The sequence below is a fragment of the Phodopus roborovskii genome, unplaced genomic scaffold (assembly GCF_943737965.1).
Source record: "Phodopus roborovskii unplaced genomic scaffold, PHOROB, whole genome shotgun sequence".
Classification (NCBI taxonomy): domain Eukaryota; kingdom Metazoa; phylum Chordata; class Mammalia; order Rodentia; family Cricetidae; genus Phodopus; species Phodopus roborovskii.
In genome coordinates, this window is record NW_026126469.1 from 1,900,494 (window position 1) to 2,168,136 (window position 267,643).

General features: G+C 39.4%; 2 protein-coding genes, 1 non-coding gene and 2 pseudogenes across 6 annotated transcripts; 2 read left to right on the plus strand and 3 right to left on the minus strand.

The window, feature by feature from the left end:
• Window positions 1-2,191: 2,191 nt before the first annotated feature.
• Fgd4 (FYVE, RhoGEF and PH domain containing 4) lies at window positions 2,192-206,236 on the minus strand. Of its 4 annotated transcripts, none has more exons than XM_051190982.1 (17): window positions 205,982-206,236; window positions 99,284-99,403; window positions 90,367-90,550; window positions 84,831-85,332; window positions 62,063-62,152; window positions 59,138-59,283; window positions 58,561-58,717; window positions 30,384-30,522; window positions 27,901-27,959; window positions 27,466-27,612; window positions 24,448-24,620; window positions 19,222-19,252; window positions 18,731-18,823; window positions 18,365-18,490; window positions 12,934-13,074; window positions 8,906-9,046; window positions 2,192-7,889 (listed from the first exon to the last, which is right to left on the minus strand). In XM_051190982.1, exons 1-17 carry the CDS (start codon window positions 206,130-206,132, stop codon window positions 7,632-7,634), a joined length of 2,658 nt encoding a protein of 885 aa, XP_051046939.1. In that variant the 5' UTR covers window positions 206,133-206,236; the 3' UTR covers window positions 2,192-7,631. The 4 variants fall into 4 exon arrangements, with proteins under 4 accessions (XP_051046939.1, XP_051046940.1, XP_051046941.1 ...); XM_051190983.1 differs by lacking the exon at window positions 205,982-206,236 and adding an exon at window positions 168,507-168,602; XM_051190984.1 differs by lacking the exon at window positions 205,982-206,236 and adding an exon at window positions 161,450-161,541.
• On the minus strand, window positions 45,998-51,092 carry LOC127226878 (60S ribosomal protein L18a-like; annotated as a pseudogene).
• LOC127226877 (histone H1.0-like) lies at window positions 74,182-74,985 on the minus strand (annotated as a pseudogene).
• On the plus strand, window positions 190,484-190,556 carry Trnak-cuu (transfer RNA lysine (anticodon CUU)). Its single transcript has one exon. It is a non-coding gene; the product is annotated as a tRNA-Lys (tRNA).
• Window positions 206,237-225,668: 19,432 nt separating the features above from the next.
• Window positions 225,669-226,399, plus strand: LOC127226825 (protein FAM104A-like). Its single transcript, XM_051190948.1, has one exon. It carries the CDS (start codon window positions 225,686-225,688, stop codon window positions 226,028-226,030), a length of 345 nt encoding a protein of 114 aa, XP_051046905.1. The 5' UTR covers window positions 225,669-225,685; the 3' UTR covers window positions 226,031-226,399.
• Window positions 226,400-267,643: the final 41,244 nt, after the last annotated feature.

Consider the following 267,643-nt stretch of genomic DNA (forward strand, 5'->3'; position numbering starts at 1 on the left):
AAAAGCCAGGTGCTTTTTTTTTTTTTTTTTTTTTTTTTTTTGAGCAAGTTATCTCTCCATAGAGAATGGGCTCCACAAAGTCGGTTTATGCATTATAGTTAGATCATGGTCCCACTACCAGTGGTTTCATATACTGCCCAAGTCACATGTATTCAGGGGTCCTACCTAGTTCAGTCCTATGCAGGTTCCCAGTTGACAGTGTGGATCAGTCAAGACCACGATGGGGAAATCACAGAATCAGCTGATTAGAGCTAGGTGTTCTTGTAATGGGCCTACTTTTACATGTGATTTGGTCTTTTCCCCTTGCAGATCTTACCATTCTTTGTTCAATACATTTAGTGTTTAGATTATTATGTCATGGAGAATTTTTTTGGTCCTGTTTATTTTGTGTTCTTTATGTCTCTTGAACCTATTAGGCATCTTTTAGAGACTATTCTATAATTTTGTTAAAAATACTTTCTGCGCCTTTGACTTGAGTTTCTTCTTCGTCTACACCTATTACTCATAGGGGTTTTATAATATAATGTCTGAGAATTCCTGGATGTTTTTGCCTGGGTTGTTTTTAGATTTATCATTTCTTTGACCAAGCTGTCCATTTCTTCTACCTTATCTTCAATACCTTTAAGTTTCTCCTCTATGTCTCTTAACCTGTTGGTGAGACTTACTTACAAGGCTATGGTTTGACTGCTTGGTTTCCCATTTCAAGCTTTATTTCACTTTGACTTTTCTACAGTGATTTTATTTCTTTGTTAAATTCTGTTTATTTCATTCAACTGTGTTTCCACTGAGGCTTTTTATCCTCTTTTAAGGATATAAAATACATATATCCTTTGAACACATTCATAATTGCTATTTTTGGAGTTCCTGTTTTGTACTTAAGCCAAATTGATTTTTTAGGACATCTTAAAATAAAAATTTGTTTGTTTGTTCATTTTTTGAGACAGAGTTTCTCTGTGTAGCTTTGAAGCCTACCCTGGAACTCACTCTGTAGACCAGGCTGGCCTTAAACTCACAGAGATCCACCTGTTTCTGCCTCCCAAGTGCTGGGATTAAAGGAGTCTGACACCACTGCCCAGCTAAATAGAAGTTTGTTTTGCAGAAGGTGGTGATTACTGTAGAATGAGAATTCATCACTGTGCAGAGAATGAGGAACTGTGGAGAAAGGGACAGTAGACTGTGAGAGAGAAGTAGTGGATAATTCCCTATATTTTCTGAACATTATTCTCTTGTAAGGTGAATATTTAGCAAAGACTTTATTTATTCCTTCTTAGGTTGCCTAATCATTTCATTGTTCTCTTCTCCGTAGAAGGTTGAAAATAGCATACAATTCCACTTGTCACTTCTTGTTATTATTTTCTGGGCTACTAATTATGCCTAACCCAAGAGCTTAGGAATTTGAGGGTGGATCTATGATGTCAGTGTTTAAATGGTTTCCAGGTGATCATATCATACTATCACAATATGCACACTTTTGCATTAACTAAATGATTTCTAATATTAGCAATGAGGAGCCAATGCCTCATATGGAGCAGGTAATACATTTTGTGTCATTTATCGCACACTGTTAGTCAAGAAAGAGATTATGTCTGATGTCACAACAGTAAATGACAGAACTGGGCTTTCCAGTCAGCCTTCTCTGACAAAGCCCTTTCTACTACAAGCTCCCTACTGTTCATATTCTTTTGAGGAATAGTAGCCCGATTGGGGGACAGTTAAAATTCTGCCATGGGCCTGCTAAGTCACAGATTCCATTTTAACACTATGTTCTGTACAAATTCTGTGACACTCTTAATTATCACATATTGGAGCTCTTTACACATTTCCACCCAGAAAACAAAACAAAACAAAGCACGAATCCAAACAAGCAATGTTGATGAGCCAAGAGCTATGTTTATTGTAAGCAATCCTTCGGCTGAGGTCAATTGTTTTTATATAGTGTTTGATAAATCATGAATTAGTTCTTTATGGTCTAAAAAAGCTGATAAATTTACATAAAATGTGATCTCTGGAAAAGTTTTACTTGTGACACCACTTTGGAAGTTTCTTAGGATTTTCTTTAGGTTTCTTGATAACTAGAAACTAGAAGTATCAGTATCTTGTCGGAATAACCATTTTCTTTCTGATCAGAAAACCAAAATCATGCATACTAAATACACACAACCCTAGTGGAAATAACAGCCAAGGCCCCAAAACCAATTTAAGGATGTCTTTATTTACATGATACAAATGTTTCATATTTAACAAGAATTGAAGGACTTAATTTTACAATGTTTTCAATTATCTGTCTTTATGATCAAATATACAGATGTTACACTATATATACACTATGTCCAAGTATTTTACATTCATACACTAGAAAATTGGGTGCTTATTTTTTCACATTAGAGTCAACTATATTATTCTGATACGCCCTTTCAAACTCAGCCAACAAGTCAAAAGAAAAATCAAGATAATATTTATTTTTTTAATAATAGTTAATTATCTCTTAAAAGATGAAATACCAGTTTGGTTCTACAGTGAATGATTATATGCTAATGGTACTTATGATATATTTGAGTTCCCATATACCATAATACACAACACAATTCTGTTATCACAATGGGCTCTATGGCCTGCTTGTTCCCAAAATTGTCTTTACTTTGCATTTAGTATTCACTTTTTAAAATATACTAAAATATGACTTAATATTTTATTAAGTTGACCACAATGAATTTTAGGACAAAGGATAACCTTCATGTGACTTTCAGTGATCTCTCCCAACAAATTAACCATCATGTAGAAGCCATGTGTTATTTTATCTTGAAATACAGAAAAGACACAGCATTTGGCCATGCCCTTAGCTTAGAAAGTTGAATTTTGAGCCAAAACTAGCAGAAGATCACTTACAGAATGAAAATTTTTTTTAAAGCTTAAAGGAAAAAATAAAGTAATAATATGATAGAGGCATCTATAATTTAGAGGCTAAGGTCAAAACCTGGGTACAAGGATTTTATCAACAAACAAGTACCTGGCTATCTTCTACTTGATTTCCTTTGCAGTTCAGTGTTTTCATATGTTGCTCTTCCCTGGACACCAGTAGTCCATTTAGTCATCTCCATTTATTCTGTGTTTTTTTCATTGCCAACCTCATTCCTCCCTATACACTTGTAACAAAAGCAACATTGTCTCTTTCTGTAACCTAGCAAGATTGAGGGGCATGGGTAAAGATGAATTATAACATTAAATACATGCTCATAGTTTTTGTTAAAATACTTAAATTAAAATTTACATAACATTTTGCTCCTTTGGTGAGAACTGAAGATTAAATTTCTACATTCATACATATGCATATAAAGTCACAGACAGGGCTTTTAGATAGATCTAGTGGTGTAATACTCTAAAAAAAAAATCTAGGGAACCTATAGTTTAAGTGTTATATGAAAAAAAGTAATTTGATTCTAATGAAACTAAGAATGAAGAAGTTACACTAAAAAATGAAAACACTAATATATTCCTCTTTTTCTAATTTTAGATTATAAATACCATTATCTTAGATCTAGTAAGATGAACATCATGTGACATAGGAAAGTAAAGTTCCCTTCTACTCTATATAAAGCAGAGATAATTGCCAAGTAAGACCTGTGCTTCCTAGGCATTTTTCTTTCTTTCTTTTTTTTTTTTAAACTTATTTATTATGTATACAATGCTCTGCCTCCATGTACGCCTTTATGCCAGAAGAGGGCACCAGATCTCATTATAAATGGTTGTGAGCCACCATGTGGTTGCTGGGAATTGAACTCAAGACCTCTAGAAGAGCAGCCAGTACTCTTAGCCACGGAGCCACCTCTCCAGCCCCAGCTTCCTAGACATTCATCTGCTCTTATTCATGATCATTTGCTATGACAACACACTGCAGAGAGCTCACGATTAACAATGCATTGCAGCCAAAATGTTCTGAACAACTTAAACTTGGGAGATAAACAAATGTCATCCGAAAATAACTGAAGGAGAGAAAGCACTTCTATCCCAACAAAGAGGAGAAAGAAAACAGAATCATGAATTCAAGAAGTAATTTTGGGAAAAGGTTTTAGAAGATAATAATGACTTTTTAATGACCCTGGAGTACAATGGAATTTACAGTTGTTTTTAAAACAGTTGTGACTGCAACAAATACTTAGTTTAGAAAATTCTGTAAGAAACATTTATAAGGTCAATTCTTATAATTTAAAAAAAAAATTGGTGTAAGTCACCCAGTGAAGATACCAGGGCAGTCTTTATGTTGAACTGAAGCCACAGAAAACCCAACAGAGCTGATAAAACAGCCCAGAAGAAACGAACTGTTTCACTACACATATCCTTTATAAAACTTAAACCCAGTTGATAGCATCTGCAGCCATGGAACAATGTGTCCCATTCCGTTCCTTGTGCTCAGCAATTTCAATCACCATATTGCTTCTAGGAAGTTGGTTCTCTATATGATGTGTCTGAGGGCCTTGAACTCACTCACACCTGGAGAGTTTTATTGCCTGGCATTATTATAAAAGAGGCTAGTGGCATTTTTCTTTATTGAGCTCCATGTAAAACTCAAGATAAAAATGTGTACCCCATCTCACATTTACAAAATGGTAGTCTTTCAACAAATGCAACATGTAAGTTGAAAATCTGAGTGCTTTGAATGAGTAACAGTTTTACCAAATAAATAGTTTCAAAGAAGGGCACTTTTCTTGAAGATGACTTTTGAAAGCACTGAATCAGAAAAAGCAACACATTAAGAAACATAGAGAACATTTATTTGAATAGGAAAACATCTGCTATTTTCAGGCTCAGTTTATCACAAAACCTAACTTATCTCCAAAAGAATAACTTCTTGGATTAGAGTTTATTTGAGTTAATTTTTTGAATATGTGCATATGTACAGAAATTTGAGTTTCATGCCAGGTGGCTTCCCTGGCACCTGTCTATCTCACTCACTGAGACAAGCTTCCTTGTTGTACCTATACTTGCTGTTTTGGCTGTCTGCTAGTAAATTTGCACCAATGTTTCCTGCCCCTGCCTCTGCTGTGCTGGATCATGCTTACCTTGCCTTTGTGTGGGTCTGGAGATCTGACTGAACTGATTCTCACCCTTGCATAGAAGTCTCCTTAGTCTCCTTAGCCACAGAGTTGAGTTTTTAATAAGTAATTAATATTATTCTATTGCTTTTCTTCTACTGAAAGTATTAGTGATTCTTTTGAGAGAGAGAGAGAGAGAGAGAGAGAGAGAGAGAGAGAGAGAGAGAGAGAGAGAGAGATGGGGACAGCCACTCACTAGGCTTGGCTGAGATTATGGGGAGGGCAGTGAAGATGGCTGGAATGGCCACAGATCCTCTCTGGCACTGACATCCCTTATTTAACGAACCATAAGAGCATGCTCACACCCTTTTATGAGTATTCCTTCAATAATCTAAGTTAAACAGCATTGAGTATCTATCCACATTACTTATAATCAAGAATTTACTGGTAGGCAAATATGTAGTCTTCATACTGATCAAATATTTTTTTAAATAATCTCACATAAATCTTTTAAGTGGGATATCCCATTCATTTATTCTATTCATATTTACAAAAGTAATCTTTATTCTGATAGTCACTCTAAAGTTTTACTGCTTCTCTTTTCTTGAGATATGAAAAGTAAAGTAACATGTCTAGCTATTGTTTAATTTTGTCAACAGGTACACTGTACACCTATCTCTTTTTTCTACCACCTAAATGCAGCATCAATATTGACAACTAGAAAAAAGAAACAATGTGCAATTTCTTTTTATTTGGCCCTCATTTAGTAGGGAATAAGAAGTTGCCTTTTTGTTTCTCCCATTAGGGGCTCTGAATAGATGGTTTAATGTTAATGATCATGTCTGGTATTTCATAGACAAAGTGAACCTAACCTAATTGGTTCCCTTGCTCTTTTGGAGTAGAAAAAAAAACAAGAGACTTTTATTTTTATTTTTTTTTTTAATGCAGCATGAGCTGTATAAATGTGTGGTGGTTTCAACTTCTGACTCTTAAAGATTGTGTGTAGTGGAGACATTCTGATGGATTCCTAATAAATAGTACAGTTAAAGTGGTAATGTTTAGAGTACAGGAAAGTGAGAAAAAACCCTCTGAGAAAGTATTGAAAGTTAAATTGTCAATTCAATCTGAGATTTTAGTCACAAACTAATGAAGAGCAGGTTTTATAATAGAGAGCCACAGTTCATCTGAGATTCCATGGGGGCAAAAAAAAGGGGAATTATTCTCTGCTTTCTTCAGCGCTTCACATGTCCTGTGAAGCTGCCGTGGTTGAGTGTGCAGTACTGACTTCAGTCTTTCCTAGCAAATGATTCCACGGAAATTCCCTCTGCTACCTATTCAGTGACTCCTCCTCCCAAGTAAGTTGGCACCAACAAAAGGAAAGCTCATACAGTTATCTTAAGTGTTCATTATATGTAGTTCTTAGTTAACCATTCATAATAATCTTATGGAAAGAAAAACATTAAACATTAAAAAATGTTTCCCACACATACCAGGTCTGTATACAGTTAGATGTCTTACACAGTTCAAGTTTTAGTAAAAATTTTTGTACATGCTGACATTAAATTACTATTGTAAAGTGTAAAATAATCCATACAATGTTTTTTTTAAATCTCAGTGACCAAAGTGCACTTAAATTGAGAATAATTAGAGTAGGTAAAATAATAATGTTTAGTTAACATTAACTAAACCCTCATCTTTTTTCTAAGTATTTATAGCACCTTCTAAGAGAGGCACTGTTTTAAACAGGTACAGAACAACAACAACAAAACCAATACTGCTGGAGTTCAAACAAATCCCACACCACACATATTACTGCTTTTTTTTTTTTAACTATAAAAATATCAATGCATTTGAATTCCAATCAGTTCAACATAAATTACCAAAAATTTTTCTTAAGTTTAGAACAGTGCTGAGTTCAGAGATAAAATAGGTTTTATATTGAAAAAAGGAACCAGAGTGAAAATGAAACTAAAGCTGAAAAGAAAAGCTCACATGTTCATACTTATTTTGAATACTACATACAATTTAGCTATTTCATTATTAGGAGTAAGCCTACAAAAACAAGTATTAAGTTAAAAAGTATAAACATCAGCAACCTATACTTTTTTGTGTTGTATAAGAACAGAAACCATGTAGCATGAGACTTACAATCTAGACAAGTTCATACAATACTCTAAACTGTCCCTGTACTTTTTTACCATAGATCTGTTTTGGTTACATGGAGGTATATCTTTCTCACTGTTACAAGTCCTACACATGAATAAGACATTGCAGGATTTCTTAACTGAAAGCCCATTATGACCAGGTAGTTGTGATACACTCAATTGACAATGGTTCCCCTGCTCCCACCCCAAGGTCAACGTACACAGTTAAGGAATAGCTTATCAAAAGTGTTCCAATTTCCACATTATTTCAGAACTTCAATAGAAGAATGGCTCTGCACATTAACTTTACTAAGAGTATACAAACATATTTAAAAAGTCCCCCAAAGATGAATTTATAAAATCATATTTCTCAATGTAAAGTGCTAAGAGATAAGGAAGGAGAGTTGGGATGTCTTGAGCTATTTGTCTTGAGATCCCCACTGGCAGCTGTTAGAGTTTAGCATTCTGACTTTTTCTTTGGTCCAGGGAGATTATTCAAGGTGTCTAGATGCTCACTTGGGCCATCTGGTGTCTCACCTGTGACAGCTAGAAGGATGATTTTCAGCCATTTCTGTTTCAGTTCCTCATTGTCTGCAGCAAAGCTGTGCACAGACTTGGACTGGGTCAGTTTGAAACTGTGTGGTAGATCTGCACTCTTTGGCATGTCGTCCACAATGTAGCCCAGGAGCGGTATGGTAGCCTGGGCTCTGACGTCCTAAATAATGGACATTGTACATATAAGACATATTACTGCAAAACTCTCTTCTGACTACTGTTCCCCAGATCCTCATTCTATGAACTCTCTTTGAACAAAGAGTTTGTGTCTATGGGGTCAATGATCAATTGCGACAGAATAAAAGAAATAAAGTAGAGCTGATGCCAGTGATGGAGGAAGCACTGCTGTACAGCCTGCTCCTGGGGGAGCTCACTCGGAGCCTTCTCCCCTTAGAGAAGAGAGGGGATGGAGATGACCAACAGCCTCTTAATGGTTAAATCAGCAGGCATTACTAAGAATTAACAATGATACTATCTTTAATGATCTATTCAAGTTACTCACGAATAGGAAAAACAGAAAAGTAGAATAAAATGTATACCCTAGCATTTTTAGGGGTTTTCTAAAAACAAAACAAACAAGCAAAAATATTAGTTCTTGATGTAGGATGAAGCTAAAATCTGGAAAATTTAATTCTTTATGTTTTTAAAGTGAATGAATGTATACTTAGTTTACATGTTATTCACTTTCAAAGCAAAGCAATCTATATACCAGGTTCTGGCTTGTGCTGGAAGATAAACTGGCATTAGAGTTTACTCCAACTTGATATTGAGTAATATTAACCCAAGATTTATGTAAACTCCCTCTTCCATCCACACTACTTTGTCTCCATCACAGTCAACAAATAAAACCACCACAAACGTCTCCGGGCTTCCTAATTATCTCTGCAAATGACTCGTCGCCTTTCTTTATTTCCCTGTTCATTTCCTGCTTACTCAAGCCTGTGTTCCTTGCTCAATTTACCTTTTCTTATGCTTACTAAATAAGAACAAGGATGAAAAGGGACTAATGACTTATCAAGTGAATAATAGACAACTATAAAAAGAACTACCAGTTTAAATCAGCAAAATTGATTCTATTTTTCATTATTCTAAAATTGATGGAACACAGTGATACTGCCTGAGCTCTTTTGTGTCCACATGCCTCCCTGTGTCCTCAAACATGTGTGGCTTACTTACCTGAGGAGCACCATACATGTACAGCACAAGGGGGTCTTGCTTTGGGATCACACACCATATTTTTTGCCATGGTTTTGACTTCTCCATGTACTGGAGAAAACTGCACACCTCACTATTTCCTGATACTTCTGCTGATTCAATCTAGAAAATACAGTGGAGAGAAAGAATAAATGTAATAAACCAGGGAAATATTTATAAAGTACAGTGTATTTACATAACATGTCTCGAGTTATCCTCTAAAAGGATATTATTTGCATTGATTAGTTTTTCTCTATCATAAGATGAAAACCTACTGAAGTCATCTTTAACTCTTTATATTACTAGATTCTGTGCTTAAATAGTCAATGTTTATTGACCATTTGCTATTCACTTTTTTTTTGTTTTGCTTGAGCTATGTATTATTCACACTAACACTGAGAAGTTGTGTTTTCATTGCTTTTTTGAAGTTCTGGAATTTTTTTATTTTAAAAATTTTATTCATTTTACATATCAACCACAGTTCCCCCTCCCTCCCTTCCTCCATCCTCTCATGGGGAGTCAATGAAGCCTGGCATATTGAGTTGAGGCAGAACCAAGTCCCTCCCCCTGCATCAAGGATGAGCAATGGACTCTAGAAAGCCAGTTCATGTACCAGGGATAAATCCTGCTCCCACTGCCAGGGATCCCACAAACAGATCAAGCCACTCAATTGTCACCCACGTCTACAGGATTCAGTCCTATGCAGTCTCCCTAAGCTCAGTGTTTTTAATCAGATTCCCCAAGAATACGAATTTAGAACTTGGCGTGCTAGAATTTGAGCTCAGTCATCCTGAATCAGTGCTCCAATAAGGCAAGAATATAAAGTAAAAAAGGCAAGCTGTGACCAACACCCTTTGTAGTCACAGGATTTTAATTAGAAACACCTCACTGGAGCAACTTTTGAAAAGCCACTTGCCTTGCTTACTAATATGTCAAACACTAGGTAAACGGGAGACAGAAATACTTAACTAAAATGCTTTACTAGAACTAAACTGTTTTGCTTCTATTCCTATGTAAAAACTTAGGGTAATGTTACTCAGTTTTGTCCACAGGACACAAAGATGTAAGAGAGAAGGGTGTGTGTATGCACAGGTAAATGTACTGTGGGGGTCTAACTTGTGCCAGCTAATATGTGCCCTGAATAGCAGTCAGCAAACTCCACTATAAAAGGTCAGAGTCCAAAACAAGGCCATAGCATAGGCACTTACACAAAGAAAGCTATACTCATAAAATTAAAAATACTTTTTCAGGTGTAGCCTCTTATATAGTATGGGGTTAGCAATAAAAATGTAAGTGTTGGGGAAATGTAACATTTTCTTTCCAGGCTCCTCAAACAACACACAACCAGGCATGGTGCTGTGTGCCTATATCTAGCACTTCGCAGGTAGAGGTTGAAAGGAGTAGAGGTTCAAGGTCACTCTTGGCTAAAGGCAAGGCCAGCTTTGGCTTTGTGAGACACTGTCTCAAAATAACAGCAACAAAAAACAACAAAGAAAAAATTTAAAGCCATTTGACTTTTTGATGGTATTTGTGGTGGTTTATCTTGACTGCCAACCTAAACAGACTAGAGCACAGGTCTCTGGGCAGGAATTTCCAGGAATGACTAAACTGAGAAGACACTTCTCCCATGGGAAGCAGCTCAGATAAGACAAGGCCAGAGGGAAGGAGCTGCTTGGCTGCCTTCCCTTCTTGATGGTGCTGCAGATGTCACTTTCTGCTGACTCTAGAATCTAGCTTCTTTGCTTCTAACATGAGCTGAGATCAGCAACTTTCCAGAACCATCCAGGCTTTTATGCTAGCCTGGGACTGTTGAGGTAGTGAACTGAATGCTATCAGGTTCTCTCAGTGTCTTCCATATACGGATGGCCCTTTTTGGACTACCCAACCTGTACTGTGTCATACATATTCATTTCACCCACTCTGTTCCTCTAGAGCAGTGGTTCTCAACCTGTAGACTGTGAACTCCTTGGTGATGAATAACTCTTTTACAGGGGTTGCCCAAGACTACCAGAAGACACAGATATTTGCAATATGATTCATAACAGTAGCAACATCACAGTTATGGAGTAGCAACAAAAATAACTTTATTGTTGGGGGGGGGTCACCACAACATGAGGAACTGTATTAAAGGGTTGCAGCATTAGGAAGGCCAAGAACCCTGCATTAGGGAACCCTGACCGAGAGTTCATAATCATTGATTTTCATGGATAATTGATGATTGGAAATAATCAAGGTGTGCCCGAGGTAGTTTAAGAAATACCAACCAAATGACAATCTGTAAGTCAGCTCCAGTCCACCACTGGTTTTTGTATATCTCATAAGCTAGTAATTTAACAGCTGGATGTTTATAACCAAAGTGATGATAGGAAACACTGAGTAAGATACCATCAACCCTCAAAAAGGTTAGTTCTTAGTAACAGATCCAGATCACAAAAATTCATATTTTGTAATTTTTTCTTCCTAAAACAAACAAACAAAACTGAACAATGGTGCAGCAATTTGAAAGGACAGAAAGAAGCTTACAGGGTTGGGGAGGTAGCTTAGCAGGTGAGGCTTGCCCTGAAAATGTGAGGACAGGAGTTCTAGACCCAGACATGGTGACCTGCTGATAATTCAAGTCATATCATACTGTGAGCTCTGGGTTTGTTTGAGCCTGCGTAAGTAAGGTGAGAGAGCAACTGAGCATAATTTCTGATGTCACCAGGGGCATACATATATGCACAAATCCACACCTCAAAAATGGGTGTCCACACACATGCAAGAACATGCAGACACACAAACACTATAGAAACATACAAAAGTAGAAAAAGAATTTACAAGTACACCGAGTTAAATACCTTAAATTTTGTCTATAAAATTTGTTTTCTCCCTTAAAATACCTCTGTAAATCCTGTTTTGTTCACAGAAAGCCTGACTACTGTTTGAGAATATACAGTTTAGTAGTTGGCATAGGGTAAGGGCTCATACATGTTGCATGCTCATCTTTTACTTCCAGACACTACACATTTTGTTTGATTACATGAACCAAACTAGCTGATCATTTCTCCCCGAGACAAGGTTTCCTAAAAAGCTAAGTATTTTTTTTAACTTTAATAGAAGCAACCTAAACTTTTTATTTAAAAAGAAAAAACAGTATCAGACTCACTGTACTTTGTCACACTAGTCAGTTATTTCTATTAAAGCCCTGAGGTTGTGGTCCTGGGATTCAATGAATAATGTCTTCCCATTCTTCTTGCCTATGAAAACTTCATCTTTATGTAATACAAGTAGTACCTATGTCCTAAGAGAATTTAGAATTATAATTTTAGCTTGTGGGCTTATAATTTAACCTCAAATGGACATTGAAGTGTAAGATCCTTTCACAGCTAACAAACGACTTGAATATTTTCTTGTAAATGCTCAGTACACAATTACTGATTTTTCAACATTATTAATAAACTTAAGTATATTTATGAATTTGGATGCAAGAATGTTAATCCTACTGCTAAGTGATTTTGGCCTTACTACCACAAGGGCCTCATTATACAAATTACCCTTATTTTGCCAACACATCTTTCAATGTAAATCCATTTCAGCACAACTACTTTAGTCTGAATTAATTCTGAAATATGAGTCAAACTTCCTGGAGATGGGCTTTGACAGTGATGCAGTCATGCAACTGCTGCCCCCGACTATTACATCACCACAAAGAACTGGTTATTTAACACAGCAAGCTGAAGCTGAAATAGTATTTTAGGTAATAAAACAGTATTTACCCAAATTTGAAAATCTTCATGCAGTTTTTTCAACATTAACATATTAAAAACTGAAAGCTTTCCACAAAGATAAAATGTACTCATCTGTGCATCTCATTTTCTATAATCAGGCAGGAGTCCAAGGCCAACAAAGCCAAGTAAAAGCATGCTCACTGTTAACTTGGGTGCTAACCAAAGAGGATAAGGAACACATTGTCTGTGCCCCTTATGGCCAGGACAGTGCCATCCAAAACAATGAAGAAGTGACTAAATTACCTCCAAAATCCCCTTTCTTTTCTTCTCTTCACTGTCTGTGAATCCACTTATTATTTGGTAACAGTCTTTACAGACTTTGTTCAACCTTCCGCCATCATACTCAAGTTGTGCTTTGTAGTCAGAACACTTCCAACAGACAACCTTTAATTTTAGAAAGGATGTTCAAAATGAATAATTACACTTAAGACAATTAGATTTAGGAAATATTTATATATTCATGGAAAAGTCAAACATAAAAGTTATATTTTCATTAGCCTAAGAAAATTCCAAAAGATGTTAAATATATTAAAGTATTTTAATAATTTTGTGATGGGATCTGAACATCACTTTGACTTCTAAAGGTCCCTTGCACTGGATAACTATCCATCCAACACTTCTCACATGAAACAGCACAGCCATCTAATAGCATTCAGGACATTTCCAATGACTATTCACCTACCTTCACAGATGCACTATATTGTGTCCTTCAATCTGCTTTTTAAGTGCAAGTTATTAGCATTCACATTTGGACTCTCATAGCCTGGCTGGCCCTCACCACATTTTCAGGCTCCATCCTAACATTTTACAAGAGTTTACTTTCCAAATAGTATCTAGAAGGCTCTCTTTCCATATATGAGGTTGATATGTTCCTCTTATATTTAAAAATTCTTCAGTTTAAAACCATGAATGATGATGCATGCTTTAAGTGCCAGCACACTAGAGGTAGAGGCAGGAGGATCTCTGTGAATTCAAAGCCAACCTGGTGTACATAGAGTAGCATTCTAAGTCAGTGAGGGCTAGACAGTAGATCTTGTCTAAAAAAAATTTTTAAAAAAACTTCAGTTTTTCCTTTGTTTCTGGTCAAAGAAAAATTATTAGTTATAGTCTATGGCATTCTGTGTGGTTGGCCTCTCTTCAATGACACTGGCTTCTTACATCCTCAGAGCACTATGCTCCCTTCCTCTTCCATCTCCTGCAGTCTTTTAAGTCTCAATTTCCCTTCTTCCTTCTGGAAGAAGATTCCTTCAGTGCAGAGCCCTACTCTTGTCACTGCCACTAGAGTGCCCTTTTGTTCACAGCACTGACTAGTTTTTAACTTAAGACTCGTATGAATATGTGTTCATTTCTTATACAACTGTACAGGAAGTTGTCATGGGAGACTGCTCACCACACACAATAGTAAAAGAATGTCAATGAGAAGATGACAATAATGCAAATGCACGTGAGTGAACACTGCACTGCAAATGATTTTCATTGTTATTCTTGCTTAGGAAGTTACATTTCCCTCACACTTATAGATAAAGTCTATTTTAAAAATTGCATGAACTTAACAAGTAAAAAATCTATGTAGATTCATGGCAGTTGAAATACACCCCTGAAATGGTCAAGGACTAATGGCGTGGCTCAGTGGTAGAATGCAGACTTTGTGTTCAAATCCTACCCAAACTTGATACCACAGTTTTCTAATAATTATAACAAATTTGCTTTGGAGGTTTAGGGTTAGACATACATGTATCTGTAAACTCAACTCAACTACTTTATATTCTTATCAGCGTATTTGATAATCTATATGCAAGCTTTTTAAATTTGTTAACCAAAGTTCAAGTATGCCAATATCAGAAATCATTTTAAACTCAGAGATCAATTGAAATAGTTTATTCTGAGATATATATTTGTTACTAATTTAACTTTGGTTACACTGCCTCAATATGTTTAATCTAAGTGTCAGGAAAAGAGATGTAAGAAATTTTAAGTATAAAGGAGAATAAGCTAAGAGTTATCTATCTAAATTACTATGTTTAACATACAAATAACAGGACATAACATGTTTTACTTAACATGTTATGCAATGCTCAACTTGGTTCATAAGGTCCCCTTCAAAGTTACTTATCTCCCCCACCTTGGTAATATCATTTTACACTTTTTCTTTCCCTTTTCCAAATGAAACTCAGTGCAGTGGTTGGCCAATCATGCTCTAATGTAACTTTATATAATTACATACATATACATATTTGTTTTTATATGTTAGCAATATATTAAGTTACAATCAGAAATACCTTTTGGATAAAATGTTTTACTTAGAAAAAAGTTAAGTTTATACTGCTACTACTGATAGATGACATAAAAACCATAGATGGAATGAATGTCCTTCCTAAGCATGCTCTTGCCTCTGTAAGACAGCTAGTTCTCTGGGAAGCTTTTTGCCATATTAGAACTAAATTATGGACACAAAGCAAATATAATTTTAATGGCTCAGTTTTTAAAATTAAAAATGGCTCTCTAAGGTACAAAGAATGAAACAGAACTATTCAATAAATAAACATATCAAAGGGAAAATAGTGAGTTGAAACTCTAATGTTATGTGAATGGTGAAACCCCACATTTAACAGGTAGAGAAAGTCCTTGAAGCCTGACTGACATAAGAGAGGGGAAACTAAGACTTAATCATCATACAGAATGTGTGAAAGAAGTTCCAACCAAACGCTGGCCTGCCATCATAGGAGAGCTACACCAAAGCAAAACAAACAAACAAAAAACCCCGTCAAAAATCCACTAGAAAGCACAATTAAAAAGCACAAGGTTTCATCCATTAAAAGTCCCTTCAGGTGCTGGCATTACTGAATGCATATTCTAAAACAAGAAATGTTTGAACAAAGTGAACTGTTAAGTAACAAAAGCTATCAAAGGGTATTTGGCAGATTTAGAAGAAAAAAAACAATTTAGAAATAAAAACTATTCAAAGAATAAATGAAAGCAAACAAGCTATGACTAAGGAGAATGAACAAAGGAGCAAAGCAGTGAGACACACCTTTTGTTTTTAGTATCTCGCCAGATCTTCATGTTGAGAGCTCTCCTTGAATACTCCTTATCTTTCTCATTATTTAAACCATTTCCCCTATACTTCACACAGGACACTTATTTTCGCTCTTGATGATCTGGTCTCCAGTTATCATTCTAGCCCCAGCTCTTGCCAGCCCCGCTTCTAGTGTTTACTCCAATGACATGTAATTCATGTCCAGTAATCATTTTGCCACACTTAGTATGCTGTCTGGCAGGTGGCCATACCACCAAGGGAAGTAGCTGGTACCACAGCACTAGGTTTGCTTACCCATTCTCATGTCAGAGACAAACAGAACTTATTCCATTCTGCCCAAGAGTCTCTGTTGATTATCTTAGCTTCACCCCTGTGAATACTGCTCTGTTCGACATATCCTAATAGGTCTCCTGCTTTCTCTCTGCTTCTTAAAGTTCTTCTTCTAGGCCCCCTGGAACTGTCATTCTAGGATCAAACTCTTCTTTACTTTCATGTAGAGGGTGATTCACTGCTAGCTCATCAATCACTTCTGAGGACTCCAGTGCTGAGAGCTGGATTTTTCAATCTTTGTCTCTTTTCTTGTTTTCAAAAGCCCATAACACTTTTGAGGCTTGCCAGTGGCTCTACCCACATCTCATACTCATGATTTATCTAACTCAGTCCTTCCTGAATTTAGAGCTAATGTGTTCTAACTTATAGGAAAGGGCTGGTTTGTAGAAAAGAAACTGAGATGAAATTATCCTTCCAAAGAGCTTAATTAGAACAGTTATAACAGCATGGCCATAGGCAGCCATGACAGACTCTGAAGTGGGAGAGCAGTGGGGGAGTTATAACACCATGTATAGCACAATGGGGGACAGCCTCCAATCCCAAATAACGAAAGAGTGTGTCTTGCTCTTACAGGTTTTCATCTTGGGTGATAGGATTAAGAATGGGTGAACAAGGGGAGAGGGTGTGTAAGTTCCATGCCATGTGATTTCATCCACATGCCAGAAGTTACAATACACTGATGAAAGTAAATTTAGAATTCAACACTGCCTTGCAGCTCCTAGGGAAAGGACTCAACTCCTGAGAATTGCAAGGTCATAGTTGCTCTCAGTAGTGTGGGGAGACAGAGTGTATGTGTATGTGTGTGTGTGGGGGTCTGTGATCTAACATGATAGAACATATTATTTCACTCCAGTGCCTGGTGTTTTTACATTCATGTGATACCTTATTGACTCAGGCTTTTTAGGTGTTTGCTGCTAGTGCCATTCTCAGGCAGTCTAATCCAGTCTTTAGTTCTTAGCTCTTCCTCTCACTCAACAATATGAATCACGAGACTTGAGTGCCAACTTCAAGCCCTTGTCTTCACTCGCCAACATGTCTCATATTTCTAACTTGCTCATAGCTGTCCATTTTCAGGCAGCTTTGAAGAACAGAGATCTTACTTTCTATGCTCTAGCTCTCCTGTTTTCAACATTTAGTCCCAACTTCCCTTATTTACCTAGGGCAGACACCTACAATTCTCCCTTGCTTTTTTCATTACACTTACTCTTCATGTTCTCTGTCTTCTCTTACCTGCATTACTAGATTCTGATATCTATCTATCTATCTATCTATCTATCTATCTATCTATCTATCTATCTATCTATCTATCTATCCAGCCAAACAAACAAACAAAAACCCAGATGTTTGGATTTCTAAATAGAAACTTTCAAAGGGTAATGGGTCCACAGGTCACTAGAAGGTTCACTTTCTCTGTTAAACTATTTGATACTTCATCTTCTTTCTTGACTCTCACACAGAAAACCTTGTCTCCTTTACTTTTAGCTAATCATTCTGTTCAATTCAATAAAAATATAACACGGACCTCAAACAGCCCCATTTCCCACTATTATCATATTCAAATAGTAAAACCCCACTCAGTTTGCATGTCTATACTTAGCAACCTGTCTTTCTGGCTTCTGTTAAAAGAGAGGGCTTTGCCCTACCCAGTAAAAGCTATAACTTTGACTTGTACTGTGGTTTTTATCTCTTGCCTTTTCAACCACATCCATTTCTTTGTTTATTATTGCCCTAAGTACATCTGTATCACATTGTTTTGTAAATTGTACAGGCTTTCCTAGCAACTTCAGGGTTGTGTTACTGCAGGGATGTAGATACAGTTCCTTGTGTGCAAAACATCTCTTGCTTCCCACTCTTGAATGAAGACATTCTCCCCATTTAGTCATCTAAGCAAATATCAGTCTCTCAGGGGCCTTCTTTTGTCTAATTAGATATGGTCAGAATTTGCTTTTTTATTCCACTCATACTAATTTGAGTTCTTATCTATTTCCTTCTTCATAATGTAATCTCCATGAAGCCAGGAATTTTTGTTTACCTTTTTTTTTTTTTTTTCCTGAGATGGGGTTTCTCTGTGGTTTTGGAGTCTGTCCTGCAACTAGCTCTGTAGACCAGGCTGGTCTCAAACTCACAGAGATCCACCTGCCTCTGCCTCCCGAGGCATGTTCCATCAGACAGTACAGTACTTTGCACATACCTGGTTCCAACACAGGCTTACTAAATGAGTGTTAATGGTTTATTTGTTTCCAGGCTGATGATTTTATTTCACCTGTATAGTTACCAGCAACTGTAACAACCAGGAACCATACTCACATGTCCACATGCCCGGCAGTGATGCCGCCTTCTTGTGAGCGCATTGAAGGGCTCTTTGCACTTCATGCACATCGTCACTTCGTTATCACGTATCCATCTTGGGGCTCTTTTTCCTAGCTCAGCAGTCTAAATGGGAAAGACAGGTTGCCTTTTAAATAGCCTGTTAACAATGTTGTTCAAGATCTGATAAAGGAAGTGGAACTTTCAAAGCACTGCAAGTCACTTACCACTGTATCCACCTAAGAGAGAATGGCATTATTTCTAAATCACCGATTCTGGTATTGCAAGGTAGAAGGTTTGTTAATAGAATGATTAGATAGTGCTTCAGAGAACACAGAGATAGAGGACTTTAAGTTAAGAACTTACAGACACGTCTAGGTGGATATCATTATCCTTTGCAATTGCAGTTCTGAAGGTTTCATGCCTTTGATGAAAAGCATCAATACTCTCTTGAAGGGCCTAAAATATAAATTAAATTAAAAACATATGACAATATCACATACACACATATATAACTGTAAAGAGAATCATCTCTTAATTTAAATGAACTTGCTCTTAAATATATATTTAAAAAACCTAAATATGTGTATATTTCTTTTTAAAAATTTGTTCTATGAGTGTTTTTCCTGATGTATTTTGTACCACAAGTATGCCTAGTATTCACAGAGGTGAGAAGAGGGCATTGAATCTTTGGAACTGGAGTTAGGGATGGTTGTGAGCCACCATGTAAGTCCTGGGAACTAAATCCGGTTTCTGCAAGAGTAACAAGTGCTCTTAACCACTGAGCCATCTCTCCAGGTTCAAGTGTATACATTTCTTATGCACAGAGGTCCAAAAAATAAAAATGAAAGAGTTACCTTGATCCATTCTTCTTTGTCATGTTCAGAACTAAAAGAAAAGCAAAGCAAAAATGAGTGAAGAGAACAGTAAGAATTACATCTTGTGAATGAAGGTAAGATTTACTGTTACTCTGGATTCCTAGAAAACACAGGAGTGTTTGGAAATAAAGAGACTCTAGTGCCTCTTAATACAGGATCAGACTGCTGTCTACTTTCGTACCCATTCATTTTGATAGAAAACCATAACATTAACAACCACTGTCTAGTTGTACCCACATGATTCTGTATGCTTGACATACTGGATATTCAAAGATAATTACCTCTACCTCAGCTCAGACCAAACGGGTGATCCTCTAACTGTTCCTGACTTCGACTCCAATGCTCCTCAGATTCCCTCAGACTGCTATGCTCTCCTCATTATGGCTAGAGACTAATCCTTAGACTGACTACTGAAGGCTCTGCTCCTGTCTTTTATAACTCTCTAATACTGGGATTAAAGGCATGAGCTCTGTTACTTCTTTAGATTGATTCAATCTAGTGTAGCCCTGGGTTGCCTTGAACTCAGAGAGATCCATCAGCCTTTGTCTCCCAAGTCCTGGGATTTAAGGTGTGTGCCACCATTGCTTGATCTCTGTAGCTTAAGCATTCAAAAGTAGAGGATACAGATCAAATAAGCAAAACATATGAAACATTTTAGAAAGCATAGGAAAAGAATATGCATGAAACAGGATACACTATCAAAAGACCAAGTCTTTGAATTATAGGCACAGACGAGGAAAGGTAATCCAAAATCAAGGGCATAGACCAGATCTTTAAAAAGAACATAGATGAAAATGTTCCTTAAATACGAAAAGTATACTTATACAAGTACAAGAAACACACGGAACCATAACTAGACAATACAAGAAAAGAAACTCCCCACAATGTACCATATTTAAAACACCAAATAAACAGAATGGAAAAAAAAAAAAAAAAAAAAAAAAAAAAGAAAGCTTCAAGAGAAAAACACACAACTCACATATAAAGGAAACACCATCAGAATAACAGCTGATTTCCCAGTGGAAACCCCCGAAGACCAGAAAAGCCTGAAAGCAACATTACAGTAGGCACCAAAATAATTCAGATAAGGAAACGGTTTATAAACATGAATTCCATTACGTTAGGAAATATGAAGGAAATGAATGCGTTTCTTGATTCATCAAATACCAAAGTTAAGCCAAGGAGAAATAAAAAACTAAACAAACCCATAACAAAATAAGAAATTGAAACATTAATATAATAATGCTAATAATATAATGTTGATGATGGTAATTGTAATAACCGCCTTCCAACTAAAACCAAAGCCCAGGCCCAGATAGATTTACAGCAGTATTCTATGAGATTTTCAGAGAACTACAAGTAATGTATGTATGTATGTATATATATGAACTTGAAGGATCACTTTGAAACTTCCAGAATTACTCTAAAAACAAAAACAAAAGAAAGTAAAAAACCAAATAAAGGCAAATCAAAAAACCAAAACTACAGATCAATAATACTAATAAACATAGATGCAAATAAACTCAATATAGGCATATGACAAGATGAACATCCACCATAATCAGGTTCAATATACACAAGTCAAAATGTAATGAATAGGTGAAAATCACATGATCATCTCAGAGGCAGAAAAAGCATTTGAGAAAACCCAGGGGAAAAAAAATCCCAGTAAAAGTAGACTGAGTAGGACTGAATTGAGGGAACCCCCCTCAATATAATAAAGACTACATATGACAAATCCACAGCCAATATTATCCTAACTGGAGAAAAACTTGAAGAAATCCCATTAAATTCTGGAATGAGATAGGACTGTCCACTACCACAGGTCTTTTCAATGTGTTACTGGAAGGACTAGCTGGAACAAAAGACAAGAGATGAAAATCTAAGAGATACAAATAGAAAAAGAAGTCAATTTCCCCCTATTTTCAGATGTACAGCATTATGCATAAGAGATCCCAAAAATTCCACCAGAAGTCTATCAATGACCTCAAAAAAGTGGCAGGACACAAAATTAAGTTATAAGAATCACTAGCCTTGCTACATACCAACCACAAACTATAACAAACATATTGAGAAAGATATCACACTCCCCCCCATTCATAATAGCATTGAATTAACAACAAATGCAAAAAAAATCAACCAAACAAAAAATAAGCAACCCACCAAACTATGAATAAGGAGCGAGAAAAATCTTTACAATGAAAACTTTAAAGCTCTCAGAAAAGTGACTGAGGAACACACTGGAAGATGTAAAGTCTTATGTTCATGGATTGTAGAAGCAATATTGTGAAATGACCATCTCACCAAAAGCAATTTACAGATTCAATGCAACCCCAATAAAAATACCTACAATATTCTTCACAGAAATAGAAACTAAATCCTTACATTAATATGAAAGCACAAAAGACTTGTTTCCAAGTCAATCATGAGTAAAATGAACAATGCTGGAGGAGTCACTATTCCAGAGTTCTAGATAAATTACAGAACTATAGCAATAAAACCACCATGGTACTGGTATAAAAACAGACATACAGATCAATATAACACAAGAGACATTCCAAATGAATGTAAATAATTACAGCTATCTCATGCTTGTTAAAGATGCCAAAAAATACATATTTAAGAAGAGAAGCATCTACAACAAATAGTACTGGGAAAATTGGATGTCCACATGCAGAAGAATGAAATCAGAACTGTATCAATCACCTTTAAATGGATCAGAAACCTAAATGTTAACTCTGAAACACTAAAACTTCAAGAAGAAAACATAGGCAGTGCCCTATAATATGTAAGAATATGCAGTGGTTCTAACCTATAGGTTACAACCCGTTTAGGGGTTGCATACTAGATATCCTGCATATCAGATATTTACATTACAATTCATAACAGTAGCAAAATTACAGCTATGAAGCAGCAACAAAATAATTTTATGGCCGGGGGTTACATAACATGAGGAATTGTATTCAAGGGTTGCAAAACTAGGAAGCTGAGAACTTTTGAGGTACAGGAAAGGACTGTTGGTATAGGTCTCCATCTGCTCAGGATTTAAGGCCAACAGTTGATAAATAAGATCTCATTAAACTAAAATGCTTCTTCACTGCTAAGAAAACAACTGTATGAAGAGAAAGTCAAGAGAGTAGGAGAGAATTTCTGCTAAGTGTACATCTAAGTTAATATTTAAAATATTCCAAGAATTTAAAAAAAGAATAAGAAAACAAATAACCCAATTAAAAAATGGGTATGGATCTGAATATAATTCTTGAAAGAAAAGACAAAATAGGCTAATAAATGTCTTAAAAAGTGTTGAATATCTTTAGCAATTAGGGGAATGCAAATTAAAACAAATGCAATTTCATCTTACCCTAGTTGCAATGGAAAAAAATAAAAAAAAAAAACAACTGACAACAAATACTTTCGAGGATGCAGGGAAAGGAGAATTCTCATCCACTGCTGATGTGAATGCAAACTGGTTCATCCACTCTGGAAATTAGTTTGAAGACTTCTCAGAAGGCTAAACGTAGATATACCATAAGGCCTGGCCATGCCACTCCTTGGCATTGTTCAAAAGACTCTATTCTATACCACAGATAGTTACTGAGTCATGTTCACTGCTGTTGTTTTCACAATAGCTAGAAAATGGAAACCCTAAATGTTCTCCACTGATGAATGGATAACAAAAATGTGGTACATATACAAATGAAAAACCTGCAGGTAAATAGATGGAGTTAGAAACTAGGAACTCAGACCCAGAAAGACCAACATCACATATCCTCTTGTTTATGGAACCTCGTTCTGGATCATCAGATGTGAGTATATAATCTGATGTATCTACAGAAACCAGGAAAATTAAAAGGGATGATGGGGTGGGAGTAATGGGACACAGATATATAAAGGGGAAGTGGAAAAAATAGGAAGGAGCTTTAACTGGTGAGTGGGGAAGAGAAGGTAATACAGAGAAAGATGGAAAGAAGAGGAATAAATAACATCAAGTATGTTTGAAAGGACCCGAGGTAACATTATTTTATAATTTTACAAAAACATTTATGTGTATGTATATATGTATATGTATGTATATTCATATACACATAGATCTGAATTATACAAGGGGGTTAATCTTACCAAGAGCTACACACTATCTAATGAAAACCCAATGCAAGGCATTGAAATTTTTCTGTTAACTTGTTGCTTGGAGGAATACAAGGGTCTCCAAAACAACATGAGCCACTCTTATTGGCTTTGGTCGTCTTCTAGAACTGGAAAGTACTAATGCTGAAGATACCATATTTTGAACACAGGACTTTGTAGGAACTGAGATAGATGGGACCTGGAAACTTCTCTATGAAGACTAGCTCTCATAGTATCTGAAGGTGCTATGCCAAGCTGCCAAAAGTGGGGAATTTCAGCATGGAGTAAAATAATGGACTGAAGCTATGGGAGGTAGCATAGGGAGCAGTCTCTGTGGTGATTATTGTTTATGATCTAATAAAGCACTGGGGATCAATGCAATGCTAGCCATAGCCACAGAGTCAGACAGTGGTGATACATACCTTTACATCACCAGCTACACCAGTTAGCCACAGAAGCTGGGCCGTGGTGACACACACCTTTAATCCCAGGACTCAGGAGACAGAATGAGTTCAAGGCCACCCTGGGCTACATGAGAGTGAATCAGTCTAAAAAACAAACAGCTCATACAAAGGAGATCTTAGAACTTGGGGTCCCATGCCTTTAATCCCAGCTCTAGAAAGGCATATAAGATTGGAGTGAGGTATTCAGTATTCAGTGTCAGAGATTTATTCTCTAGCCACGCTGAGGACAGGGCAGCCCTTTCAGCCTGAGGTAGAGGTTAAGAGCTAGTGGCCATCTGCTTTGCTTTTCTGATCTTCATCTTGAACCCCAATATGTGTCTCTTGGTTTTCATTATTCATATTACATCTTTTCCTACAGGTCTCAAGACTGAACTGCAGCAGCCTAAAGTGCTCTGCTGCTCTGCAGTCACCTGACTGATGTCTACTATATACATACCTCTGTCCTAAGCAATACAGGGATCAGTGAAAAACAGGTTGTGTGTCTCAATGAACCCCAATATCTACTTAGAGCTAGCTAGTCACATTTCCAGAGGTTTGGGACAAACAACAAGGACAAACCCTTTGGGTCACTTATGGCTCCTGATATTTTTAGCTGTGGTGTGAGTGGCTCTCTTACCTGGCCTGCAGCTCCAGAGTTCGTTCTTTCCCAGACACCTGGAAAGTGTGTGGATATTCTTCATTGTGAGTCTCCACAATTTTCATACCATCAATGCCAACTCTGGTTCGAACAGTGAATTTTGAGCCCACCAAGCTGAATCTGGGCACACAATATAGCAACATGTTGTTGAACTACAAAGAGACAGAATACAAATTAATAAACAGGAAGATAAAGAAAGTAAAAGTCTGACTAATGTAACTCTGGACAGAAATACCACTGAATTTATTATTAGACTATATGACTTTTCTCTCTTTCTCTCCATTGTCTTGCTATGTAACCAGGATAGGTCTTGAATTTCCAATCTTGTCTTAGACTCCAAGTGCTGGGGATATAGGCATATATTACCACACTTAGATGTTTTCTTAGAATTCAATTAAATATTCATTGAACAAATACATAATAAATGACTAAAGAGTGAATTATGAGACAACTTCAAATATTTGCAGGTCACACACACACACACACACACACACACACACACACACACACACACACACACACAGAGCAACCTGTTAGAAAAGATGTGCCTACTATGCAATATGGGCATGACTGATATGGGAGTAACCAAATGCTTTCTGATTAGATTTGAATTCTATAAGGAAAATGTGTCAAACGACAACAACAACAACAAAAACAACCCATGTGGTACTAACTACTGTTGTGTTATTAAATGGACATATTGTCAAGCTGCTTTGTAGTTATTTATGTTTATATACATAAACAAGGCTACTTCCAGCCCTAATCAGAGAAGCTTATCTTTGCAGTGACTGCAGAGATTCATGCCTATTCAAGGTGCTGAAAATAGTTGACTGTTGAGAGGTCAACTCTAAATAGACACTTGCATCCATCTCCTACTTCAAGGCTCAGGGAATATCACAACAGAGGAAGAAAAGAATTAGAAAAAGCCAAAAAGACAGAAAAGTACCATGAAACTCTGTCTTCTTGACACAGTCTGCTACACTCATGAACACATAAAAGCTGTGGATATCTGTATAAGATGTGAACAAAGAAAATACCTGCTAAAAGTTTCATCATCCCTGGGGAAAGAAGTCATTTCCTTTAGCTATATAATATTCTACACTCAATGTATAACTGCTTACTCATACTCTAAGCAATACTAATTAAAATCATCAGGCCACAAAAAAGAAAATGAGAGGGAGGGAGGGAGGAAAAGAGGGAAGGAGGGAGGCAGGGAGGAAGGGAGGGAGGGAGAGAAAGAGAGATATTAGGAAGGAGAGGTCAGTTTAATAGGAGCAGTTAAGAGAGAGTTATAGGCATTGAATATGATCAAAATATAGTATGTGCATGAAATAGTATTAAAAGATTCTTTAAAAAAACAAAACAAACAAACAAAAAAAACAAACAATCCCAGAAACCACCTTCTTTGTCCCTCAGCTGCCTTTCTGCATTCTATATTAGTGACTTGGGAGGCAAGAGGGAAAGACAGCACAAGCAGTTTTTTCAGTCTTTTCTAGTCCATATATTTGATGCTTTTACATTTTCACACCTTACTGACACTAAAGGGATCACTCAGTCCACAGCACTAAATGTGAACACACTTCCCATTTAGTCAACCATTTAGTCAATTATGGCACAGGCAATTTTCAAGTACTGTTTATTTACCTGAGCTACCAGCCCTATCCTTATCAAAACCTGAAGGCTAGGTATTAAACAGTGACCCTGATGCTTCAGATCCCATTGAAATTGCTCAAAGCCTTCCCCTTGGTCCTTCTTGTTTCCTTTGTGAACCACAAGGCTCTTGCTCACTTTTGGTGCTTGTTCTCTCTGCCTCTTCACCAATTCTAGGAGCTTCTCCATTGCTCCTCTCCATGGCACTTGGCTCCTCCTCTTGGGATCAGTGTTTTCAATGGCAATCATGTTTCACCTGAACAATAATGAAACCTACATTTTGTAATGGACTTCTGAATAGAACTTGGAATGCTGGTATGATTATTGTATGCTTTGGTTTCCTATTTTGCTATGTATAAAACTATAACTTAGGAAAAACATAGAATTTCTACTTAGTAAAAATGAGTTTTTACAGTAAATTTGGATAAAATCTAAAATTATTGAGTAACTGACCCAGAAAAATATCTCCCATACTGCAATAGATACTTTTATCTTGGAGGTAGCTAGTAACTATCTAACTGGACTCAAGACCCCTCAACAGGAGAAAATTCATACCTGGGATTGTGAACCTAACCAACTACCTGTAGATGGAGACACTAGAAGACTACCATTTTCTTAAACAATCTAATTTCTAAATGCATACAAAACAATTAGCTTTATACCCACAGATAAATGTAGCTCTTGCTCCTCATCAAAGAAATTAATATTTTTCCCCAACAGATAGAGTCTATTACAGAGGTCCACAACTGTTCCAGATACAGAGAATAAGGCCTGTGGGGTGCTCAACTCCAAAGGATACATTTGTAACATCATTCCTACACCCAAGGCTCAGAGGACATCATGGAACAGATGCAGGAAAGTGTAAGAGGCAAAGGACCAGGACACCTACTACTAGATATTGTCTCTCTAGGGAAGCTACACCTATGAAATGTCAACAATATGATTACTCAAACAAGACTTGCATAATAACATCAGTTGACATGCCAATGTGGATGGAAGAACTAGTGACAATCAATAGACAATAGAGAATCAGTTTTCTTCAGGGACAAGCTCCCTTATGGGGTTATCCAATCCCAAGAAGTGGAATTGTGCCCACATGTGCACCATGGGTACAGTCACATACTAAAGCCTTGTCTTTAGTATGCATTATTACAGTTGATTAGCTTATGTGTAAGGGAAATGCCCGTTACAGTTCTTAATATACTGCCACAGACAATCTCACCAGTGTTGATTACACAGGAAGGATGTAATTATTCTGGAAGCAAGTGAGCTTGTCACTTCTCCAAGACATGTACATGCATTTTAGTGAACTGCTGATATGCAAACAGCTGACGCTATTGGACTTACTAAGAAGAGATAGCGCTCTTGTGCTGATGTGTTCCGAGCTGCTAGTTTGAGGATTTGTCCTTCTTTTATTAGTTCATTTGAGGGATTTACAATATCTTCTTCTTCTCCCAACATCTCATAAATCTCCAAGAGTTTCTTCAGGTTCTCCTGGGAAATTAAAATAAAATACAGCAAGATCAACTATAAGAACGTAATTTAAATTTAACTAAAATCTACAAAATTGAATAAACATTGACAGTAAGCCTACATTTTCTTTCAAAATGCATCAATAAAATGAATCCTAAGGAAAGGGGGATGAATTACTGACTGGTTGGTAAACACTCTTTTCCACTCACCTCTATCAGTTCACTTTGGCCTAACTCTACACTAGTCAGAGGTTGTATTACCAACTACAGTCTATCCAGAAGGTCCCCACATCTTCTAAAAGCCACTTACCATTTTCCTTATTGCACTATTAGAATGGCTTGCTGCTGTAGATATAATTTCAAGTGACTCTAAATGGGAAAGAGAAAAGTAAATAAATGTTCTGTCTGTCCTGTTTTCCTAGAGTAATAAAGAAACAGAGACCAAGGACAACGAAAGTCTCTGCCAGGCAGTTTCCACCGTTACTGTTAGCAGTTTTTCTACACTTTCACTTGCAAAATGATGTATGTGATGATTAGGATCACAGGTAATTTAATATAGAATAGAATTAAGAAATGATCTTGCAATTACAGTGTACATTTTTATCAGGTTTGAGGCACTTTGCCATGGGTAATTTCATATAAACAGCAGTCCCACACCACCTGCCAATTTGTTGTAGCTCAAACCTACCAAATAGAAGTTGCCAGGAAAAAATTCATATGTTTAAATTTTCTTATAGTACACAGTTAAATTGTTCTATTTTATTACATAGTGTTAATGTCTAATTAACAAATTAAACTATATATGTAAAGTCTGATACTAGTAACAATTAAAGGAGTACATGGAATATTTTGGAAAGCAGCTCCCTCCCTCCCAGTTGCTGAGTTCTTTCATTTCCTTTTGCCACATGATAGAATGAGGAAGTGATGTGACTGGGCCATAGGTCATTAAGACTCAGATTTCTGATGCTACAGTTTGCCTACTAAACATAAACAGCTTTTTTTTTTTTTTTTTTGGGAAAGTATGGCAGCCTGATGCTGATGGAGAGAGTCTGAGGGCTTTACATCCTGACAGTGCTGGGAGGGAAATGGAAGGGAGGAATGTGGAATGGCATGTCATTACCAGGCTATGCTCCCCACTTTCTCCAGGATTTCTGTGGGACCTCTAGCAATATCTTAGGGACTGATAACACCAGTATTTCAAAACTAGATAGTCAACATAATTTTTTGTTTTCATTTGAAAGTGTCCCCAGTCTGTGTGGTCAGTGGTGTAAAAACAGCTTCCAATCCTTTTGGGGCTTTTCTGTATCAAGTGCTGTACTTAGTGGTCAAGAGGAATGGGGGAGGCAATGTCTTTAGGGCAGGATCTGACTGAGGAGTTTGTCTTTGCATCCCTGATGTTCTGAGCAGTTGTGTTCCATGCTCTGTGGCCTGCTTGACTCATAGGCTGAGCTCTGAAAGTTCACTTGCTAAACATGACTCCTCCTAAGGCAGGGAAAGAAGGTGTGGTCACTTAAAAAGAAAATGACAGAGCATCTTTACATATTCCAGGACCATGTGAGTACACACAGTTCTGTGGGTGACATACAAAATCCAGGATGAAGTAAAAAAACAGCAGAGGCCAGGGCAACTGCCAAGAGAAGTGTAGGAAGAACTGTAAGACCTACTTCCAGTTCACCCAAAACTTGGCCATTAGTACTTGGAACTTATGGGAGAAAACAAAGCTCTAGCAGAATGGCTCGGAAGTATCAGGGCAGGGGATGATCACAAGTCAAACTATACAAACTGGAGAAGGGGCAAAGAGTGTGAGATGTTTCTGTGGTCACTGTGTCATAGGTATGGCGGGAAAACAACAGAGTTGGCCTGTGTTCTAGGTGAGACATGGATCCTCATTTCAGAATAACACTGGCTAAGGAAGGAACCAAGGACATGTAGAAACAAATTAAACTAGCACTATTAGCACTTGGCAAATATTGAACCATGATTATTTCTTAATTTTTTACTCATCTATTTACTTTTTGAGAGGTTTAAGAAACTATACTAGAGGGGAGGTAAAACATGAGTTTTGTTGGTTTGGTTGGTTTATTTAGACAGTCTCACTATGTAGCCCTGGCTGACCCAGAACTCACAGAGATCTACTTGCCTCTGCCTCTAGTGATGAGATTTAAAGCCATTACATATTATGTATCATGCAGATATTAGAATGTAATATGCAAATCTCTGGACTCAATCTCTGACATCACAAAAAATTTATAACTGCAGGAAAAGCTAAAAAATTAGTGAAACTCATTAACTAGTCTTAAAAAATTTTTAATCTACCTAATGAAGTAATTAAAGATGACCAACACTATTGGAATAAAGTGTTGTTTTTTCCTCGAGGAAACTGTTACTATACTATTCTATACTATACTATACTATACTATACTATACTATACTATACTATACTATACTATACTATATAAAGCCCTACACATCCTGTGTATCTTAGGGAGTAAGGCTAACAGTTATATTATCACAGTAAATGTCTTTCTAACTTTCTGACAAACATCAGCCGCATTTATGAGAAGGAAACTATATTACTACCTCAAGCTTATCTCTAAGCTTATGGGTTTAGACCTCAGCAATTAACATGAATCCAGAATGGGAAGCTGGTTTGCACTTCTCTAAGCCAGCGTGATCCCGACTTAAAATGGCCTGCTTAATTAGGGTGCTGACAACGATTTCCACATCTTTGGAATTAAAGGGCCATTTGGCTATATCATTCTGTCACTGTTGAGGAAGGCTAAAAGCATTTACTTTTTGCATCATTCCAGTCTGGGGAGTCAGGGGACAGCTTCTTCAGGTAGTCCTTGAGGAGCATCTCATAGCGCGGGATCCGCTGAATAGGCTCCAGCATGTGATGCTGCAAGGTTAGGTTTCCACAGATCTTCTGTTTCTGTAATCAGCAAGGTTTTTATTTTTAAATGTTGTTATTACATTTATTTATTTATTGTATGTGCAAGTGAGTATGAGGTCAGAGGGCAACCTGCATCACTCAGTCAGGTCATCAGTCCTTTACCATTGAGCCATCTCACTAACCACTGTAATCAAGGATTTTAAAGGAATGTTCAAAAATTAGGTTAACCAATATAAAACCTCAATGTAATAAAGAACTTTCACCAAGGACAGTATTTCCTATGGTTATAGCTGCATAGCACATCTGGGGTGCTTGGCAAAGTGCTGGTTTCTGAGTCCACTTCCACCCATACCCTGAGTCTATGAAATCACAATGCTGGGAGAAGCCAGAGAATATGCTTTTAAAATACCACATATCGCTGCCCATATGAAACGAAGATACCGAGTTTCCCTTCAGCAAAGTCACCTTCCATTCTGGCTATTCCAAGGTTATTTGCCAAGGACAATGAAAGGCATTTCCAGCCACTCTGTCTCTCTTTGGAACTCACCAGAACCCAGAATGCTCCCCACCAGGGACCCTTCAGCCTTCCCACTTGGCACAGAGACACAGGTAGGCTACCTGTACTTAAGTTCACAGGCCCCTTCATTGACTGCTTGCCAGAGACTTTCACCTTCTCTGGCCCACCTCTTTCTCTTTGGGACTTATAAATTCTCAGTCTGTTTTCCACATGGGACTCTAGCCAGCCTATGTGGCTGGAAGATTCAAGCTCTTCTTTCAAGACTTCCCAGAACTCTGCCAGCTGACCGACTGCAGCCCTCTGGTCACCATAACCAGGCTTGAGACCTAGGACCACTCTATAATGCCAGAGGAAATTATTATAGGATCCTTGTTCCCAAACCACTGATGAGAACAGTAGTTGATGAACAGAGACCTAGCATAGAGGATATAACCCAAACTACCAGACAAATAGAGGAAATTGACATGCCAACTCTGCCATAAATTTGACTCCACCTAAACATTATAAATACCCCCAATGAAAGAAAGGTGATTTGAACAAAAAGAAAAACTCAACCAACAAACTAACTCCAGCTGCACAAATCTCAACACATAAATAAAAACACCACTATACACACACACACACACAAACATAAACACACACACACACATCCAAACAAACAAAAAGCAAAAAAAAAAAAAAAAAATACATTTCCTTCCCCAAATATAAATCCCATGTTAAAAGTCCCTCACAGAAGGGAGAAGAGACAAGTACCCCAGAGCACATGGGAAGTGGGGGGGGCAGTAAATGGAGAGAGAAATAAGAGAGAGAGAAGGGGAGGAGAAGAATGCACATGTGACTAGGAAGATTGAGTCAGGGTAAGAATAGAAGACAGGAGACAGAGAGAGAGAGAGAGAGAGAGAGAGAGAGAGAGAGAGAGGGAGAGGGAGAGGGAGAGGGAGAGGGAGAGGGAGAGGGAGAGGGAGAGGGAGAGGGAGAGGGAGAGGGAGAGGGAGAGGGAGAGGGAGAGAGAGAGAAGATAAAAGAGGGAGCCAATATTGGTTTGAAGAGAAAACTGAACCTAAACAATGGTCTAGAGACCTACTATACCCAGCAAAACTCTCAATCACTATAGATGGAGAAAACAAGATATTTAATGACAAAACCAGATTTTCCCAATTCGTATCTACAAATCCAGCCTTACATAAAGTATTGGAAGGAAAACTCCAACCCAAGGAAGGTAACTACGCCCACAAAAATGTAGGCAATAGATAATCTAACTACACCAGAAACCAAGGGTTAAGCAGAACAAATGTATTCACAATACCACTGCCAACAACAAACATAAATCAAGCAAGCATCAACAATCAATGGTTCTTACTCACCCTCAACATTAATGGTCTTAACTCACCTATAAAAAGATACAGGCTAACAGGATGGATACGAAGACAGAATCCATCCTTCTGCTGCATACAGGAAACACATCTAAGCTTCAAAGATAGATATTATCTCAGGGTAAAGGGTTGGGGAAAGATCTTCCAATCAAATGGAACCAAGAAGCAAGCAGGCATAGCTATCCTAATATCTAACAAGTTAGACTTCAAACCAAAATCAATCAAAAGAGATGAAGATGGTCATTTCTTATTCATCGCAGGAAAAATCCATCAACACAAAGTCTCAGTTCTGAACATCAATGTCCCAAATACAAAGGCACCCACATTCGTAAAAGAAAGGCTACTAAAACTCAAAGCTCATATAAAACCTCACACACATATAGTGGGAGACTTCAATATACCACTCTCAACATTAGACAGGACGACCAATCAAAAACTCAACAAAGAAGCAAAATAACTTGCAGAAGTTATGTCTCAACTGGGTTTAACAGACATCTATAGAACATTCCATCCAAACACAAAAGAATATACCTTCTTCTCTGTTCCACATGGAAACTTCTCTAAAATTGAACACATACTAGGTGGCATAACAAACCTCAACAGATACAAGAGAATAGGAATAGTCCCCTGTATCTTATCAGACCACTATGCTTTAAAATTGGAATTCAACAACAACACAAATACCAGAAAACCTGCAAATTCAAGGAAACTGAACAATGTGCAATTGCACCACACCTGGGTCAAAGAAGAAATAAAGAAAGAAATTAAGGACTTTCTAAAATTCAACGAGAATGAGGACACAACATACCCAAACTTATGGGACACTTTGAAAGCAGTGCTATGAGGGAAGTTCATTGCACTAAGTGCCCATATGAAGAAAATAGTCACATTAGAGAATTAACAGCACAATTGAAAGCCTTAGAACAAAAAGAAGCAAACTCACCTCAGAGGAGTGGATGCCAGGAAATAATCAATTTGAGGACTGAAATCAATAAAATAGAAACCAGGAAAACAATACAAAAAAAAAAAAAAAAAAAAAAAAAAAAAAAACCAACAACAACAACAAAAAAAAAAAACAATGCAAGAAAGAGTTGGTTTTTCAAGAAAATCAACAAGATAGACAAACCTTTATCCAAATTAATGAAAAAGCAGAGAACATGCAAATTAACAAAATCAGAAACGAAAAGGGGGGTATAACAACACAGAGGAAATCCAGACAATTTTCAGGTCATACTTTGAAAAACTGTATTCCACAAAAATTGAAAATTCAAAGGAAATGGACTAATTTCTGGATAACTATCACTTACCAAAATTAAATCAAGAACAGATAAGCAACTTAAATACACCTAATGAACATTGATGCAAAAATAATCAATAAAATACTGGCAAACGGAATTCAAGAATACATCAGAGAAATCACCCACCATGACCAAGTAGGCTTCATCCCTGGGTTGCAGGGATGGTTTAACTTACAAAAATCTATCAATTAGATCCACCATATAAACAAATTGAAAAAGAAAAACCATATGATCATCTCCCTCGATGCTGAAAAAGCCTTCGACAAAATTCAATACCCTTTCATGATAAACGTCTTGGAGAGATCAGGGATAAGAGGAACATAGCTAAACATAATAAGAGCAATATACAGTAAACCAACTGCCAACATCAAACTGAATGGAGAGAAGCTTAAGGCGATTCCTCTAAAATCAGGAACAAGACAAGGCTGTCCTCTCTCTCTCTCCATCTCTTCAATATTGTACTTGAAGTTCTAGCTAAAGCTATAGGACAACAAAAGGAGATCAAGGGGATCCAAATTAGAAAGGAAGAAGTCAAACTGTCTCTATTTGCAGATGATATGATAGTTTACATAAGTGATCCAATAAACTCTATTAGGGAACTCCTACAGCTGATAAACCTTCAGCAATCTAGCAGGATACAAGATAATCTCAAACACATCAGTAGCCTTACTTTTTTCAGACGACAAAGAGACAGAGAAAGAAATCAGAGAAACATCATCCTTTACAATAGCCACAAACAACATAAAGTATCTTGGGGTAACGCTTACCAAACAAGTGAAAGACCTATATGGCAAGAACTTTATGTCTTTAAAGAAAGAAATTAAAGAAGATACCAGAAAATGGAAAGATCTCCCATGCTCTTGGATAGGTAGGATAAAAATAGTAAAAATGGCAATCTTGCCAAAAGCAATCCCCATTAAAATCCCAGCACAATTCTTTACTGACCTTGAAAGGATAATAATCAACTTTATATGGAAAAACAAAAGACCCAAGATAGCCAAAACAATCCTGTACAATAAAAGAACTCCAGGAGGCATCACCATTCCTGACTTTAAACTCTACTACAGAGCTATAGTTCTGAAAACAGCCTGGTATTGGCACAAAAATAGACATGTAGACCAGTGGAATCAAATAGAAAATCCTGAGGTTAACCCACACACCCATGAACACCTGATTTTTGACAAAACAGCTAAAAGAATACAATGCTGGGAGGAAAGCATCGTCAACAAATGGTGCTGGCACAATTAGATGAGGGTGTGTAGAAGACTGCAGATAGACCCATGTCTATCACCATGCACAAAACTCAAGTCCAAATGGATCAAAAATCTCAACATAAATCCAGCCACACTGAACCTCTTAGAAGGGAAAGTAGGAGGTACCCTTGAACAAAGTGGAATATGAGACTGCTTCCTGAACATAACCTCAGTAGCACAGACACTAAGGTCGACAATTAATAAATGGTTTCTCCTCAAACTTAGAAGCCCCTGTAAGGCAAAGGACATAGTGGACAAGACCAAATGGCAGCCCACAGACTGGGAAAAGATTTTTATCAATCCTATATCTGACAAAGGGCTGATCTACAAAATATACAAAGAACTCAAGAAACTAGTCAACAAAACACCAAATAACCCTATTTAAAAATGGGGTACAGAACTGAAGAAAGAATTCTCAATAGAGGAAATCAAAAAGGCTGAAAGACATTTAAGATAGTCTTAATGCAGGGAAATGCAAATCAAAACAGCTCTCAACAAAACACCAAATAACCCTATTTAAAAATGGGGTACAGAACTGAAGAAAGAATTCTCAATAGAGGAAATCAAAAAGGCTGAAAGACATTTAAGATAGTCTTAATGCAGGGAAATGCAAATCAAAACAGCTCTGAGATACCATCTTATTCCTGCCAGAATGGCTAAAATTAGAAACAACAATGACAACTCATGCTGGAGGGTGTGGAGAAAGGGAAACACTCCTCCACTGCTGGTGGGAGTGCAAACTCGTACAGCCATTCTGTAGTTCAGTATGGCAGTTCCTCAGGAAAATGAGAATTAGTTTACCACAGTATCCAGCAATCCCCCTCTTGGGCATATACCCAAATGATCCACATCCATGCAATAAAGACATGTGCTCAACTATGTTCATAACAGCATTATTTTAATAGCAAGAACCTCGAAGCAACCTAGATGCCCCTCAACTGAGAATGGATAAAGAAGATGTGGCACATCTACACAATGGAAAACTACTCTGCAGAAAAAAAACAACAAAAAACAAACAAACAAACAAACAAAAAACCAATAGAGTCTTGAAATTTGTAGGCAAGGGGATGGAACTTGAAGAACCATCCTGAATGAGGTAACCCAGTTACAAAAACAGGAACAGGGTATGTACTCACTCATATACGGATTTTAGACCTAGAGCAAATGATCACCAGCCTATAATTCACACCACCTGAGGAACTAGGATACAAGGTGTATTCTAAGAGATTCATATAAGGTTCCTCACAAAAGGGGGAAGGGACAAGTTCCCCAGAGCACATGGGACTGGGGAGGGGGCAATGAATGGGGAGAGAAGTAGGAGAAAGTGAGGTGGAGGAGAAGAAAACAGGTGCGACTAGGAAGATTGAATCTGGGTAGGAATAGAAGATGAGAGAAAGAGAGAGAGAGAGAGAGAGAGAGAGAGAGAGAGAGAGAGAGAGAACATAAAAGAGAGAGCCAATATTGGTTTGAAGATAAAATTGAACACAAAGAAAGGTCTAGAGAACTATAAGACTGCCACCAACTAACAATTTGAGCAACCATGGAAAGGCTACCATAAATGCCCTTCCCTGATAGTGAGACCAACAACTAACTTATCCACCATCATGGAGCCCTCATCTAGTACCTTTTGGAAACAGAAGCAAACACCCATAACTAAACACTGAATCGTACTAGAATCCAGATGCAGAGAGAGAGGACAAGACCACACTGCAGAAACACATAGAGACAGCTGACCTGAACAAGGAGGAGCTAATGGGCTCCCCCCCCCCCAGACTGATAGCTGGGAATCCAGCAAGGGACTGACCCAGACCCCCTGAATATGGGTCTCAGCTAGAAGGTTTGAACAGTCTAAGGGTCAGCAAACAGTGGAACCAGGATGTATTCCTGGTGCCCAAAAGGACCTTGCGGACACTTCCCCCATGAAGGGACACTCCTTAACCTAGAGACAGGAGAGAAGTCCTAGTCCCTCTTCAAATGACTTCAAATTACATGAACCCACCTGGATGGCATAGCCCTAAATGTGGAATATGGGTGGGGGGATGGGAGGGTAGTCAGGTTGCATGTGAGGGGGGAGAAAGGGTAAGAGGGAGAGAGGGAGAGAGGGAGAGGGAACTGGGATCAACATGTAAAATAAAAAAATAATAAAGTAAAATAAATTAAAATAAATCTAAGACATAAAAGTAGATTGAATTTTTAAAGAAAACCAAACAGAAATGATATTGAAAAATGAAAAACTCTAACATTATTCTAACCTATAATTCCAGAGGGTTAAGATCCCATCACACAGGGCATGGTATTCAGAAATGAAAGCAACCCTATTCATGAAGCAGAGGAAACTAACTGGAGGTAGGTTGAAGCTACACCCCTGTGACATACTTCTTCCAGTAAGGCTGAACCACCTAGACATCTCCAAACAGTTCCAACTGGGAACCAAGTGTTGAAATAAAGGAAATCTGGGGGACACTCTTCATTCAAACTACTAGAAACACTGAAAACAATGAATAAAGAAAGGGCTTTGAAAGGCAAAAGAGAGAAAGAGCAAGTCACTTACAAGGGCAGGCCTATTAGAACAAACCTGATTATCTGACAGAAATCTTTAAATACAGAATACATCTGGAAAGATGTACTCCAAGTCCTGAAAGACCACAACTGCCAATCTAAGTTATTAAAATTAAAACTTTAAGTGAAAACTTTGCATGATAAAAACAGGTCAAAAGAACTTAGGAATAGAAAGACTGTAAAACAAGGGTTCCTAGAAGGAATATATTAATCTGAAGAGAAATATGAACATTTCCAAGGGAATGTGCCAGGTCTAACAATCAAAACAGACCCATGAAAACACTACTAAGTCAACAAAACAATAGGAACTAACAAACATCATTGAATAATAACTCTGAATATTAACGGTTCAAATTCCTCAATAAAAAGACCCAGACTAACAGGCTGGATGAGAAAATGGTCCATCCTTTCATTACTTCTCAGAAACATACTTCATGATAAGTCACTACCTTAGGGAAAAGCAGACATAGCTATTCTAATATCAACAAAATATACCTAAAAGCAAAACCAGTCAGAAGAGACAGGGAGAAAATTTCATACTCTTAAAAAAAAAAATACATCAGGGTCAGAGAGATGGCTCAATGGTTAAGAGCACTGACTGCTCTACCAGAGGACCAGGGTTCAATTCCCAGTACCCACATAGAAGCTCATAACTGTGGTAACTCCCGTTCCAGTGATCTGGCACCCTTACACAGACAAATATGCAGGCAAAACACCAAAGCACATATAAACAAACAAACAAACAAACAAATAAATACAATATTTAAAGAAATGCATCAACAAGATATTATAATCATAAACATACATTCACCAAACACAGGGGCACCTGATTTAAAAAAGAAACAGTTAAAATTAAAACCACAGACTGACACAGCACAGATGTTGATTTTGATACTGCACTCTCACCAATACAACCAACATCTTGCTAAATGGACGAAAATTCAAAGCATATCCACTAAAATTAGGAACAAGATAAAGATGTCCCCTCTCCCCATCCTGTTCAATATAGTGTTTGAAGTCTTAGCCAGATAAACAAGAAAAGTGGAGGAGATACATTTTACAATGAGATAGGTTAAAATATCACTATTTGCAGATGAGATGTTTCTATATACAAAGACCCTAAAGATTCCATCAGAAAACGTCAAACATCTGGTAAACACATTCAGCAAAGTAGCAGGATACAAAATCAATACACAGAAATCAGCTGACTTCCTAAACACAAATAATATCTTAAGGCACTGAAAAAGAAACCGAAGATAGCAGAGGACATAAAGACCTTCCATGCTCATGAATTGATAGGATTAATACTGTGAAAATGGACATTCTTACCAAAAGCAACCTAAAGATTCAGTACATTCAAAATTCCACACAATTATAGAAAATGAGATAAAAAAAAACCTTACATGGATATACAAATGATAAAGTGCAGGCAAAACAATCCTGAAGAATAAAATAAAAAGTGGAACATTCTTTACACTGCGAGAATATATGTCACTGTGATTAGCTTAATAAATAAGCTGACTGGCCAATAGTTGGACAGGATAAGGTTATGGAGAGAGTCAAACAGAGAATAATGGGAAGAAGGAGGGAGAAGTCAGAGGAGTAGCAAGCAGATGCAGATAAAAACATGATGGGCATGCTGTACTGAGAAAAGGTACCAAGTCACATGGCAAAACATAGATAAAAATGTGAGTTAATTGGGTCAGCAGTTGACTGGGCAGTCCAGAAGCTGGGTGAGAAAGAGCTCATCAATGGCCAAGCAGGCAGCCTGGAAGCCAGGTGAGGGGAGGGGGGAAGAGAGAGAGAGACAGAGAGATAGACAGAGACAGAGAGACAGAGACAGAGAGAGAGAGAGAGCATACCAGCAGCTTCCAGAAAACAAACCTTAACAAGAGCCTGGGTGAGGAGGGGTAAAAGGTGGTGGTGTCAGGAAAACAGTCTCAGTACCTTAGTGGGCTGTGGCAACAGCTGTGGTTTCTAGAAACTATCTAAACACTGGAGCTAGAGCTTCAGCCTCAAATCCACCTGCACCTTGAAGAACAATCACCGAAGCTATAACTCCACCCACACCTGGAGGAGTGACCACTGGAGTCATGGCTCTATTTGCACCCAGAGGAGCAACCATCTGACACTTGGACCCATCTAACTTGGAGAGAGATTACCAGAGTGTCAGCCCTGTTTGCACCTGAAGGAACATTCAACAGCTGCACAGCCCCAACTGCACCAATTGGAGGAAAAAGAACCCAATGAAGCACAGGCTCTACCTGTATTGCTTGGAAGAAGAGATGGGTAGACAACAAGGTAAGACTATACTCAACAACACAAAGAGCAATACAGCACCACCATAAACTAGTAGTTCTACAGCAACAAGACCTGAAAATCCTAACACAGACGAAGTAGAAAAAATGACATTAAAAATAACTTTATGAAGATGATTAAGGCCCTTAAAGAGAAAAATTCCCTTAAAGAAATGGAGGAAAGGGCAAACAAAAACATTGGAAGAAAAAGAAAGCAATCAAACAGGTGAAGGAAATGGTTCAAGACTTGAAAACTGAAATAGAGGCAATAAATAAAACACAAAACAAGGGAACTCCAGAAATGGAAAATGTGGGTAAATGATCAGGAACTATAGATGCAAACATAAACAATAGAATACAAGAGATGGAAGAGAGGAAGAGAGAATATCAGGGATTGAAGATATGATAGAAGAAATAGAATAATTGGTCAAAGAAAATGTTAATCCAACAATTTTTTTTAATTTAATTTATTATTTTACATGTCGATCCCAGTTCCCTCTCCCTCCCTCCCTTTTACCCTCTTTGCCCCCTCACATGCACCCTGACCACCCTCCCCTCCCATCCCCCTACACCAATTCCACATGTAGGGCAATGCTATCCAGGTGGGGTCATGTAGATCTGTCAGGTCATTTGAAGTAGGGACTAGGGCTTCTCTCCTGTCTCTAGGTTAAGGCAGTATGCCTCCATGGGGATGTGTTCACAAGGTCCTTTTGTGCATCAGGGATACATTCTGGTTCCACTGTTTAAGGTCCCTTAGACTGCTCAGTCCTTCTGGCTGAGACCCATATTCAGGGGGGCCTGAATCAGTCCCATGCTGGATTCCCAGCTATCAGTCTGGGGGCCCGTTAGCTCCTCCTTGTTCAGGTCAGCTTAGATCCAACAAATTCTTAACACAAAATGTCCCTGAAATCTGGGACACCATGAAAAGACTGAACCTAAGAATAATAGGGATAGAAGAAGTCCAGTTCAAAGGCACAGAAAATATATTCAACAAAATCATAAAAGAAAACTTTTCAACCTAAAGAAAGACATACCTATGAAAGTAAAAGAAGTTTACAAAACACCAAATAGACTGAACAAAAAAGAAACAAAACAACAACAACAAAAAACAAAAAACCAAAGTCCCCTTGCCACATAATAATCAGAACAGTAAAATAAAACAGAATAAAGAAAGAATATTAAGAGCTGCAAAGGAAAAAAAAAATAAAGCCAAGAAACATATAAAGGCAGACCTATCAGATTTACACCCAATTCCTCAATGAAAACAATGAAAGCCAGAATGTCCTGTTCAGGCATTATGCAGACATTAAGAGTCATGGATGCCAGCCCATGCTACTATACCCAGCAAAACTTTCAATCACCATGGACAGAGAAAACAAGATAGTCAATAACATTACCACCAAAAAAATAAAAAAAAAAAATAACAGGAACTAGCAATGATTGGTCATTATTATACCTTAATATCAATGGATTCAATTCACCTATAAAAAAGACACAGGCTAACAGATCAGATATGAAAACAGAATCCATCCTTTTGTGGCATACAAGAAACATACCTCAACTACAAAGACAGACATTACTTCAGAGTAAAGGGTTGGGAAAAGATTTCCCAATCAAGTGGACCTAAGAAACAAGCTGGTGCAACTATCCTAATATCTGACAAAATAGACTACAAACTAAAATTAGTCAAAAGTGATGGGAGATGTCATTCTGTATATGTTTCTCATACTGGTTAATGAATAAAGCACTGTTGGCCAATAGGAAAGGAAGATAGGAGGGACTAGGAGACAAGGAGGAAAGAGGAAAGAGTAAGGAGGGGTCAAGATAGAGAGTCTGGAGAAGGCAGAACTGCCAGCTGCCTCTCACTGGTAAGATCATGTGGAAATATATAGAAATGGGTTAATAATTAAGATAGAGCTAGCCAATAAGAAACTAGTAACGGGCCAACAGAATTATATCAAATACAGAATCTCTGTGCGTTATTTGGGGCTGGTGTGGCGGCGGGACAGACCAGCGGCGGGAGGAAAAACCATACTCCTTACACAAAAGAGATGAAGAGGTAATTTCAAATTCATCAGGAAAAATCCATTAAGATGAAGTCTTAATTCTGAACATCTATGCTCCCAATACAGGGGTACCCTCATTTGTAAAAGAAACATTACTAAAACTTAAATATCAAGCCCTACACACTAACAGTGGGAGACTTCAACACTCCACTCTCATTACTGGACAGGTCTGCCAGACAGTAACGTAGAGAGGAATAAAGGATCTAACAGATGTAATGACTCAAATGGGCCTAACAGACATCTATAGAACATTCCATCCAAACAAAAGAATATACTTTCTTCTCAGCACCCCTTGGAACCTTCTCTAAAACTGATCATCACATACTCAGTAACAAAGCAAACCTCAATAGATTACAAAAAAAAAAAAACAAAAAAAAACAAAAAAAAACTCCCCCTGTATCTTATGGGATCATATGGCTTATAGCTAGAATTCAACAATATCAATTACATAAAATTCATAAATTTATGGAAATTGAACAATGTTCCATTGAATCACTACCGGGTCAAGGAAGAAATAAAGAAAGAAATTAAAGACTTCTTAAAATTCAATGAAAATGACAGCACATTATACCCAAACTTATGGGGCACAATGAAAGCAGTAATAAGAGGCAAGTTCATAACACTACATGCCTACATGAAGAAGCTAGAGAAATCTCATGTGAGAGAATTAACAGAACAATTGAAAGCTCTAGAACAAAAAGAAGCAAACTCGTGGAGGAGTTTGACTGGAAATAATCAAAGCAAGGGCCGAAATCAATAAAATAGAAACAAAGAAAACTATATATTCAATGAGACAAAGAGTTGGTTCTTCATGAAAATCAACAAGATGGGCAAACCTTTATCCAAACTAACTAAAAGACACAGAGAGAATATCCAAATTAATAAAATCAGAAATTAAAAGGGAAGCATAACAACAAACACAGAGGAAATCCATTATCAGGTATACTTTAAAAACATGTAGTCTACAAAATTGGAAAATTTAAAGGGAATAGACAATTTTCTGGATAGGTACTACATACCAAAATTAAATAGTCATCAAAATTCTTCCAACCAAAAAAAAAAAAAAAAAAAAAAAAAGCCTAGGGTCAGATGGTTTCAGCACAGAATTCTACCAGAACTTCAAAGAAGAGCTAATACCAATAGCTAATACCAACACACCTCAAATGTCCCACACAACAGAAACAGAAGGAAAATTGTTAGACTCCAGTGATAAGCAAACCACACAAAGATACAACTAAGATAGAGAATCATAAGACCAATTTCCCTCATGAACACTGATGCAAAAATACTCAATAAAATACTGGCAAAATGAATCCAAGAAAAATCATCCACCATGACCAAGTAGGATTCATCCCAGAGACACAGGAATGGTTCAACATATGATAGTCCATCAACATAATCCACCACATAAACAAACAAACAAACAAAAAATATGATCATCTCACTAGATGCTGAAAAAGCCTTTGACAAAATCCAACACCCCTTCATGATAAAGGTCTTGGAGAAAGCAGGGATACAAGGAACATATCTAAATGCGATAAAGGTAATATACAGCAAGCCAACATCAAACTAAATAAGAAAACCTCAAAGTGATCCCACTGAAATCAGGAATGAGACAAGGCTGTCTGTCTTCTCTCTCCATATCTATTCAATATAATACTTTAAGTTCTAGCTAAAGCATTAAGACAACAAAAGCAGATCAATGGGATACAAACTGGAAAAGAAGAAGTCAAACTTTCGCTATTTGCTGATGATATGATAGCACACATAAGTGACCCCAAAAATTCTACCAAGGGACTTCTACAACTGATAAACACCTTCAGCAATATGGCAGGATACAAGAGTAACTAAAAAAAAATCAGTGGCCTGTAAGGAGTATGGTTTTTCCGCCTGCCGCCGCTGGTCTTGTCCTGCTGCCGCGCCAGCCCCAAATAATACACAGAGACTCTGTATTTGATACAATGCTGTTGGCCTGGTTACTTGTTTCTTATCGGCTAGCTCTGCCTTTAATTATTAACCCATTTCTGTTGACCTATGTATTTCTCTTACCGGGGAGCCGGCGGCATACTGCTTTCTCCAGACTCTCCATCTTGACTCCTCCTTCCGACTTCCTATTTCCTCCTTGTCTCCTAGTCCCTCCTATCTTCCTTTCCTATTGGCCAACAGTGCTTTATTATTAACCAGTATGAGAAACATATATACATAATGGCATCTCCCATCAGTGGCCCTCCTGTATATAAATGATAAACGGGTTGAGAAAGAAATCAGGGAAACATTACCCTTTACAATAGCCCCAAATAACATAAAATATCTTGGAGTGACTCTAACCAAACAAGGGAAAGATAGACATGTATGACAAGAACTTTAAGTCCTTAAAGAAAGAAATTGAAGAAGATATCAGAAAATGGAAAGATCTCCCAAGCTCTTGGGTAGGTAGGATAAACATAGTAAAATTGGCAATCTTACCAAAAGCGATCTACAGATTCAATGCAATCCTCACCAAAATACCAGCCCAATGTTTCACAGACCTTGAAAGGGCAGTACTCAACTTCAGATGGAAAAACAAAACAAACAGGATAGCCAAAACAATCCTGAACAAAACAATCCTGTACAATAAAGGAACTTCTGGAGGTATCACCATCCCTGACTTCAAACCATATTATAGAGCTGCAGTATGAAAACAGCTTGGTATTGGCACAAAAACAGACACCTGGATGAATGGAACCATATTGAAAACACTGATATCAAACCCACACATCTATGAACAGCTGGTTTTTTGACAAAGAAGATAAAATTATACAATGGAAAAAAGAAAGCCTCAACAAATAGTGCTGACAGAGCTGGATGTTGACATGTAGAAGAATGCAAATAGATCCATGTCTATCCCCATGGACAAAACTCACATCCAAATGGATCAAAGACTTCAACATAAAACCAACCACACAGAACCTCATAGAAGAAAAAGTGAGAAGTAGCCTTGAATGCATTGACACAGGAGACAACTTCCTAAATAGGACACCAGTAGCACAGACACACAGAATAAATGAATAAATGGGACCTCCTGAAACTGAGAAGCTTCTGTAAGGCAAAGGATATAGTCAACAAGACAAAAGGAAAGCCTACAGAATGGGAAAAGATCTTCATCTTACTGAGTGAGGGCTGATCTCCAAAATATGCAAAGAATTCAAGAAAGTACACATCAAAAGACCAAATAATCCAATTTAAAAAAAAATGGGGTATAGAGCTAAACAGAATTCTCAACAGAGGACTCTCAAATGGCCAAAAGACACTTAAGAAGATGTTCAATATCCTTAGTCATCAGAGAAATGCAAATCAAAATCTTAACCTGTCAGAAAGGCTAAGATCAAAATCTTTGATGACAGCTTATGCTAGAGAGGATGTGGAGTAAGGAGAACACTCCTCCATTGCTGGTGGGAATGCAAACTGTACAGCTACTTTGGAGATCAGTATGGTGGTTACTCAGAAAACTGGGAAACAACCTGCCTCAAGATACAGCAATACTACTTTTATGCACATCCTCAAAGAATGCACACTCACACCACAAGGACAGTTGCTCAACTATGTTCATAGCAGCATTATTTGTAATATCCAGAACCTGGCAACACCCTAGATGCCCCTCAACTGAAGAATGGATAAAAAAATGTAGTAATTCACACAATGGAATACTACTCAATTGGGGGGGGGGGGGAACCAGTGACATCTTGAAACTTGCAGGCAAATAGACAGAACTAGAAAAAGCCATCCTGAGTGAGGTAACCCAGACCCAGAAAGATAAACATGGTATGTGCTCATTCTTAAGTGGGTATTAGCCATAAAGCAAAGGGTAACCAGGCCACAGTCCATGACCCCAGAGAAGCTAGGTAACAAAGAGAACCCTAAAAGAGACATTCATAGATCCACCTAGTAAAGGGAAAAAGACAAGATCTCCTGAGTAAATTGGGAGCATGGGGGACAGAGTGAGCGTAGAAGCTCAATAAAAAATTATAAAACATTTAGAAAATATGAGTTAATTGAAAATGTAGGAGCTAGCTAGTAACAAGCCTGAGATATTGGCCAAGCATTGTTTTTTGTTTTTTGTTTTTTTTTTCAGGATTCTCGACTCTCGAGTTTTATTCAGTGGGTTTCTGGGTCTAGAAGAAGTTGTTAGGCTTCTTGGTGGTGACGCATGGCTTGTGCTGGCGCCGCAGTACACGGTGAGTCATGGAACTGTTTCACGGAGGGCCGACAGCACTTTTCCGCTGTGATCTCCTCCACCTTCATGATCTGGATGGAGTGTGCACGGGCATGGTGTCTGGTACCCATGTCTCAGTAGCACTGTGTGACAGCGCCAGCAGTGGTCAGGTCTTGATACTCTCAGTACATGTTATGTGTGCCACTGCAGGAGTCATAGCACAGCCAGATGCCAAAGTTCTTCACACACAGTGGTGATTTCTCAAACACCTATCCACAATACACTGTCTCCCCAAATGATTTCTTCATCTTCTTCAGCTGTGACACGAAATACCAGAAGCGGGACTTGGCCACTGATGGGAGATGCCATTATGTATATATGTTTCTCATACTGGTTAATGAATAAAGCACTGTTGGCCAATAGGAAAGGAGATAGGAGGGACTAGGAGACAAGGAGGAAAGAAGAAGGAGTAAGGAGGAGTCAGGATGGAGAGTCTGGAGACAACAGAACCGCCATTCCTCCGCTCTTGGTAAGACCACATGGAAATACATAGAAATGGGTTAATACTTAAGAAAGAGCTAGCCGATAAGAAACAAGTAACTGGCCAACAGCATAATATCAAATACAGAGTCTCAGTGCATTATTTGGGGCTGGCGCGGAGGCGGGACAAGACCAGGCGGCGGGCAGAAAAACCTTACTCCTTACCTATGGTGCCCACGTGGCTAATAAGAACTTTCACTTAATACTACTCTGCAGGAAAAAATAATGGTATCTTGAAATTCGCAGGCAAGTGGATGACACTTGAAGAAATCATCCTGAATGAGGTAACACAGTCACAAAAAGAGGAACACAGTATGTACTCACTCATATATGGATTTTAGACATAGAGCAAAGGATCACCAGCCTATAATTCACACCACCAGAGGAACAAGGATACAAGGTGTATTCTAAGAGATTCATATAAAGTCCCTCACAGAACCGGGAAAGGACATGTCCCCGGGAGCACAGGGGAAGTGGGGGGGGGCAGCGAATGGAGAGAGAAGTAGGAGAAAATGAGAGGGGGGAAGGAAAGGAAAACATGTGCGACCAGGAAGATTGAGCCGGGTTAGGAATAGTAGACAGGATAGAGAGAGCAAGAAAGAGAGAAGGAGAGAGAGAAGGAGAGACAGACACACACACACACACACAGAGAACATAAAAGAGGGAGCCAATATTGGTTTGAAGATAAACTTGAACACAAAGAAAGGTCTAGAGAACTGCAAAACTGCAGCCAACTAACAATTTGAGCTTCCATGGAAAGGCTATCATAAATGCCCTTCCCGGATAGTGAGATCAACAACTAACTTATCCATGGAGCCCTCATCTAATGTCTGCTGGAAACAGGAGCAAACAGCCATACGTAAACACTGAGTTGAAGTAGAGCCCAGATGCAGATGAAGAGGACAAGACCAGATTGCAAAAACACATAGAGACAGCTTACCTGAACAAGGAGGAGCTAATGGGCCCCCAGACTGATAACTGGGAAGCCAGCATGGGACTGACTCACGCCCCCCTGAATATGGGTCTCAGCCAGAAGGACTGAGCAGTCTAAGGGACCTTAGACAATGGAGCCAGGATGTATCCCTGGTGCACAAAAGGACCTTGTGGACACATCCTCCATGGAGGGATAACTGCCTTAATCTAGAGACAGGAGAGAAGCCCTAGTCCCTACTTCACATGACCTGTCAGATCTACATGACCCCAACTGGATGGCATTGCCCTACATATGGAATTGGGGTGGGGGGATGGAAGGGGAGGGTGGTTAGAGTGCATGTGAGAGGGCAGAGAGGGTAAAAGTGAGGGAGGGAGGGAAGGAGAGGGAACTGGGATCAACATGTAAAATAATAAATTAAATAAAAAAAAAATGCTTTGACTCCAAAATTTAAGTTCAAGGACAAGTTACTGGGCAAAAGGATTTCTATTTTTGTTTCCACAGAAAATGAAAAGATGTGGATTCCTTCCAGACTAATGTGGTTTGATCAAGCCAGACCACCTGAAACAGTGTACCAGGTGATCCTACATTCAAAACAGCTGAACAAAGCAGCTTTACAAACTACAGCCAGGATTTCTGCATCTTCTTAGAATCCCCCATGACAGCGCCCATTACCAGCAGGAAGTAGTTTGGAAAGAATGATGCCCAAATTCCCAAATATTGTCTATAAATGTTTGTTTTCATTTAAATGGACTTGGTTTTATATACACACACACACACACACACACACACACACACACACACACACACACACTAAGATTCTACTAAATGTGGTTATATAAAGTATTAGACCTGACTGTCTCTATAATAAACAACTTGGAGAAAATTAAAAATAAAATAACAAAAACTTAAAAAAGGGGTTTTAGAAACAACAGAACAGAAACAAGCAAGGCTTCTTACTAACAGCATTTTTCTCGATTGGACTCTGACTTGCGAGAGACAAGCAGATTGCGCTGCTCCTTTAAGGAAAATTTCCTGACTCAGCATAAGCGGCAAAAAACCACACGGCTTTTAAATAACTCTGCTAACAATTTATTGGTGTGTATGAGAGATGGCAATGGCAGCGACCACATCTCCAAGCCGGCAACATCCTTGCTGGATGGCAGCAAGCAGACCAAGGTGGTGACCACAGCTCTCAGTGCTGGCGGTAATATAGCCACCGCCATGTTTGATAAACAGCCGCAGAAACAAGTATGAATTTCATTTTAGCAATGTTGTTGTTTACCAGTTTACCAGATAAAAGACTCGTGGCCAGAAAAAGATAAAGATTTACAGTAAAGACAGATTCATATTAAGAAAAACCTCTAAAGGTTTACAGTGTGTTTTAAAAAACATGTAGGCTTGGGAGAAAATAAAAAAAAAAATGGTTTTAAAAAGACAGAGAACAGCTGGGTGTGGCGGCACACGCCTTTAATCCCAGCACTAGAGAGACAGAGGCAAGCAGATCTTGTGATTTCAAAGTAAACCTGGTATGCAGAGTAAATTCCAGGACAGATAAGAGATACACAGAGAAACCCTGTCTCAAAAAATAGAAAAGAAAGAGAATAATAAAAAAAGCAACAGATGGAGAGAATTTGTATACTGTACGGTATTATATTGTCTTTGTATTGTTTGACTGCTGAGGAAACAACTGTTAAAGGAAATGCTGCTGGATCAATCCAAATGATATATTTTAAAAATGCTTTGACTCCAAAATTTAAGTCTAAGGACAAGTTACTGGGGAGAAGAATTTCTATTTATGTTTCCACAGAAAATAAAACGCTGTGGATTCCTTCCAGACTAATGTGGTTTGAGCAAGCCAAACCCCCTGAAACTCAGAGTCGCAGATGATCCTACATTCAAAACAGCCGAACAAGGCAGCCTTGCAGACTACAGCCAGGATTTCTGCATCTTCTTAGGATTCCCCCATGACAGCGCCCCCTACCAGCAGGAAGTAGTTTGGAAAGAACGATGTCCAAATTCCCAAATATTGTCTATAAATGTTTGTTTTCATTTAAATGGACTTGGTTATAAATGGTTAATGATCACAGCCAATTCTTTTTAAAGGTAAAAAGGGGATTATGGTATAGATATGAATACTTTGTTTTGGAATGGATTTTCATTTATTGATACAATTTAAGGTCAATTTTGTGATATGTATATTTCTCCTCTTGTTTAGGTATTGTGTTTATATAGCTCATTTAGAAATGTAATGTATAATTTAGTACAGATTATAGATAGTTACCTATTATAGTCAAAACTTATAGTTAATTTAGTTAGGATTTCTAGATATACAGACATGTATTTAAGATGAATAGGCATTCTTCAAACCTTTCAAAGACCTACAGAATATGGCATTTAAAATGGTTTAGGGTTTTTCTTGACAGTGAGACATAAATGCTCCTGGCAACACCACCTGAGTCAGAAAGGAAGATGAAGATGGACATTGAAGAAACTCGTTATGGAGTTTACTTCCAATATGGCAAGACTAGCCATTTGGACAAGATACTGCTCTTGTCTGGACTGTTTGACTTTATGCTGTATAAACTGGACATGAAGGACCCACAGAAAAGTGACTGCTGATTCAAGATGGACATTGCTACAGAGTTCCTGCTTCATGGAAGTCTTCCAGACAGTCTTCAGGACACAGAGAGAAATGACTGACAAACTGCCAATACAAGAAGACAGTTTAAAGTTTCCTACTTTGCTGAAGAGTCTGCCAGACACACTATGGCCTATGAGCTAAAGATGAAGATTACAGAAGAACTTCAGATGACTGACAAGGCAAGATGTCTCTGTCATTTCTGGAGTTTATATACTATCCTTCTGTGGTCTTTGAAGGAGTTGAAGACCAATAGTTATGATTATATATTTTTAGGATTAAAGATAAGTTACATATAGGACTTTAGACTCACAAATATAGGATAGATGATAAAATAGTTTCTTAAATCTTGCTAAATGTTAATGGACTAAATAATGTTAACTGTGATTCTTATTTGATAACTGTTATGTGATATATTTTGCTATGTTAAGGTTAAAACCCTTCTTTTTATTTAGACAGAAAACAGGGGATGATGGGAGATGCTATTATGTATATATATTTCTCATACTGGTTAATGAATAAAGCACTGTTGGCCAATAGGAAAGGAGATAGGAGGGACTAGGAGACAAGGAGGAAAGAAGAAGTAGTAAGGAGGAGTCAAGATGGAGAGTCTGGAGAGAACAGAAATTCCGTTCCTCCGCTCCCGGTAAGACCACGTGGAAATACATAGAAATGGGTTAATACTTAAGACAGAGCTAGCTGGTAAGAAACAAGTAACGGGCCAATAGCATAATATCAAATACAGAGTCTCTGTGCGTTACTTGGGGGCTGGCGTGGTATCGGGACAAGACTGGCGGTGGGGTGGGGGGCTTACTTGTTACAGGCCACCACATGGTTTGGTGCAAAGATGCCCATTCCGTATAGTGGTGGCATGTGGCACTTAGGGGTGGGCAAGCAGTGTCCCACCACCTTGTATGCCCGAAGCATGCCTGAGGCCTTCATGGCGGTGTGTGCTCCTTCACCGACAGTCACAAAAGCTTGGCCAAGCATTTTATTAATATTAAGCCTCTTTATGGTTACTTGAGAGCAGTTTGAGGTACAGAAACTTCTGCATACAATGAAATCTGCTGGAGGTATAACCATCTGGATTTTAAGTTCTACTTCTGAACTATATATAATAATAAAAAGAGCATGGTGTTGGCATAAAACCAGAATCCTTGATCAGTGTAACAGATTGTGGATTCAATTACAAGTCCACACTCCTTCAGCCACCTGAATTTTAACAGAGGTCAACAATACACATTAAAGAAAAATCACCATCTTCAAAAACTCATGTTTTTCAAACATGCGACCCTCAACCTGCACAAAACTCAGCTCCACATGGATCAAGGACATCAATGTAAGACCTGTAACCTGGATCTGCAGAGGAAGAAATGGGGATTTTGCTTAAACTCATTGGCACAGGAAAGGACCTGGACCAACAATTAATAAGTGGAATCTCAGAAACTAAAAGGTTTCTGTGCAGCAAAAACCACCATCATTCAATTGAAGAGGCAGCCTACAAAATAGGAGAAAACATTTACATCTGATAATCTAAACATCTAAAACAAACAACCCAATTAAAAATTGGACATAAAACTGAACAAATTTCTCAAAAGATGAAATTCAAATAGCTGAGAAAGACTAACAAACAAAAAGTTCAACATTCTTAGTCACTAGAGAAATGAAAATCAAAGCTACCTTGAGTCAAAATGACAGATTCAAAAATAAATGGTGACAAATGGTTTGCATGATGAGGGAAAAGTGGAAGACTCTCATTACTGAGGAGCACAAATGATGCAGCCCCACAGAAACCAGTATGGAGGCAGTCAAAACCAGGACAGACCTACAACGTGATCCAGATGTACCATTCTTGGGCATGAACCCAAAGGACTCATATCTTACAGTAGAGATACCTGATCATTTCAGTCTGTGTGCCCATCAACTGATGAACAAATATTAAAAGAGTAGTACATTTATGCAATGTTTATACAATTATTCATCTGTTAAAAAACAAATTTACAAAATTTGCACGTAAATGAATGGATTTGCAAACAATCATTCTGATCCCAAAAAAACAAATGAAATATGTTTCCTCTCATTTCTGGATGTCAGCTTTAAGTATTTAGGTCTCTCCCGCCTTCTCTCTCCCTCTTTCCCTCTCTCTTTCTCTCTCTGTATGTGTGTGCGTGTGTGTGTGTGTTCCACACACATACATGCGCAAACTCATGCAAACACACATGCGCGCACACACACAGAGGTTTGAAAGTATGTAGATTTGTGAATGTTACCACAGTCTCTGTGAACTCATATGTCAGTGCAGTTGTGTCTCAGAGACACTGTTTCCTTTATGTCATCCATTGCCTCTGGATCTTTTTATCTTTCTTTCTCCTCTTCCACAAAGGTCCCTGAACTCTGAGGGAAGAGGTATGGTGAAGATTTCCCAGTTAGGATTATGTCTGTAAGGTCTTTTGGGTTTCTGTGTTAGTTCCCATTTACAGCAAGATAAGTTTCTATGGTGTTGACTGAACAAGGCAATTATCTATGTCGTTAGGAGTCATTTTATTGCTATGTTCCCTTAGCATAAGAATAGTATTTGGTTTTCTCCTAGGTCCATGGCTTATCTAGTCCCATGTTGTGGTCACCCAAGACGTTTAAGGCAGGGTTTCCATCTCATGGAGTGGACCTTAAATCCAATCAGAGAGTGTATCATGTAGGCAGGTTATGGTTATGAATTGTAGGGGTTTGTAGCTGGGTTGGTGTTTACTAGTTTGTAGGGTGAAGGCTCTAGTTACACACCAGCTCAACTTCTTGAGCTGGAATTCAATGAGATATGTAAGTACAACAGCCTGATTGCTTAAGGGTTTCCCTGGGAACCCTTGGGTCAAGAAATAAACTATATGTAACTCATTTCTGACACTAGAGGTTTCACTTGATGGCAAAAGAACTGGACAGAGGGAAGTAACTTTATGCTCCTTCCCATCCTCCATTACCATCTCTCCAGGATCATCCCTAGCCCTGTAACAACATGTTTGCAGTTGCTCCTCTTCCTACCTCAACTATATTCACTGGAGACCCCAAGTCTTGGCTCAGAACTAGAGTTCTAATAACCCCTTAACCCCCATATTTCCAGATGATCTTTTGTCTTACTGTAATGTACTTTTGTGTACTTCTTCTCTCATCACACTTCTGCTTCCTGGGGACCTGCCTCTTGGTGTGATTCCCCTCAACCCCTCAGTCTTTTCTCCCAGGCCAGCCCTATTCCCCTCTGTCACATACTGACCTGTACAAGGGCTCACTACCAGGGAACCCACAGCTACCATACTTTTCTAAGATCCAGAAAAGGGAACAGAAACCAAGGAATCCGCCCAACAAAGACAAGAGTCACTGCAATCATCTTAATCTCTGATGTCTACACACCATCATACAAACACAATCAGCTGTTAGCTAGGACACTATGCCTTCACCAGCACAAATTAATGACTTAATGATACAACTCAAAAAGCTGGTAAAACAAGAACAAACTAAATCCAAACCAAGTCCATAGTAAAAAAAATAATAAAAATCAGAACATTAATCAATGAAATAAAACAATGAAAAGAACACAAAGAATCAACAAACTTAAGAGCTTGTTTTTGAGAAAGGTACAAAAATTGACAGACCCTTGACCCAAATAATCAAAAATGAAAAAAGAAAATGAAAACAAAACCTAAAACCAAAAACAAACCTTCAAGCTCCACAGCTTCATAATGGGTATTCTAAATGTATTGAAGTTCACTGAGATTTATAGACTCTGGGTTTGGTTAATTCTGATGTGTGGAATTTATTTTACTTACAAGTACTTTTCATAATAAGCTTATACAATTAAATAAATAATAAATACATGTAGTTATCATTATCTATTAACTTAAAAATAAGGGACAATGTACAAAATAATTATAGTGCTATAGTACTGTTATAATAAAAAACATAAAATTGTAGTTTTAGATATAGTCCTGGTTGTTTTTGGCCAACTTGACACAAGTTATAGATATCTAAGAAGAGGGAACCACAACCAAGAAAAGCCCCCAGCAGATCTGCCTGTGGACAAGTCTGTAAGGCATTTTCTTGATTAATGACTCAGGTGGGGGGGGGCTTAAGAGGGTTCATCCTACTGTGGGTGGTGACACCACTGGGCAGTTGGTCCTGGGATGTAGAAGAAGGCAGGCAGAGTCTCTTCCTAGCAACAGAACAGTGACTAAGACAGACTCTAAAAGGCCAACCTTTGCTAGTTTCTAAAGCAAACGGAGTCCTATTCAGAATGTCCCTTTTTACATCTATACCTTGTAAGCTACTACTCATGTTTCTTTTAGAGTTTCAGAATCATGTTTCACATTGCAGTCTCTGATTCATTTCAAATTAATGATTTTTATGTAGACTGATAGATTGATTGATTGATAGGCTGATAGAGTCTTAATTTCATTCTTATATATGTAGATATCCATTTTCCTGATACCTTTAATAGAAGATGCTGTATTTCCTCCAATGTCTTTTTTGGGGGTGGGTCATCTTTGTCAAATATTAGATTGGCATGTATATGTACGCATTTTTGGGTCTTCTATTTTATTTAGAATGCCTGTTTTTGCCAGTGCCATATTGTTTTTATTACTTTAGTCTGTAGTATATGTTTTTTTTTTATTTGTTTGTTTTTGTTTGTCGAGGTAGGGTTTCTCTGTATTGCTTTGGAGCCTGTCCTGGAACTAGCTCTGTAGACCGGGCTAGCCTAGAACTCAGAGAGATCTACCTGCCTCTGCCTCCCAAGTGCTGGGATTAAAGGCATGTGCCACAATGCCCAGCTTGAGTATATCTTGTAATCTGCGATGGTAATTCCTTCTCATTTGTTCTTTTTGTTCAGGATTGCTTCAGCTATATGGGATCTTTTGTGGTTCCACATGAATTTTAGAATTTAGTTTGTGTTTTTGTGAAAAATGTTGCAGGGATTGTACTGAATCTGTTAATTGCTTTTGGCTAGATGGTCATTTTCAAAATATTAATTCTACCTCCCATACACATGGAAGGGTTTTCTTTTATCTGGTGTGCTTCTCAATCTCTTTCTTCAGAGGTTTGAAGTTTTAATTGTGGTGGGCTTTCACCTTTTTGGTGAAGTTTGTTTCTAGGAACTTAATTTTATTTGAGGGTATTGTGAATGGGAGCTTGCTCACAATCTTCTTCTCAGCATATTGTTGTTGTTATATAGAAAGGCTATTAATATTTATAAGTTGATTTTGAATCCTACCACTTTGTTGAGGTTGTTGGTTGATTCTCTATGTTTTCTGGTGGAATTTTTCAGATATCTCACATATAACAATAGCAAATCACCTATAAATAAGGATAATATAATTCTTTTAAAATTCGAAATCCCTTAGTTTCTATTTCTTGTGTTATTTCTCCAGCTAATGCTTTGAGAAGTACACTGAAAGGAGCAGGGAGAATGGAGATCTGAGTCTTGTCACCAATTTTTATGAGATTGCTTTAAGGTCTTTTTTTTTTTTCTTTTTCTTTTTTTAATTTAGGAGAATGTTGGCTGTGAGCTTGAGCTTGTCATATGTAGCCTTTATTATGGTGTGATGTATTTCCTCTAGTCCTACTCTATCTAGGATTTTTATCAAGAAAGTCTGTTGAATTTCACGAAGGCTTTTTCTACATCTATTAGATGATCATGTGATTTTTGTCTTTAAGTCCATTTATATAGCTTATTAAATTTATTGATGCAACTATGTTGACACATTCTTGTATCTCTGAAACAAAACCAACTTGATTACAGTGAATAATTTTTTTTGATGAATGCCTAAATTCATTTGTAAGTATTTTATTGAGGATTTTTTCTATTTATGTTTATTAAGGCCAAGACCTGACAAATTGGACCTTCATTAAAAACAAACAAACAAACAAAAAAACAAACCCCCCCTCAAAAAAAAAAACAAAACCAAAACTTTTGTGTAGCTAAGGAAACATACAATGACAAGGAAGCCCATAGAGTGGTAAATAATCTTTGCTAAGTATACATCTGATAAATGGCAAGTATTCTGATTATATAGAGAACTCTGAAAACAAGGAAACAATTGACTCATTCAATAACAGGCCTGGGATTTGAACAGCATTTTCAAAAGAAGAAATAAAAACAGCAAAGAAACATCTCCAAAAATGTTCATCATCCCTAGCAATTATGGAAACGAGCAGGCAGAATGTCTCAGCTCAGCAAAATAATGAACCACAAAGGCTAGAGAAGATGTAGGGAAATGGGCACCCTCATTCACTATTGGTGGACTGTACATTGCTGCAGCCACTCTAGAAATCAGTGTGGAGAATTGTAAAAAAAAAATTAAAAGTAAATATATCATATGATCCACTAATATCACTCCTGGACATGTGTCCAAGGGACTCAATATCCTACTTTAGAGATACTTGCCCAGCTGTATTCACTGGCATTCTAGTCACCATAGCTAGGAAATAGAAACAATTTAAATGTTCTTCAACTGATGAATGGATAATGAGAATGTTGGCACATCTACACAATGGAATACCATTCAGTTATAAATAAAAAAAAAATTTGTAGGTTAATGGTTGGAAATAGAAAATAGTATATAGAGTGATGTAACCCAGATCCAGAAGAATAGACACACCACATGTTCTCTGTCACTTGTAGCTCCTAGCTCCACATATTCAGATGTGAGCTCATCCTGGAATAACTGGAGAAATCAGGAAGGTAAAAGGGACCATGGAGTTCAGAGAGCAGCATTGGAGAGGGGACAACAGAATGGAGATGGTGTGAGGGAGGAAATGGAAGCATGGCAGGGAGGACTTCATTGGAGAGAGTGGACGGACACTAATACAAAAGGAGAGGAGAGATAAATAACACTGAGGGTGTTTAAAAGAATCACAAGAAATTATATTATTATATTTTCCTAAAACTACATGTAATACATACACACACACATACACACCTCACATATGTGTATGGTTTTAAAGAAGTTATGATGTGGAGTGATACTGCTCCCTGCATGAACCATACTCCACTTAACCAAGCCTCCAGTGAGAAGCTTCCTTTTGGGTGGCTGGTTTGCTGAGTTCAAGAAACTCCCAAACCTTACAGACTATTGCTGCTGCTGTTGCATGCCTTCTAGAATTCAAAAGTAGGTCTTTATTGCTGAAGAAACCTCATACACAGGACTCAGGGGAGTCATGATGGATCTGACCTAAGGACTTTCCCACTGTGGACTAGCCTTCATGGTACCAGAGATGCTAGGTAATCTGGTGGGGATGGGGTGGCATCCAATCATCCTATCCACAAAAATGACCAGCCTGTTAGGATATCTGTAGAGGTCCAATAGAGGTGGTCACATCTTGACAGTAACCGATAGCTGTCTAATTGGACCTGAGGTCTAATTACCAGTAGGAAATGTAGCCAAATACTCATGGCTAGTGCTGTCATGGATTTTGGAGGAGAACCTACTGTTGTCACTTTATTAAAGCAGCCCTAATCCTAACTACATACTGAATATCTAGCCTTATAACCATACACAAGTGTAGTTCTCATTCATGATCAAGGAAGTTTCTCTTTATAGCAGTTGGATACCATTACAGGCCGGTGGGTATATCTACAGTACAGTCTCTTAGCTAAGGTTAAGGGAGCATCACAGAAGAGGGAATGGAGTAAGTCTAAGAGCCAGAGGATCACAAAGTCTTCTGGAAGACTGAGTTTCCAAGAAATGGCAGGGACACTCATGAAACCATGGAAGCTCAAAAGTATGCCTGTCTAAACAAGACTTGAACAATAGCTGCTCTAAAGTAGACAGAGGTAATTTCATGGAGCCCACTTCTAGGTAATTACTATAGGTAATTAATGACTGCTAAGAGATCGAGAATTGGCCTTTCCTAGGGATGAGTCCCATAATTGGGTTTTCAGTACCATGTGGCCAGCCCTGAAAACATACACAAGTAACACTTGATGGACTGAACACGGTGTGTGTGTGTGTGTGTGTGTGTGTGTGTGTGTGTGTGTGTGTGGTGTGTATGGTGTGTGTGCTTGTGTGTGTGCATGTGTGTGTGTGCACATTTATATATGGAACAATGACAGTTAAAGAAACAGCAATGAATTTGAGAGGGAATAAAGAGGGACATAAAAGGAGACAGAGGGACATAGAAGGAGGGGGAAATGCTGTAAGTATATTTTAACTGAAACATTTAAAAGCAATGCACACTGAGTGTTTTCTACCACTTAGTAGGTGGCATCTGCTCAATAACTAACTGCTCTAATTGGACAGATACTGTCTTTGCAAAATTTAGAGGAAAATTTAAGTTGGCTAAGTTTTTAAGGAAAATACTTTCATCTCAATTTAGACCCTGAAGACCATATAACCTCTCAGAGAAAAATTAACTTGTGACCTATTACCTGAATCTCTTCAGTCACTGATTTGAACTGGGGAACACGCTCTGTCATGGTTTTAACAAGTTCCACTGCATTATCAAATCCTTTTACATATTCTCCATACATCTTCAGGAATGGCGCCAACTTTTGTAGGATATCTCCAATTCTGGGGGTAGTTTCCCTGTATTAAATATAGAAATACCATTAAAGGTTCTTATAGAATGAGGAAATCAGTAGGACTCCAGAGCAGAGAGAGTAGTCACTACATATGATCTGTTCTATTAGATCCACTTTGTTTTAATACTGGCAAGAAACATCTTTAAAAGGTGAGCATAGGAACTGCAGAAAGAGGGCTACAGAACTCTCAGAGTTGTGGATTGCTCCTGATTGCTTCTCTAGTCAGAACACCATTCAGAGAAAAGACTAGAAAGCCTATTCTGAGAAACCCAAGAACACAGTCCAGTATCTATCAGTCCTTTTTATGTAAGTTTGGCACTATAGTAATTGTAGCAGTGTGAGGTATGTCTGCTCTGTTTTAAAAGCTGAAAAGCAGCATCCTACATGCATGCTTAGGCCTAGCAGCCCTGCTTCTCCATCTTACCATTCATGCATTCGCTTTTCCAGCTCTGGTAATAGGAATTTACTGTGGAAGGCATTTATTGATGAAATGTTAGAAAAGATTTTATTCACCATCTCTGCAGGAAATGAGCCTCGGTTTGCTTCTTCTAATAGTTTGCAATAAAATACCTGAATAAAAAAATAAAGCTAATGTTACTTTAGAATTATTGGTTAGCTTACTTTCACTGTGGTAGGCCTACACTGGGCTTAAAGCAACACTTTGTTGAATAAATGGGGAAGGTTGTGCCTTAAGGAATCAACCACTCTTTACAATGTATGAGGAAATGTATGTTTTTGATTTTGAAGAATTTAAAATATGAATTAGGTAGAACTGCTTGTAACTAAAACTATGCCTCTACCTATATGGTATTATTTAATGTTTTCCTATGAGATATTAAGGTACACGGTAAATAGAGCTTTTTTTGTGCCAGAGAACTTCCAACTGACAGGGATTTACACTTCTCTTCTATGGCTATATTTAAGGGACATGAAAAGATTTTTATTATGTGTACAGTGTGATAGTTTTCATGTACTATGCTTGGATGACATCTATAGTATTATACATTACCCTTACTGTATGCAATGGTTAGTGTCAACTCAACCAGCTCTGGGCCTGTCTGTGCACAATCATCTTGATTGTATTAACTGAGGTGGGAAATCTGTCCACAGGGATAGTAGCATTCCCTGGCTAGGATCTTGGAATCAGTGGCCAATCAGCACAGCACACTGCTTATTCTCTTTTTCTTGACTATGATACAGTGTGACCAGTTTTATCAAGCTCTGGTCCTCTTGACCTTCCCTATATGATGAACTGTGCCCTTGCCTTGAACTGTGACTCAAAATGAACCCTTCCCTCCTTAGTTTGCTTTAGTCAGGGTTTGTATCACAGCAACAAAAAAGTAGCTAAGGTGTGGTAGCTGGCTGATACCTCACACTTCTTGTTAATACTCTATATATCTTAAAAGGGGAGTCTAGCTAACTTAGTTCCCATAAGTAGAAGAGGTGCTTAACCTGTGGACAATGAGAGAATAAAAACAACAACAAAAACCTTTTAGTTCCCAGATTTTAAGTTTTTTCTTTTTAACTTTTTACTTTATTTTATGTTTTTCTTTTTTAAATTTAAATTAGAAACAGTCTTATTTTATATACCAATCCCAATTCCCTCTCCCTCCCATTCTCCCTGACTCCCATCCTATCTTTCTTCTGCTCCACAGAAAGGGTGAGGCCTTCCATGGTGAATCTTCAAAGTCTGCCATATCATTTTGGGCAGGGCCTAGGCCGTCCCCAGTGTGTCTAGGCTGAGAGGGTATCCCTCTATGGGGAATGGGTTCCCAAAGTCCATTCGTATACTAGGTATAAATGCTGTTCCGTTACCAGGGGCCCCATAGACTGCTCAGGCCTCCCTCCTAACTGACACCCACATGCAGGGAACCTGGTTCTATCCTATGATGGTTTCCAAACTGTCAGTCTGGGGTCCATGAGCTCCCCTTGTTCATGTCAGCTGTTTCTGTGAGTTTACCCAGTATGGTCTTGACCCCTTTGCTCATCACTCCTTCCTCTCTGCAACTGGACCCAGGAATTTGACTCAGTACTTAGCTGTGAGTCTCTGCTTCTGTTTCCATCAGCTACTAGATAAAGGCTCTATTTAATTTGCTTTTCAATAAATAATAACACATGATAACTTGAACACTTATCTGTGTATTTAGGGATCTTCTGTACATTGTAACATGTACCTCAAAGATAAGTAGCAAAAGAAAACATCTTGAACTTTTAGCTATACTCTGTTGGGGCTATAGTATTTAACTGCCATTTTATTAAAATCAGGCAGAAGTCAAGTCTGTTCCTTCACCATGTCCAAATGATTATTCATTTTCTAAATTTACCTAGCTGCATTTTATTATTGGGAGCCAAAAATACCTTATCCCTTTAAAGACTAAAGGGGGATGGGGGACTATGTGGTTAACACACTAAGACATCAACAGCAAAACTAGTCAAATGAATTTGGCATAAAAAAGATAACAAGTTGCCTAGAAGAAAAGACCTCTTTTCACTATGGGACACTCACACACTCCAAGACTCTTTTCCCATGTGGAAGAAAAGCTCTTTGCTCATGTTGCACAGGGGTCGACTCTGTCTCACAGTCAAGTTCCTTGACACTGATAATCTGAACTACAACTTCAGTTTCAAAGAATACAAATTTTAAAGTGGCTTCACAAAATTCATACAAACAGTATATGGATGATCCTGGGAAACAATGATCAAGTGTCCGTAGGGCCACATGTTTCCAAGCAATCCAAATTTACCAGTGGCAAAAGTAGAATGGTCACTTCCTCTTTTAGCAAGAGACACCTGCCGTAGTGGGTGACCTACCACCATAGGACCACAATACATTTTTCAGCGACCTTGATGCACCTAGAAACTTTCAAAGTGTATGGACAAAATCATGTTCAAGGATATACCATAATTAAAGTACAAAGTGAGGTACAGTGGATCCATGTATGCAACAAATACTGACTGGATGACTAAGCCAGGTTCCACCAAGGCTAAACAAGTGGGCTTCCAAAGCCTGCAACATGACATAGTGCAACATATTAAACAAGACAGACAAGTCACTGAAGTAACTACCAATAGTCTATTTAAATACAGCATCCCAAGAACACAATAAATGGTCAAGAAATAAGAGCAATGTTTGACATTATGGAACAGAACACAATCGGAGTGTGACATATATAGAAACCTACACTCTTATGAATTGCAAACTTCCTGTATTCAGCAAATTTATCAATGAGGTTGTGAACATTTCTTTAAAGCAATTAAACTTTCACTATCCAAGCTAGTCAGGCCTGCACTGCAGTACTGTAATGCTTCAATTCCTAGGGTAGGAAGATGGATAACTGCAAACTGTTACCTGGTCTAAGAGGTTGAGCCGGCTGACATAAGCTCTTTCTGTAAGCAAAAGTTCATTGGCTATTTTGTGAAGTTTCTGCTCATTAGTCTCCTAAAAAAACCAAACAGATATTTGCATATAAGAAAAGGAAGCCAGACATTTTCCTTAAGTAACAACCCCTCCCAATCAGACCACTCAATCAAAGCAGTTTTCCCAAATGTTTCAGGGATATCCAAGCAAAAGTAGACAGGTTGATCAGATCTAAATGGGCCTGCTGTCTATGGCTGGCAACACTGTTGTTACCCTTTTTCTTGAATGTTCTGTTGTTCTCGGTGCCCAGTACTTTTTTCACTCTTACCTGCTTCTGACATACAGTAACACATGTGTTATTACTAACTATGCAGGTAACATTTTGCATTTTAAAATATATTGTATGAAATATGTAATCATAAATATTATTAGAGTAAGCAGTAAGAGTCGTCACCACGTGTCCAGTGCTAAGGAAAGACTGTCAGTTTGTCTCAGCCTTGTTTCAGTTTTGCTTCCTCTCACCTCTCTCATATGTTTCTTTACTTTAATTTTCAAACAGAGTCTGGTCATGCAGTACTGGCTGGCCTGGAACTCACTTTGTAGATCATGCTGGTCTTGAACTTACAGAGTTCTGCCTGTCTCTACTTCCCAAGTGCTGGGACTAAAGGTATACACCACTACATCCAGCTCTCATATTATCTTCAATTCAACCTAATGTTTCCTCCTAAATATATTTATTCAGCCTTTAAATTTATTTGTATAACCTTGCTAGTTTCATGATAGGAACATTTTTTTTTTTCTTGTTAGGTCTCTAACTCCTTTAATCAACTCAAGTGCTTCACTGGAGATCCCAGCACTCAGTAAAACATTGCTGATGAAATGAGAGGCTCTCTTACAGAGAACCACTATTTTATATTTATTGTGACTTTGACAAGATGTCAGAGTTACACTTTTCAAGAACCTCTGTCTGATGTTCAAATTATAAGCTCTCTCATCCTGGTACCACCCTTTTAAGTTATCTGACTATGTTCCATGAAATTTACACAACCAAGTCCTATGGAATGGTCATACCTGAAAACATACATACAGCAAAAGGCATAAACAAGTCATATTTAAGAATGTATATTTACATGCCTGTATATCTATCCAAACAATATCAATTAGTGAAAAAAGAGGCCATGAAGTTGAAGGAAAGTGACAAGGGTTTAGAGGGAGGAAAAAGGGAAGGAATAATGTAATTTTATTAGAATCTCAAATACAACATAAAAATATTAAGTTTTAAACGTTAAGCATTAAATTTTCCTCACTGCCACATTGTTCTGCAACTCTCATGTCAAGCCAGGCCAGTCAAGAGTGTTTATGTCCTGTGAGTTCAACATCTCTTGTATGTAACTTAACTTATGTACTGCTGTGTGAAGGATCTCTTTACAACTTTGTTTTTAGACATATAAATACACTTCAGGGGAAGAAATGGAAGCACATTATCCTTTATATTCACAGGAAATTCTGGTCAGCATTAACATGATGTGTCAAGTCAGACCTACTGAGGCCCACTCTTCTGACAGTAAAATGCATCCTTTGTGGAGCATGAAGCAATTTATATAAGCGTGCAAACACCACCAAAATAAAGGCACAGGGCATTTCCATCATGCTTAATTCTACTTTCATGACTGCTGTTATAACTCCTCTCCACTTCTGGACTCCTGAGACCAGGAATCTGCACTCTCTCAGAGCATCAGACGAAGTGGAGTCACCCCAACTGCTTGTCACCACATGCCTTTATAACAAACCCACATTATTTCTAGTGTCAGAAGTTCTTCATTTTATCTACTAGTGATAATGTACCTTTTTAGCTTATATTCTTTTACATGGTTTACATAGATTTGACAATATTGTTTTGACCTCTTTTCATGTGCATATAGTATGTTTCCACAAGTGTTTAAACTTGTGTGTGAAGGGCTGGGGTTATGTTAGGAATCTTTCTTAGTCCCTCTCCCAGTCGAACCTACAGCACATCAATAGGGATAGCCTCCTCTTCCAGCTTGCTGCTGTTATCCAGCATCTGTCTTCTTGAGTCTGGGATTGTTGGTGGTCCCCCCAAATATTCATGGGTTCTGGGAAATTTGAATTCTAGCCCCTTGCTTGTTCAGCAAGTGCTTTAACCACTGAGCCACTTCTCCAGGCCCCTGACATTATTTAAAAGTAATTCAGCAGATTATTTTGCTATAAAATGTGTATCTCATGGGCCATAAAATATGCTGATGGGTTACCTTGTTTATTACTGACATACAGTGAGGTCACCACTGTTGGATCTTGAATAGGATGCTTAGAACAAGCAAGGTCTTGCTGACTGTGAAGTTCCTGAGCAGAATTTGGCCAAATGTGAACACATGTCATACTCTGCAGCACCCAAGGGTGGCAGCAGTACTCAGCAAAGGCTTTGCTTCAAAGCCTTTGTTCATCTGGTCTAGACCAGCTTCGTCATTAGGCTCACTGGCAGCAAGCTTAATCACTTAAGACAAATGGTCTCAGAGCAGTCATTAGGTGTTGTGGTACAGAGGAGTTTTGGACTACTGGAGCTTTGGTTTAGGTTCCTCCACATGATAACAACATCTAAAGAGCTTCTAACACTTAATCACTGATTTTGTGAATCCATCTTTGTTTTTGAGACAGTCTCTCTTTGTAGCTCTAACTGCCCTGAACTTGCCATGTATCCCAAGTTGGCAGTGAATGCACACAAATCTCCTTGCCTCTGACTTCAGAGTACTGGACTAAAGGCATGTGTCAGCATGCCTAGTCTTTGAATCATCTTTTTAGCTATAAAACAGGCACAATTTTTATAGCAGGCCACGTACACACAACAAAAATACTGAGCCGAAGATGTCTGGGCTGCACGATTACAAAGTCTCTATATCAATTCCAGTCATAAAGAATTTCAAGTAACTGTTTATTATATAGTTTAAATAATTTCCTCTTATCTTTCTATGCAACAAAAAAATAAGACTTTGATATAAGCAAAGAACACAGATACAAACTGTCAGCTAACAAAACCTGATTTAACACAGAATGTTGTATCTATGGTACATTTTAATTTATAGTTTATTTTTTCCCCAAAGAAATTCCAGCTGACACAGCCTTTTAAAGAACATTTAATAATCATCAGGTACATAAGGTCTATACATTTTAATGGAAAAATACTTTACAATTTAAAAATTTAAAAGATTATTATTATTATTATTATTATTATTATTATTATTATTATTATTATTTGGACAGGGTTTCTCTGTATTATTTGGAACTAGCTCTGTAGACCAGGATGGCCTCAAACTCACAGAGATCTGCCTACCTTTGCCTCCCGAGTGTTGGGGTTAAAGGCGTGCACCACCAACACCCAGCTAAAAGATTATTTTTTAAAACACACCTATTAGTAGATTTATGAAGAAATGCGATATCTACCGGATGAGGCTCTGTGATATTTATCATATATTATTATATATTAATTTTTTTCTGTGTTTCCAAGACAGATCAGAGAAACAAACAAAATATTCCAAGGCAGATTACAAATGAGCCTCCTTCACACCTCTGATCTGGAGCTGGCCATACAGAAATTCTTACTTATCCTTGCCCGACAGCAGATCACATCCTCTACATTTAGAAGGTGTCCTGTGCTGTCTATACCAGCAAAGAAAGAATGCCAAAAAACTTGATGGGATAGGCAGAAGTGAGCTTCTCAACCAGTGTATTAGCAACCATGCTTACTTAATACTTCCCAACAAACCAGAAGAAATGAGCTTGGAGAATTTCTGGGTAGCTGAACATATAGAGATTCCTGAAAGCAAGCTTGAATGCATATGTCTTTATTTTTTGTAACATTGCATAAGCATTTCCTTCCTGGAGTCTGTGAATCACTCAAGTGAGTCAGTCACCTTGAGGAGGGTGTCATAAATTCACTTATAGCAGTTGATCAGAAGCACATTTGAGTTTATGGTTTGCAAATGAAGCAACCAGGTCTTGGAGACTGAGCCCTCAACCCAAAGACCAGAGCTAGTAGCCTAGTGTGGAGGCTCTTGACTGCCATCCCAGCATTTGGCAGGCTGAGACTGGAAGAACACTGAGTATTCAGTCTCTGCTTGGGAAAACCAGCACAGCAACCACAATAAACCAGAACAAAACCCACCACCTAATAAGTGAGATTACACACTCTCATATGTGAAAGCTGACTCTCAGGAGATTGTCTCCAAACAAAAACATATTTCAATGAAACCATCAGAATAAAAACCATATACCCTTTACAGTAATAAAATACATATGAAATTTTTTTCTGCCTACAATACTACCATCTAGGCAATTTCCACATCCCTTCATGTACTTCTCTTTCCTAGGATAATTCCCCTGGTTGTTAGCTGTTATAACAGCTTTGCTTTTGCCAAATGGATGAACTTTTGAAACTATGCTTCTTAACTCTTTTATATATGAGCTCTCATGTGATTTCATTTTAAGTGGAAAAAATAATTTAAATAGTTATTCATATATATATATATATATATATATATATATATATATATATATATGCTGCAATTTTTCCCATCTCCTATATGTAGCTGGAAGCTTTTTCTATCTCGCCTGGTTCCACTAGACCAGTTTCTCTCCTGCCTCTTGGGTCCCCACAGCCTCTTATGAAATGACACTATGAGGCTAGTATTAAATTATAATTGTTTGGCCAATGGCTCAGACCCATTACTGGCTAGGTCTCTCATAACTTAACCCATTTTTATTAATCTATGTATTGCCACAAGGCTGTGCCTTACTGGTAATGCTCCAGTACATTACTCCTTCTGTGGCTACATGGTGTCTCCTTGGCCTTTGGCTGAGACAGTTTTATTAATCAACCAATAAAAGCAATGCGTATTTGCAGCATACAGAAGGACATCCCACATCATTCTAATACTTATTTGTGCTTACTTAACATGCATATGTAAAAGATTTATGTTAACAGAATGAGAGCCAGTGACCATGCTGGCCTCAAAGGTCACAGCAGATGACCTTGAACTTCTCATCCTCCTAGTTCCCTGCCTCCTAAATTCTGGGATTACAGGTATAGCCATCATACCCAGCTTATACAGTATAGGAGTCAAACCACGGGCCTACTATATGCTAGTATTAGCACTGGGCTATTTCTCCAGCACATTCCTACTACTGATTTGGAATTTAGATACACAATAAAAGAAAATAAAAGAGCTCGTCCTATAAGGTGGACAGTGGTGGGGGTAGGATACAGCTGCTGTAAAAGGGGAATGGGAAGATGGGGGGTCTTTAACTAGAGGGCAATACAAAGGAAGAGGGATGGTCATATAGATAACAATAGGATACTTGAAAAGGTAACAGGGCAACAAATGATTTTATAAACTTAAAAATATATGTGCTGTAGAAGTTGGAGAGATGGCTCAGTGCTTAAGAGCACTTGCTGTTCTTATAGAGGACAAAGGTTTGGTTCCCAACATCTGCCTGTGTCAGCTACCAACCTTTATATCTAAGTTCAAGAGTATCCAATACCCTCTTCTGGGTTCAATGGGCATGACCACATATGGTGGACAGACACACATGCAGGAAAAACACCCACACATATAAAATAAACCTTAAAAATATAATGTTAATATATTTATATGTATGTGTATATGCATATGTACATTGTAGTAAGATAGTCATTTCTGTGGCACTGACCACGCCCATTGAGGGGTGGAGCCATGGGTGGATGCGACCTGTGGAAGGAGGTCTGAGGAAGAGCCGGGAAAAGCTCTCTTGCTGGTGGGACTCGGACAGGAGAGCATCCGGTGGAATTTCCTGGTGTTCATCTGTCTATGTAGTAAGTTATTTCTCCCTAAATAAACATCTATTCGGACTATTTGTTTATCCTGATCCTTATTTAACCTTGACATCTGGTGTCAGAAGCTGGATTAAGATTTTCACGGGACTTGGGTTTCACCCAGGCGGCAGACGCCGCTCCCCTCCCCCACCTTCCCCAACGGGCAGGGTCCCTTGCTTAACCAGGTGGACTCACCACAGCTTTGGGACATTTGCCTCTTCCTTACATCTCCTTTGCCGCCACAACGGAACTGAGAAGGCACTCACTGCTTCTCATTTTTTGCCCATTTCCGCACCGCACTTTGTATTCGTGCAGAGCCGCTCGGCACCCGCCCTGCTTGTGCTTTTTCCTGCGGTTAGTCCTGCAGTCCCAGCAATTCCACAAGACTCCTTTTAACAAAATTTCGCTTGCCATAGTTTGTTAAGAGCTATTCTACAGGGATCAGAAGGATCGTCTGCTGCCGGACAATATTTGGAGGTACACTTCCAGCCAGAACCGGGATCAGACAGGTCCTTTGCGGCTGGGTGCTATTTGGTGGTACACCTCCAGGTGTTACTACCACAAGCTGAGATCTACAACTAAAAACATCAAATTCTAGGACAGCAGAATTACACCTAAGGTAACTGTAACATCCTTTGCAATTGAAGCTGATATAATATCTGAGGTCAATTGTTCCATAAATATGGCAGATAATTTTACAATGCAGGACTTTAGGAATTCTTTTACTTCATATATAGAAGGAGTTTTAGTAGAAGAAACTTATGACTGGACCAACATGTACTTTTATTTTGTAATAGCAATGGGTTCCATCATTAACATGATATTCTTAAAGAAATGGTTTGAGATTACAGCAAACAATAAGGAACTTGTACAAACCATAGGAAACTTAGTAACAAGGATTCCAAATATTGAAAATGATAGAATTCAAAGCACAGAAAGAACGGTTCAGAATATTGAAAACACAATTTGTTTCATGTCTGATACCTCAATAACCAGAACAGAAACAATGCAATGCATTAATATGCTAGCAGAAACAGCTCGTTCCTGGTCAGAAGAAGCTACTAATAAGTTTAAAAAACTGGAACATCAGATAGAAAGACTAGATGATAGAATCTCTTCCATGTCTGAGGATAATGGCAAGCTAGCAGATAGAACATTGTTTCTGGAAGGCAGTTTACATGCCATTCAGATAATATCTAAGGATGAGAAGATTAAAAACATGGAATCATTTGTAGTTGGAGAAAGTAAGAAACTGACTGATACAATGAAGTCTCTAGAAAGTTATTTGATTCAAGAAGTTCAGACACTCAAAGAAACAATGGTGAATAGACTTCAGGCTCTAGAAGACCTTCAGTCTCATACATCAGAAGAAGAACTACAAGTAACAGGGCATGAAAAAGATTTAAACTTTTCCACACCATTTAGGGTCAGGGGAGCTTTCCCTGTATCTATTAATGAAAAACCAGCAACGAAAAAACACCCAAAAGGTGTCATTGCATATCAGTGGGAACCAATACAGATGAAAGATTTAAAAGGTATAAAGGAAGCAGTAGTCTCTTATGGCATGCACTCACCATATGTGAAGCAATTAGTAGAATCATGGGCAAGGAACAACAAGGTAACCCCTAAGGATTGGAATCAATATCAGCTGTCCTTGAAAACTCCTCTCAATTAGAATGGAGGGCTTTATGGAGAGAGGAAGCAAAAGCTCTTGAACTTCAGGGCTTAAAGAAAGGTTATAAAGCTCCCCAAGATAAAATTCTTGGTGAGGGTATTTATGCTGACCCAGAAACTCAAGCTGCCTATGATGAACATATCTTGTCTCTATGCAGTACAGCAGCTTTGAATGCTTGGGATAAGGTTCATGAATTAGGAGAGAGGATAGAACCCTATACCAAGATAAGGCAAGGACCTAGAGAACGCTTTAGTGTCTTTCTAGAAAGATTATCTAGGGCAGTACAATTAGAGGTAGCAGACATAGATTCTAGGCGAATACTCATAGAATCTTTAGTTTATGAGAATGTGAATCTTCAATGCAAACAGGTGCTTTGGCCTTTAAAAATGTGATCAGCACGCTTGGATGAATGGGTCCTATATACAGGCAACATTGAGTATAATGACAATAAGACTGAAGCATGGGTAGGAGAAGCCATATCTAAAGGTCAGAGAAGACATCAAGATAACAGAGTTCCTTACTGTGGTGACTTAGAAGCTTGAGTAGGAGAAGCCATCTCCAAAGGTTTGAAGAGATATCAACATGTCAGATGTTATAACTGTGGTAAGATAGGACATCTAAAAAGAAATTGTAGGCAAAGCTTCCCTAGAAATAACACTCCCAGGAATGAATCAAACAGAAGGCCTCAGCCTCTTGGGTTATGTAGAAGGTGTGGCAAAGGCAGACACTGGACAAATGAGTGTAGATCGACCAGAGACAAGCAAGGAAACCTTTTACCATCGGGAAACTCCTTGGGGGGGGGCCTCTCGAAGGCCCCCACATCACAGGTGGTTCGAACATTTCCAGTCACAGTGGAAGACAATCTCCCACAGGACAATTGGAAAATTCTGTGCCTATTATAAAAACTCATACCACTCTGGATGACAAACTAGTGACAGAAGTTGAATCAAACATGACAGAAGGAAATAAAAAACATATATTTTGGCAAACTGCTATAGTCATAGGCCTAGATTGATAGTTAAGATGAATAATAGACTGTTTGATGGTCTCCTGGACACAGGGGCGGATATAACTATCATATCTAATAAATCTTGGCCTTGAAGATGGCCCCTGCATGAGGTAAATGTTCAATTCTTAGGGACTGGAACCCTGTCTCAGGTAAAACTAAGCACGAGACGGATTGAATGTATAGGACCAGAAGGACAGAGAGAAAGGTTGAGACTATATGTGGCTGATGTAGTGATAAATTTATGGGTCGTGATCTATTACAGCAATGGAATACACAGATTAACATTCCTCCAGTATTAGATAGGAACCATAAACAACCTCATGATTGTGGAAAAAATATTATAAAGTACTATACAAGAGAGATACCAAATATCCAGGCTGTACAAAAACAGAATACAAGTGCTGAACAAACAGAGGAACCAAAAGCCTTACCTTTAAAATGGCTAACAGAGGAACCTGTCTGGGTAGGATAATGGTCTATGACCTCTGAGAAGTTAGAAGCTTTAGAAAGCCTGGTTCAGGAACAGCTAAATGCTGGGCATATCGAGGAATCAACCAGCCCTTGGAATTCTCCTGTATTTGTGATCAAAAAGAAATCTGGTAAATGGAGAATGCTTACAGACCTGAGAGCCATCAATAAAGTTATCCAGCCAATGGGCTCTCTACAGCCTGGAATGCCCTTGCCTTCTTTGATGCCAAAAGAATGGTTTATTATAGTTATTGAGTTAAAGGATTGCTTCTTCACTATACCTTTACAAGAACAAGATAAAAAGAAATTTGCCTTCACGGTACCTAATTACAATAATTCTCAACCGATGAAGAGATATCAATGGAAGGTTTTGCCACAGGGAATGCTAAATAGCCCCACCCTGTGCCAATATTTTGTACAAAAACCATTAGAAATAATTTGTAAACAGTTTCCACAATCCATAATCTATCATTACATGGATGATATATTGTTAGCTGACTCTAAAGGAGAAATATTAGAAAAAATGTTTGAGAAAGTAAAGGAAATTTTACCTCACTGGGGATTACAAATTGCACCTGAAGAAATACAAAAAGGAGAGTCTATCAACTACTTAGGATATAAAATAGGTCTACAGAAAACCAGAATACAAAAAGTACAGATCAGAAGTGATCGCTACCAGACTCTTAATGATCTTCAAAAATTACTAGGAGAGATTTCTCAACTGCAAACCATTATTGGAGTAGAAGGGCATGATTTGAAAAACCTGAAAATGGCCCTAAAAGGAGATAAGGACTTGAATAGTCCGCGAATACTATCAGCTGAAGCTGAGAAGGAACTATTTCTATACAGAAATCTATTTCTCTCTACTATCTAGTATTCCTGAAGTCCCAATTTATGTAAACCAATGCTGGCTTTGGAGTTGGATTTGGCTTTCCTTCTCTAAATTCAAGCATGTTGTTAAGATTAAAAGGCAGAAGAAAACAAAATCTGGGGACTCATTTCTTACATGCAATTTTCTCTCTGAAATCCTAATTTTCTCATATACTTTTTAATGCTTATAGTTGTGTTTCCCTAATGCATACCTTAAAACTTGAAAATTTTACTTTAATATTGATGTGTAACTTTTCCACAAGGAATAATAACGATTCCTAACAGCAGTCTTTGAACTCTCTGGAAAGAAGATGGGGCCCCACATAATCGTTTCCACTTGACTCAACCTGATGCATCTGAACTACAAACATCACCCTAAAACCAGTTTGAGACTGTTTTGCTCGCGACAACTCATGACTAGCTAGCTGTAATGGTGCACCTTTTTATTACACCCTGGCCAGAGTTTCAAATAGAACTACAGTCAAGCATTTTCTGCCACACAGTGACTAGCTACATATGTCACAGCCAGTTCTGTTGAGAAATTTTGTTGCTAAAATTTTTCTTCCTACAGGATCCATTGGAGCAATCATCGTCCCATTTCAGCAGGAAGTAACCTTAAGATAACGATGCCCCCTTTCCCTACCCTTGGAATTTTGGGATAATAGTCATCTTCTTTAGGTTGGTTTTAGTTATTTAGTGTTGGGTATGGAAGGTGATGCTTACACTCGGGTTTATCTTTTAGACAGGAATAGGGAATGGTTGGAAAAGGTATGGTTTAGATGTGATATAGGTAGATTAGCCTATCTTCTTGTGATTTTGAGTAAGAATGAGATAGTATTTTACAGCTTACATTGTTATATATTCTTATATGTGGTAAGCTATGTAAAACTAAGTTTATATTTTGTTATATTGTATGAAATCTTTCCACTTATGATATTTTATGCACATTATTTTACCATATTCTATGTATGTATACTTTTCTTGTATTCAAGAAATTTGTATATTGATACAATTTGGGATATTTATCATGCTGCCCTTTATAGTTCTACCTCTTGTCTTGACATTTCTACTCTACCTCTATTTTAGGGATTTATAGGGATGTATATGCATATAGTTACATTGTTTAAGTATTTGTTCCTGCTTTACTCAGGGAAGTTTTAATCAGTTTTTTAGCTAAGTTCCTGGGTATTACAGATTATCTTCACTCATGTTTCCTGTACCTATGAGATTAGTCAGATATAGATGCTTAATCTTCAATCACTTCATAGACATGCAGAACATGGTATTTAAATGTTTGTTTTTTTTTAAGGGGGAAGGGGCGTGAGTTTCCTATTATTTTATTAAAATAATAGAAAGACAACTGTACAGGTTTTTTCTCCCAGCTCCCGAAGTTAGACTAAGTACTTAGATTTGGATATATACATATACACACGTGCACACAATCCTGGTTCTCTAAAGCTACCTAGCAAATTCAAATCAACTGTATTGTCTTACAGTCCACTCCCTGCCTCTCCCCCTCCTCAGCTACTCAGAAAAAGTTCAAAAGGTAAAAGCGGTTGGAGGGGTTTTACATGGCAGCTGGTAGAAGTGAAGCTGCATCAAGCAAAGCCACATCTTATACAGAAAGGAAAAAGGAAAGAACAAGACCTCCTAGGACACAACTTATTAATCCTGTGGAAAAACCCAAGTTTCCACAGGCACACTGAGGCACTGGCTGACTCCCCCACCCTCCCACTAAATCCACTCCCATTTAACAAGAGACTGCTGAAAAGACCCCCCCCCTTCCCCAATGGCTAGATCCTAATTGTGAGAAGCAATGGCTTCGCTAAGCTAACCAGCTGTCACTTGGACCCCTTTCCCTTTCTAGACAATGGGGAGGCACTCCCAGGTCCCCCAACTGGTCACCACTGCTGAGGGCAGCCCAGGGATTTTCTTCCCTCCCTGGCAGCTAGGTGGGGTATCACCCTCTGCTCTGCACCTACGATTCTGAAGCTCTCACAAGGGATGGATGAGCAACTTAAAGCCTTAAAAAGGCAAACTTCAGTTCCTAGGTCTCCTCATCTAGCCAGAACTTTACCAGTTCCATTTGCCTTCACAGTAAACAAACCACCCCAACCCCATAATGTTAAACATCAAATCAAGAGAAAAAGTACATCTTCATCATTACAAAGATAATGGGCTGTCTGTGGCTGTCCTTGCACGATAGATTAAGGAAATGAGAATCGTTCCACAAGTCTGTCTGAGGAATCGAAACTCTAGCCTTTTTGTAAAGTCAGAATAGAATGGGCAAAGGGTTGCAGATGAGATCAAGAGAGAAATGTATTTACAGAAAACAGGAGGAAGAGTGTCACAAGCAGAGCCTTCCTTGTCACTTCTTCTTGCTGGCCCTCTTGGTACTGGACTTGGCTTTGGGCTTCACAGGTTTGGCCTTCTTGGGTTTGGTTGCCTTGACCAGCTTGGCTTTGACAATCTTGGTTTTTTTTTGGGATTTCTTGGGCGTGGCAGCTGGCTTCTTGGCCTTCTTGACAGGGGTGGCGGCTTTGGGTTTCTTGCTTGGAGCTTTGGCGACAGCCTTCTTGGGTTTGGCTGCCTTTTTTGGAGTGGCCACTTTCTTGACTTCCTTCTTGGTCTTCTTGAAAGCCACCGACCTCTTGGGCTCATCACCCTTGGCCAGCCTGAAAGAGCCCGAGGTGCCCACCCCTTTGGTTTGCTTGAGAACACCAGTGGTCACCAGGCGCTTGATGGACAACTTGATCTGGGAGTTGGCGTTCTCACCCACCTTGTAAGTGGCTCTTGATATACTTTTGGATGGACTGGTTTGAGGAGCCAGCGCGGTTTTTCTCAGCCTGGATGGCAGCCACGATCATATCTGAATACTTGGGATGGTCTGTGGACTTCTTGGAGGCCTTGGCCCGTTTGGGCTTCGCCGCAGGGGTGGATGTGGAGTTCTCTGTCATGGTGGCCGGCCTGCTCCTGCTGTTGAAGGAGCCTTCCGAAGGGCCAGCCCTCGCGGGAGGCTGGACACAACCGGAGCCGGGATCTGCTCTCCTACTCGACTAGCAGACCAGATGAAAGTGTGGCTGCCAGGGATGCGGGCGACGCATGGCTCCTGTCCTCCCTGGCACGAGTGGCCAGCAGGCTCACGGGTTGCTGTGCGCAGCCCAGTCCCCACGTCGGTGCCTGGTGTTGTCCTCCACCTCCTCAGCCTCCCTTTTCCCAGCTCTGCATCTCGGCATTTAAATGTTTTAATATTAGTACTCTGTTGACATGAGACACTGTTGCTCCTGACAGCACCGTGCACTTTCCCGAAAATATGTTGGACACTGTTGTTGTTCCTGCTGGAGTTCAATCTCGCCTCAGCTCAGGGCCTATTGGGCATAGAATTGCCCCCACCTTGACCACTGATTTGGACATGCAGTCCTATGTGCTTGCAGGAGACAAATATAGAAGACTGCAGGACCTTGCCAAGTCAGGGTAAGATAGCCATTCTATCTCCCTGCTGTTGTTGTGGTCTGTCAAGTTCTCTTGGCCTTAGCCAAAACTGGGTGTACCAACGTTGCTGTGAGAACTAGGGTGACTGTTCAGGTAACTTGCTGTTTCTGTCCTTGCTGTACCTTTTGGAAGTTGCCCATCCGCACTTCCTGTCTACCTTAGTATCATTATTTTCCTTCTCATGTCTTGATGAGGTTGATTAAACTATCACAACTATTATTCTCTCTTCCTAGTTAGATATATTAGGTACTAGACTTACGTTTTCCAGCTTAGGACAACTCTATTGTAAACTCCGTTATGCCTTCACCCTAGGACTAGATATGTAGGTCATTTTGTTCTCGATTTTCCTTTTCTTAGAGCACACTCGTTATTCACTGTTTTGTATATAGTTTTGTATTAAGCCTAAATCTTTTCTTTAGACTAAAAGGGGAATTGTAGTGAGATAGTCATTCTGTGGCACTGACCACGCCCATTGGGGGGGATGGAGCCATGGGTGGATGCGACCTGTGGAAGGAGGTCTGAGGAAGAGCCGGGAAAAGCTCTCTTGCTGGTGGGACTCGGACAGGAGAGAATCCAGTGGAATCTCCTGGTGTTTATCTGTCTATGTAGTAAGTTATTTCTCCTTGAATAAACATCTATTCGGCCTATTTGTTTATCCTGATCCTTATTCAACCACGATGGTACATAGTATGTATATATGTACGCAAACATACACACATACTTTTTAATGGGGTTACAGGAAATGAAGGGACAATACTCCCATAAAAGCCGTGTACTTGTGGTTAACTAACAATTACCTCAGCACCAGACTTCTCATACCTTGACTGGAGTTGTTGCTCGGAAGAGAACAAGTCTTCCAAAGCAATAAGGGCTACTGCTGTTTCCCTTGGTTGCCTTCTAGTCTGAAAGTAAGACCCAACTACTGAGGACACTGCAATTTGGACACAGGACTTGGAGATGAGCTGGAACTGACCTGGAGCTTCTTGAGGAGTAGTTCTCACAGTATCTGAAGGTACTATGTGAACTGCCACAGGAGAAAAGCAAAGAATAATCTTACACAGCTATAAAGCCTATGAGACACAACAACTGGACCAGTGAGATATCCACAATGGTATAATAATGGCATTCTTATGTTGGGAGTAACCCTTCACCAGTCACCCCTAGCTGGTGAAGTTATGGACCTGAGCGAACCTACTACTACCATTTTCCTAAGCAAACACTGGTTCTAACTGAATTCTGAATCCATATCTTTATACTCACCCATCATCAAAGCAACTTCTTTTGGCAACAAAGATCCACATCTAGTCAAAATGCAAAGCATAAGGGATTGTAGGGTGTCCAATCACAACTGATACATCTGCAATGAAACTCCTACACCTAATGTTCAGGGAAAACTGTCAAAGAGTGGAAAGATTACAAAAACCAGAGGCCCAGGACAACTGTTGTTACATAGCACCCACTAGCCATAACAGAAAATACTCCTATGAAATCTCAACAATATGGTTACCCGAAAAAGACTGGCCTAATGACAATAGCAGTTGATATGTCAACATGGACAGGGGAAATTTCACATGGTCTTACCCCTAGTTGAAGACCTATAGGTTTTCAATGTCTGCTAAGAGAGGGATAATTAGTTTCATCTAATGATGAACTCCCATATAGGTTGTACAATTCCTAGTGGTAAGCCTCTCGACACATACACATAAGAGAAAAGCCGAATAGCTCAGTAGGTTGCACATGTATGTATGCATATAAATACATAGATACTAGAGACAATAATAATCAAACAAAAGACCATGAATTTCAGGGGAAGTGACATGGGAGGGGACTGGGAGGAGAGATGGTAGGAATCACACACACAATTCTTATGACCCACCTCCTCCCCAAGATGAGGAATTCACTTTTCATAGAGGTATTCATGCCTAGAAAACACCTCCTGAATCTGCTCCTGAATACCTAATCATGGTACAGGCCTTCTCTCTGTTCTCTAAGACACATAAACCAATGTTTTCAAGACCCCATCTTCCTCTTTCCTGCAGATTGGATCTTCTAGCAACTGTGACCTCAGCAGGTCCTTCTGAGTTTCTGTCTTATTTCAATGCTCAGCTGAGCCCACCTCTGCTTCTGCGATCCCTGGCTCATGCACTTCTGAGCTGGAGATCCTGATCAGCTCTCAATACCAGTCTGCCTTTGCTTTCCAAGTCTCTGGCCACTCAGCAAGGTTGGGAGACTGCTGATGGGCTCTGCTATCTGTGCTCAAATCCTTTAGAAGCATAAGTCACAAGTTACTATAACAGCTGAAAGTTTTATTCATTACTCTCTAGCTCCTCTCTAACATGTCCTATTAACCCCTACACAACACCTCAATGAAACAAGGCCTAACCTTAGAGCCAGCCACCTTTGTGCTATGGTCCATCAGTACTCAGTTATATAGTTTGTTAGAGACTGCTGCTAATAGCATTGAATTTACCCTCACTCATTGTCTTAGTCCCTATCTGTTGCTGTGAAGAGATACCACAACCAAAGCAACTCATAAAAGAAAGCATTTAATTGGGGGCTTGCTGACAGTTTTTGAGGGTTAGTCAATGATTATCATGATAGGAGATAGACAGGTATGGTGGTAGATTAGTAGCTGAGAGCTTTATATCCTGACTAGCAAGCAGCAGGCAGATATGGCATCAGCTTTTGCAAGTTCAAAACCCACCTCCAACAAGGCCTTACCTCCTAATCCTTCCCAAATAATTCTACTCCCTGGCAACTAAGCATTAAAATACATACTTTCAAATAAATTCAAGCTTACTGGGCCACTCTCATTCAAACAACCACAACTGGCACTCTAAATCTCAGCCACATCTTTGCTTTTCCCTATGCTGTTCAGCTCATGGTAAGACAAGCAGGCGGGATGCATGTCCTTGGGTACTAGGCAAATAGGACAGCATTGCTAAACACTGTCTAAGTCTGTTATGATCAGACTAGGAAGATAGCTCAATGGATAAAATGCTTGCAATACCAAGTTGAGAACCAGTGTTCAGATCCTTACCCCAGAAACCGTGGAAAGCTATGGAAGTTAGTGTGTACATGCAATTCCAGGGGGCTCTGTGAGTTGGCAGGCAGAGGCAGAGGAAGACCCAGAAGCTTTTGGGTCTGCTAGTATAGCATATACAACACCAGCAGGCCACTATTCCTTAAAAAGAAGGGTGAATGGTGTAGCCCAACCTCTATATGCACACAACACTCACACATATGCACACACACACACACACACACACACACACACACACACACACACACTGCAAACTAGCCCAGGGCAAGTAGCCCAGGACAATCTCTCCTCAGCTTTCTTAGTAAGTTAAGGGCATGGGTCCACAAGCCTGCACTACCAGCAGTAGGATGATGAGGTTTAGTTAAAGGCCAGAAGTACAATTAGCCTAGGCAGTACAGTGTGATTCTAACTCAGAAACAAGTCTAGTCCACTGCTCTGATACTAATTTCGCTATCCTTTCTGGCCTCATTATGAGGCCAATTACATTGGAATTAAAAACTTTAGTTGAAGCCCATGCTCATCAACATGAGCTATTTCCTCAAATATGAACCCTACCCCTTGTCTCTGCTCATTGCTTATCTCTCCTATCCATTCCATTTCATTTTGACCGTCCAGCCAACTCCAACTCTACTTCATCTTCACCTGTCCATCACCTTGTATTCTTTGAGCACAAATGTCTCATCCATGTTTTCAAATTCATCAATAATTTTAAAGAATTGCAACAGAGCAGTTGGGGGAGAGGAAAAATGTGATCAGAATGTACTGTATGTAAAAATCAATTAAAAAGGAACCACAATCACTGTTCAGTGATTGAAAATGTTAGATTACAACACTTGTTTGTAATTGAGCAAAAGGCTTCACAAATGACAGGAATTTTTCCATCACTGAGCTATACCCCTTTTTTTCATTGATTCTATTAGGATGTGTAACAGCTGTATATTCTAAAGGCTTTTATAATTATAAGTAAAATGGTAATTTAAAATCAGAATAATCAAGACATAAACACAAGTTTTCAAAAATAATGTTTCTTTAAATCTGTACTTGGTGAATTATTTTATAATTTTCATTACTTTTAGCCAAATGAAGGGATAACCATTCTTTGCTTCTGCTATATTCTTGGCAGCTATTATTAAGTTGAGTGTATTTTAAAATTAATATTGACATTTACATAAAATTTTAGTATTAAAAGAAAAAACTACCTTCCATTGCTCACACTCATATTTGTTTACAATATAGTACCAAATATAAATCTAGCATATAAAATACATATAATAGTGAAGGCTTATGATGACTGCTAGACTCTAGCTAATGCATACTATATTATAAAAAAAGTAAGACATTAGGGTTAAGGGTGATTTAAAGTAATACGTTTGGTTGTCAAATTGACTAATGCTAGGATGATATTTAAACTTGATTGTCAGCTTATCTGAATTTAGGATCCCAAGGAAATACATCTCTGACTGTGTCTATGAATATGTTTTTAGAAGTTTTGACTGAAGTGAGAACTACCACCCTGAATATTAATGGCACTGTCCCAATGGCTGAGCTCCCAGATTAAATGAAAAAGGAGAAAGCAGTGAGATGACATTGTTCATCTACTTCCTGGTTACAGGTACACTGAGGCCAGTTCCTGTGTCCATGCTTCCTGCTTACAGGTGCACTGTGGTCAGCTTCCTGTGTCCATGCTTCCTGCTTACAGGTACACTGTGGTCAGCTTCCTGTGTCCATGCTTCCTGCTTACAGGTGCACTGTGGTCAGCTTCCTGTGTCCATGCTTCCTGCTTACAGGTGCACTGTGGTCAGCTTCCTGTGTCCATACTTCCTGGTTACAGGTGCACTGAGGCCAGCTTCCTGCTTCCATGCTTCCCAGACTAGATTGGGCCTTCATACTGTGGTCCAAACAAACCTTCCTTTCCTTAGGTTGTTTTGGTCAGATACCTTGTCACAGTTATGAGAAAAGTAACTAACAGAGTCCCTTCCAGATAGTGAGCTGCTACCTCCCCATCCTTATAGCATTAAATAAGTGGGATCATAACGACAGTGGAGTAGAAGGCTGGCATCTGCTAGAGGGCTACTGTGGTAAGGAACATGCTGTTATTCTCAGTTATGGGGAAGAGGAGGCAGCTTATTCAGCCCAATGTGTGCAAGATTATCACAAAGGCCTGTGTTGTCGTTCCTGTCTGGAGTGAAGTTTAGTTTCCATAGTTCTTAAACTAAATTAACACACTCAGCAATGAGACAAAAGCTATGTGTTTAGTATATTTTAGGAGTTTAATAAAAAAATGGTTACCATTTCTTAAGTACATACACTACAATGGGTATCAGCCATCTACAAAGTCACATAAACAAAAATCTTTCTATAATTCCACATGTGCAAGGTAAACTTTACAGGGTGGATTTTCTAAGATAAATATATTATGTTTGTCTTTTCTCTAAGTTATTCAGAGTGTTTCCTCAAAGTATCACCTAGTGACTAAATGTATAACAAAATGCTTATGATTTAAACTTTATTTTTATTTATTAGTTTTGATGTTTCAAAGATATTTACTTAGAGGTGTATGGCTATATTGCAGATTGCTAGCATTCATTTATGTTGAATATGTTGTGGCATGCTTGTGAGTCTAGCACGGCAGATGCTGAGGTCTGAGGGCTGTCAAGAGCAAGTTGAGCTACAGAAAAGACCCCGTCAGAAAACAGAAGTCTCATCATTGGAAGACTGTAATGCTGTCAGAGTACAATAGTTAGGCACCCTTTAGCTTTTCCATGGCAAAAATTAAAATATTTAAAGTTGTCACTTTTTGTTCAAAATATATGCCCAAATCAATAAAACAGCTTGTAATCAGAGGGACTCTTTTAAGTCAGTTCTCAATTACCAATAATGATGACTAATGGTGCATTTTAATAAAATTAAACTTCCAAACTATTTAACTTTTCCATTTACACTTTGCATTTGCCTGTACCAGGCCTTTTCTTTTAGCACCCAGCCCGCTCCCAAATCATGACACAGAGATTTATTATTAGTTATGAATGCTTGGCCTGGCTAGCTCTTTCAAATTAATCAATTAACCTGTGTCTTTTTATCTATCCTTTGCTTCTTTCTTCCTTTTTTTCCTTCTGTATATCTTACTTTCACCTCTTCTTGTGTCGGCTGGCTGGGGCTACCTGGCTTCTTACCCTGGGTGTATCCCTCAGTCTCTCCTTTTTTCCCCTTGCTCTTCCTCCTTTTTGAACCTAGATTTCTCCTGGTTATCCCCTCTGCCCACCAGCCCTGCCTATCCTTTCTCTGCCTTGCTATTGGCTCTTCAGCTCTTTACTAGCTCAATCAGGTGTCTTAGGCAGGCAAGGTGAAACAAATGCAACACATCTTTACATAGTTAAACAAATGCAGCATACACAAAAGTAACACACCTTTACACAAAGTAATATTCTATAGCATAAACAAATATAACACATTTTTGCCCAGCTAAAATAATATTCCACAAAAAATTATGCCATTGTTTTTCATATTCCCACTGCTGGTGGGCATTTGGGAAACATCTGTTGAGAACAGGAGGTTGGTGTGACTATGATCCTCAGGGTTAATATGGTTAACCTGGCTGCCTAGCCAGGCATTCCTTTTCCCATCTGCTCCTTAGGTGTCCTGGAGCCTTATACTCAGTTAAAAGGACTACCTTTCCAGACAGAGAAGGGCTGCTCCTTTAAGGATATACAGGTAGTTGTGCTACCCACTAGAACTTCCAAATCAACACTCAAAAAAAGGGCCATTAGGTTGAATATTTGTATAAATGAAATTTATTTGAAACTCTTCTTAAATAAGTCTCTTTATCCACTTATATAGACAGAGTAATTATTTTTTAGTTGTGTGCATGAATTCCAAAATATCCCATTATATCTGAAAAGTTCATCACATTAGAAAGTTTAAGAAGCGTCAAATGATCTGAAGGTCACATAACTACATAGAATTCCTATAGTATCATGGAACAGGATGTTGTGGTCATGCAGTTATATTACTTAACTACACAGGAATTTTCCTGACTTGTCCAATCACAAGCCAGAAGGAGCACTATCAATTCCTTGTCCTAATTGCTTACTTCACAATAGTCTACTAAAAAATTGAAAAGAGAACTTTTTTTATTCCTAATTGTGGTAAAATATAGTTGATAAGACATACCATCCCTCATCCCTATACTATTAACACATGCATTTTGAGATAAGGTGTCGCATCTACCCTGGCCAGCAAGGAAACACGACCATGACTCTTCTTCAAGCAGTTTACTCAGGAACCTTGTATATCAGTTACTGCTCCTCCCAGCCCCAGCAAGCCCTTAAATATGCACTCATTGCACAATCAGCTCATGCCACCTGGCAATCCCGGATAGGCCACAGAAGGAGGAAGCACACCAGATCCATCAAGCACTTACAAATAAGACTTGTTTACAGCTAAGCTCGGACTACCTGGCATCCAGCCAGGCTTCACCTTGGGGCTGTGGCTTCCCACAATAAGGAACAATGTGGAAGTCTCAGAGAAGGAGAGAGTAACACTACCACCATGCTTATATTGGGTGGTGCCTGGATCAACAGCTCACCCCACCCAGCATGTGCCATCCACTGATTATCAGGGAAAGGCCTTGCATTACTCTATGCTTCATTAGCTTAATAAGAAAAGGTTTGTTTTGTCCTCTTCTGCTGTATGTTCTTATCTTATTTTTAGATACTTGTTTGTATTCTAGTGAGAAAAAGAAATAAAGGGTGTGGATTTGGTGGGGTTGGAAAATAGGTATGATTTGGGAGAAATGGGAGGGGAAATAATCAGAATATAGTATATGAAAAATATCTATTTTCAAGAAAGAAAAAAGAAAACTGTACTATCTCTGTCAAGTTCATCTAAGCATATGCAGCTACAATAAATTACACAAAGTTGAAAGAGGACTAACCAGTAATCAACCACAGGAGCCACCAGCAGCGCTTGCTGCATCACAGGGAATCCTTGAGGGCATCATCTCAATACACTTTGGCTGCCTCTTCCTGCCAACTGTGAAAGAACACATTTCTGGCTGTCTCTTCCTGTCAACTGTGAAAGACAACACACTTCTGGCTGTCTCTTCCTGTCACCATTGTTCAAGTGCAAAAGCACCAAGTTTTATTCTGCTGGGGCACAAGGAGAATCCATTTGCTATGCTGTGTTTCTTTGTCTTCTGAGACAATGTTGTGAAACTTGAGTCACCTTCTCTCATCCATTTGCTTACAATTATAATCTTCGTTGATTACACTTCAGTTAAAGTTATGAATATAACCACCAGTCAGCCCTTCAATTATGAGTGTCTGCTTATCTTAGGGCATAAAACCATACATTATCATACATAGACTTAAATTTTGGCTTTTCCATTTGCTGGTTTTCCTACAATTGTCAACGTTTTAATTTTGTTTAGTATAATCAATGACAAAGATCAAGCAAGAAAAATTTCTAGCTTGTTTTCAGAAAAGTTCACAGCATATTAAAACCTACAGAAATTCAAAATGAAACTTACATGACACCTTTGCTACAAGAAATCAAAAGTATAGCATGAAAGTCATGCTATTAAATCCCCAGAGTAAGATACTGACATAAACAATAACAAAACAATCTGTGGTTAGAGTCACACACAAAAATATCTCTGAATTAATTGATGAGTTAGAAGTAGTCTCAAGATTTTCTGGTTCTGTTTGATCAATAACATATTTTTTCATTTTACAAAAGATTTTCTTCAAAGTATAAAATAAATCTAGCAAAATTTCCTATTTTATGTGAACTCAGCTTTATTGTGTCACCCCAACAACCTGAGCTATTTATTACACACATGCTATGAAACAGACTGAAAGAGCAACACATGAGGGAGGTAGTGATGGGTCAAGTCTCAGATCACTCTCATCTCATGGTGCTGGTCCAGTTTCCTACAGTTTCACCCTTGTCTAGTGTTAACACCCTGGCTGTGGCAGCTAGTATTTCCTGAATATTCCTATTTAGGCTTGCAGTTAGTCTACAACACTAACATCTAGTGCCACAAAGAATATCATCCTCCCAAGTGGAAACAATGTGGTTGTTGTGGTTTGCCTACAATACAACCATGCTTTTAGAGATCACAACAGAATGATCAAAAGAAGCTACAAGAGAAAAAGAAAAAAAAAAAAAAAAAAAAAAAAAAAAAAGCAAACACCTCTGAGAAGGGGTAGGACCCAGGAGCTCCCAGAGCTTGCAAATGGTTTATCTGCTGGTATGGGTAACCTGAGCCAAGTATTTCACAGGTGCTATGAAACAGTATGAGGCAGTGCTTAGCCTATAATGAGACAGTTTAGACTTTACCTTTATTTCATGGTGCTGGTCTGTCCTATCCAGGTCCATGGTGCTCACTCCATTTTCCTTCACTAGTAGCTCAGCTTCCTTTCCTGGCCCTCCTCCTTTTGGGGGCAGCCCTAAGTCAGCACCTGGAGTCCTGCTGTCAGAGGCATCTTCATCATGGCTATTGGTTATGGATGATACAGAATCTGCAGTAGTTTCATTTCTTTCTCCATTCACTAAGTGTGTATCGAAAGAGGCCACAGCAGTTTGAATAGAAGTCTCTGGGCTACATGCAGTTTCTTTCTCATCTTCACACTCCATCTGGTTTTGTGCTGCCACCACACTGTTGGCTGAACAACCCTGTTGGCCTTGAGTCTCATCTGTATCATTTTCCTGCTTCTGTGGAGAGTGCTGGGTTAGGAATTTCCGTGGAAGTGTGGAGGTTAATCCATGCTGTCCTGCACTTTGAGGAATAGTTAGGGTCACTGTAGAATCTTTTTTCAAATCAATGTAACTTGACAAAACACTGTAAGATAAAATATAAAAAGAAATATTGGTATGAAAAGTTTTAGAATGAAGACAGGTCAATTCTAGGTGAAAAGAGATCACTTCTATTCATGGTGGTTTTGGAAACACAAATTCTTGGGACATAAGCCACATTTAAACAAGCAGCTACACAGAAAGGGGAAGGCTGGAGGAGGGTCAGCAGTCAAGGCTAGGCTCACAACCAAAAGCAAACTGGATGAACCTGAGCATTGATTTATTGGTTGGAGTGTTCCCATTAGCTATTTACTAATATAACTTATTCAGTAAAGACAGAGATGAAAGAATAGTTGTTTAATGAGATTACCTTTCTTACTAATTACTTACTTACTAATAATTTCTTCAAACAAGCATAGACATTCCTGGTTTATAAACTGAGTATAAAACCAAGTTAGTTTGGAAAGTAGAAACCTTTTTAAAACATAATAAGTAAAACATAATAAACAGTGGCTTCCAACTGATCTTCAATGGTTTTAATTTTGCTCTTGATCTCACCAATCTAATCCTCACAAATCAGATCCTTATACATGCAAGAGTTCACTATTGTCACCATGACATCTGCAAGACTCTGTCTTCTCCAGCTCCCAGATCTCCCATCTCCCATTTCCTTACTGTGGTCTTGCCACATGTCTGTAGTTCTCTGTTTGTGCAGTTAGGGTGAGTAGCCTTGCTGGTCTCTGCCCAGCCAATCTTCCCCAAGACACTGGTAGAGTACACTCCTCCCTCTGCCACTTAGGTCTCTGAGAACCTTTTTTTTTTTTTTTTGGTTGGTCTAAGCAGCACACTCCACCACTTTCTCTAATCTTCTTTTAGTTGTCTTTAAAGCCCTTATTACTGTTGATATTGTACGTAATCTTGATAGTTTTAACTGGACAATAGAATCTTGCTCCCAATAGATAGTTAGGTTCCCATGGAAATATTTGTATAGATTTTTAATTCATAATTTAAGTTGGGGGAAGGAACATAAAGCTGTAGGCAGAATTTCTATGATATAAATAAAAAGAAATTAAAACAGACTAACATTCTATGAGCCTGAAAATAGTGTTGTCTTGTTCCCAGCTTTATTCGTACAATTTAGCTTGATGTGTGGAGGGTTTAGCAAATGTCTAACAGATTATGGATTGCTGTGATGATCCTGTGACAATTGCACAACAGCAGATAACATTTATGAAGCACTCACTAAATGCCTCAAACTAAGCCAAGACTTTTACAATGGTTTTCGGCTTTCATCCTTACAATAATTTCTAAAGCAGGGGCCCATAAACTAATAAATCTCTACATGGGCAGATTCTGTTCTACAGACAGTGTCACCTGGCTAGCAAGTGGCAAAACCAGAATACAAGCTATGAAGTCCAGCTTTAAATTCCATCACCTTTGCCCCATATAATGAGGAAATAAGCTGCCAAAAAAAAAAAAAAAAAAAAAAAAAAAGCAGGGACATTTTAGACTTATTGATTGCCATCTTCAGTACAGGTACAACTCTGGGTGATGGGGTAGAAAGTACTGAGATGCACTGTCACCCTCTTCCTTCATCCTAACCCATCCTACCCTGTCACTGCTGCTGTGGACTGGAGAAGGGAAAACAGAACAGAGATAGTAACAAGGAAAGGAGGAAAAGATGTATGGTCCAAGTTCAACACAAGGGCCACAGTAAGAAGAGAAGGGAAAAAAATCTCAGAAGGAGAAATGTTAACAGATAAAAGTAGGAAGTGGCCAGTATAAATAAAAGTGTAACACATTCTGTTGTTGTTTGCCTTCTATACATAGTTTATATTGAGCCTGGATAATTTATCAAAAAATCCTCAGAAATGAGCCAGCTAGTATTTACTATAGCATGTGTCATCAAAGGTACATTTGCACCAGGCACAATAAGCAGGAGAGGCAGAAAAGTGGTAGTCAAAGCAGTTCTCAGGAGAGTCTGTAGCCTGTGGAAGCCAAGCAACTGTGTGTGTGTGTGTATACTTGGGAAAGGCCAGTGCTCTTGTCTGTGGAAACATGTTATTTTTTAAATGTGTATTTTTCTAAGCCAAAAAAGAGTATTTTTTCTTATTCTAGGAGAAAGAAAAATGAGAGAAAAAGGAAGCCACAGTAAAAAATAAGATAAAATAAAATCTGCTAACTCCTAATCATTCATCTACTTTCATCCAAGTGAAACTAAGACACTCAGCTGGTCCTTTGAAAAGCATTTATCATTGGTGTGTGTGTGTGTGTGTGTGTGTGTGTGTGTGTGTGCGTGCGTGCGTGCGTGTGTGTGTGTGTGTGTGAGGGAGAGAGAGAGAGAGAGGGAGAGAGAGAGAGAGCGAGCACATGGGCTAAATGGAGCACTGTGGAGGTCAGGGGACAACTTTTGGGAATCGGTTCTCTCTTTGTAGCCTGAGTTTAGGAATTTAACTCAGGTAGTCAGGTGTGTGGGGCAAGCACTTCTCTTGCTCACTGGTCTTCATCTACTGTCCCCTATAGCAGTGATATGTGAGCTTCCAAGGCCCTCCTGGTTATTTAGAACCCAGTGGCTTCCTTTTATGCTACAAAATAGTAGGCTGTGACAACAGGGTCAAAATGGTAAACCAGCTTGAGGACAACAGTAAAGTAAATGCAGTATCAACACACTTTGCAGGCCCTTTCAGGGTTGGCTGTCCTGATGTGGGGACATGGCAGCTGCCCTAATGGCACTGTGTTTTTGCCAGCCTGGAAATGAACTGCTCCACCTTAGTCATTACAGTGCTCCAGACCTTAATGATAATTTACACAGGTCCCCTGTGATGACTAAAGAGACTTAATATGGAGCAGGGCATATGGGCTATTGACCTTTGGTTCTGGGCTATTGACCTTTGGTTCTGGAATGCCAGGAGAGCCTAGTGGCCTCCAGCTGAGTAAAAAATAGGAAAATTCCAGCATTTAGGAAAATTCCAGCATTTGGGAGGCAACGGCAGATGGATCTCTGTAAGTTCCAGGCCAGCCTGGTCTACAGAGCTAGTTCCAGGAAAGTCAAGGCTACACCAAGAAGCCCTGTCTCAAAAAAAGAAATAATAGGATAAAGGGCTATGAGATTTAATAGCTGCCTTTGCTTTTGTAAACAAACAAACAAACAAAAAACTTGCTATCGCTATGGGAAAGTGAGGAAATGGTCTTTTTATTATTATACGTTGGGAGAGAAAGAAGCAACCGAGGGAAGTAAAACAATGTTCCTGACTGGCTGTGGATTCCATGGGTAGTTGTAATGCACACTTTTCTGATGTCCTCCTTGAAACTTCACCTTCACCTCCCTTCTAAATGGTTTGCTGCATTGGCTCTAAGGCTGCTATCCTTCTGCTAGCAGTAAGAATAAGTTAGCTTAATTTAAATCTGAACTGAGTCTGAGTCTTTGGGCTTTTCCAGTGAATTTGAGTGCCACAACACTGGCACTGCTTGTATGACAGCAGACCCATGTTGCTACTGGTAATGGATTCCACCACAAGCAGAAGAACCCTGCAAAGCCTTGCCCACATATCAACATTGTCTCTTATGTATGCTTAGAACCATGAATTATAGCACATCCTTCCTTGCATATACGACAGAAACTGTACACAGTTTATCTGAAGAGATACATTCAAACAATGCAAGGAATAGGTCACAAAACTGATCCAAGTTAGAGACCTCTCAGCCTTAGGAATGTTGACTGCTTTGAAGTCTCCCCCAACCCTGGGATGTTCATTACAGCTCGGGCTTCAGCCCATCTTATATTCTGCAGTCACTGTGGTGGCTGCAGAATCTGAAAACTGGAAGGACCTCTTTTCTGTTTCTGAATCAATCCTCACTGAGAAGAAAAAACACTGAATGGAATTTAATCATTCCTTTAATATTGCTACAATTTCAGCTATCCAAAAGGCATTACAAATTCCCTTTGGAGGCATTGGAGGATTTAAAGAAGGTACCACAACTGCTTAGAAATAAAACCTGAAGACAGGCTGTTAACCACTTTTCTCCAGAAGTTCTAACTATTATAATAAGCATAGTATTTTGTCACTATACTACATTTTAGTTTCTTGTTTTGTTTTTGAGTCTTGCAACGGGGCCTAGGCTCTCTTTAAACTCTCCATTCTACTGCTTCTGCTTCCTGAGTGCTGTAATTATAGGCTTGTGCCCCCAGCTGGCTTATACTTACATTTTTAATTTTAAATGAAAGACATTGTAGTTTTTTGCTTTCTCATGCTTCGCAGGATATCGCCCAAATATTCCTGAGCTATAATATCACTATATTTACATACATAAACACACACACATATGTATACATATATAAAAGTTCATGTAATAATATACAGGAAACATCCATGCATATAAAATAGTAAAATAAAAAAATTAAAAATGATTCATGTAATGGGAAATTATCTCTCCATGTTATACCTGAATGAGAAAAAATATTTGGCTTTATATAAGTGAAATTATATATATTTTATTTAGATTTTTAGTGACATAAATAATTCTAAGATAAAACAATTTAGGTAGTACAAGTAGAAAAGGATATGGATTTGGTTTTTATTTTTTCATGACAAAAACACATTTTGCCCACATTTGAACTAAAGATTCAAATATAAAATATTGATTATATATATATATATATGTATATATATATATATATATATATATTCTAAGAATAAAATGGGTATTTAGCACGAGTTTTGTGTTTAGTAATGATGTCTCTCTGTAATACTCTGACAATAGGAACAGGGAGCAGACTGAATTGGTATGGCAGCCTCTCGTTAAACAAAAATGGGTCAGAAAGACTACAGAGGAGTCAGGTCCTCAGAGAGAGTGAGGATAATGGAATCAGAGATGACATGGTGGCCTTACCACCAAGCATGGACAGCATGGCCACAGCAGTTACCAGAACAGCACAGGAAATGAGAAACAGCGTTAATGCCTACTAGGGTAAGATCACATAATTGATTTTTGAAATGTACTTGTTAAAGGCGGGTAACTTAGTAAGCTATTAAGGCCATCTTTTCTTCCCCACCCTCTCCCATTACACAGTAGCTCTTACCTGCCTCCTTCAAAGTGGCTGATGAGATCTGACACCTTACCAGGCTTTCCTTTTGAGGCACATGAAGTAGGGGTCAGATTAGCTTCCTCCATCCTTGGTTTTGCACTCGGAAAAGTTTTATGCCTGGGGACTTGGGGTGTGTGGGATGAAGGTAAATTCTGTAGGTATAATGGCTTTGGAGGCACTGTAGAAAAAGAAGAGCATTCATAGTAACAGCAAGGATTCTGGCATCCTGGGTGGATGCAAACATCTTTAGCATTAGTAAGCTAATATAAAGGGGGCTGTCAAACTGGGACTTACCTAAAACAAAGAGAACTTTATTTAGACTGTGGTATTTCTCCAGATCTCACTGAAATTATGTAATTATATATGTATCTATCTATATCTATATATCTATATAGATATATACTTGTGATATACATGCACGCACGCATGCACGCTTTTATAAGACTACAGCATCCTAAACATTGTGACAGACATAAGATCAGTTATTTGCCCAAACAGAGAAAAGGGGATATATTAAAAACTAAGTGCTATAAATACAGTGTATTTTACAATGCAGATTTTCTAATAACAGAGTGATTGTAGTTATCCTACACACAGAGCTTCAAAGCTAAACAATACAAAAGCCTAAGGAACAGCAAAACAACAACAATATAACATAATAACATTAAAAAGTTTTTTTTTTTTATTTTCAGACAGGGTTTCTCTGTGTAACAACTTGGCTGTCCTGGAACTCACTCTGTAGAACAGGCTGACCTTGAACTCAGAGATCTGCCAGCCTCTGCCTCCCAGTGCTGGGATTAAAGATGTGTACCACCATGCTTTCTTTTGTTTTGTTTATGAGAAAGAACAGGAAGTGGGCAGGGAGATGGCAAAGATATAGGAGGAGTTTAGGGAAGAAAATATGGTAAAACATATTGTAAAAAACTTTTCAATAAAAATGGGGAAATATTTACTATGATTATTTCAAAAATATTATAATAGCAGCAATTTTATATGAAGTATCCATGGTAGTATACAAAGTGGAATATTCTTGCCAAATAATGCCCACTTTGTCATAAGGATTATTTTATGCAAAGGCATTAGAGAAATATCTTGACCTTGTCCTTTTTACCTGTGGTGTTTGTACATCATACATGAGAAGGGAAGTAACATTCTTATCATCATTCATGGAAGGCTAAGGATGAGAAAATCTATGTTAACAAACTTTGTTAAACTTTCATTTTTCTAGTTTCCTCCAACATCCTATGGAAAAGACCTCTGGTGTTCTTATGTTTACATAATTTATTTCTCTTTATCTAATTTAGTATAAAAAATCCCGATCAAACTGCTTTCTGAGGTACTCTTTTCTTGTGGTGATTCTAATATACATATTGTTGGAAGCCAGACTGATCCAGGCTGTCTCAGGGGCCCTGATGAAAGGATAAGGGGAACACTATTTCTGTATCCTTTCCCAGGGACAGACTTGGTAAGGGCTGGGCTGGGGCTGAGGCCAGGGCCTCAAAGAAGTCAAAGTTTTGATTCCTGGGAAACCAGCTTTCCCTTCCAAGGGCTGCAACTATCAGTCCTAAAGGAGCTTGTCTGGGGTATATTTTATAAAACCAGATAAAGGCTGTCATGTAGGCAAGAGCCTAGAGCCATAGTTTCTGACACACCCTTTATTGGTGTCTTAGGGTGTCTATTACTTGATAAACACCATGACATAAAACAACCTGTGAAAGAGAGGATTTATTTCATTTTACAGATTTTACATCTGTCACTGAGCGGGGCTAAGGCAGGAAAACAGCAGGAACCTGGAGGCAGGAGCTGGAGGAGAGGTTATGGAGAATTACACCTTACTAACTTGTTTTTCATGGCTTGCTCAACCTGCTCCTAGGACCACCAGGCAGGCAAGGCATTATCCAAATGGGCTGGGCCCTCCCTGTCACCAATGAAGAAAATGTCCCGCAGACTGGACTACAGGCTTGTGCTGTGGAGGTATTTCCTCAGCTAATATTCTTTCTTCCCAGATGAACCCACCTTATTCTACGCTGATATAAAAACTCACAAGCATGATTGGTATTAGAGACCATGAGAATGGAGAACCCTAACACTACAAGTTCTTCTTTCTCCACTTTATTTGTATCTGTGTACTTTGGATGGTATATTAGTTCCAGAAATAAAGACATAAATTCATTTGTGGGTTTGGTTTGGCATTGAATGAGTTTAGAATGTAATTACAGTCTTTCCCTACTTCATTGTTAAATTCTGACAGTAACAAGATGCACAGGTAAAAGCCATTCTAAATCCAAAGTATCTACAACAGTTTTTAAAAATGAAGAATACTAAGCAATCAAGACAGACAATGTAATTATATATTATACCAAAGTCTACAGACTAAAAAACTAAGAAGCCAGGAAATCAAGGAGAGTTAACAGAAATGAGAGCCAGTGACCAGTTTCCCTTTGTTTTATTCCTCCCAGTTCTTCCCTACATCCTCTTTCCATCCAGATATACTCCCTCTCAGTTTCTTACTACAAAAGAACAGGCTTCTAAGAGATAACAACCAAACATGACAAATAAAATATAAGATAAAACAAAACAATCCCATTATAGTTGGGCAAGGCAACCCATTCTGTGTGCTTCTTGAACCTAGTTGGGCATCTTCTTTCCTAGGCTTGGAAATTTTCCTTTAAAAATATTTCTGCGAGCCAAGATGTTCAAGGAGTCTCAAAGCTACCACATGTTCCACTCATATTTTTTGTCATTGATCTTTACTAAATGATCTAATTCTTTTACCTTTTGTCTAAGATCTAATACTGTTTTCCACATGCTATATTCTATCCATGAGGCTTTTTATTTGCTTTATTGAGTTTTCCACTTCCAGAATCACTTTAATTTGGTTTTCATTTACCAATTCTATCTAATTTTTACTACAAGGTAATATTACAAGTTTATAACTTTTAGGGGAGGGACACTGGGCTACTGTTTATGAATAGGATGAAGCCATCTTAAAAATACATCCTAGGGGATACTAGAAAAGACAGGTGGATCTCTGAGATCCCTGCTGGAGAGTCTTGCTCACTAGCCCCTAGCACCTGCCCCTTCTCAACCCATGGCACCCCCCAGTAACTAGCCCACCAACCATCCTAGTCCCCTCCCTGCTGTCATCTCACCTGGGACTATTGGACCTCCACCTGTCCGTTACCCCCAGCACTCCCACTGACCAGGCAGCAGCCACATATCCACCAAACATCCCCCATCTACCCCCTAGCCAGTAACCACCAGATCTCTACCCACACCTTAAGAGACAGGTGAGTATCTGAGCACCCTGCTGGAAAGCCCTGTTCTCCAGGCCCTAGCCCCAACCCTTTTCCCCAACTCAACCTGCACCTCCAGCTACCAGGCAGCAGTGCCTGTTCCACAAACCATCCTCCACCACATTAGTGAACACCACAGCCAAAGGCCCCAAACACCACCAGACATATAGGCCTGTACTGATTGGAGGAAGACATGTGTAGAAGGCAATGTATGAATACATTCAACAACACAAAGAGGAATATGACACCACTAGAAATCAGTAGTCCTATGTCAGCAAGACCTGAATAGCCCAAAACAGATGAAGCAGAAGGAAATGATCTTTAAAATAACTTTATGAGAGGGAGTTAGGAGAAGGAGAAGGGGAAATGAGGAAGAGGAAAGGGAGACATGAGGGATCAGGAAGATTGAGTCAGGGGAAGAATAGAGAAAAGCAAGAAAAGAGATACCTTAATACAGGGAGTCATTATAGGTCTAAAGAGAAATCTGGCACTAGGGAAATGTCCAGAGATCTACAAGGAGAATGCCAACTAAGATTCTAAGCAGTAGTGAAGAAGCTATCCTAAATGCCTTTCACCTATAATGAAATTGATTACTACCTTATAATATGCCATCCTAGAGCCTTTATCCAGTAGCTCATGGAAGCAGAAGCAGAGATCCACAGTTAAGCACTGAGCCAAATTCCTGAAATCCAGTTGTAGAGAGGGACGAGTAATGAGAAAAGGGGCCAAGACCAGGCTGGAGAAATCCACAGAACCAGCTGACCCAAACAAGAAGGAGCTTATGGACCCCAGACTAACAGCTAAGAAACCAGCATAGAACAGAACCAGGCCCCCATGAATGTGGGTGTCAGTTAGGAGACCTGGGAAGTCTATGGGACCTCTGGTAGTAGATCAGTATTTATCCCTATCCCCATAGAGGAATACTCTCTCAGCCTAGGCACATGGGGGAGGGCCTAGGCCCAGTCCCAAATGATGTGACAGATTTTGATGGTCCTCCATAGAATGCCTCACCCTTTTTATGGGATGGTGGTCAGTGGGGAGCATGGGAGGGAGAGGGAACTGGGATTGATATATAAAATAAGATCATTTCTAATTTAAATAAAAACTATATAAATAAAATAACTTTACAAAGATGATAGAGGCCTTTAAAGATGAAATGGAAAATTCCCTTAAAGAAATAGAGGACAAGACAAACAAAAATTTAGAAGAAATCAAAAAATCTTTCAAAAAAGTTAAGAAAACCAAGAAAAACAATCAAACAAGTCCAAGACTTGAAAACTGAAATAGAGGCAAAAAAAAAAAAAAGAAATCATAAATTGAAGGATTTCTGGAAGTGAAAATGTAGGTGAATGAACAGGAACTATAGATGCAAACATAACCAATAGAATATAAGAGACAGAAGAAAGAATCTCAGATGTTGAAGATACAATAGAGGAAACAGATTCATTGCTCAATGAAAATGTTAAATCTAAGAAATTCTTAACACAAAATATCCAGGAAATCAGAGACACTATGAAAAGACAAAACCTAACAATAATAGGGACAGAAGAAAGTGAAGAAGTCTAGCTCAAAGAACAGAAATCATATTCAACAACATCATAGAAGAAAACTTTCCCAACCTAAAGAAGGGCATGTGTATAAAGATACAAGAAGCTTACAGAAGATCAAATAGACTGAACCAAAAAGAAAAGTCCCCTTGCCATATAATAATCAAAATACTAAATATAAAAAATAAAAAAATAATACTTAGGGCTGCAAAAGAAAAAGGACAAGTAACTTATAAATGCAGACCTATCAGGATTGCACCCAACTTCTCAATGGAAACTCTGAAAGCCAGAAGGTCCTGAACAGATATTCTGCAGACACTAAGACACCATGGATGTCAGCCCAGACTACTATACTCAGAAGAGCTTTCAATCACCATAGACAGAGAAAACAAGATACTGTATGATAAAACTAGATTTAATCAATACCTGTCCACAAATCCAGCCCCACAGAAATTACTAGAAGGAAAACTCTAATCTAAGGAAGTTAGCTGCACTCACAAAAACACAGGCAACAGATAACCTCACATCAGCAAAACACAAAGAAGGTAAACATACAAACACCACCACCAATAACAACAAAATCAAATGTAACAGGAATTAACAATCACTAGTCATTAATATCTCTTAATATCAGTGGTCTCAATTCACTTATAAAAAGACACAGGCAATCAGAATGGATTAAAAAAACAAAAACAAAACAAAACAAAAACAAAAAAACAGATCCATCCTTGTGCTGTATACAAGAAACACACCTCAACCTCAAAGACAGATATTTCCTCAAAGCAAAGGGTTGGGAAAAGATTTTCCAGTCAAATGGATCTATGAAACAAGCAGGTATAGCTATTGTAATATCAACAAAATAGGCTTCAAACTAAAATTAATCAAAAGAGATGAAGAAGGTCCTTTCATATTCACCACAGAGAAAATCCATCAAGATGAAATCTCAATTCTAAACATCTGTGTCCCAAATATAAGGGCACCCACATTTGTAAAAGAAACATTACTAAAGCTTAAATTATGCATCAAAACCCACACTTCAACACCCTACTCTCAACACTGGACAGGTTTAGCAGACAGAAACTTAACAGAGAAATAAGAGAATAGATGTTATGACTCAAAGGGACTTAACAGACAGCTATAGAACATTTCATCTAAACACAAAAGAATATACCTTCTTCTCAGCACCTCATAGATCCTCTATAAAATTGACCACATACTTGGTAACAAAGAAAACCTCAATAGATACAAAAAAAAAAAAAAAATTGGAATAACATCCTATATCTTATCAGATCACCATGGCTTAAAGTTCAGATTCAACAACAAAACTAACTGCAGAGAGCTGACAAACCCTTGGAAATTGAACAATGCTCAATTGCTTCACCACTGCGCCAAGGAAGAAATAAAGAAAGCAATTAAAGACTTCATAGAATTCAATGAAAATGAATGTATAACATACCCAAACTTATGGGATGCTATGAAAACAGTGCTAAACTGAAAGTTCATAGTACTAAGTGCCTACATAAAGAATGTGGAGAAATCTCACACTAGCCCCTCATCAACACACCTGAAAGCTTTAGAACAAAAAGAAGCAAACTCACCCACGAGGAGTAGACAACAAGAAACAATCAAACTCAGGACTGAATTAAACAAAATAGAAACAAAGAGGGAAGTACAAAAAAAAAAAAATCAATGAAACAAAGAGTTGGTTGTTTGAGAAAAATCAAACCCTTGGTCAAACTAACCAAAAAGCAGAGAGAGAATATCCAAATTAGCAAAATGAGAAATGTAAAGGGGAACATGACAACAGACATTAGAGAAATCCTGAGAATCATTAGGTCATATTTTGAAAGCTTGTACTCCAAAAAATTGGAAAATTTAAAAGAAATAAACAATTTTCTGGATAGGAACCACAAATCAAAATTAAAACAAGACCAGATAAGCTATTTAAATAGAACTATAACCCCTAAGGAAATAGAAGCAGTCATTAAAAGTCTCGCAAACAAAAAAAGCCCAGGGCCAGATGGTTTTAGTGCAAAATTCTACCAGAATTCCAAGGAAGAGCTGATACCAATATTCCTCAAGTAGTTCCACATAATAGAAACAGAAGGAACACTGTCAAAGTCTTTTTATGAGGTAACAGTTACCCTGATACCAAACCACAGAAAGACACAACTAAGAAAGAGAATTACAGACCAATCTTCCTCATGAATATTGATTCTCTGATTTCTTTTTCAGCCAATTTATCATTTGTATATAGGACAGCTGGACAGCTACTGATTTTTTTTTTTTTTTAGTAAATCTGGTATCCTGCCACATTACTGAATTTGTTTATCAGTTGTAAGAATTCCCTGGTAGAAATTTTGGGAAATTATGTATACTGTCTATCATTGCAAATAGTGAAAGTTTGAAGACTTCCCTTCCAATTTATATTCCCTTTATCTCCTTTTATTGTCTTACTGAAAACATATGGAGAGAGTGGACAGCCTTATCTTGTTCCTAATTTTAATGGGATCGCTTTGAGTTTCTCTCTATTTAGTTTGATGTTGGCTGTTGGCTTCCTGTATATTGTCTTAATTATGTTTAGGTATGTTCCTTGTATCTCTGATCTCTCCAAGACCTTTCTCATGAAGGGGTATTGGATTTTGTTGAAGGCTTTTTCAGCATCTAATGGGATCATGTGATTTTTTTTTCTTTCAGTTTATTTATATGGTGGATTGCATTGACAGATTCTTATATGTTGAGCCATCCCTGAATCTCTGGGATGAAACCTACTTGATCATGGTAAATGATTTATTTATTTATTGATTAATTGATGTGTTCTTGGATCTGATTTGACAGTATTTTATTGAGTATTTATTTTTGAATCAATGTTCATGAGGAAGATTGGTCTGCAATCCTAGTTAAGGCCTTAAGCCCTCTAAGGAGTAGATATGGGGGTGGGGGAAGAATGGGAGAAGGAAAATAGGGGTAACTGGAGTTGGTATGTAAAATAAAAATTTTTTAAATAAAAAAAGAAACCCCAGAGAGACCTCAAGCTATGGATACTATTTCATATGAATCATATATATATATATATATATATATATATATATATATATATATATGAAGCCCAGATAGGCAAAGACACGGGGGGGGGGGGAGGATAAAGAGTCATTCAGTGTAAAAGATGGGCTAGAATTTTAGCCATGAGTACCAGGTAAGGGCCAATGAACAAGAAAGAGTGTTCTGAGAAATCATCTACTTTGTCATTTAGTTAGTACCTATAGTTAAAAAAAATTGTACATAACTAGCCTGCATTTAAGATGTGGAGTAAATAACAATTAAGGAAGAAATACATTGATTTAAACATTAAACTACAAAACAACAAAAATCAGGCCATAATTGTCTCCTTAGGTTACAGGATTGTTTTGGCGAGTGGTAGATAGATGGCTGCCGTGGTTTCCTCAGTGTACTGACTGGAAAACGTTGTAGTCAAGCAATGCATCTTCCAAAAGCAAGCAAAGCTGCAAGACCTTTTAAATATCAAACTTTTTAAAAATCTAGGCAATTACAAAAATCAGAACTACATTAATTCCAGTTTACTCTCATTTTTTATCTTTCAAATTAGGTCCACAGAGCAAAGTGTTGTCTTGTATTTTCCATATAAAATAGCTTATGTTATGGTTAAAAACTTTCTATGTCTATAGTCACTTTACTATTTTAGAGGGAGATAAGGCCAGAATTAAAGGCGACAAGCTCACAAATATGTTTGTTTTGTAAGTCATCAGTTATTTGACTTTGCTTGACAATTATATTTCATCCCACTATGAACACAGCAGTGGCCAGAATTCCAGAGTCTAGTGGGTTATATGTTAAGCTAATTTTAATGATTTCTTTCAGAAAGCCTTAGCAATGAAATTTTAAAGCAATACAACAATGTGCAAAGCATTATAATAAAGAACCTTGTCTAAGGAGCAGAGCAAACACTGGTTTCCATCTGAGCAGGTATACACACACTTCAAATTATCTGTATTCATTCTTCTGTGCAGCTCTTAAACCTGACCAGTCACAGAGCCCCAGAATACAAACCTTTTGGCTTTGGACTTGCAGCTGAGCGTTTTGCTGGTGTCCTCCCATTTATTCCCTGAGCCTCTGTGGTTGTGTTGCTTATTGTATGAGGTGGACTGGCCTTTGGACAGGTATTGATACCTAGAGTTCAAAGGCAAAGGGAAGTAAGTTAATGTTTTTTTCTGATTACATAAAAACAGTATTGTAATTATGTACTGTCCTTGACAGATTTTCCTGGAGAATACCTCATTCTGTATGCTTCAGAACAGAAGGGAGACTTCTATACAAAGACCCCTCTCTGTCTCCAGAAATGGCACAATGTAGCTGCTAGGTGATATTTTAATGACCAGTCAGTGACCACATTACTCAAAAGAACCATAGGCAAAGATTATTGTGACAGCTCACATGGAGATTACAGAAGAATGTCCTGAGATAAAAAGAACCAATGTGCTTCCTTCCCCCAATAAATTAGTTTTCACACAACATCCCTAACATTTGCTAGGAGTGGCCCATGTTTGCAGCAATGGTGACATTATATGTACACTGTCACATGTATTTAAAATTTAAATAACCCTGACACATAGACATGACACATAGAAAGGGAGAAACAGGCCTCTATTCAAGTCTTTGATGCAAGTTATATGTGGAATTTCAGACTTTTAGAAAGGAATATGTCAATATTTTCTCTCTATAGATAGATTCAATTTGGATTGTGTGTGGCATGGCAATATTAATAATAAAGGAAACTCCAATTAGGAGAACATAAAATTTCTACCAGACATTCATTTTAGCTAAAAGAAAAATTGGGTTTTTAAGGAGCTAGTGTTACGAAAGTTTCACTTTTGTGTGATTCAAATATCTAACATGTAAACTATTTACTCAAGGTCTTTATAGCCTAAGAATCATTCAGAACAAATGCTAATCTGAAAAGGCCAACCAACATCTACTGAGTCCTCAAATTCCCATTCAACCTAAGTGATGAACAATATAGATTAAACACTTTGTTTTCTGAACTCCTTTTGAAATTTTGTCATTAAGCTATGTTTTAGAAAGCAGGAAGTTTCAGGTATTATCTGAGTAGTATTATTATCATGGGCTGTTAGAAAGCCCATGAAACAGCAATGAACATGATTTGCAACAGACACCTTTCTGATAAAATGGTGGAACTCTGATATGGATTAAGCATCGTTTAGCAAAACAAGTATCATTGAGGAGCACTGGGACAGAGGGTGGAGCCAACAGTCAACCCTACTTTAGAGACTTCTTGGAGCAAATCTAATCAAAGGAGACCTGCCTATCCATGCAGGACCACCCATAATTTACACATGCTTGGTCTCTGACTCTACCTCCAGTCCTCTGCTGGAGGCCCGGGCCCCTCCCAGAGATCTGCCTATCTCTGCAGGTCCACTCCGAGTTCCCGCCCACAATATCCCTGACCCCCAAAGTAGGGCCTCTGCTAAAGAAAGAGGCCTCAGCTGGAGAGTACCAGTTTCCAGTGAGATCCAACTATCCTGCAAAAACTTCCCAAGTTTCAGCTCAGCCTTTGTCCTCTTCCACCAGCCATTGGCTAGAGGTGAGTCTGGGCTCAATGGGGGCGGCCTCTCCCGTACAACCTCTTCCCCTTCCCCCCAACTCCCTGGATTGGCCCCTGATCCCACTGCTCCTGTGTCCTGTCCCCATTGAGAGCACCCTTGGAGTTCTGATACACCTCCACCCATCCCCACTGAGAGCCTGGCCCTCCCACCCTGTGCCTTACCCTGCCCACTGTTCTGCAGCTCTGGATGAGCATTGGGACAGAGGGTGGAACCAACAGAAAACACTATTTCAGAGACTTCTCAGAGCAAATCTGAACAAAGGAGACCTGCCTATCCACGCGGGACCACCCATAATTTCCACCTGCTTGGTCTCTGACCCCACCTCCAGTCCTCTGCTGAAGGTCCGGGCACCTCCCAGAGATCCACCTATCTCTGCAGGTCCACTCTGAGTTCCCGCCAGCAAGATCCTTGACCCCCAATGCAGGGCCTCTGCTAAAGAAAGAGGCCTCAGCTGGAGAGTGCCAGTTTCCAGTGAGATCCCACTATCCTGCATAAACTTCCCAAGTTTCAGCTCAGCTTATGTCCTCTTCTGCCAGCCACTGGCTAGAGCCTTTGGCTAGAGGCATCTTCTACTGGATCCTCAGCCCTGACCCCATCCCTGGGTCCCTGTCTGCAGAGAGACCTCCTATAGAGCTAGGACCACCCAGAGCTACAGATACTGAATATCTGACTCACATAAGCCCACTGGGGAAGTACCATAGAGAGAGGGAGAGACCCCACCAACACCTAGGGAATCTACACCAATTAGAACAGAACACAACAACAAAGCAGAGGAAGCAGAAGGGAATGACTTAAAAATTACCGTCATAAAAATGATAGAGGCCCTCAAAGAAGATGGGAGAAAATCCCTTAAAGAAATGGAGGAAAAAACAAACAAAAAAGTGGAAGAAATGAACAAATTCCTTAAGGAAAGTAAAGAAAGTACAGAAAGCCTAGGAAAAACAAGCAGATTAAGGACTTGAAAACTGAAATAGAGAAAATAAAGGCAACACAAACCGATGGAATGCTGGAAATAGGAAAACTGGGGGAAAAAAATCGGGAACTACAGACCCAAGCATAACCAACAGAATTCAAGAGATGGAAGAGAGAATCTCAGGTGTGAAAGATAAACTAGAAGAAATAGATTCATCGACCAAAGAAAATCATAAATCCAACAAATCCTTAACAGAAAACATCCAGAAAATGTGGGACACCTTAAAAAGGCCAAACCTAAGAATAAAAGGCATAGAGGAAGGCGAGGAAGCCCAGCTCAAAGGTGCGGAAAACATATTCAACAAAATCATCGAGGAAAACTTTCCCAATCTGAAGAAGGACATGCCCATGAAAGTACAAGAAGCATACCAAACACCAAATAGGCTAGACCAAAGAAAAAAGACCCCTCGATATATAATAATCAAAACACCTAGCATACAGAATAAAGAAAGAATATTAAGAGCAGCGAAGGAAAAAGGAAAGGTAACATATAAAGGCAGACCTATCAAAATTACACCTGACTTCGCCATGGAAACCCTCAAGGCCAGAAGGTCCTGGATAGATGTTCTACAAGTATTAAGAGAACACGGATGCCAGCCTAGGCTACTATATCCAGCAAAACGCTCAATCACTATAGATGGAGAAAACAAGATATTTAATGACAAAAAACAGATTTTCCCAATACATGTCTACAAATCCAGCCCTACAGAAAGTATTGGAAGGAAAACTCCAACCCAAGGAAGGTAACTATGCCCATAAAAATGTAGGCAATAGATAATCCAACTATACCAGAAACCAAGGGTAAAGCAGAACAAATATATTCACAATACCACTGCCAACAACAAACATAAAACAAACAAGCATCAACAATTAATGGTCCTTACACACCCTCAACATTAATGGTCTTAAATCACCTATAAAAAGACAGTCTAACAGAATGGATATGAAGACAGAATCCATCCTTCTGCTGCATACAAGAAACACATCTAAGCTTCAAAGGTAGACATTTCCTCAGGGTAAAGGGTTGGGAAAAGATTCTGCAATCAAATGGAACCAAGAAGAAAGCAGGTGTGGCTATCGTAATATCTAACAAGTTAGACTTCAAATCAAAATTAATCAAAAGAGATGAAGACGGTCATTTCGTATTCATTGCAGGAGAAATCCATCAACACAAAGTCTCAGTTCTAAACATCTATGCCCCTAATACAAAGGCACCCACATTCGTAAAAGAGACGCTACTAAAACTCAAAACTCATATAAAACCTCACATACTTATAGTGTGAGATTTCAATACACCACTCTCAACACTAGACAGGACCACGAATCAGAAACTCAACAAAGAAACAAAAGAATTAACAGAAGTTATGTCTCAACTGGGGTTAACAGACATCTATAGAACATTCCATCCAAAGACAAAAGAATATACCTTCTTCTCTGCTCCATATGGAACCTTCTCTAAAATCGACCACATACTAGGTGACATAACAAACCTCGACAGATACAAGAGAACAGGAATATTCCCCTGTATCTTATCAGACCACCATGCTTTAAAATTGGAATTCAACAACACAAATACCAGAAAACCTGCAAATTCATGGAAACTGAACAATGTGCAATTGCACCACACCTGGGTCAAAGAAGAAATAAAGAAAGAAATTAAGGACTTTCTAATATTCAATGAGAATGAAGACACAACATACCCGAACTTATGGGACACCTTGAAAGCAGTGGGACAAGGGAAGCTCATTGTACTAAGTGCCCATATGAAGAAAACAGAGGATAGTCACATAAGAGAATTAACAGTGACACTGACAGCCTTAGAACAGAGAGAAGCGAACTCACCCTGTAGGAGTAGACGCCAGGAAAAAATCAACTTGAGGGCTGAAATCAACAAACTACAAACCAGGAAAACAATACAAAAAATAAATGCAATGAAGAGTTTGTTTTTTGAGAAAATCAACAAGATACACAAACCTTTATCCAAATTAACGAAAAAGCAGAGAGAGAACATGCAAATTAACAAAATCAGAAATGAAAAGGGGAACATAACAATGAGCACAGAGGAAATCAAGACAATTTTCAGATCATACTTTGAAAACCTGTATTCCACAAAAATTGAAAATTCAAAGGAAATGGACAAGTTTCTGGATAACTATCACTTACCAAAATTAAACCAAGAACAGACAAACAACTCAAATAGACCTATAACCCGTAATGAAATAAAAGCATTCATCGAAAGCCTTCCAACCAAAATAAAAAAAAAAAAGTTCAGGGCCAGATGGCTTCAGTGCAGAATTCTACCAGACATTCAAGGAAGAACTAATACCACTACTCCTCAAAATGTTTCACAAAATAGAAACAGAAGGTTCATTGCCAAACTCTTTTTATGAGGCCACAATAACCTTGGTACCCAAGCTCCACAAAGACACAACTAAGAAAGAAAACTACAGATCAATATCCCTGATGAATATCGATGTAAAAATACTCAAAAAAATACTGGCAAACCGAATTCAAGAATACATCAGAGAAATCATCCACCATGACCAAGTAGGCTTCATCCCTGGAAAGCAGGGATGGTTTAACATACAGAAATCTATCAATGTGATCCACCATATAAACAAACTGAAAAAGAAAAACCATATGATTTTCTCCCTAGATGCTGAAAAAGCCTTCGACAAAATTCAACACCCTTTCATGATAAAGGTCTTGGAGAGATCAGGGATAACAGGAACATACCTAAACATAATAAGAGCAATATACATACAGCAAACCAAAGCCAACATCACACTGAATGGAGAGAAACTTAAGCCAATTCCTCTAAAATCAGGAACAAGACAAGGCTGCCCTCCATATCTCTTCAATATTTTACTGGAAGTTCTAGCTAAAGCTATAAGACAACAAAAGGAGATCAAGGGGATTCATATTGGAAAGGAAGAAGTCAAATTGTCTCTATTTGCAGATGGTATGATGGTTTACATAAGCGCCCCAATAAATCCTACCAGGGAACTCCTAGAGCTGATAAACACCTTCAGCAAACTAGCAGGATACAAGATAAACTCAAAAAAATCAGTAGCTCTACTTTTTTCAGATGACAAAGAGACAGAGAAAGAAATGAGAGAAATATCACCCTTCACAATAGCCACAAGCAACATAAAGTATCTTGGTGTAACGCTTACGAAACAAGTAAAAGACCTATATAATAATAATTTGTGGCTTTAAAGAAAGAAATTAAAGAAGATACCAGAAAATGGAAAGATCTCCCATGCTCTTGGATAGGTAGGATAAACATAGTACAAGTGGCAATCTTGCCAAAAGCAATCTACAGATTCAATGCAATCCTCATAAAAATCCCAGCACAATTCTTCACTGACCTTGAAAGGATAATAATCAACTTTATATGGAAAACAAAAGACCCAGGATAGACAAAACAACCCTATACAATAAAAGAACTTCAGGAGGCATCACCATTCCTGACTTTAAACTCTACTACAGAGCTATAGTTCTGAAAATAGCCTGGTATTGGCACAAAGATAGACAGGTAGACCAATGGAATCAAATAGAAAATCCTGATATTAACCTACACACCTATGAACACCTGATTTTTGACAAAACAGCTAAAGTTATACAATGGGGCGAGGACAGCATCTTCAACAAATGGTGCTGGTACAATTGGATGGGGGTGTGTAGAAGACTGCAGATAGACCCATGTCTGTCACCATGCACAAAACTCAAGTCCAAATGGATCAAAGACCTCAACATCAATCCAGCCACATTGAACCTCTTAGAAGAGAAAGTAGGAGGCACCCTTGAACAAATCGGTATAGGAGACTGCTTCCTGAACATAACTCCCGGGGCACAGACACTGAGAGAAAAAATTAATAAATGGGACCTCTTCAAACTTAGAAGCTTCTGTAAGGCAAAGGACACAGTTGACAAGACCAAATGGCAACCCACCGACTGGGAAAAGATTTTCACCAATCCTATATCCGACAAAGGGCTGATCTACAAAATATACAAAGAACTCAAGAAACTAGTCAACACAACACCAAATAACCCTATTAACTGAAGAAATATTTCTCAATAGAGGAAATCAAAAAGGCTGAAAGACACTTAAAAAAGTGCTCCACATCCTTAGCTATCAGGGAAATGCAAATCAAAACAACTTTGAGATACTATCTTACTCCTGCCTGCCAGAATGGCTAAAATTGGAAACACCAATGACAACTCATGTTGGAGAGGATGTGGAGAAAGGGGAACACTCCTCCACTGCTGGTGGGAGTGCAAACTCGTACAGCAGCCATTCTGGAAATCAGTACGTCGGTTCCTCAGGAAAATTGGAATTAGTTTACCACAGGACCCGGCAATCCCCCTCTTAGGCATATACCCAAGTGATCCACATCCATGCAACAAAGACATCTGTTCACCTATGTTCATAGCAGCACTATTTGTAATAGCAAGAACTTGGAAGCAACCTAGATGCCCCTCATTTGCAGAATGGATAATTAAGATGTGGCACACCTACATAATGGAATACTACTCTGCAGAAAAATATAATGGTATCTTGAAATTCGCAGGCAAGTGGATGCCACTGGAAGAAACCATCCTGAATGAGGTAACCCAGTCACAAAAAGAGGAACACAGTATGTACTCACTCATATATGGATTTAAGACCTAGAGCAAAGTATCACCAGCCTATAATTCACACCATCAGAGGAACTAGGATACAAGGTGTATTCTAAGATATTCATATAAAATCTCTCACAGAACCCGGGACAAGTCCCCCAGAGTACAGGGGAAGGGGAGGGCAGCGAATGGAGAGAGAAGTAGGGGAAAACGAGGGGGACGAGAGGAAAACACATGCGATCAGGAAGATTGAGCCCGGTTAGGAATAGAAGACAGGAGAGAGAGAGAGAGAGAGAGAGAGAGAGAGAGAGAGAGAGAGAGAGAGAGAGAGAGAGAGAGAGAGAATATAAAAGAAGGAGCCAATATTGGTTTGAAGATAAAATTGACCACAAAGAAAGGTCTAGAGAACTACATGACTGCTGCTAACTAACAATTTGTGCTTCCATGGAAAGGCTTTCATAAATGCCCTTCCGGGATAGTGAGATCAACAACTAACTCATCCATGGAGCCCTCATCTAATGCCTGTTGGAAATAGGAGCAAACACCCATACATAAACACTGAGTCAAACTAGAACCCAGATGCAGATGGAGAGGACAAGACCATGAAGCAGAAACACATACAGACAGCTTACCTAAACAAGGAGGAGCTAACGGGTCCCAAGACTGATAGCTGGGAAGCCAGCATGGGACTGACTCACGCCCCCCTGAATATGGGTCTCAGTCAGAAGGACTGAGCAGTCTAAGGGACCTCAGACAATGGAGCCAGGATGTATCCCTGGTGCACAAAATGATCTTGCTAACACATCCCTCATGGAGGTATAACTGCCTTAACCTAGAGACGGGAGAGAAGCCCTAGTCCCTACTTCACATGGCCTGTCAGATCTACATGACCCCAACTGGATGGCATTGCCCTACATATGGAATTGGGGTGGGGGGATGGGCGGGGAGGGTGGTTAGGGTGCATGTGAGAGGGCAGAGAGGGTAAAAGGGAAGGAGGGAGTGAAGGAGGGAGGGAGGTAGGTGAGTAGGGAGGGAGAGGTAACTGGGATAGACATGTAAAATAATAAATTAAATTAAAAAAAATGCTTTGACTCCAAAATTTAAGTTCAAGGACAAGTTACTGGCGAAAAGGATTTCTATTTCTGTTTCCACAGAAAATGAAAAGCAGTGGATTCCTTCCAGACTAATGTGGTTTGAGCAAGTCAGACCACCTGAAACATAGTACCTACATTCAAAACAGCAGGACAAAGCAGCCTTACAAAATACAGCCAGGATTTCTGCATCTTCTTAGAATTCCCCCATGACAGAGCCCCTTACCAGCAGGAAGTAGTTTGGAAAGAACGACGCCCAAATTCCCAAATATTGTCTATAAATGTTTGTTTTCATTTAAATGGACTTGGTTATATAAAATAAAAAAATAAATAAAAAAACAAGTATCATTGAAATTTTTGACAGAATGCTATTAAAATCCTTGTTTATTTGTGTTTTTTGTTGTTTGTTTGTTTGCTTGTTTTGAGACAAGTGTCACTATTCAGTCCTGGCTGGACTGCTTTCTATTTTGACAAGTCTGGTCTTGAACTCACAGATACCCCACATATACTTCTGTTTCTTAAATGCTGGAATGCATGCATGAGCCACTATGGTAGCTGTAAGTACAAATATTGGATGGACAAGTGAACACATACTTTCAGAAAAATGGAGGAAGCAGCCAAGTCTGTCCCTCCAATACACAGAAGCCAAGCCCTCCCTTCTGCTTCTAGGTTAAGGGAATATCCCTCCATGGGGAATGTACTCCTGAAAGCCTTTTATTCACCAGGGATACATCCTGGTTCCACTGTCAGAGGTCCCACAGACTGCCCAGGCCTTCTGACTGAGACCCATGTTCAAGGGGTCTGGGTTGGTCCTATGCTGTTTTCCCAGCTATCAGTGGGGGTCCATGAGCTCCCCCTTGTTCAAGTCAGCTATGTCTGTGGGTTTCTGCAGCTTGGTCTTGCCCCCTTTGCTCATTATCAGGGAAGGGCATTTAATTTATCCTTTCCACTGTTGCTCAGATTGTTAGTTAGGGTCATCCTTGTAGGTCTCTGGACATTTCTCTAGAGTCAGTCTTCAAACCTATAATGGCTTTCTCTCATCTATTCCTTCTCTGACTCAATCTTCCTTGTCCCACGTGCTTTCCACTCCTACCCTTCTCTTTCTCCTTACTCTTTCCACTGACTGCCCAGTCCACTCCCAATATGCTCAGATCTTGTTCCTTTCCCCTTCTGTGAGGGACCTTGTATGAATCGTATAGGTTTCTCCTTGTATCCTATTTTCTCTGCAGTGTGAATTATAGGCTGGTGATCCTTTGCTCTATATACAAAATCCATCTATGAGTGAGGACATACCATCATACCATGTTCCTTTTTGTTTTTTTTTTTGTTTGTTTGTTTGGTTTTTTTTTGTTTGTTTTTTTGTTTTTGTTTTTTTGTTTTTTTTGTTTTTTTTTTTTGTGTGTGTGTGACTGGGTTACCTCATTCAGGATGGTTTCTTCAAATTCCATCCATTTGCCTACAAATTTCAACATTCCATTTTTCCCCCGCAGAGTAGTATTTGTGTAAATGTGCCACATCTTCTTTATCCATTTGTCAGTTGAGGGGCATCTAGGTTGCTTCCAGGTTCTTGTTATTACAAATAATGCTGCTATGAACATAGTTGAACACATGTCTTTGTTGCATGGATGTGCATCTTTTGAGTATATGCCTAAGAGGGGGATTGTTGGATCCTGTGGTAGACTGATTTCCATTTTCCTGAGGAACTGCCATACTGATCTCCAAAATGGCACAAGTTTGCATTCCCACCAGCAGTTGGGGAGTGTTCCCTTCTCTCCACTTCCTCTCCAGCATAAACTGTCACTAGTGATTTTAGCTATCCAGACAGGAGTAAGATGGTATCTCAGAGTTGCCTTGATTTTCATTTCCCTGATAGCTAAGGATGTTGAGCACTTTCTTAAGTGTCTTTCAGCCATTTTGGATTTCTCTTTTGAGAATTCTTTATTTGGTTCTGTACCCCATTTTTAAATAGGGTTATTTGGTGTTTTGGTGACTAGTTTCTTGAGTTCTTTGCATATTTTGGAGATCAGCCCTCTGTCAGATGTGGGGTTAGTGAAGATCTTTTCCCAGTCTGTTTGCTGATGTTTGTCTTGTTGACTATGTACTTTGCATTACAGAAGCTTCTCAGTTTGAGGAGGCCCCATTATTGTCGATCTCAGTGTCTGTGCTACTGGTTTTATGTTCAGGAAGCCACTTTCTCTTCTGAAAGTTTCAGTGTGGCTGGATTTATGTTGATTAACAATATTTTTATGTTTTAGATATTAGCCCTCTATCTGATGTGTAGTTGACAAAAATCTTTTTCCATTCTGTAAGGCTGCTGCTTTGTCTGAATAACTGTGTCCTTTGCCACACAGAAGATTTTTAGCTTCATGAGGCCCAATTTATTGCCAGTCTTAGTGCCTGTGCTACTGGTGCTCTGTTCAGAAAATCCTATCCTATGCCAATGAGTTCAAAACTATTCCACATTTTCTCTTCTATCAGATTCAGTGTATCAGGCCTTATGTTGATGTCTTTGATACATCTGAAATTGAGTTTTGTGCAAGGTGATAAAATAACATACTTGCATTCTTTTACATGCAGCCATCTGTTTGACCAACATCTTGTTTTGAAGATGCTGTCTTTTTTCCAATGTGTATTTCTGGCTTATCAAAAACCATGTGCCCAGAGATGTGTGTCTTCAATACAATTCACTTGATCATTGTGTCTGTTTTAATACCAAAACCATGCTGTTTTTATTCTTATAGCTCTGTAGTACAAGGTGGGATGGGGGATGGTGAGACCTCCAGGAGTTCTTTTATTATTTAGGATTGTATTTGCTATCTTGGGTTTTTTTGTGCTTCCATATGGAACTAAATTGCTCTTTCAAAATCTGTGAAGAGTCATGTTGGAATTTTGATGGGAACTGAATTCAATCTGTAGATTGTTTTTTGGTAGGCATTTTTTACTATATTAATTCTACCCAACCATGAGCATGGGAGGTCTTCCCATCTTCTAGTATATTGTTAAATTTCTTTCCTCAATGTCTTAAAGCTTTCATTATACAAGTCTTTCACTTGCTTGGTTAGAGTTACCCCCAAGGTATTTCATATTATTTGAGGGTATTATGAAAGATATTGTTTCCCCGATTTCTTTCTTAGTCTGTTTATCATTTGTATATAAAAAAGACTATTGATTTTTTTTTGTGGTGATTCTGTGTCCAGCTACATTGATGAAAGTGTTTATCAGCTGTAGGAGTAGTGGAATAGTATTCCAGTGGAACTTTGGGGAGTTACGTATACTATCATGTGCAATTAAAGATATTTTGAATTTTTCCTTCCCAATTCTTATCCCCTTATGTTGGGGAATATTATTTTAAAGTGTCTTACTTTTGTTTACATTACATCTGTTTAACTCTATGAAGCTGTGTTACTGTGCTTGTCTAAAACACCTGATAGTTTAATAAAGAACTGAACGGCCCACAGCTAGGCAGGGGAGAGGAATAGGCAGAGTTGTCAGGCAGTGAGGATAAATTTGAGGAGGAATCTGTGAGAAGGGATTAGGAAACAAGAGTGGAAGGAGGAAGACTTCAGGGGACAGCCAAGCAATCACCCAGCCACACAACCAGAAACAGAGTAAGAAGGGGGGAAAAAGGTATACAGGAATAGAGAAAAATAGAAGTCCTGAAGCCAAAGATAGATGGGATCATTTAAGTTAAGAAAAGCTGGCAAGAAACAAGCCAAGCTAAGGCCAAGCATTCTTAGCTAAGGATAAGCCTTCATGTGTGATTTATTTGGGAGCTGGGTGATGACTCCACTTGCCCCCAACAAGACAAAAGAGTGAAACATCACACAACACCCTTGATCTCCTTCAGTTGTCTTAATTGCTGTAGCAAAGACTTCAAGTACTATATTAAATAAGTATGGAGAGAGTGGGCAACCTTGTCTTGTGCCTGATTTTAGTAGAACTGCTTTGAGTTTCTCTCTCTTTAAGTTGATGTTGCTATGGGCTTGCTGTAAACTGCCTTTATTATGTTGCATTCTTAATCTCTTGAGGACTTTTGCCACACCAAATCCAGTAGATCTGTGTGACAAGTTCCACAGACTGAGGTGATAATTTAAAAAGAAGGAGGTCTCCTGGAAATGGTTGTGAAACTCTCAGTCAGAGAAAAGTATTCAGCAGTAGTTCTCATGGCAATCTTTGCTTTTCTATTCTTTTCTCATATTATCAAAATGTTCCTGAAGTCTATGCTGACCTTTTAAACAAAAGATACAAATGAGATGTCCCCTGAGATGTGGTCACTGACCATGACTTCGTCTCCAGGAAAACCAGCCCTTTTCAAATCATTTACATCATTCACATAAGTACAAATAGTATTGATCAAAACTTTCCCAACAATAAAATTTCATATTGCTCTACATGTGTAATTGAGAGCAGGTTTAAATGTTTGTTGAAGAAAGCCTTGTGATAAGAAAAAGTCAAAATAGCTCGATATTTCAAAGATTTTCAAGAGCTAGGCAACAAATATTAAATAATAACTGACCATAAAAATTTATAAACCTGATCTTAGGAAATAGGCGATTAGCTATGGTTAGCCTTGAATGATTTTCTGATTTATTGTTAGCCTTGAATAAGTTGTATGTTACTATGCCTAATAACGATGCCATTTGTTCTATCTGGATTTGCTTCAGTGAACACAATCTCTGAGAAGCTATTCTTTATCCTGAATAGAAAGCCTTGCTTGAAAGCTGCAAAATATACTCAGATTCAAACTGCCTCTGTGTTTGTTCCCGTTTGTCACTGCTGAATCCTTACGCACCTAGTCTTCGAGAACCCTCATCCCAGGGACCCTCATGACCCGCTGGAGTGGACCGTGGCAGACTTTTATCATGAAGGAATGTTTGATTTTTGTCAATGTTTTTTCAGCATCTAATGAGATGATCATGTGGTTTTGCCTTTTCAGTGTATTTATATGTTGGAATACATTGACTGATTGACATGCATTGAATCATCCCAGATAAAGCCTACTTGATCATGGTGGATGTGTTCTTGGATTCAATTTGCAAGTATTTTATTGAGTATTTTTGCTTCTATGTTCTTAAGGGAAGTTGGCCTGTAATTTTCTTTCTTTGTTGGATCTTTATGTGGTTGAACTAACAGAGTAACTTGTTTCATTAAAAAATAAATAAATAAATAAATAAATAAATAAATAAATAAATAAAAATGGACAATTCTCCTTTCCACGTTTTTGTGAAAGTCCAGCAAAATTCTGCTCTAAAACTACCTCACCTTTTTTTTTTTTGGAAGACTTTTAACTAGTGCTTTTGTTTCAGTAATAGTTTCTAAGTCTATTTTAATAGCTTAAAGGATCTTGATTTAACTTTATGGGTCATATACATATGATATATAAGAAAGGTACCCATTTCTTTTAGATTTTTCCAATCTGGTGCAATACAGGTTTTTAAAGCATGTCTTTATGATTCTCTGGATTGCCTCCATGTTTGTTGTTACAGGCCCCATTTTGTCTCTAATTTTCTTAATTAGGATTTTCTTTCTCTTCTTTTTAGTTAATTTTGATATAAGCTTTTAATTTTACTGGTTTTCTTGAAGAACCAACTCTCTGTTTTACTGATTCTTTGTTTTTTTTTTTTTTTTTTTTTTTTTTTTTTTTTTTTTTTTTTTTTGGTTTCTATTTTAATGATTTCAGCCCTGAGTTTGGTTATTTATTGCTATCTACACTTTTTGTAAGTTATTACTTTTTCTTCTAGAGATTTTAAGTATGTTAAGTTAGTAATATGAGATCTTTCCTTTATTAATATGAGCGCTGGGTGATATGAACTTACCTCTTAGAACTACCTTCACTGTGTTCCGTAAGGCTGGGTGTGTTGTATACTCATTTTCACTGAATTTTAGAAAGTCTTTCATTTCTTTCTTAATTTGTCTGTACCCATTTTTAATTTAGTAAAGAGTTGTTCAGTCTCCATGAGTTTGTAAGCTTGCTGTTGTTTCAGTTGTTGTTGAAATGCAGCTTTAATCCATGCTGGGTAGATCAGATGCAGGGAGCTATTTCAATTTTCTTGAAACTGTTGAGACTTGCTTTATGACCCAGTATGTGATCAATTTTGGAGCTGCTGAGAAGGTACATTTTTTTTGTGTGTTTAGTTGAAATGTTCTGTAAATATCTGTTGGGTCCTTTTGGTTTATAATTTTACTTAGCTCAAGAATTTCTCTATTTAGTTTTTGTCTAGATGATCTGTCTATTGGCAAGAATGGAGTACTGAAGTCACCTACTATCAGTGTGTGAATGTGAATATGTGATTTAAGCTGTAGTAGTGTTTCTTTTATGAACTTTGATGCCCTTGTGTTTGGTGCATAGCTGTTAAGAATTTCAGTGTCCACTTAGTGGATTCTCCCTTTGCTGAGTATGTAGCATCCTTTCCTATTTTTTTCTGATTAGTTTTTGAGTGAAGTCTATTTTGTCAGATAGTAAAATGGCTACACTAGCTTGCTTCTTAGGTCTATTTGCTTGCAATATGTGTTTTCATCCTTTTACCCTGAGATGATGCCTATGCTTGATGGTGAGATGTGTTTCATAGATGTAGCAGAAAAAAGGATTATGCTTTCTAATCCAGTCTGTTAGCCTATCTCTTTTAATTGGGATTGAGACCAGTGGTATTGAATTTCAATGAGCAGTGTTTTTTGATCCCACTATTTTGTTGTGGTGGTATGGGATTTTTACACTCACATTTGATTTGCTCATCTGAGGTTATTTATCCCATGTGTTTCTTGAGTATGGTTAGCCTCTTCAGGTTGACATAGGGCTGATTTTAGATAGACACTGTTTAAATATGGTTTTCTCATGGAATGCTTTTTCTTCATCTATTGCAATTGAAAGTTTTTCTAGGTATAATAGTCAGGGCTTGTATTTATGGTTTCTTAGAGTTTGTTTGTTTCTAGGCCCTTCTGGGTTTTAGAGTCTCACTGAAAAGTCACAAGTTATTTTGACAGGTCTGCTTTTATATGTTACTTCATCTCATTTCCTAGCAGCTTTTAATACTCTTTGGGGTTTCTTTTTTTGTACATTTAGTGTTTTGATTATTATGTGTTGTGGGAAACTTCATATGCATTTAAGAGAACAAGAGAAGTTTCTTATAGCAATTTTAGTAGAAGCCCAGTAGTACTGAGATAGTAAAAACACAAAACCTCATTTAAAAAAAAAAAAAACTGTTAGATTAAAAAAGGAGTTGTGCATGTGCATAGATTCTGATCTAAAATGACTTATCAATATAATACCTAATATTTTATATAATGCGGTATATTAGTTCTTACTTAGAATTCACTAGTTTTCTTTTTCTTTCTTTCTTTTTTTTTTTTTTTTTTTTTTTTGATTTTCAAGACAGGGTTTCTCTGTGTAGCTTGGAGCCTGACCTGGAACTAACTCTGTATACTAGGCTGGCCTCACACTCAGAGATCTGCCTGCCACCCAAGTGCAAAGATTAAGGGTGTGCACCAGCACCACCCAGCTAGAACTCACTAATTTTCTTTTTTCTCTTTTCTTATTTTACATATCGATCCCAGTTCCCTCTCCATCCCTCCCTCCCTCTATTATACCCTCCCATGCTCCCCCAATCACCCTCCCCCCCACTCCACATGTAGGGTGATACCTTTCTGGAGCTGTCAAGTCATCTGGAGTAGGGACTAGGCCCTCCCTCCTGCCTTTAGGTTAAGGAAGTATTCCCTCCATGGGGAATGTGCTCCCAAAGTCCTTTTGTGCATCCTTTTGTGCATCCTTTTGTGCATCCTGGTTCCACTGCCAGAGGTCCCTTAGACTGCCCAGGCATTCTAACTGAGATCCATGTTCAGGGGGTCTGGAACTCACTCATTTTCTATATGCATCTTTTTTTCTCTTACATGCTTCAGTTCAGATGTCACACTTCTGTAGTGATCACTGTCTCATTGATCCACACACCAGTCTGCGCGATAGATACTCAGACAGTACTGGTTTTGCGTGACTTTAGCCGTTTTGAAGAAGCCCTTTCTTTGTTGAGCATTTTGTAGGAACACCCTTAGGAGAGTTCTTCATGGTAGGTTCTCATGTCCATCATCACATCACTGTTGTTTTAGTATGATTAACATGTGGTATGTGACATTTACCTTGGTCACTTGGGAAGGGGGTGTTTGCCAACTTTTTCAGCACTTATGCAGTTACTGCTGTCTCTGTGGGAGTGAATGAGCTCACATGCAGAGAACTTAAGCAGCTATGTTGTCAGATTTGTGCAACAGTCTCCTCTACCTACTGAGTTACCTTGCCAGTTCATTTACCTTACTCTTTGAGACAGCAGCTCTCACTGCATCTGGAAATCACTGCATCTAGATTGGCTACAATGAGGCTTCCAGGATTTGCCTGTCCCCTCCCACCAATGATGAGAAAGAGGTCCACCCATCTTATTCTTTGAAAAAGGGTCTCATTGAATCTGGAAGTTACTATTTCAGGTAGACTGGATAGCTAGGGATCCTTGAGGACTTGCCTGTCTCCTCCCACTAGTGCTGGTGTATATACCATGCCTGGAGTTTTATGGAGGTGCTGGTTGTAGAACATTATTTTAAGGTGTGCTACTTTTGTTTATGCTCTGGGACATTTGTTTAATGATGATGCAAATATGTTTGATTAAATAAAATTCATAGAGGCTGGGTCAGCAACTAGCTGTCAGGAAGTTGTAGGGAGGAGCCAGGTGGGGAAGGGTGTTTATAATAAGGGGTGAGAAAAAAAATACAAAAGCAAAAACATGAGGACTTCTTGGAAGATGAGAAGAAGTAAGCTAGGTGAGCTGCTTGATATTCAAGACCTCTGGGAAGCAGGATTCTACCTCAATCTTAGAAAGTTGAGTTCTTTAGTGAAACAGAGATATAAATAAATTTCCTTAATAGTTTTAAAAGAGTCGGTGCAGGCTTCACCTCTTAAGGCCTAGATGATGCTGTGGTATCCTTGGGAGTGGCAGTTGCTAAACAGGAAGCTTAGCTTAAAAGGCAGCGGCAATTAAAAAGAGAAAAACAACAGTAGGGATGTGAACTTGAATTCACAAGCTATCCCACTGAACTATACACCCAGCCATTAACAGTCCTTTCCTATCACCCTTTAAATTTTTTTCATTTCTCCAACAGATTGTAGAAAAAATACTTAGCCAAAAAACCTTGCCTAAGATATTAGGAGCATTCAAAATGATAATAATAATGTCATCAAGGTTATAAAACTCAGATTACAAGTTTCTTGCTATAGTGAAGAAATCTGGTATTAGAAATTATATCAGCAGATGTCAAACTATGTTCCAAAGGTTTATAACTGCACATGTGATAGTCTACTATGCTGTAAAAGTCACATCAAAAGTAAGATGCAACAGATGCATGTCATGTGTTGAATATATTCTAAATGTTTGAAATGTTTCAGTTGTGGAAAATTTGCACAGTATTGCAAATTGGCTGAGTATCTGTATCTTGAACATCTGAAATGCTCCACAACCTAAGAAGCATTTTTAAAACATCTATCTTTTGTTTAATTGACTCCTTCCAAGACATCTAAGACATCTGGATTTTCTCAGATTTGAATATATAGATTTAGAATGCTCAACCTATAACTCAATGAAAAGAGAATGGAAATAACAAGACAAATATAACTAGGAACCTGAAAAAAGGTGAGGTAAAACAATGAATAAGAACTGTTATGTTTGCCACCTATATAGTATTCAAATATTTTATAAAGAAAATGTGTTTATAAATAACTTATATAGAGAAGAAGTTATAAATAACTTATATGGCAATCAAAAAGCATACGCACTACAGTTTTATTTTAAACATATACACTCATATTCATACATCCAGTTTCAAAACTGGAAACCACCCAAATGTCCATTAAAGAATGAATTAATACATAAAAATGTTGTATGTACAATGGAATATTATTCTGTCTTTAAAAGGAAAGAGGTTTTATATAGGCTACTATGTTCATGATTCTTAAGGATATTATGCTAAGTAAAAGAACTCAACCTCAAAAAGACAACTATCATATAACTTTATTTATATTAAGGACTTAAAATAGTCAAATCCATAAAGATCAAAAGTAGAACAGAGTTGTCAAGAGCCAAGGAGGAGATGAGGTAATGGCAGGAGGAGCTGTGGAGCTCAGGAGGTCAAGAGCCCAGGGCCTCAGGAGGACCTGAACTGAGGAGACAAGGCAGACTCTTCTCAAGCACACTAAGCTTCAAGAGAGAACTCTGAGTAAAGCTGAGCTTGTGCCTCCCCCGAGAAGCAGAGCGACCCCCTCAGCTGCCTGGAAAGGGTATTCTTTAAACTGTGGGGCCACCTGAGCTGTCACTGTTCAGGAGTGGGCTTTGGTGATGCAGCTATCTTTGAATCAGTTCTGCTCTCTAAGGAACGGATTGCCCACACTCCTGTAAGTGAATCCAAAAAAAAAAAAAAAAAAAAAAAAAACCCACTGGTTCACTAAGCCAAACTTCTTGTCATTCCTCCACCCACGGAAAACAGACTTCATTCTTCTGTTCCCAGGAACAGTGGTATACAACATTATTCAACAAAGAAAAGGCCACATCCTAAGTTTCTGTCACCTCTAATTGTATGTTATTATCTCTTGAGTATGTGCTTTCTCCCAGGCTGTGTTCTGACTTCCTTAATGAGCACAGGCTCTTGAGTACTGAGACTGCTACTCTCCCAAGCTCCACTCCAGACCTCTACTCAGACTCCGAAGAAACACTCCATCTGTCTCCTTGCATTGCTACTAGTATAAGACTTGTCTCATAATCACACTTCCCTGTCCGAACATCTCATCTCAAGCTGCATTCCCCAGGACTGCCTTTACAACTTTTTCTACCTCAAATAATGCAACTGCACCCACCCTAAGTCAAAACCCATGGAAGCAACTGGAATCATTTTTTATGTCATTGAGTATATCTTGTCCATCAGAAAATTCTGTTGGCTCTGTGTATTGGTTACTTTTCTGTTGCTATGATAAAACACCACACCCAACGTGTGTGTGTGTGTGTGTGTGTGTGTGTGTGTGTGTGTGTGTGTGTGTGTATGTATGTACATATATGTGTATGTATGTACATGAGAGTTAATGGATCTTATGTTCCCAGACAGAGGGATAAGAGTTTGTCATGGCAGGGAAGCATGGTGGCAGACAGGTAAGGCAGCATAATCAGGAAGCTGCAATCTTACAACTTCAAATGCAAGCACAAAGCATGAGGCTTTTACCCTAAAAGCTGCTCCCAACAACATACTTCCTTCAGCAAAGCTCCATCGCCTAAATGTCCTCAAACCCTGCTACCCACTGAGGACCAAGTATTCAAATGCCCAAGACTACAGGGACATTCCCAGTCAAACTACCAAACAGTATTTCCAGAGTTTTCATGTCCCTTTATTGTCACTCTACCACCTCTGAAAACCACCATCTTAAAACGGATGAAAGGAAGCTCCTCCAGAGTCTCCATGCTCCTTCTCCTACTTCCAATACAGGCAGAGATCCTGTGCCCAACTTTCCCATGGTCCCACATTTTACCAGGAGAAAAGCCCCAAGTTCTTTACAGTGATTTGTAGTCACTGTAACTGGCCGTGGCTCCATTACTGTTGCTCATCATTCACTATTGCTCTGTTCCCACCACTCCCTCCTGTGTGCAACAGGGTTCCTTTGTTGCACACACAGGCCAAACACCGTTTCTGACCTTTAGTCTAGCTGGTCTGTGCTGGGATGCTTCTCCAGATAATAGCTGGCTACCTATTATCTTTTCCTAATCTTGGCTTAAACTGCATCTTCTCAGTATAGATGACCCCAGCACATGTCTTCCTCCACTCTTTTCATATCATTTTCCCTGAAGCTCTTATACCATGTAATAAATGGTGCATGGTCTGCTTTCTCTGCTCAGAATTCAAGCTGTAGAACTCAGTCATCTTGTTTGGAGAGATTTCCGGGCCACCCTGTCACATAGCAGATGCATGACAAACATGTTGAACAAATATATTCTAGAGACCTTAGAGGCAAGTATTTCTTTTCTTGCCCATATTCATAGTTTATATTTCATGTGAAACACTTAAAAAATCCTAACAATAACAAAATATGTAACTGCATTATAACTCATAGTATATTTCCATACATTTCCATTTCTATCTAAAATCTGAAACATTGAACATTACTTACATTCAAGTTCCAAATTTTCAAAACTGGGCATAAAGGGAAAAAAGTTTAGACTCGAGAATGTTCTTCACATTCCTGGAAACAAATTTGGAAATATCTGTAGTTGTGAAACTACCCAGATGTTCATCTTAATAACAATTGCAGATGTCTGCCTTTACTGGTACAGCATGCACTAAAAAGGCACTGTGCATATTATATGCAGGCATACTCAGGCAGTGTTCTTTGAGCCCTAGAGCATGGCATCCGGCTGTCTGTATGCCTAGCGTAATGGGGATTATATAACTAGGTGCTTGGTGCATTTTGTTTATTTGACTAAGTAGAAGGTATAGACTAAGGTATAGTCTGCCAATATTTGATTAATCATCTAATACAACCCAAAATTAAAGAGTGCTATGCTTGACCACAAAACATCACAACAAATAAATTAGTAAAACAAGTCATCTGATGTCTTCAAAGAGTTCAAAAACACTGTGAAGTGAGAAGATACAAACATCTCAAAGTTTTATCAGGCCTGCAGGCGGTAGAAGAAACATGATAAAATCAACTTTTATCATTACGTTTACCATAATAAAAATGTGTGCATACAACTGAAGCTATACTAATGCACAGCATCTGAAAGTGTTTAAAAACAGCAGGCAAGCCAGCACAGTGGGCTGTGTCATATTGACCCTGAAAGACCAAAAAGTGAAGTTAAATGAAGGACTGTCTGACCTGGAAAGCTAACCAATATCTGTTCCTTGGAATTTGCTAACTTCCTCTCACCAGGCCCTGAGATGACAAGAATTCACACTGCCCCTCCTTTCTGCCCCTCCTTTCCTGTTAGTCAACAGGTGGTAAATAGGGTCCTTAGGAAACAAAGAGATGGCTGTAACTCTGGTTTGCCCAGACAAGATTAATTAGCACACCCTGAGGCCCCAAAGTCTGCTGACCCTAATAGCAGACCATCTGGCCTCCAAGGGTCACATACTCAATGGACAGAGGGTCCCACCCCCTCCCTAAGCTTGTGGGTTTGCCTTTAAAAACACCTGGGCCCAGGGGAGGGGGCTTCTCTCTAGCCTGCATGCTGGAGGAGCCCATTTGCGGCAAACGTTTCCTGTTCATTAAAGCCTCTTGCATTTTGCAGCAACTGGACTGGACATTGAGTTCTTGGGGTATCGACTGAACCTGGAAGACTCCTCATTCTGAGGGTCTTACAACCCCAAAAGATAACCTATCCTCCCAGAGAAATTCAAAGTCCTTTTCAGATTAGAAATATTTTTTTCTTCCCAAAACATTCTCTATAATTACTGCTTTCCTTTTTGTAACCCCAAAGGGATGAAAAGAACAACAGTTAACATCTTTCATTACTGGTTGTGATCTCTTAAAATTAGCATTTTTTAAGTCAGTTTGAAATAGTCAAAATCTCCATTGCATTACTTTCTGGGGGATCAAGCCAGAAGTATGTCTTGCAGAACATTTAGAGAAGTACACAGTCCATAATACCTCCTACCCTGGGACTGGGACTGTACGTTGGGGGGTAGACATTTCTTAGGTGTAAGTAGACCTATGACTATAGGAAAACAGAAAGAAGCTTTCCCATCCCCAAGCAGGCAGGAATAGAACTTACATTTTTGTCTATTTATCTAAGAAGTTTTGTTAAGGTTACAGATCACATGTTCAAAGCATGACAGTTTGCAGATAAGTCTAGAGTAAAGAAAAACTACAATGAATCACATACGTTCCTTTTGCTTCCTTGCAAAGGACAGTCCTAGTTGACACCATCTTGGGCCAGAGTTGCCCTACTTTGGGTGACACCTATTTCTTGGTCTTTGCTTTGACTGCTAAGCACAGCTGTCATTGATTCACAAAGGTACAGTCTTACTGTTTCACTGATGATAAGAAATGGGCCCCACACAACTGCTGGCAACACCATCTGCATCAGAATGGAAGATAGACCTTGAAGAAATGTGTTTATGGGGTTTGCCTCCAATATGGCAAGAGTAGCCATTTGGGCAAGATACTGCTCTTGTCTGGACAGTTTGACTTTATGCTATATAAACTGTACATGCAGGACCCACAGGAAAGTGACTGCTGATACAAGATGAACAGTGCTATGGGGTTTCTGCTTCATGGAAGAGTCTGCCAGACAGTCTTCAGGACACAGAGAAAAGTTACTGACAAACTGTCAATATAAGAAGACAGTTTAAAGTTTCCTGCTTTGCTGAAGAGTCTGCCAGACACACTATGGCCTATTATTAGCTGAAGATGGAACATTACAGAACTTCGGGTGACTGACCAGGCAGTGAGTTGTCTCTGTCATTTCTAGAATTTATATATTATCCTTTTGTGGTCTTTGAAGGACTTGAAGACAGATAGTTATGGTTATAGTTTTCCTTAGTTAGGATTAAAGATAAGTTACATATAGAACTTTAGACTGACAAAGATAGGATAGATGATGGAAGATTTTCTTAAATCTTACTAAATGTTAGTGGACTAAAAAAAAAAAAAAAAAAAAAATGGGCCCCAAAACTGCTCATTCATACAAGATTAACAATGTGTTTTGACTCAGTCATGCTTTTGTCCAGGGTCTAAAATTCCTAACAAGTGTGAGCATTGAAGGCACTATCAGGGAGAATAAAACATATTCTTATACAGATGAGCCTGGTGACTAACACCAGCTTTCACATATATACTGTGCATTAAAAAGGCAATAAGGCTATTATGTGCATGGCATACCTGGGCAGCTTTCTTTGAGCCCCAGAGCATGGCCTGGGCAGTCATGTGCCAAGTGTAACAGGGACTGTATGTACTCCTGAAACAATCTAAGCAATCTTCAGACTGTTGCTTCCTACATTCACATTCTGGCTTTGGCATTTACTACTTGGCTCAATCTGATGGGTGACTGACTTAATTTCTCTATAGTTCAGTGTCTTTATATGTAAAGGGAATTGATAGCATTCGTTATAACACTGTCAACAGAGGACTGAGGACAACAATATCTGGCTCTTGGTACATGCTTGCTTCTATTATCATTTGTGTAGGTGCTCAAGGATGCCCATTCCCCTATTGCCTCCCATTCCTGTCATGTCTGTTATGGATAACCTCTCGGCTACTTGGATGCTCTTTCTCACCAGCATCTGCTCATGCTCTCTCACTCCTTAGCATATGACAATCTGCTTCAGCACCCAAGCCTCTGGTGTCCTCTAAGATTACTAAGACATCATTTTGGATAATTCCTGGTAAAATCATAACTCTTGCAAATTCATACAAAAGTTAATTATTTTTAAATGGACAGGACTAGAAAACACATATCTCCTTTTTAATTAATTAATTTAAAATTTTCATTTTACAGTTCAACCAATGTTTTCCCACCCTTCCGCCCGTCCTCTCTCACACTGCCCCCAACCTCTCCCCCTCCACTCCTCCCAACAGGTAAGGGATCCCATGGGGAGTCGACACAGTTTGGCACATTAAGTTGGGGCAGGACCAAGTCTCCTCCCCTCTTCATCAAGTATGAACATGGCATCCCCTCATAGGGAATGGGCTCTACCAAGTTAGCTCACGTACCTGGACCTATAAGCACATATCTCTTATTCAATAAAGATGACATCATAATGTGTAATGGTGAAATTAAGTCTAACAATTGACAAGTGAAATATTTTTACAATGTGAATCCCAATGAAGGCTTCATTGCTAATCAGTGTTTTCATATTGCATTACTGTAAATGCATAGCCTAGATTTTATAATCTTTTAAAATGTCCCCCTCATTTAAATTCCTTCATTTGTTATCATCATGATTGCTAGTTTTTGTTAAAATGATTCACTAAAAATGCACAATTAAGTGGCTATGGCCAAAAAAAAAAAAAAAAAACAAAAACAAAAAACAAAACAAAAAAAAAAAACACTCAGTATTTCAATATTTAATGGATTTTATCTTTGAGAATATTCAATGACCATCTGTAGTACAAAATCTATCAAATTTCAATTTATTCTGTTCTCCCTCTACCCCATTTCTCTTAAGCTACCAAATGAAAACGCCCTAACTAAAAGTGTCTTGTTTTCACCTAACTCCAGGGAACAAAAAAATATACTCAAGTAATTTATGGACAAGTAGCAAGGAGAGATAAATAATTCCATAAGGATGTAAGCTTTCCTCCAACCCCTTGCTGACTGGTTATGAAGCAATATTACTTAGCTAGGCTAAGACATTAAGAATTTGAAACTAGTGCAGTGGCTGGGGAGAGTAAAAAAGAACTGGCTGTGAAGTGACTAAATTAGTGACTCATGAGATGAGGTGGAGGCAAAGAGGAGGAAAGCAACATATTTCCTTTGACCCCAAGTTGCCATGACAAGGAAACAGTGCCTTCCATTTTAGGGCCACAAGAAAAATTTTAGATATTTCTGATTCATCTCTGTATTTGTATGACTATGAAGCCTGAAACACAATTTTAAGAGCTCTTTATTTTCAGGCTGCCATTTCCAGGTAAGTTGGCTGCCTCCCTTTGTTAGACCTCCCTCATCAGATTACATCCAGACCCATAACTCTCAAACTCCCTTTGTCTAAGGGCTGTCTTTATGGGACAAGTAATTTCTTCCCTTTCCCATTGCACTCACCCTACCCTACTAGTTTGTGGCCATCTCCATGACCACAGGACTACCTCAATACTCATAAACCAGGCTTGCGCACAAGTCGCCTTTGCTTAGGAATTTTATAGTCCTAAGTGACTACATAAGTAAAAAAGAACACAAATAAATGACTTAGTGATATAACTAAAGAATTTGGAAAAAACAAGAATAAATCAAACCCATGCCAGCAGATTCTAAGTGTGGTGGTTGGACTAAGATGTTCCCAATAAGTCTTAGGCATTTGAATACTTGGTCCCTGGATGGTGGCTGCTTGGGGAGGAATAGGGAGTGTGGCCTTGCTAGAGGAAGTATGTCACTGGGGGAGGGGTATACTTTGACACTTCAAAAAGACTCACACTCTTTTGAATTTGTATGCTCTGACTCCCACTTCCATATTGAGATATGAGGTCTCTACTGCTGCTCCAGTGGCCTATCTCCTTACCTTCACTCTACCCTCTACCATTATAGACTCTAACCCTCTGGAATCATAAGTCAAATTGAATTCTTTCATATGTTGCCTTAATCATGATGTTTTATCACAGCAAAAGAAAAGAAGATAAATAAGATCGATAGACCATCAGTCCAAGCAACCAGAAGAAAAAGATGATGCAAATTAACAGAATCAAAAACAAACAGGAAAACTTACAACAGACATTACTGAAATGTGCAGCATAATGGAATATTTTCAAAACCTTTACATTAAGTTGCAAAATCTAACAGAAATGGATGTATTTCTTGATTTAACAAAACCACCAGAGTTAAACCAGCAGAGATCAAGACCTAGACAAGCCCACAACAAAGAAGATTCTAATAGTAATTTAAAAAATAAAACAAAACAAAAACAAAAACTCTTCTGATTAAAAAAAAAAATCCAAAACCAAAGGAACTCACAGCAAAACTATATCCAATTTCAAGGAATTACAACCTATACATTTTAAATTACTTAAAAAACAGGAAAATTCCCAAACTTGCTCTGAAAAAAAACAAAACAAAACAAAAAAACAAAACAAAACAAAAAAAAAAACCAGTATTACTAATACCCAAAACAGTTCAAACATAACAAAAAAAAAAAAAAAACTACAGACCAATATCCCTGATGAATATAGATGTAAAAATTCTAGACAATTAGGCAAAGGAAGAAAATTAAAGGGACAGAAATAGAAAAAGTGATCTAAGTATTTCTACTTGCAAATAATGACATATTATACATAGGAGATCCAAAAATTTCTATCAGAAATCTTTTAGAAACAAGCAACAGTTTCAGCAAAGTTGCAGGATTTAAAAAATAATCAGCTTACAAAAACCAGCAGCCTTTCTACACACCAACAACAACACCAAGAAAGAGATCATGGACACACTGTCATGTACAACACTATCAAAGACAACCAAATATCTTGGCAGTCTCTAGAGACTGCAAGGAGGAGACATTAGAAACCGGAGATCCCACCCATGCTAATGGACTGGTAAACAAATGTTGTGAAAACGAACAGCCTATCAAAAGCATCTTTACATATTCAGTGTAATCCCAGTCAAAACACCCACAGCGTTCTTCACAGAAATAGACTTCAAAGAATCTAAAATTCATATAGAACCCCAAAAGATCCTGAACAGCCAAATAATCTTCAGCAAAAAAAGTCATACTGGAGGGATTCCCATTCCAGATTTGAAGATATACAGAGCTATAGTAACATAAACTAATTATGGTACCGGCACAAAAAGTAATACTTAGATCAATGAAACAAAAGAGGAGACCCAAACATAAGTGCTCAAACTACAGATACTTGACGAAGAGGCTAAACATATGCACCAGTGGGGAGAGGGGACGGGTGGGACCAGCATTTTCAACTAATGGTTCTGGATAAACTGAATGTCCATATGCAGAAGAATGCAACTGGACACACACACACATACATACACACACACACACACACACACACACACACACACACACACACACAAATTTGAAATGCTAAACCTGCTAGAAGAAAATGCAGAAAGTACCATGCATGGTATAGGTGAAGGGAAGGACTTTCTGAAGAAGTTCTCCTTTGACCAGGAATAAAACCAACAACTTCATAAAGATAAAGTTGGTGTACAGGTAAGAAACAATCCATGGAGTGACAAAGAAACCCAGAAACTGGGAAAGAATTTGTGTCAGCTATCCACAGAGCATCAGTATCCAAAATATACAAAGAACTCGAAAGAAATAAATGACCTAATTAAAAAGTGGGTTAGGGATCTAGGCAGAGTTCTTAACAGCAGAAACAAAAGTGGATGAGAAATACTTCAAAAAGTGTTCATCATCCTTAGCAATGCAAACTTAAACACCTTTGAGAGTTCATCTTACCCTAGTTAGAATGGCTAAGATCATCAAAACAATTGAAAACAAATGTGGGTGAAGTTGTGGGGGAGGGAAACCCTTCACTCATTGTTAATGGGATTGCAAACTGGTATAATCACTCTGGAAATCAGTATGGAGAACCCTCAAAAATTAAAAAAAAGAAAAATAATTTACCATATGACCCAGCTACATCACCCCTTGGCATTCACCCAGAGGAACTGACATCCTACGCCACACATGCTCAACAGAGTTCATTGCCAACCTATTCACAATGGCTAGGAAATGGAAACAATCTTAATGTCCTTTGACAGGTAAGTGGATAATAAAAACGATAATAATATAAACTTATGTCAAGTGAGAACAATCCTAGTGTTCTCTCTCATCTATCTGTGGCTCCTAGCTCCAAGTCTTACAATGTGAGGACCATAGAAGCAGCATAAGGTTGTGGGATGGAATAGTAGCAAGACAGGTGATAAGGAATAGGAAACAGAAAAACTGGGAAGGAGCAAATAACACCAAGGGTGTTTTAGAAAGCCTCAAGGAAACATTATTTTACATTTACCTAAAATTATATATGATACATTTAATATCTATCTATCTATCTATCTATCTATCTATCTATCTATCTAGTCTACCATCTATCATCGATCTGTCATCCAGCTATCTATAATCTAAATGTGGTTATGCCACTTTGGCTGTCAATGTTCCCAACAAGAACCGTACACTAGTCCAACACCAGGCACAAAAAACATTCTTTCTAGTTATTGTTCAGGGTGAACAACATGCCCCCCCAAAACAATATAGACTATTGCTGTTACCCTTGGTTGTTTCTCATAGGTTGAAGGTAAGTCCCTATTGCTGAAGACAATACACACATAGGACATAGGACACAGGACTCAGACTATTTGAGCTACATCTACCCAGAAAGCCTCCTTCCTGTTGTCTATTGTACTAGACAGTACCGTGCAATCTGCTAACAGAGGAAGGAATTACTAGTAATGTCCAACCATGACACCTATGAATCAACACAATGACCAGGATGGCAAGACATCAGTAAAGGAGTAATAAGTGGCACTTACATGTTGGTAGTAACCAACAGCTGTATAATTGGACTCAAGGCCCACTCAACAGGAAGGAAATGATGCCTTGTACTAAAAGGTCAGGAATCTTATAAGAACATCTACTACTGCCACTTTGCTAGGTCAGCATAATTCCTAAGTGCACGCATCTTATCCATATCCCCACAAATAAAGGTAGCTGTTGCCCATCAACAAAGAAGCTTGTCTTTACAGGAAATGAAAACCATCACAGAAAAACACTGGACACAGTGCACAGCCAATTTTATGCTATATTTCATTCCCTCCCCTCTAGAATCCTATGGGGTGTTCAAATAAGAAGACACTTAAGTCCATTATAAAAAATCTAACAGAGGTGTTAAGTAGATAGGCTGATATCAGGTACCATATCCATGTTTAATTTATGGGCACACCTGGAAACCAGCTTTAAACCCTTAGGTTTTACTCAGAAATTCAAGGGATGACATTCATCATATCTCTCTGCTTACTATGACCTCAATTTCAGCCCAGATGGTGCAGTTAAAAGCTTCAAAAGGCCACACAGTGCAATTTAATAGTCCAATGTGTATGCTAAGAACAGATCAATCTTGATTTGGTATAACTCAACAGATGTTGCCAGCTCTAAGCCACTTTTTTCTCCTATTTTCAGGTTCTCAGACCTTTAGCACCCTTTGTGTTCTTCCTACCCATGACCTTCATGTGATTCTCAATTCTGAAGCTGACCAAATGACTCTACTATAGAGTCTCACAAATTCTCTCTAGAATTCATGGACACACTAAGGCAGGTTCCCATGATAGTCAGGTCTACACTACATGGCTGCTGTCTCTGAGAAGCTGACTTCTCTCCTGGGTTATTGTTCTTAATACATTATGAATAGCCTTGTTTCCAGGTCAAGATGATGGGTATTAGGAATGGGCCCATCATTAGGAGCTACAGTTCCAATATTGGTGGTGGTGGGGGGACTGTGAGAACTCCTGATACAGTTACATTTTGCCAAAGATTCCACTCATCACCTGTAAGAAGCACAGCAATTTTAATATAAGTGTATTGGAAAATATTGTTTTAGACAAAAGCATCAATCACAGAAATTATTAGAAACTCTGTTGTACTATAAAACCAAGTTTAAGAAATAATTTCAGATTTTAAATAGCATTTTAGATTTGTCTTTAAAACTTTTAAAGCTGAATGTCCACAAGGTAAATTTAAATTTCAAATTCATTTTAAGACTTCTACCCAAATCTAGTGCCACCGAGTTCAAGGTGTGCTTTTTTTCTCCTACCAAAGGGTGACAAGCATTAGAAAACAGGTTAGGAGTTAGGTGTCTGCATTAGGTTAGTACTAGAAACAGTTCAGCAGGGACAGGCACCAGGGAAGATCTGCAAGGTAATTATTACCTGCCAAGGTAATAATTTTCCAATAGGTAGAATCAGACCAATTCTTGCTAGACACCCATTTTGTCAATTACTGAGGACAGTTGTATTCATGCATGCATGTAACACTCTTAGTACTCACAATCTGACCTTTTACATAAAGTTTACATACAGTTTCTGACCTAAATAGTAAAAACAACAAACTATTAACTCATGTTGCAGTTCTGTAACCCTGGATCTCTCTAACTCATCCTCTGACTTTGGGCAAGTAAAAGACTCCAGGTTTAATGGACTCATTAGCAGCATCATAACTCATTTGACCATTTGATCAGTTTACAACCAACTCTAGTATATATTCAGTAGACTAGCAGTGAAACATTTATTCTCATATTGTCTTAAACCACGTGTGCCTTGCATGGTCTAGTGTCAATTGCCTTCTGGCTATATTTAGCAAACAGTATCTTCCTGAGATATGTACTGCTTGGGAAAACTAAATGTTTGTGGTTCTCAGCAATGACTACAATTAGAATTACTTGTAGAACCTGAAAAAAGGAAGCTGCCACCCTTTGCCTGTCCCTCAAGTTGTTTCATCAGACTCTCCAGTGGGGTGGCCCCCAGTGTCAGATGTCCTACACTTTCTAGTAGATGAGAACACAGTCAAGTTGAGAACCTCTGCTGTTGGCTTAGATAAAATTAGTAGTTACTATGGAAACTCTGTGAAATTAATCCTATGATTTTGACTGATTACACTAAGGTTTCACTCAAATGACAACAGGGGTACCATGAAGAGTTGCTAACATTTTATGAGAAATTATTTAGGCTCACAGCAGCACGTTTAAGTCAGGGCCAGTATTTATCTGCCAAGATGGGTCCCTCTTTGCACATAGGTGGGGAAAGAAAGGTTAGTTGATTTTAGGATCTATTTGTGCCACAGAAATATATAGTATTTAACCTTTGTTTCTGGATCCTGGCAAGAGCATCTCCTTAAAGCAACTGGTAATTTCTAAATGACAGCAGCATGATGCTCCTAACAGTGGCATTTCCTGGGTGATTGGTGTCTCCTATGTTCTAATAATGGGAGATCCTGAGTAGCAGGAAGATCAAGACTAATTAACTGACAACTTTCAAAGCCAGATCTTCAGTTTCTGGAAAGAAAGAAAAGCTGGCTATTGAATTAATAATCAGTCATGTCCATATGACACTTTCCCAGAGCTTTGAGGCAGGACTGCATGCCTCCATGTCAGGAGGTGGAGCAGCCAGACACCTGAGTCATCTGTAGCCTTGACTGTAACTTGGACAGTATGGAGATCCCCTGTATTCTGTGAGCCCTTCTAACGAGCCACTGACCTCAAAGGGGAATAGAACCTCTCACACAGCCAACTGGCAAGGCGCTTGGGAGAGTAACAGAGCTAACTAGTCAGAAGTGGAAGATAACTCTAGGGGCTCTTAGTACCAAAATTAAACTATGGGACACCTGATTAGTAAGTACCAAAGGAAGAGTTGGAGAATTAAAATTGGTGTTAGGAAAAAACTCACACAGTTGGTATCAGAAGTATCCTATGAATCCAAAGACATTTTAGTACTTCTGAAGAAGAAAAACAAACCCTAAGATGTTACCTGCTTTACAAAAGCCATTTATTAGAAATAGAAACTCCGACAATTCCAAAGGAGAAGATTAAGATGGACATATCATGGAAGGCTCTTCAAGTCAAGGAAACAATGAATGGAAAATTTCTATTCACTTCATATGTGTAGACAAAACAAAATCTCAGGGAGGAAGGCCACTTGAAGGGCAAAGTTAGTTTTTGTTTTTTAAGAGTGAAAGCCAACTGATTTACACAAGAGGTCTGGTTTATAATTTAAAGTAAATCTTGGATTTTGCTTTACCTTCTGGTCACTTTGAAACAATTTTCCACTTAGTCACAAATATCCAGAAACAAATATCTAGGAAGAAAAACAAGATCAAACCAGCCAATGTTTCATATACTTTGATTAGCATGCCATTAAAACAAATTACTATTGTTTTTATTACGTCAATCAAGTAGACGTGATATTACTGCTTCCTTGCAAAAAGGAAAAAAATGTATCCTTTTTATGAGCAAATCTTTCCATACTTTGTAGATTTTTATTTACTTTGTATTTGATCCTCTGTTAATTTTTCTTAGTCAGGTTTTTCCAGATATGATTAACAGAGCCTAAAATCCTAGCCTACCAGTGTCTGTAAACAAGTTTCAATAATGTCTTGCCAGCCTCCACTTCTCAGCCTAAATTCATCTTGCATTTTTTTTGTCTTTCCTCAAGCACTTCTCAAAACCCAAATGAGTCTCAGTAGGTGACACAGACATCCATGCATGTGTGCACATGTGTGCACACATAAACATAAATACATATAATAAAATAATTTCAACAAAAATAAATAAAACATATTGTGCTACCTACAAGGAGTAATTTAAATTTAACCTTAAACCTATATAACAATTTAAGCTACATATAGGTTTAGGTGTATTAAATAAAAACCAGGGCCAGCAGATGGCTCAGGAGGTAAAGTACTTGAGGCATGTTCCAGTTTACTTCTTTGTTGCTGCAGCAAACACCGATCAGAATCAACTTGAAAGAAGAAAGGATTTATGTTATAAATTTAGGTTATAATCGGAGACGGGAACTAAAGCAGGAGATTACAGAGGAAGGTTGCTTACATGCCTTGCTCCCTCTCACACTTTCACATTTTCAGCTACTTTTTTTTTTTTTTTTTTGGACACAGGGCTTCTCTGTAGTTAACCTGTTATGGAACTAGCTCTGTCGACCAGGCTGGCCTTGAACTCACATAGATCTGCCTGTCTCTGCCTCCGAGTGCTGGGATTAAAGCCGTGCACCACCATTGCCCGGCCCAGCTACTTTCTATACACAACTCAGGTTCGGTTTGCCTGGGATGGTGCTGCCCACAGTGGGCTCGGCGCTCTTCTATCAGTCATCAAGCCTATCCCCACAGGCCAACCTGGTAGAGGCAATTCCCTGGCCGAAGTTCTCTCTTCCCAGCTGCATCTAGCTGGTAACAATGGTTAGCTATCACACAGCACAAGCCTCCATTCCAGATCCACGGTGGAAGGGGAAAACCACCTCCTAAAAATTGTTCACTGACTGCACATGCTTGTTGTGGCACTGCTGCCTGAAGCCACTCACACACACCACACATATAGGCACACATAATACTACAGAAAATAAATGAATAGAATTAACCCCTAAAAAACTAAAGGAAATGAGACCAAATTTCTGCTTCTTAAAGGGACTGCACGATACGACTTCCACTGACTCATTCGGCTTATTCTGTCCCGTTTTACTTTTTATGTGGAAACAACATCCTTACGGGTATAAGCTCTTAAAAAGGAAACCTTTTGAAAGTCATTTAAAAAGATAAAAGTGGCTGAAGAGATGGCTCAGGGGTTAAGAGTACTGGCTATTCTTCCAGGGTTCGATTCCCAGCATGTACATTGTGTTCACAGCAATATTAAACCTAGATTCAGGGAATCTAACACCATGTTCTGGCTTCCTCAGGCACCAGGTAAGCAAGTGGCATACAGACATACACACAGGCAAAACACCATACACGTCAAATAAATTACAAAGATAAGACAAAGCCTAGCATTGCTGGCACACTCCTGTAACCTCACCTGAGGCAGGATTCCTCTGAGTTTGAGGCCAATCCTGGTCTACATGTTCAATTACAAGCTAGCCAGAGCCACTTTTGAGACCTTGTCTCAATGTACCAAACAATAACAAAAAACAAACCAGACAAACCAAGAAAAAAATTCCAAATATTATAAAAGGTACAAGTGAACTGTGTATACTAAATACACATTTAATTCATATGACTTAGTAGAAATGAAATTACCCACTAAGTGTGAAGAGATGCTACTGTCTTTTCAGTTGCTTCTCTCATCTGAAAGGCACTCATGATTGCCGCACTGCTGCAGGATGCTGTCCCAGAGTGCTGATGTTCATGCTGGACCCTGTCTTGGCTCTAACACTGGTCTCCTTTGCCTTGCAATAACCTTCCCAGGGCAATGCAGATTAGTTCTAGCCATACCAATTTTTTTCTTATTTTATTTATGATAATATTTTTATTGAAATTTGACACAAGGTTGTTTTATATGTCAATCCCTGTTCCCTCACCCTCCTGCCCCACCCCAACCCCATTCCAAACCCTTTCTGTTCCACAGGAAGGATGAGGCCTTCCATGGAGGATCTTCAAAGTCTGTCATATCATTTGGAGCAGGGCTAGGCCCTCCCCCATGTGTCTAGGCTGAGAGGGTATTCCTCTATGTGGAATGGGCTCCCAAAGTCCATTCATATACTAGGGATAAATACTGATGCACTACCAGAGGCCCCATAGACTGCCCAGTCCTAACTGACACCCACGTTGAGGGGGTCTGGTTTGGTCTTATGCTGGTTTCCTGGCAATCAGACTGGGGTGCATGAGCTTCCCCTTTGTTCAGGTCAGCAGTTTCTGTGGGTTTCTCCAGCCTGGTCTTGACCCCTTTGCTCATCATTCCTCCCTCCCTGCAAATGGCCAGGCTCAGTGCTTAGCTGTGGGTGTCTGCTTCTGCTTCCATCAGCTACTAGATGAAGGCTCTAGGATGGCAAATAAGGTAGTCATCAATCTCATTATCAGGGAAGGGCATTTAAGGTAGCCTCTCCACTATTGCTTAGATTGTTAGTTGGGGTCATCCTTGTAGATTTCTGGACATTTCTCTAGTGCTAGATTTCTCTTTGAACCTATAATGACTCCATCTATTATGCCATACCAAACTTCTTTGAGGCAAAAGCTATTTCAAGAAAGACAGACCTGAACTGATGGAGTGAGAGAATGATTACTTCCCTGTTGCTGTATTTCTTCTTTTAAAATGTCTCAAGCAGAGTGTCCATGGCAACCTGTAAGACCTTACAGGAACCCTGAATGCCACACAAGAAAACTAGAATCTGGTTTCTGCCTGGGAGGGAGAGGAGCAGGGCTTGACAAGTGTCCTTCAGAGCTAGCAAGAGATCTGCTGAAGGAATCAGCCCCACTTTGAACATCTATATAGTGTGTCCCTTGACTGGGAAGGAACTGGAGAGAATTGCCACAAGGAAGGGAATCTGGGCAACCTGGAGGATTGCCAGTTATGTTTCACTTCATCTGGCATTTTTCAAGCATGTGTATGGTTTTAGCCACACTGTAACAGTAAGAAAATAGCTGAAGAAATGAGGCCATATCAGCCAGTTTTTAAAGCTATCTTTTTTTTTCTTTTACTCTTAATGGGTGTGTGTGTGTGTGTGTGTGTGTGTGTGTGTGTGTGTGTGTGTGTGTGCTATGTTGTGTGTGTGCATGTGTCTGCAGGTGCCTGTAGGAGTCAGATACTGAAGTTAACAGCAGTTGCTAACTGCCTGACATGGGTGCTGGAGTTGAACCCAGGTCCTCTGGAGGAGCAGCAAATATCAAGTCATCTCTCCAATTCCTCTTTGCAGATTTTTTGAAACATGGTATCATGTAACACAGGCTGGCATTGAACTTCGGACCCTCAACTCCCTGCCTCCAAAGTGCTGGAGTTGAAGCTTTGACCAGAATCAGAAGTTTTGGTGGTTTGTGTGTGTGTGTGTGGGGGGGGGGGGAGTTGGGGATGATGCAGGGATAGGCTCACATTATGAAGCTTGCTGGGAACCTGTGATAACCCTCACATTCAGCCATCAGACCAAGGTTAAAAAAAAATATATTTTTAGGAGCTACCTCCTGTCATGTTAAAATTTTACCACACAGTGAAATTTCATTTCTGTTTTAAAGACTTAATTTCTCATGAATTCAATCTCTGAAATATTCAAGGAAGCAACAATGGTTTAATACCACCACTGACCATTTGTTATTATCTTACACTGCTAAACAAGGGCTTCGCAATCTCCCCCAAATCCCTTACCTCAAGTTATCCGAGACTGCGGGAATCTGTGTTGCTCAGAGGGCAACACTGACATTCTGGTATTAGAAACAAACATTTCTTAGCGTTGTTCACACTAGAAACAGAAGAAAAGGGAGAAACTAGCTCCCCCCCCTTCTCTTGGCAGTTGAACAACAAAACTTTAGTTGGCTCCTGTTTTTATTAACCAAACAAATTTGTATTTTGTTAAGAGAGTTTCCTTAAAAAGACAAAAGCTGTGAAGAATAGTTATTTTAATCCTGAAGGTGAAAAAAAAAATGCAAGGTTTATTTTTAACTTCAAATAAAACCAAACTCTTAAAAATAACAGGAAAGGGTCCACTAGAAAATGAAGCGACATACCTTGATCGGTGCTCAGGACTTCACATAAACAGTCTATTCTGGTTTAAAAAGAAAATATTTGGCTTTCCTCTGGTCATGTGTTGAACTTTATTGGCTTTAGTGCTCAGGGACTAGCTGGAATTCTAGCCAGGGCAGTATGGACTTTGGTGCATTCTTAGACCTCACTGTGTCAGGACAACCCAATGCAATGCTTGCTGCACCTCCCAGGAGGCTAGGCTGCTGCTGTGCTGCTCCAGGGACATGGGAGAGGAGAATGGGGAGACATCCACTTCTTACAGTAAAATAAACAATGGAGCGGCACAGAAACTTCAAATACAATTGAGAACCAGAGAGTTTATAAACAGACCAGTACCTGACCCAGCAACAACCCTTTGGAGACTTGCATGTACATGGCTGTCACTGTTCCGAGTCCTGCCCAGGACAAAGATGCCACAGATTGGAGATCTGGAAACTAACATTAACATTTCAAGTTGAGTGACCTCAAGTCTATTTCACTACTGTAACTTTCCTTTTCAGTAGAGCTCACTGATTTTGGAGGATAAAGTGTGCAGAATAAATAAATAGCACATAACAGTTTCCTGAAGAAATTGTTATTTCAGAACAGAATTGGTAATTAAGAAATAAACAAGTAAATAAAAAAAGTTAAAACTGTCTAAAATATTTCTGAGATTACAGACCCTTTCCCTACATATATAATGGTACACACACACACACACACACACACACACACACACACACACACACACACAGAGGTGTGCAGTGGAACCATAAAGACTTTTATTTTCCCCTGGACAGGGTCTTATTCTGAAGTTCAGCTGGCCTCATCAGCAGCCTTCCTGGAGCTGGGATTACAGGAGTGTACCACCACACCCAGCTCTTGATTTACATTTCTAACTCACTCCTAGGTAACCCTGACAGTGCTGGTCAAAGCCTATACTTCACTGCAAACTGCCTCTTCATCAGAAGCTCTCACTGACTTGGCCTGCTTGACAGGAATCACAGGGCTGGAGATGTGGCTTAATTATACAGCATATGCTTAGCATGTTATAGCCCTGGGTTCAACTGTCAGCAACACAAACACACATAAAACAGGATGTTTGTATTCAAGGTATTTAAGTTTTGTTTTCTGCAGATAGCAACTTTTTAATATATATTTAAATTACCTTTCTTTTTAGTTACAATATAATCATATCATTTCCTTCTCTCTCCTCTCCAACTCACCCCCACATGCCTCAGATTCATGACCCCCTTTTTAAATATTGTATATATATATTATACAATGTCTAGGCATATATGCAACCTGCTGCATCCTTTTAGTTGCTTGTATGTAAATGCTTTCATAATGGAGAAAAGAACTCCTTATTTCTGGTGCATACTCTACCCATGTGTATTGAAATCTCGCTGCACAGGAAACCATTTAGATCTGATTCTAAGACCATCTGAGTCTAAGACCTGTCAAGTTTCCTCTCTGGAAAAGCAAAATGTTCTGTCTCTCAAATGTCCCAATGTCTACACCTCCTAAGCCTCCACAGCAATATTTAAGTTATAGCTTTAGGCTTGCTTTTCAAACACATTTTTTTCCTTTTCTGTGAATAATATTTACTTTGTACCAGATGCTGTTTTAGGCACTCTACACGGGATATTTCATCGAACCCTTAGTATAAGGTGAGCATTTACCACCTTTTCACTGAAGAAAAAATGAGGTGTAGGAGTCTAAAAAGTTTGGCTATTAACACAAATAAAAGTCAAGCTTTCAGAGGTTAATTTAAGCGCTAAGGCGGTTTCATCGGCAGAGTGAAGGCTTAGAAAGCCTGAGACCCTGGCTTTAACTCCCATATCAAACTAACTAAATATACAAATGGAAATTTAGTTGTTCACAAGTAGACAACATGCATATATAAATAAACATAAAGGTAAAGTCCAGGCTTTTCAATGCTAGCCATGGAAGTCGCTTGTCCAGTTAACCATGCAAGCACATTCACTCTATAACCTGGCAACACCAACTTCAAAGTAGTCACTAAAGTGAACTGTGTACTGACCTACACAGAATGGATGTTAACTGGAACTTTATTCATAAATCCCCAAACCCAGGGACACTCAGCAAGTTTTGAAGTATTAAATGGGCAGGCACTGCTCTGTGCTGTAGTTGTGCAATGGTGCAACTCAGTAAGAACAAGGAGCAAACTAGAGACGTTCACATGCACGTTATAAAGAAGCAAGAAGCAATGAAAAGACAAAGTATGTATTGCTCCACATGACATCTTGAAAATGCAAAGCTTATTGGGAGAGGAAAATACATGTTTGAAGGACTGATCACATAGTCATGGTGGCATTCTGTAAGACAATGAAGCTTACCTAGTGATGTGTATGGTCAACATTCACAATTATACCCTAGTTATCTTAATGTTTGAATCCTTACTTCTTAAAAATTACAAAATAAAAGCAATTTATCCTTGAAAACATTCAATGACAACAATGACATAGGAGGATCATGTGTTTCAAGCTATCCCAGCTACATAGTAAGACCCCATTTCCACTGACAACAAATAAGTAAACAAAAACACAAAATAAAAACAAGACAAAATTTGCAAAGATAACTAAAGAGGTGCAAACAAAACAATAGCAGGCTGACTATTTTCAACAGTAGAAACTCAAGCAGTATCTGGTACATTAATGGCCCTTCAACAACAGATATGAACACTGGTCATGCATGTTTTCTGAGATTTAAGAAGATTGGAGCAACTTGTAAAATGTGAACAAATTATCTATATAAACCTCTTTTGCACATTGGAATGATGGCAGCACAGGGATGAATCCTTCTAAATAAATATGTTCCAATATTTTCATTAATTTATAATGAAATTTAGAGCATACCTATAATCCATACTAACCAAATACAGTTGTTCACAGAATTTCCCTCTGCAGCTTTGCAAGCCGACACCTTGCCCTTCATCTTCCCTCACTGTAGAGATATTATTTTTGTATTCTTGCTACTGAATAGTAACTTAAAAAGCTAAGTTGACTGCCTTAGCATTTTCCTTTAAAGATGATATAAAACTAGCACATCACACAATTGAAAACTTCCATGTAATAATGACAAAACTAGCTTCAATACATTATCTATTAATAAATACATCTTGGCAATAAAGGAAAATTATACATGTGAATGTTAGTATTTAATCTTGTTCAGATAAAAGTGGCAATAGAAAACAATGAAAGACTTGATTTTCACTTGAGAACTAAATTGCTTATTTTCAAATTTGTTTAACATTTGAAATCCCCATTTTCATAGAATGACTATAATCCTACTCAGTCTATTTTGTACTTATTGGTATTTGTATAACGATAGAACAACACCAAATAGCTTGGTGTTAAAAACATTCTCTCAGTGGCTAAAAATAATATAGTTAAAAAGTACAAGATTCAATTGGTATATAATCTTTATTTTTCAAGAATGTGAACCTTAATAAATCGAGACCTGGAAATATTTACACACAAGTCAGGTAAATCCTTTATTTCCTTATTTCTATACTAAATTGTTTTTGTATACATCTTCAAAAAGAACTTCACCTTGAATCTCTATTCTTTTATTTAAAGTGGGTAATAAAAACATGGTTTGTTGCCTCGTTAGTGTATATTCAAACTGCGGCCATGCTCCAGCCAGGGAAGCAGGTGAGCTATCTCCTATCTCATCCCTCTCCTCCAGATCCAATCCCCAAGCTCACCCAAGCTCTGCAGCAGACCACCTGCTGAGGACTCACTCCCCCACCCCATAGCCAATGACCACACTTCTCCTCCTTCCCCAACTCATTGCTTTATTGCAGCCCCCAATTCCAGCAGGCATTTCCTGGGAACCCACTATAAATAAATTTGAGCACTATCTACCCACAAAAGCCTGCTCTAGGGAAGGCACTAGAAGGAAAACTTCAACCTGAAGAGGCTAGCTATACCCAAGAAAAAATAAGGAAAAAATAACCCCAGACCATAATATCAAGAAGGTGTAAAATAAAACATCACCACAACAAAACAACAGAAATCAATAAACACTGCTCATTGATAGCTCTCAACATCAATGATCCCAATTCCCCAATAAAAAGACAGACCCACAGGTTGGATTAGGAAACAGGATCCCTCATCCTGCTGCATCCAAGAAACACACCTTAACATCACCTCAAGGGAAAAGGACAGAAAAATATTCCAAGTGAATGGATGAAAGAAGCAAGCAGGTGTATTATGTTAATACCTATAAAATAGAGTTCAAACCAAAACTAATCATAACACATAGGGAAATATATATTGTACCAAATATTATGATATCCAAGTTTATAAAAGAAATATAGCTACAGCTAAAATCACACATTGATAGTGGATGAACCAACTCTCCCCAATAGACAGGTCATCCACACAAAAACTGAACAGATAAATGCTAGTTAAGTAACATCATAAAACAAATGGACCTGGTAGATATTTACAGAACATTTCATCCAAACAAAACAGGAAATACACCTTCTTATCAGCAGCTCATGCAACATTTTCCAAAATTGACCATATATTTGGACACAAAGGGAGTCCAAACACTAAAATAACCCCTGCATCCTATCTGACCACCACAGGTTAAAGAAGAATATTAGTTACAACAGAAAAGACAGAGTATACAAACTCATGGAACCTGAGTAACTCACTACGGAATTAAAAATGGATCAAGGTAGACTAAAGTCAACATATTCAACCCTCTGGACACAGTGAAGGTGATTCTAAGTGCAAGCTCATAGCACTAAGTGCTTACATTAAAATACAGAAAAGACCTCATATTAGCAACTCAATAGTACAGCTGAAAGATCCAGAGAAAAGAAAACCAGGAAAAATAATACCCAAAAGTAGAAGCATAGAAATAATCTAACTCAGGAATGAAATCATTAAAATAGAAAAACAATAACAAACCACCAACCCTTAGCCACATTAACTGAAAAACAAAGAAAATCCAAATTAATAAAATTAGAGATGACAAAAAGAAAAAAAAAAAAAGAAATCAAAACAGACACTGAGGAAATTCAGAGAATTGTAAGGACACAAGGACTTTAAAATCTGTACTTTACCAAACTGGAAAACCTAAAAGAAATGTATAAATTTCTTGTTATATATAATCTACCAGAGGTAAAACAAGGCCAAATAAACAATAAATAAATTCCTCCCCTTCTTCATCTTCTTCCCCTTCTCCCCCAAAAAGAAGTCCAGGGACAGATGGATTTAGAATTCTACCAGACTTTCAAACTTTCAAAGAATTAACACCAATTCTCTAATTATTCAGCAAAACAGAAACAGAAGGAACATTGGCCAATTCTTTTAAGAAGGCCACAATTACCCTGATACCTAAACCATACAAAAATCCAACAAAGAAAATTACAGACCAATTTCCCTTGATAAGATAGATGCTAAAAATCCACTCCCAAAAACCCAAACTTGCAAACCAAATACAAGAACATATTAAAAAGATCACCCACCATGATTAAGTAGGCTTTTCCCAAGAGATGCAGGGATTATTCAGCATATGTAAATTGATAAATGCCATTTACAACATGAACAGGCCAAAGACAAAAACCACATGATCATCTTATTAGATAGAGTAAAGACATTTGACAAAGTTCAACATCCCTTTTTGATAAAAGTCTTGGAGAGACTAGGCATATGAGAGAGAGACACACCTCAACATAAGACAGGCAATTCACAGCTAGCCCACAGCCAAAATCAGTCTAAATGAAGAAAAAACATTTCCACTAAAATTAGGAACAAGATAGGATGTCTACTTTTACCAAACTTATTTAATATAGTACTAAAGTTTTAGCTAGAGCAATAAGACAACTGAAGGAGATTAAGAGGATACAAACAGGAAGGGAAGAGTCAAAGTATCCTCATTTGTTGATAGAATTTTTACACAAATGACTCTAAAATTACACCAGAAATGTCTACAACTTTTAAACACCTGTACCAGAGTAGCAGAACACAAAATTAACACACAAAAATCAGTAGCTTCCCTATATACAAATGACAACAGATGGAGGAAAAAAAATCAGGGAAGCCATGCCTCTCACAACACACACACACACACACACACACACACACACACACACACACACACACACACACAATCTAAGGATAATTTTAATCAAGCAAGTGAAAGACTTGTACAATTAAATACTTAAGATACTGGAAAAGGAAATTTAAGAAAGTATCAGAAGATGGAAAGATCTCCCAGGCATATGGATTGATAGCATTACTATAATAAAAATGACCATCCTACCAGAAGCAATTTATAGACTCAATGCAATCCTCAACAAATTTCCAGCACAATTCTTCTAGATCTTAAAAGAACAATTTCTCTGTATGTAAACACACACACACACACACACACACACACACACACATACACATACACACACACACACACACACACACACACATAAAATCCCAGGACCGCTGAAACACTCTGAATGATAAAAGAACTGCTGGGGTGTCAGAACCCCAAATTGTACTATAGAGCAACGGAAATAAAAACATCATAGAATTAGAATAAAAATAAACACATTGACCATTGGATTCTAGTTGAAGACCCAGACATAAGTCCACATACCTACAGACATGTGATTTTTCACAAAGAAGCTAGAAATTCACACTAGGGGGAAAAGACAGCATCTTCAACAAATGGTGCTGGTCAAACTGAATGACTACATGTAGAAGGATCCAATAGATCCTTATTTATCACCCTACACAAAACAATTCCAAATGGATTAAGAAACTCAACATAAGGCCAGAATCACTGAGAATGTGGGGAACAGTCTTGAACTCATTGTCACAGGAAAAGGCTTTCTGAAGGCCACCAAAAGCACAGGCACTAAGAACAACAATTAATAAGCAGGACTTCATGAAACTGAAAAGCTTCTATGTGGCAAAAAGATACCATTATTTGGACAAAGTAACAGACTACAGAATGGAAAAAGGTCTTTACATCTAAAATATATAAAGAATCAACAAAAAACTGGACATCAAGAAAGCAACACAGTTTAAAAGTGGACTAAATGGGGTGTTCTCAAATGATGAAATGTAACTGGCTAAGAAATAAAAAGGTTCCACATTCCTAGTCATCAGGAAAACACCAATCAAAAGTACTTTGAGGTTTCATCTTAAATCAGTAAGAATGGCCAAGATGAATAAAACAAATGACAATTCATGCTCCTGAGGATTTGGGGTAAAGGGAACATTCATTCACTGCAAGCCACTATGGAAGTCAATGTGGTAGTTCAGGAAGCTGGGACTAGATCTCATTCAAAAACCAGCTATACCACTCTGGGGCATAAACCCAGAGAACCCTTCATCCTACTCCAGAGACATGTGCTTATCCACATTCATTTGTACTCTTTTTATAATAGCCAGAAATTGGAAAACAGCCTAGAGTCCACCAAGAGAATGAACGGATAAAGAAAGAAGATGAAGTACATTTACACAATGGAGTATTGCTCAGCTCTTAAATAACCGTGAAACTCCCAAATAAATAGATGGACCCGAAAAAGTCATCCTGAGTGAGGTAACCCAGATCCAAAAAGACAAATATGGTATATATTCTTATATGTGGATGTTAGTTGTTAAGTCTTTGATAAGCACACTACTATACATAGTGTATGGTACTAAGGTAGGATAAATAGAATATATAGATAAGCAAAGATGAGGGGGCTGGAATGGAGGGACTAAATGAAGGTGAGGTGAGAGAAGAGTAAGAGAGGAATGTGGGAAAAGAAAGTTAACAAACACTAAGGGGCCATTTGAGGAGTTACCTGGCAACCTACCTACTACTGTAGAAGCTTTATATACATATAAAAAAGAAATCTAAATGGAAAAAAAAAATACCAGAGGGAATAAAGCCCCAACTAGGTATCTCTTGACACTAAATGAAACCTACAGTGGCAGGAATGGGTCCTATCCAATTGAGTTGTTGGTCAAATGGCTCCCATAGAAAACCCCCAAACAATTCAGACTATCACCAAGACTAATGGCAGCTCTCTATAAACTGATGATATAGCCCTATTGCTAAAGACAACACCTACATAATTCACTGAATGTAGATAAGTGAAGCTGGCACCTACCTAAAGCCTTTACCCTTACTGACTAGTGTTCATGGTACTTGAAAGTACAGCACACACTATCTGAGGAGAAATGTAAACAGCAACACAGCTATAAACTTTGAAATCTACAATAGTGACCTGCCTGTGTCCCTCACTGGTGGCATGTAGGAATTAAGACCTTGGCTAAGAATTCACTTCCCCCTTCTGGTTAGGCAGCTGTAACCTAAGGAAAAGAAAAGCAGGTTTACTGAGGCAAGGTGTGCCTTTGTCCTCAGCAACCTTGGGTCGGGCCCCCTGCAAGTACCCTAACCAGTCCTTGGAACCTGAGATGACTAACCACCCCCTCCACTTCTCCCTCCTCCATCTGGTGCCAGGGTATATAAGCTAGCCCCCCCCCCCCCGGAGTAAGAAAGGATTAATAAACAGCCTTCTTAATATCAGGCAAGAGTCCTGTGTGATCAACCTCGACACCCTCCACAGTTTCTTGGGCTTCCACAGCAGTGCAGGCACCGCAGTGCCATGGCAGTAACTAACCACTATCTGATTGGATTTAAGGCCCACTCCATGACATTGAATCCATGGCTATGATTGCTTGGGTTGCCAAGAAGTTGAGGTTAGCTAGGTCATGGGCCTAGGGGAAAACTAACTAAAGGAAACAAACATACAAAACATTCTGCTACACCCATAGGTAAGTACCTCACTCAGCCATCATCAGCGAAGTCTCCCCTTGCAGTGGACGGGAGCTAATCCAGAGACCCACAACTGGATAGTGTGCAGAGAGTGACAGCCCTTGGAATACTCAGTCCTACATGGGATGTCTCCATCAAAATCCCTCCTTGCCCAGATGGGGGAAAATGTGGAAGAGGAGGCTGAAAGATTATGAGAGCTAGAGAAACTGTAAGATATCAAGGAAACTGTCTTTCAGACACAACAGGACTGACATACATGTGAACTCGGAAACTGTGGCAGCATTCACAGACCCAACCCAGATGGAGCTCAGGGCTAAAGAGGAAGTGGACATGAACTGCCATCCCTAACCCAGAACCTATACCTATTGGCAACTGCGCACAAAGAAAAAGTAGTCTTCTCCAAGGAGTCTCATTAGGTATATACACTTAAAGGAGGGCCCATATCCAGCAGCTGACAACCAACACACACACACACACATACACACAAATGAACTCAATAGTATTTTTGGAGATGTTTGTTTCAGAATGCTTTTGTTTATTTATTATGGTTTCTGATTTTGTGCTCTCTCTCTCTCCCTCTCTCTCTCTCTATGTGTATATGTTTCTCATGCTTTTTGTTTTCTCTGTTTGCTTTGTTTTATTCTGGTTTGTTTGTTCTTTTACTGACTTGTCTGGTTACTAAAGAGAAAGGAAAGAAGGCATGGAGTTGGATGGGTGGAGGTGTGGGGAGGACCTGGGAGCAGATGAGAGAGGGAAAACCATCAAAATATAAACAATGAAAAAATATTTTCAACAAAAGAGGTTTAAAGTGGAATTATCACACCAAAAATTAAGTTATAGTATTACCATAACAAAATTATTAAAATGTAAAAGGTTTAAAATGGGATCGTCACAATAAAAAATTATTACAAGGATGTAGTCTACATCTATTTACACTTCCCAACTTCAGCTGGCCAGCCCCTCCTTTCTTCACAAGTCACATGTGCTTAGTCAGCTGATCAAATGCCCCACTGTTCATGCTTTCTCTGAAAAGTTGTTGCTTTCTTTTGCTCCCTCTTTGGACAGCTGCCAGGCGTGCGGGGGCTGTAGGCAGTCACTCCACAATGAAGTACATTCCAAGTCTCCATTCCACCTTCTTGCTTTTGTTCCCAAATGTCTGGCTAATGGACCACTGAAGTTTGAGGAGTGTCTCAAAGGATATACAGGGTCTCATCAGGCAGCAAAAGATGAGAGTTTAGTCCTTATGTGAGGGACTCTGTCAGATTTGCAGTCCCTGTGTTTCGAGTCACCACTCTGCCACAGCAGTTAACAGCCACTGGCTAGTCAGGACACTTGGAATAAAGCCAACACTCTACAGGAGGCTTGTAGGCTCTGTACTGTTTACCTTTCCTATCTTGTGCTCTACACTACAAATATATTCCTAAGAGTCACTTGGGTTTTGAGAAGGAAAAGAAAAAATGTTTATTTGCAGAAATTTCCACAGGAACCTATTTTTGAATCCATCTCTGAAATAAGGACACAGGTCCCAGAAATGCCTACCCCGGGGCTCTTGGAAAATAAAATGTTGGTTCTGTCCTTGACAGGTAAACCAAAGGGTAACCTACAGTCAATTACACTAATGTGGGACATGAACCAGGAGGCTTTCATTTCTCCAGGTTTTACTGGCTGCCTAATCCTAATCTCTTCTAAATATTCTCTCCCTTCCCCAAGAGCCTAATGCATAACTAGCTGTGTTAACAGCAGCCACTAAAGTCTTACCTGACAGGTGGCTACAGGATAAATTATAAAAATAAGTGAAATTTTCTTATTATTATCCTGTCAATTTCTATATGCATTGCCGCCCATAACAGCAATGCTGAAACAGGTTTGTTTTCTGTAGTTGGTAGAATGCTTAGGATTATACAACTCACATAGTACTGACATGCAACATTTTTGATTGCACATTAATTGTTGCTTAACATCAAAATGGTCCCATAAGTACTGAAATATAACTCACTGCTTTCCTCAATATGTGATAATAAACAGATGGCTAAGATTCAGGTTTAAAGTGCTTTTTTTTTTTCCCCAATGTGTGTGTTTGCCTGCACCATATATGTATATGCACCATATGTATGCCTGGTGTCCATGGAGCTAGAGGTCCACTGGAACAAGAGTTACAGACAGTTGTGAGCAGCCGTGTGGGTGCTGGGAAACATTTCTGAAGCAAATTCTCTGAACCACTGAGCCCTTTCTCTAGCCCCAAGGCCCAGGTTTAGAACACTAGAAATTTAGAGTTACCAGCAGCAAAATGAAAAGTTTATAAGTTAAATTTGAAAATTAAACTTGTAGGAATTAAGACCTCAGCTAAGAATTCACTCCCCCTCCTGGCTCCCACAGCCCTGAAAGCACCCTAGCCAGTCCTTGGAACCTGAGATGAATAATGGCCCCCTTTTGCTTCCCCCTCCTCCAACTGGTGCCGGGGTATATAAGCTAGCTCCCGGAGTAAAGTAGATATAATAAAAAGCCTTCTTAATATCAAGCAAGAGTCCAGTGTTATTAACCTTGACACCCTCTGCAGTTTCTCAGGCTTCTACAGCAGCGCAGGCTCTGCAAAACTCACAATCCTTCTAATGTGACTATTGGGAACTCAGTATATTATATGTGGCCCCTGTCCCTTGGCCCCTGGGGATATTTATAAAGACTCCTTCTCATTTCTTTCCTAGGTTCACAGTTCCTTCAGCCATACCAACTATATCAGTCTTGAGAGTCATAAGGGATCAAACATGACTAGGTGCCCTGGCCCTTGTGGATTTCTTTCAACAAATTTTAAAAATATATAACTAAATGTCCTTGTGATGTTCTTTATTACTTTCCCACTATGCCCAAAGCCTCACAGGACATGTTGAATGCACATTCATTGTGAGGGTCAATATGAACCTTTTGGACACACTGCATATAGTCTTGTCAAACTGCCTCTTCTCAAACAGCAAAAAGGAGAGCTACTCAGGAAATGGTGATTGACAGGCTTGGTTAGGTCTTTCTGTTGCAGGTACATCATGGATCTAGGAAGGTTGTATAAAACAGTGTCCTCTAAACTTCTTAATGAAATATCCCTTTGAGTATAAATTTACCATAAATATCTAATGTATCAATGGACTAAAATGCACATTATACAATAAAAATAAGGTGCAAAAAAAAAAAAAAATAAGGTGGGGTTAGAGAGATGGCCCCACTGGCTGCTCTTCCAGAGAATCTGGGTTCAAGTCCCAGCATCTACATGGTGGCTCACAGCCCTATGTAACTCCAGTTTGAGGATATTTGACACCCTCTTCTAACCTCTGCAAGAACCAGGAAATCACACAGTATACATAAATTCATGCAGGGTAAAACACTCATACACATAAATTTAAAAAAGAAAACAACTTAGGATGAAATAAAGGCTAAAACATTTAGAAATATGCCCATTAAAAAAATCTTGCTTACATAGTTTGTATACGCCCAAGAGTGGTATTGCTGGGTCTTGAGGTAGATTGGTTTTCAATTTCTGAGAAACTGCTACACTGATTTCCAAGGCTGCACTCCCACCAGCAATGGAGGAGTATTCCCCTCTCTCTCCATCCTCTCCAGCATAAAATGTCATCAGTGTTTTTGATATTAGCCATTCTGACAGGTGTAAGATGATATCTCAGAGTTGTTTTGATTTGCATTTCCCTGATGGCTAAAAATGTTGAACAATTCCTTAAATGTCTTTTGACCATTTGAGAGTCCTCTATTGAGAATTCTCTGTCTAGATCTGTACCCTACCTTTTAACTGGATTATTTGGTGTCTTGATGTCTAGTTTCTTGAGTTCTTTGTATATTTTGGAGATCAGCCCTCTGTCAGATGTGGGGTTGGTAAAGATCTTTTCCCATTCTGTGAGCTGCCGTTTTGTCTTGTTGATCATGTCCTTTGCCTCACAGAAGCTTCTTAGTTTCAGGAGGTCCCATTTATTAATTGTTGCTCTCAGTGTCTGTGCTACTACTGTTATATTTAGAGATCAGTCTCCTGTGCCAATGTGTTCAAGGCTATTTCCTACTTTCTCTTCTATGAGGTTCAGTATGGCTGAATTTATGTTACGGTCTTTGATCCATTTGGACTTGAGTTTTATACATGGGAATAAATATGGATTTATTTGCATTTTTCTACATGTCCACATCCAGCTATGCCAGCACCATTTGTTGAAGATGCTATCTTTTTTTCCATTGTAAAAGTTTAGCTTCTTTGTCAAAAACTAAATGTCCACAGGTCTTTGATTATATCCCATTGGTATACCTGTCTGTTTTTATGCCAATACCAAGTGGTTTTCATTACTATAGCTCTATAGTAGAGCTTGAAGTCAAGGATGATGATACCTTCCTGACGTTTCTTCATTGTACAGGATTGTTTTAGCTATCCTGGTTTTGTCTGTCTGTCTGTCTGTCTGTTTGTTTTTCCATATGAAGCTGAGTACTGGTCATCTGTGAAGAATTGTTCTGGGATTTTGATGGGGATTGCATTGAATCTGGAGATTGCTTTTGGTAGGATAGCCATTTTTACTATGTTGAAACAGCTGACTCAAGCTAGTGGGAACTTACTGATTCTAGACTGACAGCTTGGAGAACCTACATAAGACTGAGCTAGGCCCTCTGTATGACAGTTGTATGGCTTGGGCAGTTTGTGGGGCCACTTGCAGTGGTATTCCTAGTACATTACTAGCGTTTGTCCATTCCCTATGGAGAGATACCTTGCTCAGACTACATACAGGGATAGGGCCTAGGTCCTGCCTCAATGTGATGTGATAGACTTTGTTGACTCCTCATGGGAGGCCTCACCCTCTCTCACAAGTAGATGGTGGGGGGGGAGGGGATTAAGGGGGAAAGAAGCAGGAGGAGGGGAGGAAGAGGGAACTGGGATTGATATGTAAAATAAAAGATTGTTATGTAAAAAAAAGAAAAATAGCAAGTTATTTCTCATTCAAATGTCACTTTGCCTCAAAGGGAAAGACTGTACAATCCACTAGGAAAAACTAAGCACTACTCATGAAAGTCATCAAAATGAGAGCATGCAGATCTTTTGTTCAGCACTTATTTAAATCCCATGCCCATTGTGTAGCTTGTGGTGTTTATGGTCAAGTAGTACCAAGTACTACCAGAATTCCACTATCTGAGATAATGTATTATCAATCAACATAACTGGCAGATTGTAAAATGGCAGGCATGAAGGGCACGGGGAGCTTGCATGGTCACTAGCTACACTTCTGCCAGATTTCCTGAGAGTATCACATATACTAGATGTATTTGAGATGTAGAATGAAGAAGCCAGAGAACCTCTATGAATCAGGGAATGCTGCTAAGTGTGACGGCTCAGGCTTGTATGCCAGCACTCAGTAGGCAGAGACAGGAGGATCTCTTTGAGCTAGAATAGTGAGTTCAAGATGCAGTGGGTTTGGGCATCAGGGGAGAGTGCTCAGTCTTTTTTTTTTTTTTTTTTTTAAAAAAAAAAAACTCCTTATGAAAAAGCATTTCATTTTGCCACCTGCGTCCTGTCCCCAGTACTCTGTCTGCATAAAACACTCAATAGACTATAGGTCTGAAGAAGATGACATCAAGAAGGCTTACCTGTAATATTTGGGTTCCTAAATAGTTCTCAAGGATCTTACACATTTCATCTTTAACATTCAAATTATTCCTAAGACTTAAATAAATCATAAATGTAACATAGTGATTAGTTTTTACTGTCAACTTGACACAAACTCCAGGGAAGAGAGAGGAAACAGAGGAATTACCTCCATTAGATTTCCTGTGGGCATGCCTTGGGGAATTGTTTTGAATAATAATTGATATAGGAGGGCCCAATCCACTGTGGAGAGCATCATCCCTAGGCTCTAGAAAAACTAGATGAGCAAGCCAGAGGGTTCAAGCCAGCAAGTAGCATTCTTCCATGGTCTATCTTCAGTTCCTGCCTTGAGCTTGTGCCCTGGCTTCCCTCTGTGTTGACATTTTCTGGAAGTGTAATTTGAAATAAACCCTTTCCTCTCCAACTTACTTTGGGTCATGGTAGTTACCACAGCAACAGAGAGTAAACAGAGACAGGACTTAAACACATTGTGGCATCAATGCTAAAATTGTGATCTGTATCAGCCACATTTTGCCTACAAAAGTACTGAGAAATCTAATGATTTTCAAGCTACATGCTCCCAAAATTTTAGTCACATTCTCTAGATCTGTCTAGATTGCAGAAGAAGATCTAGCACTATAATTCGATTTTGGGATATAATCACCACACTGAAAAAAATTAAAGGCATTTCATTGGTTTATAAATTCTTACATAAAAGTAACAGAATAGGGCTGGGGATGTAGGACAATGGTAGACTAGCTATGCAACCATGCACAAACTCCAGGTTTGACCCCCCCCCCAGCCAAAAACAATAACTAAATAAAGACAAAATAAGATAATCTGGTAAAGAAATGTCTAAATAAAAATGATCTCAGACTAAAGACATAAGTTTAAATAAGATTTTTTTTCCAAGCCTGCAATTCAAATAAATGGCAATAAATTATAGAACCCAATGCTAAAACAACTGTTGATCAAAGTTCTTCCTAGAAAAGTAAATTGAAGAAAAAATACCAGAAAACTGTGTCACCTTCCACTGATGCCTTAAAAGCTAGCTAAATAAAAGCTAAATAAAAGTTAGAATGAACCCATCAGACTAATAACAACATCAACATTTTTTTAAAAATGTAGTAAGCTTTTTTCTGTTTACTTTTGTGTTCATTGGTATTTTGCCTGCATGTATGTCTATGTGAGGGTGGAACTGGAGTTACAGTTGTGAGCTGCCTTGTGGGGCTGGGATTTGAACCCAGGTCCTCTGGAAGAATAGTCAGTGTTCTTAAGGACTGAGACATCTCTCCAGCCCAACATCAACATAATTTATGTTGTTCAGGCTGACCTTGAACTCCTGGGTTCATCAATGCTTCTGCCTTAGCCTCTGAATTAAGTGAGACTGTTACCATACACAGTCAAATGTAGGTTTCATAACTATATTCTTTCTTCAAGAAAATAACAGTTTAGAAGAACAGTTTGAAAATGTGTTAACAAGTAAGTTTTTCTAAGAATCTGGGAACTTTTTGAGTACTTAGTAAGAACATGCTTACCCTGAAATTGCTCAATGGAATTATGGTCATTTTCAAAATTTTACTGTGTTATTCAGCAGTATTCCCTATGCTATGTCATCAGATAAAGTTACAACTTTAAACCAAGTACCCTAATGTACATTCCTCACTTGAGCAATGAGTTAGACTCACATAACTTTCATAAACCAGAAGCATTTTATTTAATAATAATGTGAACACTTAATACAACTACCTAATGTGCTTGGGTTTAATTTAATTCTGTTTTAAATATAAGTCTGTCCAATCTCAGCATTCAGGAGACAAAGACAAGCAGATCTGTGAGTACAAGGCCAGCCTGGTCTACATAGCAAGTTTCCAAACAGCCAGGGCTACACAGAGAAACCCAAACCCCTCAGACACACAAAAGAAACAAAATTTGTCTAAAATGCCACATTATAATTTGTACCCTTTGCAGTTTATTAAGCATCACTGTAAGAACTTATGTTCAGTATTAATGACCCTTCTCAATGTCAACATTAATAATGAACCAGGATCATGGTACTAAGGGCAAAGTCATCATGGTAGTCATATTAACCACAGCTTCAAGAGGGAAATTAGTTCCAGTTTACAGCTTAAACCTATGTTTTCAGAGTACTATTTTAGGGTTTCTTTCTGCTCATTAATGTTATTATTTTTAAGTTGTCTTCTGGAATAGTTTCAGTTCTGTTCAGGGCAAATTTAGTTATTATACTAATGCAATGCATTGGGATTAACAGTAAGTAATTACATAGTAAGGTGAAGTTTCTCAGAAGGGTGGGGGATGTGGCTCAGTAGTAGAGCACATTCATATCATGCTCAAGGCTATGAGTTCAACCCCCACTTACAAAAGTAATTAAAAGTGAAAAATAAGGGGTTAGAGAGATCACTGGAGATTAAGCTAGCTTGCTGTTTTTGCAGATGACCTGATATGAGTTCTACATCAAGTACCTCAAAACTGCCTGTAAGTCCATCTCTACAGAATCCACACCTTTTGCTGGCCTCTATGGACACTCAAATGTGCATAATCACACACAGACATACACTAATGCCCATAACTAAAAATAAAAAAAGTCTTTGTTTTCAAGTGAAAAATAAAACCAAGTTACGTGTTGAAGTAACTATTAGCCCTTGTGGCTGAAGACAACTATCTTGATTAAGAGCTTTTGTTTGGCCAGCAGAAATGGCTAAGCAAGTAAAGGGGCTTGCTCCCTAGCCTGAAGACCTGAGTTCAAGCCCATGTGGTAGTTGATGAGAACTGACTCCTGAAAGCTGTCCTTAGATCTCCATATACATGACCCCCCACCGATGGGGAAGAAACTCATTTGCCTCCAGCTTTAAAGGGAATAAATGCTCCTTTTAAATTCAAGTCCACCTTCTTCTGTAGAATTCTTCCTCTGTGGATTCTTGCTTTCATTTCTATATTGAAAAGACATGAATACTCATAGTTTCTGTCTGCCTGCATTGCTTTCACTATTGTTAGAAGGAGGCGGTGTTCAGTAGTAATTCAGGAGGAAACTCGTGATGTTCAATGGCACCACCTGCAGAACTATGAATGCCAGCAGAGATACTCTTAAAAGAACAGTAGGGATTGTGTTCTTTGTTTGTTTGTTTTTGTCAAATTGACACAAACTTGAGTCATTTAGGAACAGGGAACCTCAACTGAGAAAATGATGCCATGAAGTGGGCCTGTGGACAAGCCTGGGCATTTTCTTGATTAGTGACTGACACAGGATGGCCCCGCCCTCTGCAGGTGCTCCTGGGTAGTTTAAGAGGACAAAAGGAGCAAGCCACAGTACAACCTATAAACAGCAGTTCCAGTGTCCCTGTGGCAGTGTGTGCTTCCAGGTCTCCGCTCTGCTTGTGTTCCTTCCTCTCTTGGCTTCTCTCAGTGATGAGTCATGATCGCGATGTGTAAGTCACTTAAATCCTTCCCCTCCAAAGTTGGTTTTTGTCAGTGTTTTTTTCACAGCAACAGAAGGCAATCAGAAGAGGACAAGTGAAAAAAGAAAAACAAATACCTAAGGACTTTGACTCATTCAGGAAGAGGAACTTGACATTCACTATAATTTCCCAGATCATCAATGAACCCTTGGGTTTGTTAGTTATTCTCAAGCACTTTAAGGAGGTCAGAGTAGGACTTACTCTTTCCATTAAGTGCTTTATCTAGCAATTTCTATCCACGAGGCTTTCGGCAAGCACTCATAAACACACAAATCATCAAGGCACATTCTACCACTTCTTATTCTATTCCCTGACCTTATCATGGAGAACTGAGCAAGAATGTACTGAGACCTTGCAGACATTTGAAAGAACTAATTTTCTCTGGTAAGCTAAAAGCAGGGACCCTGGGGCATCATGGGAGTCACTGACTTAGTGTCATAGTATGTGAGACTAGATCTGTATATAATTTACATTAGTAAGCTAAAGACTGTTTTCTCCATATAGTTTATGTATTTGTGAGGTACAAAGTGTTTTCATTTCTTTTGATATTTCTAGATTATGTGGGTTGTCTTCATACATCTTTGAACAGTCAGAAATCTAAACACAAAATAAAATAATGACCACAAATGGACCTGTCCAGGCCAGCTGAGCATAGTAATGATAAATAAAACTTTAGAGAAATAAAGCAAAACTTAAGAAAAGATGGTGACTAAACAGTATATTTAAGGGGTTTAGTTAATGGCAATATTCCCTCCTATGGTTTTACAACAACATAATCCAAAATCTTAGCCATTTTTGTCTTGGGCATTTATAGTGCTTCAGGAACTTACAACTAAATTATGTATGACAAAGCAGCTAACTCATTGGGGTCAGACTTTTCATGGATGTATGTCAGCTTTACACAGTGAATTCAGAAGGCTGTATTCTGCCTTCACCTGCAGCAAGAATTTTAAATGGTAATTAGTGTGAGAAGTCAAGTTTGCTGTAGGAAGAAAATTAAAACTTTAGCTTTATGTCTCTCGCTTTCCTTTCCTGTCACCTTTGCTGTTCTTCCATATGCTGGGGAAGGCCAGCATATGGAGAAGGCAGGGCTAATGGGACTTAAGGGTGGGTGGGATGGAAGGAGAAGAATCACCGAAGCACACTTTGTTAAGACATGTCACAATGGTATCTATCATTCTATGTGCTAATTTAAAAGCAATATGAATGTAGGGAAGGGATTTACTGGAAGGGGAGTGATAGGGTCTAGGGTATGAGGGAGGTAAGGGTATGATGGTAACAATATTCAGAGTGTACTATATGAGACTATTAGAGGAAATTCAATTAAATGTTTTCTAAAAAGTAAAGGGCACAAAGTTCATATACCAATCAGGACCGGTTAGACATGTGGTGAGTAATTAATGAAATTTCTGAGTCAACTATGGGGTTTAATTCTACTTCCTCTTTGTGTCACCAGCATTATCTAATGACATCTCATACACTCCCATCCGAGTTGTTCTCAACACTCTCAATCTTTCAACAGCATTCACACAGCCAGTTAATTGCTGTCCGAATGAGTCTACTCACTGAAAGTGCTGTACCTTCTATATCCTCGTGCCCCACACCTTCTTCTGATGACCTGCTGTCCCACTGCTCCTTGGGGACATGCCAATGCCCCGCACTCCACAGGGCTGCCAAGGTTATAGCTCCAGAATATGCATACAACCTCAAAGCTTAAAACTTTAAAATGTCAGTGAGCTTGGCAAGACATAGCATAAGGCAACAAGGGTTGGTGCTCTAACTCACAGTTCCTCATCACTCTCAAGTCCAACTCCACACTCCTCTACTGCAAACCTGTCTACTCTTCATAGCTCTTGACCTTTTATGTATGCTCCTCTTATATTCCAAGTCTTTAACTACCTGGCAAAGTCAGTGTATAGCTGTCCCAAAAGTGACCTTGTCCTGCTTCTGGACAGGGTATGAAGCCACAGCACTTTCCCATACCATTGAATTGTTATTAAAGAGCCTGGGGTTAATATATTTCATTCACTAAAGTGAGATTACTGAAGGTAAGACTGCCTTTACTTCTCTATCACACCAACAGCCATGGGTATTAATCCATCTAACTCTGACGTGGAACGATTCCATCTGATCTGTTCAATACTAGAAATTTTTATGCAAATACCATGCCCTTCAATTATATAAAAGAGAAAAAGTCAATCTTACAGAAAACAGATGCTGAGGTCAGCTTACTCTTCCTAGAGTTTGGACATTTCCAAGAGGAGAGAAAGAAGGTCTAGGGCAACTTCACATTAGCACTGAGTATGCTCAGGCACACACCTTTCTCCCAGATTACAGATCTTTGTTTGTATAGGGCACTGTAATATCTGAAGGTTAAACAAAGAGGCCAATTTTACAGTCAACTTGTCAATGCATTACTGCCATAGTCTAACATAACCATGACTATGGTTTAAATGTGAAATGCCTACTATAGGGCTCATGTGTTTGAACATATGGACCCTAGCTGGTGGTCCTGTTTGTTGGAGAAAGTATGATCCTGGGGGAAAGCTTTGGAGTTTTCACAGCTTGGCCCTACTTCCTATTTTCCCAATGCTACCTGATTGGTAGGCTGGCTTCATGCTCTGCTGCCATGCTTTCCCCTCCATGAAGGACTCCATCTCTCTGAGCCAAAACAAGCCCTTCCTCCTAACTGCTTTGGCCACAGCAACAATGAGAAAATAAGACAAGCACAGAAGACAAAGACAAAAACCACAACTTAATATCCTACCATTTTCTCCCAGAATACATTATCTTCCTCCAAGATATGACTCAGTCTCACTGCCTGCTACTTAAATCCCACACTCTGAAGACTTTTGCATTACTGTACTTCCTCCCATAAAAGTTCCATAGTTGTATCACAGGATCTCCCTGGTCCATGTAACATCTTAACTTCTGGAGAGTACATGCTATTTCTCTAACACAGCACTGGGATAGTGAAGGGCTTTACAGCCACTCAGATGCCCATCCACCCGATGTTTAGGTCCTCTCTGTAATGCCTTTTACCAATATTTATGCAATTTTTTTACCTGAGTACAAATGGTAATAATAAAGTTCTTGTCAAGCCAGCACAATTATTAGGAAGTTTATCCTTAAAGTTTTTACTGCTGTATACTTTTTAATGTAAACACAAAATAGCCTGTTGTAACCATTACCCAAGAAGAAATTGTAAAAAAAAAAAAAAAAAAAAAAAAAAAAAAAAGCAAAGTCCATCTCCTAGGCAATGATGATAAACCCCCTCTTACTCAGATTAGCTACTCAAATGGAACTATGTATATGCTTTGTAGAGACAGAAGGCACCTGCAGGTGAAAGAGCATGCTCAGAAGTGCACTTTTACATTGTGCCCTGTGGTATGGTAGGGTATGTAAGTGATGCCTTGAATTCTGGTCACTGGGACTCTACTCAGCATACATATCACAGCTCCTTAGCTCAAACAAAATAACATTTTACCTTGCCCAGGAAGGATCCACACTCACCAAGTTGGACTTTGACAAAGTTAATTTCCACAGCTATGCTTTCCTAAGAGATTTCTCAAGGACACTTGTGACTACACAAGTTTCACTTTGTGTGTCGACTTTAAATAGATACACCAAGAATAAGATAAGACCTTCATCTCACAGCAATTCTCCTGTCTTAGCATTCTGAGTGTTAGTATTACAAATGTTAGTGATGATGTCTGGTTTTGTGCTGCACTTTTCTAAATGCTGACTCTTCATCCCCACTGTTTTGAAATGTTTGAAAAGAACACACATACAGAATTAAGTTGTGAAGAAAATGTATCCTCAGTGCCTGTTCCTAGCACAAGAGACCAAAGACTTTTTTGTTTTTCAATTTGTGTTTGGGAAGAAGAGCACAAATGTAGATATAAAAAGACAACCTGAGGAAGTTGGTTACCTTCTACCATGTGAATATCCCAGGGATTGAATTTAGGACCTCAGACTTGGCAGCAAGCAACTTTATCCACTGAACCATCGTTTCACCAGCCACCCCCCCCCCTTTTTTTTTCTTTGAGATAGGGTTTCTCTGTATTGCCTTGGAGCCTGTCCTGGAACTAGCTCTATAGCTGGCTCAAACTCACAGAGATCTGTCTGCCTCTGCCTCCCAAGTGCTGGGATTAAAGGCGTGAGCCACCAACGCCTGGCTCACTAGTCCTTTAACAAGATTTTTATATAATCCTATTGCTTGCACCCTCCATATTCTCCCCCATAAAGTGAACACAATACCCTCGTGGAACTGGATCATGTGATTGTCTTATGATTTAAAGTATCCTATTTAAATGAGACTTTCTTATATAAACAATTTCTGATTACCTAATCTAAAGCCTGCTGCCCCCAACCCTTCAACACGTATCTGTCTTCAGAAAACTGTGCAACCTTGTTCTCCTTTATTGCATCTTATCCCTCTTCCATGAAAATCTCACCAGTGACCTTGCACCAAGTCCTCCGTATAGGCAACAGGAACAGTGCAAAGTCAATGTTCAAGAACTATTTCATGAAGAAATGAAAAGTTGACAGCAATGACAGTAACATCTTCAAAGAAAGAATGTCTTCATAGTGTGGAGGGGTCCTAGGAAAGGTAGACACTTGGCTAGCAAAGGAACAGAGGGATGGAAATCAGGTAAGCCACCTAGGCTGAGCATTGGATGTGCAAAGATGAGCCCCACGGAGCCAAGCCACGGCAGACAGGGATCTGGCTGACAGATGTGGAGGCTGAGAAGAATTACCCTGTCTTTTGGACTGTACCTCCTTAGTGTTTGTCCCACTCTACTCCACCTACCTCAGTCAACAAACAAGATTCTGGTTGTCACTTAATTTTCATGTGCAGACAGCCACAGGAAGACAATGTACAAACTAAGCATCCAGCTATCTACTTGGTTTGATAAGTGTGTTTTTTTGTTTGTTTGTTTGTTTTGTTTTGTTGGTTTCTTTAATATCAAGCATTTATAATGAGAAACCTATGTTTCTTGTGACTTTGATAACTGAGGCAGAAAAGAGAATGCTGCTGCCCATAAAGCTGTCCCTTCTGACTTCTTGCAACATTAAGGAAACCTTGCCTTTGTAGAGCAGCGCAGCTCAGGAGTCATTGGGAGACATAAGAGGACAACTCAGAACAGCCAGAACTAGAATCTAGGGCAAATTGAAATGCCCCTTCCCAAATGCAGCTTTCACGTGATTACATTTTTCACATGCTTTGCATGTCGCACCACAACACAGAATTTTGCTGATGCATACAATTATCTCATTCTAGGTAGTACTCAAAATATGACAACACAAGATTGTGGGGAAGGAGAAGAGAACAATTTTCAGTACATCTACTTAAGGAAACAAACCAGCAGCTCCAAGTACCTGTGAGCAGAACAGCATTTGCTAGGAATGCTAGGAGACACTGATTTTCTAATCTAAGTTCCTATTCTACTCCACCTTTGAAACTCAAGGACAAAGCAGGTCACAGGGGCCTCAAAGAGTGAGCTTGAAGACAATGGGTCTACGCTCTAAAGATACAGAAAGATTTAATTCAGAAATTAGAGTAAAATTTTTTTAAAGGAATAAAGTTATTAAAAACTAACCAGTAGTTTTAGTACTATGACCTATTTCTGGGTTATGTCAGATCAGGCAGCTCTTCAGCAGGATGTGTCAAAATAAAACAGCAAAACCATGACCCCAGTGAACTCACAGCAGCTTGATTTGCTGTCTGCTTTGACAGTGAAGGGGCTGAATCACTCGGAACTTTACTTAGCTTTCTATTTGTTTTCTATTTAATATTTTTATAAGAAACAACTCAGAATAGTACATTTTTACATATTTGCCAACATCAAACACACATGGTTTCCTAAATTGCACTGAAGAACTAAAAAGAGAGTTAGCATTAAGAGAGTTAGCAGAAGGCTCAAAAAACACCTAACCCTAGCAGTCCCCACACATTTTAAGACAGGTCCCAGTAGACCTGAGAATCTGTGCATCCTCAGTCCTCATGAAAGAAGCCAGCACCAGGGCTGGGGACCAATCTGTCAAAGCCATGAATACAAGCAGATACCTTACCAGATCTAAACCCACAGGAAGTGAGGAGCAGAGACCTGGCTCTGCACAGGGAATGTTGACTATCTTGGTAGGGATCCCCAGTGCTCTGTATGGACTGGTTGAGGCACTCTCTACAGTGTTACGTTTGTCAGTGGTTAATATAACAAAGACTTTGAACTGTTTTATTCTTTCAAAGTTATATGTCTTAAATGCATCCAGATATACTTTTTAATTACAGAAAAGGAAAATCATTGTGTTGTTACTCACACAAGACAAAGTAAAAACCCCATTATCAAGTCAGAGGTGAGTGAATGCCCATTTAACATTTTAGAGAGGGGTCACCCTTTTTCCTCTAGTCCATATCTGCCTTGGACTTTCTCCTGAGAGTTTTGTGCTCTGGGAGGTAAGACAGCTGCACACTTGATCACATTTTCTGGATTTATTATTTGTTATGCCAGAAACCTGAACAAACAGGATCTTAAGAAATATGCTTACAAGTATACCCACCAAAGTCTACATCACCATTGCAGACATCCACTTAAAAATACCACCTTGCTAATTGAAGCTGGTAACTGGAAAATAGTAGCACATTCACAAATAGTCAATTGGTGAAGTGCAGATTTATACTGCCCATTTAGTGGCCTAAGTAACTATCACTACAGCCCACGATAAGCACATTTCACCCCAATACTGTTTCAGGTTCCTAAGATACAGGGTAATTAAAGCAATAATAATACCATGAATACACATGATTTGACTTTATAAAACTTAAATTTGCTTATTGATTTTGATTAGTTAATTTTTTTCTGAGTAACACAAGGTTAGCTGGAAAGATTGTATAGTTATTAAGGAAGTTCTCAGGTACACATGTCAAGTATTGTTGAAATATGTTTCTTAAAGATAGTATGTACCTATATTAATTTGCATATTTTAAACATTTTAATATAAATGCAGAATACTAAAGTCAACTACAGTTAATACCAGAAATCAACAAAAACAATTAGGCTTGAAAAATATTAATGAAATACAAGCATTAGTCCTTGACTAATACCAGGTTAACTAATTTCATACTGTCAAAAAAAAAAGCATAGTGCTGTGACCAGTGACTGGTTCTAGTTCTCTAGGTAGCCACTGGCTCACTATATGAACACTCAAGAGGACAACATGGTTCAAGTTTGACTGAATTGTACATGCAAGACTCCAATTGCAGCCCTCCATGCAGAAAATAAAATGGCAGACTAGCTAAACTCAGGGTGGCTAGTGCTTGGTTTCAACAGCTGAAACATGGCATGAAAGAAGTCTCCAGAGCATAAAGCTGTTTTTATTTTATACTTTTATATTTTAGGGCACAGTTTGTGGGAAGGAGATACAATGCTGCTTTACAAAGGATATAGTAGTCCCTTGTTTGAGCTACCAACCTCTAAGCCACAAGGAAAAATGTCAGTCATCCTTTTGTTAAAACTAAAATTTCTTTCTGTGGCTTATAATATGCAACACACATTTTTAAGTAGCTGTGGACAAAAAGAAATAACAGTAACAAAGGAAGCTATTAAAAACCAAGCTCTTAAAAACCACCCCTCCCTTATCGCGGAGCCTCCATCTGTCATTATAGCGCCGTCATATTGTTTCCACATGCTCTGGCCCTTGAAACCTGGACAGAAACACTACATCAGCATTACATTTAAAACATGTGGTCCAGCACAAACCTTGATTTGAGCATGAGCTACAAATGCCACTGACAGAAGTCATTTCTCAAATAAGGACAAACATTGAACCGGCTGTGGCCATGCTGTATTTCAGTAAGAACACTGGTGTAATTCACTGAGAAGCCATTACAAGACGACTGTCTATTTGCCACATTCAAAGATCACAGTACACTTTCACAAGCAGGAAATATTTTTAAAAATTACAGGATAATTCCAAAACATAATTGTACAGGCTGTCTAAAGATCAATAAAACACAAGTGTGTAAGCTTTTCCAGGGGTGTCTTACCAAAGAGCTTAGCACTTCCTTTCTTTGACCACAGAGAGATGATATTCACACCAAATGCTGTACAAACTGGATATGCAGTGCCACATTACTTACCCTAGAAAAGCTGATTTATTCCTTGTGGTTACAAGTCACAAATGGCTGGAGCACAACGCCCAGCATTTGTTCTTCTAGTGAGCCGTACCCCGTCTCCGGAAAGACCAGTGCACTGAAGATAATCTCACACTACACAGGCTTCCCTACTAACCCCATGTTCCCAGCCCAGCAAGGATAATCACATTCTGGCAGAGGGGAGTGAACAGATGGTGGATTCCATGGTAACCAGCCCTCCTAAGGCGATTGGTAGAAGTATGTGACTCAGGCTTACTGGGTAACAATGGCGGTCTTTGTGTTTCAGCCCTGCAAAGCCTAAGTGAAGAAGTATGCACAGGGCTTGCTCAGCAGGTGTTTAGCTATTTAAACCAGGCAGTACAGACCAACTAAAAGCTTTCTGTAAATTGACCCTTGACAGAACAAAGTCCTAATATTTCAGATAGGCTGTTCTACTCATTCAGGAAGAAAGGTCATAGAAAGTTAACTGCACAAACAAAAAACTTGAAAGTTTACTTGCAAAACCAAGATAACACATTGTAGAAAAGAAAGCTATATCAGCAAGTCATTTTCTGAACTATAATCCCCCTCAGACCTGAAAACTGGCTTTATATTTTTAAGGATTTTTAAGGCAAATATATTTAAATATATAAAATATCTTATTTTGGAAATAAAGTCAAGTTTTCAAAATCAATTCTTTTGAAAGAAATTATGATTTATTTCTTGTTCTTTATTGAATGGGAGAAAACACAGCGCAGATTTTAAATCTAAATCTTCCTAGAGCCTTACTCACTCATGATAAGCTCGAAACATCTTAGTTTTGCTTGGGATGACTTTAGTTTGTTTCTGCACGCACTGAGATTACATGCTGACTCAGCAGGAAAACTGCCCTGTGTTGTTCACTGACAAGTGAACATAATCCTAGGAAAATTCTAATGGCTATAAAACCAAACATACCACACAAAAAACACACACCGGGATAATTCATGACCACAAACACTCAAAATATTATAAGAAGTAAAACTTTTAAAAGGACAAGACAACAACAACAACAATAAATTGAGGATAAACCTAAAAAGAAAATGAAGCATGTATACTCCAACAACACTGTGGGTTTACTGTACCAGAAATTACAGAGTTCCTTTCTTGACACAAAAAAAGAAATATAACACAAATATTACAGGAAGAAATAAGCACTACTTGTAGATGCAATAAATCCATCCCTGTAAAAATAGTCAATCAAGTCGGGTGCTGTTTAAAGTGTCAGAAGTTTAGTTTCAAAAAGAAAAAAAAAAAAAAAACACAAGAATTAATGAATGCCTTGAAAAGCAAAATCCATCAGAACTTCAGTAAGACTTAGCTTACAAACAATGACTACAAAAAGAGTAGAAATGTAGCAATAATATTGTTAAGAAATGTGGATAAACTATTTGGGAAAACCAGCAAAAATCTTACCACAAGAAACTGTTTAAAGTAATATGGGTGTCAAAACATACAAAGATCCACACAAGATTCCAAGAAAAGAAGTGGCCATTTAGTAAAGCTTCAGTACAGCCATAAAAAGTTTGTTTTAAAAGTACTTATCCTGTCAACTTCATGTTTAATACAATGCATTTGATCATACTGCCTCCATTATCTGCTCTTATATCCCCATCCTTGTTTGAGTTTTTTAAAGAAGATGGAAATATCAGAGAATTTCATGCAAGAGAAGTAATAGTATAACAGTTAGAATCCAAGCATTTAAAATTCATACCTAAACCTATCATTCTGAGATAAACCTGAGAACTGCAGACTCTTACATCTCCTCGCCTATCGACTTTCTTGTATATGTGTAAGAAGCAGCTCACACACATTTCAAAACCCCACTTCCGATTTTCTACTCATACCCAGTATACTCCTTCAGCCTAGGGTGTTTATGCAAAAGTCAAACAGTATATAACTCATTTGTCCGATTTCTATGGCTCCAAGGGGATTGCACAGCACACATCATCTCAGACTCTGGCTGGCTCCACTATGGCTGTAGCCATCCTTGCTGTTCATCCATGTTGTAGGCATCCCCAAAACTCTGGGGTTCTGCAATTGGGTTACATCTTCACCCTCAGCTTCTCCTAGACCCCTGCCACATTGTGCCAAGCCTCATCTCTTCTCCACGGCACCCTTCAATCCTGGGCTTCTACTGCAACTGAGGCTGCACCTTCAATGATGGCCTCTCCTGTCCTCTCTTCAGGAACTCCAGCCCTACCACACAGTGCCAAACCTCAACTGCTCCGCTTGACTCCTTCATGACTTCAAAACCAGCACCACCTGTGTTACTCTACAGGTTACCTGCCAGCATGAGATACAGTCACTAGACCACAGCTTCGGTATCCTGACCCTGAGGAAATATTCCAATTTATGATCTTCAATGATGCTAGTTTTTTCTTAGTCAGCAAAAGTTCTCAGCTCCATATGACCAGGGTAAAATGTTCCAATAAAGCAAAGGTTTCACTTTAGTTGTTCTTAATTCAAAATATCACACAAAAGACACTGACAGAATGTGTGCTTCCCTCTAAAACATCACACGCAGTGCCTTCATTGTCTACCTCTCTTTCACCCTTGTTATCTTCTAAGCACCCACAGAACAGACCACTGAGCTCAAAGTCCAAATGCCACAGCAACCCTCCCAAAACTCAAGGTCAGGAATGTCAGAGTAAATCCTTTGATGTGCTACCAATTTCTTACTGGGCTTTGCTATTGCTCTGATAAAACATCCTGGTTAAAAGCAGCTTGGGGAGGAATGGTTTTGTTTCATTATAGCTTGTAGTTCACCATCCAGGTAAGTCAGGGCAAGAACTCGGGACGGGAACCTGGGGTAGGAACTGACCAAGACCATGGGTGAGTGGTGCTTGCTGACTCGCTCTTCACTGCTTGCACAAACTGCTCTCTTACACAATCCAGGACCACAGGAGGATGACCTAAACTTCTGACCCTCTGCTGCCATGTTTGCTGGTTACGAGCATGTGCCAACATTCTGTGTTTGTGAGGTTCTAGGGCTTGATCCCAGAGTCTAAGGTATGGAAGGTATGTGGGAACTGCATCCCACACCTCTAATTTGGTGTTTGAACAGAGGGCAGTGTTTGAGGGAAAGAACCCCCTCTTGCACACATACACATAAAAACATATACAGATACTCCATTCTGCTCTAGGACCAAAAACCAAATTGCTTTGCTAAAAATAGCATCAGCTTGGCTGAATTCCCACAATAGGTCCAGAAACAGTGTAAATATGCTCACACCCAGCCTCATTTATGTGTTAACCCAGGAATCTAGACACGTACTTACTCACATGCCATTTCACAAATGATGGGAGATGTCATTCTGTAAATATGTTTCTCATACTGGTTAATGAATAAAGCACTGTTGGCCAATAGGAAAGGAAGATAGGAGGGACTAGGAGACAAGGAGAAAAGAGGAAGTAGTAAGGAGGATCAACATGGAGAGGCTGGGGAGACGAGACGCAGGCCCCATTCCCTGGTAAGATGAAAGCACGTGGAAATATTAGATTAACAGAAATGGTTTAATAATTAAGACAGAGCTAGCAGATAAGAAACTAGTACCTGGCTAACAACATTATATCAAATACACAGTCTCAGTGTGTTATTTGGGGCTGGCGCGTTGGCAGGACTAGACCAGCGGAGGGAAGAAAAACCATACTCCTTATACACAAACACAAAACTGAAGCTTGCTCACATTAACCAGAACTCAAGGTCAAGTGTTCTGAATTAAAGAAAGAATTAGTTAATTATTAGTTGTTTTTCCCAGGGAGAATACTCCTAGTTTGTACTGTGTCACTTAATTGTGGAGGACAAGCATTGACCAAGAGTGCTGTGCTAACTTGCACACAGATCACAGCCTGACAGGCTGTCAGCATCATGGCAGAGCATGATACATCTTTAAAATAAAAATTCAATTTGTTTAACAGACTGAGAACAACTTGAATGGTCTGCTTCCTTAATAATGCATGTCCTACAGGTCCATGACAGAGAGTAAATAAATTCAGGGCCTCTTCATGCTAGAAGCAATCTGCTCAACCCTACCCTATGGCCCTCAGAGAAACTTATCTGTTTCATATATGTTGCAGGGCTCACTGACATAAAGTCACTTACAACTGAGTAGAATCTAAGCAACAGTATTGTTTTCTCTCATTGCTAATTCCTGAATAGGGATTTATCAATTTTATTAAGCTTATCCGAGAGATTACATTTTGTTTCTCTTATTTGCTCTATTGTACAGTTTTAATTTTGATGTTTCTACATAGTTATTTGCTTTCTCTAAGTTTATAATATAGATTCTTATACCAATAATATATTTTCTTTTCTTTTGTGTGTATGTTTAGTTGTTTATAATAGTTTTAATGATAATATTTTTATTTAAATTTGAAACAAGTTTGTTTTACATATCAATCCCAGTTCCCTCACCCTTTCCTCCTCCCCTATGTCCCTCCCAGCCCCCATCCCACCCCCTTTCTGCTCCCCAGGGAGGGTGAGGCCTTCCATGGGGAATCTTCAAAGTCTGTCATATCATTTGAAGCAGGGCCTAGGCCCTCCCCCATGTGTCTAGGCTGAGAGAGCATCTCTCTATATGGAACGGGCTCCCAAAGTCCATTCATACACTAGGGATAAATACTGATCCACTACCAGAGGTCCCATAGACTGCCCAGTCATCCTAACTAACACCCACATTGAGGGAGTCTGGTTTTCCAGATATCAGACTGGGGTCCACGAGCTCCCCCTTGTTCAAGTCAGCAGTTTTTGTGGGTTTCTCCAGACTCCAATATATTTTCTAATATAGGTGCATTAGTTTATGGGCTTGTAAACAACTGTAGAATAGGCTCCTGAAATAATTTTCATTCTGAAATATAAAAATTTTACTGTGATTGTATTTGTACACATGTGCGTATACACTTGTGTGTGTATGTGTGTGTATACACAATGTGTGTACACATACACATCATGGCATAGGTGTGGAAAGCAGAGGACAATTTGTAGGAATCTATTTTCTCCTTTCACTTGAGTCCCAGGGATGAAACATCGGTACTGAAGCTTAATGACAAGTGCCTTTATCTGTCTAGCCCTTTAGCTGGGCCACGTTTTTGTTTGGATTTTATTTTTTTAATGGCAAGAAAGTTTTCCAACATTTATTATTTCACCATGGTGAGAACCATCCTTACATGGATAGCTACATTAATACTTTCATCAAAGTTGGGGGAATCATAACCTAAAACCCAATAATCTTTTCCTGAAGATATTTACAGGAACATTCTCATTTAGAAAGAACATAGTTTGCTTCCATTCAGCAATATGGAGCCATTGTTTTCTTCATTATCCCACAAATGTCCACTTAGTAAAAATGGCCACTCGGAATGACTGACAAGTTCTCACATCTGTGCTGCCCTGAGAGCAGTATCCTAGGTGGAATAATATGAAATAGAAAACACAGAATATGCCTGAAGTAATTTAAGTAAAAAATCACACACACACACACAAAGAATCTGAATCTAAATTGATTCTGGTAATATCAAATGACAGAACTTTCAGTCAAAATAGCAGAGGTACCACCACTGAAATCTAGGAGTCAAAGGTGAGCATTGTTAATAAATGGTGACAATCTAGAGGACAAGAGTCTTTCTTCTATTGCAACTGAATTATTGAGAGGTGCCCAAGTCATCACTAACCTAGTAAAACAAAAAGAAAAAACTTTGGTCAAAGCCTTTTGGATTTATGTACTTCAGGTTTTCAAAACCTGTGCTAAGCTTGCCTTATAGAATGGAGCTAATATTCCATTCACAAAGACAGAAAGGCCTCATTCAGTTTTCCTCAAAGGTCCTGTCTGCAAATGCTCCCTCTGTATTCACTCCACCTTTCACTATGGACAGGGCCTAGGCTGGTGGACACAACAGGAGGTAACAGTTTAAGAAAAAGTAAGACTCACAATTTCAAATATTTAAAATCTGAATGCAGTATTTACTCTTGTAGATCCTAGGTCAGCTACCATTATCATCCTAAAATCAAGAATTTAAGTGTGATGGGACTCTGCCCTAAGGTACCAGGCACAGCAGCCTAACACACCACTGTTCTCCTCAAAGTTACTCCTAAACCAAAATTGCAACAAACAAAATGTTATAAATCAAGGTACTGCCCTGTGACATAACATCATAAAGCAACTGAAACTGCAATTTACAGGAAAATTTCATTAGCTTGAAAAATAATATACTATCATGTGATGAAAGTAAAAAATGTCACACAAGACTCCCCACCCCCAAACACACTAACACTGCAATCCTGACTTTGCAGGACAGTGCCATTGGCGACACAGAAGAGCCCCAGAGCTTGGTGAGCAGGTGACGCCACACACACTGCAGGCATACTCTTTTCTCTCTTTCTTGCCCAGCAATATTTACCTTTAAAAATGTTTTTTTTTTTTTTTCCCTGAACAAATACATTCACCTAAGTTCATTTTGTTCTGGTGTTGGTTAGTCAGTTAAATATAAGAGAATATATTTAAAATACTGAGAAAATCCTGTCAAGTCAACTAGACTTCAGATTCTGATAAATCATATGCGATTTTTCAAAAGCCTTGAATAAGGAGAATATAATAATAATAATAGTAATAGTAATGATAATAATAATAATAATAATGGTAATGATACTAGAGTCTGGTCTTTTGAACCGTTTTCTGTTGCTATTGGGGAACAGTTATACTATGAACCACAGAGAAAACTTCTGCTCCTTCAATTAGATCTTGGGTCATGAAAACAAGAAAGAGCACATATAAAAAAGGAAAAAGGAGAAGGAAACATGCAGCACAGAACTTTCTGATGAAGATTTGCAATAACTTTCAGCCATCGTGGAAATAGTAGAAATGCTCATGATCAATAACACTGAGTTAGGTGTTAACTGTTGTGTTAAGGTATGGTTGATACTACACATTAGCATACCAGCAACTCAAGTCTACAGACTCACAGAATTCTGTTGCTGCAGCTTGAGATCATTCAGAAACTGTGGTCAGAAAATAGTAGTACTCACCACACCCCATAAAAGATTCCTTTCAAACAACAGCCAGCAGCACTTGTTTCTCTTCTAATCAATTTCTTTCTTGCCTCTTGAGGAAAGGGCATTGGAGGCAAATTTTTTATCAGTCTTTAGTTAGATAGCAGGCATGTATCTTCTGTTAGACATGACAAAAAATAAATAACAGGAACTACAGAGTTGTTTCATAACGGTCATAGTTGTGAGAGTTGTGAGGACACCCCAAAGAAGGACACAATATATTTCAAAACCCCCAGAAAGTATTTCAACATGTGGTCAGAGGGGGAGAACACTGTGGGTGGGATAGGAAGGGTGACTCTGGCTAGCAGCATGTGATTTAACTATAGCAAGTCATTAGGTTTATAACAAGCTACCCTTTAAAAAGAAGTCTTGGGCTGGGGTTGCAGCTCTGTGGCACCAATCTTACTTAGAAAGTACAAGATTCTAGGTTTGATCTAGCAATACACGTGCACATGAACACACACACACACAGAGAGAGAGAGAGAGAGAGAGAGAGAGCGCTCTCAAAGAACATTAGAATCTTCACAGCCACTGGAAAGAACTGAGAAATAGAATAATTAATTCAGAGCAATATAACTATGTTCCCCAAAGAAAATGGATCTTTCAGGACTTTCTCAGAAACAAGTATACAGATCACACTGCAACATAAGTAATTGTTTGCTAAGACCCATAAAGATTTTAACTAAAGATGCTACTCCTGTTCTGTGTAAAGATTACTATTACTGGTTAAAATCAATCATTATAATACAGGCTTCTTAAAATACCCAAAGAGTAACCAATCACATGTCTATTGTAATTTTACACAGCAATGTAACCCTAATTTTCTTTCTTTGTAATGTTTTGATTCAGATCAGTTTTATATTCCTTTTAACAAATTATTGCATTTCTGGAAGAGAATTGAGATAAAAATGATGCACTACCTTCAAATACTTGAGGGATTTTGATAAGTTCAGCAAAATAAACCCTTAAAATATCTTATGAACCAGCATGTGGTAACATAGAAAGGACCAACTGGAGAAATACCCCTGAAAATCAGTTGGGGGCTTTTAGAAATTCCTCTGTTGTGTTAAGATGTGGGAGTTAAAATCAGGGAGTTCACTGCAACTGTCAATGACACATATGAATAGAGAGTTTAAACGGTGTATTTACTGTTACTGTGTATATGTATTAATGTGTGTGGGGTATAGTGGGCATGTGTAGTGGTCAGGAGAAAATTTCGTGGAGCTGGTCCTATGCTTCTGTCTTTACCTGGGCTACAGGAATAGAGTCAGGTTGGTAGGCTCATGCTACTCCACTTAGTCACTTTTCTTTAGCATCCCCGAGTCTAGTGTAATATTTCTAAGAGGTAGTGATTTTGAAAGCTAGTAATGTACCTGTGATGATCATGTGAACATTGTCAAAATTATGAGCTTTACAAGTTGATCTCTGTAAAGTGAAAAGTTCATATAGTATGTCCACCTCAGAGTCTGATGCTTTCCAAACTTTACCCTCTCAAGCCCTCAAGCTCATCCATATTAAAGTGATTGCTGGGGTATAGGAAGTACTGACAATGTGCTCAGGCATGTGTCTATGAGGAGTCAGCACTTTTGGATCCCTCTTGGTAGCTCTGAAGAAACTTTTGGTAGCAGGAAAATTTAAAATGACCACATGCCAGTGTACAGTGGCTGAACTGAAAGGTCTTGCTTTGCTGTTATATCTCACAGTGGAGGATCTTAATGATTATGTTGGCCCTTGGTTGGTTGGTTGACTGGTTGGTTTGGGTTGGTTGATTGGTTGACTGGTTGGTTTGGGTTGGTTGGTTGGTTGGTTGACTGGTTGGTTGATTAGTTGGTTTAGGTTGGTTGGTTGGTTTGGCTTGGTTGTTTGGTTAGTTTGTGGCTGGTTGATGATTGGTTGGTTGGTTCGTTGGTTGAAGATAGGGTCTCACTTTGAAACCCTGGCTACCCTGAACTTGGCTGCTTGCCTCAGCTTCTAGAGTGCTGGGATTAAAGGCATGTGTTGCCATGGCCCTTGTTTTTTGGGTTTTGTTTTGTTCCCTCCTTTTCAATGTTTCAGCAGTATGGAAAACAAAAAGAAAGAATGAGTAAATATTTTAAATATCTCATAATGGTTTAAAGTGTGCAACTTTATAGTAAACAAAATCCTACATTGTAGCCAGGTAGTGGTGGCATACACCTTTAATCCCCACACTCAGGAGGCAGAAGCAGGTGGATCTAGGTAGAGCTCTGTGAACTCAAGGTTTGCCTGGTCTACAGAGTGAGTTCCAGGACAGCCAGAGCTACAAAAAGAAACCCCATCTCAAAAAACAAAAACAAAAACAAAAAAAAAAAACTTACATTGTAGATGTTTTACAAATCTTTACTACTGACTGTACCTTTTCCTTGTCCAGGTACTATGTGGATACAGCGGAGGGAAAATGTTGCCCTGGATAAAATCCCTCATGAATTTGTGCTAGTTTCTACATTCAAGGTTTACAGCTTGCCATATCAGACATCATAAAACCAGATATAACTCTAAACAAAGTAATTTGGACCAATTTAATCACATATTTTTAAATTTCACAATGGTTTTAGGACCCAAAATTTCAAATTTGTTCAATGCTACAATTAGTAACCCCCAAAGTTAGGAGAGTAAATACAAAACTTCATGGAAGGAGAAAAGCAGAAGTGAAGTGCCCCATAACCAATGTCCTCACACGGTGAACACTGACATCAGTTACAGCTGCAGAAGTTGACTCTTGGGTAACCCTGTAAGAAGTCTCACCACAAGGCTTCATTGTGAGGGGTACGGCCCACCCACAGACAGACAGCCCCTGACCACCACAGTGAGGGGCACAGCCCACCCACCCACCCACAGACAGCTCCTGATAGGATACTCCTGGTTCTGTTTTTCTTGCTATTCTTGCTGTTTGTGACTCACAAACTACCTTCTACATCATATGGTCCTCTTCATACCTTAATTCCTCAGAACTGTCTATTTAATCTCCTTGTAAATTTTAAGTTATACACCCATCCCAGGAAACAGGAGCATCTTAAACCATCTTGAAACCCAGGATCTACCCAGTGAGTTGTCTTGATCTTAACTAGCTGGTTTGCTATGAGAAAAAGGAGAAGAGAACTGTCACTTCCTCAAGGTCATTTTTACTCAGAAATGGCTTGCACTTCTTCTGTGGTGGTAAGCTACCCCTGGTAGGTCAGTTACTAGCAGAAAGCAACATAAAGCCTAGGGTATTTAAAGCACTCCAAATTGATTTCTTTACCCCTAACATCTGTCTCCTCCTTTTACCTATCTCCTATATATGTTATATTGTGATTTGGAGAAAAACTGTAACTGCTTTGGTAAATAAATAAAAACTTCCTTTTTTTCTAGACATGAAGCAAGTATTTCTGTTCCTTATTAAAATATAGGGTAGCCTTAAATTCCAATAGTTAAAAATATCTTAATTTCATTTTTGATAATTTCATATAAGCATGCAGTATCTTGTGAACATATCCCTCCCATTTCTCTTCCACCTTGCCCCTTTCTACTTACATGTCTTAGTTTTGTGTGTGTGCACATCCTGTGTTCATGGTTATATTAGCCAATCTTATCAAGACAGTGTTTCATAGGATGCTTCCCCCATCGTCAAGCTCCTAAACTCCCTGAATCTTAGAGGGGATGATATTGATGCTCTGTTAGCGTTAAACATTAAACTCTCATTCATTCTCAACACTTTGACCAGTTTTGAGTCTCTGTATTAACTCTTGCCCACTATAAAAGGCAATACTTTTAAAAATACATGCTAAGTACATTTATTTCCTTTAATTTTACTGGAAAAGGCCATTGCTTCTTGGCTTATAAATTCTAGGCAGTTCATTTAAAACTGTGTGAGTACCAACACACGAGTTACCTGTCATTGCAAAGAGGGTTTGTAACAGTAAATAGGTGTAGTTTTTATGGTGACTGGACTGCTCTGCCTCTGGGATATATAATAAGGAACATTTGAAATACAGCTTATGTGACTAAAGAACTGAAGTAAACATTACTTTATTTAATTGAGATTTAACATTTTGAATCACCTGGTCAGTGGTGGCACACGCCTTTAATCCCACCACATGGTAGGCAGGAGGCTGAGGCAGGGGATCTCAGTGAGTTTGAGGGCAGCCTGGTCTACAGAGTGAGTTCCAGAATAGCCAGAGCTATTACACAGAGAAACCTTAACAAAAACAAAATTTGAATCAGCACCTGACTAGTGAACAAGAATGACTTCTCCAATGACAAAATCTGTCTTTTTTCTTTAACCTTTTAATTTGAAATACTTAACAGACTGGAAGGATACTAGAGAAACAGTTTGGAGAGATTCATTCTGTTTTCTCTTACGATCATATCTTGTACAACTAAAGTACAACATCAATATCAAAACTAGCTGCTGGCATAGGTACAAATGTACTTAGTTCTAGGCCAGTCTATTACTGGTGTAGATTTTTAGCCAACATGATGAGCATGCAGAGTGATACCACTTCCACAAAGAGCCCCTCTTGACTCCACTTGGGCCAGCACCCTTCTTCCTTCTTACCTTCTCTGACTCCTAGCAATCAATCACTAATCTGTTGTCCATCCCTGTCATTTCTTCATTTACAGTGCTACATAATTGGAATCATATATGGACTTTGAGAATGCCTTTCTTTCCACATTTAGCATCCTACCTTTGATAATTATTGGTGGTGGGAGTGGAACAGCACAAGACTGCCATGTGTGACTGTGCTACCAGTGACTTAACCATCCACATTCTATTGAAGATGACTGCCCACAGTCTTTGCCCATTCACACATGTGTGATTTCATATTTGTATTTGTCCAGTTTGATTTTACTTGCCACCCCTTTGACTGAAATAATGTCTTTATGCTGTCTGACCATTTCCCTTTCATTTAATACTTTTATTTGAGTGCTGGGGAATAACACAAATGCTGAATATGCTGAGAATGAACTCTTTCATTAAGCCATACAGTCACATGCAAATTCAGATGATTCAACTTATATGCTTTTGATATTTCAGTTTAAGGACTTTTTTTCTAAACCACAGGTTAAAAAATACTTTTCTATATTTTTTAAGGATTATAGATTAAGCCAGATATGGTGGTATATGCACAGTACATAAAAGGATGGGAGCCTGAATTTGAACCCAGCCTTGGTTATATATCAAATTTCTTTCACTAAAAATGATAACAGTTTTAAGTGTATGATTACATGAAAGATCTCTTTGACCTAACTTTTGTATAAGGTTCATGGAGGAATGTCTGCCCCGTGGCCCAGACATATGCTGTTAAGATTAGCTATGAACACAGCTACAAAGAAACACCACTGCAAAGTTAACTTGTATTAATACAAGAGGAGGCTTGGTGACTTAATTATGTGGTTATTTACTTATTTTGCATCCTGATTGAAGTTTCCCCTGTCCTCCCAATCCCCCCACCTCAGACTCCCTTCTCTCTGCTCTTCTTTGCCCCCCTCCTCCTCCATTTCTATTCAGAAAAGGTCAGGCTTCCCATGGACATCAACAAAACATGGCATATCAAGTTGTAGTAATACTAAATACCTCACCTTGTATTAAGGCTGGGTAAGGCAACCCAGTAGGAGAAATAGGATTCCAAAACCCAGCAAGAGTCAAAGACATCCCCTGCTCCCACTGTTAGGAGTCCCCCAAGAATACCAAGCAATACAATGTAACAAATATGTAGAGGACATAGGTCAGTTCCATGCAGGCTGTCTGATTGGGGGTTCAGTCTCTATGATCCCAGGTTAGTTGGTTCTGGGTGTTTTCTAAATCCACACATTGATGGGCACCTGATTTTTGACAAAGAAGCCAAAATTATACAATGGAAAAAAAGAAAGCATCTTCAACAAATAGTGCTCATATTAACTGGGTGTCAGCATGTAGAAGAATGCAAATAAGTGCTCATATTAACTGGGTGTCAGCATGTAGAAGAATGCAAATAAATCCATATGTATTACCCGGCAGAAAACTCAAGTCCAAGTGAGATTAATATAAATATTAAACCTGGAAGAAGAGAAAGTGGGAATAGCTTGGAATGCACTGGCACAGGAGACAACTTCCTGAACAGAGCACCAATAGTATAGGCACTATGACAAACTATTAATAAAGGGGAGTATAAGAGGAGTCAAGATGTAGGTTCTTGAGAGAAGAAGGTCCAGACTCTCTCTCTAGTAAGATAAGTCCATGTGGAAACACTTAGATTAGTAGAAATGGGTTAATATTTAAGACAAAGCTAGCCAATAAGAAACACTAGTAACTGGCTAACAGCTTTATATCTATACAGTGTCTCTGTGTGTTATTTAGGTCTGATGCAGCAGTGGGACCAGGCTGGCGGGGGAAAACTAATAACAAAATGGCACCTGCAACGTGGGTATTAAGAACTTCTACTTAAAACTTAACAAAAGCTTAAGAAAGGATTTTAAAAAACAAAATAACAGAGACAAACAAGTCTTCTTGGTAGCAGCATTTTTCTCAGGTGGGCTCTGTTTTGCTAGAGACAAGCAGACTTGCGCGGTTCCTTTAAGGGAGATTTCCTGATTCGGCATAAGTGGCAAACCCTGCTAACAACTTAATGGTGTGTATGAGAGATGGCAGTGGCAGTGACCACATTTCCAAGCTGACAGCATACTGCATGATGGCAGCATAGATCAAGACAGTGAGCACAGCTTTCAGTGCTGGCAGTAAACTTAACCCCACCATCTTGGATAGACTTTGGCTAAAATAGCTGTGGCTTTTATTCTAGCAATGTTGTAGTTTAGCAGATAAAAGACTCATGACCACAAAAAGATAAAGATTTACACTAAAGACAGATTCAGATTAAGAAAGACCTCTAAAGGTTTACAATGTGTTTTAAAATATATGTAGGCTTGGGAGAGAAAAAGAAACAGGATAAAGTTGTTTTTAAAAATAATAGAAAGAAAGAGAGTAACTGGGTGTGGTGGCACACACTTTTAATTCCAGCACTCAGGAGGCAGAGGCAAGCAGATCTCTGTGATTTCAAAGCGAACCTGGTATACAGAGTTAATTCCAGGACAGCCAAAAGATACACAGAGAAACCCTGTCTCAAAAAATGAAAAAATAGAAGTAGAAGAAAAAGAGTAATAAAAAAGCCATTTTTATGTGTTGTTAGCAGGCATTTAAAATGGCTTAGGGTTTTTATTGACAGTTGGGTACAACTGCTCCTGGCAACACAACCTGAGTCAGAAAGGAAGATGAACATCGAAGAAACTTGTTATGGAGTTTACTCCCAATATGACAAGACTAACCATTTGGGCAAGAAACTGCTGTTGTCTGGACTGTTTGACTTTATGCTGTATAAACTGGACATGTAGGACCCACAGATTGCTGAAACAAGATGGACATTGCTGTAGGGTTCCTGCTTCATGGAAGAGTCTGCCAGACATTCTGCGGGACACAGAGAAAGTGACTGACAAACTGCCAATACAAGTGGACAGTATAAAGTTTCCTGCTTTGCTGAAGAGTCTGCCAGACACACTATGGCCTATGGGCTGAAGATGGAGCATTACAGAAGAACTTCTGGTGACTGACCAGGTAAGTTGTCCCTATTATTCCTAGAGTTTATATATTAAACTTCTGTGGTCTTTGATGGAGTTGAAGACAGAAAGTTATGGTTATAGTTTTACTTAGTTAGAATTAAAGATAAGTTACATATAAAACTTTAAACTCACAAAGATAGGATAGATATTGGAATATTTTCTTTAAATCTAACTAAATGTTAATGGAATAAATATTGTTAACTATAATTCTTGTTTAATAACTGTTTGCTATATATTTTACTATATTAAAGTTCATTCTGTAAATATGTTTCTCTTATTGCTTAATGAATAAAGCACTGTTGGCTAATAGTAAGGCAAGATAGGTGAGACTAGGAGACAAGGAGGATTCTGGGAGATGTAAGAGGAGAGTCAAGATGTAGAAACTTGAGAGACAAAGGTCCCGACCCTCTCTCCAGTAAGATAAGACCACGTGGAAACACTTAGAATAATAGAAATGGGTTAATACTTAAGATGGAGTTAGCCAATAAGAAACACTAGTAACTGGCCAACAGCTTTATATATAATACAGTGTCTCTGTGTGCTATTTGGGGCTGATACAGCTGAGGGACCAGGCTGGTGGGGAAAACTTCCCATAACAGGGAGTTCATGAAACTGAAAAGCTTCTATAAGGCAAAGAACACATCAAAAGGTCAAAATGGGAAAAGAGTTGTACCAACTCCACATCTAATGAGAGCGTATTTCCAATATATATAAAGAAGTCAAGAAACTAGACCTCAAAAAAAAAAAAAAAAAAAAAAAAAAAATAATCCAACTAAACAATGGGGTACAGATTTAAATAGAGAATCAACAGAAAAATGTCAAGTGGCCGAGAAACACTTAAAGAAATGTTCAACATCCTTAGCCATCAGGGAAATGCAAATCAAAATTGCTTTGAGATTCCACCTTACATCTGTCAAAATGGGTAAGAAAACAAAAACAAAAACAAAAACCCATAAGTGATAGGACTGGAAAGATGGCTCAGTGAATAAAAAGCATTGGCTGCTCTTCCAGAGGACCTGGGTTCAATTCCCACCACCCACATGGCAGCTCACACTCACATAGGCATAGATACAGGTAAAACATCAATGCACAAAAAAATAAATCATAAAAAAAAAAAAAAACCCACAAGAGACAGCTCATGCTGGAGAGAATGTGGAGCAAGGGGAACACTCCTCTACTGCTGGTGGGAGAGCAAACTTGTAGAGTAACTTTGGAAATAAAAATGGTTTCTCAGAAAATTGAGAATCAATTAAATTCCAACTATAACACTCTTGGGCATTATCCGCAAAAAGATACTCAATCACAGTACATAGACTCTTACTTGCTCAACTATGTTCATAACAACTTTATTCATAATAGTAAAAACAAAGAAATAACCTAGATGTTCCTCAATTGAAAAATTGATAAAGAGAAATGTGGTACATTTACCCAGTGGAATATTACTTAGCTGTTAAAAACAATGACATCATGAAATTTGCAGGCAAATGGATAGAACTACAAAACTCACCCTGAGTGAGGTAACCCAGACCCAGAAAGACAAACATGGTATGTACTCACTTTTAAGTAGATAGTATCTTTTAAGTAAAGGGTAACCATAATACAATCCACAGCCCCTAGGAGAGTCTAGGTAACAAGGGGGGGCTCAAGGAGGACAGTAGAATCTCTCTAAGAAGTGGAAGTAGAAGAGATGTTGTGGGTAGGCTGGAGGTGGGTGGGGACGGGAACATGAGGGACCAAGTGGGGTGGGGTATGGAGATACCTTGTTTGTACCCTAACAAATAAAGCTTGCCTGAGGATCAGAGGGTGGAGTTAGTCACTAGTTAACCACGGAGGTCTCTACAGGCAAACGGGAAGTGAGATGGCTATGTGAAGAGAGGATATAAGGTGGGAGAAAACAATAGCTCACTCTCTTTTCAGTCTGAGGATTTCATAGAACTATAGTGGCTGCTGCTCTGCTTCTCTGAGCTTTCAGCTTTCACCCCCCAATTATCTGACTCTAGGTTTTTATTATCAAGACCAATTAGAACTCATGCTACAGTGGGGTGGGAGAGAGAACTGAAAGAAACTACTAGAAAGGGGGCATTTCAGGGTCAGGTAGAAACATGGTGCAAGGGAAACCCCCAGAATCTATGAGGATAATCCCAGCTAAGACTCCTAGCAAAAGAAGATATGTAGCCTGAACTGGCCATCTCCTCTGACCAGGGAAAATTCCAGTAGAGTATCTGGGACACCAACCCAGCCACATAACCTTTGACCTCTGGTCTGCCCCGTATAAGGGATGTGCTGGGTTAAGGGTGGCACAGAGACAGTGGGAGTAGTCAACCAATGACTGGTCCAGCCTGAGACCCAGGCCACGAGAATGAGCCCACCCCCAACACTGCCTGGAGTGCCAGCATACACAGGCTGGATGGCCCAGAGTCGTAGGATAGAACTAAACAACTGGAGGGAAAAACTATCAATGTCATGATGCCTAATGATATTCTGCTATTCACACAGAGTGATACCTAGCCTAGTTGTCACCAGAGAGGCTTCATCAGCAACTGATGAAAACAGATGCAGATACCCACAGTCAAACATTAGGCTGAGCTTGGAGAATCCTGCAGAAGAGGGGGAGGAAGGATTGGAGGAGCCAGAGGGGTCAAGATTGTGTGGTTCTTGATCACAACCTTTGTAAGGGATAATATTGTATCACTAGGTCAAAAGTTTAGGTTGAGTGGTTTTATTTTCTTCCTTCCTTCTTTTCTCCCTCCCTCCCTCACTCCCTCCCTTCCTTCTTCCATGGCCATGGGTAAGCCATAGGAAACAATTTATGCAATGGATCGTCTTTTTTTTATTTCAATGCTTTTGTAATTTTTCATGTAGTAATTTTCTGGGGTTTGTTCTGCTTTCTTTATCTGTCTATCCCTCTTCCAACACCAGCTCTGAATCACATAAAAGTCTTGGAACTCGATACAGCAATTCCTTTCACAAACTGTTCTTTTTCAAGGTTGTTATGTAGTTTCTGCACCAGGAGCCCAGCCACAACATGGAAGGCTCTGGGGCCCCATAAAAAGACCTGAAATCTGGATAGCAGGCAGAGAACAAGAACAATCATGCAGTAAAGGCAGATAAAATATCTTCAAGAAAAGCAGAGAGATTTCCCAGTTCTAGAGAAAGAAATGTCTATACAGGTGCAAAAGGTCTACAGAACACCAACTAGACGGAACCAGAAAAGGAACTCCCTATAACATATGTAAATTAAAAGATTAAAAATACAGAATAAAGAGTAATAAAAGCTGCAAGTAAAAAAACATCATTTATTAATGGATCTGATTATTTGGCAGAAACTTTTAAAGCTGGAAGCCAGTTCAAAAAGATTGCAACTCTCCACCCAGACTACTATGTTCAGCAAGGACATGGACTGGAAAGTTGGCCCAATGGTTAAGAGCATTTGATGCTCTAATTCCCAGCACCAAAATGGTGAATCAAGACCATCTGTAAACTCAGCTCAATATATGTCCTCTTCTGACCAATGCAGGTACCAGGCATGCATGTGGTACACATGCAGGCAAAACACTCAGATGTATAAAATAAATCTAAAGAAACTGGTTTTTTTGTTTTTGTTTTTGTTTTCTTGTTTTTTCAAGACAGGGTTCTCTGTGTAGCTCTGGCTGCCCTAGCATTTGTTCTCTAGACTAGGCTGACCTTGAGCTCACAAAGATCCACCTGCCTCTGCCTCCTGGGTCCTGGGATCAAAGGCATGTGCCACCAACACCTGGCCTGAAATGTGTTTTTAAAAGATGAAATGCATTAGAAGTAATATCAGACTCTTAAAATAATAAATAAAATTAAAGGAGAAACAAAGAATTTATGACCACTTAGCCATCACTAAAGATTGTCTTCAAAAGAAAGATAAAACACTCAAAAGGTCACAGGAATTCATAAAAAGGCTAAAATGAAGATGGAATTGAAACACTAATATCCCAACCAGAAGACTAGGGGAAGCCTTACCTGTAAGTCAAGTGAGACAGCCTGTCAGGATCCAAAGATACAGTAGAGAATTAGACAAAATATGCAAAGAAAATGAAAACAAATTTAAAGCTTGGGATAGGCTCCTACAAGAAATATAGACAATTCCAGGTTAATGGCATAGATCAGTTATTTTAAGAAGTCAGAGAAGAAAATGTCCTCCAAACTAAAGAAAGACACCAGTACAGGCACAAGCACACAAAGCCCCAGACAGACAAGACCAAAAAAGAAGCACCTAACACAGATCATGGTTTAAACACTACATATACAGACCTAAAGCACTGAGAGTTTGACAAGAAAAAATACAAGTCACATATAATGGAAAACCCATCATAATAATCCTCATTAGAAACTCAAAAGCCAGGAGAGCCAGGAGCAATGCACTCCAAGTTCTAAGAGTCCACAATGGCCGCCCTAGACTACAGCACCCAGAAAAACTACCTGCCATAGTTGAAGAGAAAAAAAAAAAAAAACTTTCCATGATCTAAACAGCCAAAGGGTGCCATGTCCAACAACAACAACAAAACAAAAACCACATATACAGAATATGAAGCAATACTTCAAATTGAGGAGGAGTAAGCACAGCCAAGAGACTCTAGGAGAAAAACAAAAAACAAAACAAAAACAAAAAACAAAAATAACAAAAGAAGAATGAAGTTATAATTTAATGAAAAACAAATCACAACTGAGAACAAAAGCCAGACTGCACTCTAAATAAACTTTCAACAATAACTTTAATATGAAAGGCCTCACCTCTCCAATCAACAGACAGGGCTAGTTAATGGGTAAAGAAACAAAATCCATCTTTCTGTTGTCTACAAGAAACTCATCTTTAAAGATTGGCACTGCCTTAAAGTGAAAGGATGGGGAAAAATACTCCAAGCAAATGGGTGGCAGTGGTGCATGCCTTTAATCCTAGCACTCAGGAGGCAGAGGTAAGCAGATCTCTGTGGGTTCGAGGCCAACCTGGTTTACAGAATGAGTTCTAGGACAGGCTCCAAAGCAACACAGAGAAATACTATCTGAAAAAAAAAAAAAAAAAAAAAGAATCAAGCAGGCATTGCTATCTTGATATCTGACAAAATAACTTCAAACTAAAACTAATTAATTAGAACATTATCACAATACTGGGGCATCCACCATAAAAAAGAATACTAGTAGAATAGTAAGGTAATCTCAACACCTCACTTTCTCTGCTAGACAGGTGATATGGACAAAAAAATAAACAAAAACTTCAGAAGTACATGGCATCTTATATTAAATGAACCTAACAGATATCTATAGACTATTCCAACAAAACACCAAAGAATACACATTTCACTCAGCAACACATGGACACACATCTAAAATCCACCACATCCTGTGACACAAAGTAAATGTTAACACACGAAGAAAAACTGAAATAATTCCAAGTATATCTGAACTTTATGAAATAAAGCTTAAAACTGACAGCAAACAAAGCTGTGGTAAGTGTGTACACTCGTGGAGATCAAACAAGTCATTAATACATAAGGAGTGGGTCAAAGAAGAAATCAAAGTATTCCTGGAACTAAACAAACATGAAAACATAACAAGCCTCTGATACACATGATAAGCAGTTCTAAGAGCAAAATCCATAGCTCTAAGTGCCTACTTTTAAAAATAAAAATAAACAGAAAGAGCCCAAAGAAATGGCATAATGATTCAGCACTAGAATTTGGCAAAAGAACTAACCAAACCCAAACACAGAAGATGGCAAAAATTAATAAAAATCAAAGCAGGAATTAACAAAACAGAAACAAACAAAAACAAAAGAATATAAATATTTGATGATCTAATCATTTGCTCTCTGAGAAGATAAAGAAGATGAACAGATCCTTGGCCCAACTAACCAAATAAGATAAAAAAGATCCCAATAAAGAGCATCAGAAATGAACAGCGACACAACAGACACCACAAAAATACAGTGTATTATAAGAAAATACCTGTATATTTAAAACCTGTATCTTACTAAGTTGGAAAATCTAAAAGAAACGGATAAATTCCTTGATTCATCCAGACTTCCAAAGTTGAATCAAGAGTCTAACAATGTAAACAGAGCCATAACACGGTAGTAAAAAGTCTGTCAACTTAAAAAATTCCAGGTCTAGATGGATTCCCAGGATAATATTAGCAGACTTTGAAATCAATCCTTCTTAAACTCTTAAAAAATAAAGGGGAGGCAGGGAGGCAAGAGGGAAGATGGGTTAGTTCACTCCAGGCATTAAGACCTAGCATTAAGAGGGCAGCTCTCTAACACTGGACAATTATCCCTTGGAGCCCTGTTAGGATCCATGTTTTATCAACATTCAGTCCAGAGTTGCAGCAAGCCTTACAATGTTAGTTCCCTGCCCAGCAGTAGTAGTCCGACACAAAAGGTACATTGTGTGTGTGTGTGTGTGTGTGTGTGTGCCCTATATTGCTTTGTTTGAACATTTTTTTATACCTTGCTGGACTTTTGCTTCTACATTATTCTCTAAGTAATATGAATTAAGGAAGTCTCAATAGATCCAAGAATTACAGAATATTAGTTTGTAGTCTCCCCACAAAAGAATAGTTAAATACTCTGCAGAAACATGAGCTTTGAGTCACAATGCTTATACTGCACTTTTCTCTGTCCTCTCTGCCTTTTATCACAGCCATGGCCTCTTGTACCAGCATGGGGAATGTCACAGCCTTTACTCCATCCTTACTTTTTCATGATGTGAAGAACCCTCCTTTTGAATTTGGCCTTGTATATTTCTACCCTGAAAGGTCTTTAGTAAAGATATAAAAATTAACTAAAGTTGTTGGTGACACATGCCTTGAATCCCAGCACTCAGCCTAAGGATACTGGTGGTACCTTCCTTTAATCCAAGCACTCATCAGGCAGAGGCAGGCAGATCTCTGAGCTTGAAGACAGCCTGGTCTACAGAGCCATTGCCAAGACTACACAGAGAAACCCTTTCTGAAAAACCAAACAAGATAAAAATAAACAAACTAAGGCAATTAATTTTTCAAACTATAGTTTCATTCCATTAATGGGTTTGATAACAATGAAGAATTAAGACTGTTAAAGTACACAGAATAAATACATTTACTGCAGATACACAATATACACAGCTTTGTATTAGGCTATGGGTAGAAAGTATCAAAGGCACTGTCTAAACTACAGGAACTGTCTGCTCTGAAACTAAGTGGAAAAACATTGAATATTCTGTTTCTATAGTACTACTGTATAAAAGCCTATTGCCGTGACAAAAAAGAGGAAGACAACTTAAAAAGCTGGGCTATATAAAGTTTTTTCCTCTTGTTTTCATTGTATAGTAAACAAACATCACTAAAATATTCTTAAGAAAAAACAAATGCAGCTATAAGTAAAGAGTCACTAGGGAAAGTACAGGCAGGTACAGGAAGAAAAGCATCTATGCATTCCACTTATTTAATCCACACAGTGCAGAGCAATCACTCCTATGGCATGAATGATGACATTCGGACTGTGGAGTATAGTCATCAGCAAATGTTGACCTGTTGATCTATCTTGAGTCATATAGACTCTATGTTAAGGCTTAAAGGTAATCAAAGACAGAATCTAGAACATCTAGTTGCTAAGCCCTCTCCCCATAGATTACAGCTCATGAAACAGCGTGAACAAAGCTACTGGCATGAAATAGAATCCAAAGAACAAGATTGATCAATAGTTAATCATGAGTTCCTAGGAAAGTCAGCAAGTGTGCGTGTGAGTGTGCGTGTGCATGAATGTGTGTGTGTGTGTGTGTGTGTGTGTGTGTGTGTGTGTGTGTTGCAGGTGCAGGTGAAGGGGTGCATGGATGTGCAGGAATATATGGAACATAGAGGACAACCTCAGGTTTTCCACCATTTTTGTTTGTTTATACTGAGAAAAGATTTCACATGAGCTTTTTTTTTCTTATTCTTTTTTTTTGTCCTGCTGGGCCTGTGGCTCAGGGTGAGCATTGGGCCAGAGTGCAGGTCCACCAACCCCTCCACCTCCATGGAACTTCCTGGGTCTGCTTTGAGCACACTGGACCGACCTATCCACGCAGGACCACCTTCAGGCCACACTCGCCTGATCTTTGGACCCCATCACCTGCCCTCTGACAGAGGAGAGATCTCCAAGAGAGCTAGGATCATCTAGCGTTACAGACATCCAACTCTTGACCCACCTGCACCCACTGGAAGAAGCAATGAAAAGATGGCAATACAAGACAACACACAACAATAGAAAGACCAGTATGACTCCACCAGAATCTAGGGACTCTACACCAAAGCAGATGAAGCAGAAGAGAACAACTTTAAAAAAAATAAAGACAGAGGCCCTCAATGATGATATGAAAAAAAAAAAAAAAAATCCTTAAAGAAATGAAAAAAAAAAAAAAAACAAAGAAAAATTGGAAGAAATAGAAGAAAAGACCAAACAAAAAATGCAACAAATGAACAAATCTCTTGAAGAAAGTAAGGAAAGCCAAGAAAAAACAATCCAACAAAATGAAGGAAACAATTCAAATAGTTCAAGACCTGAAAACTGAAATAGACACAATAAAGAAAACACAAATTGAGGGAATGCTGGAAATAGAAAAACTGGGAAAATGATCAGGAAATAAAGATGCAAGCATAACCAACAAAATACAAGAGATGGAAGAGAGAATCTCAGGCGCTGAAGATAAACTAGAGGAAATAGATTCATCAACCAAAGAAAATCTTAAATCCAAAAAAATCTTTAACACAAAACATCCAGGAAATGTGGGACACCATGAAAAGGCCAAACCTAAGAATAATATGCATAGAAGAAGGTGAAGAAGCCCAGCTCAAAGGTACAGAAAACATATGCAACAAAATCATTGAGGAAAAGTTTCCCAATCTGAAGAAGAATATGCCTATGAAAGTAGAAGAAGCATACCAAACACCAAATAGACTGAAAGAAACAAAAACAAAAAAATGTTCCCTCACCACATAATAAAAACACCTAACATACAGAATAAAGAAAGAATACTAAGGGCAGTAAAGGAAAAAAGGCGAGGTAACATATAAAGGTAGAACTATAAAATTACATCTGACTTCTCCATGGAAACTCTCAAGGCCAGAAGGTCCTGGATAGATGTTCTACAAATACTAAGAGTCCATGGATGCCAGCCCAGGCTACTATACTCAGCAAAACTCTTGGAGAAAACAGGATATTCAATGACAAAACCAGATTTTCACAATGCATATCCACAAATCCAGCCATAGAGAAAGTTCTGGAAGGAAAACTCCAACCCCAAAAATTAAACTACACTCACAAAGACATAGGCAATAGATAATCAAAGATAGACATTACCTCAGGATAAAGGTTGGGAAAAGCTCTTCCAATCAAATGGACCCAAGAAGCAAGCAGGTGTGGCTATCCTAATATCTAACAAGTTAGACTTCAAACCAAAATCAATCAAAAGAGATGAAAAGTCATTTCATATTCATCACAGGAGAAATCCATCAATACAATGTCTTGATTCTGAACATCTATGCCCCAAATACTAAGGCAACCAAATTCGTAAAAGAAACTCTATTAAAATCAAAGCTCATATAAAACCTCACACACGCATAGTGGCAGATTTCAACACCGCTAACCACTAAACAGGACCACCAGTCAGAAACTTAACAAAGAAACAAAAGAACTAACAGAAGTTACGTCCCAATTGGGTTTAACAGACATATATAGAACATTCCATCCAAACGCTAAAGAATATACCTTCTTCTCAGCTCCACATGGAACCATCTCTAAAATCGACCACATACCAGGCAACTCAACAAACCTCAATAGATACAAAAGATATTGGAATAGCCCCCTATATCTTATCAGACCACCATCCTTTAAAATTGGAATTCAACAACACAAATCGCAGAAACCCTACAAACTAATGGAAACTGAACAATGTGTAATTGTACCACACCTGGGTCAAAGAAGAAATACAGAAAGAAATTAAGGACTTCCTAAAATTCAACGAGAATGACGACACAACATACCCGAACTTATGAGACACCTTGAAAGCAGTGCTTATGAGGGAAGTTCATTGCATTAAGTGCCCATATGAAGAAAATGGAGGATAATCACATTAGAGGATTAACAGCACAACTGAAAGCCTTAGAACAAAAAGAAGCAAACTCACCCCGGAGGAGTAGATGCCAAGAAATAATCAATTTGAGGGGTGAAATCAATAAAGTAGAAACCAGGAAAACAATACAAAAAAAATCAATGCAACAAAGAGTTGATTTTTCGAGAATATCAACAAGATAGACAAACCTTTATTCAAATTAACAAAAAAGCAGAGAGAGAACATGCAAATTAACAAAATCAGAAATGAAAAGGGGGACCTAACAACGGACACTGAGGAAAACCAGACAATTTTCAGGTCATACTTTGAAAACCTGTACTCCACAAAATTAGAAATTCAAAGGAAATGGACATATTTCTGGAAAGCTATCATTTACCAAAATTAAACGAAGTACAGATAAATAACTTAAATAGACCTAAAACCCCAAATGAAATAGAAGCAGTCATCAAAAGCCTCCCAACCAAAAAAAGCCCAGGGCCAAATAGCTTCAGTGCTGAATTCTACCAGAAATTCAAAGAACAGCTAATGCCAATAGTCCTCAAATTGTTCCACACAATAGAATCAAAATCGTCATTACCAAACTCTTTTTATGAGGCCACAATTACATTGGTACCCAAGCCACACAAAGACACAACTAAGAAAGAGAACTACAGACCAGTATCCCTTATGAACATTGATTCGAAAATACTCAATAAAATACTGGCAAATCAAATCCAAGAACACATCAGAGAAATTATCCACCATGACCAAGTAGGCTTCATTCCAGGGATGCAGGGATGGTTCAACATATGAAATTCTATCAGTGTGATCCACTACATAAACAAACTGAAAAGGAAAAAACACATGATCATCTCAATAGATGCTGAAGAAGCCTTTGACAAAATTCAACACCCTCTCATGATAAAGGTCTTGGAGAGATCAGGAGGAACAGGAACATACCTAAACATAATAAAAGCAATATAAAGTAAACCAACAGCCAACATCAAACTGAATGGAGAGAAGCTTAAGGCAATTCCTCTAAAATCAGGAACAAGACAAGGTTGCCCTCTCTCTCCATATCTCTTCAATATTGTACTTGAAGTTCTAGCTAAAGCAATAAGACAACAAATGGAGATCAAGAGGGTCACAAATTGGAAAGGATGAAGTCAAAATGTCACTATATATGATAGTTTACATAAGTGACCCAAAGGGAACTCCTATGGCTGATAAACACCTTCAGCAAAGTGGCAGGATACAACATTAACTCAGAAAAAATCAGTATCCCTATATACAGACAAGAAAGGGGTTGAGAAAGAAATCACAGAAACACCACTTTTTACAATAGCCACAAACAACATAAAGTATCTTGGTGTAACACTTACTAAACAAGTGAAAGACCTATATGGCAAGAACTTTATGTCTTTAAAGAAAGAAATTAAAGAAGATACCAGAAAATGGAAAGATCCCCCATGCTCTTGGATAGGTAGGATAAACATAGTAAAAATGGCAATCTTGCCAAAAGCAACCTACAGATCAATGCAATCCTGTTACAAGTATGTTTCCCCCTCCCCCATCCCCCACTATGCCGGTCTGGTCCCACTGCCAAGCCAACCCAAAATAACACAACACAGAGACGCTGTATTAGATATAATTCTGTTGACCAGCTACTAGTTTCTTATAGGCTAGATCTGTCTTAAATATTAACCCATTTCTATTAATCTAAGTACTTCCATGTGGTCTTCTCTTACCAGAGAGAGGGTCTGGCGTTCTTCTCTCTCTGTCTTCCATCTTGACTCTCCTCCCTACTATTTCATCTCTCCTCCTAGTCTTGCTTTCCTATTGGCCAACAGTGCTTTATTTATTAACCAATATGAGAAACATATTTACAGAATGACATCTTCCATCATTTCCTCTTTTCTGTCTAAAATAAAAAGAAGGGTTTTAACCTTAGCATAGCAAAATATATCACACAACAGTTATCAAATAAGAATCACAGTTAACAATATTTAGTCTATTAACATTTAGCAAGATTTAAAGAAAATAGTCTATCATCTATCCTATCTTTGTGAGTCTAAAGTCTTATATGTAACTTATCTTTAATCCTAAAAATATATAATCATAACTATTGGTCTTCAACTCCCTCAAAGACCACAGAAGGATAATATATAAACTTTAGAAATGACAGAGACAACTCGCCTGGTCAGTTACCGGAAGTTCTTCTGTAATGTTCCATCTTCAGTCTATAAGCCATAGTGTGTCTGGCAGACTTCTCAGCAAAGCAGGAAACTTTAAACTGTACACCTGTATTGGCACTTTGTCGGTCACTTTCTCTGTGTCCTGCAGGATGTCTGGCAGACTCTTCTATGAAGCAGGAACCCTGCAGCACTGTCCATCTTGTATCAGCAGTCACTTTCCTGTGGATCCTGATGTCCAGTTTATACAGCATAAAGTCAAAAAGTCCAGACAAGAGCAGTATCTTGCCCAAATGGCTAGTCTTGCCATATTGGAGGCAAACCCCATAACGAATTTCTTTGATGTCCATCTTCCTTTCTGACAAAGGTGGTGTTGCCAGGAGAAGTTATGCCTCACAGTCAAGAATGCCTATTCATCTCAAATACATCTCTGTATATCTAGAAAACCTAACTCACCTAACAAAATTTTGACTATTATAGGTAACTATCTATAATCTGTACTAAATTATACATTACATTTTAAAATGAGCTATATAAACATAATACCTAAACAAGAGGAGAAATACACATATCACAAAATTGACCTTAAATTTGCATCAATAAATGAAAATCCATTCTAAAGCAAAATATTCATATCTATACATACCACAATCCCCTTTTTACCTTTAAAGAGATTGGTTGTGGTCATTAACAACCATTTATAACCAATGCCATTTAAATGAAACCAAACATTTATAGACAATATTTGGGAATTTGGGCGTTGTTCTTTCCAAACTGCTTCCTGCTGGTAGGGGGCACTGTCATGGGAATCCTAAGAAGACACAGAAATCCTGGCAGTAGTAGTCTGCAAGGCTGCCTTGGCCCAGGGACAATGCTTCAGGGGGTCTTGCTTGATCAAACCATGTTAGTCTGGAAGGAATCCACAGCTTTTCATTTTCTGTGGAAACAAAAATAGAAATCCTTTTCCCCAGTAACTTGTCCTTGGACTTAAATTTTGAAGTCAAAGCATTTTAAAAATATATAATTGAATTAATGCTGCTAGCATTTCTTCTAACAGTTGTTATTTCCTCAGCAGTCAAATGATACAAAGACAATATAATGCCATACAGTATCCAGATTCTCTCTGTGTTTTCCATCTTTACATGGCTTTTTTATTACTCTATTTCTTCTACTTCTATTTTTTCATTTTTTGAGACATAGTTTCTCTGTGTAACTTTTATCTGTCCCGGAATTAACTCTGTATACTGAGATGTGCTAGCCTCTGCCTCCCAAGTGCTGGAATAAAGGTGTGTGCTACCACACCCAGCTGCTCTCTTTTATTATTCTTTTTAAACCATTTTATCCTGTTTCTCTTTCTCTCCCAAGCCTACATATATTTTATAACACACTGTAAACCTTTAGAGGTTTTTCTTAATCTGAATCTGTCTTTACTGTAAATCTTTATCTTTTTTTTGGCCACGAGTCTTTTATCTGATAAACAACAACATTGCTAAAATGAAAGTCATAGCTGTGTTAGGGATGGTCTCTCCTCTCTCCAAGATGGTGGTGGGTACTTTTACCCCCAGAACTGAGAGCTGTACTCACTGCCTTGGTCTATGCTGCCATCCAGCAGCATGTTGCCGCCTTGGAGATGTGGTCACTGCCATCGCCAGCTCTCGTACACTCTTGTTAGCAGAGCTCTTTAAAAGCCTTGAGGTTTTTTTTGTTTTGTTTTGTTTTTGTTTTTGTTTTTTAAAACCAGAACATGCAACAGCTGCCCTCTTGGGTTTAGGTGTTGTCCCTTCATGGAATCCACGTCTGAATCTTTGACAGACAATCTTTAGGTGCCTCATACGCCCAGTCCCGGTAGTGTTTCACCTCTTAGCCTTGGCACTCCAGTTATACTTTCTCTTGTGCTTGGCAGGGTAACCACATTTGCTACAGGTACTTTCTCTTGCACTTGGCAGGGTAGCCACATTTGCTACGGGTGGGCGTCTGAAGGTGGTAGGCCTTGGAGCCACAGCGGCAGCACAAAGTGTGCATCTTATTGCAAGGCTTTCCAAAGGATGACATTCCTTCCGTCATCTTGCTTCTGCTGTGAGCCCAGCTAGCTCAGTGGATAGAGCATGAGATTCTTAATCTCAGGGTCGTGGGTTCGTGCCCCATGTTTGGCGTCATTATGTTATGAGTATGTTTCCCCCACCACCACCACCAGTCTGGTCCCACCACTGAGCCAGCCCCAAATAACACACAGAGACGCTGTATTAGATATAATCCTGTTGGCCAGTTACTAGTTTCTTATCGGCTAGATCTGTCTTAAATATTAACCCATTTCTATTAATCTAAGTACTTCCATGTGGTCTTATCTTACTGGAGAGAGGGTCTGACGTTCTTCTTTCTCTGTCCTCCATCATGACTCTCCTCCCTACTATTTCCTCTCTCCTCCTAGTCTCCTAGTTCCACCTATCTTGCTTTCCTGTTGGCCAACAGTGTTTTATTCATTAACCAATATGAGAAACATATTTACAGAATGACATCTCCCATCAAAATCCCAGCACAATTCTTCACTGATCTTGAAAGGTTAATACTCAACTTTATATGGAAAAACAAAAGACTGAGGATAGCCAAAACAACCCTGTACAATAAAGGAATTTCAGGAGGCATCACCATCCCTATAGTCCTGAAAACAGCTTCATATTAGCACAAAAATAGATAAGTAGACCAATGGAATCCAATCGAAAATCCTGATATTAACTCACACACCTACGAACACCTGAGTTTAACAAAACAGCTAAAATTATACAATGGAAGGAGGAAAGCATCTTCAACAAATGGTGCCAGCACAACTGGATGATGGTGTGTAAAAGACTGCAGATAGACCCATGTCTATCGCCATGCACAAAACTTAACTCCAAATGGATCAAAAACCTCAACATAAATCCAGCTACACTGAACCTCTTAGAAGAGAAAGTCCAAGGTACCCTTGTGTTCAATTTGTTAACTGGTACAGCAGACCGCTTCCTGAACATAACTCCAGTAGTAAAGACACTGGGGATGACAATTAATAAATGGGACCTCCTCAAACTGAGAAGCTTCTGTAAGACAAAGGACACAGTTGACAAGACCAAACAGCAGCCCACGACTGGGAAAAGATTTTCACCAACCTCACATCTGACAGAGGGCTGATCTCCAAAATATACAAAGAACTCAAGAAACTAGTCACCAAAACAACAAATAAACCTATTAAAAAGTGGGGTACAGAACTGAATAGAGAATTCTCAATAGAGGAACGCAAAATGGCTCAAAGACACTTAGAAAGTGCTCAACATTCTTGACTATCAGGGAAATGCAAATCAAAAACTGTGAGATAACATCTTACTCCTGCCAGAATGGCTAAAATTAGAAACACCAATGATAGCTTGTGCTGAAGAGGATGTGGAGAAAGGGGGACACTCCCCCACTGCTGATTGGAGTGCAAACTTGTACAGCCATTTTGGAGATCAATATAGTGGTTCCTCAGGAAAATGAGAATCAGTCTACCACAGGACCTGGCAATTCTACTCTTAGGCATATATCCAATTGATCCACATGCACACAACAAAGACTATGTTCATAGCATCATTATTTGTAATAGGAAGAACCTGGAAACAACCTGGATGCCCCTCAACTGAAGAATGGATAAAGAAGATGTGGCACATTTATACAATGAAATACTGTTTAGAGGAGAAATCAATGGACTCTTGAAATTCACAGGCAAATGGATGGAACTTGAAACCATCCTGAATGAGGTAACCCAGTCACAAAAAGTCACTCATATATGGATTTTAGACCTAGAGAAAAAGATCACCAGCCTATAATTCACACCGCCAGAGAAACTAGGATACAAGGAGGAACCTAAGAGATTCATACAAGGTCCCTCACAGAAAGGGAAAGAACAAGATCTCCTGAGCATATTGGGGGGGGGGGCAGTGAGTGGAGAGGGAGTTAGGAAAAAGAGAAGGGGAGGAGAGGAGAACATGTAGGACCAGGAATATTGAGTCAGGGGATGAATAGATGCAAACAAAATAAAGAGATACCATAATAGAGGGGGCCATTATAGGTTTGAAGAGAAAACTGACTCTAGAGAAATGTCCAGAGACCTACAAGGATGACTCCAACAACAATCTGAGGAACAGTGGAAAGGCTACCAAAAATGTTCTTCCATGATAATGAGATTGATAACTAACTTATATGCCACCATAGAGTTCTCTTTTAGTAGCTGATGGAAATAGAAACAGACATCCACAGCTAAACACTGATCGGAACTGGAATCCAGATGCAGAGAGGAAGGAGTGATAAGAAAAGGGGTCAAGACCAGGCTACAGAAACCCAGAGTCAGCTGACCTGAACAAGTGGGAGCTCCTGGACTCCCCCAGACCAATAGCTGTGAAACCAACATGGGATCAACTTAGACTCCCTGAATGTGGGTCTCAGTTAAAAGGCCTGGGCAGTCTAAGGGACCTCTGGCAGTGGAACCAGGATGTATCCCTGGTGCACGAAATGACTTTGTGAGCACATTCCCCATGGGAAGATACTCCCTTAGCCTAGAGGGAGGAGGGAGGGCCTAGACCCTACAGATTTTGATGATCTTTCCTGGAAGGCATCACCCTCTCTGTGGAGTGGGAGGAGAATGGAGGGGGAGTCAGGGGGCATGAGAGGGAGGGAAGGAGAGGGTAGTGGGATTGGTATGTAAAACAAGAAAATATATATATATATATAATATATATTACATACGTATATAATATATATAATAAACTATATATGATTTAACCACAAAAAAAAAAAAAAAAGATTTATGTAGATCAACGGATCTACAGTTCAGCCAGGAGGTGAGGTTGGGGATCAGCAAGCACCAGGGACCTGCCAATGTCTAATTCCTGGCCTCTTTCTTTTCAACATTGAATTTTATTTTTAGACATGGGTTCCAGAAATTGAATTCAGGTCTTCCTGCTTGCTAGGCAAGCACTCTGTTGATTGAGCCACCCTCCCTGCAGAGTCTTGCTTCCTTTGCATTTACAAAGTTTCCATAGCTATGACTTCATGATCCATGCTTTTAAGTGACAGTCCTAAGTAACATATTTCTCCAGGAGAGGTATAATGGAAAATGGCACAGTAATACTAAAGCACATACTCTTGCCCTGGGATTCTGTGACTGGCCACCCTCTACCTCTTTCTTAACTTTCAGGTAGGCCCACAATACTTCCCTCTCCACTGTCTTCTGGATTCACAGCTTGAAGATCAAATGCTGCCTTCTAGTGTCACAGATGGGTACCTTGAGCTTTTCATTCCAGAGCAGAGGAGGACAGAGCCCAATCACAAGGATTTGTTTACCCTTCATCCTTCCAAAGCTTGTCTTCATGAAGACAAACTTCATTTCGAGATAATCCTCCCAATCAGAAGCATCCATTTAAAAAAATGGTAAACACACTGCACATAGGATTTCAAAGACTCTAAAAGTTGTGAAAGCAGAAAGTTGCATTCTCTACTAGTACACTCAAGGCTCAACAACTCCGATGGAAAAGGGGGCCTGTGAATTAACACATGAGCTGTGCAGTAGTGGAAGCAGGTTACGGTCAGGATCCCTGTCAATAGTCATCACTTCCTCATGTGTCCAAAACATTTCAGAACTTTCCTTTCAGGCTATCTTAGCATAAGGATCCTCCTGGCTTAGGTAAAAAATAAGATCCAGGAAGTACTTAATAAAATCTTTATCTGTTTTTAATGTGTTTGTTGTTTTTGTGCATTCACGTGGTGTGTAGATGAGCATGCTTGTGTGCACACTCAAGGGCAAGAGGAGGACATCAGGTGCCATGCTGTCATTCTCTACATTACTTCCTCAAGACAGAGTCTCCCATCAAACATAGAGCTGGTTGACATCCAGGACACTAGTGTTCCTCCATGCCCAGCTTTTGATGTGGGTACTTGGGACTCTAACTTGGGTCCTTATGCTTGCACAACAAGCACTCTTACCCATCAAGTCACCTTCATAGCCTCTTTTTAAATTATTCAAACTTCTTATTAACATTTCAAGTTGACTATAGCATCTTTATTTTTTGAGAATTTCATATCTGAGTACTATATTTGCATTATTTCCCCTCCCTTCCCTTTCTCCGAGTCCTCCCACTTCCCCATACCTCTGCTCAAAGCCATGCCTCTTATCTTTAATTATGACTGTGACATGACACACATAAACTTATAAACACAACTTCCTGAGTTCATTTAGTGTTGCTCACATGTACGTGTATGTAGGTCTGAACACTTGGAATTGAATCACCCATCAGGATTCATTCCTGGAGAAGACTGACTGCCACTCTCTCAAAAAGTCGTTAGTTGCCCACAGGTCTTCATCTAGGGATGGGGGCCTTGTGAGATCTCCCCCAATACATTGTCATATCAACTGGTGTTGCCATTTACAGGTGTTTTTCAGGGAGGAGGCTTTCAAGTCAATTCCAACGAAATCCTTACAGATCCTCTATCCAAAGTGTATAATGTCTTCAGCAAGAAGGTCTTACCTTCAATTTCTAGAAGGGCCATGGCAATGGATCATATTGTTTTGGGTGCTCTAGGACAATCCCTGAACTCAAAAGTAGCTTTTTGATGTCTGGCACTAGGGTTTTTCTTTCTAGTCTATGGCTTTGGGGTGGGGCACTGTCACTCCCCAAGTACCATAACTTCATATACATATATACATGTATATATAATTGTAAGTAAATATAATTCCCTATGGCTTTTTCAAATATCCTTAGGGTTATTTATCCCTTTTCCCTTCTTCTTACATTGCAAGTCTCTCCATCCCCTCCTCCTCAGCTACAACTCTCCACCCACCTATCCTATTTCATAGCACTTGTGTCCTGTTCTGATACACTCTTGAGTGCCTTCTCTCCTTGACCAACAGTCCCCTTTTACTTTCCTGGTATCTATAGTTACTTTAGGTTATACACACATATCTAAAAGTTTGGAGCAATGATCCAAATAAGAGTGAATATGTGCTGTCTGTCTTTTTAGATCAGCATCATCCCATTCAGTAAAAGGTTTTTTATTCCATTTTTATGTTCAGCCAAATACTTTTTTTCTAGTTTCTTACACCTTTCTATTATTAGTCTCTACTTACATTCAAAATGGAAGCACTGTCTGGGTGTTCCCTTCTGGCTAGACAAAAGGAAGGCAAAAAAAGCTTATATATAACAACTCATTTGAAGTCGTTTCTTCTCCTAAGGACAGGAAACCCTGTGACAATTTACAGTTTTCAACTCTAATTGACTTATTAGGAGGCAGAAAAGTTTAGAACATATGGAAAGAAAAAAAAAAAAAAGAAACTTCTGTATATTGAGTATCAGCTCTGCTAGACACTGAGGGAAGCTGGATTTTGTTTGTTTTGTTTTTCTTAAATATGTGGGTTATCTTCTTGAACAAAACTTACAGACTGATAGCTAATGATAATATGATGAGCATCCTGCTGAGATACTTAATGATAAGGGACTGCCACCTTAGCTGCCATCTGTAGGTAACTCAGGAGAGCCTCTGAAGACCACCTCCATCCAGCGCAACAGGAAGGTAACACAATCAATCCACTGTCACTAAATAGCAAAGTGCTGCTTGCACATGTTGGCAGCATTCTCTCCCTTACTGTCACCAGACTTGGACCCCAAACATTTTCCCACTTATACTATCAAGAACTGTATCTGTTTTAAAGAAACATCTGGAAATTTAAATTTAAAAAACAACAACAAATGTTTCTGTTTCATTTTGTTTTTAAGCCTAAAACTTGTTATGTAGTCCAGCCTGGCCTCAAACTCATAGAAACCCTCCTATCTCTGTTTCCCAGAGTGCTGGGATAAAGGAGCATATAACCAGGCCTGGCTCAGGTTTAATTTTAAGTAAAAGAATATAGTGCTCTCTCCTGAATGAAAAGCAAATAGGAGAAAGCAAAGGCTAGTGCAGAGTAGTGTGCAATGACAATGATAGAGAAGGCTAGCAGACCTCAGTGACTATGAATGGATTACAATGAAAGCCAGCTGCTGAAGACAGAAGATTAAGATGTTAATATTCTTAAGACCAGTTAGCTGCATTCAAAGAGAAGACAGGGTTTTTTTTTTTTTTTTCTTATTTTCATGTCAAATTTTGCATTAATGCAAAATAGCTTTAAATATTTATGCTACCACAAAAGTGTAAGGATGACTGCACACATTACAGGCATTTGTTGTTTAAGATGGACATCCAAAGACACAGCAATACTACAATGAAGACTCTCTAGAAGTGCATTAGATGGTGGGTTAAGAGATCTTGATGCATCCGTAGTTGATCAGGAAGTTTGCTTTTTTGTTTTATGGAATCTCCCAGTGCTAAAAATCACAGCAGATAAATACTACCTGTCAGAATAAATAGAGACATACTGTGGCAGTCCCCTTCACTACCACCACTTCAGAGACTCTAAAACTAAAGTAACTATTTGAAAGGCCTGTTATAAGATTTGACATCATGAATCATGAATTATAGAGATATGGAAACCTTCTTTTGTGTTTTCTTCCTTTATTTGTTTGTTTGTTTTTAGAGATGGTGTTTCCCTGTGTAACAGTCCTGGCTGTCCTGAAACTCCCTTTGCAGACCAGGCTGCAAACTTACTGAAATCTGCCTGCCAAGTGCTGGGTTTAAAGGTATGTGCCACCACTGCCTGGCAAAAGGGAAAAAAATCAATAAAAGTATTTATATCAGTTATAATCCTCCTATCTCAGGTTTCTAAGAGCTGAGGTTACAGGTATGTTCCATCACAATAGAAAGTCATTTTAATTACTTGAATTTTTGTGGGGTTTCCTACATGCCTTTGATTGAAGATTAACTTCCCCAAAGTACTTATTTGCTATTTGAATATTGTACTAACCAAACAAACAGAAGTATATTAATATCTTGAATATAATGATTAACTTCAGACACACGAACAAATACACATAGCAGTGACTGTACTTGATTCTTGTGTAGAATTAATATAATCTTACACTGAAAATTCAATAGTAATGATAATGATAAAAAATTTGATAGTAATTCTATTAGGGAAATCAGTTTATCTTAGCTACTAATATTTTCAAATACCATTATTAATACATCATAAGAAAGAGCTAACATATAAGACTTAAGCTGAAAAACTGACTGCAATATATTCTAATCTTGGGCAGTGTGATGGGTAATTCTAATAACAGTATCTAAAACTAGCAAAAAAAACAAGCCTCTGGGCTCACTCTTGAGCAACTATCTACTTTAGATGAAGCAGAGCTTATGAGGCATTTTCTTAAATGAGGTATATTATTGTTATAATAATATAGTACAATGTATTAACATGTAAGGGAAGACCCCCCCCCACATGTGAACTATATTTGGGGGCAGGGTGGGAGGAGATAGCCCACATTAGGGAGGACCCTTTGCCTGCTTGCCTTCCTGTCTTGCTGGTGAGATCTACTGACCTTGAGTTCATCCATGCTCTTGCTAGCATTGCTACAGCTGCTGCAGCTGATAATGGAACTCAATTTCTTGGGCCATTGTTTTAGTCACTATTCTATTATAAAACAAAAGCATTTAATCGGGGGCTTACCAACAGTTTTAGAGTGTTAATTCATGATCATCATGGCAGAAAGCACACAGGCATGGTGCTGGAGCAGTAGCTGAGAGCTTTACATCCTGATCTGCAGGCAGCAGAGAGGGGAGGAGGGAATGAGGAAGGGAGGGAAGGAAGGAGAGAAAAAAAGAGACAGAGAGAGAGAGAGGGAAAGAGAGAGACTTGATGTGGGCTTTTGAAACCACAAATCCTCAATGACACACTTCCTCCAACAAGGCCACACCTATTAATCCTCCTAATCCTTCTCAAACAGTTCCAGTCCCTGGTGACTAAGCATTCAAATACATGAGCCTATGGAGCCATTCTCAAAGTACTACAGCAATCCAAAGTGGACTGAGGAACAGTAGCCCTCCCAGCAATCTTCCAGCCTGTCAACATCAGACTGAGACTTCTGAGATATGTTTCATGGACTAGCCAGACTATAGCTTGTAATAAATCTTACACAGATATAGAAACATAGACAGATAGACAGACTGCCAGACATATAGACAGATTCATTCTATCACTTCTGTTTCTCTAGAAAACCCTGACCAATACAGACTTTGGTACCCAAAGTGGGGCCTTTACTTGAGCAGATTAACACGTGTCCTGGTACACAGTATACAGACATTGATCTAGCAAATGTTCTTTTTCTACATACATGTTCATAAGGACCACCAGAAACAATCTGCTGTCATTGGCAACGCCAACAGTATACCTTTTACAGTTTTACCTCAAGAATATATTAACTCTCCAGCTGTGTTATAACTTAGTTCAAAGGGATCTTGATCATCTGTCTCCTCCACATAATATCCTATTGTTCAACTATACTGATGACATTTTGCTGATTGAACCAAGTGAGCAGGAGGTAGCAACCACTTTTGGCTCATTGGTAACACACACATATCAATGTGAAATAAATCCAACCAAACTTCAAGGGCCTCAGTGCAATTCTTAGTTCAGTGGTATAGAAAATGCAGATATTCCTTCTAAGATGAAGGAAAAGACACTTCACTCAGCATCTGCCTCCACCATGACAGAAGCACATCCCTCATTTGTGTGTATCACTCTGGTCCATAATCCAAGTGATAGGAAAGCTGTCAGTTGGAATAGAGCCTGGAATAGGAGAAGGCTCTTCTTTGACAGATCCAGGCTGTTCTACCATTGGACAATATAACCCTACAGCACTGATGATACTTGAGGTATCAGTGGCAAGGACGCTGTTTGGAGATAGTGGCAGGTACCCATAGATAATCAGTGAAAAGACCTTTGGAATTTTGGAGCATGTCTCTACCACCATCTGTAGCAAACCAGTCTCCATTTGAGAAAGTGCTCTTGGATTGCTAGAAACTGGATGTTGACTATGGGGCACCAAGTTACCCTACCACCTGAGCTACCCATTATGAGCTAGGTGTTATCCAACACGCCATATCATGAAGTACAGCATGCACAGCATTATCAAATGGAAGCGGCATATATGTGATCAGGACAGAGCAGGTCCTGAAGACACAAGCAAGTTACAGGAAGAAGTGCCTCAATGCCTCTGGTTTCTACTCCCATTACAATGCTATCTGCTGCCAACTATGCACCAGTAGCCCTCATGGGTTGTGTCCTATGAGCTGTTGTCTGGGGAAGAAAAGACTAGGGTTTACAGATGGTTCTATGTGTTACACAAATACTACCCAGAAGTGGACAGCTGCAGTATTATAAACCCCTCTCTGGGACAACCCTGGAAGATACCAGCAAAGGGAAATCTTCACAGTGGGCAGAACTTCTGGCAGTATACGTGGTTATACACTTCATTTGGAAGGAGAAATGGCCAGATGTAACTATTCACTGATTCATGGCCTGTAGCCTACAGACTGGCTGGATGGTCAGGGGCTTGGAAAGAGTGTAATAGGATAATTGGTGAGAAAGACATCTAGGGATGAAGTATATAGGCATATCTCTCCAAATGGGTAAAGGAGTGAAGATTCTTGTGTCCCATGTAAATGCCCACCAAAAAGTGACTCAGCTGAGAAGTTCAATAATTAAGTAGATAGGATAACCCATTCTATGGATAGTCAGCCTCTTTCCCCAGCCATCCCTGTTATTGCCCAATGGGGACCACAAGCAAAGTGGTCAAGGTGACACAGATGAGGGTTATGCATGGGCTCAACAACATGGAGTTTCAAGGCTGACCTGGTTACCACTGCTAAGTTCCAGATTTGCCAACAACAGAGATCAGCATACTGACTATATTGAACTTTCTTTGTGGACAGGACAATGCTTTGCCCTTACTGGAGTAGATATATATTCTGGTTATAGATTTGCCCTTTCCATACATAATGCTTCTCCCAATACTACCTATGGATTTACAGACTGCTTTATCCTTTGTCATGGTATTCCACACAGCATTGCTTCTGACTAAGGAACTTACTTCATAACCAAACTAGTGTGACAGAGGATCAATGCTCATGAAATCCACTGGTCTTAACAGGTTCCCCGGGATCCTGAAGCAGCTGTCCTGATAGAATGATGGAATGGCCTTTTAAAGACACAGTTACAGCACCACCTAGTAACAGTCACCTGGAGGCTGAGGCAGGGTTCTCCAGAAGTATATGGCTTAAACCAGTGTCCAGTGTATAGTATGGTTGTTCTCATAGCCAGGATTCACAGGTTCAGGAATCAAGGAGTGGATCACTAGCACCCCTAACTATCCCCTAGGAAAATTTTTGCTTCCTGTTCCCACAACCGTAAGTTCTGCTGACCTAGAATTTTTGGTTCCAGAAGTGGTGTGATGGTTTGAATATAAATGGCCCCCTAGACTCATATATTTGGATGTTCAGTCATTAGGGAGTGGCACTGTTTGAGAAGGAGTAGGAAATTGGCCTTATTGGAGAAAGTGTGTCACTGGGGGTGGGCTTTGAGGTTTCAAAAGCCCAAGCCAAGCCCAGTGGTTCTCTCTTCCTACTCCCTGTGGATCCAGATGTAGAACTCTCAGCTCCTTCTCCAGTACCATGTCTTTCTGCATTATGCCATGTTGCCCCTCCATGATGATGATGGACAAAACCTCTGAAATTGTAAACAAGACCAATGAAATGTTTTCCTTTCTAATTGCCATGGTCATGGTGTCTCTTTATAGCAACAGAACACTAACACAGGACTCTTCCAGGATAAGTGGGCTGGAGAACGATAGAAAGGAAAATAACAGGGTACAAGTTATCTGATGGGGGTATTTGAAAAGGGGGCTTTGGGAGGTAAGGGTAAAAGAGGTAAAATAGAGAAAAAGGAAGAAAGAGAGTAAAATAACAATAAAGATATTTGATAAAGACATAAGCAATCATACTATTAGCTATTTACCTAAAACAACAACAACAAAAAAAACCCTATAATACACTTAATTCTATGTATAAATAACACTTCTCATCTGGGCTAACAATGCTCCCTTTAAAGGCCACCTAACAAAAATTAGATATAAGAATCATTGAGACTCCCAAAACATACAGTCTGTGGTTATTGCCTCCAGAAGATGAGTTCTTATTGCTGAAGACACCATGCACTTCAGAAATAGGACCCAGAGGCCACTGAGTCCTTGACTTGAAAGCTTCCTGCTGGAGGCATGGTAGCAGAAGGTACCATGCAAACTTCCAAATGAGGGAGTCATCACAGGGTCTTACTTGGGCTAGACCCTGTGAACCATGGTAGTGATGAGCATGGCATGATAACCCTAAGGATGCAGTCCTTGTCCACATAAAAGCCCATTGTCCTAGAGGTAATTCCCAACTGGCAACATTCCTAAACAGTGCAATAAGGAATAGCATTTATGTAGCACAAAGTCAAATTTGTTCAAAACCTGTTTTTATATCACTGATATAGCAAAATTAAAAGTGGGATATCTTAATATAGGCTTTTATAAACAGGCTCATAATAAACTTATATTTAAAGAGCCACATTATGAGTGTTATGAGGAAGGGGCAGAGTCTTCATTAAATGCTGTACTTGGCCTTTATTATCTATCTAAGTGATCAAAGTTCATCAGGTGCAGGTTTTCCTGTGTGTTTGAGGTCCTTTAAACTCCCTTTACACTCCATCTATCCCATACTCTTCATGTCCAGTTCGTGAAAACACCCAAACATCTCCAGCTGGCGATTGTTACAGGAAGGTCATATTCTTGTGGGGTCTTACCAATCAATGATCTTTGTTCTCTGTTTCAATCTTTTAAGCTTCCATGGAAGATATTCCCATACACCAACCACACAGCTGAATGAAACACCATCTCAACCATATCTATTACACAACTTGACAAAATACTTAAAATTTTATAATAATGTTTTACTTTAATATAACAAGAATATGCAAGTCAGTCTTGGTGACACACACCTTCAATCCCAGCACTCAGAAGAAATTCCCTTTGAGTCCTGGCCCACACATCACCAGTTAATTACTCCAATCAACTTAGTGAGATTCTTTGTGACTCAATTCCATACCAAACTGGAAGAGATCTCAGGAATACTTCATCAGTCTCTTACTTTTGCAGAAAATGAGTGTGGAGGAATATCCATGATCCAGTTCTTTACTCACGAATCTCATATCACAACTTTATCTATTGTGAGTACACACTTTCAGCACACAATCTATCACAATTTTTTCCAGTATACTTTCCATAGCTTTGGGCTTAACCATCTTCAACACTTACCATATTTAAGTAATCAAAGCTGCATGCTCAATCATTACAAAATCCGTGAAGGTAAATAAAAGAATGGTGAGGAGATTTCTATTTAAGATTCAGAATTCAGAAATGTAAATACTTATTGCTGATCTTTGAGTGCCTGGTTTATGCCCTCAAGAAGGTAGGAAGCCTTTTTTGAAAAGAAACTACCAGGAAACAAAGGTCAATGGAACAAGGAAATTTAGTAAAGTTTAAAAGGCAGTATACAGAAAATAGGCTGTATAATTCCCAACAAAACTTTTTGTAAAGACACACCTGTACTTTTGAAGAACTGGCTGTGTAGGGGAAAAGGCCAGGCAAAGAAACACACCCTGAACAGAGCCAAAGAAACAAATTTTAGCCCTGCAACCAGAACCAAAGAAATACACCCTGACCCAGAAGCCAGTGCCAAAGAAACACACTTTGGCCCTAGAATCAGTCAGTGAAAAAAATAAGCCCTGGCCCTAAAATTAGAACCAAAAGGCTAAAAAGGACCAGTGAAAGAAACACACTTTGGCCCTGAAGCCAGAGCCAAATATGCCCAGACCCAGAGCAGGAGATCTAGCCAATCTGATCTCAGGTATTGAAATCTGACCAATCCCCACCCTGGAAATCTTCTGCCTGGAAAAAAAGCCACTCCTAAGAAGCCCTATAAAAGGCAGAGGCAGTCACTCTTCTGGATTCTTCCCTCCCAATAAATCTCTTGAAAGAGGTTTGGGTGAGACCTTCCTTTGCAGACAACCAGGGTGGAGTAGAGCAGAGGTGTTACCTTTGGGGAACTGGAGCTGAACTGTAACAACTTTGCTGGAGGAACCCTTTCCTGAGTGGAACCCATACACTGGAGAAGCCTTTTCCTGGAGCAAGGCTAAGCTGCTATGCTTACTGTGACCTGTGGTATTCCTTGGTCCCCTATGGCTAAGCAAGATCTCCGTTGAGTGATGACCCCCTGAATGCCCTGGTCCTCATTTGGTCCTCCCAGAATCCATGGAACGCCCAAGACTGCAGTGGCCTTTTCCTCCTCCCCTCTCATTCTTGGGAACAGTGTCATTCATACTCTCTCATTCCCTCTTGAGATGACTCTGAGAAAACCTCCAGAGAGGAAAAGGGGTTAAAAAAAAAAAAAAAAGGCAGCATTCAGTTCCATATTGGACTATCAGTGATCCACTGCCAGAGGTATCAAACTGCCTCTTATGTTTTTGAAGGTCTGTCTGAAGTTGTCAGATCTTATCTGATCTGGCCGATGTTGACAGTAGGAGGAAAGAATAGGGGAGGGACAAGTATTTTAGAATTTGAATTAGGTGTTACAGGGATAAGTAGTTCTTTTTTTGGCAACCTGCTGGTGAGCAGTCTCTGGACCCCACTGTGCAAATCGTCTGGTTGAAGTATTAAATATAGGTTTAGCAATAGCAGAGAGGGGAAAATAAGAAATATTTTCCATCATCATAAATTATTTTCTTATATCTTCAGAACTTTCATGTACATAACAGTTTCTTGCACCTTCAGTGCTTACTTATGCTTTGCCGTCATCAGACAGCACTTTCTTAGACCCTCAGAACTTAAATTATCCTCAGTGCTTACTTACACTTTCACATCCTCAGACCTTTATAACAACTTTTTTGTGACTCTTATTGCAACTGGGCTGAATTCGCATCAATAGCTTTTCCTGGGTTCTCTTTAGGGATCCAATCCTGCTACATAGTGCTAAGTCTGTTTCTCTCCATGACCTCTTCATGTCTTTTTAAAACCACCTAGGTGACTCTTATATTACAAAGTTTGGCTACCAGCAAGAGGTATGCTCCTTTATGAGTACATGAAGGTGCAGCTTTAATACCTTAGTAAACAATATTTGTTATTTTTTTTTAATTCTATCATTAACCCTGCTCTTATGATTTTTGTTTTCAGGGCAGGAATTATCATACAATAGAGAAAATAGGCATGGGGGGTAAGCCCCAGAGAAAGAGATGGATTAAGGAGTAATAGGAAGCTGAATCAGCCTTTCCTCAGCCTAATGATAGAGACCTTAAGTTCCCTGAGGCTTTGAGCCTGGGTGGTTCATTTGGTAAGGTTTTGTAATTGAATGATAAGGGAAGTACTCTTAGGTTATAGAGTAGTTTTGGGTGTCCCATACCTGGGGATCTACTTAAGAGGGCAGTAAGGGAAAAGGTGTGTCAGATCATGTAGTTTGGAGGAGGAGGGAAACAGCTGGCAAACCTGAGGCCAAGTGGATGGGGGAGTTAAAACAATAGAAGCTCCCACTTTGGCTAGCAGGTCCCTTCCCAGAAAGAGGACAGGACAGGTTGGCACCATTGGAATGGGTAAGGGGAATATCCTAAAGATACAGCTAAATACTGGGGTTTGATGAGCCTAGTAAGCTTGTCCTCCTAAAACAGAGAAACAAGAGGGAGAGATGTGTCCCCAGAACTCAGGAATGAAGAAGTGAGCCTGGTGTCCAGAAGGAAGGAGACAAATTGCCCTGATACTGTCCTAACTACCTGAGGCTCCCTGTCAGAGATGGTGGTGGTCAGTCCAAGGGACCCAGGGCCTCCTCAGTCATGAAGGGTAATCTGTGCTTGATATCCTCATGACACTAGGGGCACTCAACACTCCAGTCCCCTTCTTGATGGCTCCTTGGACATTGTCTGGATGATTCTTGGACACGGTCTGAGTGGTTTACGAGGGTTCTGACAGGCCTGGGCCCAGTGACACTCCTGACCACATTTGAAACAAGGGCACAGAGGACTTTAGGAGATCAAGAAGCCTGGGTTTTGCTTTGGCCACTGAGAGACCAGTCATAGAGCTGGTTATATTCTTGCTAAAGAAGCTTTGGAAGAATGAACAAACTAGGAAGATCGCTGGTCCTAAAGGTAACGAATCCCGAGGTTCCTTTCACAACAGGAGAGGACGCCATCAACACTGCTGGCAGCTGGCCGAAGAGCCCCTTCCCACCAACCCAAGACACGCCCCTCGATGGCACACCCACCCAGCCCCGCCCCCGAAGGTACATTCCCCCCCCCCAGCCCATCCACCCAAGGCACGCCCCCGAAGGCACTTTCCCCAGCCCAAGCACCTACCGCACACCCCGTGCCCATGCACCCATGGCACGCCCCTGTGCACCCAAGCACCCACGGAACGACTCCCCACCCAAGGCGCACCCAGCTCACCCACCTACAGCACGCCCCCTCACGCACCTACAGCACGCCCCCCCACCCACTACATGCCCACCCAGCTCACGCACCAACAGCACGCCCCCACCTACGACACGCCCACCCAGCCCACGCACCCACCTGCGGCCTGGCCTGAGACGGCGACGCACTCAGCGCTCCGCCAGTGCGGCAGAGGCCTGCTCCAGGGCCGCGGGATCCCGGGAGGCAGGTAGGCGCCTGACTTCCGCCGGATTGCCACCCGCCTGAAGGTGTAGTGGCCCTCGCTGTTCATGGTGGCCTGAGGCCCCTCCCCGGAAGCCTCAGCCCACGTCCAGGCTGAGCAGCCCCCGGCGCCCACCGCAGCCCCCGCAGGCACCGCTTCCCGGACCGCTGTGCTCCGGCTCAGGCCGACATGGACAGTGACCTACGGCACAGCCAATCGCCGGAGCCCGTCGCGGTCCCGCCCGAGAGACTCGGGGAACCGGCGTCCCCCATTGGTCCAGGGGAAGGGCTCGTGCACCTGCCCGGCTCACCTGGACCGCGAAACGCTTGGCCAGCTCACCTACCTGCCACGCCCCTGGATGGCGGAAGAACAGTCCCTCTGTTTTCCGCACTCCAAGGGCCAAAAGTCGCTCAGGCTGGGGCGCTGCCCACATTCCAAGGGCCAAACATCGCTCGGGCGGGCCGTGGTACTGCGAACTTTAGGTAAGGAAACCAAGCTTTGAAACTGACTGAGGAGAGCTAGCACCGCCTAGCTGGAATTCCGCAGCTGTTTTAGGAGAACCTGATCGTCTTAACAGGAGCACTGTTGGAAGAATGAGGAAGCACAGCGCTTAGCTTAAAGGGAATGAGATTGTTTCTTCTGGAGCCTTCCTGAGTGAACGTGACCCCGGGAACACAGATTTAGGTTACTCCAAATGCCATGTTCCAACGTAGAAGCAGTCTTATAGTTTCACAGAACAAATAAAATACAAGGAAGTATAAAATACATTGGTAATTACATCAGAGAGGCAGTCACAAATAAGGTGGAGCCCCTACCCCCAAAGGCCTTGCGATACTGCCTCATGACATTCTTAGCTTTAGGGTTGGGTCGGCTGAGCCGATAGATTCCAAGGGTTTTTAATCTATTAGTCACAGGATGTTAGTTTGACACAGAGATGGGCAAGAGATGGCTATTCCCCTAGAATAAAGTTAGTCCAAGACAAGGTCATTAGCCTCTGGCCTGTAACATTCCAGTCTCTTCACAGTACTCAGATTCTAATCAGTCTCTGCAGACAAATATCTTAAGTTCTCATCCACAGAGTAAACCAGAAGTTGAACAAACATCCACGGGTTTCCAGAACAGCACAAGACCCATTTATCATGACTATTGTTAAAAATATCATAGTAATAAATTTAAGAGACTTATGAAAACTAAGCCATTTTTAATGTACAATTCTGCGGAAAAGGGACATAAGCATAGAGAAGAGGCAAAAGTAGCTGGTGTGGTGATTTGGAGCAAGACAATGGCTTTCTAAAGCTCCTTAATTGCAATAAATATTCCTCCTCTCTTCCCATAGATCAGGTCTTGCTCTTCCATCTTATTAGTTTAGGATCGTTTAGGCAGTAAGTAATTTGGCACTTCACACTACACCCCTTCTTTGATCTGGGCTGTCACATAACAGACTGCCTACACTTTTTCAGCTCTCAAGAGTTGTGAGGAAAGCTGACTTCAGCATCCAGCTAGGAGAGAGCAAGGCCTCGGGAAACCTGCTTATTTGTAGCTCATGAACTTTAGGACACTTCATACTGAAAATTAACAGTAACAACTCATTTCTTATACTGCCTTCAGGAATTTAGTGGCAATGCACTTTAGAGTTCTTTTAAATTTGTCAGGCATACACATATATATGCATATGTGCAAGTCCATAGACATACACATATAAAATATATAAACATGTATGTGAAAGAATACAAGTATGTGTGTGTGTGTGTGTGTCTGTGTGCCTGTATGTATAATCACTGCCTTGTCTGATAAGAGATTATGTTCCTAAACTATGGAAACAGGGAAGGAAAGGTGTAGTGAGGTAGTCCTTCTGTAGCACTGACCACGCCCATTGGGGGGTGGAGCGATGGGCGGAGGTGACCTGAGGAAGGAGGTCGGAGGGGGCGAGGAAGGCGCTCTCTCTTTCTGGCATGACTCGGACAGGAGAGGATCGGGTTGAATTTCCTGGTGTTCATCTGTCTAGGTTGTAAGTTATTTCTCCCTGATTAAACATCTATTCGGCCTATTTGTTTATCCTGATCCTTATTTACCGCAATATCTGGTGTCAGAAGCGGGATTTACCTGGGTTTTGCCCCCAGGCAGCAGAAGCTGCCCCCCCTCCCCCACCTTCCCCAACGGGCAGGGTTTAACCAGGTGGACTCACCACAGCTTTGGGACATTTGCCTCTTCCTTACTGCAAAGGAGATCTTTGCCACTAAAGCAGACCTGAGAAGGCACTTACTGCTTAACATTTTTTGCCCATTTCCGCACAGGACTTTGCATTCGCTCAGAGCCTCTCGGCGGCACCCGCCCGGCTTGCACGCGTTTCGTCTTGTGTTACAAGTAACTCCAAAAGTCCCCTTTTAACAAAATTCTGCTTGCCATAGTTTGTTAAGAACTTTTTACAGGAACCGGGATCAGACAAGCCTCGGCGGCTAGGTGCTATTTGGTGACACACCTCCAGGTGTAGCTACCACAAGCTGAGATATACAACTAAAAGCATCAAAGTTCCAGGACAGCAGAATTACACCTAAGGTAATTGTAACATCCTTTGCAATTTAAGCTGATATAAAATCTGAGATAAATTGTTCCATAACTATGGCAGATAATTTTACTATGTAGAACTTTAGGAACTATTTTACTTCATATGTAGAAGGGATTTTAGCAGAAGAAACTTATGACTGGACCAATATATACTTTTATGTTGTAATAGCAATGGGTTTCATCATTAACATGATATTCTTAAAGAAATGGTTTGAGATTACAGCAAACAATAAGGAACTTGTACAAACCATGGGAGACTTAGTGACAAAGATTCGAAACATTGAAAATGATGGAATTCAAAACATAGAGACAAAGATTCGAAACATTGAAAATGATAGAATTCAAAGCATAGAAAATATAGAAAGAAAGGTTCAGAATATTGAAGATGGCGTTGTCGAGCTGAAAGGTATACTTTGTTTCATGTCAGATACCTCAATAACCAGAACAGAAACAATGCAATGCATTAACAAACTAGCAGAAACAGCCCACTCCTGGTCGGAGGAAGCTACTAATAAGTTTAAAAAACTGGAACATCAGATAGAAAGACTAGATGACAGAAACTCTTCCATGTCTGAGGATAATGGCAAGCTAGCAGATAGAACATTGTTTCTGGAAGGCAGTTTACACGCCATTCAGATAATATCTAAGGATGATAAGATTAAAAACATGGAATCATTTGTAGTTGGAGAAAGTAAGAAACTGACTGATGCAATGAAGTCTCTAGAAAGTTATTTGATTCAAGAAGTTCAGACACTCAAAGAAACAATGGTGAATAGATTTCAGGCTTTAGAAGACCTTCAGTCTGATACATCAGAAGAAGAACTACAGGTAACAGGGCATGAAAAAGATTTAAAATTTTCCACACCATTTAGGGTCAGGGGAGCTTTCCCTGTATCTATTCATGAAAAGCCAGCAACGAAGAAACATCCAAAAGGTGTCGTTGCATATCAGTGGGAACCAATACGTATGAAAGATTTAAAAGGTATAAAGGAAGCAGTAGTCTCTTATGGCATGCACTCACCTTATGTGAAGCAATTAGTAGAATCATGGGCATGGAATAACAAGGTAACCCCTAAGGATTGGGATCAATTAATATCAGCTGTCCTTGAAATCTCCTCTCAAATAGAATGGAGGGCTTTATGGAGAGAGGAAGCAAAAGCTCTTGAACTTCAGGGCTTAAAGAAAGGGTATAAAGCTCCCCAAGATAAAATTCTTGGTGAGGGTCTCTATGCTGACCCAGAAACCCAAGCTGCCTATGATGAACACATCTTGTCTCTATGCAGTACAGCAGCTTTGAATGCTTGGGATAAGGTTCATGAATTAGGAGAGAGGATAGAACCCTATACCAAGATAAAGCAAGGACCTAGAGAACGTTTTAGTATCTTTCTAGAAAGATTATCTAGGGCAGTACAATTAGAGATAGCAGACATAGATGCTAGGCGAATACTCATAGAATCTTTAGCTTATACGAATGCGAATCCTCAATGCAAACAGGTGCTTTGGCCTTTAAATATGCGATCAGCACCCTTGGATGAATGGGTCCTATATACAGGCAACATTGAGTATAATGACAATAAGACTGAAGCATGGGTAGGAGAAGCCATATCTAAAGGTCAGAGAAGATATCAAGATAACAGAGTTACTTACTATGGTGACTTAGAAGCTTGGGTAGGAGAAGCCATCCCCAAAGGTTTGAAAAGATATCATAATGTCAGATGTTATAACTGTGGTAAGATAGGACATCTAAAAAGAAATTGTAGGCAAAGCTTCCCTAGAAATAACACCCCCAGGAATGAATCAAACAGAAGGCCTCAGCCTCCTGGGTTATGTAGAAGGTGTGGCAAAGGCAGACACTGGACAAATGAGTGTAGATCGACCAGAGACAAGCAAGGAAACCCTTTACCATCGGGAAACTCCTTGGGGGGCCTCTCGAAGGCCCCCACGTCACAGGTGGTTCGAACATTCCCAGTCACAGTGGAAGACAATCTCCCACAGGACAATTAGAAAATTCTGTGCCTATTATAAAAACTCATACTGCTCTGGATGACGAACTAGTGACGGAAGTTGAATCAAACATGACAGAAGGAAATGAAAAACGTATATTTTGGCAAACTGCTATAAATATTCATAGGCCTAGATTGATAGTTAAGATGAATAATAGACTGTTTGAGGGTCTGGTGGACACAGGAGCTGACGTAACTATCATATCTAATAAATCTTGGCCTCAAAGATGGCCCCTGCATGAGGTAAATGTTCAATTCTTAGGGATTGGAACCCTGGCTCAGGTAAAACAAAGCACGAGATGGATTGACTGTATAGGACCAGAAGGACAGAGAGGGAGGTTGAGACCATATGTGGCTGATGTAGTGATAAATTTATGGGGTCGTGATCTATTACAGCAATGGAATACACAGATTAACATTCCTCCTGTATTAGATAGGAACCATAGACGACCTCATGATTGTGGAAAGAATACTGTTAAGTACTATACAAGACAGACCAAATATCCAGGCAGTACAAAAACAAAATACAAATGCTGAACAAACAGAGGAACCAAAAGCCCTACCTTTAAAATGGCTAACAGAGGAACCTGTCTGGGTAGGACAATGGCCTATGACCTCTGAGAAGTTAGAAGCTTTAGAAAGCCTGGTTCAGGAACAGCTAAATGCTGGACATATTGAGGAATCAACCAGCCCTTGGAATTCTCCTGTATTTGTGATCAAAAAGAAATCTGGTAAATGGAGAATGCTTACAGACCTGAGAGCCATCAATAAAGTTATCCAGCCAATGGGCTCTCTACAGCCTGGAATGCCCTTGCCTTCTTTGATACCCAAAGAATGGCCTATTATAGTTATTGATTTAAAGGATTGCTTCTTCACTATACCTTTACAAGAACAAGACAAAGAGAAATTTGCCTTCACGGTACCTAATTATAATAATTCTCAACCGGTGAAGAGCTATCAATGGAAGGTTTTGCCACAGGGAATGCTAAATAGCCCCACCCTGTGCCAATATTTCGTACAAAAACCGTTAGAAATAATTCGTAAACAGTTTCCACAATCCATAATCTATCATTACATGGATGATATATTGTTAGCTGACTCTAAAGGAGAAATATTAGAAAAAATGTTTGAGAAAGTAAAGGAAGCTTTACCTCGCTGGGGATTACAAATTGCACCTGAAAAAATACAAAAAGGAGAGTCTATCAACTACTTAGGATATAAAATAGGTCTACAGAAAATTAGACCACAAAAAGTACAGATTAGAAGAGATCGCTACCAGACTCTTAATGATCTTCAAAAATTACTAGGAGAGATTTCTCAACTGCAAACCATAATTGGAGTAGAAGGGCATGATTTGAAAAACTTGAAAATGGCCCTAAAAGGAGATAAGGACTTGAATAGTCCACGAATACTATCAGCTGAAGTTGAGAAGGAATTAGAATGGGTAGAAAAGAGGATACTAGAAGCACATGTGGACCGTGTGGATCCAAACCTAGACTGTATTCTGGTTATATTACCATCTAGAGAATATCCTTCAGGGATTTTGATGCAGAGAGAAGATATCATATTAGAATGGATATTTCTACCACATAAACAGAATAAAAAACTAAAAACATATATAGAAAAGATCTCTGACTTGATTATAAAAGGTAAATTAAGACTTCGTCAGCTAATAGGAAGGGACCCAGCAGAAATTATAGTACCTTTAACTAATGAGGAAATTTCTTCCTTATGGAAAGATAACGAATATTGGCAGAGAGCTTGCAGTAACTTTTTGGGAACAATTAGCAACAACTATCCCAAAACTGAGAGAATCAAATTAATAAAGAAAACGATTTGGATTCTTCCACGCATTGTAAGAAAAACACCTATTTCTGGAGTTCATACATTCTACACTGATGCAAATAAATCAGGTAAGGCAGGATATAAATCAGGAAATATTAGCAAAGTGGTTCAAAGCCCTTACAATTCTGTACAAAAGGCAGAATTGTATGCCATTCTCATGGTACTTATGGATTTTAAAGAACCCCTCAATATAGTTACTGACTCTCAATACGCAGAGAGAGTCGTTTTACACATTGAGACTGCAGAATTTATTCCTGACAATACTGAATTAACTTCATTGTTTATACAGTTACAAGATACTATCAGAAAGAGGACTCATCCTATATATATAACACACATCAGATCCCATACGGGTCTGCCAGGTCCTCTAGCACAAGGCAATGATGAAATTGATTGTTTATTGATAGGAAGTGTGCTAGAAGCCTCAGAGTTTCATAAGAAACACCACGTGAACAGTAAAGGTTTAAAAAAGGATTTTTCTATCACTTGGGAACAAGCCAAGGAAATAGTAAGGAAATGTCCTACTTGCTCATTCTATAACCAAACTCCTTTACCACCAGGCAGTAACCCTAAAGGTATAAATAGGAATGAAATATGGCAAATGGATGTGTTTCATTTTGCAGAATTTGGAAAATTAAAATATGTACATCACACTATAGATACATTTTCAGGGTTTCAGTGGGCTACTGCTCTGAGCTCTGAAAAGGCTGATTCTGTTATAACGCACCTTTTAGAGGCCATTATGGGCATACCTGCACAAATAAATCTGACAATGCTCCAGCATATGTCTCCAGCAAATTGAAAGAGTTTTTTGAGTATTACAAGATAAAGCACATAACTGGTATACCACACAATCCTACAGGACAAGCAGTGGTTGAGAGATCCAATCGTACTTTAAAAGAAATGCTCCATAAACAGGCAGGAGGAACCAAAACACCCAAACACAGATTACATAATGCTTTATTAACATTAAACTTTCTTAATGCTGATGAAAAAGGAAAAACAGCTGCAGAAAGACACTGGACAATAGAAAAAACTTCTGAACTAAATCAGCCAGTGTATTTCAAGGATGTACTGACCTCAGAATGGAAAGCAGGATATGTGTTACGTTGGGGTAGGGGTTTTGCATTTGTATCTACAGGAGAAGAAAAACTATGGATACCATCTAAGTTAATCAAGATCTGAGTTGAACAAGAGAAACATCTTAATGAAGAGAAATGACAAGTCATCCAACAAACTAGGTCCTATGAGGTATGCGGAGGCCTCTCAAAGGTAGGGGAAGTGTTCTGTTCTTGTTTTTACAGGAAAACAGAGAAAACCTATCATCAAACAGCCAAAAGACAATGAACATGTAGGTGCCTACAGAAGAGAAGACAGCTCTTCAGAAACAATCACTTAAGGAAGCAGAATCTGATATATGGTAAAAAAAAAAAAAAAGAAAGAAAGAAAATATTTAATTGTAGTAAACTATTTCTATATAGAAATCTATTTCTCTCTACTATCTAGTATTCCTGAAGTCCCAAATTTTGTAAACCAATGCTGGCTTTGGAGTTGGATTTGGCTTTCCTTCTCTAAATTCAAGCATGTTGTTAAGATTAAATTCATGGTTTCTGCCTTAAATCAAGAAGCCAATTAGTGTAAGGCAGAAGAAAACAAAATCTGGGGACTCATATCTTATGCAATTTTCTCTCTGAAATCCTAATTTTCTCACATACTTTTAATGCTTATTGTTGTCTTTCCCTAATGCATACCTTAAAACTTGAAAATTTTACTTTAATATTGATGTGTAACTTTTCCACAAGGAATAATAACGATTCCTAACAGCAGTCTTTGAACTTTCCGGAAAGAAGATGGGGCCCCACATCATCATTTCCACTTGACTCAACCTGATGCATCGGAACTACAAACATCACCCTAAAACCGGTTTGAGACTGTTTTGCTCGAGACAACTCATGACTAGCTAGCTGTAATGGTGCACCTTTTTATTACACCCTGGCCAGAGTTTCAAATAGAACTAGAGTCAAGAATTTTCTGCCACACAGTGACTAGCTACATATGTCACAGCCAGTTCTGTTGAGAAATTTGGTTGCTAAAAATTTTCTTCTTACAGGATCCATTGGAGCAATCATCGTCCAATTTCAGCAGGAAGTAATCTTAATATGACTACGCCCCCTTTCCCTACCCTTGGAATTTTGGGATAATAGTCAGTCTTTGGGTTTTTTTTAGTTATTTGGGATTGGGTGATGCTTACACTCGGGTTTATCTTTTAGACAGGAATAAGGAATGGTGGGTAAAGGTATGGTTTAGATGGGATATAAGTAGATTAGCCTATTTCCTTGAGAATTTGAGTATGAATGAGATAGTATTTTACAGCTTACATTGTTATGTATTCCTATGTGATAAGCTATGTAAAATTAAGTTTATATTTTGTTATATTGTGTTAAATGTTTCCACTTATAATATTTTATGCACATTATTTTTTACCATATTCTGTGTATGTATACTTTTCCTGTATTCAAGACATTTTGTATATTGATACAATTTGGGATATTTATCTTGCTGCCCTTTATAGTTCTACCTCTTGTCTTGACACTTATACTCTACCTCTATTTTAGGGATTTACATGTAGGTATATGTAAATAGTTATATTGTTTAAGTATTTGTTCCTGCTTTACTCGGGAAAGTTTTAATCAGTCTTTTTAGCTAAGTTCCCGAGTATTACAGATTATCTTCACTCACATTTCCTGTACCCATGAGATTAGTCAGATATAGATGCTTAATCTTCAATCACTTCATAGACATGCAGAACATGGCATTTAAATGTTTTAATATTAGTACTCCATTGACATGAGACACTGTTGCTCCTGACAGCACCGTGCACTTTCCCGAAAATATGTTGGACACTGTTGTTGCTCCTGCTGGAGTTCAATCTCGCCTCAGCTAATGGCCTGTTGGGCATAGAATTGCCCCCACCTTGACCACTGATTTGGACATGCAGTCCTATGTGCTTGCAGGAGACAAATATAGAAGACTGCTTGACCTTGCCAAGTCAGGGTAAGACAGCCATTCTATCTCCCTGCTGTTGTTGTGGTCTGTCAAGTTCTCTTGGCCTTAGCCAAATCTGGGTGTACCAACGTCGCTGTGAGACCTAGGGTGACTGTTCAGGTGGCTTGCTGTTTCTGTCCTTGCTGCACCTTTTGGAAGTTGTCCATCCGCATTTCCTGTCTACTCTAGTATTGTTAATTTCCTTCTCAGGTCTTGATGAGGTTGAAGATTAAACTATCACAACTATTATTCTCTCTTCCTAGTTAGATATATTAGGTACTAGACTTACGTTTTCCAGCTTAGGACAACTCTATTGTAAACTCCATTATGCCCTCACCCTAGGACTAGATATGTAGGTCATTTTGTTCTCGATTTTCCTTTTCTTAGAGCACACTTGTTATTCACTGTTTTGTATATAGTTTTGTATTAAGCCTAAATCTTTTCTTTAGACTAAAAGGGGAATTGTAGTGAGGTAGTCCTTCTGTAGCACTGACCACGCCCATTGGGTGGTGGAGCGATGGACGGAGGTGACCTGAGGAAGGAGGTCGGAGGGGGCGAGGAAGGCGCTCTCTCTTTCTGGCGTGACTCGGACAGGAGAGGATCGGGTTGAATTTCCTGGTGTTCATCTGTCTAGGTTGTAAGTTATTTCTCCCTGATTAAACATCTATTCGGCCTATTTGTTTATCCTGATCCTTATTTACTGCAATAGAAAGGACACATTCAAGTTCTCCAGCTGAAACAGTTTCACAGCTGTTACATTAATTTTGGAAGCCTCCCCTAAACTGCTTCAATTATTTCTACACCCAGCTTGGTAAAGGGTAGCCCATAATCCAACTCTTTTCTGTTCACATTCAACATACCCTCAAGAGAAGTAACTATTTTCCCAATTTATTATTATCATTATTGTGGGGGAGGGAGGTTGTTTCCCATCCTGTGTTGCTGAGGTTCAAACCTAGGATTTTTCTCATTCTAGATAAACATTTGTACTGTCTCCTTAGCCCTATTGTTAATGTACCTATTCAGATCTTGTTTAAAGGATCTCCCTTAGGATTTATTCTCCATTATCACAATGCTAACAATGCTACAGCTAAATATTTTCTCTTTCTGGGAAATTGCAGTTTAATCTGCTGTGCCATGAGCAATTGACTTTACTTATAAATATATCCATTGCTGGGCTTCTTGGTGCTGACCTATATGTGATATCTGCTGCTTGAAAGGCTAAGGCAGGATGGTCACAGTTCCAGGTATTAGTATTCAGGCATCTGTACTGGACTGTCCTTGGGGTTCTGACAAGATATGCCCTCAGCTATGTTTCCTTTTTAAAGGGCCCTGCCCTCCTCCCATCACTCACTCTCTTTCCCTCTCTCTCCCTCTCCCCTTCTTCCCTCTCTCCCCTTTGTTCATTTTCCTCTCTCCTGCTGCTCCTGTCTCTGGAGGCTGGTCTCCTCCCCTTTCCCCCCCCCCTTTTAGTGGTTCCTTTCCAAAAACAAAAAAAAACAAAAAACAAAAAACAAAAACAAAAAAACCTCTCTGCTTGAAACCTGTTGTAAAGTCTGCCTAGACTGCAGAGTATACTCAAGGCGATTCTGTCTCCATTGTACAGTGGTGGAATTCTTGCCTTGTATGTCCAAGCCCCTGGGCACTGTGTGTAGCACAGAATAAAATAATGCACAAAGAGCTTTGCCCTCTGATGCCATATGTCACTATGTTCAATAAAAAGGTATGATTGCATTTAATAATAGTGTATTAGCAGTATAGTTTAATTATTTTCAACGGAGAAGAGGCTGGCAAGCTTCTCTTTAGAAATGAATTATCAAACAAAACATTTTTCTTAGCACATAATTCTCTTTCTGTAGTAAATGTAAAACTGAAACCAAAAATATATCTCACAGGTTAATGGAAAACTAAAACCAAGAATAAAGGTTGCAGGTAAAGAGTTCTGTTTATAGTCAGTTCCTGTCTGTTTCTAGCTAAGAGGTGTGTCCTATGTCAAGTCCCTGCTAAGGAAGGCTTTTATTTGTAATCAAGAATCAGTTCTTGATCTGATGTAAACTGAGTGTAATCCCCATTCACTTGATGTGTATTCTTGTCATTGCTATGTATCCTTGTCTTTGTTTGTCCCCTTTTATTGTATCCCTTTAACAATAGATAGTTGCCAAACCCCCTCACCTCTTGTGAACATCTTGTAAAAGGGACTTGGAGAGGCCAGTGGGGGCTGCTCTCAAAAACCCAGACTTAGAGGGAGACAGCCAGCTGGCCAGCCATGGGTACTGCCAAATACAGCTTGCTTTAATTCAGACAATCGTGGACTTGGTTGTTTCTTTCTCATGAATTTGGGATTAACAGCAAATACACCTGGATGAGGGAATGAGGAATTTTAATACAGGTATTTGAAACAATGATTTCAAGCTGCCTCGTTTGAAGGATGATTTTCTTTTTTCATTTTGGATTTTGAAGACAGGCTTTCTCCGTGTAGCCCTGGCTGTCCTGGAATTCACTCTGTAGAGCAGGCTGGTCTTGAAATCAGAGATCCACTTGCTTCTGCCTCCCAAGTGCTGAGATTGAAGGTGGTGTGCCACCACTGCCCAGCACATTTGAAGACTTTTGAACACACACACACACACACACACACACACACACACACACACACTTCTGATTCCTGATCCAGGTCTCTCACATTTACCTGATATACGCTCACATCAATGCATGTGTGTGTTTTCAAGTGGAATATGTGGTGGTTTGAAAGAAAATGACCCCCTAAGGGCACTATTAGGAGGTGTGGTCTTGTGAAGGAAGTGTGTCACTATGGGGACAGGCTTTGAGGTCTCTTTTCCCAAGCTTCCCTCAGTATGACAGTCAGTCAACTTCTTGTTGCCTCTGAGTTAAGATGTAGGACTCTCAGCTCCAGCACCATATCAGCCTGCATGTCACCATGCTTCCCCTCCCCCGCCACGATGATAATGAACTGAATATCTGAAACTATAAGCAAGCCACCCCAATTAATTATTGACCCCTCCTGATCACCCTCCCTGTGGAGTGTGTTGGAAAGAATGGGATGGGAGGGTGGTCTGGGGGGGGGTATGGGAGGGTAGGAGAGAAGGAGGGAGGGAGGGTGAGGGAATTGGGATCGATCTGTAAAATAAAAATAAATAAATATATAAATAATTGTTTCTTTATAGGAGTTGCTGTGGTCATGGTGTCTTTTCCCAGCAATAAAAACCCTAAGACAGAATGTTTTACAACTTTCACTAGGAATCAACCTAACACAAACTCCATGTGTCATAATACATAATAATATGCTGCTGAGTACTTTAATATAAATGATATTTTCATAACAGGATCTTTCTATATAGGCCAGTCTGGCTTTGAACTCACTATGTAGTTCATCTTGGCCTGAAATTTGTAATAATCCTCTTGCCTATGTTTCTCTAATGCTGGGATTAAAGAAGTACCCCCACCATGTCCATGAAACTGTTTCTAAGGGACCTTGTTTTGGTGACTATATTTTACCACATTAAATGAATGGAGTCAATAGGATTTTATTTTATTTCATTGTAGTGAAGATGGACTTTTCTGTCCCACCAGGTCCCACAGCCTTTTAGTCCCAAATAAATACACAGAGGCTTATATTAATTATAAACTGTTTGACTGACTTCTTATTGGCTAGCTCTCTCTTAATTATTAACCCATCACTATCAATCTATGTATTTTCACATGGCCTTATCTTACTGGAGAATGCCAGAGCATCCTACCTTCCCAGTAGCTACATGGCATTTCCCTGGCAGTTCTTCTCTGCATCCTTCCCAGAATTCTCTTCGTCTGATAGCCCCACCTACACTTCCTGCCTGGCTGCTGGCCAGTCAGCATTATTTTATCAACTAATAAGAAAAGCATATATTCACAACATACAGAAGAACATTCCCCCTTTTCTGTCCAAATAAAAAGGAATTTTTTAAAAATTTTGACATTATATATATATATATATATATATATATATATATATATATCAAAACAGTTATCAAGCAAGAACCATAATTAACAATATTTAGTTCACTAACATTTAGCAAAATTTAAAGAAAATATTTCTATCATCTATTTTGTTGAGTCTAAAGCTTAATATGCAATTTATCTTTTACCATAAGTAATGAAAATCATAACCATAACTATCTGTCTTCAACTCCATCAAAGACCTCATAAGGATAATATATAAACTCTAGAGTTGACACAGACATCATACTACCTGGACAGTCACCCAAAGTTTCTCTGTAATGTTAGGGCATCCATCTTGAGACCATAAGCCATAGTGTCAGACAGACCTTTTATTTAGTGAAGCAGGAACTTTGAAGCACCATCCTGTCATTGCAGGACCACACAGGACAGAAAACACAAAGAGGAAGCTGCCAAAGAGACCCCATATAGTCGCCAAAGGAGTAACATGCTGGAGCATTACAAGTAAGCAACAGCACTGTGGCAATACATATTTTAATAGAAATGGGTTAGTAATAAAAGAGAGCTAGTCAATAAGAAGTCTGGACCTTTAGCTAAACAGTTTATAATTAATATAACCCTTAGTGATTTGGGGGGACTAAATGTCTGTGGGACTGGTCAGGACAGAAACTCCATCTACATTATATTTATTTTTATTTTATTTGGCTAAGGTAGACAAATGTTGGATATTATCTTGGATATGTAGTTTTAACATAACATTTAGTTAATATAGCTTACAGGAAAATTTCCACTAACTCATCAATACTTATTGAAAGAGAAATGTATTAGATACCAAAAAGAGTGGTAAGCACAAGAAGTAGGTGCTGAGACCCTATTGTGTGACTGCGACAATTCCAAATTCTATCCAAATCCTTTATAGTTTTCCTTGGGCAAACAGACAAGATTTAAGCTGCAGTGGTAGAACAGGTGCTTTGCTGGAAAGATGCCTGGATGAGCCAGCTACTGTGGATCCTGCCTACTCACAAGGCTGATGTGGAAGGATTATTGGATTTAATGCCAGTCTAACATTAATACAGAGACTCTGCTCACAAAATGGAAGGAAGAAATAGAGGAGGAAGATGAGGTGGCTTAGGATGTGTGAAGCCCTGAGCTACTGCATGGAAGACTACCTTTCCTTCCAGCTGCCACTTAGAAGGCCAAAGGATTCTAACACTGCAGACCATGATAAAGAGTGAGGCATCCATTTCCTCAGGAATTAACATATGCCAGACTGAGGGTATTTTTAAAAGACTTTGAACTGATTATTTATATTTTCTAATGTACAAAAATTATGTTGGAAGCCATGTGTGGTGGCACACACCTTTAATCCCAGCACTCTTGAGACAGGCATACCTCTATGGGTTTAAGGCCAGCTTGTTTCATATAGTGAGTTCCATGACAGCCAGGCTTACATAGAGACCCTGCCTCAAAATGTGTGTGTGTGTGTGTGTGTGTGTGTGTGTGTGTGTGTGTGTGTGTGTCTTGAAGCTGGAGAGATCGCTGAGTAGTTAGGAGCACATACTACTCTTGCAGATGACCCAGGTTCAGATCCCAAGCACCTACATGGTGGCTCAAAACCATCTTTTACTCCAGTTCCAGTGGATCCAATACCTTCTTCTAACCTCCACAGACATACATGTGATGTGTGGTGGTTTGGATAAGAATGTCCCCCATTAGCTCATATATTTGAGTACTTGCTCCACAGTTGGTGGAATTGTTTATAAAGGATTAGGGGGTGTGGCTTTTTTGAAGTGTGTCACTGAGGAAGGGCTTTAGGGTTTCAAAAGCCCATGCTATTCACAGTTGGCTCTTTTTTCTCTATCTCTCTTGCTCACTTGCTTTCTTATTCTCTCACTATCTCCAATCCTTGTGATTGTTTTCTCAATGTGTAAGTTCTTAACTACTTTATCAATGCCATGCCTGACTGCCTGCCTGCTGCCATGCTACCCACTATATGGTACTAGACTCACCCTCTGAAACTGTAAGCACACTCAGAATAAAACTTTTCATAAATTGCCTTGCAGTTTATGCAGGCAAAACAATCATAAAAATAAAATAAATCTTTAAAATTATGTTAATAATATTTCATTCTCTGCTACTATCACAAAATATTAGAAGCATATAGCTCACAAAGAATGTGGGGCTGGCCAGTGCCCTTGCTCGGAGCCTCCTGAGGACTGCAGATTGTGCAAAGGAGCCTGTCCTCACTGACTGGCCTAACCAGAGTCTGCCAGTGTCCTGGTTTCACCTCCAACCATGGTAGGAGATAAGCTTGGGCCTGTTTCCAGCCTGCCATCTGGTGCCCTGCTCAGAGCCTCCTGAGGACTGGAGGCAGCATGGGATAACCCATCCCAGCTGACCAGCCCAACCAAAGTCAGCCAGCACCCTAGTCCCACCTTCATCCACAGGAAGAGGAGAGCCATCAGAATATTGGACCTGCTTGCACCCACCAGAAGGGAACCTTGGGAGAGATCCAGTCAGTACACACTGGAAGAAGGGATAAGAAGATGACAGTATAAGAGCAAAGTCAACAACAGAAAGATCAATATGACACCCTCAGTCTATGGACTCTACACCACCAAGACCTCAACATCCCAACACAGATGAAACAGAAGAGAATGACCCTAAAAACAACTTCATTAAGATGATAGAGAAATGGAAGAAAAGACAAACCAAAAAATTGCAAGAAACAATTCAAACAGTGCAAGGTTTGAAAGCTGAAATAGAGTCGGAAAAAAAAAAACAAAAAAACAAAAAACCACAATCTGATGGAATGCTGGAAAAGCTGGGTAAATGATCAGGAACTACAGATCTAAGCATAACCAACAGAATACAAGAAATGGAAGAGAGAATCTCAGGTATAGAAGATATACTAGGAGAAATAGATTCATCAACCAAAGAAAATCTTAAGTGCAACAATTCCCTAACACAAAATATCCAGGAAATATGGTACATGTGGAAAGGCCAAACCTAAGAATAATAGGTATAGAAGAAGGTGAAGAAAGGTACAGAAATATATTTAACAAAATCATAGAAGAAAACTTTCCCAACCTAAAGAAAGACATGGCAGTGAAAGTACAAGAAGCTTATAGAACACCAAATAGACTGGACCAAAAAAAGAAAAAACATAATAATCAAAACACCAAACATACAGAATAATGAAAGAATATTAAGAGCAGCAAAGGAAAAAGACCAAGTAACATATAAAGGCAAACCTATAAGAATTACACCAAACTTCTCTATGGAAACTCTGAAGGACAGAAGGTCCTGGATAGATACCCTACCAACATGAACAGACCACCGATGCAGCCCAGACTACTATACCCAGCAAAGCATTCAATCACTATAGATGGAGAAACCAAGATATTACATGACAAAACCAGATTTAAACAATACTTATCAACTCATCCAGCACTACAGAAAGTTCTGGAAGGAAACTTCAACCCAGGAAGTCAACTGTATACTCACAAAAATATAGGCAATAGATAATTCCACTTTACCAACAGCCAAAAGAAAAATAGGGGCTGGGGGTGGGGGGAATCCACACATAATACCACCACTGTAAGGAGTAAGGTTTTTTTCTCCCACCGCCTAGTCTGGTCCCGCCACCACGCCAGCCCCAAATAATACACAGAGACTCTATTTGATATTATGCTGTTGGCCAGTTACTTGTTTCTTATAGGCTAGCTCTGTCTTAAGTATTAACCCATTTCTATGTATTTCCACGTGGTCTTACCAGCGAGAGGCGACTGGCGGTTCTATTCTCTCCAGACTCTCAATCTTGACTCCTCCTTACTAATTCCTCTTTCCTCCTTGTCTCCTAGTCCCTCCTATCTTCCTTTCCTATTGGCCAACAGTGCTTTATTCATTAACCAGTATGAGAAACATATATACATAATCGCATCTCCCATCACACCACCACCAACAAATCCAAAACAAATAAGAGTTAACAATCAATGATCATTAATATCAATTAATATTAGTGGTCTTAACTCGTCTCTAAGAAGATGCAGGCTAACAAAATGGATACAAAGACAGAATCCATTCTTCTGCTGCATAAAGAAACATAACTCTATTGCAGTTAAATAAGGATCAGGATAAACAAATAGGCCGAATAGATGTTTATTCAGGGAGAAATAACTTACAACCTAGACAGATTAACACCAGCAGGATCCACTGGATGCTCTCCTCTCCGCAACCGGCAAGAGAGCTTTCCCCGACTCCTCCTCAGACCTCCTTCCACAGGTTGCTTCCGCCCATAGCTCCACCCCAATGGGCGTGGTCAGTGCCACAGAAGGAGACAAAGTGACTACCCCTCTACATAACTCATCTTCAAAGACAGAGATTACCTCAGAGTTAAGGGTTGGGAAAAGATTTTCCAATCAATTGAACCGAAGATACAAGCAGATATAGCAATCCTAATATCTAACAATTAGACTGTAAATTAAAATCAATCAAAGGAGATGAAGAAGGCCATTTCTTATTTGTCACAGGAAAAATCAATCAAGAGGAAGTCTCAGTTCTGACCATCTATGTCCTAAATACAAAGGCACCCATATTTGTAAAAGAAACATTACTAAAACTCAAGTCTCACATAAAACCTCACACTCTTATAGTGGGAGATTTCAACACCCCACTCTCAACACTAGACAGGCCCACCAGAGTGAAACTTAACAAAGAAACAAAAGAACCTAACACAAAAGAATATACCTTCTTCTCAGTGCCACATGGAACCTACTCTAAAATCAACCACATACTTGGCAATACAGCAAACCTCAATAAGTTAAAAAAAAAATTGGAAAAAGCCCCTGTATCTTATCGGACCACTATGCTTTAAAGTTAGAATTCAACAACAACACAAATGGCAGGAACCCTACAAACTCATGGAAATTGAACAATCCACAATTGCACTATTCCTGGATCAAGGAAGAAATAAATTAAAAGACTTCCTAGAATTTAATGAGAATGAAGACACAACATGCCCAAACTTATGGGACACTTTGAAAGCAGTACTAAGAGAGAAGTTCATAGCTCTAAGTGCCCACATGAAGAAACTGGAGAATAGTCACATTAGAGAATTAACAACACAACTGAAAGCTCTAGAACAAAATGAAGCAAACTCACCCTAGAGGAGTAGACTCCTGGAAATAATCAAATTGAGGGCTGAAATCAATAAACTAGAAACTAGGAAAACAATACAAAGAATCAATGTAAACGAAGAGTTGGTTCTTTGAAAAAAAATCAACAAGATAGATAAACCTTTATCCAAACTAAACAAAAGGCAGAGAGAGAACATGCAAATTAACAACATCAGAAATGAAAAGGGGGACCCTGAGGAAATCCAGAGAATCTTCAGGTCACACTTTGAAAACCTGTACTTCACAAAATTCGAAAATTTAAAGGAAATGGACAATTTTCTGGATAGCTACCACTTACCAAAATTAAATCAAGAACATATAAGCAATTTAAATAGACCTATAATGCCTAATGGAATAGAAGCTGTCATCAAAAGGCTCCCAACCCAAAAAAAAAAAAAAAAAAAAAAAAAAAAAAAAAGCCTAGGGCTAGATAGCTTCACTGTTGAATTCTACCAGAAATTCAAAGAACAGCTAATACCAATAATCCTCAAGAAGTGTTCCACACAATAGAAGCAGAAGTTTCATTGCCAAACTCTTTTTATGAGGCTACAATTACCTTAGTACCCAAGCCACACAAAGATACAACTAAGAAAGAGAACTACAGATCAATATCTCTTGTGAACATCCCTGCAAAAATACTCAATAAAATATAGGCAAATCAAATCCAAGAACACATCAGAGAACTCATTCACCATGAGCAAGTAGGCTTCATCCCAGGGATGCAAGGATGGTTCAATGTATTTCACCATATAAACAAACTGAAAAAGAAAAACCACATGATCATTTCACTAGATTCTGAAAAAGCCTTTGACAAAAATCAAACAACCCTTCACGATTAAGTTCTTGAAGAGACCAGGGATAACAGGAACATACCTAAACATAATAAAAGCAATATATAGGTCGGCCTGAGGGGTACTCTTGGCCCGCAGCCTCCACCTGCGCAGCCCCAGCCCAGGCCCACAGGGGTGGGCGTAGCGGTCCTCAGAACATAGCTCGGTCTGTTCGTTGTTGGTGCGGTTGCTAGCCTTCACCAGCTGTCATGAGCGAGCGCCTCCACCCCAGGAAAAGGAGAAGAAATGATGATGATAACCACCTCCCGCCCCAGACCAAAATGAGCAGTAGGAACCCCATCTTCCAGGACTCCTGGGACACAGAGTCTTCGAGCACTGACAGTGGTGGCAGCAGCAGCAGCATCAACAACCCGGAAAGGGCCAGTGGACCAGAGAACAGCTTGAGCCAGATCATCCCCGGATCCTGCCCCAGTACCCCCCAGCCCGTGCCCGAGCAGTCTGCACTATGCCAAGGCCCTTACTTCCTTATCAATCAGACCCTGAAGGTGGCCCACTTTCACAGCCTACAGCACCTAGGCCAGCCTCTGACATGATGCTCTGGCCGTTTCTTGCCTTCTGTGAAGGGACAGCACTGTACAGATTGGATATTTCAACTTAATGATTTGTTTTTAAAAGTTGCACACAGAAAAAAAAAATGCCTGTTGGCTCTCAGTCTATATTTAAGTATTGGGTCAGCAGGCAGCTGTTTACCTGGGGTTTTGCTGCACTATTGCAATTTCAGAGGGGCAATTTTTATAGGATCTTTTGAGACAGGGCATCAAGTCTGTGTCATGGCAGTGTCTGAGGAAGTCTCCTTTGATTGATTTCCACATCTGTCAATAATTAGACTTGTACTGTAGAGCTTCTTAAAATGTCGGGTCTTCAATTTTTTAACTCAATAAACTAGTAAAGAATAAAAAAAAGCAATATACAGCAAAACAACAGCCAACATCAAACTAAATGGAGAGAAACTCAATGCAATTCCTCTAAAATCAGAAACAAGACAAGGCTATCCACTCTCTCCATTTCACTTCAATATTGTACTTGAAGTTCTAGCTAGAGCAATAAGAAAACAAAAGGAGATCAAGAAGATACCAATTGGAAAGGAAGCAGTCAAACTTCCACTATTTGCAGATGATATGATAGTTTACATAAGCAACCAAAAAAAAAAAAAAAAAAAAAAAAAAAAACTCTACCAGGGAACTCCTACAGCTAATAAACCCCTTCAGCAAATTGGCAGGATACAACTTAATTCAAAAAATCAGTAGCCTTACTATATACAGACGATAAAGGGGCTGAGAAACAAATCAGAGAAACATCTCCCTTTATAATAGCCACAAACAATATAAAATATCTTGGGGTAATGCTAACCAAACAAGTGAAAGACCTATATAATAAGAGCTTTGTGTCTTTACATAAAGAAATTAAAGAAGATATCAGAAAATGGAAATATCTACCATGCTCTTGGATAGGTAGGATCAAGAGTAAAAAGGGCAATCTTGCCAAAAACAATCTACAAATTCAATGCAATCCTTATCAAAATCCCAGCACAATTCTTTTCTAACCTTGAAAAACAATACTCAACTTTATGTGGAAAAACAAAAGACCCAGGATAGCCAAAACAGCCCTATACAACAAAGGAACTTCTGGAGGCATCACCATCCCTGACTTCAAGCTCTATTATAGAATTATAGTCGTGAAAACAGATTGGTGTTGGCACAAAAATAGACAGAAAGACCAATGGAATCGAATTGAAAACCTTGATATTAATCCACACACCTATGAATACCTGATTATTGACAAAATAGTTAAAATTATACAATGGAAAGAGGAAAGCATCTTCAACAAATGGTGCTGGCACAACTGGATGATGGTGTATAGAAGACTGCAGATAGACCCATGTCTATCGCCATGCACAAAACTCAAGTCCAAATGGATCAAAGACCTCAACATAAATCCAACCACACTGAACCTCTTAGAAGAGAAAGTAGGAGGTAACTTTGAATGAATTGGTACAGTAGACAGCTTCCTGAACATAACACCAGTAGCACAGACACTGAGATCCACAATTAATAAATGGGACCTCCTGAAGCTGAAAAGCTTCTGTAAGGAGAAGGACACAGTCAATAAGAAAAAATGATAGCCCACAGAATGGGAAAAGATCTTCACCAACCCCACATCTGACAGAGGACTGATTTTCAAAATATACAAGGAACTAGTTACCAAAACACCAAATAATACAATTAAAAAGTGGGGTACAGAACTAGAGAATTCTCAAAAAGGAACCTAAAATGGCTGAAAGACACTTAAGAATGTGCTCAACATCCTTAGCTATCAGGGAAATGCAAATCAAAACAACTCTGAGATACCTAAAATCAAAAACACTAATGACAGCTTATGCTGGAGAGGATGTGGAGAAAGGGTAATATTCCTACACTGCTGGTGGGAGTGCAAGCTTGTACAGCCACTTTGGAAATCAGTATGGTGGTTCCTCAGGAAAATGGAATCAGTGTATCTCAAGATCCAGTAATTCCACTCTTAGGCATATACCCAAAAGATGCACATTCATACAACAAGGACATCTTTTCAACTAAATCATAGCAGCATTATTTGTAATAGCAAGAACCTGGAAGCAACCTAGATGCCCTTCAACTGAAGAATGGATGGAGAAAATGTGGTACATTTACACAAATGGAGTACTACTCAGTGGAAAAACACAATGGAATCCTGAAATTCAGGGAAATGGATGGAACTAGATCCTGAGTGAGGTAACACAATCACAAAAAAACAAACATGGTATGTACTCATTTGGCCCAACCAGCAGGGCCTAGTTATTCGTGGGTCGAGGTGGGCTAGAACCTGAAAATAATGGGAGAGAAAGAAGGAACGAGACCAAACAATCTTTGTCAAGGTCTAACTTTACTAGGCACAAAGAGGGGTTTTTAAAGCAAAGCAGGGAGGAAATGGGGAGGGGTAGCTGTGCTGACTCTGGGGCTCTGGTATTTTCCCAGGCCAAAAATATCAGACTCTAGATGTCTGCCTATCTCAGTTCCTGGCGTCTTAGTTCATCTCAGTTCCTGGGTTGAATGGGACATAAATATCAGACCATAAGTGTCTGTTTATCTCAGTTCCTGGGTTGAATGAACAAACTGCTTTTTCAGCAGTTTTCTGTTTTACCAAGATAAGGCTCAATTAGAGTTTTAAGGTATAAGTTATTTTGTAAGAGGATGTGACTCAAGGCCTGCTCCCAACACTCATTCATATATGATTTTTAGACTTAGAGCAAGGAATACCAGCCTACAATCCACATGGCCAGAAAAGCTAGGAAGAGAGACATACATGGTCCCCTGGAGAAGGGGAAAGGGACAAGATCTACCAAGGAAATTGAGAACATGGGGGAGGGCAGAGATAGGAGTAAGAGGAGGGGATAGGAGGGTATGAGGGAGCAGGAAGATTGAGTCAGGGTAAGAATAGAGGAGAGTAAGAAAAGAGATGCCATAATAGAGGGAGCCATGATAGGTTTTAAGAGAAATCTGGCTCTAGGGAAATGTCCAGATATCTACAAGGATGACCCCAACTAACAATCTAAGCAACAGTAGAGAGGCTACTTTAAATACCCTTCCCCAATAATTAGATTGATGACTAACTTATATGCCATTGTAGAGCCTTCATTTAGTAACTGATGGAGGTAGAAGCAGACAGCCACAGGTAAACACTGAGCTGAACTCCTGGAATCCAGTTGCAGACAGGGAGGAGTGATAAGCAAAGGGGTCAAGACCAGGTTGGAGAAACCCACAGAAACTGCTGACCTGAACAAGGGGGAGCTCATGGACTCCAATCTGACAGCTGGGAAATTAGCATAAGACTGACCCAGACTCCTGAATATGGGTGTTAGTTAGAAGGACTGGGCAGTCTATGGGGCATGTGGTAATGGATCAGTATTTATCTCTAGTATACAAATGGTCTTTGGGAGACTACTTCACATAGAGGGATACTCCCGCAGCCTAGACACATGGGGGAAGGTCTAGGCCCTGCTCCAAATGATTTAACAGACTTGAAGACTCCCCATGGAAGTCTTCTCTCTGGGGAGCAGAAAGGGGATGAGATGAGGGTTTGTGGGTAGAACAGGAGAGGATGGGAGGGTGAGGAATTGGGATTGAAATGTAAAACAATATTGTTTCAAATTTAAATAAAAAAATTATCAAACAAACAAACAAAAAAGAATATTGTGCTGAAGGGCCTGGAGTGATTGCTCAGCAGCTAAAGAGTACTTATTGTTCTTTACTGTTCTTTCAGAGGACCCAGTTCCAATTCCCAGCCCACACATGGCAGCTTAAAACCATCTATAACTCTAGTTCCAGGGAACTAGCACTTTTCCACTCTCTATAGGTACCACACATAAATGATGTACTTACTTAGGTGCAGTCAAAATACCCATGCACATACGATAAAAATAGATAAAAGTCTTCAAAACAAGTCAGAAGAACACATTCTAGACTAAGATACTGGGATAGCTAAAGTAATGGATTTCATAAAGACAATCCTATGCATATGGATCATTAACACATTGTTGTCACCTTTGATCATTCCTTTCCCTGGCTGATGGCCTTTCCCTTCCATGTCTCTACAAGAAATGTGCAAAGATACCTTGTTCTCAACATATTCAACTTAATTTCTTTTTTCTTTTCCTGATGATAACCACCCTAACTGCGATGAGATAGAATTTCAAGGCTATTTTTATTTGTGTTTCCCTTGTGGCTCATGTCCCAAATTGCTTTCTATTGTTGTGATAAACACCATGACCAAAAACATCTTGGTGAGGAAAAAGTTCATGCATTCAAATTACAGTCCATCACTGAGGGAAGTCAGGGCAAAATCTCAAGCAGGAGCAGAGGCAGAAACTGTGGCTTGCTCAGCTTACATTCTTATACAACCCAAGAACACAAGCACAAGGGTTTGGCCCTACCTTGGCTTTATTCATCAATTATTTATTAACAGAATACCCCATAGACATGCCCACAGGCCAATTTGATGGAGACAACTCTTCAGCTAAGAATCCACCTTCCCAAATGACTCTAATTGCAATCAAGTTTACAGAAACGAATCAACACAGCTAAGAATGTTGGACACTATTTCAAATACCTATTGACCATTTGTATATCTTGGTTTTTGTATTTGTTTTATTTTTGTGTATGTGTTTTGTCTGTCTGCATGTCTCTGTACCACATGTAAGCCTAGTGTCCACAGAGATGAAAAGAGGGCTTTGAGTCCCCTGGGACTGTGTAACAAAGAGTTATGAATGCATTGTAGGTGATGGGTGAACCCGGATGCTTTGGAAGAGCAACCAGTCCTCTTAACTGCTGAGCCAGCCCCTGCACTTCTTGTTTTGAGAACTATATAGTTATTCCATTTGCCCACTTTTTTTGGTTTATATTTTGTTTTTGAAACTGTGTAGGTTGTGTTTCACTATACTGACAGTTTTCTTTGTTGTACAGAAGTTGTCAACTTACTAGGGGATGCACCCTTGAAGAAAAAAACAGGTTTTACTTCTCATTAGTAATTATCAATTGCCAATAGATCTTTCACTAAAAGTGGGACTTTATATTTGTGTCCCTTCTCCACACTGGAATTTTGTCTGCCTTGAGCTTGCACAGGTCCTTGTGCATCCTAACTCAACTGCTGTGAATTCCAATGTGCAACTTCTGTGTCTAGAAGACACTTTTCTTATAATCATTCTCTGCCTCTGGCTCCCACAATCTTTCTACTTCCTTCCACAATGACCCCTGAGTGTTGGAGAATAGGGTGTGACATAAGAATTTCATTTAGAACTGAGAACTCCACAGTCTCTTATTCTCTGTACTTTGACCAGTGTGCATCTCTCTGTTAACCACCCTCTACTTCAAAGGGAAGCTTCTCTGATAAGTGCTAAGAGATGCCCTAAGCTACAAGCATAACTGTAAGTCTTTAGGAGTCAGTTTAAAACTCCATCAATTTTGCAAAGTGAGAGAAGTCGTTTCTACCCAGGGCTTACGACCAGTCTAGGTACAAGTTCTTTATCCCAATAACGGTGACAAATATGGGTTTTAAATAAGAACGTATTTGGTTACTTGCATCACATGTGTGTCACCACTGCACCAATGGGCATGTCTTGCCAGGCCATTTATTGCTGTAGTTTCCAGGCTTTACAGCTAAGTAGGATTGTACTTCTCTTTCTCCTCTAATGGCATGCATACCACCGTCTAGCTAGTGGGTATGAAGTTTATAGCTAAGTAAAAGTTTGATTTCTCTGTTCTCTGTCACTCACAGTTCAGGATCATCAGCAATAGGGTCTTACTGTCAAGGTCTGGAGGGCAACCAAGAACATTGACAATAGCTTATAATATTTTAAGATTTATGAGATTTCACTTTTCAATGACACCAAAGTATAGCATTTGTTATACTTTCCCATGCCTACCTAATGCCTACCCTCCCATCCCCCTCTCCTAACCTTTCCTGCTCCCTTCATACACTGTATTCTATCTTCCCTCCCTTGGAATCCACTCCCCCATTACCCCTTAATAATTACCTGACCTCTATGTGTAGTCTAAAAGCAACACACATATGAAGATTTAAAGATAACATTAACAAATGAGAGAAAACATATAGCATTTGTTTGGGTTTAGCATACTTAAAAATGATCCTGAACAATAAAAGAATAGCTGGAAGTATCACCACTCCAGATTTCAAGTTATACTACAAAGCCACAGTAATAAGATCAGCAAGGAGTAGAATAAAAAAAGGAAGTAAAACCTATAATTTCTTAGTTAGGGTTATTATTGCTGTGATGAAACACCATGACCAAAACAAGCTGGAGAGGAAAGGATTTTTTTCATGTTATTTTTCCACATCATGACTCATCACCAAAGGAAATTAGGACAGGAACTTAAACAGGGCAGGAACTTGGAGGCAGGAGCTGATGCAGAGGCCACAGAGGAGTGCTGCTTACTGGCTTGCTTCCCCTAGTTTGCTCAGACTTCTTTCTTATAGAACCCTGGTCCACCAGCCCAGGGGTGGAGCCCCCACAATGGGCTGGGGCCTCCCCCCACCAATCACTAAGAAAATATCCTACAGGCTTGCCTGAAATAATGGAAGCATTATCTCAATCGAGTCTCCCTTCTTTCAGAAAACTCTGAATTGTGTGTCAACTTTACATATGACTATCAAGCACAGAGTTCTCAAAAGAGAAAATAAAAATGTCTGAAAACCAATTTTTCTTTTTATGCTAAGCATCCATTGCTTTCCAGGAAATGCAAAATAAAATTACTTCAATTACTTCAAGCAAGCTCTTATTCCAGTCAAAATGGCTAAGATCCCCAAAATGTGGATAAATACTGGCAATGATGTGGGGAAACACAGTGTGCTGGCAAGTATTATGTCAATTTGAGGAGAGTACCTTAATTGAGAAAATATCCACCCTCCATATTGGCCTGTAGGCAAGGATATGGTGCATTTTCTTAATTAATGACTGCTGTAGGAAGATCCAGCCCATGGTGTCATTCCTGGACTGTTGGTCCTGGGTCCTACAAGAAAGCAGGATGAGCATACCACAAGGAACAGGCCAGTAAGCAGCACTCCTCCATGGCCTCTGCTTCATTTTATGACCTTAGGTTTGTGCCTTGAATTCCTATCCTGACTTTGGTTGGTGATGGACTGTCATCTAGAAGTATAAAGTGAAATAAACCCTTTCTTTCCCAAGGTGCTTTTGGTCTTGGCATTTTGTCACAGCAATAAAAATGTTAACTATGACACTTATTTACCACTGATTGGAGTGAAAACTGGTGTAGCCACTGTGGAAATCAATGTGGGTATTCCTCAGAAAACCTAGAAGTAGATTTACCACCTGATCCAGGTAGCGCTTGGTCATATAGCCAAAGGACTGTCTTATATAGTGATAAGTGCCTATCCATGTTTATTTCTGCTATGCTCTCAATAGCTAGAAAAGGCAATTTTTGTGCTTGACACCTTCACCAGAGACTAAATGGCTGCAACTATGGTTTGTAATCCCTTGGTCTGCTTGTCTGTCTTTGTGACTATGATTTTGTGGTGATGTGAGATCATGTACTGATTTTAGCTCCTTTTGTACTTCCATATAAATTTAAAGTTTCCCCCTAGTTCTGTGAGGAATGTTATAGGAATTTTAGTGGGATTTTTAAAGTCCCTACATAACTTTTCATATTAATTCTGTCAATCTAGGAGCTTAAGATGTCTTTCTGTCCTCTACTGTAGGATCTGAGCAACCTTGAGTTAATATGTAAAGAGCAGATGAAATCCTAAGTGGTTGTGCATTATTGGCATGGTCTCAGCCATATCACACACCAATGCTTCTGACCCATTGGAAATTGGCTAAGCCTCTCCCCCTCCCCTGAAGTGAGGCTTAGAGGGATGACAAAACCGTTCTCTGGTCCTAATGTGAATGTTGGCAGTATATGCAAAACCTGGCAACTACAGCTTCCTTGTCCCAGATGTTTACAGCCTGGAACTGTTCACCTATAGACACCTCCCATCTTTACTGTACATAATAAATATGGTGAGTTTCCAACTGCAGCTCCATTAGAGTACATACAGCCCACCTGACCCCAGCTTTTTTGTTTGCTTGCTTTGTGGATTTTTTGTTTGTTTGTTTGTTTTGTTTTGTTTTTTGTTTTCTGAGACAGGGTTTCTCTGCCTTGTTTTGGAACCTGTCCTAGAACTAGCTCTGTAGACCAGGCTGGCCTAGAACTCACAGAGATCTGCCTGTCTCTGCTTCCTGCGTGCTGGGATTAAAGGCGTGTGCCACCAACACCCAGCAAACCCAGCTTTTCTGTGTCTGTCTGTCTGTCCTTTTTTTGTTCCCTCACCACCCCTTTTCAGGTTTCCAAGGCCAAGCCATGCTGAATGCCAGACTGGCACAGCCAATGGCAGCTACCCCATTGATCTGAGGACCTACCCTCTTCATTGATAGGAAGCACTAGACTCATACCAGCAACTGTATCCACTCCTATGAATTGACTTAAACACACGTTTACTTGTCTATGTCCCTTTCCACATATACTGTAAGACCCTTGGAGGGCTCGAACCCTCACGCCCCGACTCAGAAAAGGCGCCCCCCCAAATCACTCACGAGAAGCGGTCTTGATGCAAAAGCATGAGGTCTTTTGTATTCCAGTGCACTGGGGTCCACAGCCATACTCCACGTGGGGTACAGGACTGGGAACCCTTGGTACAGGGTTCAGACAGCTTTTATAGGGTTACAACAAAGCCCGCGCATTACAAACCAATCATCTCAATAGCATCCAGTGTGGACCAATCAATTTGAACTATTCAAGCTGGCGCTTTGCCCAGGAAGTCCGCATTCGCTGGGGCTCCTGGGTAGTGTGACAAGCCCACGCTTAGCCCAGGAAGTCTGCTTTCGATAGGACTCCTGGGTAGTGTGGCACAGCTCATTTCCTGTTCTCATTCACTCACAGGTGCTGTCAGTAACCCACCCTGTCGTAAAACAGTCAAGAATGACCTTTTGCCTACTCACTGCTAGGGGGCAGAGTCTAGGGAAAATTGGGCTAAATTTTTCCATCCTTACAATACCTGTCAGAGAGCCCCAACCAGAACCGATATCTCCATCCACCTATGCCCAGTGTCCTTCCCTTACCCCTAGTCAGGAAGACTGGACTCCCTCTCAAAATCAACTTCACACACCCTCATCTACTCTATCCACCCAAGTTTTCCATATCCAGTCCCGTCTTTGGTGAACACTAGACTCACAACACCAACTACACCTACTTCCTAGACATGTGGACTGCCCCTTTCCAGGGCACTAGATCCACATTAGGAACTCCATACATCCTTACAATTCATCTGAGGACCACACATCCCACACCTGTCTTCTTGACTGTCCTTCCTAGCCTTCTTCTTTATGTGGAGAATCCTAGACCAAAGATACAGAAAATACTTCATAGAAGAAAACTTCCCTAATCTAACAAAAGAGATTTAAGAGACACATAGAACACCAAATAGATAAAATGAGAAAAGAACTGCCCCCCCATGTCATATAATAGTCAAAACAATGACTGTACATAAATGTATTGAAAGCAGCAAGAGAGAATGATCATATTACATACAAGGGGAAGCCCATCTGAATCACAACAGAAGAGATTGCACTAGTGTACTACAAGTTATAAAAGCTATAAAAGCTATAAGTTATAAAAGCCCATCCAGACTACCATACCCAGAAAAACTATCAGTCATAATTGAAGAGGAAAGAAACATTTTCACAATTAAAACAGATTTGTTGAATAGTTGCATATAAAATAATTCAATTTGACACATACAAACTATTTTGCTCAAAACTCAACTCTAAATGGATCAAAAACCTCGACATGGAACTAGAGAAACACTGAACTTGATAGAAGATAAAGGGAGAATACCTTTTAACTCTTTTCGACAGTGAAAGACTTTCTGAACAGAACACCATTAGCACAAGCACTAAGATCAACGATTAGTAAATGGGATCTCATGAAACTGAAAAGTTTCTGTATAGCAAAGGATACCACCATTCAGACAAAGCAGCAGCCTTACAGAATGTGGGGAAAATATCATTTTACTAGCTACTCATCCAAAAGAAGGCTAATATCCTCATATTAAAGAACTAAAAACAAACAAAAAGCCTAGATATCAAGAAAACAGTCTAATTAAGAAATTGGCCCACACATATCCATCTGTAGGGCATTTTCTTTATTAGTGATTGATGGGAGAGGACACAGCCCACTGTGAGTTGTGCTATCCCTGGTCTGGTAGTGAGGTTTCTATAAGAAAGCAGGCTGAGCAAGCCATATAAAACAAGCCAGTAAGTAGTACTCCTCCATTGCCTCTGTAAAGAGCTTTTCTTCTAGGTTCCAGCTGACCCCAATTCACTACTGTTCTTGGTGGCTGTGGCCATTTGGATTAATTGCCTCCATAAGCTCATAGGGAGGGGTACTATTAAAAGATGTAGCTTGGTTGGAGTAAATGTGGCCTTATTGGAGAAAGTGTGTCACTGTGGAGGTGGGCTTTGAGGTCTCATATATGCTCGAGTTACACCCAATGAGACAGTTCATGTCCTGTTGCCTACACAATAGGTAGAACTCTCAGTTACCTCTCCAGCATCATGTCTGCCTGCACACCACCATGTCCCACTATGATAATGGACTGAACCTCTGAACTGTAAGCAGCCACCTCAATGAAATGTTTTTCATTTATAAGAGTTGCTATGTTCATTCATGGTGTCTCTTCACAGCAATAGAAACTCTAACTAAGAAAGAACTTGATACCAGGGACAGGGCTATTGCTGTGTAGGCCTGACCATGTTTTGTTTGAAGGAATGTGGACCTTGGATAAGAAAAGCAGTTGAATGCTTTAGGTGATGCCTAACAGGCCACACCATCCAGGATCATGGAAGACAGTGGTGCTGAGTGTGATTTGATAAACTTTAAGTGGCTACCTCAAGAGGTTTCAGAGAAGACTTCTAGTATGTGGCCTAGAGACGAGTCTTGTTATATTTTGGTAAAGAACAGAGCTCCTTTTCGCAGTAGTCAGAAAAGTCTGCCTGAGGCAAAAGTGAAGAGTTTTGGATTAATTTCATCGGTAGAGGAAATCTCAAAACCATTTACTTACAGGAATAGAAAAAATGCCAAGTTGTAGGAATTAAGACCTCAGCTAAGAATTCACTCCCCCCTCCTGCTGCAGGCAACTGTAACCACTGGAAAACAGGAGACATGCTTTCTAATGCAAAATGCTAATGCTCTTTTGGCTCCCACAACCCTGAAAGCGCCCTAACCGGTCCTTGGAACCTGAGATGACTAACTGCCCCCTTTTGCTTCCTGCTCCTCCATCTGGTGCTGGGGTATATAAGCTAGCCCCCAGAATAAAGTAGATATAATAAAGAGCCTTCTTAATATCAAGCAAGAGTCTCCACCCTCCGCAGTTTCTCCAGCTTCTACAGCAGTGCAGGCGCTGCACCAAGTCAGCTTCGTCACCAAAGCCCAACCTAATGAGGGTAACAGTTCACAAAAGCAGAGAACCTGCATAGCCTACAAGCAGCTCACCAGGTCAGAGAGTGTCTGATCCAGAGTGGCTCTTTCCACACAGCTGAGCAGATCTTTTATTTCTTCTAGGCAGTTTGGTTGTTCCCTGAGTCTTTCAGGGTGTTCATCTGTTCTCTGGTTCTTGTCTGAGAGTGACTCAGCATTCTGTTCTATTTATATACTCTTGGGGATGGGGGTTAGGGTATTTGGTCAGTTTCAAGGACTTTCTGAAGCTATTTTGAGTTATTTTTTGTCTTAATGAGCTTCCCTATAGGATAGTGTAAGACCCTCAGAATGAGGAGTCTTCTAGGTTCGGTCGATACCCCAAGAACTCAATGTCCAGTCCAGTTGCTGCAAAATGCAAGAGGCTTTAATGAACAGGAAACATTTGCGCAAACGGGCTCCTCCAGCACGCAGGCTAGAGAGAAGCCCCCTCCCCTGGGCCCAGGTGTTTTTAAAGGCAAACCCACAAGCTTAGGGAGGGGGTGGGGACCCTCTGTCCAATGAGTACGTGACTCTTGGAGGCCGGATGGTCTGCTATTAGGGTCAGCAGACCTTAGGTAGGGCCTCAGGTGTGCTAATTAATCTTGTCTGGGCAAACCAGAGTTACAGCTATCTCTTGACTCTATTTACCACCTGTTGACTCACAGGAAAGGAGGGGCAGTGTGAATTCTTCTTATCTCAGGGCTTTGTGAGAGGAAGCTAGCAAATTCCAAGGAACAGATATTGGTTTCTAGGTTAGTCCATCATTAACATTACTTTTTAGGTCTTTCAATAGAATGATTCAATCTCAGAGGGAACTCTGGAATAAAGCTAAATTGATCACAATTTTGTGTCTATATTCATTAGAGAGATGAGTATGGAGAGACTTGTCTTTTTTTTTGCTTTGGTTGTTATTTTATCTAGTTTTCCTACCAGGGTAATACTAGCTTCATAAAAAAGAGGTTGATAGTATTCCTTCCTCTCCTGTTTTTTGAGTTATAATATCTTTAATTACTGCTTCTATCTCACTGCTTGTTATACATCTTCTATTGGTTAAACATTGATAGGTCGAATGCACCTAGAGATTGGTTAATTTTTTTAAATAACTCCAATTTAATGAACCAATTCTTTCTTTCTTTGTTTGTTTCTATGTTTTGCTTTGCTTTTCTTGGTTTTTCAAGACAAGATTTCTCTGTGTAGATTTGTGTTTGGCCTGGAACTTGTTCTGTGGACCAAGCTGGCCTTGAACTCAGAGATCCTCCCAACTGCTAGGATTAAAGGCATGCACCACTACTACCCAGCAGGAACAAATGTTTTAAGACAAAACAGTGAGTTGCTGGATCTCAATGGTGTCTATTAACATGGCTTCCTTTTCTTTTTTAATTTTATTAATCTAGATCTACTCTCTTTTTTTAGTCTAGCTAAGAGTTTTCACTAAGTTTTTTGTTTTGTTGATTTTTTTGTACCTTATGTTTCTGGTTTGAAAGGAAAAAAAAAAATGCTTCAGGACCCCAAGGACAAGTTCTTAGAACAAAGGAGATTTATTTGCTCCAGAGGGGCAGAGAAAAGGGAATAAGAGGTAAACACAGGAGAGGGAAAATGAGAGAGAAGGGGAAGGGAACAAGAGAAAGAGGAAGGAATATTTGTCCAGAGGGACAAAAAACCACCTCTGGATAGAGTGAAGACAGACATGGCAGCACATAAGCAAATGGCGTTTTATAAAGGCAAAGAGGGAAACCCCATGTTAAGATGAGGTGTTTAATTTCAATTATGCATGTTAAAGGCCTTTTGCGCATCTAATGAGATGATCTTGTGGCTTTTGGTTTTGTTTGTTTATATGGTGGGTTACATTTGTCTGTTTATGTGTGTTGAACCCTCCCTGCATCTCTAGGATGAAGCCTACCTGATCATGATGATCTTTTTGATGTGCTCTTGGATTCAGTTTACAAGTATTTTGTTGTGAATTTTGCATCTGTATTCCTATGGGAAATTGATCTATAATTCTATTTTGTTGTTGTTGTTGGGGCTTTACATGGTTTGGGTGTTAGTAAAACTCTGGCCTTGTAAAATGAATTGGACAATTGATCATTCAGCATCTATTTTGTGGAATAATTTTAGGAGTATTATCTCTCCTTTGAAACTCTGGTAGAATTCTGCTCTAAAGTCATCTAGCCCCTGGGTTTTTTTTTTTTTTTTTTTTTTTTTTTTTTTTTGGTTGAGAGACTTTTAATGACTACTTCTATTTTACTAGGGGTTTTTGGTCTGTTTAAATTGAATTGCTTATCTGATCTTGATTTAACTGTGGTAAATGGCATGTAATAAGAAAACTATCCAATTCTTTTTTCCATTTTCCAGTTAGGTAGAGTACAGGTTTTTAAAGTATGTCATTAATGGTTCTCTAGGTTTCCTCCATGTCTGTTGTTATGTCCCCCTTTTCATTTCTAATTCTGTTAGTTTAGAACTTCTGTCTCCCCTTTTTGTTAATTTGGATAAGGGCTTGTCAGTCTTATTGTTTTTCTGAAAGAACCAACTCTGTTTCATTGATTCTTTGTATTGTTTTGTTGTCTTTGTTAGTTTGTTGTAGTAATTTAATAGTCACTGTATGTAGGGTAAACATTAGAGTGAATAGTTATTTTCTAAAAGTACTTTGACTTTGAAGAATCGTTGTTGAAAACAGTAAAAGATCTTCTTGGGAAACAGTGACTGTTTTTGGTCATTTGTAGAATTGTTTTTCTGAAGGGGGCATTGCAACCTTTGTATGATTTTGGTCACAAGATGCCTCTGGCACACTGGAGGCCCTTTATCACATGCTGCAAACCATACACAGTAAAGGACTAAAGTCAGGAGGGCATGTGAATGTGATGTTTTCCTTTAGAGAGACAGATAGACTAAATTAGGAATGTTAGTATGAGGAAATGCTTCCCCCCCCCACACACACACAAACCAGCTTTGTATAACAATCGTTCAGTTCATTAGAGGCTGGCACAGGATTTAGATAAGTGACCTCTTTCTTGGACCAATCTGCCACAAAACCAAAACACAGAACACCCCAACATTTGCTTGTTTCTATTTTATTAACTTCAGCCCTGAAGTTGATTATCTCTTGCTGTTGGTGTTCTGTTAGTTACTAATGGGATTTCTCCAGCTTTGTTTGTTTTATGTAGGTACTTAGAGCTATTTACTTGCCTCTTAGAACAGCTTTCATTGTGTCCAGTACATTTGGGTATGTTCTGTATTCATTTTCATTCAATTCTACAGTTTTTGAGTTCTTTCTTAACTTCTGTCTTGACTCTTTTTTTTTTTTTTCCCCTCAGTAGAGTGGTTCAGTTTCTGTGAGTTTGTAAGTTTTCTGTTGTTTATGTTATTGTTGAAATCCAGCTTTGATCCATGGTGGTCAGATAGAATGCAAGGTGAAAGGTGTTATTTTGGTTTTCTTGCATCTCTTGGGACTTGCCTTATGTATGAGTATGTGATCAATTTTGGAGAAAGTTCTATAAGATGCTGAGAAGGTATACTGTTTTGTGTTTATGTGAAATGTTCTGTATTTTTTGGGTCCATTTGGCTTATAATGTCTGTTAGCTCTAGTATTTTGTGTTTAATTTAGTTTGTGTCTGGATGACTTGTCCGTTGGTGAGGGTGGGGTATTAAAGTGTCACATTATTGGTGTAAGGGTCAATATATGATTTAAGCTGCAATAGTGTTTCTTTTAAAAACTTGGGTGCCCTTGTGTTGGGACACAGATGGTAAGAAATGAAATGTCATCTTGGTGGATTTTTCCTTTGGTGAATATTTAGTATCCTTCCCCATCTCTTCCGAATACTTTCGGTTTCAAGTCTATTTTTGTCAGATATGAAAATGGCTTCACCAGTTTATTTCTTAGATGCATTTGCCTGAGCACCTGTGACCATGTCCAAAAGGTGTGGCCACTGTTACTGGTTCTCAAGCAAGGTATTACTACATGCATTTGCTTGGAATATCTTTTTACAACCCTTTATTCTGAGGAGATAACTATCCTTGATGTCAAGATGTGTTGTGGAAAATTATTTTAAGGTGTGTTGCATTTGTTTATGCTGCAGAACATTTGTTTTAATGATGCAAAGTGTTCCATAAGGATCTACTTACTCCCCTGGGAATGGGGGCAGGGAGAGAGGAGAGGGCACAGCAGAAGATCTGCTGCACAGCTGGGGAGGAGACTGAGGGATTGGATATGTCAGAATGGAGGGAAAGCTGAGACTCTGGTGTGAGCCTACCTGTTCCCCTGGCAGGAGTGTTTGCAGGGGGCGCCTGCCGGAGTTGAGGGTGGAATAAAACAAATGAGGGGAGGCAGGATCTGTAGGATCAGCTGGAGATGTGGGAATGGGGAAGGAAGACTGCAGCAGGCATTCTGCTGCAGAGCTGGGGTGAGACTGGGGGGGTTTGATTTGGAGGAACAGAAGGAGAGATGAAAGTCTGTAGTTAGCCTGCCTGCTTCCCTGGCAGGAATAGAGCATTGCAATACTTTATATCAAATTATACTATACAGACAGCATGAAAAATGGACAGGTGGACCAATGGGATGGAAAAGAGGATCCAGAAATATAACAGCAAAGACACATGCCCAACTAATATTTGACAAAGAAGCAAAAACACACTTAGAATAAAGATAGCCTATTCCACAAATAATGCTGGCAAAACTGGATTTCTTCATGCAGAAGATGAAATAGATTTATATTTTCACCTTGTAGAAAGAAACCATACAAAATGGGTCAGAGACTTTAAAACCTCCAGTACTGAAACTTTCATAGGACAATACAGGAGAGGCCCTGCAAGATATTGTGGTAGACAAGAGCTTTTTCCATAGAACACCAGCAGCACAGGAGCTAACCCCAAGTATCAACACAGAGACACAGAGAAACACCATCAGTTACAGCTGGAAGACAATCTTTACCATCAGTTCACAGAATAGGAGACAATCTTTACCAGCTGCTTCAGACAAGGGGTGAAAGACCCGCGGAGGGCGTGGACCCTCACGCCGGACTCAGGAAAGGCACCCCCTCCCAAATCACTCACGAGAAGCGTTCTTGATACAGAAGCATGAGGTCTTTTATATTCCAGTGCACTGGAGTCCACAGCCATACTCCATGTGGGGTAGAGGACTGGGAACCCTGGGTACAGGATTCAGACAGCTTTTATAGGGTTACAACAAAGCCCGCACATCACAAACCAGTTATCTCATAACATCCAGTGTGGACAAATCAATTTGAACTATCCAAGCCTGCGCTTAGCCCAGGAAGTCTGCTTTCACTAGGGCTTCTGGGTAGTGTGGCAGGACTCATTTCCTGTTCTCATTCACTCACAGGTGCTGTCCATAAACTGCCCTGTCCTAAACAGTCAAGAATGAACTTTTGCCTACTCACTGCTAGGGGGCAGAGTCTAGGGAGAATTAAGCTAAATTTTTCCATCCTTACAGGGGCTGATAGCTGGGATTTACAAAAAATTTCAGATGTCAAATACTAGGGAAGTAAAACTGCCAATCAGCAAATGAGTAAATGAGCTGATAGTTTTTAAGAACAGAAATACAAATTGCTATTAACTGTTTTTTTAAATGTTCAATAACCCTAGTCACTGGGAAAATTAAAATTAAAACTACTTTGAGATACCACATTACCCAATTGGAATGGCTGACATCAACAAATCTGACCTCAAATGATGGAGAAAAAAAAGAAATATTATTCATTGCCTATCAACAGATGAATGGTATGCACACTGAGGGCCCATGGATCTTCTTGAGAATCTGGAGTTTGGAAACATGTCTCAGCTGCTGTTGCTTGGCTGTACCCTAACTGATGATAATGTTGCTGTCTGATACCAATGACTGTGGCTGCTTTTCTGAAGAACCTGATGGCTATCAGACAATGAGGTCCTTGCCCCAGATTTCAAACAGTAGATGGTTGTATACTCAAAGGCAGTTATGAGCTGGGTGAGTGAGGGTACAGCAGAAGAGTGTTGGGGTCTTCATGTCTGGCACCAAAGAAATGTTGGGTTTCACATGTTTTCTTAGGGTTTTCATTGCTGTGAAGAGACACCATGACCACAGCAATTCTTATAAGGAAAACATTTCATTGAAGGGGCTCCCTTACAGTTTCAGAGGTTTAGTTCATTATCATCATGGTGGGGAGCATGGTGGCATGCAGGCAGACATGGTGCTGGAGGAGTAGCTGAGATTCCTACATCTTGCAGGAACAGGAAGTCAACTGAGACACTGGGCAGTATCCTGAGCAAAGGAAGCCTCAAAGCCCACCCCACAGCGACACACTTCCCCCAACAAGGCCACACCCACTCCAACAAAGCAACTTGTTCTCTTAATAGTGTCACTCCCTATGAGATTATGGGGGCCAATTATATTCAAACTACAACACATGTGCAGAAAGTACAGGAGTGGGTTTAAAAACAACAGGCAGGTACTGGGGCAGAGACATGACTGTCATGCAAACTGAGGGTCCAGTATGGCCATTCCCTGGATCTCTCTTAGTCTTTACAAGTTCCAGTGGTACCCAAGTGTGTCCTTTCTCCCTACAGTCCTCTAGCACACCTGGGCCAGACAGCGTCTCTGAGAAGCAAAGGAGAGTGAGAACAAAACCTTACCTGGCCTCAACAGGGTTAACAGATGCACCTGGAGTTTTAGGACTTGCTGACAGCTGTAGTCATCTCACATCATTTCAGGGAACTAACAGCTGTCTTGGCTTCCCCGAAAGCACTGGAAGGACTCACTAACCAAGGAGTGGGGATAGACACACATGCTCAGGCACTTCAACAGGTCCTTTTCTGGACCTTTGTACTTGATCCTCACAAGACACATACCTGATGACTCACAGATGGTTCCAGCACATGTGGCTTTGAGAGTGCTGTTCAGCTCATCATATGTTGATGATCAGAGATGTGATAAGGACTTGAGGGAATGATGCTAGACACTACAGAAAATATTACAGCAGAAAACTTCCTCAAATCAGCACCACGTATTGTTTTCAGTTAATTTTATAAAATTAAAGTAAAATATGTGATGATATAAAAGTCTCTTCTTCAACTTGTAGATGTCCTACCTCTAAGGAGTTTGGAAACTATCACCATTTTCATAAAATTTACTCAGTTGCATTTTTGAATTGTTTCCCTTTTCAATGTCATCCAACTCATGCTCAGATATGATGGAGCTTGTACCTATCTTTCTGATGTGAACCTAGGTCTGTATGATTTTATAGCTATAATCCTTAACAATATGGGGTTTGTGGTCTTCTTTGGTTCCAACATTTGAGCACACTTCATTACCTTACATTATTATAGTATCAGCTCTTCAGAGCTTTATCCATGATGGACAGTTCATGGGATGGGAGAACTCTATTATATTTGCATATCCACTGTACATAGGTTTGAACATTTACATGTGCACTAGGTCTTCCCTTAACATTGCATCATAGACTTCGGTTGGGTCCTCTATAGAGATGGATAAGATTTTGTCCTTATTAGAATATGTCCCTCTTATCAGAATAGTCAATTGAATTCAGCTATTGTTTTGTTTATTAATTGGGGATAGAAAGTCAGGGAGATAAAACCTTGTCCTTGTGCCTTAGTGACATAAGTGAGAGTAAAAGCCAGGGGCTCCTTAATACCTTTGAACAACTTCTTGAAATAGTGACTTTGCCAAAGTATGGCATTTTCCATATTACAGCACAGGGAGTTAGTGATATCATAATGGAGGGAAAACATAAAAAAGTGACTCATGCTCAGAGATGATGCTAAACTTTTCACATGTGTACAGAAGTCTCAGACACCAAATGTCAGTAGAATTGTGATGGGAGGTGTCATTCTGTATATATGTTTCTCATAATAGTGAATAAAGCATTGTTGGCCAACAGGAAAGGAAGATAGGAGGGACTAGGAGACAAGGAGGAAAGAGGAAGTAGTAAGGAGGAGTCAAGATGGAGAGGCTGGGGAGATCAGATATAGGCCCCATTTCCCGGTAAGATGAAAGCACATGGAAATAGGTAGATTAACAGAAATGGGTTAATATTTAAGACAGAGCTGGCCAATAAGAAACTAGTACCTGGCCAACAGCATTATATCAAATACAGAGTCTCAATGTGTTATTTGGGGCAGGTGCGGCGGTGGGACCAGACCGGCGGTGGGAGGAAAAAACTTACTCCTTACAGAATTGTGTTCCAGAACCCCTGTTTTCCACTATATCTACTCCACGGACTGAACCTGTCTTAATCAGTATTGCTAGTTATGTGGTGAAACACAAAAGCAAGTAGGCTTACATGTCCACACCATAGTGTATCACTGAACAAAGTCAGGACAGGAACTCAAGAAGGGCAGAAACCTAGAGGGAGGAGCTGGTGCCCACACTATGGAGAAGTGCTGCTTACGGGCTTGCTCCTCATAGCTTTGCTCAGCTTGATTTCTTATAGGACCCAGGACCACCAGCCCAGTAATGGTACCATATACAATGGGCTGCGTCCCTCCCCCAGGACCCATCAATCACCAATTAAGAAAATGTCCTTTCCTACAGCTCAATCTTACGGAGACATTTTCTTAACTGAGGCTCCATCCTCTCTCATGACTCTATCATATGTCAAGTTTACATAAAACTAGCCAGCACAGCTACTAAATGTGTGAAGAGGTCAGTTATCCATATGTGGGAGGAGAAAGTGGAATATTGCTATGAACCTGGAGACAATTTTCATTTATGACTTTGGAATCCCAATAGTAGTACCTTAGTAGGAGACATGAAACAATAGTCCTTTTCACAAATGATTTCACAGCTGGTGCTGGGGTGGGGGTGTCTCAATTCCTCCATGATTCTCTGCACTGTGATGAAAGCCACTACCAGAAGACTGACAGTAGCAGTCAGCCTCATCTTCAATCTGCAGATCAGTGATGGTCAGGAAGGCTGAGTTGGAGGAGCTGTCAATAGAGCCTGAGAACTAATCAGGAAGTGCAGATGCTCTATTACCATCATCATACATCACAGGTGGGGCACTTCCAATAGGACACTGGTACTGATGCACAAAGGCCTTTGCAATGTTATCACTGCTACATTTATAGGAGAAGGCAACTGTTCCCTCTAGAGATTCTGACACAGTTTACCTGAGTTGGCACCAACTGGGCACACAACCCTGTAAAAAGAAGATAATAAAACTCAGTAAGGACAAACAAATGCCGTTCCCAAGGATGAAGATGGGCTAAACATCCCAAGCAATGGTTCCTTTCCCAGAATTCTTTGAGTCCACCCCCTGTTATATGATGAAGGAACAGGGGGAGTAATGGAGCCCAAGTCAGGGTGAAGACGCCCAGATTCTGTTTCCTGAGTCCAATGGACTGACTGTAACTGGGTACCCCCTCTTATCTGTCCCTGGGAATCCAAGTGCAGGCTGACTCCGTGCAAATACCCATCTTCCTGGAGAGGTACAGGCCTCTCTTATTTCAGACTGGGTCTGAGTTGAAAGACTACACATGGAGAGGATGTGGGCTCCACCAGGTGGCAGGATAGAGAAACCTGCAAGTAAAGGAAAGCATCAGAAAAGCTGGTAATACTAGGCAGGTGTTTGGCTGTATTACTCCCCAACTCAACCATTTCCTGCCACCTGATGTGTGACTGCTAGGTCCCCATCCTGCCAACAGTGAAACCCTTTGGCTAGTCACATAGGTCCTATTTTTGTTTTTGTTTTTGTTTTCAGGACAGCATTTCTCCATGTAACAGCCTTGGCTGTCCTGGAACTTGCTTTGTAGACCAGGCTGGCCTTGAATTCCCAAAGATCTGCCTGCCTCTGCCTCCAGAATGCTGGGATTAAAGGTGTGCACCACCACCACCTGGTCCACATAGGTTCTAACTGGTGAAGTGTTTAATTATTCTTTATCAATGAAAACTCGAGAGTCGGATATCAGGGTTAAAAAACTGAAAGATCAGAGAAGCAGGGGAGCAGCCACCTGTCACCTCCTACCACTTCCCCTCTTCTGTTCTTTCCTCCAATAGGACTGAGATCCTCTCTCAGCCCCACCTTACTATCTTCTATCTATCTGCCTACATTTTTCCAAACCTCTATGGTAAATTTTGGTCAGCTAGTGGCTAGCTCACCCTTGGACTCCAAGCAAGTTTTATTTGTCAGAACATAATCAAAATATCACACAACAATCTGGAGTCTGAGTGGAACGTGAATTGTCCCTTAGTGCCACGTAAGGCAGTGTGCCACCCAGTTTACTTTTGCAGAGATCAGTGCCTCGTTTGACAGGCACATGCTTCTTTACTGTGGAAGACGGGTAGTTACAGTGGTGGTCATTTCTAGATAAGAATTTATTAGTAGGGTTGGAGAGATGCCTCAGCAGTTAAGAAGGCTTGCTGCTCCTGCAAAGATATGAGTTTGATTCCCAGTATTCATGTCAGACAGCTCAGGACATTCTGTAATTCCAGCTGTAGGGGACTGGATGGCTTCTTCTGGCCTCCTTGGATGTTTATTAATTTTTATTTAAATAAAAACAATCTTATTTTACATACTAATCCAAGTTCCCTCTCTCCTGTCCTACCATTTCCCCTAATAACCCTTATTCCACTCCCTATCCACTCCCCAGGGACAGTGAAGCCTCCCATGGGGAATCATCAAAGTCTGTCTCATCATTTGGGGCAGGACCCAGGCACTCCCCTATGTGTCTAGGCTGGGAGTGTATCCCTCCATAGGCTCCCAAAGTTCATGCACTAGTGATAAATACTGGTTCCACTGCCAGAGGCTCCATAGACTACCCAGGTCCTCTAACTGACATCTACATTCAGGGGTCCTGGTTCAGTCCTATGCTGGTTTCACAGCTGTCAGATTGGGGTCCGTGAGCTCCCACTTGCTCAGGCCAGCTCCATTTAGTGTTTTATGAACTCGTGGGTATGTGAATGAGCATGTCTCTGATTCGTATATATGTATATATGTTATATTGTACTTTATATGCACATATCATATATATGACTAATGTACATACTCATGCACACACACTGTTGATATATAGATTGACTGCCATCTGCTGCCCACATATTAGGACTGAAGAAACTGTGAAAACATAGCTGCTAAAATCTTCAACTTACATTCTAAGGGAATCCCTTATCTAACAGTTGAAAATTTGTAGTGTTTGAAGAACCTAGCAATTGAGAAGATGTAAAATTGTAAATGCTGACACTAAGTTGTTGAATTTGAAAATGTTTGGTTTCTGAATCTTTATTACATACTAAGTAGGCACAGTCCATAAAATCATTAGATTCTTTTGTTGGTTAGAAATACTTCCTGGACAATGACTCCATTGGGATAAGTGACGAAGTATAAAACAGAGTTACCAGTTCACTACTCATGTGTTCAGTGGGAGCAAGGAGCAGGAAGTAGATCACAGGGTAGCTCTTGGTAACACTCCTCAAAGGCATCAACACCTGTGCAAGTGTGTGGAAGGAAGTAGTGATTTCTGAATGACTTGGTCTGGCCAACAGCACTGCCCTCAAGATCAGCTCATTAGTGCCCCATAATGGGCATGGGCAGGTCCTTAACGAGTATTCAAGGATGAAACTGTTTCTTCCAGGGAAGGAATTCAAGCAGGGTTAAAGGAACATGGGTAGGCAAGGACAGTGAAAGCAGGCTTCCTGAAACTGTCACTTCTTTCTAGAAATCTCTTCAAGGGATCCAATAGGGAAAATAGAATTCTCAAGGACCCTGTAAAAACCCAAGCCAAAATCATAGTTTCTGTCAAGAATTGTCAATAAAAGAAGCACTTTTGGGGCTGGTGAGATGGCACAGTGGTTAAGAGCACCAGCTGATCTCCCAGAGGATGCAGGTTCAATTCCCAGCACCCATGAGACAGCTCACAGATGCCTGGTACCCTTGCACAGACATATATGTAGGCAAAAATGTCAATGCACATAAAAATAAAAAAATTGAAAAAAGAAAAAATTTAGGACAACTCTAGAAGCAACACAGGGGTGTGACAGAAACTTTTTGCCCACCCTCTACATTCAGGATAACCAAGAAGTGGTTAAGCTCTGTGGTTCTGAAGCCAGATTGCTGTGCCCTGACACCTACAGTAGATTCTCCTAGGTTTCAGCTTCCTGAGGTTGAGAGATGTGTTGTAGCATGCAGGTCCACTGCTTCTGATGTTATTCTTCCAATAGACACCCCCTCTGTAACCTGCACCTGGCCTGCTCTCTGCAGATACCCAACCTTGTACTGTGTACCCATCTGTTGTGATGGCCCCTGGGACTGTGTTGCTTTCAATATCAGCAGGAGTAGTTTTACATCTCTCTCCATTGAGGATCTCCCACCCATGTGACCCCTTTGCAAACCCTGAACTCCTGGCCTCATGGTTGCTAGTGAGATATAATTGGCAAAGTAGATATACTGTTGAAAAGTGGGGAGAGTATTTGGAAAGTAGCAGTGACCAGAGTGCAAGCCCAGAACATGTCTGAAACCTTGTGGGCTGAGACTAAAAGGACATGTAGGCTACATGTAATTTGCTCCAGTTGGGTGGCAATTGACCCTATTGTGGCCAACTCCTAAGTGTGAAGATTGCAAAACCAGAAGTTGTCTTCTCAAAAGGCCTCCAGCCTGCTGCTCATTGGGGGATAGAAATGTGATCTGTACCAGAAGCAAACCTTAAAACTGCCTATCAGCTGTGCCTGATAAGAAGTTAGGAGCCCTGGTTGTGAAGACTCAGAAGGAAGTCTGAGAGGCCCTTGAAGGCTCTATCCAGGGCTGTTCATGTAATGAGACAGAGCTTAAGAATCAGCTACAGCTCAGATGCACGAAGTGAACCTTTGCTTTACTGGGACAGTATATACTGGTCAGCTGGGGCTGAAGAATCAGCTCCAAGTAATAGGATACCAGTGTCATTGAGCTGAATCTTCTGGGAATTATCTCTTCAGGGTCAATATACAAAAGCTGTGGCCTAGAGGCCAAACTCCATCTCATGCTGTTAGCCAAAGTTGGTAATGTGTAAGTCCCCCAACAAGTACTGATTTGGGTGGCATAAAAGCTCCAGGAGATGGCAGGACTGTGGATAACCAAGGTCAGCAGCAGCTGTGCTGTGGACCTGGGCTGAGCCTAGGGCAGAGCTGGAGAAATGGAATCGTCCATGTTCTTTGGAGTCTAGAAGGTTGGGAGTAGGCCCCAGGCTTGGCCTCCAATCTACTTCTGATCATAAATGTGCCCTGATTCTTCCCTCTTGGAATTAGAATTCCAATTCCAACTAGCACATCTGATTTGGTGAATGGATGGACTGGCTCTTGGGCTGATGAGCTGGAGCCCACCTGGCTCTGCACCTTTCCCTGGGTCATGTGAGGCTGAAGCAGAGCAGTGACTATACATGGGTTAATGGGACTTTTGGTTTCTCTCAGAGCTTATGTGGTTTATTAAAGAAGGAAGCTGAGAGGTGGTAGGACACTGAGCCACGAGTAAAGTGCAGGAACCCCAGTCTTTAGTCTGACCTCTCCCCAGGACAGACTACTTCCTGCTGACAGACTGGGCACACCCACCGCGGTGGACTAGGGAAAGAGGGCAGAAGAGGTCAATCCTGACCCAAGACATCTCTATTTCTCCTTCTCCATTTCATTGCAGATGGGACAAACCATTCCTAATGGTCACCACTCATCTGCCATCTTACACTCTGGCCAGAAACACATCCCTGGCATCTGGGGAATCCTGGCTTCCTTTTGTCTGGAGACAGCCCCAGAATCCCAAGGGCTGTTTCCCTTGCAGGAATTCAGACTCACCTGGACCCACAGGCCTTCCTTGTTCTGCTCTAGAAGGTCTGCAGCTCCTTTCTCCTGCACAAACCCCGATCCACATATGGCCATGTGACTTCAGAAAACTTTGGGCATGAGATAAGGCATAGGCAAAATCTCCTCCAGGGCAGAAGTCTATGAGGGCAGAAACATGTTGAAGGAAGAACCCCAATAAGGAGGCAAAGATTCTGTTTGCCCAAGTTCTGATGGCAACGCTATCTCCGATACCTAGGTAAACAAGATATAAACAGCAGTGGGGGAAGTGAAAATTGTTTATTCTTTTTTTATTATTTTACATATCGATCTCAGTACCCTCTCCTTCCCTCTTTCCCTCTCTCCCAATTTCTCATGTCCCCCTTGCCCTCCCATTTCCCACCCTACTCCACTTGTAGGGTGATGCCCTCCAGGAGGGGTCATCTAAATCTGTCAAGTCATTTGGAGTAGGGACTAGGCCTTCTCTCCTGTCTATAGGTTAAGGCAGTATCCCTTCACGGGGTATGTGCCCCCAAAGTCCTTTTGTGCACCAGGTTCCCTTAGACTGCTCAGTCCTTCTAGCTGAGACTCATGTTAGGGAGTCTGACTCAGTCCCTTGCTGGATTCCCAGCTATCAGTCTGGGGGCCCATTAGCTCCTCCTTGTTCAGGTCAGCTGTCTGTATGTGTTTCTGCGGCCTGGTCTTGTCCTCCCTCTCTGCATCTGGATTTCAGTTCGACTCAGTGTTTAGTTGTGGGTGTTTGCTTCTGTTTCTATCAGTTACTAGATGAGGGCTCCATGATGGTGGATAAGTTAGTCGTTGATCTCATTATCAGGGAAGGGCATTTATGGTAGTCTTTCCATAGTTGCTCAAATCGTTAGTTGGGGTCAATTTTGTAGATCTCTGAACATTTCTCTGTTCAGTTTTCTTTTCAAACCTATAATGGCTCCCTCTATTATGTTATCTCTCTCTCTTTCTCTGTCTCCTGTCTTCTATTCCTACCCTGACTCAATCTTCCTAGTCACACGTGCTTTCCTCTCCTCCCCTTCTATTTTTCCTAGTTCCCTCTCCACTCACTGCCTCCCCTCACTCCCCATATACTCAGGAGATCTTGTCCCTTTCCCCTTCTGTGAGGGGCCTTATATGAATCTCTTAGAATCCTCCTTATATCCTAGTTCCTCTGGTGGTGTGAATTATAGGCTGGTGATCCTTTGCTCTAGGTCTAAAATCCATATATGAGTGAGTACATACCATGTCCCTCTTTTTGGGACCGGGTTACCTCATTCAAGGATGGTTTCAAGTTCTATCCACTTGCCTGCGAATTTCAAGATTCTATTTTTCTTTCCGCAGAGTAGTATTCCATTGTGTAAATGTGACACATCTTCTTTATCCATTCTTCAGTTGAGGGGCATCTAGGTTGCTTCCAGGTTCTTACTATTACAAATAATGCTGCTATGAACATAGATGAACACATGTCTTTGTTGCATGGATGTGGATCATTTGGGTATATGCCTCAGAGGGGGATTGCCCGGTCCTGTGGTAGACTGATTCTCATTTTCCTGAGGACCTGCGACACAGATCTCCAAAATGGCTGTACAAGTTTGCATTGGAGGAGTATTCCCCTTTCTCTACATCCTCTCCAGCATAAGTTGTCATTGGTGTTTCTAATTTTAGCCATTCTGGCAGGAGTAAGATGGTATCTCAAAGTTGTTTTGATTTGCATTTCCCTGATAGCTAAGGGTGTTGAGCACTTTCTTAAGTGTCTTTCAGCATTTTTGATTTCCTTTATTGAGAGTTCTCTATTCAGTTCTGTACCCCACTTTTTAATAGGGTTATTTGGTGTTTGTTGACTAGTTTCTTGAGTTCTTTGTATATTTTGGAGATCAGCCCTCTGTCAGATGTAGGACTGGTGAAGATCTTTTCCCAGTCTGTTTGCTGCCGTTTGGTCTTGTCCACTGTGTCCTTTGCCTTACAGAAGCTTCTAAGTTTGAAGAGGTCCCATTTATTAATTGTTGATCTCACTGTCTGTGCTACTGGGGTTATTTTCAAGAAGAGGTCTCCTGTATCAATTTGCTCTAGGGTACCTCCCACTTTCTCTTCTAAGAGGTTCAGTGTGGTTAGATTTATGTTGAGGTCTTTGATCCATTTGGACTTGAGTTTTGGGCATGGTGATAGACATGGTTCTATCTGCAGTCTTTTACATACCATCATCCAGTTGTGCCAGCACCATTTGTTGAAGAAATAATACAGTGGAGGACCTCCCATTGTATACTTTTAGCTGTTTTGTCAAAAATAATGTGTTCATAGGTGTGTGGGTTAATCTCAAGATTTTTCAATTCAAATCCATTAGTCTATTTGTCTATTTTTGTGCCAATACCAGGCTGTTTTCAGGACTATAGCTCTGTAATAGAGCTTAAAGTCAGGGATGGTGATGCCTCCAGAAGTTCCTTTATTGTACAGAGTTGTTTTCGAAATCCTGGGTCTTTTGTTTTTCCATATAAAGTTGATTATTATCCTTTCAAGGTCAGTGAAGAATTGTGCTTGGATTTTAATGGGGATTGCATTGAATCTGTAGATTGCTTATGGCAAGATTGCCATTTTTGCTGTTTATCCTACCTATCCAAGAGCATGAGAGATCTTTCCATTTTCTGGTATCTTCTTTAATTTCTTTCTTTAAAGACACAAGGTTCTTATTATATAGGTCTTTCACTTGTTTGATAAGCATTACCCCAAGATAATTTATGTTGTTTGTTGCTATTGTAAAGCGTGATGTGTCTCTGATTTCTTTCTCATCCCCTTTGCCTTCTGAATAAAGTAGGGCTACTGGTTTTTTTGAGTTTATCTTGTATCCTGCTAGGTTGTTGAATGTGTAGGAGTTCCCTGGTACAGTTTTTTGGGTCACTTATATAAACTATCATATTATCTTCAAATAGTGAAAGTTTGACTTCTTTTCCAATTTGTATCCCCTTGATCTCCTTTTGTTGTCTTATTGCTAGAACTTCCAGTACAATATTGAAGAGATATGGAGGGCAGCCTTGTCTTGTTCCTGATTTTAGAGGAATCGGCTTAAGTTTCTCTCCATTCAGTTTGATGTTGGCGGTTGGTTTACTGTATATTGATTTTATTATGTTTAGTTATGTTCCTGTTATCCCTGATCTTTCCAAGACCTTTATCATTGAATTTTGTTGAAGGCTTTTTCAGCTTCTAGGGAGATAATCATATGGTTTTTCTTTTTCTGTTTGTTTATGTGGTGGATCACATTGATAGATTTTCATATGTTAAAACATCCCTGCAACCCAGAGATGAAGCCTACTTGGTCATGGTGGAGGAATATTTTATTGTTTATTTTTGCATCAGTGTTCATGAGGGATATTGGTCTGTAGTTTTCTATCTTAGTTGTGTCTTTGTGTGGCTTGGGTACCAAGGTTATTGTGGCCTTGTAAAAAGGTTTTGGTAAAGAACATTCTGTTTCTATTGTGTGGAATAATTTGAGGAGTATTGGTATTAGCTCCTCCTTGAATTTCTGGTAGAATTCTGCACTGAAGCAATCTGGCCCTGGGCTTTTTTTTTTTTTTTTTCTTGGTTGAAAGGCTTTAGAAGACTGCTTCTATTTCATTGCGGACTATAGGTCTATTTAAGTTGTCTGTTCTTGATTTAATTTTGGTAAGTGATAGTTATCCAGAAATTTGTTCATTTCCTTTGAATTTTCAAATTTTGTGGAGTACAGGTTTTCAAAGTAACCTGAAAATTGTCTGGATTTCCTCTGTGTCCATTGTTATGTTCCCCTTTTTGTTTCTGATTTTGTTAATTTGCATGTTCTCTCTCTGCTTTTTCTTTAGTTTTGATAAAGATTTGTCTATCTTTTTTATTTTCTCAAAAAACCAACTCTTTGTTGTATTGATTATTTGTATCATTTTCCTGGTTTCTACTTTATTGATTTCAGTCCTCAAATTGATTATTTCCTGGCATCTACTCCTCCGGGGGTGAGTTTGCTTCTTTTTGTTCTAAGGCTTTTAATTGTGGTGTTAATTCTCTACTGTGACTATCCTCCATTTTCTTCATATGGGCACTTAGTACAATGAACTTCCCTCTTGGCACTGCTTTCAAGGTGTCCCATAAGTTCAGGTATGTTGTGTTCTCATTCTCATTGAATTTTAGGAAGATCTTAATTTCTTTATTTCTTCTTTGACCCAGGTATGGTGCAATTGCGCATTGTTCAGTTTCCATGAAAAGTCTGCGACTTTTGTTGTTCTTGAATTCCAACTTTAAAGCATGGTGGTCTGGTAAGATACAGGGGACTATTCAAATGTGAGTGCCTTTGTATTTGGGGCATTGATGTTCAGAACTGAGACTTTGTGCTGATGGATTTCTCCTGTGAGGAATACGAAATGACCATCTTCATCTTTTTTGATTGATTTTGGTTTGAAGTCAAACTTGTTAGATATTAGGATAGCCACACCTGCTTGCTTCTTGGGTCCATTTGATTGGAAGATCTTTTCCCAACCCTATACCCTGAGTTAATGTCTGTCTTTGAATAGATGTGTTTCTTGTGTGCAGCAGAAGGATGGATTCTGTCTTCGTATCCATTCTGTTAGCCTGTGTTTTCCTATAGGCAAGTTAAGACCATTAATGTTGAGGGAAAGTAAGGACCATTAATTGTTAATACTTTTTTGTGTTAATTTGTTGTTGGCGGTGGTATTGTGAATATATTTGCCCTGCTTTACCCTTGGGTTCTGGTAAGTGGGATTATCTATTGCCTATGTCTTTGTGAGGGTAGTTAACTTCCTTGGGTTGGAGTTTTCCTTCCAAACATTCTGTAGTGCTGGTTTTGTAGATATGTATTGTGAAAATCTGGCTTTGTCATTAAATATCTTTTTTTCTCCATCTATAGTGATTGAGAGTTTTGCTGGGTATAGTAGTCTGGGCTGCCATCCATGGACTCTTAGTACTTGTAGAACATCTATCCAGGATCTTCTGGCCTTGAGAGTTTCCATGGAGAAGTCAGGTGTAATTCTGATAGGTCTGCCTTTATATGTCACCTGGCATTTTTCCTTCGCTGCTTTTAATATTCTTTCTTTATTCTGTATGTTAGGTGTTTTGATTATTATGTGTTGATGGGTCTTTTTTCTTTGGTCCAGCCTATTTGGTGTTTGGTATGCTTCTTGTACTTTCATGGGCATGTCCTTCTTCAGATTGGGAAAGTTTTCCTCAATGAGTTTGTTGAATATTCGACACCTTTGAGCTGGGCCTCTTAGCCTTCCTCTATGCCTATTATTCTTAGGTTTGGCCTTTTCACGGTGTCCCACATTTCCTGAATGTTTTGTGTTAAGGATTTGTTGGATTTATGATTTTCTTTGGTCAATGAATCTATTTCCTCTAGTTTATCTTTGGCACCTGAGATATTCTTTTCCATATTTTGTATTCTGTTGGTTATGCTTGTGTCTGTAGTTCCCAATCGTTTGCACAGTTTTTCTATTTCTAGCATTCCTTCAGTTTGTGTTTTCTTTATTGTCTCTATTTCAGTTTTAAAGCCTTGAACTGTTTTCTTCACCTGTTCAGTTGTTTTTTTTCCTTGGCTTTCTGTACGTCTGTTAAGGGATTTGTTCATTTCTTCCAATTTTTTTGTTTTTTCTTTCTTTTATTTCTTTAAGGGATTTTCTCACATCGTCTTTGAGGGCCTCTATCTTTTTTTATGAAGATGTTTTTTAAGTCGTTCTTTTCTGCTTCATATGCTTTGGTATGTTAAGGTCTATTTGGTGTAGAGTCCCTAGTTACTGGTGGTGTCATGCTTGTCTTTCTATTGTTAGGTGTTTTCCTGTATTGCTGTCTTGTCTTCCCATTATTTCTTCCAGTAGGTTTAGGTGGGGTATCTCTCTCTCTCTCTTTCTCTCTCTCTCTCTGGTACTCCCCAGGCTTAGGTGGATCAGAAGTTAGATGTCTGTAGCTCTGGTTGGTCCAAGTTCCCTAGAAGGTCTCTTTTTAGGCAGGGGTCTGGTGATGGGGGTCAAAGATCAGGCTCCAGCAGAGGCCAGGGGAAGGGGGTCAAAGATCAGGCAGGCAGGGACTCAGGGGATAGGCAGATCTCTGGCTGGGGCAGAAGCTCAGGCAGAGGACAGATGGTGGGGGTCAGAGATCAGTCAGGTGGGGATTCAGGGTTGTCCTGCTTGGATAGGTGGGTCTAGTGTGCTCAGAGCTGCTCCAGGAAGTTCCCTGAAGGTGGCAGGATTGTTGGATCTGCTTTCTGTTCCAGTGCTCAACCAGATTGGTGGAAGGAGGATAGGCTCTTTGTGGGGATGGGTGGGTATGTATCAGAGCTCCAGGAACACTCTAGCTGAGGACAGGACACAGTGGGGAGTGAAATTCTGGGCCAATCCAAGGAGTTCCCAAGGAAGGGTGTGTGGGGGGGATTCAACTGAACTGGTCCCAGACTCACCTCTAGCAGAGGCCTGGCAGGCAGGGACTCAAGATAGGAGGATCTCTGACCATGGCCTGGAACTTTCTAGCAGAGGCCCCAAAATTGTTTATTCTTGAAGTGAGCCCAGAATTCTTTCTCTTTCTCTAAGTAACTTTCTTCCCAGGTCCCCAAAGCCAAAGCATTTTGGTTCCACAAAGAAGTGCATAAACCTGGGAACATACTGGCAAGCACCCAATAAGACAGGGGATTCCAAAAGTGTCCAAAAACAGTATGTCTCTTTAATGAGTAATAATATGTTGATGTTAAGAGGAGTTAAAATTAATAAAGACAATTTATAATCAATGTTTAGACACAAATATTGATCCTAATCCATTGTTTCCAGAAGGGGAAACGTTAGATCTGGAGAATTGGCAAAGAATATTAAGAATGATAAAATGAAAACTTGAGCAAGCTGAACCAATTCTTGTAAAACTCTTTTGTGTTTGGAGTGCTGGTGCTGTTGTCTTGGAGCATCTACTGTAAGGCACACCTGAGTCCCTCTCCAGGGGCCAGTAAATAGCTGGGGAAATGGAAATGTCTTTTCTCCCTCAGCAGTCACCACAGAAAGTCCTTAGTCCAGATTAAAGAGAGTAAGATAAAAAGAAACACTTGTAAAGTATGGAAAAGTGCCCAAATGAGGTTCTGCTAAGAAAATCACAGGAGGGCCTAGAGACTCCAAACTATCTCCCATACAACAAGCCTGTAAACTTTCCTCTCTGGGCAACACATGCATGCCTGTGTGGCCTCCTTGTCCCAGGCCACATCTTCACCAGACAGTTCAGCAGTCTTACCTGGCACCGGGAAGCAGAAGCAGGCCCCTACCAGCTCAGAGCTGAATCTAAAGGCATGTGCCACTACTGCCTGGCTTAAAAATCCGTGATTTTAAGACACACTGTTATGGGAAGCCCACCAGAGATGACCATTCAGACACATTTTTGTTGTTGTTGTTTTAGTATATTTATATTGAAAGTCCAATCATCTGGGACTACACTTAGGTATTCAGGGACCCAAGTGTAGCACCGAGGTGTACTATCACCCAGGTGAGATCCAGAGCCTGGGGGTGAGGGTTGGGGGTTTGAAGGCAGAAACCACATCCTGGCATCTTGTTCTACAGCCATATTGGAAGACTTAACAGAAGCAAGCAGTTTAACAGAAGCTAAGTGGTTAACTGGGGAGGGGGTGTTCTGCACCCACAGAACAAGATAGTTTATCAGAACAATAAGTTAGCTGGAGCATCCTGACCTTGGGTTCTTAGAATAGAGTTTGATAATTTTCCATGGGATTCTCCATCAAGGAGATCATATTCTAGTTAAACCTGAAATGGGCTCAGCAAGAATAGAAGATGAAGGAACTTCTGCACCTTTTAGGTCTGTCACAACACTCAGGGTCTTTTCCCACTAACAAACAAAAACCTTCCGAGACCTTTATGGAGGCTTCCTTAATATTCTACAACAACAGACAATAAAGAGACAAATAGAAAAAAAATTGCTTCCACCCTGTTATTTTCACTGACTTACAAAAAGACAGATCCTAATTAGGCCCCCTAATGTCTCAAGTGCCTTTCCTAAGAGCTAACATTCTTTCTACTGAGATAGATAAACTCACAAATAGGTTTTTAAGAGCCTAGGAATTAGACTCCCTGGTAGGCAGACAGAGAGGGAATAGGCTCTGTCTAGGCTAGGAAATAAAGGTGGTGAATTTCCAAGATGGCTGGCTTCCTGCTCATCCTCCTGACTAGAGACAAAAGCCTGACAGCTTCAAATAAAAGCTTTGTAGGCTTTTGGCACCCACCAGCAGGCCCCTGCTGGTGAATGGGCTCAACAAGCTCAAGTCCTGATCATAACTTTGGCTTTCCTGAATCACCAGATTGTAACGGGGGGGGGGGGGACCTAGAGACTGATATTGTGGTTCAAGTTTCAGGCTGAAAAACAGAAAAGCAAAGTAGCTGGCTACTAGCTCTTAGCTCTACCTCAGATTGCATCTGCTGACTGCTATGCTCTCTTCAACATGCATGGCTGGGCAGCTGGAGCAGGGACATCTGAACTAAGCTGCCTTCTCTGGCCTCTGCTGATTTATTGACCTGCAAATCAATAAATCAGCAGCTTTATATCCCTTGGGGTCTTCTTTTCATTTGCTCATTCCAGAAAATGTCTGTTTTGTTCCCATCAATCAAAACTTTGTGACCTTGTGACTCTAAGCATACAAGGCTTTATTTCAGCTCCTTCCTACACTACTCACGGTAGCTGAGTAAGGAAGCCAGTTCCCAAGTTCCCATGTCATTTGACAACATGGGTGTCTATCTGAGCAGTTAGTTTGGTTATAAAAGCCAATAACCAGATTTGTGGGTCATTGGCAGAAGGGAACAGTAATGTAATTCTGCTACTGGAGTGTCTAGCTTCTTTGAATGTGTGGACTTGGCCCAGCTCAGAGCTGGCCAGGCCACTGCAGAGAAGAAGGCCTTTGCACCAGCAGCTCAAGGTGCTTCACAGCACAGAGGAGAACACTTATTGATGAACTGAAAAGGGAGATTTCAATTTCCAATTGTGTGCTGTGGCAGCCAGGTCCACTGTCCTGAAATTCTCAGTTTGTGCTGCCTGGTTACTTATGACTAATGAGTTGTCTGAGGAGATTGGGATGCTCATAGTAATGTCTGCGAGCTTAGAGTGCTTAGAAGATGTTTAGTGCAATCCTCCTAGTTTGCATCTCAGCAGTGTGAAGCTAAGAGTTTCAATGACTGGCATTACCACTGCAACCACATGTGGAAAAGACTATCTCCCAGAATCTTAGGAGCAGCCTCAGGTCACTGACACATACACCTGATAAAAAGGATAAGATGTAAATCCCTTTATGAGTTGTAAAAGGGATGCAGCAGTAATTAGGACCCAGACAAAGGAAGAAAAGGATTAAAACTGAGTCTTGGGCTACCAGGGCAGACACTGCTCTATGCATTTTCAACCTTGGACAATAATCCTATGCTCCTGCATCCTTCAGAAAAACTGATCTGTGACAGGGTGTTGGATTCTGACACTGTGCACATGGTTGGACATGCTTGCCAACAGTGAAGAACTGGGCAGCCCCATGTACATGGTGCAGGCATGACATGTCTACACTTCAGAAATAGCTAACAATAAGACCAAGGTGCCTTGACCAAAGAGCAGCTAAAAGTGTCAATACCAAAGCTTCATGCTGGGATAACTGCAGTAATTACATGTTGTGATGAAGAGTACAAAGGAGTAGAGCATCCTGGCTGAGAAGTGGCCCAATATTTCTATTAACTTGTGTTTGGATGTCATAGGTTCCTTTCAAGGAGAAGTAATGGATCAAGATAAAAACCAAGTGATGATTTAATAAAATAAAGGAGTTTCCACATCAGGCCTGAAAAGTCTTGCTTTAATTATAGGGATAGTTACACTGCTATAGTTTTTTTCAAGCCTCTTGTTTGAACATCAGGATTGAATGCACACACAAGGTCCACAGCACTGAGGCACTGTGGCCAAGCCTCCTACAACAAGCTAAGGGCTGCTGTTCTGTGGTCCTCCCTGGCAAACATATCTGATGAGACAAAAGTCAAATTCAAACACAGTTATGCATGAGCCTTCACTTGAATGTTGCTGTACAAAAGTTATGATAGCACATTAAGAAACAGATCTCACACATAAGGACAATCTTTGTGAAAGATGAGTGTTTGTCAGTGTTTTTCTCTCATTCCCCCTCTTTCTATCTGCTATCTCGTGTGTGTTTGTCTCTGAAGAGTTGATGACTTCATTTGCGTGTTCTGCAGCACTTGCATGTCTTGGCTTATGTGTGACTAATAAGGAATCTCAAGTGTTATCTTGTTTTCTGAGACACTTGCCTTGTAGCTAGATGTTAGAAATTTAGCTAGATCAACTGCACAGGAATCTGAAGGGGTCTGTCTCTATCTTCATAGGCATGAGATTATGAGCTCACACTGCCATGCAAAGCTTTTTTTTTTTAATTTAAATTTGCAACAAGCTTGTTTTACATGTCAATCCCAGTTCCCTCACCCTCCCCTCCTCCCCTGTCCCTCTCCCAACTTCTATCCCATCCCCTTTCTGCTCCCCAGGGAGGGTGAGGCCTTCCATGGGGAATCTTCAAAGTCTGTCATATCATTTGGAGCAGGGCCTAGGCCCTCCCCAATGTGTCTAGGCCAAGCGAGGTTTTTATATGGCTAACAGATCTGAGGTCATGTCCTCTTGTTTGCAGAACAAGTACTTTGTCTAGTTGATCTATTATTCCTGTCACAAGAAGTTTTGAAGGCTAGATTCTCATTTCATGATATCTCTCATGAGTGTATTACAGTTCAGAGAGCATAAGGATCATAGAGCTTTGTGGTCCTGCATTGCTGCTCTGTACAAGAAGCTTGTGCGTCTTAGAATCCACCTTGTTTCCTAGTTTCTCTGGCAGTGTGAATTGTAGGTTGGTGATCCTTTGCTCTATATCTAAAATCCACATATGACTGGGTTACTTCATTCAGGATGGTTTCTTCAAGTTCCATCTCATATAAGGTCCCTCACAGAAGGGGGAAGGGACAAGTTTTCCAGAGCACATGGGGAGTCGGGGGGGGGGGCAGTGAGTGGAGAGGGAACTAGGAGAAAGAGAAGGGGAGGAGAGGAAAGCATGTGTGACTAGGAAGATTGAGTCAGGGGAGAAATAGAAGACAGAAGAGAGAGAGAGAGAGAGAGAGAGAGAGAGAGAGAGAAAGAGAACATAAAAGAGGAAGCCATTATAGGATTGGAGAGAAAACTGAACCTAAAGAAATGTTCAGAGACCTACAAGACTGACTCCAACTAACAACTTGAGCAACTATGGAAAGGCTATCATAAATGCCCTTCCCTGATAATGAGATCAATGACTAACTTATCCACCATCATGGAGCCCTTATCTAGTAGTTGATAGAAACAGAAGCAAACACCCACAACTAAACACTAAGCAGAACTAGAATCCAGATGCAGAGAGGGAGGACAAGACCAGGCCGCAGAAACACAGTTGACCTGAACAAGGAGGAGCTAATGGGCCCCCACCCAGACTGATAGCTGGGAATCCAGCATGGGACTGACTCAGATCCCCTGAATATGAGTCTCAGCTAGAAGGCCTGAGCAGTCTAAGGGACCTCTGACAGTGGAGCCAGGATGTATCCCTGGTGCACAAAGGAACTTTGGGGTCACATCCCCCATGGAGGGATACTCCCTTAACGTAGAGACAGGAGAGAAGGCCTAGTCCCTACTTTAAATGACTTGACAGATTTAGATGACCCCTTCTGGATGGCATCACCCTACATGTGGAGTGGGGGGGATGGGAGGGGAGGATGGAAGGGGTGCATGTGAGGGTGGGAGAAAGGGAAAGAGGGAGGGAGAACTGGGATCCATACTTCTGCTGCATACAAGAAACACATCTAAGCTTCAAAGACAGACATTACCTCAAGGTAAAGCATTGGGAAAAGATCTTCCAAGCAAACAGATCCAAGAAGCAAGCAAGTGTGGCTATCCTAATATCTAACAAGTTATACATCAAATCAAAATCAAACAAAAGAGATGAAGATGGTCATTTTGTATTCATCACAGGAGAAATCGATCAGCACAAAGTCTCAATTCTGAACATCAATGCCCCAAATACAAAGGCACCCACATTCATAAAAGAAACACTACTAAAACTCAAAGCTCACATAAAACCTCACATACTCATAGTGGCAGACTTCAACACCTCAATCTCACCTCTAGAAAGGACCACCAGACAGAAATTTAACAAAGAACAAAATACCTAACAGAAGTTATGTCCCAATTGGGCTTAACAGACATATATAGAACATTCCATCCAAACACAAAAGAATATACTTTCTTCTCAGCTCCTCATGGAACTTTCTCTAAAATCAACCACATACTAGGTAATATAATAAACCTCAACAGATACAAAAAGCAAATTGGAATAGTCCCCTATATCTTATCAGACCACCATGCTTTAAAGTTGGAATTCAACAACAACATAAATCACAGAAAACCTACAATCTCATGGAAACTGAAAAATGTGCAATTGCACTATTCCTGGGTCAAGGAAGAAATAAAGAAAAAAATTCAAAGACTTCCTAGAATACAATGAGAATGAAGACACAACATACCTGCACTTATGGGACACTTTGAAAGCAGTGTTATGAGGAAAGTTCATTGCACTAAGTGCCCATATGAAGAAAATGGAGAATAGTCACATTAGAGGATTAACAGCACAACTGAAAGCCCTAGAATAAAAAGAAGCAAACTTACCCTGGAGAGGTAGACACCAAGAAATAATCAATTTGAAGGCTGAAATTAATAAAGTAGAAACTAGGAAAACAATACAAAAAAAATCAATGTAACAAAGAGTTGGTTCTTTGAGAAAATCAACAAGATACACAAACCTTTATCCAAACTAACCAAAAAGCAGAGAGAGAGAGAGAGCAGGCAAATCAGCAAAATCAAGAATGAAAAGGGTGACTTAACAATGGACACCAAGGAAATCCAGAGACTTTTCAGGTCATACTGTGAAAATCTGTATTCCACAAAAATTGAAAATTCAAAAGAAATGGACAGATTTCTGGATAATTATCACGTACCAACATTAAATCAAGAACAGATAAGCAATTTAAATAAACCTATAACTCCTAATGAAAAAGAAGCAGTCATCAAAAGTCTCCCAACCAAAGAAAGCCCAGGGCCAGATTGCTTCAGTGCAGAATTCTTCCAGAAATTCAAAGAAAAACTAATACCAACACTCTTCAAATTGTTCCACACAATAGAAGAAGGTTCATTACCAAACTCTTTTTATGAGGTCACAATTACCTTAGTACCCAAGCCACACAAAAGTACAACTAAGAAAGAGGACTACAGACTAATATTCCTCATGAACATTGATGCAAAAGTACTCAATAAAATACTGGCAAATCAAATCCAAGAAAACACGAGGGAAATCGTCCACCATGACCAAGTAGGCTTCATCCCAGGGATGCAGGGATGGTTCAAAATACAAAACTCTATAAATGTGATTCATCATATAAACAAAATGAAAATGAAAAACCATATTATCATCTCACTAGAAGCTGAAAAAGCCTTTGACAATATGCAATACCCTCTCATGATAAAGGTCTTGGAGAGATCAGGGATAACAGGAACATACCTAAACATAATAAAAGCAATATACAGTAAACCAATAGCCAATATCCAACTAAATGGAGAGAAGCTTAGGGTGATACCTCTAAAATGAGGAAAAAGACAAGGCTGCCCACTCTCTTCATATCTCTTCAATATTGTACTTGAAGTTCTAGCTAAAGCAATAAGACAGCAAAAGGAGATGAAGGAGATACAAATTGGAAAGGAAGAAATCAAACTGTCACTATTTGCAGATGACATGATAGTTTACATAAGCAACCCAAAAAACTCTACCAGATAACTACTAGAGTTGACAAACACCTTCATCACATTGGCAGGATAGAAGATTAACTAAAAAAAAAAAAAAAAAAAACAAACAAACAAAAAAAATCGGTAGCCCTACTATATACAGATGATAAAGGGGCTGAGAAAGAACTCAGAGAAACATCACCCTTTATAATAGCCACAAACAACAAAATATCTTGAGGTAATGCTAACCAAACAAGTGAAAGACCTATATAGTAAGAACTTTGCATCTTTAAAAAAAGAAATTAAAGAAGATACCCGAAAATGGAAAGATCTCCCATGCTCTTGGATAGGTAGGATAAACATATAAAAATAACATTCTTGCCAAAAGCAATCTACAGATTTGATGCAATCCCCATCAAAATCCCAGCAAAATTCTTCACTGACCTTGAAAGGATAATAATCAACTTTATATGGAAAGACAAAAGACCTAGGATAGCCAAAACAACCCTGTACAATAAAGGAACTTCTGGAGGCATCACCATCCCCGGCTTCAAGCTTTACTATAAGAGTCCTGAAAACAGCCTGGTATTGGCACAAAAACAGACAGGTAGACCAATGGAATCGAATCAAAATCCTGATATTAAACCACATACCTACGAACACCTCAACAGCTAAAAGTATACAATGGAAGGAAGAAAGCATCTTCAACAGTGGTGCTGGCACAATTGGATGATGGAGTGTAGAAGACTACAGATAGACCCTTGTCTATCGCCATGCACAAAACTTAAGTTCCAATGGTCAAATACCTCAACATAAATCCAGTTATACTGAACCTCCTAGAAAAGAAATGGGAGGTACCCTTGAACAAATCTGCTTCCTGAACTTACCATCAATAGCACAGACACTGAGATTAACAATTAATAAATGGGACCTCTTGAAATGGGAGAAGCTTCTGTAAGGCAAAGGACGTAGTCGACAAGACCTAATAACAGCTCACAGACTGGGAAAAGACCTTTTCCAGCCCCACATCTGACAGAGGGCCGATCTCCAAAACATACAAAGAACTCATGAAACTAGTAACCAAAATATTAAATAACCCTATTAAAAAGTGGAATACAGAACTGAATAGAGAAGTGGCTGAAAGACACTTAAGAAAGTGCTCAACATCCTTAGCCATCTGGGAAATGCAAATTAAAACATCTCTGAGATACCATCTTACTCTTGTCAGAATGGCTAAAATCAGAAACACCAATGACAGCTTAGGCTGGAGAGGATGTGGAGAAAGGGGAACACTCCTCCACTGCTGGTGGGAGTGCAAACTTGTACAGCTATTTTAGTAAGGCAGCTTCTCAAGAAAATGGGAATCAGTCTACCACAGAACCCAGCAATTCCGCTCTTAGGCTTATACCCAAATGATCTACATCCATGCAACAAAGACAGGTGCTCAACTATGTTCATAGCAGCATTATTTGTAATAGCAAGATCCTGGAAGCAACCTAGATGCACCTCAGCTGAAGAATGGATAAAGAATATGTGGCATATTACACAATGGAAAAAAACAATGAAATCCTGAAATTTGCAGGCAAATGGATGGAACTTGAAGAAACCATCTTGAGTGAGGTAAGCCAGTCACAAAAAGAAGAACATGGTATGTACTCACTCATATATGGATTTTTAGACATAAAGCAAAGGATCACCAGCCTACAATTCACACCGCCAGAGAAACTAGGATACAAGAAGGAACCTAAGAGATTCATACAGGGTCCGTCACAGAAGGGGAAAGGGACAAGGTCTCCTAAGAATATTGGGAGCAGGGATGGGAGCGGTGATTAGAGGGATTTGGGATAAAGAGAAGGGGAGGAGAGGAGAACATGTGGGACCAGGAAAAATGACTCAGGGGATGAATAGACGAGAGTAGAAAAAAAAAAAAAAAAAAAAAAAAAAAAAAAAGATACCACAATAGAGGGAGCCATTATAGGTTTGAAGAGAAAACTGACTCTAGAGAAATGTCCAGAGACCTACAAGGATGACCCCAAGTAACAATCTGAGCAACAGTGGAGAGGTTATCTTAAATGTCCTTTTCTGATAATGAGATTGACAACTAACTCATCCACCATCCTAGAGCCTTCATCCAGTAGCTGTTAGAAACATAAGCAGACACCCACAGCTAAACACTGAACTGGACTTCTGGAATCCAGTTGTAGAGAGGGAGGAGTGATAAGAAAAGGATCAAGACCAGGCTAAGAGACAGCTGACCTGAACAAGGGGGAGCTCATGGACCCCCCCTCTAGACTGATAGCTGGGAAATCAGCATTGGACCTAGTTAGACCCCCTGAACATGGGTCTCAGTTAGAAGACCTGGGCAGTCTAAGGGACCTCTGACAGTGGAACCAGGATGTATCCCTCGTGCACAAAAGGACTTTGGGAGCACATTCCCCATGGAGGGATACTCCCTTAACCTAGAGGCAGGAGGGCCTAGGCCCTACTCCAAATGACTTGACAAATTTTGATAATCCTTCCTGGAA

What these genes read in the sequence shown, in the direction of transcription:
- LOC127226825 (XM_051190948.1), top strand. Translation starts at nt 225,686, where the DNA reads ATGAGCGAGCGCCTCCACCCCAGGAAAAGGAGAAGAAATGATGATGAT.
- Fgd4 (XM_051190982.1), bottom strand. Translation starts at nt 206,132, where the DNA reads ATGAACAGCGAGGGCCACTACACCTTCAGGCGGGTGGCAATCCGGCGG. An exon ending in AGCCACTTTGAAGGAGGCAG is followed by an intron (nt 85,333 to 90,366) that starts GTAAGAGCTACT and finishes TTTATCTTACAG; the next exon opens with TGTTTTGTCAAGTTACATTG. An exon ending in CAGTGACTGAAGAGATTCAG is followed by an intron (nt 30,523 to 58,560) that starts GTAATAGGTCAC and finishes TGCTGATTACAG; the next exon opens with AAACAGAAGATCTGTGGAAA.